Raw genomic sequence first — 288358 nt, forward strand, 5'->3', positions numbered from 1 at the left:
CGACTTGATCAAATCCGAAGGAAAGTTCCAAATTATGGGGAACAAGGCCTCTGCAGTGGCTAAATTCCCACACAAACACAAAGGTGGTGTGGTGAGGGGAGAAAAATGGCTCGGAAAAAGAAAAACAAAGAGGCGAGATTTTTTATTTTGACTACTAAAAGGACCTTATTTACATAAAAAGCCTACCTTTTTGCTAGCCAGGCCAAACTGAAAGAGCAATGAATGTACTTCTGAAATAGCAGCAATTTGTCCTAGTTGAAATATGGTAATAAGATTTAAAAAGACTTTTTTTTTTTTTAAAGGAGCTCAACGGTTAAAGTCAGCTTAATTAAAAACTAACATCCGAGATGTGTGTGTGTGTGTGTGTGTGTGTATTTAAAAGGCCTTCATGGTTTTTTTTTTCCTCTGCTAGAAACTTGTCCTTTTTTTTTGAGCAAAAGCTTTTTTTCCTCAGTTGACTTAATTCTGTTTTCTTCATTTGCTTCTGCTGCCTCTCCTTTCTCTTGCACCCTCTGCTGCATGAGAGACCTAAAATAGTTTATAATAGCCTGGGGTTCCTTAAAGAAAACGAAGGAGCCAGACTCCTTTTGGGGGAGAAACCTGTTTTTCTTTATGGGACTCCAAGAATGTAAACAGGCAAGTTGGTCTCAATTCTTAAACTGCTTGCTTTGGTATTGTGTTACCTGATTTGTTGACTTAAGTCGTTTTTGCAACAGAGTTTACTCTTGGGTTTTTAAAGAAGAATGTAATTTAGCCATTTAGAAATATCTTTGTTTAAAAAAAATTTTTCAAGTGCACTGTAAAAAGATCATGTGGTCTAGCCTCATAATAATTCTCCCTTTTTGGAAACCCAGGATTCAGTGTAGGCTCAGCCCAGAACTCAGAGATGCAGTTAAAAGAGGTAGTCCCTATTTAAATAAAACTGGTCTCCTTATACAATCTTATGATAGATTTTTATAATTTTATGTTTGATTTGACATCCATCTTTTTTTTTTTTTGTGACGGAGTCTCACTCTGTTGCCAGGCCGGAGTGCAGTGGCGTGATCTTGGCTCACTGCAACCTCTGCCTTCTGGGTTCAAATGATTCTCCCTCAGCCTCCCAAGTAGCTGGGACTACAGGTGTGCGCCACCATGCCCAGCTAATTTTTGTATTTTTAGTAGAGATGGGGTTTCACCATGTTGGCTAGGATGGTCTCGATCTCTTGATCTTGTGATCCTCCCGCCTAGGCCTCCCATAGTGCTGGGATTACAGGTATGAGCCACTGTACCTGGCCTTGATATTCGTCTTTAATCTTCCATTAGCATACAAGACTTGTCCTTGGTAAATTTTTCTATTTGATTTTCACCTTTGTTATTTCCTTTGGTATGCAGATTTAAAGCTATTTAGCTGACAACTGCCTGGGATTATGAAACAGGTTATCAGGAATCTGAGAAAGATAGGAAAAACAAAAGATTTTTATGACTCTATGAGATGTACTTCTATCAGCATGCCTAATACGTCTATATATTTATGTGTTGTGTACACAATGTTTCACTACTGAAGATATACAAAAGAGCTCTATACAGCTTAAGAAAATAAAAGTGGTGAAATAAAATACTTTATCAAGAAAAAAGACTAGTCAAATGCTTTAAGTTACATAAGTTAAGTAAGATCTTTAATAAATAAGCTAGCTTTAACATTATTCATAAAGTAATATTAAAAATGTCTATCAAGTTGTCTAAAGGGAAATTATAATGGTTTTTCTAGAGATTGGGTTTAACATAAAAAACACATACACTAAAGAACTGATTACAACAGTAAAATTTTCTTAAGGAATTGATTTACTTTTAATACATTATAAGAGATTCTAATTTTTTTAAAATCCAAAGTTCAACTTTTATCACATCTCACCATTTTTTTTAAAAATTATACTTTAACTTCTGGGGTACATGTGCAGAATGTGGAGGTTTTTTACATAGGTATACATGTGCCATGGTGGTTTGCTGTACCCATCAACCCATCATCTACATTAGGTATTTCTCTTAATGCTATCCCTCCCCTAGCCCCCCACCCCCCGACAGGCCCCAGTGTGTGTTTTTCCCCTCCCTGTGAGAACAATGTGCTCTCATTTTTCAACTCCCACTTATGAATGAGAACATAAGGTGTTTGGTTTTCTGTTGTTGTGTTAGTTTGCTTAGAATGATGGTTTCCAGCTTCATCCATGTCCCTGCAAAGAACGTGAACTCATCCTTTTTTTTTTTTTTTTAATTTTTTTTTAATTTTATTTTTTATTTTTTTTTTGAGACAGAGTCTCGCTCTGTCGCCCAGGCTGGAGTGCAGTGGCCGGATCTCAGCTCACTGCAAGCTCCGCCTGCCGGGTTCACGCCATTCTCCTGCCTCAGCCTCCCGAGTAGCTGGGACTACAGGCATCCGCCACATTGCCCGGCTAGTTTTTTGTATTTTTTTTAGTAGAGACGGGGTTTCACCGTGTTAGCCAGGATGGTCTCGATCTCCTGACCTCGTGATCCACCCGTCTCGGCCTCCCAAAGTGCTGGGATTACAGGCTTGAGCCACCGCGCCCGGCCAAACTCATCCTTTTTTATGGCTGCATAATATTCCATGGTGTATATGTGCCACATTTTCTTTATCCAGTCTATTAGTAATGGGCATTTGGGTTGATTCCAAGTCTTTGCTATTGTGAACAGTGCCGCAATAAACATATGTGTGCATGTGTTTTTATAGTAGAATGATTTATAATCCTTTGGGTATATACCCAGTAATAGGATTGCTGGGTCAAATGATATTTCTAGTTCTAGATCCTTGAGGAATCACCACACTGTCTTCCACAGTGGTTGAACTAATTTACACTCCCACGAACAGTGTAAAAGCGTTCTTATTTCTCCACATCCTCTCCAGCATCTGTTGTTTCCTGACTGTTTAATGATTGCCATTCTAACTGGTGTGAGACAGTATCTCACTGTGGTTTTGATTTGTGTTTCTCTAATGACCAGTGATGATAAGCATTTTTTCATATGCTTGTTGGCTGCATAAATGTCTTCTTTTGAGAAGTGTCTGTTCATATCCTTTGCCTACTTTTTGATGGGGTTGTTTTGTTTTCTTTTAAATTTAAGTTCTTTGTAGATTCTGGATATCAGCTCTTTGTCAGATGGATAGATTGCAAAATTGTTCTCCCATTCTATAGGTTGCCTGTTCACTCTGATGATAGTTTCTTTTGCTGTGCAGAAGCTCTTTAGTTTAATTAGATCCCATTTGTCTATTTTGGCTTTCGTTGCCATCGCTTTTGGTATTTTAGACATGAAGTCCTTGCCCATGCCTATGTCCTGAATGGTATTGCCTAGGTTTTCTTCTAGGGTTTTTATGGTTTTAGGTCTTACATTTACATCTTTAATGCACCTTGAATTAATTTTTACATAAGGTATAAGGAAGGGATCCAGTTTCAGCTTTCTGCATATGGCTAGCCAGTTTTCCCAGTATCGTTTGTTAAATAGGGGATCCTTTCCCCATTGCTTGTTTTTGTCAGGTTTGTTAAAGATCAGATGGTTGTAGATGTGTGGTGTGATTTCTGAGGTCTCTGTTCTGTTCCATTGGTCTATATATCTGTTCTGGTACCAGTACCATACTGTTTTTGTTACTGTAACCTTGTAGTATAGTTTGAAGTCAGGTAGCATGATGCCTCCTGCTTTGTTCTTTTTGCTTAGGATTGTCTTGGCTATATGGGCTCTTTTTTGGTTCCATATGAACTTTAAAGTAGATTTTTCCAATTCCGTGAAGAAAATCAATGGTAGCTTGATGGGGATAACATTGAATCTATAAATTACTTTGGGCAGTATGGCCATTTTCATGATACTGATTCTTTCTATCCATGAACATGGAATGATTTTCCCATTTGTTTGTGTCCTCCCTTATTTCCTTGAGCAGTGGTTTGTAGTTCTTCTTGAAGAGGTCCTTCGCATTGCTTGCAAGTTGGATTTCTAGGTATTTTATTTTCTTTGTAGCAATAGAGAATGGGAGTTCACTCATGATTTGGCTCTCTGTTTGTTATTGGTGTACAGAAATGCTTGTGATTTTTGCACATTGACTTTGTATCCTGAGACTTTGCTGAAGTTGCTTATCAGCTTAAAGAGATTTGGGGCTGATACAGTTGGGTTTTCTAAATACACAATCATGTCATCTGCAAACAGACAATTTGACTCCCTCCTTTTCTAATTGAATACCCTTTATTTCTTTCTCTTGCCTGATTGCCCTGGCCAGAACTTCCAATACTATGTTGAATAGGAGTGTGCCAGTTTTGTCTTATGTCAGTTTTCAAAGGGAATGCTTCCAGTTTTTGCCCATTCAGTATGATATTGGCTGTGGGTTTGTCATAAATAGCTCTTATTATTTTGAGATACATTCCATCAATACCTAGTTTATTGAGAGTTTTTAGCATAAAGCGCTGTTGAATTTTATTGGATGCTGTTTCTATATCTATTGAAATAATCATGTGGTTTTTGTCATTGGTTCTGTTTATGTGATGGATTCTGTTTAATGATCTACATATGTTGATCTAACCCTTTATCCCAGGGATGAAGCTGAGCTGATTGTGGTAGATAAGCTTTTTGATGTGCTGCTTGATTCAGTTTGCCAGTATTTTATTGAGGATTTTTGCATTGATGTTCATCAGGGATATTGGCCTAAAATTTTCTTTTTTTGTTTTGTCTCTGCCAGGTTTTGGTATCAGGATGATGTTGGCCTCATAAAATGAATTAGGGAGGATTCTATTTTCTATTGTTTGGAATAATTTCAGAAGGAATGGTACCAGCTCCTCTTTGTAACTCTGGTAGTATTCAGCTGCGAATCTGTGTGGTCCTGGACTTTTTTTGGTTTCACCATTTTTGTTTTTTTCTCCCCCTTTAAAAGGTGTGAAATAATAAAGCTCTCTTTCAACTCATTTTCAGCTCATTTAAGTTTTTTTTTCCCCAAAGTTCTGTTTGTTGTAGCCTGGTGCTAACAATATTTTCTTAAAGGTCTAAAGGAAATGTTTTCTTCCGACATAATATCCTGTACACTCTTTTGCCTTTTGGTAACTGGCCTCACAGATTTTATGTCTTATTGAAATAATTCCTATGCCATTATTACTAAGTTTTTGTTTGCTTAGGAAAAAAACTGATTTTTTTTTTTAAATTAAGGTTATTATATCCGTGTATCTTTCTGTATGTGCTTTTAATGTACTTGTAACATTAAGTTACAGGGCTCTGACTCCTGGTTCTAAAATGTACACAAAGCCCTGCTAAATCTTAAACACTGACAGAAGTTAAATCCTCATCTTCAGGCCCCATAGAGAATGCCAATAAAAATAAACTGCATTGCTGAGACACAGGGCCAGAAGTTAACGCCATTCAACTCCTAGAGGTCCAGGGACTACTGTGGAAGAGGTGGGTGTGAGATTGTAAGGGCCAATTTTAAGACATAAAATAAGTACAGTTTCTCTGCAAATTAACCATTAATACCAATGGCACACTGATGCAAGCCCTGCATATGAGCCCCTATGTCAGATTAACATGGTTTTTTTTTAAGCATTAACCCAAACTTTAATAATGATTATAAAAGGCTTATGGAAGTTATAGCTTATGATCAAGATTAAAATTTTATATATTGTTTATAAAAATTTGAAAAACAAATTTAATTGACTTCATGTTGTTTTTATTATAGTTTATTGTTTGGAAAATTAACTTTCCTCTCTCAAAAAATACGTTTTGCACTTTTTCTTTTTTGAAATCCTTCAGTTATCACTTTGGTTAAATGAATGACTTATTTTACAATGACCTGTGATCCTATTTAGTAATATCAAGTGTTTTAAAGCTTTGATATTTGACAAACTTTCCAAAATCAAATTATAAATTATGTCTTTTTCTGACCTAATTAATCCTTTATTACTAGTTCCTTAAAGTCCAAAAATGACATATTTGGCTTATTTGGTATAAAAATTATATAGGAAGCATTGTCAAATATGCAGTGATGTTTGGTTTTCTTTGGGCTGTATTATTGGCATGTGTTCAAAAATTATGGAAAACTCCTATAATTCTTTTTTTTTTTTTGAGATGGAGTCTCACCCTGTCACCGAGGTGGGAAACTCCTATAATTCTAACATGAATTAGTGTATGTTATCAGTAATTATAATTTTTTTTGTAAATTATTGTGTGCCACAGAGGTAACAAATTTCCTTGTCAATTGAATCTTTATGGCTGCCCTAAAACTTTTCGTCATCCATGGATGATTGTTGTCTTGTTTTGGTCCTCTTTAAAAGGTGGTTTTATAATCAGCTATGAACTCTAACAGGTGCTCTTGAATGCAGGTTTCTGATTACTTTGGAGATTATAACATTTGAACAGAGGAAAAACTTTCAGGGCTCATGAAGAGCTGAAATGGTTATGAATATCAAGCAGAACAGGAATTAACTGCAGGGACTAAACTAATAGAAGTTTAAAGTAATCTTTTAAACTTTTTGCTTAAAACGTTGCTGATCCTTTGTTCTGTTTTTCAGAGTCAAGAAAACTTTTAAGCTATTTACAGCTTTTCACAGTTAAGTATACTCCTATGAACAAAATTTGGAGTGTATGTGTTTCTGTCTACCTGATTTCTACAGAATTTGGAAAATATTTGTGAGTATTCTTAACTTACGACAATACAATTATTTGCATAAGAATAAGAATCTTTTTTCATTTTTAACAGGACACAGTTGGAGAAACTTGTTATTTTACCAAGGCTTTGACTGAAATGGTGTGTTTTCATTTAAGGAATCAAACTTCACTTATGGAGCCAATGAAAGCCTCTTGGAAAAATTGGCCTCATACCTTTTTCTATACAGTCCCTTTACAGGGTTCCTGACCTGTGGTAAGTAAAGAATGTCACTTTCTGACAGGCCCAGGAGACCCAGGTTTATATTGGAACATCAAGAGGAGAGGAATTCACCCACCTCGTAGGTATTTGATGGTACAAATCCATGGCTGGGCTTGGCTTTTAAAGAGTCATATCTGAAATTCCTTCTATGGACTAATGTTCCATCAAAGCCAATTTAAATGCCTATGTAAAATAAAATTATTCTTGATAGAGTGTATAAAAATAATCAGGCGAAGGGCAATAAAGCAAATCGGTCCTACCATGATTTGTCTTTAATAAAAATGGGAGATAAAGAAAAATTATTTTTCAAAAACTATAGTACACCCGTTGTTAGATTCTAGTCTCACCTATTGTTTTTCAATTTTTATTATTTTCTACAGTTTGGACTGAATTCTAATTCTAATTTTTTTTTTTTTTTTGAGACAGAGTCTGCCCCTGTCCCCCAGGCTGGAGTGTAATCGCGTGATCTCGGCTCACTGCAACCTCCACCTCCTGGGTTCAAGCAATTCTCCTGCCTCAGCCTCCTAAGTAGATGGGATTACAGGTACCTGCCACCATGCCTAGCTAGTTTTTTGTATGTTTAGTAGAGATGGGGTTTTGCCATGTTGGCTAAGCTGGTCTCAAACTCCTGACCTCAGGTGATCCACCTGCCTTGGCCCCGCAAAGTGCTGGGATTACAGACATGAGCCACCATGACTGGCCTGAATTCTAATTTTTCTTGGCTACAAGCCTGCAAAATAATGTTTTCAATTTTTTTCCTTCTTTTTTCTCCATTTTTCCTAATTTGGAGTCACTGAAAACTAAGCTATGCTTTTTTTAAAGCCCTGCAAACTGAAGCTAAAGAACTTAAACTTCAGAGGAAAATAATAGCAACCTATTTACATACATAAGCCACTTTCAAACCTGCCTATTAATGTATGGACTTCAGAGCAATATGGCCTATATTGATTTTCCAGGATTGTTCTTTTGTTTATTGTTGCTTTTCCTCCTTCTTCCCCCTATTTTCTCTTCATAGGACATAAGACTTCACAACCTTCTAAAAATGAGCTTTCCTAATAACTTGGGACCTACCAGTCTAGGAATAAACCATCCTAGTCATAAGAGATCAGATAAAACCTGAGACCAGAGACTCATTTTCTTTTAATATGCTTTTTCCAAAAGATTTTATAAAAGAAAAGGGGAGAAATGTGAAAGGAAAATGTCTTGGGTCCCTGAAATCACTAAGCTAAAGCGAAAAGTCAAGCTGGGAACTGCTTGGGGCAAATCTGCCTCCCATTCTATTCAAAGTCACCCCTCTGCTCACTGAGATAAATGCATATATGATTACCTCCTTTGGAAAGGCTAATCAGAATGCAACCATTTGTCTCTTATCTCTCTGTGAACTGGAAGCACACCCCACCTCCCACCCCCCTGCTTTGAGTTGTCCCACCTTTCCAGACTGAACCAATGTTCATCTCATGTATGTTGATTAATGTCTCATGTCTTCTTAAAATGTATAAAACCAACCTGCTCTAACCACCTTGGGCACATGTTATCAGGACCTCCTGAGGCAGTGTCATGGGCGTGCATCCTCAACTTTGGCAAAATAAACTTTCTAAATCAATAGACACCTGTCTCAGATTTTTGAGGCTCACAAAAGCATGGTGAATGTGGAAAAAAAGGTCAAAAAATATCCCCATCCCAAAAGAACCATGAAGGTGGGCTGAGTGCAGTGGCTCCTGCCTGTAATCCCAGCACTTTGGGAGGCTGAGGCAGGAGGATCACTTAAGGCCGAGAGTTGGAAACCAGCCTGGGCAACATGGCAAAACCCTGTCTCTACAAAAAATACAAAAAAATTTTAGCTGGGCATGGTGATGGGTGCCTGTAGTCCCAACTATTTGGGAGGCTGAGGTGGCAGGATCACCTAAGCCTGGGGAGAATGAGGCTGCAGTGAGCTGTGATCACACCACTGCACTCCAGCCTGGGTGAGAGAGTAAGATGCTATATCCAGAAAAAAAAGAAAGGTTCCTTCATAGAAAATGGGAGTTCACTAACCAGAAAAGGAGGGACCAGCGGGTGAAAACCATGGGTGTTCACTATTTCATTCTCCTCAACTGTAGAGATTAGCTGCACGGAGAAATAATTCTTTTGTTGTACACCAGGGGAGTAGTTTTAATATTATCTAATTATTGCCTGAAAGACTCAAAGTAAATTATTTTGAAATAGTTATTATTTTTGGCAGATTTTCTCTAATATTTAATTAGCATATAGCTAACAAGTAGCAGTCCTCTGGTGTTTTAAACCAGACTAACCTAGGTACAAATCCTGGTTTGGCCCTATTAGCTGTGTGGTCTTAGGTAGGTGACTCAACTTTCCTAAGTGTCAGTTTCAAGAATAATATCGAAAAAAAAAAAAAAGAATATCACTTTCACAGAGTTGCTATAAGGATTAGAGATAATTTTTATATGAATCACTTAACACAATACTCAGCATATAATAGGCTTTCAAACAATAAGACATGATTATTATAGCACATTAAGTTACCATGGAGTAACTTACTCTACTAGTTTATCCAGGTTTTTCATCAGAAATTGGTATTGTACAAAGAACATGACTCTTAGTCTATGAAGTATAGAAATATGGCAGGGTGTGGTTGTTATGCCTGTAATCCTAGCACTTTGGGAGGCCAAGGCAGGTGGATCACCTGAGGTCATGCGTTTAAGACCAGCCTGCCCAACATGGTGTAACCCCATCTCTACTAAAAAATTACAAAAATTAGCAAGGCATGGTGACACATGCTTGTAATTCCAGCTACTTGGGAGGCTAAGGCCAGAGAATTGCTTGAACCCAAGAGGTGGAGGTTGCAGTGAGCCGAGATGACACCACTGCTCTCTGGCCTGGGTGACAGACCAAGATTCCATCTCAAAAAAAAAAAAGGCATAGAAATATAGTTTTTTATACAATAATTTCTATTCTGAGGGCCTATTCTCCTATGTTGGAAAAAACTAATTTCAATCATTTTGGAAACCTCTCACCATAATTTTCTAGAGGGGATCTAATTTCTGGGGAGTTTGAATGGTGCTTAATCATTTGCTGCTTAAGCTCTCTGTTCACCAGGCCTCCACTGTCTTATCTGGACCTCCATTAATACCCATAGGTTATTGCTGAGATGTCTCTTACACATGGGCACTCAGCCCCTTCAAATCCAGTGGTTCTTTCCAGTACTCTCAGGTCAAGCTTGCAGGGAGTATGGCTAAGAGAGGGTGTCATGGGAGTCTTTCTGCTGCATCTAGGCCATACTCTTGCCATGGATCTCCTGTCTGTTTCTAACCTGGTCTGCCTAGATGCATCACGCAGCTGTTTCTGACGTGGAGTTCAAGGGGAGCTCAGGGCATCTTTGCTTTTAGGTCTCAAACCTTTTGTATCTTGCTACCTTTCTAATATTAGCATTCAGAGCACTCAAAAAAAAACTTTAAAAACTCTATTTAATTTTTAGTTATTTAATTCCACTTCAGACTTTCAAGAAACAGTTATATGTGGGAATTCTTCGTATCCCCTGAAGATGAATGAAAAATAGAATCATGTACAGTTTTGTACAGTTATGTATCATAAGTCATCTTCCATCCAGATATTAAAAAACAAAGACTATGAAAAAATGGCATGTTAAAACTGAAATACCTGAACTTAGCCTTGCTCTTCATCACCTTCAGTAAGAAATGATTGTTGAGTAGAACAAATGTGTTGTATAGTGACAGCAGGAGCAAGCTTGCAACTGACAGATTATCATTCCTGTCTGTAATGTCAAACTCCAAAATTTTGATTACCACAACTTATTTGAATATGAAAAATTTAATAATCACATTTGAAAAAATTCAAATTTATTCTTGTATTTCAGAAGTTCAGATTTATGGTGGTGTTACTGGTGGTGAATCTGTATGGGTCTGCAGCAGCCTCAATTCTCGCCTCCTCAGAAGAAAGAATCTGACTGAGGGGCATAAGGCATAAGAAGAGATGGAGGCAAGTTTTAGAGCAGGAGTGTAAGTTTATTAAAAAGCTTTTGAGCAGGAATGAAAGGAAGTAATGTACACTTGGAAAGGGCCAAGTGGGTGACTTTGAGAGATCAAGTGCAGTTTGACCTTTGACTTAGGGTTTCTTTTTTTTTTTTTTTTTGAGGCGGAGTCTCGCTTTGTCGCCCATGCTGGAGTGCAGTGGTGCGATCTGGGCTCACTGCAAGCTCTGCCTCCCGGGTTTATGAGATTCTCCGGCTTCATCCTCCCAAGGAGCTGGGACTACAGGCGCGTGCCACCACGCCCGGCTAATTTTTTTTTTTTTTTGTATTTTTAGTAGAGACGGGGTTTCACCGTGTTTAGCCAGGATGGTCTCAATCTCCTGACCTCGTGATCGGCGGGCCTCGGCCTCCCAAAGTGTTGGGATTACAGGCGTGTACCACTATGCTTGGCCTTAGGGTTTTATATGTTGGCGTACTTCTGGGGTTTTGCGTCCCTTCTCCCCGGTTCTTCTCTTGGGGTGGGCTGTCCGCATGTGCAGTGACCTGCTAGCACTTGGGAGAGGAGCACATGCAGTGTGTTTACTGCAGTTCTATGCATGATCACTTGAGGCATTCTTCTCTCACCAGTTGAATGTACCCAAGAAGGTCATATACTAGTTAAACTCCGCCATTTTGACTCTTAATGTATATCCTTGAGCCCACTCACCAGTAAGAAGTACTTTTCTTTTTCTTTTTCTTTTTTTTTTTTTTGAGATGGAGTCTCACTCTGTTGCCCAGGCTGGAGTGCAGTAGCGCGATCTCGGCTCACTACAAGCTCCACCTCCCGGGTTCACGCCATTCTCCTGCCTCAGCCTCCTGAGTAGCCGGGACTACAGGCACCCGCCAACACTCCCAGCTAATTTTTTTTTTTGTATTTTTAGTAGAGACGGGGTTTCACCTTGTTAGCCAGGATGGTCCCTATCTCCTGACCTCGTGATCCGCCCGCCTCCGCCTCCCAAAGTGCTGGAATTACAAGCTTGGGCCACCGCGCCCGGCCCCAAGAAGTACTTTTTAAGTGGTCCATTTTCAGAAAACAGGCCCCAGCAAATCCGGGCAGCTCCCTTGCAGACATGACAAGCCATGTGCTACAGACATCTGGGAAGAGTGATAAGACTCACAGAAGTCAGAGGGGAGGGAGAAAAAGAATAGGGGGGTGGGGTGGCTAATCCATAAAAGGAAAGAAAGTTTTGTCATTGGGAAATCAAAACTTAAAGTGGGGAAGGAGACAAGATGTAACCTTGTAAGGGGATAATGAAACTTAGGTAATGGAAGATTGTAACCCCATAGTACTCAGCCTATGAGGAACCGGGGTAGGGACTTGTACACTAGGTGATAAATTCCTTGACGAAACTGCACTGGGTGTGCCTGCTCACCAGACACCTGATCCTGCAAGACTGTTATTGAAAAGTCTCTCTTTTGCTGTTCTTCATGCCTCTAAGTCCATTCTTTGGGTTTGGACAGGTGAGTATGTTTCTCACATCACCTAACTCCTGAGATCTTATGGGGAAGCTGCTGATAACCAGTTTCAGGTGTTTTCTGTCTATTGGGAGAGTGCCTTTTCCTGGCATTGGATGCAACCAATTATTATTTTAGAGACAGTTAACAACTGCCTAGTACCTGACGGTCACGTGACATTCCTGGTGTGGGATAGGGGAGCCTGCTCTGCTCATGCCTGACTACCTACCTACTGTAACAATGGTGAAATTTTGCTTGGGCCTTAGGTCAAATATTCATTTCAAAACTAGGCTATTCGAACGTCAGCACAAATGTTCAGAGCCCCTCTAAAACATTCACCTACTCCTTAATGGATTCCTGGTAGAAGCACTAAAGAAATGAATATTTTCCTTCACACTTGCCTTCAGCACAAAAACTTCCCTGTTTTCACTGTGTGATTCAGGTGAACATTGATATAATTACTAGGTATTCCTGACCCTTCCCTGCTGTTTCTTTCGAACCCCTTGTCCCTCCACCTCCTTCGCTTCCCCGCTTTTAAAGTTGCGTTTTGCATCTTGAATTTCTGAATCAAGAGGGATATAGTCTCCAAGTTTCTTCTGCTCCTAAGGTAGCTGGCACTTGTGAGGTCGCCTGAAACGCTCCTTGCTGGTGACAATGACCATAAACCATGGGAGAAAGATATCCAATAACTGGAAAATTAAGGGGTTATTCGTACAATCTTTTGTAGTTTTTAGAATGCAATCTCATATTTCCAGAAAATTCTTTCGTTTAAAAGCCAAAGATTAGACGGGCCAACAACCAATATGCACAACTTATTTTTAAACTCTAAAACAAATACAGACAGTATTACAGAAAATTTACAAAACAAAGAAAAACCGACACGCCACCCAGAAACTGAAATTATCTGGATTAATTCCTGGCTGTTTTTCCCCTCTCGCTTCCTGCGCCTTTGCCACCAAGCATAACCTTCCCGCGCTGCCGGAACCGCGGCGCAGGGGGAGGCGCTGCCTCGCGCGGTGCGCCGTTGCCATGGTAACCGAGGAGGCTGGGGCTCGGGTGTGGTGAGTCTAGGGGTCCTGGCGCCGTGAGCCGGGTGGGCACTCGGGGAAGGGTGCGAGGGGGTAGACGGACATCTTCCCTCCAGGTTGCTGGGGCAGGGCTGGAGGGGAGTGGGCTTCAATCTCAGCGTCCTCAAACTGCTTCTGTCCAGAGCTTTGCACACCGGTCCCCTACCCCGCGGGCAGGCGCGAGGGAATCGCAGAAGGTCCCCAGGGAATTCAGGCCGAAGAGCAAACTCTGGTGCCCGGAAGAGTCCGTTGCCCCCTCGCGGGATCTCCTGGATCACCTGGCGGCGCTGACACTTTCTGTATCCTGTTCCTCAGGCCCTCTCTTTGTTTAATCCTGTGTACCCGGGGCTGCCCTTGGGGGTCCTTCTCCTTGAGCTGGGACTTAAAATCCTTAAGGGACTACATTTTTTTTTTGATGAAAAAAATCAGTTGGCTTAAAAGGCACGTAAGGATCTACTCCTGTATCACAACTTCAGGCTGCGTCGCCTGCCTCCTTGCCCTTTGTTTATGTTCTTCCCGTTACCTGGATTGTCCTTTTTTCCTCCTTTTAAAACTCCTGCTCTTCAATATCAAGGTTTCACCTCTTCTGGGAAACCTTTCTGAGACCGCCACCCAGAATTGAATGTAGATGTCCACGTTTTAACTCTCAAAGCACTCTTTGCCTACCTCCATTGAATCCCTGATCTCACTCTGTCATTACTGATTTACTTCTGTCTTCCCTACTAAAATGTGAGAGCCTTCGGGGTAGGGACTATGACCTATGTGATTTTCTATTGTGGGTGCCTCGAAAGCATTCACATTCTATACTTAAAAAGGTTTATAGATTTTTCTAGACTGATTTAGTAAGGCAGACCAGGTGCTATCCTCATTTCAGAAAAGTCACGTAATTAGTAACAGAATCAAGACTAAAGCAATGCCATTCTGCCTTCATAGTTCCAGCTTTCCCTCTTCCCTCCCATGTTCATGTTCTATGTGAAACTTTAGTTATATGTAGCAGGGTTACAATTTTGATGTATGTTATTACTTCTGTGGGCAAAGACAATGTAATTTATTTTTGTATGACTGATCTAGTTCCTTTCATGAGCATTTACATATTGATTATTAGGAAAGAATCTAACTGTCCAATTGGTTTTAAAGTTTAGCTCAATTTAGAATTGAATTCTTTGGGTAGTGCTTAATTTCTCTTATATACAAATGTTTAGGTTTTCAGGTATCTTCTTGGATTCTTTCCTTGAGATGGTCCCCCGGCTATGTGGATGCATGTGGATGGCTCATGGAATCAGTTATGGGGACGTGTCAGGGTCCCTTTGCCTTCCCTTGGCTGTGGCGGGGGGAGGGGGGTGATGTTCCTGGTATACCGGGTGCTCCCTAGGGCTTTCGTGGTTCTTTGTTAACCTTTGGCTTATATACCTCGTGAACAGGTATCTCCTGGTTTGGTCAGGACTCAGTAGAGCTCCCTGGCTCACTCAGTTGCGCTGAGTTCCTGCTGTGACTTCCCTTCAGCACTGACTGGAGTGGTTTGCACCACAGCCCTCCCTCCCTGCAAAGCCTCCTTGCCCTGCTATAGCAATTGAGTAGGGCAAGCATCCTGCAAGACTTCCCTATTTCTAGGTCTCATGTATATCCAAAGGCAGTGCCCTGAAACTTTGTTGTCTCAGGACTCCATTTTACTCTTAAAAAATGATCAAAAAGAGCTTTCCTTTATGTGAGTTATATCTTTTAATACAGTATTAGATATAAGAATTAGAAATTAAACTGAGGATTTAAAAAATATTTATTAATTCCTTAAAAAATAACAAATTCACATGTTAACATAAATTATGTATTTCTCATAAAAATAACTATTTTCCAGAACAAAAGAATTAGTGAGAAAGTGGTATTATTTTACATTTCTGCAAATGTCTTTAATTTCTGGCTTAATGGGAGACAGATTCTTAAGTCTGCTTCTGCAGTCAATCTGTTGCAATAAGTTGTTTTGAAATGTGTAAAGAAAATTCCTCCTTACATAGATATATAGTTGGAAAAGGGAATAGTATTTTAATAGCTTTTTCAGATAATTGTGCACATTTTTTGTGACTGCACCAAAACTCTACAAGTGGTAGGTTCTTTTTTTTTTTTAAGCTGCAGTCTCTGTTGCCCCAGGCTGGAGTGCAGTGGGGCAATCTTGGCTTACGGCAACCTCTGCCTCCCGGGTTCAAGTGACTCTCCTGCCTCAGCCTCCTGAGTAGCTGGGACTACAGGTGTCTGCCACCATGCCCGACTAATTTTTTTTTTTTTTTTTGTATTTTTAGTAGAGATGGGGTTTCACCATATTGGCCAGGCTGGTCTTGAACTCCTGACCTTGTGATCTGCCCACCTCAGCCTCCTTAATGCTGTGATTACAGGTGTGAGCCACTGCAGCCGGCCACAAGTGGTAGTTTCTTAAAAGCTACTTGCAGTGTGGAATCTGAAGCCAAGTCAATGAACTTTTCATACTGTGTTACATTAAAATCTATTGATCTGTCTTATACTTTGGATCTTTTACCCATGCTTGATATTGTAACATAATGGAAAATGGCAGGGGGAGTGAAGCTGATTTTGTAAAGGAGAAAAGCAGTCATTAGCAAAATGTTGCTTCATTTAGTTATATCAATTTTCCAAATGTTAACATGTTTCATGCTGTAAGATTTTTAAAAGCCCACTTTCATTAATATCACCTCTGATCTCATCATGAAAGTATTGGGAAGTTGTTGGCCAACACATGGCCAATAGAAGTTTTCTAAAATGTAAATTGCAGCTGGGCACGGTGGCTCACACTTGTAATCTCAGCATTTTGGGAGGCTGAGGTGGGAGGATCGCTTGAGGTTGAGACCAGTATGGGCAACATAGCCAGACCCCCTGTCTCTACCAAAAGATTAAAAAATTAGCCTGGTGTGATGGCATGCAGCTATAGTCACAGCTACTCGGAAGGCTGAGTTGGGAGGATTGCTTCAGCCCGGGAGTTCAGGCTGTAGTGAAACGTAATGGCATCATTGCACTTCAGCTTGGGTGACACAGTGAGATCCTGTCTCAAAAAAAAAAAAAAAAAAAAAAAGAATAAATAAAATTAAAATGCTATTCGTATTAGAGTTCTTCAGAGAAACAGAATCAATACAATATATATAATCCTCTGTATTGGTGGATTAAACCAGCCCTGGATCTAAAATATTTGGAAAAAACATGGATGGTTCTGTTTGTACTAAACATATACATACTTTTTTTCTTGTCATTATTCCTTGAAAATAGGAAGAGAGGGTGAATTCTCCCTTACTTAATCTTTGGTTGTATTCAGGCCTAGTTATTTTTCATAAACTATTTTTTTTTTTGTTAACAGGTAATGTGTTTAAGATGAATTAATATGTACTTTATGTTTTTTTTGTTGTTGTTGTTGTTTTTTGGAGACAAAGTCTTGCTCTGTAATCCAGGCTGGAGTGCAGTGGCGTGATCATGGCTCACTGCAACCTCTGCCTCCTGGGCTCAAACGATTCTCTCACCTCAACCTCCCAAGTAGCTGGGACCACAGGCATGTGCCCCCATGCTCAGCTATTTTTTTTTCTGTATTTTTTGTGGAGATGGGGTTTCAGCATGTTGCCCAAGCTGGTCTCGAACTCCTGAACTCAAGTGATCCACTCACCTCAGTCCCCCAAACTGCTGGGATTACAGGTGTGAGCCACTGTACCCGGCCTCAGTTTTAATTTCTCATATAAATATTTAGATATAACCCACATAAACAAAAATTCCCTGGGGTTCTCAATTTTTAAGACTGTAAAGAGCCCTGAGATCAAAGAATATGAGAACCGCTGCCCTCATTATGTTGGTTCTGGGCTGATATAGAAATTAAGCTCCATTCAAGAGTATAACAAGAGTAGCTGTGAGTATTCTGGCCCAAATCATAGTGCAAGATTTGATCTACTTTGTCTGCATATCTCTGAATTTACCTGGGATCAGACTGATCTCTAGATGTGGAATGATATGTTGGTAATCAAGTGTCTGGTGGTGGTAGGGTAGAAAATTATTTATTCATACCCTGCATAGGAATAAACTATGGAATATTCAAAAAAGAGAAAGAGCTGGGCCTGGTGGCATGGGCCCATAGTCCTAGCTACTTGGGAGGTGGAGGCAGGAAGATTGTGAGCCCAGCTACTTGGGATCCAGGGCAGGAGGATAGCTTGAGCCAGGAATTCAAGACCAGTCCGTGCAATATAGCAAGAACTTGTTTTGTTGTTGTTGTTGTTGTTATTATTGTTGTTTTCTTTTTTTTAAAAAGAAAGAAAATAAATAGTAGCATTACCATCTTTTCTTTTGCTTCATGGATGATTTTGCTGGAGGTTTGATGATGACCTAATAATGATAATGGTAGCTTGTATTTACTAAATGTTCCCCATGTGCTTGGCATGTACATATTTAATTTATTTTAATTCTTAGAAAAATCATAGTCTAGACTCTAGTGTTATTCCTACAAGAGAGTAGGTAAATTGCCCAGTATTATGCAGCTAATAAATTGCAGGATTGGATTGTGAACCCAAGTCTCTCTGACTCCAAAACCCATTGCTCTGGGCTACGAAAAGCAGCACTGGGAATTGCAAGCTTGACTTTAAGAGTTATTGAATATATACAACTTGTTAAGAATTGTGGCAAGTATGAAAGTAACACAAAGAAATGTAAAGCTTCATTCCTGCCCCCAGCAAGTTTACAACCTAATTGAATAGATGTCTTACGTACTTGAAACAATTAGAAAATAATATAATATCATATTTGGTAGGTTGTATTGTATAGACTATATACAATGGCCTTTGGAGTTCAGAATATTGAGAGGCCAGTGTGCACTCAAGAGAGGAATTAAGGAAAGTTTTAGGAAGAAAGTGGGTTTATAGCTCGGCCTAAATAGGATTTGGGTAGTTGGAATGTAGGAGATGTAAAGCTATTCTAGGTCTCATAATAGGAATACCTGTGAAACAAAAATAGGAATTTCTCAGTATCTTCAAGGTCTCATGGCTGGGTCCCTGGTGTGCCAGTGAAAGCCATTCCTAACACATCCTGCCTCTATTCTGCAAGGTTTGAATATGGATATCTTTAGCAGAAATGTTTCAAAAGATTATGACTACTATTAATAGAGTGACAAAATTATTGTCTAATAATAATGGACACTTTTGAGAGTGAAAGTAGATGCTATTAAAAATTATACCAGGAAAACAGATAAAACGGGAAATGTCCTGCATACATTGGGACATATGTCACCCAAGTTATTAACCATAAACACAAGCTGTTTAACTTCTGTTAGAGTTCTTCTTGTTGATTTCCTGGTATAGTCTCCATAGTGCTTATTCAAGACTCATGTTTTTACACACTGTGGGTTGCATCCCATTTAGTGGGTGATGCAGTCAATTTAGTAGGTGGCAGCCAGTTTTAAAAAAATAAAAATGGGACAAAAAACAGTGATATGTTACCTATAGTAAAGAGAAATATTGCTTTGTTTTAAAAAGAAATATATATGTACAAATATAGGCATATATGCAATGTATCCATGGTAAAATTGTCCATTGTTACCAATCAATAAATTATGTGGTCACTCTATTGATAGAAGTTACATATATTTACATATAAAATTAAAATGAAATGTCAAACTAATATATATTATGTATTATAACAGAAATAATTTATACAAGATATAAAATAATACATATGTATTTGAAGAGACCAACCATTATCCTTTCAAGCTCCAGCTATTATGCTTGAAATCCAGTGAGAAGGAATTAAGCATTCCTGGAATTTGCACTCTATATATCTGCTTAGATTTTATTGCTTACTATTTGGGCATGTGGCAACACCAATATTACAAGAGAGACTGGAAAATAGTCTTATTCCACCGTAAAGATCAGTTTAAAAAAAGTCTTGTTAAAAGAAAAGAGGGTGGGCTTCTATTCCAAAAGAAAAGAGGGTGGGGTTCTATTCCAAAACAAAAGGAGATTAGATTTTGGGGAAGACAACTAGTAATTACTGGGAGGCTGAAAATGAGGAAACCAAGGGAACTGTGGAGGATCAGACCACAAGAACCACAGCATCTTCTCATAGCAGGAAGTTTGATCAGCATACTATTTCTGTCGCTTGTGATGAATGCCCTTCAACTAGCCTCATTTTCTTGTATCCCTTGTTTAAGAGTCAAGATCGTAGGATGGAGCCCCTAATTGGCTGAGCTTAAATAATGTACCTGCCCCCAGGCTTGTACTGAGAGAGAGAAAAGAAGAATCCTGCTTCTTTATCTTCTGGTGTGGGAAGTTAGCTATATCTTTTATTAGAATTATCTGAAACTGAGATAGGCGTGCTTTAAAGAAGGTGTGTGTGTGTTGGAAGGATAGGGAGTTGGATGTCAGACACTGAAGAATTACAAGTTTCCACTGTAATTCTTCTGTAAAATGAAAGAGTTGAACTAAACCATCTCAAATACAAGACATGCACCGAATCTTATGGTTGAGTCATTGTTGATTGGGTAACTCAACTCCCATTTCCAATCCCTGTCTACCTTGCTTGCCTCTATCATAGAGACTGGAAAATCAAGAAACTTGCTTTTTTCTCCCCCTCTCCTCTTAAAGATGGGGTAGCCACACCACATTGTACAGTCTGGCCTTTGAGATATTAACTGGAAGTTTGTTGGGACTTGTTAGGAAAGATTTTTGTTTTGCTTTCCCCTTAAGAGGGATTGGAGGGATTGATATCACTGGTATCCTCTAGGAGATTCCCCATTTTTCCTGCCATGAATTAAGATGAGATTCCAGGAGTTATGACATGAGGCAAGAGTTGTGAAGATGAAAGTCTTACACACTAACTATGAGGGAGTGATAGAGATTGAATCTATATTTTTGAGCTGCTGAACCATCTCCATCTTTAAATTTCTCATTATGTGTGAAAAGAATCTCCTACTTTTAAATAGTCAATCTTATTTGGCTTTTCTATTATTTACAGCCAAAGATTCCTAATGGCTTACAAGCATTATACACATTTATAGAAGGAAGGGATTAATGTAGGGTAGTAATAGAGAAGATTGTAATATTCTACCAATTTAAAATGCATATCACAATGAGCTTTCAACTATTATCCTATTTATTTTCTTTACTTCACCGTAGAAGTAAATGACAGTTTTCTTTTCTTTCAGCACTCTTTAGGACTGTTATTTCTTAAGAACAGGGTCAGAAAACTATGGCCTGTGGAACACCACTTGTTTTGTAAATAATGTTTTCTTCAAACACAGGCACACCCATTCATTTGTGTATTGTCTATGACTACTTTCAAGCAACAACTGCAGAGTTGAGTAGTTAGAATAGAGACAGAGGGCCCACAAGCCTAAAATATTTGCTCTCTGGCCTTTAACCCCTGCTTTGGATTTCTGTTCCATTTTCCTGTGGCCTTCATAGTCTTTGTCATTCTCTGCAGTCCTACTTCAATATCACCTTGATTTTTCTTTTTCAAGTTTTTTCTCTTCACTTCCCTGTTACTTCCTAGTGCTTCACCATGTTTATTTCCTTGGAAACACTTATAACAGTCTAAAATTATCACGTTTGTTTTATTTTTTATTGCCTGCGTACAATCAGAATATATGCTTCATGATAGGAGGGATCTTTCCTAACTTGTTGAATCCTCAGGATCTAGCATAGTGCCTGGCATAGAGGAAGGAATCCATTAAACACTGAATTATATGAGTGAATAATTAAAGCCCTAATTCACACTAATTTAGACTTCTCCAATAACTGTCTAATTAATTTTTCTTTTTTGCCTCTAGTCTCTTACTCCTCTAATCTATGTCACTCAGGCTTGTTAGACCAATCTCCTTGAAACCTACTTAGTTCCTAGCACTAAAACCTTCAGCTAACTGTCCTTAATTGTTCCTTGCTCTACCAGTTGCCTACAGAATCAAGTTCAGACTTATTGATGCAATCCCAGGCTCTTTTTAAGAGCAGACTTCTTGCTTATTTTGAATGGCTTATACTTAACCAAATTGGCCAACATGCTCATTACCAAAAATACCTGTGATCTTTGCTTTGGTGCTTTAACTTAGTTATTCCATCTGGAATTTCCTTCCTTCTGACTTCTGAATGACAGTCTTGCCCATTCCTGATGGCTCAACTTAAATGTTAATATTCTTTACTAAACATATGATTCCCTTTATCACATTTCCAGCATCTCATCTTCTCCCACTACCCTTCATCCTGGTAAACATGATCTTGAATCTGTGTTCAATCTTGCTTTTTGTCTTTTATTTCTGTGTAGTGTTACTGCATCTACTTGTATTCCTAAAAAGTCTGTTTAATTACTTTTCACTTGACAAAAATATATCTTTATATATATATAAAGTCTTTTGGATTTATATTTTTCATGTGATATATTGATAAGATTCATTTATATTGTTCTGTGTCTTACTGCTGTGTGACAAATTAGCCCCAAGCTTGTTAGGTTAAAAACAACACTCGTTGATTATCTCACAGTTTCTGTGGGTCAGGAATCTAGGCACAGGTTAGCTGGATCCTCTACTTGAAGATTTCTCATGAGGCTATAATCAAGGTGTTGCCTGAGGCCATAGTCACCTCAAGGTTAACTGGGCCAGATCTACTTCCATGCTCACTCGGTGATTGCTGGCAGAATTAAGTTCCTTATGGAATTGGATTAAGAGCCTTGATTCTTACTGGCTGTTGAACAGAGATCACCCTCCTTCCTTGAAAGGTGGCCTTCTCCATCACAGCGCATGAGAAGAGCAAGGGAGAGAATATCAGCAAGACAAAATCACAGTCTACTGTAATTGAATTACAGAATTTACATCCCCTCACTATTGCTGTATTCTCTTCATTAGAAGCCAGTCACTAGATCCAACCCACATTCAAGGTGAGGAAATTACACAAAGGTATGAATACCAGGAGGCAGGGGTGGGACATTGGGAGCCTTGTCAGAAGCTGCCTACCGTATGGCATACCACTGTAATTTATTTCTTTTAACAGTTATATACCATTTTGTGTGAATATACCGGTTTATGCTCCTCTTCTTGGACATTGGTTTTCCCTTCTGGGTTTTTTGCTGTTGTGAACAGTGATGCCACAAACATTCTTGTATGTGTGAAGGGTCTCTGGTACTCTTCTCTGAATCTTTCCCGGTTTAATATTGTGTTCTGACAGACTGAAGCACTAGCAAGACATCCTTAGTTAGATCCTTTTGTAATTCATAGGTGTGATTATTGGGTTTTCATGCTTATGTTTGAGAGGTACCTCCTTCAAACCTTGTTACAACATGGGCACGTTTCCTGTCTGATGTGAAAAAAAAGAGACATCCTTGAATAATTTTATCTAGAATTAATCTTATCCCTTCTAAACTCCTATAGCATTTCTTTTGTTATGGTATTTACTACTTGTCACCTTTTATTACACTTATTTTGTGCATTTCATATTTTTTCCCTTGAAATAGTAACTTGTTGAGGGTAGGAAATAAATCTGATTCTGGTTTTCGCAATTTACACAGTGCTTTCAGTATGTGTTACTGAGCGAATGAATTCTGTTTAAATGTCGGTGCCTAATTTTTAAAGTCTTTATAATCTGGTTCCAGTAACCCAATTATATTTCTCACTTCTCTCATACAGGGACCCTTATTTAGGCAGGTGGGTCTCTTAGACATTCTTTTTCAATCTCTTCCTAATGAATTTAGATCATACGATCTTTCTTCTGTTTCTATTGAATTTATTATTTATTTCACACGTTTAACATTTTAGTATATACTTGAGCTGTGTTATATGTACTTAGTCGTAATAGGTACACAATAAACTTTATTGATGGAATTGCTGAAGTATCTTACTTTATAGTTATTTTCAACTAGTTAAGTATTTTTATACCATCTATATTGTCAGTTGACTGAGCAAATAAATAAACAAATACTGATGTGTTTGAGTAGATTTTTATCACTTTTTTATTTTTTTGGTCATAGGTATTTTTGGAGTTAATGGAGTCAGAAGGACCTCCAGAGTCAGAGAGTTCAGAATTTTTCTCACAGCAGGAAGAGGAAGATGAAGAAGAAGAAGTCCAAGAACCAGAGGAAACAGGCCCCAGGAACCCCCTTTTACAACCTGCTCTCACAGGGGATGTAGAAGGTTTGCAGAAGATTTTTGAAGATCCTGAGAATCCTCATCATGAACAGGCCATGCAGCTTCTCTTAGAAGAAGACATCGTTGGGAGAAATTTGTTGTATGCAGCTTGCATGGCTGGGCAAAGTGATGTGATTAGAGCTTTGGCAAAATACGGTGTGAATCTGAATGAAAAAACCACCAGAGGTATTTTGTCTTTTTTCTCATATCAGTATCACTTATGATGACCTAAAGATGCCATGTAATATATTTCAGGTTAGATATATTTGATGTGCCTGTTTTATACTTTACATATATGTGTATATACATCTATATGGGTATATGTATGTATATACATGTAAATGTCAATGTTGATATTACATAGTATAGTATTTTAGAACATAGGCTTCACTATTTATTAGCTGTGTGACTTGGCAAGTTACCTAATCTTTTTGTGTTTCTGTTTTTCCATCTGCAAAATGGGGACAATAATTATATTTTCCTTACAGGGTATAATGAGGATTAAATAGGATAAAATAAATATTTTAGTGCTTGGCATATCGTAAATTGATATATAGTAAATGTGTAATAATTTACTGTTATCTCTTTCCCTTGAAGATTTATTAATTGTTAGCAATCATCTAATTAGCTTTTTAAATTCAGTAATTACTTTTTCAGATTGCAAATATAATATGTGGTCGTGGTAGAAAACAAAAAAATGATCATCAGCATGATCTTCAGCAAAGAAAGGATATACACTCTCTTCATGCTCACATGGAACATTTTAAAAATATTGATCGTATGTTAAGCCATAAAGGAAGTCTTAACAACTGTCAGAGAATCTATAGCATATAGTCTTTGATCAGTGACTATGACAAAATAAAATTAAAAAGTAGTAACAAAAAGATAACTGAAAACTGAAAGCAAGAACACACTTACTTATTTTTTATTTTCATTTTTATTTTTTGAGACAGGGTCTCACTCTGTTGCCCAGGCTGGAGTGCAATGGCATGACCTCAGCTCACTGCAACCTCCGCCTCCCAGGTTCAAACAATTCTCATACCTTAGCTTCCCGAGTAGCTGGGACTACAGGCATGGGTCACCGTGCCTGACTAATTTTTGTATTTTTTGGTAGAGACAGGGTTTCACCATTTTGGCCAGGCTGGTCTCGATCTCCTGACCTCCAGAGATCCACCTACCTTGGTCTCCCAAAGTCCTGGGATTACAGGTGTGAGCCACTGCACCCAACCAAGAACACACTTTAAATCATCTATTGGTCACAGAAGAAATAATGAAAATTATGAAATGTTCAAGTGACAACAGCATCACTATGTCTGAACCCATGGGATACAACTAAAATTAAAATTCTAGTATAATATTTATATTAGAATATACAAAACATAAAAAAATTAGGAAACAAAACATTTGACTGAAGAAGTTAGAAAAAGAACAACTGAGTAACCAAAGAAAGTAAAAGAAAAATAATTGAAAAAATTAATGACGTTGAAAATAAAGAAATAGGCCAGAGGCCAGGCACAGAGGCTCACACCTATAATCTCAGCACTTTGGGAGGCCGAGGCAGGAGGATTGCTTGAGGTCAGGAGTTCAAGAACAGCCTGGGTGACATGATAAGACTCTGTTTCAAAAAAGAAAAAAAAAAAAAGAAAGAAAGAAAAGCAAGAAAGAAAGGAAATAGAAAACAGAATAGATGGAAGGAAAGGATTGACAATACCAAAATCAGGTTCAGTGAAAATGACAGTTGAAAAACATTTGATTTTATATATGTATACACACACACACACACACATATTTGTTGTCGTTCTCTTTTTTTTGAGACAGAGTCTTGTTCTGTCACCCAGGCTGGAGTACGGTGGCGCAATCTTGGCTCACTACTGCCTCCGCCTCCTGGGTTCAAGCAATTCTCCTGCCTCAGCCTCCTCAGTAGCTGGGATTACAGGCATGCAACAACATGCCTGGCTAATTTTTGTATTTTTTAGTACCGAGGGGGTTTCGCCATGTTGGCCAGGCTGGTCTCAAACTCCTGACCCCAGGTGATCCACCTGCCTTGGCCTCCCAAAGTGCTGGCCCAAAGCCACCGCACCCAGCCGACCTTTGATAATATTAATCGGAGAGAGACAGCATAAATAATATTTGGAATTGAAAACATAGAACATTAACACAGAAAAAAAGTAAGATTTAAAAAAAATCATTAGAGCCAGGTATGGTGGTTCACACCTGTAATCCCAGCACTATGGGAGGCCAAGGTGGGAGGATAGTTTGAGCCCAGGAGTTTGAGACAAGCCTCCCTACCTCCTGGGCTCAAGCAGTGCTCTCACCTCAGCCTCCCAAAGCACTGGGATTACAGGCATGAGCCACTGCATCTGGCCTGTGATGAAAGCTCTTAGGGAAAGCAGAATAGAAGAAACTTTCCTTAAGGCTGTCTATCAAAAACCTGAAGTGAACTTACCCAACATTGAATTTTTCAGAAACATTGTTTATAATCAGAAATAAGACTAAGATATTTGTTATTATGGCTTCCATTTATCATTATAATAGAGTTTCCAGCAAGAGCAGTAAGAAGGGTAGAGAAATAACACAGTATTGTGCTAGAGCCAGCTTTTATGAGCTCTGAAGAACTGATTGTTAAAATTTCAGAGTTTTTGTGAATTGGTTGATGTCATGTTGATAGCTATTGAAATTGGCCATGTTGGGCCATACATCACAGTAATTGGCTAATGATACAAATCAGGGCTTTTCTCTCCAGGTAACTAGTTATACATTTACCAGCATACTACTGGATATAAAGATCAGAGTATAAGAAACAAAACTCTGATTATTCATAGGTACATAGACTTAAATTCAAGGGAATCTACTATTAGTACTAAGAGAGTTTAGGAAGAATATGAACATAAGACCAATATCCCAATCAGTAACTTTCTATATACCATCAACAACAAGGGAATGTGATAAAAATAAAGATCTTATTCATAACAAAATGATAAAGGAACTAGGAATAAATCTGACAAAATAATTGTAAGACATGGGTCCATTACAAGATGGCCAAATAGGAACAGCTCCAGTCTGCAGCTCCCAGCATGATCGATGCAGAAGACGGGTGATTTCTGCATTTCCAACTGAGGTACCTGGTTCATCTCATTGGGACTGGTTGGACAGTGGGTGCAGCCCATGGAGGGTGAGCTGAAGCAGGGTGGGCATTGCCTCACCTGGGAAGCACAAGGGGTCAGGGGATTTCCCTTTCCTAGCCAAGGGAAGCCATGACACACTGTACCTGGAAAAATGGGACATTCCTGTCTTAATGCTGTGCTTTTCCAACAGTCTTAGCAAATGGCACACCAGGAGATTATATCCCATGCCTGGCTCAGTGGGTCCCACACCCATGGAACCTTGCTCACTGGTAGAGCAGCAGTCTGAGATCAACCTGTGAGGCAGCAGCGTGGCAGGCGGAGGGGCATCCACCATTGCTGAGGCTTGAGTAGGTAGACAAAGCAGCCAGGGAAGCTCGAACTGGGTGGAGCCCACCACAGCTCAGCAAGGCCTGCTGCCTCTGTTGACTCCACTTCTGTGGGCAGGGTATGACTGAACAAAAGGCAGCAGAAACTTCTGCAGACTTAAACATCCCTATCTGACAGCTCTGAAGAGAGCAGTGGTTCTCCCAGCATGGTGTTTGAGCTCTGAGAACGGACACATTGCCTCCTGACACCCATGTAGCCTAACGGGGAGATACCTCCCAGTAGGGGCCAACTGACACCTCATACAGGCAGATGCTGCTCTGGGATGAAGCTTCCAGAGGACAGATCAGGCAGCAATATTTGCTGTTCTGCAATATTTGCTGTTCTGCAGCCTCCGCTGGTGATACCCAGGAAAACACAGTCTGGAGGGCACCTCCAGCAAACTACAACAGACCTGCAGCTGAGGGACCTGACTGTTAGAAGGAAAACTAACAAACAGAAAGGAATAGCATCAACATCAATAAAAAGGACATCCATACCAAAACCCTATCTGTAGGTCAACAACATCAAACACCAAAGGTAGATAAAACCACAAAGATGGGGAGAAACCAGAGCAGAAAAGCTGAAAATTCTAAAAACCAGAGCACGTCTTCTCCTCCAGAAGACTGCAGCTCTTCGACAGCAACGGAACAAAGCTGGACAGAGAATGACTTTGATGAGCTGACAGAAGTAGGCTTCAGAAGGTCGGTAATAACAAACTACTCCAAGCTAGAGGAGGATGTTTGAACCCACCGTAAGGAAGCTAAAAACCTTGAAAAAAGATTAAACAAATGGCTAACTAGAATAAACAGTGTAGAGAAGACATTAAATGAGCTGACGGAGCTGAAAATCATGGCAGGAGAACTATGTGATGCATGCACAAGCTTCAGTAGCCAATTCGTTCAAGTGGAAGAAAGGGTAACAGTGATTGATGATCAAATTAATGAAATAAAGCAAGAGAACAAAATTAGAGAAAAAAGAGTAAAAAGAAATGAACAAAGCCTTCAAGAAATATGGGATTATGTGAAAAGACCAAATCTACATTTGATGGGTGTACCTGAAAGCGACTGGGAGAATGGAACCAAGTTGGAAAGCACTCTTCAGGATATTATCCAGGAGAACTTCCCCAACCTAGCAAGGCAGGCCAACATTCAAATTCAGGAAATACAGAGAACACCACATAGATACTCCTCAAGAAGGGCAACCCCGAGACAGAATTATCAGATTGACCCAGGTTGAAATGAAGGAAAAAATGTTAAGTGCAGCCAGAGAGAAAGGTTGGGTTACCCACAAAGGGAAGTCCATCAGACTAACAGCGAATCTCTTGGCAGAAACTCTACAAGCCAGAAGAGAGTGGGGACCAATATTCAACATTCTTAAAGAAAATAGTTTTCAACCCAGAATTACATATCCAGTCAACCTAAGTTTCATAAGTAAAGGAGAAATAAAATCCTTTACAGATACGCAAATGCTGAGAGATTTTGTCACCACCAGGACTGCCTTGCAAGAGCTCCTGAAGGAAGCACTAAACATGGAAAGGAACAACTGGTACCAACCACTGCAAAAACATGCCAAATTATAGAGATCATCGATGCTAGGAAGAAACTGCATCAACTAATGGGCAAAATAACCAGCTAAGATCATAATGTCAGGATCAGAGTCACACATAACAATATTAACCTTAAATGTAAATGGGCTAAATGCCCCAATTGAAAGACACAGACTGACAAACTGGATAGAGTCAAGACCCATCAATGTGCTATATTCAGGAGACCCATCTCATGTGCAGAGACACACATAGGCTCAAAATAAAGGGGTGGAGGAAGATCTACCAAGCGAATGGAAAGCAAAAAAAAAATAAAAAATAAAAAATAAAAAAAATAAAAAGCAGGGTTGCAATCCTAGTCTCTGATAAAACAGACTGTAAGCCAACAAAGATCAAAAGAGACAAAGAAGGCCATTACATAATGGTAAAGGGATCAATTCAACAAGAAGAGCTAACTATCATAAATATATAGACACCCAATACAGGAGCACCCAGATTCATAAAGCAAGTCCTTAGAGACCTACAAAGAGACTTAGACTCCCACATAATAATAATAATGGGAGATTTTAACACCCCACTGTCAATATTAGACAGATCAACGAGACAGAAGGTTAACAAGAACATCCAGGACTTGAACTCAGCTCTGCATCAAGCAGATCTAATAGACATCTACAGAACTCTGCACCCCGAATCAACAGAGTATACATTCTTCTCAGCACTACATCACACTTATTCTAAAATTGACCACATAGTTGGAAGTAAAATACTCCTCAGCAAATGTAAAAGAACTGAAATCACAACAAACTGTCTCTCAGACCACAGTGCAATCAAATTAGAACTCAGGATTAAGACACTCACTCAAAACCCCACAACTACATGGAAACTGAACAACCTGCTCCTGAATGACTACTGGGTACATAACGAAATGAAGGCAGAAATAAAGATGTTCTTTGAAACCAGTGAGAACAAAGACATAACATACCAGGATCTCTGGGACACATTTAAAGCAGTGTGTAGAGGAAAATTTATAGCACTAAATGCCCACAAGAGAAAGCAGGAAAGATCTAAAATCAACACCCTAACATCACAATTAAAAGAACTAGAGAATCAAGAGCAAACAAATTCAAAAGCTAGCAGAAGGCAAGAAATAACTAAGGTCAGAGCAGAACTGAAGGAGATAGAAACATAAAAAACCCTTCAAAAAATCAGCGAATACAGGAGCTGTTGTTTTGAAAAGATCAACAAAAGGGATAGACTACTAGCAAGACTAATGAGAAAAGAGAGAACAATGAAATAGATGCAATAAAAATGATAAAGGGGGTATCACCACCAATCCAACAGAAATACAAACTATCGTCAGGGAATACTATGATGCAAACAAACTAGAAAATCTAGAAGAAATGGATAAATTCCTGGACGCATACACCCTCCGAAGACTAAACCAGGAAGAAGTTGAATTGCTGAATAGACCAATAACAGGCTCTGAAATTGAGGCAGTAATCAATAGCCTACCAACCAAAAAGTCTAGGACCAGATGGATTCACAACAAATTCTACCAGAGTTACAAAGAGGAGCTGGTACTATTCCTTCTGAAACTATTCCAATCAACAGAAAAAGGGAATCCTCCCTAACTCATTTTATGAGGCCAGCATCATCCTGATACCAAAGCTTGGCAGAGACACAACAAGCTTCTCTAAAATTCTCCTTTAGAGAATTTTAGACCAACATCCCTGATGAACATCAATGCGAAAAATCCTCAATGTAATACTGGCAAATAGAATCCAGCAGCACATCAAAAGCTTATCCACCATGATCAAGTTGGCTTAATCCCTGGAATGCAAGGCTGGTTCCACATACACAAATCAATAAACATAATCCATCACATAAACAGACCCAATGACAAAAAAACACATGATTAACTCAATAGATACAGAAAAGGCCTTTGACAAAATTCAACAGCCCATCGTGCTGAAAACTCTCAATAAACTAGGTATTGATGGAATGTTTCTCAAAATAAAAAGAGCTATTTATGACAAACCCACAGCCAATGTCATACTGAATGGGCAAAAACTGGAAGCATTCTCTTTGAAAACTGGCACAAGACAGGGATGCCCTCTCTCACCACTCCTATTCAACATAGTGTTGGAAGTTCTGGCTAGGGCAATCAGGCAAGAGAAAGAACTAAACATATTCAGTTAGGAACAGAAGAAGTCAAATTGTCCCTGTTTGCAGATGATATCATTGTATATTTAGAAAACCCTGTCTTCTCAGCCCAAAATCTCCTTAAGCTGATAAGCAACTTCAGCAAAGTCTCAGGATACAAAATCAATGTGCAAAAATCACAAGCATGCCTATACACCAATAACTACCTGACTTCAAACTACACTACAAGGCTACAGTAAGCAAAACAGCACGGTACTGGTACCAAAACTGAGATATAGACCAATGGAACAAAACAGAGGCCTCAGAAATAACACCACACGTCTACAACCATCTGATCTTTGACAAACCTGACAAAAACAAGAAATGGGGAAAGGATTCCCTATTTAATAAATGGTGCTGGGAAAACTGGCTAGCCATATGTAGAAAGCTGAAACTGGATCCCTTCCTTACACCTTATACAAAAATTAATTCACGATGGATTAAAGACTTAAATGTTAGACCTACAACCATAAAAACCCTAGAAGAAAACCTAGGCAATACCATTCAGGACATAGGCATGGGCAAGGACTTCGTGACTAGAACACCAAAAGCAATGGCAACAAAAGCCAAAATAGACAAATGGGATCTAATTAAACTGAAGACCAGGCCGGGAGCAGCAGATCATGCCTGTAATCCCAATACTTTGGGAGGCCGAGGCAGGCATATCGCAAGGTCAGGAGCTCGAGACCAACCTGGCCAATATGGTGAAACCCCATATCTACTAAAAATACAAAAATTAGCTGGGCGTGGTGACATGTGCCTGTAATTCCAGCCACTTGGGAGGTTGAGGCAAGAGAATCACTGAACCCGGGGAGGTGGAGGTTGCAGTGAGCCGAGATCATGCCACTGTGCTCCAGCCTGGGTGACAGAGCAAGACTCCATCTGAAAAAAAAAAAAAAAAGAAAAGAAATCAACAACAACTAAAGACCTTCTGCACAGCAAAAGAAACTACCATCAGAGTGAACAGGCAACCTACAGAATGGGAGAAAATTACAAGAAAAAAACAAACAACCCAATCAAAAAGTGGGCAAAGGATAAGAACAGACACTTCTCAAAAGAAGACATTTATGAAGCCAAAAGACACAAGAAAAAATGCTCATCATCACTGGTCATCAGAGAAATGCAAATCAAAACAACAATGAGATACCGTATCATGCCAGTTAGAATGGCAATCATTAAAAAGTCAGGAAACAACAAATGCTGGAGAGGATGTGGAGAAATAGGAATGCTTTTACACTGTTGGTGGGAGTGTAAACTAGTTCAACCATTGTGGAAGACAGTGTGATGATTCCTCAAGGATCTAGAACTAGAAATACCGTTTGACCCAGCAATCCCGTTACTGGGCATATACCCAAAGGATTATAAATCATGCTGCTATAAAGACACATGCACACGTATGTTTATTGCGGCACTATTCACAGTAGCAAAGACTTGGAACCAACCTAAGTGTCCATCAATGATAGACTGGATTAAGAAAATGTGGCACATATACACCATGGAATACTATGCAGCCATGAAAAAGGATGAGTTCATGTCCTTTGCAGGGACATGGATGAAGCTGGAAACCATCATTCTCAGCAAACTATCACAAGGACAGAAAACCAAACACCGCATGTTCTCACTCACAGGTGGTAACTGAACAATGAGAACACTTGGACACAGGGTGGGGAACATCACACATTGTAGGGTGGGGGGGCTGGTTGGAGGGATACCATTAGGAGATATACCTAATGTAAATGACAAGTTAATGGGTGCAGCAAACCAACATAGCACATATAACAAACCTGCATGTTGTGCACATGTACCCTAGAACTTAAAGTATAATAATAAAATAAGAATTGTAAGACATTTATGGCAAAAAGTATGAAACTTTATTGATTTATATGAAAGACCACACAAAGTGTATATGTGTCTCAATAGTGAGATTAAATTTCATAATGCTGTTTCTCTTAATTTCTTCCAAATTAATTTGTCAATCTAGTTAATATCTTTTTAAAAAGCAACAGAGAAGCTGACTCTAAATTTCCGTGGGGAAAATGAACTGTTTAGTATATGATGCCAGAGAATGTTTATTATTCATCTGGAAAAAAATAAAATTATATACCATTTTTTTTTGTCTTTTGAGGAATAACTCTTTAATTAGTCTTTATCATACTTGCTTTTTCTTTTCTTTTAGCCACCAGAAAACATTGGGAACAGAAAAAGACACAAAGTAAATAGATTGGCAAATATTTCTATTCTATGACTCATAGAAGTTGCTGCCATCAGGTATTCCCAGATATAGTGCAAAGTACTTCACATGTCTTACCTGATTTAATTCTTTTAAAAACTATCTAAAGATGTTCTGTGTTATCTCTTTTGATCAATGAGGAAGCTGAGGCTTAGAAAGGAAAAGGAACTTGTCCAAGCCTCACAGCTAGAGACTGACCTATAGTTTAAGTCCTGATTTGTCAGGACAAAATGCTTAATTCCTGTTACACGTTGCCTGTATTTGCAGACATAGGACCCACTGCAAATTGGCATGTGATACCTGCTCATGTGCTATGACAAAAGTACTAAGGTGCCTAACTATGATTTGTGCCACCCTCCCATAGCATAATATTGATGTAGATAAATGTCTACCCGTTGTCCAATTCCCCCATATGTATAGGTGTGGCTATGATATAGATTTTTTTTAAATTATTATATTTTAAGTTCTAGGGTGCATGTGCACAATGTGCAGTTTTGTTACATATGTATGCATGTGCCATATTGGTGTGCTGCACCCATTAACTTGTCATTTACATTAGGTATATCTCCTAATGCTATCCATCTCCCTCCCCCTCCCCACAATAGGCCCTAGTGTGTGATGTTCCCCTTCCTGTGTCCAAGTGATCTCATCGTTCAATTCCCACCTATGAGTGAGAACATGCGGTGTTTGGTTTTCTGTCCTTGTGATAGTTTGCTAAGAATGATGGTTTCCAGCCGCATCCATGTCCCTACAAAGAACACGAACTCATCCTTTTTTATGGCTACACAGTATTCCATGGTGTTTATGTGCCACATTTTCTTAATCCAGTCTGTCACTGATGGTCATTTGGGTTGATTCCAAGTCTTTGCTATTGTGAATAATGCTACAATAAACATACGTGTGCATGTGTCTTTATAGCAGCTTGATTTATAATCCTTTGGGTATATACCCAGTAATAGGATGGCTGGGTCAAATGGTATTTCCAGTTCTAGATCCTTGAGGAATCGCCACACTGTTTTCCACAATGGTTGATATATACCTACTTTTTACCACACATAAAAATTAATTACAGGTGATTGTAAGACATGAATGTGTAAAGCAAAATATTTTAAACTTTTTGAAAAATAGAGGAGTATTGCTATATTCTTGAGACATCACAGAGTATCTTGAGATATAAAGAACCCAACCACTAAGGGAAAATATCTCTCTGTCAGTCTATCTATCTATCTAAATTTTGAACTATGCCCAAAAGGTTTCATAAACAAAGTGACAAAATAAGCCACAAAGGATATATCTATGTAAAGACAGTCTACTAGTTAATAGGCTTAGAATTCAACCCAATAGAAAAATAGGCAGAGGTTAGGAATATGCAATTTATGGGAGAGAAACTCTCATGGCCAATAAATAAATGAAAATATGTTTAACTTCACTATAAAAGCAAATGTAAACAATGGGCTACCATGACTCATCAGAATCAGAAAAACTTAAATATTTGACAGTATTAAACATTGCTGAAGATGTGGGAAATGGGAGTTCCTTCACTCTGAGGAGGGATTATAAATTGATGTAATCACTTTTTAGAACATTTATATCAAGTTGTTAATGGACATACCTGATGATCCTAATTTCCATTTCTAGAGATATGTCTTTGGGAAACTCTCACACATGCTTACAAGAAGACATAAGTGTAAAAATGATTATTCAAGCCTTGCTTATAACAGTTAATCACTGGAAATAAATAATAGGAGGGTAGATAAATACATTATGGTATTTTCATACAATGGAATATTACACAATAATTAAAAGGAATGAATTAGCTTTTTGGGTATTAAAATGGATAACTCTCAAAAATATTGAGGCAAAAATCAAGTTACAAAAGGATTCTGTAATAAATTTGTTAACAGCATGGATTTTACAGCCAGACTACCTGAGTTAAAACTCCAGCTTTCCATTAACTTGACTATGTGACTTGGGCAAATTATATAACCTTTCTGTGCTATGGTGTCTTCATCTATAAAAATGAGGATAATAGTAATATTTTTAAAAACACTATATAAAGGAGAAGGAGAGACCCAAATCAGTATTTGGCAGTGTTCCCTAACACTATTCAAGGAAGGTTGTATTGTGACTGGTTGACATGAATATTGCCATCTTTTTGGTAGGTATTTTCCAGTGTGTGGGAATAGGTGTATACTCTATTAAGACTTGATGATACACTCTAAAATATTCTGTTTCTTCATTCTGATTCTATGTCACCATGAAACCTTATTTAGAGAGGGGATTCCTAAGCTAAGTGTTGCAGGTGCTCCTGGTTTCTTCTTGCTGCTTATAGGAAAATACCAGAGGAAAAATAAATTGAGAAAGGGATAATTTGGGAAATTCCAAGCCTGTCTATATGGCAAAGACATGAAAATTAAGATTCACTGTCAGAAAAGCATGCTTCAGAGAAAAAACTGAGTATATGACTCTACAACCTTCTGTTGACATGTTGGATCAAAAAGTTCAGAGTGGCTGGGTGCGGTGGTTCATGCCTGTAATCCTAGCACTTTGGGAGGCCAGGGAAAGACTGCTTAAGCCCAGGAGTTCCAGACCAGCCTGGGCAATATACTGAGACTCTGTCTCTACAAAATTTTAAAAAATTATTGGCTGGGTGCGGTGACTTATGCCATATAATCCCAGCCCTTTGGGACGCTGAGGCAAGTGGATCATGAGATCAAGAGATCAAGATCATCCTGGCCAACATAAGGAAACCCCATCTCTACGAAAAATACAAAAATTAGCTGGATGTGATGGGGCATGCCTGTAGTCCCAACTACTCCAGAGGCTGAGGGGCTGAGGCAGAATAGCTTGAACCCGGGACACATAGGTTGCACTGAGCCGAGATCGTGCCACTGCATTCCAGCCTGGCAACAGAGAAAGACTCTATCTAAAAAAAAAAAAATGATCTGGGCATGCTGGCATGAGCCTATGGTCCCAGCTACTCGGGAAGCTGAGGTGGGAAGATTGCTTGAGCCCAGGAGTTCGAGGCTGCAGTGAGCTATTCATGCCACTGCACTCTAAACTGGGCAACAGAGAGAGACCCTGTCTGAAAAAATAGTTTAGAGAATTTAGACACAAGAGATTAAGGGAATGACTGGGGTTATCCCTTTATCACACCAGGAAGCCTCTAGAAAGCTTAAGAGTATTGTCCCTCTGTGCAATAAAGTGAATTGCAGTAAAAAGAAGTATGTATGTCCTTGTGGGCAAGTTCAAACAATGATCTTTGATTTAATTTTTAAAAAATGAATCTGAAAAAAATTTAAAGATGCCTTCCATATCCTTCTTGTTTACAATTATACCTCATGGCAGTCACTTGAGAAAGTCTAAGAAATGACTTTCTAATTTGATGGGCCATAATTTTAGCTTTAATTAAAAGAATTTCCAAACCTAAGGTATACACAGTTTTAGTAATTTGTATGATTGTGCTAACAATAATGCTAGAGTGGTTAGAGTTTGATAAAAATTCTTTACAATCACAGTCCAGTTGTGTTTAGAATAGATGACCGTTAGGGAGATTGCCATCTTCCTCCCATGATGTTGAAGAGCTCAGGCTTCAGATAGTCTATGTTGGCATCTTGCATCCGTCATTTACTGTTTGCCAGAGATGTTTCCTTGGGCAAGTTTCTTACCCCACCTGGACTTTAGTTTCCTTGTCTATAAAATGAGAACTGTAATAGTTCTGACATCATAGTGGTTTTATAAAACTAAATGAGTTTTCTATATGTAAGACAGAATAGTGCCTGACCCATGGTAATTGTTCAATACTTGATCACCATTATGATCTTCCACTACGTAAATTAGCCTAAAACAGTGTTGTCTGTTTGATCTCACCATCTTCATTCCATTTGTTAGGGTATACACTCTTACACTGTGCTGCAGCCTGGGGTCGTTTGGAAACTTTGAAAGCACTGGTAGAACTGGATGTTGATATAGAAGCTCTGAACTTCCGGGAAGAAAGGGCTCGAGACGTTGCTGCTAGATATTCTCAGACTGAGTGTGTTGAATTCCTGGACTGGGCAGGTAAGCAAGCTCACAAGGGGTTGGCAAACTGACCGATGTGATGAGTTTTTCCTCTGTGAGTTACAGGATATGTCACCTTTTTTCACAGTGTTTTATTTGTAGATATAACCACAGTCATAGTTGACAATAATACATGAAATTTCCCCCTCTTTCTTTATTTTGCTATTGGCCATAAACATTGTATTTGTTAGGAACTGTACATATTGGAAGCTTGTTGATTTACCAACTTCTGTCTCACCAATAATTTTCTATGAGAAAATAATTTCTATAAGAAGATTATTGTATGTTCAATATATATGTTCAAGGCCATTGTTTGAGAGACTCAGGCAAAATGGATCATTTCTTAAATGTTTAAAAAATAGCATATTTGAGTAATATATTTGATTCTTCAAATATAAAAGGTTGTAACAATAATTTTAGAAAGGTTTATTTAGGCTAAATTAATTTATAGTGCTAATAGTCAGAATAGTAGTTACTCTTATGGCATGGGGGAACTTCTGGGATGTGATGTTCTTTTTCTTAATCTGGTTGCTGGTACATGGGTATGTTTCTTTGAAAATTCGTTGAGCTGTACACATAGGTTTTGTATTTTTCTGTTTGTAAGTTATACTTCAATACAAAGTTCAAAAAACAGTACTATTTTGTCTGTTGCTAATATTTTGCATATATACTTCCACAACCCTGTAAAATATAGCTTAAAGAGATTTCAGGAAGATGTACCTTTGTAACTAAGCTAGTGCTTATGAAGTTCACAGCATTTATTTTGCAAGGCTATCTGCATTTCTGTTTTTAGCAAGCATTTATTGAATTTCCATTGTGAGTATAGTATTGCTGTAGATACAATTGGTTGTTCCTGCCCTCTGGATATTTGTTAGGTGGGAGATTATAAGTTATGGACACATTCAACAATTATTTAAAAATATCAGAAAGACTGTGATTAAAGGTTAAAATTGGCGGAGCAGGTATTCCGTGCTACAGGGTGGTGGGAGAATAGGAAGTCAGAGCATGTTGGGCTTGAGCTGGGCCTTGAAGAATGGATGGGATTTGAATATGCAATATAAAGGGAAAGGGCATGAGCAAAATCTTAGAGCTGTGAGTGAAAGTGGCGTGTTGGAGGACGGTGACAAGATTGCCTTATTGAGCAGTGGGTCATAGTTTCCACAGGTAGGCTATAACATAGGTAGAATAATAAAAGGGTTAAGTACATGTCCTCTTGAGATTGAGTTTAAATACTGGTGTCCCTACTTGAAACTTATGTGACCTTGGACAAGGTGCTTAAATTCTCTATACCTCAGTTTCCTTCTCTGAAAAAGGGGCCAATAATATAGTTCCCACTTTTTGAGGATTACTGTGAAAATTAAATGAGATGATATAAAGCAGTTACCACAATACCTGGCATTTGGTCAGCACTTGAAAAATGCTGCTGCTTTTATTACACCATACCCTTAAATGCTTGGCTAAGGTGTTTTTATTTTATTCTGGGAGCCACTGAAAGTTTTTATGTGGAACAGGAAGAGGATGAAAGTGATCTTGAGGAAGATTCAGCTGGTAGTGGTAAGGTGCATGTTCATCAGTAGAATGAGAAAGGGACTAGAATAATTAGTATAAATAAGGAAATTAAAGGAAGGAAAGACATTTGGGAAGAAAGAGATGAATTGTGCTTTGTAGATTATAATTAACTGTCCACTTGAACTGTTTTCTATAAGCAATCTTATGTCAATATCTTTTATTTTTATGATTCGATCTGTAAGTAAAATGAAAACACAAATAACAAATAATTCAGTTGATCCCCCCATGATTAGTAATTTTAGGTGAAATTCATATTCCATAATTTTTCTTTTTTTTTTTGAGATGGAGTTTCGCTCTTGTTGCCCCAGTTAGAGTACAATGGCGTGATCTCGACTCACTGCAACCTCTGCCTTCTGGGTTCAAGTGATTCTCCTGCCTCAGCCTCCCAAGTAGCTGGTATTACAGGCATGCGCCACTATGCCTGGCTAATTTTTGTATTTTTTAGTAGAGACAGGGTTTCGCCATGTTGGTCAGGCTGGTCTCGAACTCCTGACCTCATCATCTGCCCTCCTCAGCCTCCCAAAGTGCTGGGATTATAGGCATGAGCCACCATGCCCAGCCCACATTCCATAATTTAAAATCCATTTTGGAAAAATGACCCATAGTACTTAAAAATCACAATTCAAGGACAAAGTTTGCTGTAACTTTTCTGAGAAGTTTTTTGGGGCTTATGGGTGTGAGGTATTATTGGTTTCCTTCTTCATAATATCCATCTGTTTAATTTGGGTCCTTAGGTTCTTGGAGCAATTATACCTAATATGTCTCAGTGGTGAAAAGAAATGAAAACTATAAAAAGCAAACTAGTATTGTGTTTCCAGATCAATGATTAAATTAATATTGGAGTTTCATAGAAATGTAGCTGTGGAATGTCAGAAAGATAAATAACTCAATATAAAATTTAACATTTATATAATTCAGCCTTACTATTTGTTTAATTCAGTCTTATTCAGAATGGAGTTTCATAGTAATGTGGCTATGGAATGTCAGAAACATAAATAACAGAAAATTTAACATTTATTTAATTCAGTCTTATCAAGAATGTATATCACTTCTATTTCTTCTAGTGATTAGAGTAGGAGTTACCTGGGGAGAATTAAAGGATTCAGAAATCCCTACCCCAAATAGTCTTCTCCATTCTACTGAAAATTCCAGTAGTAGAGATAAGATAAATTTCTTTGGGTTTTAGAGGTTTGGGGATTTTTTAAGTCTTCAATAGTTCACCATTAAAATAAATATATATTAATGTTCTTTTAGAGGGAATTAGCTAACTTTTCAGAACTCTGAAGGTATGAAACGAACATTTATAGAAATGTGAAGGTGGGGTTGTGCTGAGATGGAATGGAGGTAAAGGGAGTCTGGAAAGTGGAACAAAATAAACCTTTCATAATCCATAGTAGCCCAAGCCAGGTACTATTCTTTTCTGCTACTTATAAAACTGTAAAGTTTATTACTGTTTCAAGGATTAGTTTTGAAAAGTTTTTTTCCTCTCTTATAATGATGGCAGATATGTTACAGATATATTTTTCTGGGATTTTTCAAGATATTTTAAGTCAAATCATCTGTCCCAGTCTCAGGCCTATCTCCTAGTTGTTCTTTGAAAAATATGGTAACCATAGTTTAAAAAATTGAATTGTCTTTTCAACAAAAGCCTGAAATTAAAAAAAGTTAATCTATAATTCATCATTTATTATACTGAAAATGAAAACATTTATACTTAAAAAATTAATATATTCTTTAATATTTCCATGCTATTTTAGCAATCTGAAGTAGGAAATTAAAAGTCTTTCTGTGGTTATAAAATTTTCTCAGGAAGGCTGGGTGCAGTGGCTCACGCCTGTAATCCCAGTACTTTGGGAAGCCAAAACGGGTGGATCACCTGAGGTCAGGAGTTCAAGATCAGCCTGGCCAAGATGGTGAAACCCCATCTCTACCAAAAATACAAAAATTAGCTGGGCACGGTGGCAAGAGCCTGTAATCCTAGCTACTCGGGAGGCTGAGGCAGGAGAATTGCTTGAACCAGGGTGGCAGAGCTTGCAGTGACCCGAGATGGAGCCACTGCATTCCAGCCTGGGTGACAGAATGAGACTCTGTCTCAGAAAAAAAAAAAAAAAATTCTCAGGAAAATAAGACAAATCACAGCTATTATTTATCAGAGATTTATTGAAACACTAAATTAAGCTTCTGTTATATACATTGGTTAATGATTAGTAATCTAACACATTAAAAATAACAAAATACTTAAACATGTAGCAGTGATAGTGTATGTTGGGAACAGGTGGTCGGAGTCACACAAATCAACACTGAGACAAAGGATCTCTTAGCAAGGCTAGTTTACTTTCTGCAGAAAGGGTGCTGCTCACTAGCAGTCTTGCCACAAGGGCACACACGAACAAAAGAGACAGGGTCATTTATAACCTGGTGCATCCATCCTACTGCTGTGTCCGGTTTCCACTGGCTGGAACAGGACCTCACATTCTGTACTCGACCTGATTGGCTAGCAACTTAGAACTTCTCAAAAGAGGCAAAGGAAGAGAGGAAGTAACTTATGGAATGCTGAGAGAGGCAAAAACACTTCCAAATAAGGAAAGAGGAACAGGCTATGACCTAATGCTTGATTGGACCTGTTCAGGCAAGCCAGGGCAAATATCTAGGCTAAAATGTGGAGCTAAGAACAGAGTATATTGATTTCTTTATTACAACTAGCAGAATTTAAGAATATTAGCACAGGTCTTTGAGTAAATTTTGCTTCTAAGAGAGGTTACTATCTATTCTGAATTAGACTGAGAGGAATGTCCCTTTGAAGAGGAACCTGTATTTCATTTTCTACAATTCCCCACTCTTTTATTTTATAATTCCTCTTTAAACTTGTTTAACATGTCTTGACTCAATTGCTCTGTTTGTCCTTCTAAGAGAAGTAATCATTCTGATTAGGGTGGAGGAAAGTTAGGAATTAGCTTTGTAACAGTGGCAGAGACAAGTTTTTGTATAAAACTTTGAAGGCAGGGAATAATACAACAGCCTGTGAGAATAAGTATACCAATAACAAGAGGTAATGAGGTGAGAATTGAAGTCAAAATCCCTTTCCATCCACTAAACCAATGTTCTATCTTTTGGAAAAAGGATCATCTAGTCCAGAATTTTTGGCAAGTTCATTGGATAGGGCTGTTAATCCTTGCAGCACTCTTGTTATAGTTCCGTCAGGGGCAGTATTATTAGGAATAAAGGTACAACATTGAGTTTCAATCATGATGCAAACATCTCCCTTTTCTGCTAATATCATATCTAAGGCTATTCTATTTTTCCAGGCCATCTGGCTGCTAATATCATATCTAAGGCTATTCTATTTTTCCAGGCTGGTAGGTCTTAGTTGCTCAGCTGTCCCTTTGAAGGAGTCCCTAGTATGATTTACAAATCATTGCTGATTGTAATATAGTTTATCCAGTCTGCATTTTTATTTATAGATTTATAGTTAACCACCAGAACAATGTAGATTCAAATCCTGTAGCTATTTGATTCCATGCTTTAAACTTATCTGGCACTCCTCGTGGGACCCCAATAACATCTATGTAAAGCTGAGGATCAAAGGACTCATATGGAGTTTCCCTTGGCCTGCAGTGTCTTGTTTTTACTTTCTCAGATTGATGAAACGCCAGGGTGAAGGGGATAGTCAATTGGATTAGAGCACAAGTACTGCTCCAATTATAAGGCAGAGTATCCAGTAAAGGTCCTCCACAGTACCACCATCCATCTGCTCGGGGACTGATGGGCAAGCTTCTGGATAGGCTTGAGTTCCTTGCATCTTTTTATGCTTCCAAGGAACACCAAATTCTCCCCCTGCTGTGCAAGGCATGAAGTAAACGTGGCATTTAGAGGTGGAAGCTGGATTGCCCTCCAGGCCTGACCCTCAGGGTGTCGAACTTCAGGAAACAGCAGAGAGAGCTTGGCGTGATGGATTATCCCAAGCAGTGGGATTCTGGAAGACAGCCACCATACAGTCCATGCCTGGTCAACGAGGAGACCATCTGAGTGGAAAGGGACAATCTGGGCCTCTGGTCTACCGTGTGCACAAGCGTAGCAATCGCTTTTATTTAAAGTGCAAATGGAATATTTAATCCATTTCAGCCAGGTATTTGCATCTTGATATCCTGTCTCAATAGCTAAGGTCTGTCTTAGATATTTCACTTTCACAATAGACACTCTAGTTTTATCATTAGGTGTCGGAGTAACTGGTGTGGGATTTAAAAATGAGGATACTGAAGAAGGGGAAGACGGGGGAATATTGCGTATCTTAAAAATGCCTAGGGGGTCTTTCCCATTTACATCAATCCCCATACCATAGAAGTGAGCAAGGGCAAGTTTAGAGTCAGTTAAAGTGGAGGTGGTGAGAGAGAGGACAGGGTTACACTGATAAGGCTGACAGTTAGAAGGGGTAGTCCCTTTAGTGAAATAGATGAGGGGTTTTAGATTTGCACAGACCTCCTCCGTGGAAGTCTAACCTTGCTCCTGAGTAGTTCAAAGGACATAGTTCCAGCTACTACAAGGTTACCAGGCTGTAGGAGCAGAGAATTGGTGTCTTAGCTGCAGGCAATCACAACTATGAGTGCTAGGAGTAACTGTGTCAGTCAGAGGGCTGGGGCATAAATATTTGTGTGAAAAGGCTAGCTGTCATTAATCCTTCACATCTCCACAAGGTATGACAGAGCAAGCATTAAAGGCAATGGTCTGAGGTGGGTCAGACTTAGTTATATTAATAACAAAGGACCTAATAACAGAATAAGGAGAGGAAAGGAAGCAATATAGAAGGTACATGAAAATTAAGCTTTCTTTAACTTTAACTTGGTAGGGCTCAATCCTGGTACAGCAACCCATGATTCTGACGAGGAAGATGCTTTCTTGACTCGAGTATGGTGGGTCCATCCTTTCTCAGCTGTGTGGACGGCAGTCTCGGTGATTAACAGCACCAGACAGGGGCCTTCCCAGCTGGGCTCGAGTTTTCCTTCCTTCCACCCTTTGATGAGAAGGTGGTCCCCGGGTTGGTGCTGGTGTTCTGGAAATTCTAGTGGTGGCTGGTGCTAAGAGACCTTTGACCTTAAGAGAAGAAAAGGTAGAGGAGAGACCAAGTATATAATTTCTGAGGAACTGATCCTTAGTTTTAAACGTAGGAACATCAGCTGAGGAATGTAAATAAGGCAATCCATATAACATTTCATATGGAGACAGGCCTGTATCCTTTCAGGGAGCTGTCCTGATCCTCAGTAAGGCAATGGGAAGACATTTGGTCCACAGTAAACGAGTTTCTAGAACTAATTTGGTTAAGTGGTTCTTTAAGGTCTGATTCATCCTTTCTACCTTCCATGATGAAGATGGATGCCACAGGATATGATACTCCCATCTAATGTTTAAAACCTGGGATAGCTTCTTAATGACATGGGCTGTGAGATGGGTTCCATTGTCCAAGTCCATATTCTCTATTAGCCTACATTTGGGTGCTATATTCTCAATTAATGCTTTAACTACATAATTAGCTGTTGCATTTGAAAAGGAGGTAGCTTCAGTCTAGTGAGTGAGATGATCTACTCTTACCAACAAATACTTTAGGCAACTGATTGGGGTCATTTCACTGCAGTTCATTTGAATGCTTTGGAATGGCCTTAGTCCTGGATCCCTGCACCTTGGAGGTGATTTCTTTATGACTTGTTTGTTGGTTTTCTTACATATTAGACAACTATTTGTAACTTGCTTGGCTAGGGTATGAATTCCTATACACCCACGAAGTCTGAGAACTGTGGTTAAGACCTCCCTTATGAGAGGTTTGGATAACATCTTCCTTTGATCTAGTAATACCCATTTTCCTTCTGTGTTCTCTTTAGCTTCTATTTTTATTAACTTTTCCTTTTTTAGTGGAAGAGAAGATGGGGACTGCAGTAGGGGAAGGAAGGCAAGGAATTAAGTGAAAGGCATTTTAGAAGAAACAGCAGCTTGTTTGGTTATCTGACCTGCAAGGTCATTTGGTTATTTCCCTGACTTGTGAAAGAAAAGTCCTTTATGCCCTGGGACATGTACAATAGCTATCTCTTCTGGCAACTGGAGATTGTCTAGGACACAAACAATTAGTTCTTTGTGGACTAGATCTTGGCCTTTACTGTTAATAAGACCTTGCTCAGCCCAAATTTTTCTAACTATATGTACCACTCCAAAGGCATACTTAGAATCAGTATAAACAGTTCCTTCTTTGTTCTGCAAATATTTCAAAGCTTGATTGAGTGCAAACAGGTCACAGGTTTGGGCAGACTAATTATTGGGCAGTCTTCCTGACTCTACTTCTTCAAGCGTTTCTCCATCAATTACTGAATACCAATTATGTTTTTCTACTTTGACTGTTTTGGAGGAACCATCTATAAACCAGTGCCACCCTGTTTTAAAAGGGGCCTTTCCTAGATCTGGCCTGACTTTTGTTTGGTAGTGAAATCTAGACACAAGTGTTTTTTAAATTTGGGTCTCCTGCCAAGAAACCTGCTGGGTTGAGTGAATTATCAGTAGTCAAGGTTAAATCATCTTTTTCTACTAAAATAGCCTATATTTCAAGATTCTGGAGTCAGTAAGCCACCTTCCTGCTTTTGATTTTAAATAGCTCTAACTTGGTGGGGTATGCTTGCAGTTTATTTCCCCACAAAGGTAAATTTTTTACTTTCTTCAACTAATACTGCTGTAGCCGCAGCTCTTTATCTTCTCTTACTCGAAACATTTCCTATCTTCAAGTTTTTGGGTGGTGCCTGACTAGAATAGGCCCCTTCCCTGGAGCTTTCAACCCCCCTTGCTCCTTGCTGGAGGTTTCTAGCACTCCTGGGTGTGGTGGCAGTGGCAATGGGGGAGAGGGGCTTGGCTCAACCTCTCCTACTAGAGGCTTCTTGCCCTCCCTTCCTTTGGAGGCTTGCCAAGGGCCTTTTCCCATGTTGAATCCTAGATAGGCCCAATTCTTTGTGCTAGGGATGTCTCGCCTATTCTTTTCCCGGGAAGGCTCAATCCCCCAGATCCTTCAGACTGGGGATATCTTGGCTGTCCCATCCTTAAAGGCTTGCAAAAGGCTCAATCTCTCATACCAGAGATGTCTCGCCGATTCTCTTTCCCTGGGAGGTTAACCTTCCCCTCCTTTTCCCTTTTGGAGGTTCCTTACACCCTTCCTGTATGTGTCCACACACTCTGTCCAGCAACAGACTGGTAATCGTTCACACACACACACTCAGCTTCCAAAAGCTGACCACCAAGGAAGTACTTTGCCACCCTCTTGCAGCTTTTCCTACCTTGGCCTGTGCATGGAGTCACCTGGTCACTGCAGTCCCACAAGCCTCTCTCTTTCCCCGCGTTGCTGAGAATCCAACTATATTCCTTGCACCAGGTAGGTCCTGGCTCTCCTCCTGGGGCTGCTGCAATGGGCGGCAGGGCACCTCCCCATGAGAGAGGACCAAAGACTGTCCCAGAGGGGAATGTTAATCCCCTATGGGCCATCAAATTGTTGGGAACAGGTGCTCAGTGTCACAAAAATCAACACTGAGACAAAGGATCTCTCAGCAAGGCTAGTTTACTTTCTGCAGAAAGGGTGCTGCTTGCTAGCAGTCTTGCCACACACGAACAAAAGAGACAGAGTCATTTATAACCTGATGTGTCCACCCTACTGCTGTGTCCAGTTTCCATTGGCTGGAATGGGACCTCATATTCTGTACTCGACCTGATTGGCTAGCAACTTAGAACTTCTCAAAAGAGGCAAAAGCAGAGGAGAACAAAGGAAGAGAGGAAGTAACTTGCGGAATGCTAAGAGAGGCAAAAACACTTCCAAATAAGGAAAGAGGAACAGGCTATGACCTAATGCTTGCTTGGACCTGTTTAGGCAAGCCAGGGCAAATATCTAGGCTAAAATGTGGGAGCTAAGAACGGAGTATATTGATTTCTTTATTACAATTAGCAGAATTTAACAATATTAGCTCGGGTCTTTGAGTAAATTTTGCTTCTAAGAGAGGTTACTTTCTATTCTGAGTTAGACTTGGAGGAAAGTCCCTTTGAAGAGGAACCTCTATTTCATTTTCTACAGTATACAATTTATTCTCTAGTACTTTAGTAAGTCCGGGTTCTTTTTTAATTGAATGGAAGTAACATTTCAACCCAGGCTTCTTTGGAAAATTTTAGTAAAGATTGTGGCAAAAAATTTATAAAGGTTTATAAAGGTTTCCAAAGAACCATTTTTATCCTTAGATGATAGATTTCTTTTGTGATCTCTATATTTGACTAAGCTACATTTGCATATGCATATATTTAGTGTCTTCTGGCTCCTTCTTCTTTACTCTTCTTCTTTAATTTGCAGTGCTTAATTTTCTTAGAGGAAGGATGGTAAGACCTGTGATCCCAGATCTTGTATATCGCTGATGCTGTGGTTGCCACTCTGTAGAGTGTTTTGTCAATGTTGTAGATGAATGGGCTTTCTAGATCATTACCAGGTTTTTCTAATGAGGCTTGGTTTTTCAGCTAAAAGGGGAAAAACAATATAGATTTTATCTACATAAAATAGTAGAGTTCAATACTATAGTAGAGTTAATAATATAGTTCAAATTCAATTTGTGTTCTAAATGTGTAAAGAAACTTTGTTAAAACAGCACACATCAATTATTTATACAAAAGGAAGGTTACTATAGAAGAAAGGTATAAATGCAGAGGAAATGTTATCTATATGCCACATATATGATCCTTATCACCATCAGCAAATAATTAGTGTGTCCTATGTTTAGGATACTCTCTTGTGAGAAATTATTTGATTAGCAAAATGTATTCCTTTACTAAAGAACCTCAAGATATAATACCATAAAGTAACAGTCATTTTAAAAATAAGAAAACATTTATAAATATCTAATTCTTCTGAAGGTCAATGAGGTTTTGTTTTTTGATCAAAGAGCTTTTAAGGTTGCCTCTGAAACTATGGTGTCATCTATTGGCAAAGTGGGAAATTATGTAATAGTTTAAAAACTCCTTTTCCCAGAAAGTTGTTTTAATATTAGCAATTAGTTTATAGCCCATATAAAAATTACATGACAACTTTTGTACTTAGATTTCTTGGATATATCTGGAAGAGTTCTAAGAGATCTCTTGTTACAGATCCTTTTATGGATGAGGCAACTGAGAAAGAGCAAATGACTTACCTAAGGACCCAGACAGATAACTTGATTTTCCATACATTCTCCAAATGGTAGCACACTACTTTTTTTGGTGTGTTTTGTAACTTGAAGTAGAGGGAACTAGATGATTCTAAGGACCTTCTAATTCAATACACATTTGTTCAATACCTAGTATGAGCAAGACACTGTGCTAGACGCTGAGGATGAATGGGAAGTTGGGGGAAGGTTACAATGAGGAATAAAACACGGTACCCTCTCTCAAAGAAACGAGTAATATTATGTTCTAAACCCTTAGAGATTTTGTAACTATTACTACTTGTATCATGAATTCACCTTTTTTTGGTGTTTCTTCCATTTCATCCACAGGTAATGCACAGACAAAACAAATAAGATGAAAAAGAGAGCTTGCAATAAATTATAAATGAGATATAAACAACCCTGAAATATATCCATGTTAGCAAAGTCGCAGCATAGTTTATCCAGAAGATAAGGCAGACGGTGAGATGGAGAACCCTTAAATTTCCAATAATGTACTTCTTCTGGAAGAATCTCCCATCCAACCTTTGTCCAGATAGTTCCATCACAAATGCAGAAACTCTCCCCAAAGAAGCAGATAAGCAACAGAGAAAAACTCAGTGGTAGTCCTTGATTAGACATCCTTCTTTGTCAACTGAAAAAAAAGTAGCTAAAATTTAGCTATTTTAAAATAGCTAAATTAGCTAAATAATAAAATAAAATAGCTAAATTCCCTATGAAGGGAAGCAGAAAATACCATGAGCTATTAGCTAAAATGGTGCTTCAATAAAAGCACTTCATATAACCTTGCCAGTCAGCAAAATATGCCCAGCAAAGGATACACTGATGATCATTGTAACATTATCAGTCATAGTGACTCAGGGGTAAGTTCAGTGATGTCATAAAGAACCACATTGGAACTAAAAGGTGTCACCTGACCAATCACATTGAGTTTCTTAAAGATACTTTTTTGTTGTTGTTGTGTTGTTGTTTTGCCAGAATGGTTTCAGCTTCTTCAATTTTCCTTAAAATGAACACTTTACTAATATTTTGTTAGCTAATAAATTCAACTACAGTCATATTAATAGAATCTTATGGAAATAATTTACTCATATCACCTCTAACCTTTCTTCTGAAGCACTACAGTTTTACATTTACTTAAAAAATAGTATACCACTTCACATAACCTAGTATCTGCTTTTATTTTTTTGTTTGGGAATGTCCTTCCCTTCAAATAGTTCAACAAATATTGAGTGCCTATCCCTTATAATATATTCCTGTAGTGGTGATGTGGTCCTATCAGGTAGTGGGTAAGGGGTGAGGAAGGTGGCATGGTATATGATGAAAAGATGGGACATAGACCTTGCCTTTAAGGAGTGTACAATCTAGAGGTAAAAGCAAAAACCAATGTAATAATTAAAATGATTCTGATTTTATTATAAAAAATAAATATTATAAAAATAAATATAACAAATTATAAGTAAATAAAATTATAAACACATAACTGTTGAGAGGGCAATGAGTTCCACTTGGGGGAATTAGGAAATTTTGCAGAAAAAGATATGTGAGTGGGCTTTAAAGAATGAGTAGAATTTTTGTAGGTGGCAGTGTAGAGAGGCTATCTAAGATTGGGGAAACATAGTAAGCAAAGACATTTTGTGTAAGCATTCATATAACAAATATTTGTTGAGTGCTGACTGTGTGCTAAACACTGTTCTAGGAGCTGAGAATACGTACACAGTGTAGCCCAAAACAGAATCATTAACCTTCATAGAGTTTACTTTCTAGTAGGGGGATACAGAAAATAATTGTATCTATCTAAATCTATGTGTCTGTATCTGTGGAGTGCTATGGTGATATGATATATCATTGTAGTTTTGATTTGCATTTCTCTGGATGATCAGTGATGTTGAGCACCTTTTCATATACTGGTTGCTATTTTGTATGTCTTTTGAGAAATGTCTATTCACATCTTTTGCCCATTTAAGAAATAGGATTATTAGGTTTTTTTCCTATTGAGTTGTTAGAGCTCCTTATATATTCTGGTTATTAATCCCTTGTCATATGGGTAGTTTTCTTCCATTCTGTGGGTTGTCTCTTCATTTTGTTGATTGTTTCCTTTGCTGTGCAGAAGCTTTTTAATGTCATAATCCCATTTGTTGATTTTTTTCTTTGGTTGCCTCTGCTTGTAGGGTATTACTGAAAAAATCTTTGCCCAGACCAGTATCCTGGAGAGTTTCCCTATTGGGAGAACCCGCTCCCAATAGTTAACGTGGGTTCTTTTCTATTTCCTAGGTGTCTCGGCTGGTTTGAGAAATAAAGGGAAAGAGTACAAGAGAGAAAAATTTTAAAGCTGGGTGTCCGGGGGAGACATCACATGTTGGCAGGTTCCGTGATGTTCCCCAAGCCATAAAACCAGCAAGTTTTTATTAGCGATTTTCAAAAGGGGAGGGAGTGCACGAATAGGGTGTGAGTCACAGAGATCACATACTTCACAAGGTAATAAAATATCACAAAGCAAGTGGAGGCAGGGTGAGATCACAGGACCACAGGATGGAGCGAAATTAAAATTGCTAATGAAGTTTCGGGCACGCATTGTCATTGATAACATCTTATCAGGAGACAGGGTTTGAGAGCAGACAACCTGTCTGATCAAAATTTATTAGATGGGAATTTCCTCCTCCTAATAAGCCTGGGAGCACTACAGGAGACCGGGGCTTAGTTCATCCCTTCGGCTTTGACCATAAAAGGCAGCCGCCTTAAGGGGTCCGTTCATAGACCTACCCTCAGGGCGCATTCTCTGTCTCCGGGATGTTCCTTGCGGAGAAAAATAATTCAGCGATATTTCTCCTATTTGCATTTGAAAGAAGAGAAATATGGCTCTCTTCCACCTGGCTCACCTGTGCAGTCAGGCTCCAAGTCTTATCTCCCTTGTTCCCTGAAGATTGCTGTTATCCTGTTCTTTTTTCAAGGTGCCCAGATTTCATACTGTTCAAACACACACGCTCTACAAACAATTTGTGCAGTTAACACAATCATCACAGGGTTCTGAGGCGACATATATCCTCCTCAGCTTATGAAGAAAATGACAGGATTAGGAGATTAAAGACAGGCATGGGAAATCACAAGGGTATTGATTGGGGAAGTGATAAATGTCCATGAAATCTTCACAATTTATGTTCAGAAATTGCGGTAAAGACAGGCGTAAGAAATTATAAAAGTATTAATTTGGGGAACTAATAAATGTCCATAAAATCTTCACAATTTAAATTCTTCTGCCGTGGCTTCAGCTGGTCCCTCCGTTGGGGGTCCCTGACTTCCCGCAACATTTCTCAAATGTTTTCTTATAGTAGTTTCATAGTTTGAGGTCTTATATTTAAGTCTTTAATTCAGTTTGATTTAATTTTTGTATGTGGTGAGAGATGGGGTCTAGTTTCATTCTTCTGCTTATGGATATCCAGTTTTCCCAGCACCATTTATTGAAGAGACTGTCCTTTCCCCAATGTATGTTCTTGGCATCTTTGTCAAAAGTGAGTTCACTGTAGATTTATGGATTTATTTCTAGGTTCTTCATTCTGCTCCATTGGTCTATGTGCCTGTTTTTAGGCCAGTCCCATGCTGTTTTGGTTACTATAGCTCTATAGTATAATTTGAAGTCAAGTAATGTGATTCCTTCAGTTTTTTGTTTTTGTTTTGCTCAGGATGTCTTTGGCTATTCTGGGTCTTTTTGGTTCCACAAAAATTTTAGTATTGTGTTTTCTATTTCTGCAAAGCATGTCATTAGTATTTTGATACCAATGTATTGAATCTGTACATTGCTTTGGGTAGTATGAGCATTTTAACAATAGTGATTCTTCCAATCTATGAACATGGAATGTCTTTCCATTTTTTGTGTCCTCTTCAGTTTCTTACATCAGTCTTTTATAGTTTTAATTATAGAGATTTTTCACTTTTTGGGTTAAGTTTATTCCTAAGTATTTTATTTTCTTTGTATGTATTGTAAATGGGGTTACTTTCTTGATTTTTTTTTTTTCAGATTGTTCACTGTTGGCCTATAGAAATACTACTGATTTTTGCATGTTGATTTTGTATCCTGCAATTTTACTGAATTTGTTTATCAGTTCTAATAATTTTTTTGGTGGAGTCTTTACACTTTTCCAAATATAAAATTATATCAGCTGGAATCAAGGATAATTTTACTTCCTCCTTTCCAATTTGGATGCCCTTTATTTTCTTCTCTGATTGCTCTAGGTAAGACTTCCAACAGTACATTGAATAACAGTGGTGAAAGTGGGCATTCTTGTCTTATTCCAGATCTTAAAGGAAAGGCTTTCAGTTTTTCCTGTTCTACATTACACCAGCTGTGGGTCTGTCATATGTGGCTTTTATTGTGTTGATGTATGTTCCTATTATACCCAGTTTTTTGGGGGCTTTTACATGAAACAATATTAAATTTTAGCCTCAATTAAAATGATCATATGGTTTGTGTCCTTCATTCTGTTGATATGATGTATCACATTAGTTGATTTGCATTTGTTGAAACATCCTTGCATCCTTGGGATAAATGTCACTTGGTCATGATGATAGTCATGATGAATGATCTTTTAAATGTGTGATTGAATTCAGTTTGCTAGCATTTTGTTGAGGATTTTTGCATCAGTGTTCATCAGGGAGATTGGCTTGTAGTTTTGAGGGTTTTTTTTTTTTTAAGTATCTTCATCTGGTTTTGGTATCAGGGTAATAATGGCTCTGTAAAATGTATTTGGAAGTATTTCCTCCTTCTCTATTTTTCAGAATAGTTTGAGTAGGAATGGTATTAGTTCTTTAAGTGTTTGGTAAAACGGCATGAAGCTATTGGGTCCTGGGCTTTTCTTTGCTTGGAGGCTTTTTATTACAGCTTTCATCTCGTTACTTGTTATTGGTTTATTCAGATTTTGGATTTCTTCATGGTTTAAACTTGTAGGTTGTATGTGTCTAGAACTTTATCCATTTATCTTAAGTTTTCCAATTTATTGGCATATATTTGCTCATAGTAGCCTCTAATGATCTTTTGAATTTCTGTGGAATTGGTTGTAATGTCTTCTTTTCATTTTTTCTGATTTTTAAAATTTGGGCCTTTATTTCTTAGTCTGGCTAATGGTTTGCCAATTTTGTTTATCTTTTCAAAAAACCAACTTTTCATTTCATTGATCTTTTGAAATTTTTTTAAAATTTCAATTTCATTAATTTTTGTTAGAATCTTTTTTATTTATTTTGTTCTACTAATTTTGGGTTTGGTTTGCTCTTGGTTTGCTAGTTCTTTAAGATGTATTGTTAAGGTGTTTATTTGAAGTTTTTGTATTTTTTTAATGTAGGCGTTTATTGCTATAAACTTTCCTCTTAGTATTGCTTTCATTGCATTCCATAGTTTTGGTATATTGTGTTTCTATTTTCATTTGTTGCAAGAATTTAAAAAATTTCCTTCTTATTAGTAATTTCTTCATTGACACACTGTTCATTCAGAAGCATACTGTTTCATTTCTATGTGCTGTGTAGTTTCCAAAATTCCTCTTGTTATTGATTTCTAGCTTTATTCCATTGTGGTCAGAGAAAATACTTGATATAATTTTAACTTTTTTTGAAACTTTTAAGACTTTTTTTGTGGCCTAATATATGGTCTGTCCTTGAGAATGATCCATGTGCTGAGTAGAAAAATGTGCCTTGTGCAGTCATTGAATGAAATGTTCTGTAAATATCTAGTAGGTCCATTTGGTCGGTAGTGCAAATTAAGTCCGATGTGTCTTTTTTAATGTTCTGTCTGGATGATCTGTCCAGTGCTGAAAGTGGGGTGTTGAAGTCTCTACCTATTATTGTATTGGGGTCTATCTCTCTCTTTAGCTCTAATAATATTTGCTTTAAATATCTGGGTGCTCCAATGTTGGGTGCATGTATATTCCCAGCTGTTATATCCTCTTGCTAAAGACCTTCTTTGTATCTTTCATAGTTTTTTTCTTGAAATCTATTTTGTCTGATGTAAGTATACTACTCCTGCTCTTTATTGGTTTCCATTGACATGGAATATCTTTTTTTATCCTTTTATTTTCCACCTATGTGTGTCTTTATAGGTGAAGTGTGTTTCTTATATGTAACAGATAATTAGATCTTTGATTTTTATCTCTTCAACCACTCTATGTCTTTTGATTGGAGAGTTTAGTCTATTTACATTCAGTGTTATTATTGGTAAGTAAGGACTTATTCCTGCCAGTTTGCTATTTGTTTTCTGGTTGTTTTGTGGTCTTATATTCCTTCTTTCCTTCCTTCCTGTCTTCCTTTTAGTGAAGGTGATTTTCTCTGATAGTATATTTTAATCTCTTGCTTTTTATTTTTTGTGTCTCTGGTTTTTTTTTTGACAGAGTCACCCAGATTGGAGTGCAGTGGCACAATCTTGGCTCACTGTAACATCTGCCTCCTGGCTTCAAGTGATTCTCCTGCTTCAGCCTCACTAGTAGTTGGGATTACAGGCATGCACCACCATGCCAGCTAATTTTTATATTTTGAGTAGCTGGTCTCAAACTCCTGACCTCAAGTGATCCACCTGCCTTGGCCTCCCAAAGTGCTGGGATTATAGATGTGAGCCACCATGCCCAGCTTTGTTGTATGTTTTTTGATTTGAGATTACCATGAGACTTTCAAATAGTATCTTATAGTTCATTATTTTAGACTGATGACAACTTAATATAGATTGTATAAACAAGCGAAGAGAAAAACAAATAAAAACTACATTTTAACTTCATTCCCCTCCAACTTTTTACCTCTTTGTTGTTTTTATTTATATCCTATTGTACCATCTATGTCTTGAAAATTGTTACGTTTGATAGGTTAATCTTTTAGTCTTTCTATTCAAAATATGAGTAGTTTACCCACTGTAATTACAATGTCATACATAGTATTTTGTGGTTTTCTGTGTACCTACTATTACCAGTGAGTTTTATATATTCTGATGATTTTTTATTGCTCAACCACTTCCTTTTCTTTCAGATTAAAAAACTCCCTTTAGCATTTCTTCTAGGACAAGTCTAGTGTTGATGAAATCCCTCAGCTTTCGTTTGCCTGGGAAAATATTTCTCTGATGTGTTTGAAGGATATTTTCATGGATATACTGTTCTAGGGTAAAAGTTATTTTCCTTTAGCACTTTAAATATGTCATGCTACTCTCTCCTGGCCTATATGGTTTCTACTGAAAAGTCTGTTGCTAGATGTATTGGAGTTCCATTATATGTTATTTGTTTCTTTTCTCTTGCTGCTTTTAGGATCTTTATCCCTGATTTTTGGGAGGTTGATTATTAAATCTTGAGGTAGTCTTCTTTGGGCTAAAACTGCTTGGTGTTCTATAATCTTCTAGTGCTTGAATATTGATATATTTCTCTAGGTTTGGGAAGTTCTTTTTTATTAATATTATTCCTTTGAATAAATTTATTCCTTTGAATAAACTTTCTACCTTGATCTCTCTCTACCTCTTCTTTAAGGCCAGTAACTTTTAGATTTGCCCTTTTGAGGCTGTTTTCTAGATCTTATAGGAGTGCTTCATTGTTTTTTATTCTTTTTCCTTTTGTCTCCTCTGACTGTATTTTCAAATAACCTGTCTTTGGGCTTACTAGTTCTTTCTTCTGCTTGATCAATTCTACTGTTAAGAGACTCTCATGCATTGTTTGGTACGTCAATTGCATTTTTCAGCTCCAGAATTACTGCTTGATTCTTTTAAATTGTTCCAAACTCTTTGTTAATTTTATCTGATAGGATTCTGAATTCTTTCTCTGTGTTATCTTGAATTTCTTTGAGTTTCCTCAAAATAGCTATTTTGAATTCTCTGAAAAGTCACATATCTCTTTCACTCTGGGATTGGTCACTGGGGCCTTATTTAGTTTGTTTGATGAGGTCTTGTTTTTCTGACTGATCTCCTTGCTTGTGGATATTCATTGGCATCTGGGCATTGAAGAGTTAGATATTTATTGTAGGTATTGCAGTCTGGGCTTGTTTGTACCTGTCCTTCTTGGGAAGGCTTTCTAAGTATTTGAAGGGACTTGGGTGTTGTGGTCTAAGTTTTTGGTTACTCTGGCTGTATCTGCATTAGGGGGCACCCCAATCTCAGTAACGCTGTGGCTCTTGCAGACTTGTAGAGATACAGTCTTGGTGGTCTCGGGTAAGATGTGGGAAAATGCCCTGGATTATCAGGCAGAAATGCTTTTTTTCTTTTCTTACTTTCCCCTCAACAAACAGAGTCTCTCTCTCTGTGCTGAGTTGCCTAGAACTGGGGGTGGGGTGTAACACAAGCACCCCTGTGGCCACCACCACTAGGACTACCCTGGGTCAGACCTGAAGCCAGCGTGGCACTGGGTCTTGCCCAAGGCCTGTGGTGACCACTGCCTGGTTATTGCATATATTCATTCAAGGCCCAATGGTCTACAGTCAGCAGTTGGCAAATACAGCCAGGCCTTCCCTAAAGGCAGCAAGTTCCCCCAGGCTCTGGGTGGGTCCGGAGATGCCATCTGGGAGTCAAGTCCTAGAGTCAAGAACCTTAGGAATCTAGCTGGTACTCTATTCTACTGCAGCTGAGCTGGCACCCAAGCCATAAGACAAAGTCCTTCCCACTTTTCCTCTCCCCTTTCTTCTAACACAGTAGTCTCTCCCTGCGGCAACCACTGCCCAAACCCACAGCAAGTACCACCTGGCTTTTGCTGATATTCACTCAAGGCCCAAGGGCTCTGCAATCAGCCTGTGGTGAATACTGCCCAGCATGGGTCTCTCCTTTCAGGGCAGTGGGCTCTCCAGGTCCAGGCAAGACCCAGAAATGCTCTCCAGGAGCCAGGCTTAGAATCAGGGACCTCAGGATCCTGCTTGGTGTGCCACCCCACTGTGGCTGAGCTGGTACCCAGGTTGCAAGACAAAGTCCCATTTACTCTTCCCTCTCCTTTTGTCAAGCAGAAGGTGTCTCTCCCCATAGTCACTACAACTGGGGAATGTTCTGGGTCACCCCTGAAGCCAGCATGGCTCTGAGTCTCACCCAAGGCCCACGGTGAGTACTGCCTGGGTATCACCGATGCTTATTTAGGACCCAAGGGCTCTTTAGTCAGCAGGTGATGAATCCTGACAGGACTGGGTCCTTCCCTTCAAGGCAGCTGGTTCCCTTTTGGCCCAGGATATGTCTAGAAATATCACCTTGGAGTTAGGGCCTGGAATGGGGGCCTCAGGACTCTGCTTGGTGCCCTGTTCTACTGTGGCTGAGCTGGTATCCAAGTTGCAGGACAAAGTGTTATTCACTTTTCCCTCTCTTCTCCTCAAGCAGAAGAAAGGAGTCTCTCCCAGAGCTGTAAGCTATGTCACCTGGGATTGGCAGAGGGGTGGCAAGCACTCTCATGGCCATTCAGGCTAGTGTCTCACTAGGTGACGTGCACCCCGAGACAACTGGCTCTGATCCCTGCATAGCACTAGGACTTGCCCAGGAATTGCAGACCTCGTGGCATAGATGGCCTTTCAAGTTTATTTAGGACCCCATAGCACTTTAGCCTGTAGTGGTGGGGCCTGCTGGAACTCAGATTCCAACTGTTGGGATGTGTGTCCCCTCTGGCTAGGGCTGGTCTAAATGCTGCATCCATGGGTGCCAGCTGAATTCTGCCCCATGTTGCTTTCTACTATGATGGGAAGCATTGAGCTGTAGTGCAAAGTCCCACAATCACTGTGCTCTCCCTCCCTCAAGCATACAGATTCTCTGTCTGCACTGTGTGGCCATTGCCAGGGGTATGGGGGAAATGTGGTGTAGGCAGTTCAAAACTGTCTTTCCTGCCCTCTTCAGTGCCTCTTTCCTTAATATGATGTTAAAATGAGGTACTGTGATTGCTTACCTGATTTTTGGTTCTCATGTTGGTGCTTTTTTTGTATGGATAGTTGTTCAATTTGGTGTTTCTGTGGGGTGGGGTGGACAGTGGAGGCTTCCATTTGACTATCTTGCTCTGCCTCTTGTCTTTGTCTTGTCATGTGTGTGTTTCTGTCCATTCTTTCAGATGCAAGACTGACTCTGAAAAAATATATTGCAAAAGTCTCTTTAGCTGTTACTGACACTGAAAAGGGATCGGGGAAACTCCTTAAGGAAGACAAGGTACTGTATTGTGATTATTGCTTGTTCTGTGGTGTTTTGAGAATTTTGTCTTACATTTTAATTTTTGCACTGATGTTCTAAAGGCACGTTGTGGTCCTTACTTCCTCCCTCCTCCCTCTTTCTTTCCTTCTTCCCTCCTACCTTCCCTTCCTTTCTTTATAAACCTCTAATAGAGGATAGTCTGATCAAAACTAAAATAAATAGTATTAAAGAGTGACATAGAGATGTACTAAGTATCAAACCCAGCAACATGGCTGAATCTTAGAAATGTAATATTGAGTAAAAAAATAAATAAATAAATAAAATCAAAGACTACATAGATTTTTATAAAGCTCAAAAACAAACAATTACAAACTATATAATTTAGGGATGCCTACATATGGGAATAAAACTATTTAAAAAGTCAAGCGAAGGGATAAGCACAGATCATAGTTATCTCTTGAAGGCAGTCAGTGGGGTGGGATGGGGAGGGACAGAAGCTGCATTAATAGTACTGGTAGTGTTCTGGTTCTTCTGTTGAGTAGTAGGGTCCAAAATAATACAATGGAAATATTCATTTCATTATTTTGCTTCAAAACTGAGATATACATTATATATTTTGGTATATATGTACATGTACAAACATATTGCATATTATTTAATGTGTCAAATTTTTCAGTATGGGAAAAAAGATACACAGATGTAAACATAGTAATTTTAAAGCCCACTTGCCCACTCTAAGTACTATCTAAGCATTCCCTGTGGACTAGTTTAGTGCTCCGAATGTACATTTAAAAAATATACTGAGGGTATCAGAAATGTGTTTTGATTTAAATTATTTCGTATATTTTTGTGCAGGATGCTCTGTGAATTTCCTGTGACCTATTATTCAGATGAAAAAGAATTGGGTATTGCTAAAAGTGTAAGATATCACCAAGTCTAAGCATTTGATAAGTTATACATTTTCTCTTGTGTCTTGTAGAGTACTCTACAAAATCTCTTGTGAAACAAATAAAATGTAGGAAAAATTCTGTTAGAATAGCTTTTGGAGCTATCAGATCTGCAAAAAGCAAAATTTTCCTGACACAAAGAAATAGTGCTTTGTCAAACTAGTTACTAGAACATTCTTATTTTACTTTTAAAAAATTTGATTATTTGAACTAGAAATTATTATGTATACATAGTAATAATTAGAAAAAAATCAAAATGTCTAAAGCAAACCTAATAGTTTTTCTTTTTCTATTTCTATTCTTATTACACACTCTGTGGTTCTAATAACAATTTTGTGTTATGTTTTTCCTTTCACTTATATAATCATATGTATCCATACACATAATAGGAATTTTATGAAAGATTTTGTTTTTATAAAAATGAGATCACACTTATATATATTATTCAATTTTACTTTTTTTCTTCTTAATAAGATATTAAGGACACCTCTAAGTCTACTTCCTTCTACATACTTCTGCATATTCTACTGCTTGTTATTTAACAGTGTGGACAGGACATACCACAAATGTATTTATTTATCTTTATTATTACAGACCATAGTACAATAAACATCTTAAATCAGACATCAGAAATTTGCTGCATATGTGCAACGAGATAATTTTACAGTGCAAACAGAGATTTTCAGTAAGGTGGAGCTTTTCTTGTATTTTTGAACTGCCTCCTGTGAACCATTTGAGAGGGAATAAAATATCAGCATTGTCTTTTGAGATGCATGCAACTCATACCATCCACCTATTCTTTTCTGGTCTTTGCAAGTACTTATTTTAGTCACAGGGCTTAACAAAAATGAAGAATTAGGGAGAAAGTGTAGAATGGTACCAGGCTTCATGATGGTGAGTTTTATTGTGCTCATATTCCACTAATGTTAGAGCTGCACTGTCCAATATAATAGACACTAGCCACATGTGACTATTCAAATTTGAATTATTTAAAATTAATTACAATTTAAAATGTAGTTCCTTAGTCACCCTAGCCACATTTCTAGTGCCCAATAGCTATTTATATCTAATGGCTACTGTATTGGTCAATGCAGGTACAGAATATTTCTATCATCACAGAAAGTTTGATTGGTTTAGAACTCTGCTGGTTTTAAACCAGCAGAACACGTGCTGGTTTAGAGATACTGTTGAGTTTTATTTTTCAGTAAATAAGTGGAGAGCAAACTCTGTATTTCTGTCCCTAGAATACCATCCTCAGTGCATGCCGTGCAAAAAATGAGTGGTTGGAAACCCATACAGAAGCTTCCATTAATGAGCTTTTAGAGCAGAGACAACAACTGGAAGATACTGTGACTCCTATCTTCGCAAAAATGACTACACCACGTAAGTTTTGGATAAAAGGTGGTTTGAATGTCAGAAGGGATGAAAATTAAGTTCAATGTTGTTATTTCTGAGATATTCTGATTTTAACAATCTTCATTAAGTAGTCATTAACATTGTTACAAGCACTAATCTATGATATAGTTCCCTAGTTTCATTATTTTCAATATTAGTAATAACTAATAATAACTGAATTCTTCCTACAGGAAATGTCTAATACTAATCTTAATGTTACCATTATCAGTCATTAAATTTTATGTGATTACTGTCGCTTTGCTTTGATTTTTTTTTTGAGGCAGAGTCTTGCTCTGTTACCCAGGCTGGAGTGCAGTGGTGTGATTGTAGTTTACCGCAGCCTCCAACTCCTGGGCTCAAGTGATACTCCTGCCTCCTGAGTAACTGGGACCACAGGCGGGCATCACCATGCTTAGCCAATTTTTAAATTTTTTATGGAGATAGGGTCTTGGTATGTTACTCAGGCTGGTCTTGAACTCCTGGCTTCATGTAATCCTCCTGCCTCAGCCTCCTGAAGTGTTGGCATTACAGGTGTGAGCCACCACACTGGGCCTGTCTTTGATTTTGATTCTCATCTAGGAAGTATCTCCTCCTGGGAGATAGGGTGGCAACATTTTATTTTATTTATTTTTATTTTTATTTTTTTCTTTCAACATTTATTTTAAGTTCCAGGGTACATGTGCAGGATGTGCTGGTTTGTTACATAGGTAAACGTGTGCCATGGTGGTTTGCTGCTCAGATCAACCCATCACCTTGGTATTAAGCCCAGCATCCATTAGCTATTCTTCCTGATGCTGTCCCTCCCCCAACCCATACAGTGTATGTTGTTCCTCTCCATGTGTCCACGCGTTCTCATCATTCAGCTCCCACTTACAAGTGAGAACATACGGTGTTTGGTTTTCTGTTCCTGCATTAGTTTGCTGAGGATAATGGCTTCCAGCTCCATCCATGACTCTTAAATGGACATGGTCTTGTTCCTTTTTATGGCTGCATAGTATTCCATGGTATATATGTTCCACATTTTCTTTACCCAGTCTATCATTGATAGGTATTTGGGTTGATTCCATGTTTTTGCTATTGTGAATAGTGCTGCAATGAACATACATATGCATGTCTCTTTATAATAGAATGATTTATATTCCTTTGTGTATATACCCAGTAATGGGATTGCTGGGTCAAATGGTATTTCCATCTCTAGATCTTTGAGGAATTGCCATACTGTCTTCCACAATGGTTAAATTAATTTACATTCTCACCAACAGTGTATAAGAATTCCTTTTTGTCCACAACCTTGCCAGCATCTGTTGTTTCTGGACTTTTTAATAATTGTCATTCTGACTGGCATGAGATGGTGTGTCATTGTGTTTTTGATTCGCATTTCTCTAATGATCAGTGATGTTGAAATTTTTTTCATGTTTGTTTACTGGCCACATGAATGTGGTTTTTTTTTTTTGTTGTTGTTGTTGTTGTTTGTTTGTTTGTTTGTTTGAGGCAGAGTCTCACTCTAGTCACCCAGGCTGGAATGCAATGCTCACTGTAACCCCCGCCTCCTGGGTTCAAGTGATTATCTTGCCTCAGCCTCCTGAGTAGCTGAGATTACATGTGTGCCACCATGCCCAGCTAATTTTTATATTTTTTGTGGAGAGGGGGTTTCACCATGTTGGTCAGGCTGGTCTTGAATTCCTGACCTCAGGTGGTCCACCCACCTCAGTGTCCCAAAGTGCTGAGATTACAGGCATGAATCCACCATGCCCGGCCTTTTTTTTTTTTTTTTAATGTTGTCTTTTGAGAAGTGTCTGTTCATGTCTTTTGCCCACTTTTTAATGGAGTTTTTGTTTTTTTTTTTTTCCCTCATACATTTGGGTAAGTTCCTTGTAGACTCTGGATATTAGATCTTTGTCAGTTGAATAGATTGCAAAAATTTTCTATAGGTTGTCTGTTCACTCTGATGATAGTTTCTTTTACTGTGCAGAAGCTCTTTAGTTTAATTAGATCCTATTTGTCAATTTTTCCTTTTGTTGCAATTGCTTTTGGTGTTTTATTCATGAAATCTTTGCCTGCGCCTATGTCCTGAATGGTATCGCCTTGATTTTCTTCTAGGGTTTTTATAGTTTTCAGTTTTACCTTTAAGTCGTTAATCTATCTTGAGTTAATTTTTGTATAAGGTGTAAGGAAGGGGTCCAGTTTCAGTTTTCTGCATATGGCTAACCAGTTTTCCCAACAACATTTATTAAATAGGGAATCCTTTCTCCATTGCTTGTTTTTGTCAGGGTTGTTGAAGATCAGATGGTTGTAGGTGTGTGGTCTGATTTCTGAGTTCTCTGTTCTTTTTCATTGGTCTATGTGTCTGTTTTTATACCAATACCATGCTGTTTTGGTTACTGTAGCCTTGTAGTATGGTTCGAAGTTGGGTAGCAGGATGCCTCCAGCTTTGTTCTTTTTGCTTAGGATTGTCTTGGCTATTCAGGCTCTTTTTTTGTTCCATATGAATTTTAAAATAGTTTCTTCTAATTCTGTGAAGAATGTCAATGACAGCTTAATGGGAGTAGCATTGAATCTATAAATTTTTTGGGCAGTATGGCCATTTCATAATATTAGTTCTTCCTATCCATGAACATGGAATGTTTTTCCATTTGTTTGTGTCCTTTCTGATTTCCTTGAGCAGTGGTTTGTAGTTCTCCTTCAAGACGTTGTTCACTTCCCTTGTCTGCTGTATTTTTATGTATTTTATTCTTTTTGTAGCAATTGTGAAGTGGATTTCATTCATGATTTGGCTCTCTGCTTGCCTGTTGTTGGTGTATAAATATGCTAGCAATTTTTGCACATTGAGTTTGTATCCTGATAGTTTGCTGAAGTTGCTTATCAGTTTAAGAAGCTTTTGGGCTGAAATAATAGGATTTCCTAGATATAGGATCATGTCATCTGCAAACAAAGATTATTTAACTTCCTATCTCCCTATTTGAATACCCTTTATTTCTTTCTCTTGCCTGATTTCCCTAGCCAGAACTTCCAATACTATGTCAAATAGGCATGGTGGGAGAGGGCATCCTTGTCTTGTGCTGGTTTTCAAGGGGAATGCTTCCACCTTTTGTACATTCAGTATGATATTGGCTGTGGGTTTTTCATATAGGTTTCTGATTTTTTTGAGGTATGTTCCTTCAATACTTAGTTTATTGAGAATTTTTAACATGGAGAGATGTTGAATTTTCTTGAAGGCCTTTTCTTTGTCTATCAAGATAATCATGTGGTTTTTGTCTTTAGTTCTGCTTATGTGATGAATTACATTCATTGATTTGCATATGCTAAACCAACCTTGCATCCTGGAGATGAAGCCAGCTTGATCATGGTGAATAAACTTTTTGATGTGCTGCTGGATTTGATTTGCCAGTATTTTATTGAGGATTTTTGCATCAATGTTCATCAGGGATATTGGCCTAAAGTTTTCTTTTTCTGTTGTATCTCCACCAGGTTTGGGTATCAGGATGATGCTGGCTTCATACAATGAGTTAGATAGGAGTCCTTTCTTTTCAATTATTTGGAATAGTTTCAGTAGAGATGGTGCCAGCTCTTCTTTATACCTCTGGTAGAATTCAGCTGTAAATCCATCTGGTCCTGGGCTTCTTTTTGGTTGGTAGTTTATTTATTACTGCCTCAATTTCAGAACTCATTATTGGTCTATTCAGGGATTCAGTTTCTTCCTGGTTCAGTCTTGGGAGGATGTATGTGTCCAGGAATTTATTCATGTCTTCTAGATTTTCTACTTTATGTTCATAGAATTGTTTATAGTATTGTCTGACAGTTGTTTTGATGTAGAATCAGTGGTGATATCATCCTTATCATTTCTGATTGTGTCAATTTGATTCTTCTCCTTTATTAATTTAGCTAGTGGTCTATTTTATTAATTTTTTTCCCAAAAAACCAGTTCCTGGATTCATTGTTTTTTTTTTTTTTTTTTTTGAAGGGTTTTTTGTGTCTCCATCTCCTTCAGTTCTGCTCTGATTTTGATTATTTCTTGTTTTCTGCTAACTTTGGGGTTTGTTTGCTCTTGGTTCTCTAGTTATTTTAGTTGTGGTGTTAGGTTGTTAATTTGAGATCTTTCCAGCTTTTTGATGTGGGCATGTAGTGCTGTGAATCTCCCCCTTAACTCTGCTTTAGCTGTATCCCAGAGATTCTGGTACATTGTCTTTTTGTTCTTATTAGTTTCAAAGAACTTCTTGATTTCTGCCTTAATTTCAGTTTTTACCCAGGAGTCATTCAGGAGCAGGTTATTCAATTTCCATGCAGTTGTGTGGTTTTGAGTGAATTTCTTAGCTTTGAGTTCTAATTTGATTGCACTGTGGTCTGAGAGACAGTTTGTTATGATTTCAGTTCTTTTGCATTTGCTGAGTTTTTTACTTCTGCATATATGATCAATTTTTGAGTAAGTGCCATGTGGTGATGAGAAGAATGCATATTCTGTTGTTTTTGGGTGAAGAGTTTTGTAGATATCTATCAGATGTGCTTGATCCAAAGCTGAGTTCAGGTCCTGAATATCTTTGTTAATTTTCTGTCTGGATGATCTTTTTAATATTGTCAGTGGGGTGTTAAAGTCTACCACTATTATTGTGTATGAGTCTAAGTCTCTTTGTAGGTCTCTGAGAACTTACTTTATGAATCTGGGTGCTCCTGTATTGTGTGCATATGTATTTAGGATAGTTAGCTCTTCTTGTTGAATTGAACCCTTTACTGATATGTAACACCCTTCTTTGCTTTTTTTTTTGAGACGGAGTCTTGCTTTATCACCCAGGCTGGAGTACAATGGTGCAATCTCGCCTTACTGCAACCTTCGCCTCCTGGGTTCAAGAGATTCTCCTGCCTTCCTCTCCCGAGTGGCTGGGATTACAGGTGCCCACTTCCACACTCGGCTAATTTTTGTATTTTTAGTAGAGACTGGGTTTCACTATGTTGGCCAGGCTGGTCTCGAACTCCTGACCTCAGGAGATCCACCAACCTTGGCCTCTCAAAGTACTGGGATTACAGGCATGAACCACCGTGCCCAGCCCCTTCGTTGTCCTTTTTGACCTTTGTTGGTTTAGAGTCTGTTTTGTCAGAAACTAGGACTGTGATCCCTGCCTTTTTCCTGTTTTCCATTTGCTTGGTGAATTTTCCTTCATCCCTTTCTTTTGAGCCTATGTGTGTCTTTGCACATGAGATGGGTCTTTTGAAGACAGTGTACTGATGGGTCTTGGATCTTTATCTAGCTTGCCATTCTGTGTCTCTTAATGGGGGGCATTTAGCCCATTTACATTTAAGGTTAATATTGTTATGTGTGAATTTGTTATGTGTGAATTTGATCCTGTCATCATGATGCTTGCTGGTTATTTTTGCAGACTTGATTATGTGGTTGCTTCAAAGTGTCACTGGTCTGTGTACTTCAGTTTGTTTTTGTAGTGGCTGGTAATGGGTTTTCCTTTCCGTATTTAGTGCTCCCTTCAGAAACTCCTGCAAGGCAGGACTGGTGGTGACAAATTCCCTCAGTGTTTGCTTGTCTGAAAAGGATCTTATTTCTCCTTTGCTTAGTTTGGCTGGATAAGAAATTCTGGGTTGGAAATTCTTTTCTTTAAGAATGTTGAATATTGGCCCCGAATCCCTTCTGGTTTTAGGGTTTCCACTCAGAGGTCCACATTAGTCTGATGGGTTTCCCATTGTAGGTGACCTGGCCTTTCAGTCTGGCCTCCTTTAACATTTTTTCTTTCATTTTGACCTTGGAGAATCTGATGATTATGTGTCTTGGGGTTGATCTTCTCATGGAGTATCTTACTGAGGTTCTCTGGATTTCCTGAATTTGAATGTTGGCCTGTCTTGCTGGGTTGGGGAAATTCTCCTGGATAATACCCTGAAGTATGTTTTCCAACTTGGTTTTATTCTCCCTGTCTTTTTCAGGTACCCCAATCAGTCATAGGTTTGGTCTTTTTACATAGTCCTATTTTTCTCAGAGGTTTTGTTCATTCCTTTTCATTCTTTTTTTCTGTATTCTTGTCTTCCTATTTCAAAAGATAGTCTTCAAGCTCTGACATTTTTTCTTCCTCTTCATCTGTTCTTCTATTGATACTTGTGATTGCATTGTGAATTTCTTGCATCGTGGTTTTCAGCTCCATCAGGTCAGTTATGCTGTCCTCTAAACTGGCTGTTCTGGTTATCAGCTCCTGTATTGTTTTATCATAATTCTTAGCTTCTTTGCATTGGGTTACAATGTGTTCCTTTAGCTCAGTGAAGTTTATTATTACCCACCTTCTAAAGCCTACTTCCAGGCTGGGCGCGGTGGCTCAAGCCTGTAATCCCAGCACTTTGGGAGGCCAAGACGGGTGGATCACAAAGTCAGGAGATCGAGACCATCCTGGCTAACCCGGTGAAACCCCGTCTCTACTAAAAAATACAAAAAACTAGCCGGGCGAGGTGGCGGGCGCCTGTAGTCCCAGCTACTCGGGAGGCTGAGGCAGGAGAATGGCGTGAACCCAGGAGGCGGAGCTTGCAGTGAGCTGAGATCCGGCCACTGCACTCCAGCCTGGGTGACAGAGCGAGACTCCGTCTCAAAAAAAAATAAATAAAAATAAAAATAAAATAAATAAATAAATAAAGCCTACTTCTGTCATTTCAGCCATCTCGGCCTCAGTCCAGTTCTGTGCCCTTGCTGGAGAGGTGTTGCAGTCACTTGTAGAAGAAGAGGCACTCTGGCTTTTTGAGTTTTCAGCATTTTTGCATTGATTTTTTTCTCATCTTTGTGGGCTTATCTACCTTTGAGTTTTGAGGTTGCTGACCTTTGAATGGAATTTTTTTGAGGTCTTTTTTTGTTGATGCTGCTGCTGCTGTTGCTTTCTGTTTGTGTGTTTTTCTTTTAAAAGTCAGGCCACCGGCCGGGCGCGGTGGCTCAAGCCTGTAATCCCAGCACTTTGGGAGGCCGAGACGGGCGGATCAGGAGGTCAGGAGATCGAGACCATCCTGGCTAACACAGTGAAACCCCGTCTCTACTAAAAAATACAAAAAAAACTTAGCCGGGTGAGGTGGCAGGCGCCTGTAGTCCCAGCTACTCGGGAGGCTGAGGCAGGAGAATGGCGTGAACCCGGGAGGCGGAGCTTGCAGTGAGCTGAGATCCGGCCACTGCACTCCAGCCTGGGTGACAGAGCGAGACTCCGTCTCAAAAAAAAAAAAAAAAAAAAAAAAAGTCAGGCCACTTTTCTGTAGGGCTGCTGCAGTTTGCTGGGGGATGGCTCCAGAAAACTGGAAGTTGCCTTGATTTTTCCTCTACCTGGAGATATCAGCAAGTAAAGGCTGTGAAACAGCAAAGACAACAGCCTGCTCCTTTCTCTGGGAGCTTTGTCCCGGTGGGGTATTGGTCTGTTGCCAGCCTGGAAGCTCCTGTAGGAGGTATCTGAAGACCTGTGTTGGGAGTTCTCACTCAGTCAGGAGGGATGGGATAAGGGACCTTCTTAAAGAAGCAGTCTGGCTCCTTTTTGGTAGAGCAGGTGTGCTGTGTTGGGGATAGCCCTTCCTCATCCAGACTGCCTGGACTCTCCAGAGCCAGTAGGCTGGAAAGGCTGTTGACTGAACTGCAGAGACATCAGTCATCCCTCCCCACAGTGGCTCCATCTTAAAAGAGATCAGAGTTATGTCTGTATAACCCTGGCTAGAGTTGCTGTAATTCTTGCAGGGAGGTCCCACCCAGTGAAGGGGGATACATTGGGGTCCCATTTAAAGAAGCAATCTGCCCACAATCTGGCACAGCAGCTGTGCTGCATTGTGCAGCACTCCTCCTCATGAGGACTTCTTGAACATCTCAGAGATGGAAGGCTAGAAGGACTGAGTTGAACAAACTGCAGAAATGGATGGCACCTGCCTCTATCCCCGGGAACTCATCCATCTCAGGCAGTCTCCAGCCTGTTGTACTGTCTGGCAGCAATTCCAAGGTGGTGGCTCTTAACTTGTGAAGTGCCGCGGAAGTGGGGCCCACAGAATGACACTGCTTGGCTCTCTGGATTCAGCCCTATTCCTAGGGAAGTGTACAAATGGATCTCCTGCCTTGCTGGGATTCCTGGGGCCAGAGTATGTAAAACTCCTGGGTCTCTGTGTGAGCCTGAGCATCTGCTTTGCCAGGACTCCACGTAGGTCTGTGTATCAGACTCAAGGCTCTGGTGGCATAGGCTAATGAGGGGATCTCGTGATCGGTGGGTTGCAAAGATCTGTGTGAGAAGTGTGGTTTCTCACTTTTCTTACTCCTGCAGCAGATAAGCCACACATACATTGTGCATGGTCACACAATCACTTACTGCTTCTCTTGGCTGGGGTTGGGGGTTCCTTTGGTTCTGTGCCACTCTTGGGTAGGCCATTGCCCCACTCTACTTTTCTTCATTCTTTCTGGGTCAAGCCATTTGCCTAGTTGGTCTCAATGGAAGAACCTGGATATTTCACTGAAAGGTGCTGAATTCACTCATTGTTTTTATTTTCCATGAGAGCCATGGACTGCAGTTTTTTCTAGTCGGCCATCTCAGTTCCTCTTGGTAGCATTTTAAAAAGCAGTTTAAGTATTATAATTCTATATTTGGGGAAAAACCTACTGTGGGAATACCGTCCTAAGAATCAGGAAGGTGAACATATCAGAATCTTGGTGGCAGGCACACCCCTAGCATTTTAAAAAAATAATAGCTTTATTGAGCTATAATTCTCACACCATAAAAGTAATCATTTTAAAGAGTACAGTTCAGTGTTTTTCAGTGTATTCACAAAGTTGTGTAATTATCACCCTTATCTAACTTTCGAGTTTTACCTCTCTGAAAAGAAACCCTATAGCTATTAGCAGTCACTTCCTATTCTTGCCTTCCTCAAGCCCTGGCAACCACTAATCTACTTTCTCTCTTGATGAATTTACCTTCTCTGAACATTTTTTTTAACTTTTTTTTTTTCTGGGGGCAGGGCAGGTTGGGTTAGGATGGTTGCCCTCTGGACATGCCCCTCAACATTTTATAAATGAAATAATATAATATTTTGTTGACTTTCGTGGTGGCCTCTCTCACTTGGCATAATATTTTTAAGGTTCATCCATGTGGTAACATGTATCAGTTCTTCATTCTGCTTTATGGCTAAATAATATTCCATTTTGTGGGTACAAATTTAATCTATTTTTTTTTTGAGATGGAGTCTCACTCTGTTGCCCAGGCTGGAGTGCAGTGGTGTGATCTCGGCGCACTGCAGGCTATGCCTCCTGGGTTCATGCCATTGTCCTGGCTCAGCCTCCTGAGTAGCTGGAACTACAGACACCTGCCGCCATGCCCGGCTAATTTTTTGTATTTTTAGTAGAGATGGGGTTTCACCGTGTTAGCCAGGATGGTCTTGATCTCCTGACTTCGTGATCCGCCCGCCTCGGCCTCCCAAAGTGCTGGGATTACAGGTGTGAGCCACCATGCCTGGCCCAAATTTAATCTGTTTATCAATTGATGGAAATTTGGGTTTCCACTCTTTTGGCTATTATAGATAATGCTGCAATGAACTGTTGTATGAAAATTTTTCTGTGGTCACATGTTTTCCTTTTTCTTTGGTATATTGCTGAGTTACAAAATGATTTCCATTTTATATTCCCACCAGCAGTACATGAAGATTCAAATTTCTCCACATCTTTGTCAGCATTTGTCATTATCTTTTTTAAAAAAATTAGCCATCCTAGTGGGTATGAAGTGGTATCTTAATGTATTCTGATTTGCATTTCCCAAATTACTAACAATTTTAAGCATCTTTTCATGCTTACTGGCCATTTCTGTATTTTCTCTGGAGAAATATATATTTGAATTGCTTGCCCATTTTTATTTTTTCTTTTCCTGGTCATTAAAGGGAAGAATATTTTCCTTCCTTTCTCTCTCTCTCTCTCTCTCTTTCTTTTCTTTCTTTCATTTTACGACAGGCTGTCACTCTGTTGCCCAGGCTGCAGTGCAGTCGCACAGTTATAGCTCACTGCAGCCTCAAACTCCCTGGGCCCAAGCGATCCACCCACCGCAGCCTCCCAAGTAGCTGGGAGTACAGGGGTGTGCCACCACACCTGGCTAATTTTTCTACATTTTTGTAGAGATAGGGATTTGTTATATTTCTTAGACTGGTCTCAAACTCCTGGGCTCAAGTGATTTGCTTCTACCTCGGCCTCCCAAAGTTCTGGAATTACAGGTGTGAGCCACCACACCTGCCCTTGCCAGCTTTAGATTGGATTGTCTTTTTATTTTTTAGTTGTATGAGCTCTTTTTGTGTTCTGGATACAAGTCTCTCATCAGAAATATGATTCTGTTTCCTCCCATTCTCTGGATTGTCTTGTCATTTTCTTAATTATGTTTTGGAACACAAAAAACTTTATTTGGATTGAGTTCAATTTATCTATTTTTCCTTTGTTGCTTCTGCTTTCTGTGTCATATCTAAGAAACCATTGCCAATCCAAGGTCGCCAAGATTTAATTCTGTGTTTTCTTCTAAGAGTTTTGTAGTTTTAGCACTAATGTTTAGTTCTGTGATATATTTTGAGATATATATACATATATGTATAATGTGTGTGTACGTGTGTGTGTGTGTGTATATATATATGTATTAGGCCATAGGGGTCCAATTTAATTCTTTTGCATGTGTATAATCAGTACCTAAGATTTTTATGTTTATCAAAAGGAGTTGTGGATTTTTAAAGGTTAAGACACTTAACCCAGTCCAGGTATTACGGTATGACAGAATGCTTCTTGCCATCTAGAACTAATATGAATTATATGATCTGTTGAGCACACCCATAGCACTCACCTAGGAGCCTACCACTTAGTTTGTGAGTAGAACATACCTGAAAAGATAATCTAAGTGCTCTGTATGATCAGAGAAGCCTAAGTATAAAGAGAGAGCATCACGAAGAAAGAAGAGTTTCCTGAAAGGATGGGTAGCCAGCGTGAAGTAGGAAGGAAATTCTGGAATGAAAACACAATATTATGACCAAAAGTGGAAATGTGGGAATAAGGAAGTGGCCAGTACCCATCTGGCTGATTGTAGTTGAGTCTGTGTCAAGGTACATTAGAAATGTAGAAAATAGAGGTATTGAAAAGTTAACATGTGAACATTTTATTGAAACTACTAAATTGTAAACGTAGAAGTTTAGGCTTTATTTTTTGGGGCCGCGGGATGCCATTTAAAGGCTTTGGGGTGGGAGAGAAGAGAGATTAAGTAGGGGAGGATAATCTGGCCTAGTTTGTAAAATGGATTGGAGGGAGAGGAGACTAGAGAAAGTGAGATGAGTATAGTTTAGGAGTGAGATAATTAAGACCTGAATTATTTTTTATTTTTTAAGATTTTGTGTTTTGCTTAATTTGTTTTTCAATTACTTTTTTTATTTTTTTATTTTTATTTTTTTAGATACAGGGTCTTGCTATGTTACCTAGGCTGAACTTGAATTCCTGGGTTCAAGCAGTCTTCCTGCCTCCGCCTCCTAAGTAGCTGGGACCGTTTGATATACAGTTATTCCCACCTCTCTACCAGTACCATTAACCTGGCCCAGCAATCCCCCCTCCTTCCCTTCTCACCTATGAAGATTTACCTCTCTCCCCCAACCCTCTATATCACATGTTCTCTAAGCACCTTCACATCATAGAATGTTAGATCTTGATGGAACCTCTGAAATGAACCCTGACTTCGCAGTGAAGAAAGTGAAGAGGACAGAGGTTTAGCAGTTTATTCAAAATTATTCTCGTCAATGGCAGAACTAAGGATAATAATACTGATTATATGGGAAATGTGACCTCACAGCTTTAAATATAATGAAAAGGAGAGACTATTTGAATGACATACCAACAACACCAGGGTTGAATTAGTAGCTGGTTCAGGCTGGGACAATCTAATTATTCCATGCTTATTGTCTTAAAAAGTGGCTTCATTTTGTTTCATATTGCAAACTAATTAAATGTAATTTTAAAATCTGTTTCCTTTCAGGTCAAGTGAAAAGTGCTAAATCTATAACAAGCCATGACCAGAAGAGAAGTCAAGATGATACCTCCCACTGAACATACGCTTTGTAAAAGGCCACATTTTCTTCTAGTATCTGAAAGACAAACCTATTCATGCCATTTGAAATCGAGAAAACAGATATGGGTTTCTTTAAGTATTTAAGTACAACATTACATCACCCTTGTTTTGTTTGACCTGTTCAGCATGCTTATGTCTGGACCCTCTGGCCTCGCCTCTGCTCCTCCAAGCCCAGCCCCATGTGAGTTTCACGTGCTCCTTCAGGAAAGCACTTGGGTATAAATCATTAGGCTTTAAGAACTACTCAGAGAATCTAATAATTTTCTGTGTAATTGAGGCATTCCATATAAAGGGACACATTTGGCTATATCCAGAGAAAAAAATTGTTCTCCCTCTCTAAAAAGGAAATCTTATGGAATGACACTTGGAGCAAGGAAATATTAAGACTGGCGTAGATTAGGAGCCTCTGGGTACAGCTATCACTTTTTATGTCCAAATTAAAATTCACCTGTGAGGTGGGATATACCTCTGAGTAAAACTCCTCTTTATCTTTGACCTCCTTCTATCTGTCAATTAATTAACACAAATCTGTATAGTTTTTAGATTTAGAAGAGTTCTCCTATTCTATAAGGCTGGCAATACAGATATTGTAACTGGACTGAAGGTCATTTCCCCTCCCATTCTGTTTTATATTTCCTAGGTTTTAAGTACCATAGTTGGTTTCATATTGGTGGTTTGGAAAGCCTTTTTTCTAGTTTATTTAATCAGGCGCCTCAACCTTCTCTTACGTTGTGACTTTATGAAAAAGTTTTGTAGAAAAGAAAATGGTTTTTAAAAAGCATTTATTGTTTGTTCTTATGACTTTCTCTTCTTTGTGCTGTTCTGAAAGCCAGTTTTCCGTTATGGGAGAAGGAAAAGGAATGGGTAATTCAGTAATACTTGGTCAGTTGACATGTATTTAACCATGGTTTTGAGATAACTCTGTTTTAAATGTCTCCCAAAATTTTAAGTTTTTTATCTTTTTAATGTATGAGCAATTCAGTTTCAATTTTTTAAAGCAAAAGAATACTGCAATAACTTTTACCCACCTTTTTGGCCGACCCAGTGGGTGTTTATGGAGCAGTACAAAGAAGACCTGTGTTTGCTCCTTTTTCTTTTCTTCCTTCCTTCTCCCTTCTCCCTTTTCCCTTCCCTTCCCCTTCCCTTCCCCTTTCCTTTCCTTCCCTCCCCTTCTCCACCCTTCCCCTCCTTTCCTCTCCCTTCCCTTCCCCTCCCCTCCCCATCTTCTTCTCTTTCCTCCTCCTCTTCCCTCTCCTCCTCCTCCTCCCTCTCCTCCTCCTCCTCCTTCTTCTTCTTCCTCCTTCTCTTCTCTTCTCTTCTCTTCTCTTCTCTTCTCTTCTCTTCTCTTCTCTTCTCTTCTCTTCTCTCTCCCCACCCCCACAACCCCTTCTTGACAGGGTCTCCCTCTCTTGCCCAGGCTGGAATGCAGTGGAGTTATCATGATCATAGCTCACTGTAACCTGTAACTCCTGCACTCAAGTGATCCTCCCACCATGCTTGGGTAATTAAAAAAAAACATTTGCAGCCTGGGTGCTGGCTTACACCTGTAATCCAAGCACTTTGAGAGGCCGAGGCAGGTGGATCACCTGAGGTCAGGGGTTTGAGACAAGCCTGGCCAACATGGTGAAACCCTGTCTCTACTAAAAATACAAAAATTTAGCTGGATGTGGTGGCATGCACCTGTAATCCCAGTGACTTGGGAGGCTGAGGCAGGAGAATCACCTGAGCCCAGGAGGTGGAGGTTGCAGTGAGCTGAGATTGCAACACTGCATTCCAGCCTGGATGACAGAGCGAGACTCCATCTCAAAAAATAATAATAATAATAAAAACAAATAAAAATTTGCAGAGATAGAATCTTGCTACGTTTCCCAGACTGGTCTTTGAGTTCCTGGCCTCAAGCGTTCCTCCTGACTTCGCCTCCCAAAGTCCTGGGATTACAGCTGTGAACCACTACGCCTAGCCCATTCTCTTAATACAGTATATTGTGCGAAGACCAGCGTCCTTAAGCACTGCAATAATTTAGGAAAAGTCCAGGTGCCATTTTTGTCCTTTCTATTCTAACTCTACATTTTCTGAGCTTGGGATTTTGAATACAACGTTACTTTCCAGGAGTATGTTCCAGATTAGGGAGGGATTCTTGGATTCTTACTTCAAAGATTTCTAAATTAGACCAAGGCATTTCTGGAGACCCCTTAGTATAAAATAAACCTATTTTCCCTCTTTATTAATCTTTCAATCCTTATCCTCAAACTTTGTATAGCTTTTGATACATTTGCTGATGCTATTTTTAAACTCCTTGTGTTGGCACTTTTATGCCAGTTATGATTCCTCTACTCTCTTAAAACTGCTTTTCTAACTCCTTCACCAGTTCCTCTTCTTCCTCTTGCCCCCAGTTGTGGGAATTTCTCAAAATTCAATCCTAACCTTTGGTAAAGCAATCTGTAATTCTCTATTCCATGACCTTCCCTGTCACCAGTATTATGAAGAATGAGTCCTTCCCTCTTTAGGGCACCCATAGTGCAAATAGCCTCATACTGTATTCCACTTAATTGTTCACAAGTTTGTCTTTCTGTGTGAACTGTAAGCTTTTTGAGGGTAGGGACTTTGTTTTGTTCTTTTTTATACCTAAAAAGTCCGTAAGATAGTAAGTTAGTAAATAACTTAATGAATTACCTTTTAGTAATACCTTATACATAGAACTCATTACCTCTTCATTAATTTATAGAGCTTGTGCACCTTTATAAAAATGACTGCCAACACTGATCTCCATATTTTGCCCCGTTGTAACTCCTACTCCTCTAGCAGATAAGCCATACATACATCCAACATTGTAACTCTATGCCTAATTTCTCCTCTTTCTATTTTCTGATACTTCACCTTGAATGTCACTTTACTTTTTGGCATGTGAACCAAGTGATTACCAACAAATTCCTAGATCTCATGTCAAAGATTTCTTTGATGTGAGAATCTGAACATTTATTTATAGCTATGGATTTATAATTTTAGTCAATTTTGAGAGATATAGTATATCTTGTTACATATTGTTGCACTGAATTATAGATATATTCATAGGAGAATTTAAATGCCCTTAGGCTTTGAGTTTGAGCTGTTACATAGGTAGCTGCATGGCTTTTTCTGAACATCCACAAAGTAATTACTATTCAAAGTGCATACTAATAAATCAATGAAGACTCCAGATTATTTGGGAAGTAGTCAATCAAAGGCTAAATTCAATGTTATAACTTTTAGACAGTAGTTCTTTAGACTTCTGTATTTAATTAACCAGAAAAAATGTAAAAAAAATAAGGGGAGGAGATTGATAGGACATCATTAAGGAAACAACTACTATCTACTGTCGCTATCATTTAACAAAAGACATTTTAACACCAGAAAAGGGAAGAGATCTCAGTGTAGGGCTCTACCCTTTAAGTTAAATAAATTAAGTTTTATTATATATCTTTATGTTATATTTATTTTTCTTATTTTGTCATATATGATGGAACTTTTGTCATGAATCAGAACTGGCCAGTGGTCCAGCCTTTGAGAACTACTGCTCTGGACTAAGTAGATTGCTATTTAGATTAACATGATGCCCCCAGATTGTAAAGGACTGACAGTTACGCCCATGTTCAATCTAATATGTGGTAGATTGTATTTTCCAAGATGGCCACATTTCCCTTCCCACGTGCTCTTCTTACAATATGGTCATGACATTCCTCGCATAGAGAGAGATGTCTCTGTTCTTTCCTCTGGAATCTGGGCAGGCTTGTCACTACAGTGGAAGTGATTCTGTGTGATTTCTGAGGCTAGATCATAGAAGGTGATGAGGCCTCTGCCTAACTAGGGGAAATGCTTTCTCTTGAGATGCTCACTCTTGATCAGCCTATAGAAAGATCCACAGGGAGGAACTGAGGCCCCAGCCCACAGCCTTGGTTGAGCTCCAGCCTGCAATCATCCCCAACTTGCCAGCCATATGAGTGAGCCATCTTAGAAGCAGATCCTCCAGTCAAGCCAGCCCAGCTGATGCTGTATGGAGTGGACACAAGCCTTCTGTGCTGAGCCATGCAAAAAATTGCAGACTTGTGAATGAAATAAATGATTGTTGTTGTTTTAAGCTACTCAGTTTTGTGTTTGTTTGTTACTTAACAATATATAAATCACAAGTTTTACAACTTGGAAGTGAGAAATTGACATAACAAAACCTAAAATACGTGTCATTGTCTTTGGGACTGGATGGTAGGCAGAGGACAGAAAGGCCTGGAGGAGGGTGTGGGTGAAAGCTATAGGCCTTCAAGTACAGTCTTAGCAGAAGCCGTAGGGCCTTCTAGGAGGCTATTGGTGAGTTTACAGTAAAGAGAGGAAAATGCTATCGGAAACTGGAGAAACCTTTGTTAGGAGACGGTAAGTTTGGCCACATTTTGTCTAAGTAATGAACTCGATGACCCTGCTAAGGATATTTCCAGACTGAGTGTTCAAATACCACCTGGCTTCTACTAAATGAGAGGAGAGAGAGAAACTGAGAAGGAATATTTCAGCTTGCAAATAAAATTTAGAAGATACAGAAAAGAGCCAGTGCTCACTGGCTTTGAAAATAAAATTGCTTTTCATTCCTATCCTTTCTAGATGGCAAAAAGTTCTCCACCTAAGGAATGGTTTCTTGGAAAAGATAAAATCCATGGTGGAATTATAAAGTCATTTGTTAAGAATTCAGAAATATCTAAGGTTGTGCTTTATAGGACCTTTCAGACTTTAGGTGGGCTTTCTCCATGCAGCTGGGAAGGTGGCCTCTAGCTGCTCTGGGCAGCCATCATCACCACTAAACCTAAGTGGAGAGAGAATAGCTGTCTCCCAATAATGTAATATACCAATCTAGGGAACCATCTAATTGGTATTGTCTGAGTCCATGTCCACTCCTGAACCATTATAGTGTTAGGAGGATGGGAAACTGACTAACCCCCCTATGTTATGTGTCTATCTCAGTTAAATGGTATTATCTCTTTTCAGAAGATGGAGTTGGGAGAAAACACTGGGCAGCCTGTCAGCAGTCAACTCCCCAAATTGACCAGAATCTCCTTCAGCTGGATTTATAAAAAATGGTGAAATATAACTTTATTATTGCTTTAAAAAAAGCTCCATGGGAAAGGATAAAAAATTTGATCACCTCTATATTTTAGTTAAGTGCTTTCTTTAGTTTTCAGAACTATGTGTAAGCTAGCTGACTTTATGGATATCCTCCAAGTTTTCCTGAAGTATGAGAATTTTTCTAAAGGCCATGGGGAATCTGAACTTCGAAACTTAGATTCAACCTACAGGAGTCCTAGCTGCAGGGCTTAGGTGAACCGAGTGAGTCTGAGGGGACTGCAGTAGGATAGGAACTAGGTAGAACCTGGAAGGGCATTACTCAAACTGATCTGAGGCAGTGCTGAGATCAGTTTGACTAAGGAGGGAGTCAAACTTAATTTTGAGAGGAATCAAGGTGACAACCAGTATATAGATTAGGTGAAGATCAGAACGGGAGGGTAGTGAACTTGGTAATGAGGTGAGTTAAGTAAAGGCAGAAGAGGGAAGAGTAAGGAATGGGTCTCTTAGGAGCGGGCCTGTGAATAAGACAATTTTTTTTTTAACATAGTCCTTGGGATGGGCTCAGTGACTTAAAGTAACCACACCAGTTTATACAAAAAAGGAAGTCATAAAGAATATTTTAGGAGCTAGTATGTGGGCACCAATGTTGCTTGTCACAGTCATAGAGCTGTTGACTAGAATTGTGTTTAGTCTCAAGTAGGAATTGAGACTCACTTGTCAGAGGTTTCTTGATACATAGTGAAGGTGTAATTTTACTGCTGTGATGTTCTCCTTGGTGCCCTTGGGACAATGATGTGCAGCGACCTTAATGAATGTGGTATAGGAATGAGAGAGCAGAATTTGTCACAAAACAACTCTTCTTTGAAAGTAACCCACCAATTGATGATTATTGTTCATTTGTTTAATATTTATACTGTATTTGTTTTTAGTAATTATATATGAGGCAAGAAGTATGTAAGTCAGGCATCATGGAATTTGGAATGCATTTGTCCTCCCATGAAGAATGGGTAACATTGTTTCTTCAAATTAAGGACCGGAAACCAGTGATGGATAGGAGTTAGGAAAATAGAAGCGAGAAACATTGAAAAGGAAGGAGAGGTAGAAAAAGAAAATGAAACAGTATGACTGAAAAAGAATTAGAGAGGAGACAAGACTGTGTTGAAGAGGGTTAGGGCTGACCCAGGTAGTGTTGGCATAAGAAATATAGAGTATATATTAAAAATATAGAAGGAGATTCTGTCTACATTAATATCTTTGACCATTTCAGCTATTATGTTGTTGTGGGACAATCAAAGATGGGAGAGATGAACAGAGTGAGTTCAGGAAAGGTCTTTATTAAAAGATGATCACCTGGCTCAGTAGGACTAGCGTCCAGGAAAGTCTGAGCTCCAGACAAAGAAAGCAGCCACCTTGTAAGCAGTCAGTGGCCAGGAGCTATATGATGTAGGAAGCCTACTTACGGAAATGAGAACAAAAGCAGTTGATCAGTCTTTTACATTTCCACATTTCTGCATGTTCCACATTCCTGGGAAACCATATTTTGGTATTAACTTTGTAACTTTGCAGTTGTGCTAGGGAGGTGAAGCAGGAACTCGCTGAGCCTCATGGAATGTGAAACTAGCAAGTACATATAAGGCTAGCTGAGCACAGAAGGAAAAACAGGTTGTTAGTATTCTTTTCTAACTTAGACTCTTAGACTATGGGGGAGCTACACTACACTTAGCTTTTGAAGGAAAAAGTAAAAATTTTTGGTTGTCTTTGATTATACTTGTAAAATTCATGAATTCCTTCTTCATCCCCCCTTTGGTGTTCACCATAAATGTAGATTAATAAAGAGCACCACAATAGTTTATTTTTTCTTGTGTAGGCACATATTTTTCCTGGGGGACTGGTGGGTATTTTTGTAATGCTATCATTTTGGTGGTAGTTGTTTGGTCCACTATCGTTTCAATAGTAGACTGGATGCTTCTGATGAGGAGAGGTAAAAGACAAGGCAATATTAGACATCCTCCAATTATAGCTATAAAACCTATTATCAAGATTTTAAAGCCTCCAAACCATGAGAACCATTTTCCAAAAAGTGAGTTTGGGCTTCACCCGGACCAAGTCTGGACTGGGGCATGGGCTAACTTCTGCATTCTGGCAGTAATTTCCATAACAGCTCTTCTATTATTATTGATCTGTAAGCAAGAGTTGGTTAAATTAAGCTTACCACAAACTCCTCCTTCTGAGGCTAGGAGATAGTCTAATGCTAGTCTATTTTGGTATAGAGCATCTCTCATTTGAGTGGCCTGTATGGCTAACAGATCTAAGGCTCAGGCTGTCTCATTGACTATGATCTCTAGTATTGCTTGCAATTTTATAATTTGGTTTAACATGTAAATAGGGGTGTGGAAGACCCATGATCCATCTTGGGCCTATGTAGCTGGCCCATATTATTTGATAATTCTTTTAGGAGGCCATTCATTATCTTTCCAGCTAGCTATCTTAATGTCCTTTTTTATGTTTGTGTTTATCTTTTCTACAGTACTTATCTGAGTAAAGATGTTTCTTCTGGTCCTTTTTTTTTTCTTCATTATAGACTGGGTAACTTAAATCTTCCCCTTGTTTCAGTGGGAGCAAGAAGGAGGATAGTCTTATTGTCTCTAACACACAGGCTCTGGTCCATTTCTTGGGCAATAGTTGATAGGCTTTTGTCCCACAGATCCAGTATAGTCCTGCTGGTGCTCTCCAAACGTTTGGAGCATCTAGTTGATACCACGACTGATTCAGCACTGGAAACTGAGAGAGAGAGGGTTAAAATCTGGTACAGAGGAATTGTCTATGAAGCTTCTCCACTGTTTCTTGTTCTTAGACTCTTTAAAATATTGTTGACCTAGATAGGTTGTGTCTCCTACTGGAGTCTGAAAGTCTTTTCCCCATCATGCTGTGCAGTATCTTCCAATGATTGGGGTTTTTAATAGCCAGACCCTTGGGTTTGCATTGAACTTTGTAACAAATCCAGTATGGTAAAGTTATCTTGTGGCATTAGTTCTCTAGCCTCCCGGGGCCATTGGTCACCTACACTGGTACCTCCATATATATAACAAGAAGTGACTCCAAGATTAGTAGCAATACTTTCAGCTAGCTAAGTGAATAGGTTCTTGGCTGACGTTGGTGGAATCTGAACTTTTGGCTCCTTGGGGTTAAAATATTTATTGAAGGATTTGAAAAATCTGGACTGTGACATTGGACTGACTTGAACTTTAGCTCGTTGAGTCTTTTTAATAATGACTAATGGAACACCTAGGTTTGCTCCTTCTTGATCAAAGCTTAGCTCTCCTTGATGTCCTTTAGTCCAAAAAGTTATGTTTGTCTTTAATATGGTCAGATTAAAGGGGTTGCATGTTTTAGTCGTACAACCAATCTTTGCTTCTTGGCTGGCAAGCAGAGGTATTCTCCCTGTATATACGTGTTGGTTGAACTCATGTGTGGTCCGTTGAATGTTACAATCAGGACATTCTTCTTCTGGATCTCCTATTATGACCTTAGCAGCTTTACTGCTGACTCTTTCTTGTCTTAACTTCTTGCAGACTCATCCTAGATTGGTTAGGATGCTGAGGTGTGCAGCCTGACAGGCATCAAAATATATAAAAACAGATCCTTTATGTGAATAAGGGAATACCTATGTTTTGCTTATGAGTTTTCTAGTTCCAGCGTCTTTAGGATTGGCCTATGAGGGTAACAAAGGTTTCCCTATTTGGATTTCAAACCAGAAGTCATAGGGTGGAAGGCCTGGATCATAACACACTTGAGGTTGCCCATTTCCTGGGTCACAGACAGAGTAGCTGGTTTGATTATAAACACATGTCTCCAGGGGAGTTCCTGTCCTGTACATTTATAATAAGTTTCATATAACAGGGTCTTAGTTATACTTTTACCAGACCAAGCTTCTATTATACAATAATGGCAGTTATCTTGGTTTCCTCCTGTGACTGCTAACATTATTGTTATTAGTGTGATCAAGTTTATACTATGCACGGGCATCCTCCTAGGCAACAAGTTTGATAACAATTGCAGAGAGCATGACAGCAAGACAATCAGTATAAGCAATAGTATAACTACACTTGCAAATTCAATCTACATTTACTTATCTGGCACCAACTTCCTCAGGCTTTGGCCGTGCGTAGACTAGTCAGTTTCTGGTTGCGTGACTAGATCAGGGCTTGACATTTTCTCAAGCTTCAGTCGTGCATTGGCTGACCAGCCTCTGGTGTGGTCGGAGCAGGGTAGTCATCTTTTCCTGCTGCGCCTTGATTTCTCTGCAAGTTCGAGTTGGATGATCTGGATCTTGCTGACTCGTCCACTGGTCTTGGACTGAGGCTGCAGGTTTCAGTCGGCTGTGATGGATCCAAGGTGTCATACCTGTAACTTTAACAGCGATAGGGGGTAGACATGATCACAGTATGGGGACCATCCCATAAGGGCCCGATGGTGGTAGGATTCCAGTGTTTAACCCATACAGAGTCCCTGGGTGGAAAGGGATGTATTGCATCTGTAAGGCTGACAGGTATTCTTTCTGTTACCCATGCTTGTACTTCTTGCATTATCTCACCTAATGCTTGCATTTGTCTTCTTAGGATCAGTTTTCCAATTTCCTTTAAATCTCTTTTTACCTGAGATATAAGTGGGGGTGGTTGGCCATACACTAACTCATAGGGTGAATACCTGGTTAATTTAGTAGGGGTATATGTGACTCGGAGAAGGACCATGGGCAATACCTGATCCCACCTTAAATGCGTCTCTTGGCAAAACTTCTTCAACAGTTGTTTCAGTGTCCGGTTCATCCTTTTAACTTTTTTTAGAACTTTGTGGGCGATAAGCTGTATGCAGTTTCCATTTAATCTTTAACGTCTGAGTTAGTTGCCGTACTACTTCTGTCACGAAAGCTGGTCCGTTGTCTGAGCCTAAAGTTAGAGGCAGTCCAAATCTAGGAATAATGTCTTTTAATAATATCCCGGTTACTTCTCGTGCCTTTTCTGTCCTGGTGGGGAATGCCTCAACCCATCCTGAAAAGGTGCAGACAAACACTAATATGTACTGATAACCTCCAGCCCAAGGCAGTTCAGTAAAGTCTACAAGTAGGTTTTCACATGGCACTGTTCCTGTCTCCTGAATTCCTGGGGGCCGAGTAGGCCCTTGCCTTGGGTTATTCTGGGCGCAAGTAACACACTGCTTGCAGACGGCTCGAGTGATGGCAGTTAGGCGTGGCACATAGAAATACTGCCCTACAAGAATTTCTAAAGCTGTTTTCCCCATGTGTGTTCCTTGGTAAAACTGCTTTATAAATCGGGAGCAATGGCTTCTGGAATGGAAGCCTCCCGTCTGAAAACTTCCACCAGCCTCCTTTTTGATAACTCCCATTTTCCTGTGCAAACCATGCCTTCTCGTTGGATGAGTAGTTAGGAGTCTCTGCAAGGGGAGGCTCTAGTAAGGGCATAGTATAAGTCTCTTCTTTCTTTGTTATTTCTGTCATTGCAGCCGTTTTTTTGCTTCCTTGTCTGCTTCTCTGTTTCCTATAGCCTTATCACTTCCTCTTGTTTGATGTCCTTTACAGTGGATAACTGCTACTTCCTTTGGAGCCCATACAGCCTCTAGGAGCTGCTCTATTTCTTTTTTGTTTTTTATTTTCTTTCCTTCAGTAGTTAACAGTCCTCTTTCTTTGTAAATGGCTCCATGAGCATGCAAGGTGGCAAAAGCAAATCTTGAGTCAGTATAGATGTTCACTGACTTTCCCTTCACTAGAAATGGTGCTCTTGTGAGAGCTATTAGTTCTGCCTTCTGTGCTGAGGTTCCGACCAGTAGAGGGCAGGCTTTGGTCACTGAGCTTAATCTGACGACAGCATATCTGGCCTTTCTGATACCTTCAGATATGAAGCTGCTTCCATCAGTAAAACATTCAATGTCAGGGTCCTTTAGAGGCTGGTCTTTCAAGTCTTTTTGGCTTGAAAAGACCTCATCTACTGTTTCTATACAGCAGTGGTACCCTGGGGCATATAACGGGGGCTTCCCATGCTCCGCATATTCTATTGGTAACAGTGTGGCCAGATTTAGGGTATTCACAGTCTCTAAGGTGATGTATGGATTCTCACATAGGAGGCCTTGGTATCTTAGCATCCAAGGGTTAGAGAGCCAACAGTGTCCTCTCTGTTCCATCAGGGTGACAACTGTGTGGGGCACCCAAATTATCAGCTTCTGTCCAAATGTGAGTTTGTTAGCGTCCTCAGCTAACAAGGCAGTGGTGGCCAGCACCTTGAAACAGGGTGGCCATCCTATAGCCACCAAGTCTACTTGCTCAGACAAATATGCTACAGGCTGATACCACGACCCTAGCATTTGCACTAAGACCCCTGTAGCCATTCCTTTTCTTTCATGAACATACAGGTAAAAGGGCTTTGCCATGTCTGGCAGCCCTAGTGCTGGTGCCTGGATTAAGGCTTTCTTAATTTTCTTGAAAGCCATATCTTGTTTCTTTTCTCAAAGGAGGGGCTCCTTTCTCCCACCTTTCGTTGCCTCATTAAAAGGTTTTGCTAAGAGTGAGTAGTTGGGGATCCACATGTGGCAGAAACCAGCTGCCCCTAGGAATTTCTGCACTAGTCACCTTGTGTCTGGCTGAGGAATGCTATAGTCTCTTTTTACTCTTGCCCAAGCGCACACCACCCTTGGGAGATGTAAAATCCAAGATACTGGACTCCTTGGCCACAGATCTGTGCCTTTTCCTTAGATACTTTATAGCCAGCTTTCCACAGCACTTGAAGGAGACTCTCTGTCCTTGGATACATTCCTTTCTGGTGGGTGCAGCTAGCAACAAATCATCTATGTATTGCAGCAAGACACATCGGTCCTAGGTGGCGTGAAAGCCTTTAAGTCTGAGGCAGGTGCTTCTTCGAAGATAGTTGGGGAGTTTTTAAATCCTTGGGGAAGTCTAGTCCAGGTATACTGAGATGGGCCCCACTCAAAGGCAAAGATATCTCGGCTTACAGGGGCCAAATGAATGCAGAAAAATGCATCTTTTATGTCTAAGCATGTGCACCAAGCGACACTAGCAGGTATTTGTCCAAGCATAGTGTACGGGTTAGGCACAATAGCATGCAGTATAGCTGCCACCTTGTTGACTGCCCTTAAGTCTTGTACAGGTGGATAGTCACCAAAAGGTTTTAACACCGGCAATAGGGGAGTATTCCATGAGGAAACACATCTTTCTATTATTCCAAACTCAAGGAACCTTTTTAAGTGTTTTTCAATTCCTCAATTGGCCTCCATGGGAATGGGATATTGGCGGATCCACACTGGGTAGGTTCCTTGTAGTCGCTCTACTATGACAACTGCTTGATTCACTGCCAGCCCCGGGGGATTGTCTTCTGCCTGGACTCCTGGTAACTTAAGAAGTAAGTCTGTGAATAGTTTTTCTCCTTCAGTCACACTCTATCTTTTTCCACACTCCTGGCAACTACTTTCATAAAGTCTCCATTCCTCTGTTTTCAGGAACGTGAGTGTTAATACCATAGCCTTTCTTTGCCTTAGGCTTAAAGTCATGTCTCCACTTGGTGTAAAGGAGATCTGAGCCTGCAGCTTTTGTAATAAGTCTTTTCCCAATAGTGGCTCTGGGCAGTTTGGTAAGTATAAAAACACGTGTTGAACCTCTTGGTCTCCAATCATATATCTTTTCGATTTGAAAAAAGATATCTTTTCTGTGACCTGTGGTCCCGATAATATTAGCATAGTCTTTTGATAACAGCCCAATTGTTTGAGTCACAACCAAGTGTTCAGCACCTGTGGCTACCATAAAGTCTATTTTTCGGCCCCTTACCACCATTGAGACCATAGGCTCCTTGAGGCCTAGTGAGATGGAGTCTGGTCTGTCTCAGTCTTCAAGGTAGCCATTGGCTCCTGCCAGCCCAGTTAGATCCATGTCGGATCCTACTACACCTTGCCTGGCAGTGGAAGGAGGCCCTGTCCAGTCATTCTGTCCCTGGTTGTTGTCCTTGTCCTTTTCTTTCTCTGGACATTCATCTTTCCAAAGCCCTCTTTGCTTGTATCTTGCACATTGATCTCTCTCTAGTCTAGGCCAATCTTCCTGACCTGTCCTGGTCTCCTGACCTGGGCTAGCTTGTCCTCTTCTGTGACTGCGTCCACGACCACGTCCACATCCTCTTGCAAATCCAGTCTCTCTTTCAACCAGGGCTGTGGCCAAGAACTCTGCCTTTTCCTTTGCTCTACGCTTGGCCTCCCGCTTTGCTTCCTCATCTTGATTTACAAACATTTTGATTGCCACCTGGATAAGCTGGGAAATGTTCATACCTTGAAACCCCTCCAGCTTCTGCAACTTTCGCTTAATGTCATTTTGTGCCTGACTCACAAATGCCACATTAACCATGTACTGATTCCCTGCCACTTCTGGGTCAAAAGGTGTGTAGAGCCGGTAAGCCTCACAAAGCCTCTCATAGAACTCACTGGTGCTTTCATCTGGTTTCTGATGAACCTCTGAAACCTTTGCAATGTTCATTGCCTTTTTCCCTCCAGCCTTTATTCCTTGTATTAGAGCCTCTCGGTATCTCAGCAAGTTCAGCAGCCCTTGCGCCTGATTTGGGTCTTTTCTATGGTTCCTTGTTTTGTACGAGCCACTAGAGTCTTACAATAATCCTCAAAGCAGGACTGTAGCCATTTTGGACAGGTCTGAATCACACTCAGCCAGGAGTCTAAGTTTGGGAACTGATCAGGGTGCCCAGGCTGTTGTCTGACCCCAGTGACAACCTGAAACACTCGGCCAATTATTTCTTTATCTATGGTTCCCTTGACTGGCTACCTTACATTAAAGGAGGGCCAGTCAATTTCACAAAGGGTTCTTAGCCTCTGTGGTGTTAACTTCATTCCATAATCACCATAAAAACCTTTCTTAAAGTTCTTCAACATATATTCTAATGGAGTTGGCTTTGACACTTTTCCTCCCATTTCCTCCCTCACGGCACACTTTCACTCTCACTTTCACTCTTGGATTCACCAGACCAGGTCCTATTACTGGAGGTTAGGCTGCTGCTTAGCCAGGTCACAGTCAACTACTGCTGTGAAGCTGTGAAGCTAATCCTCTCAGCCTTACGCAGTGACCTAGGTCTGGCTAGTCCCACACTCAGCTCGGAGGACACAGTCTGGACTAAGAGATCTGCACCTCCCCACATCACTCCCTGTGTTGGCCTCTCCCAAGACCATCTCTTTTACACACTTTCACACACCTCCCCTGCCCCAGGACTCCTTATCAGATGAAACGAGCCTCTCTCGTGTCCCAGGTAAGCCTAGTTAGGCTCCCACATTCACACACATACACACACCACTCCTAACCTAGGACTCCTCATTGGATGAAACGGGCCTCTCTTGTGTCCCAGATAGGTGCACACAAACCCACACACTCCCAGTTGGGGTGGCAAGCCACTCTTGTCACCCTGCCAGCAAGCCCTACCTTGCTGCACTTGCTGCTCTATCAGCCCATTTTCTCCGTTCTTCCAGTTCACATTAGTGGGGACATGAGGTTCATCCAAATTGGCAAGCCACTCCTACCACCCCCAGCTCCTCTGTTGGATAAGTGGTTGTTCCCTGGGAGGTGATCAAGCTCCCTTCCGTCCTTATGGGATGGACTTTCCTAGGGCCCAACCCTACTGCAGTTCAGTAGTCTGCCTGCGCGCTGCTCCTGTGACTGTCCTGCAACTCCCGAGTTGGTTCCATTTGCACTGTCAGGGGAAGGCTGCAAGACATGGGAGAGTCGTTGTCCTTCTGGGCTAAGTCTTACGCAGTGGTGCCAAGGGTCCCACAACTCCCATGTCCTGGGGCCCTAGCCCACAAGCAGAGGAGACAGAAACCTGCCGTCTCCAATCCCGGACAGGCCGCCAGAAATGTGGCGGGACAATCAAAGATGGGAGAGACTGAACAGAGTGAGTTCAGGAAAGGTCTTTATTAAAAGGTGATCACCTGGCTCAGTAGGAGTAGCATCCAGGGAAGTTTGAGCCCCGGACAAAGAAAGCAGCCACCTTTTATGCAGTCAGTGGCCACGAGCTACGTGATGCAGAAAGTGTACTCACAGAAGCAAGAACAAAGGCAGTTGATCAGTCTTTTACATTTATACTGCATGTTCCACATCCCTGAGAAACCATGTTTCTGTATTAACCTTGTAAGTTTGCAGTTGTGCTAGGGAGGTGAAGCAGGAACTGGCTGAGCCCCAGGGAATGTGAAACTAGCAAGTACAGATAAGGCTAGCTGAGCACAGAAGGAAAAACAGGCTGTTAGTAGTCTTCTCTAACTTAGACTATGGGGGAGCTACACTACACTTAGCTTTTGAAGGGAAAAGTAAAAATTTTTGGTTGTCTTTGATTATACTTGTACAATTCATGAATTCCTTCTACAATGTCAGCAAAAGAAAAAAAAATCAGTTAAAACAGTTGTGGGTACCTACATAGCTTGAGGGTTAAAAAATGAAAGCTTCCCCAGAACTAGATCACTTGGCTTCTTCTGGATTGGGGGTGGGGATATTGTAGGCAGCCAATCAGAATGAAACCAGGTTGGCAAGAAACCAATGGGAAGTAGGCATGGAAATGGATTTTGGTGTGATATCAGTTGGTAGTACTGTCCCTAGCAAACAGAAACATAACTGTGCATTGTATTTTGGGATTTTGAGAGCCTTCATCTCAATTTCAACTTTGAAGCAGCTTAATCTTTAAGGAACATATCTCTGATCTGGGTAATTTGTAGAAGAACTTAATTTGAGGGTCATTACACATGAGGATAGCGGGAGTTGAAGATGCCAAGGACCTGAAGGGCTACTTGAGCGACAGGTGAAGTGATTTGAAGATGTAGCATTTTGAATCTCTTTCTGGCCCATCCTCTGCTTCACACCAGAATCATTGTGACCTGTAGACCAAACAAGTACAAAACAAAGGACCAAAGATAAGCCTTAAATATTATTGGAGATACTTGAGGAACCTCTAGGATTTTTAGGTTAAGGCTAGCTGCAAGGAAAAATAAAACAGAACAAATCTTTCTCAGGACCACTGCATAGATTCGCATTGGTTACATCCTATACAGAGCACCAACTGAGGTGGGATACTGGGACTGAAATCCAGCCTGGTAGTCACATGCCAAGCCATGTGCCTTGTTGTCAGGCTTCATTGCTCTGAGGAAGGGGGACTTTTTCTAAGTCACTCAAAGGCATCATATGATCAAACCTCAACCTTGGTCTTTTCCTTTATTTTTAGGTTATTCACCCTTATCCTCACTCCCGACCTTAACTGGTGTGACTCAACTTTGACTTTGTTTCCCATTTGCCATCTTTTATTTGAAGGGTGCTGAGAGAGGAAAAAGAGATATTAGGGTGGGAGTGGTAAAATGGAATTCGAGAATGATTTATACCCACAGAGAAGGGGGAGCATAACATTTATCCTTGCTCCTTTCCCCTCAAATAGTTCAGCCCATCAAATATTTTTGGACAGCCTATCTCATGCTACATACTACGTGCACAGCCTTAAGGAAAGTTCGGGCCCTGGCCTTTGAGAAACTCACTGTCCAATGGGGAAAGAAAGCACATTACTATATCATTACAATGGTAAGTGCACCAGTCAATGCACCCCCTCTCTCATATACATGTAACAGTACAGGGAGTAAACAGTAACATTGCTGTTAGTGTTCCTATAAAATGTTCTTGGAGCAAAAGGTAGGGCAAGAGGCATTAATGTGTGCCCTGTGACAAGAAGAGACATGTTCAGACAGATCTGAGTGTGGCACAATCTTAGGTAGAAAGGGTATGGATTAACTGGGTCTTGGTAGGTCTTATGTTCTTTTTGCATGCTATACAGGTCAGTGTGCAGAAGTGAAAGTGTCCATAATAACCAAACCACTCCATCAAGTTAGGTCTGGGGAAAAGCAGCAGCAAAAATGAGTTCTTACATCCGGGCACAAAACAAAAGTAACGGACCTGATTTACTCTGCGGGCAGCCAGCTGACTACCTTATTGAAGAGGAACATTTCACAACGCTTGTATGTTTCATTGTTGTTTTGGGAGGTAGGTGGTTGTTTTGGAAACTCATCTTTCCTCTGCCCTGTGAACCTTCTGTCAATGGGGAAAGCCATCACAACTACATAACATCAAAAGAAGGGGCCCAGTGAACTGACAAGACATGAGTGAATACTGTCAATCTCACTTCATTTAATTATAAGTAGTGTCTATTCTATATTCCTGTATTCAGTAACATTTGCTGAGCATGGTAGTGAGGTAGACATGTAAGAAGAACAACTTAACTTCAAGGAGCCCTCTCATGGGGGAGATTGGCAAACACATAATTACTATGCAATGTGTTAAGTATAACTATAAAGGTGTGGTCAAGATTCTCTGCTCACAAGAAGGAGGAAGAGCTGTACACTGCCTGCCTGGCCAGACCTAACCTGACCAAAATATCTGAGGCGAGGGGAGGACAATGGGATCAAACACACAAATAGAGCCCAGGCATACAATTCATGACTTACGTAATTGATGTCATTCATTTTGTCCATTTTATTATGGCTTTTGGTGTGATCTCTCTTCAGGGAAGATAAATAACCCACCCCAACCCCAAGAAGAAAATTAGGAAAGACTTCACGAATAAGGACCTCTTAAACAATGATTGAGAATTCAACAGGTATAGAGAATGATATTCATGCAGATCGAGTTACATATCCAACACACAGATGGTTTAGCCCACAATTCAACACTAGGGATTAGGAAAAAGGAAAAATAGCTGCTTTAAAATCCTTTCTGGAACTAGGAATACTATACAGAAACAAATAAACAAATGTGTATAAACTCCTTCAATTTTACCCATTGTATCAAGGAGTGAAATTGCTTTCTTTGGGAATCTTTAATATACTCACTAATGACCTTGGTTCCTTTTGATATCACAAGGTGCTGATGACCATGGACTAGCTCTATATCCTTTGTAGAGACAAATGCTCCAGTAGTAAAGAGCATTGCAGAAATAGTGTAAAAAACATATCTTTATCTGGTCTTACCTATAACAAATACAGATGCTCCTTGATTCTCAGGTTGTGTCCTAATAAACCCATCATAAATTTGAAATATTGTAAGTTGAAATGCATTAATACAGCTAACCTACTGAACATCATAACTGAGCCTAGCCTACCTTAAAAGCTTTCATAACACTTACATTCGCCTACAGTTAGGGAAAATCATCTAACACAAAGCCTATTTTATAATAAAAGTGTTGACTATCTCATGTAATTTAGTAAATGTTGTACTAAACACGAAACACAAGAATAGTATGAGTACTCGAAGTACAGTTTCTACCAAATGTGTATCACTTTTGCACCATCCCAAAGTAAGTCGAGGCCTTCTGTATTCAATTAATATTTAATGATGTGGCTTAACTTATAACTGGAAGTCAAGAAATGCAGAATCTGGGATGCCAATGAATCTTACCCTAGGCATAAATTAATTGTATTATAGTTTATATATTGTCTCTAGAGGCAATGAAATGAATAACTTCAGATAGAGTAGAGGTTTCAATGCAAGAAAGTGCAGATAGAGAATAATGAGTGGCTTTTGTTACTAGTGTCATGAAGGCAGTTTTCTCTATAGTTAGAGCTCAGTTAAATGTGTTTCTGGCTTTTGGGAAAATTTTAGAAATATGTCGCTATAGCTTAGGATGAGGAATTATTAATAGAAGGTGTACTATGTAGATGTAAAATTGGGCTTTCCGTAATTTCTCACCATTAGATCCATTAGTAAGAAACCCATACGTTATTCTGATGTGTCACTGGGCAGGCAAATTGGAAGCAGGCAAATCTGTGAGAGATGCCTCATCATGTGTCATATCCTTAAGAGACAGCATTTATAACAGATGTCAGTGATTCATCCACAAGAATATGACACTCAGAAGTTTAAAATTAAATAACTAGAGAAAAGAAATATTAATTAAATTGCTTTGAAACTTACCATGTTTAAATAACACATACATGTATTTCTTTAGGGCTTTTGAAGATGTGTTTAAAGAATTCCGAAGTCATTGTTTTGACGATTCTTTCTCTGTCGGGATTTGTGATAGGACAGATGGCCTACAGTTCTGTTGAGGTACTGTATGTACAATAAATTAGAGACTAAATTAAAGGGAAAAATGCCAAAAATAAAGTCCACTCCCATCTCATCCCTGAATGCATGGAATGTTTTTTCTTATGGGAACAGCTACTCAAAAAGTTCTATCTGGTATTTAAAAATTTGAAAAACAAAAAAACCACACAGTAGAGGACACATCAATTAGGGAAGCTTCAAAAGAGCAGTAATAAGAGGAAAATGTGCCCAGGTGATGGCTCACGCCTGTTATCCCAGCACTTTGGGAGGCTGAGGTGGGTAGATCACTTAAGGTCAGGAGTTTGAGACCAGCCTGACCAACATGACAAAATCCCATCTCTACTAAAAATACAAAAATTAGCTAGGAGGGGTGGCCCATGCCTGTAATCCTGGTGACTTAGGAGGCTGAGGCATGAGAATCTCTTGAACCCAGGAGACGGAGGTTGCAGTAAGCTGACATCACGCCACTACACTCCAGCCTGGGCAACAGAACAAGACTGTCAAAAAAAAAAAAAAAAAAAAGAAAAAAGAAAACAAGGAAAGAAAGCAAGGAAAGACCATCCCGGCTAACACAGTGAAACCCCGTCTCTACTAAAAAATGCAAAAAATTAGCCGGGTTTGGTAGTGGGCCTGTAGTCCCAGCTGCTCTGGAGGCTGAGGCAGGAGAATGGTGTGAACCCGGGAGGTGGAGCTTGCAGTGAGCTGAGATCACGCCACTGTACTCCAGCCTGGGTGACAGAGCGAGACTCCGTCTCAAAAAAAAAAAAAAAAAAAAAAAAAGCAAGCAAGGATAATGTGTTTGCATTCTTGGGTTCATCATCTGCTTCTGAAGCCTTGCTCTGGCTTCCTTACCCTGCACACATACACTGGCTTCTTCCCTGCTCTTGCCTTATACAAGGCCTGCTTATAGGTTGAGGTAGGAGAGTTGCATGAACCCGGGAGTCTGAGCTTGCAGTGAGCCGAGATCACGCCACTGCACTCCAGCCTGGGCGACAGAGCGAGACTCCGTCTCAAAAAAAAAAAAAAAAAGGGCGGGGGGGACCTGCTTATAAAAGGTAGCAGTTATGTTCATCATGAGGCAAGGTCACTGCCAGATTAAATGTAAAACATGCTTCATATAATATGTACCATAGATACAAGAAAACATTCATTCACTATCAACCTAGTATTAACTTCTGATTTCAACTGCATAGCAGTGTGATCAATAACAATTTGCCTCCACTCATTCCTTTATTTTTTTAAAATGGAGATAATGCTTGTACCCATCTAGGATTGTAAACGCTTCTTCCCAATCTTCTGAAATACCACCAGTACTACTAGCTGACATCTTTAGAGTGTTTAATAAGTGCCAGGCTCTCTTTTAAGTGCTTTGTATTTATTAATTTATTAGTTTATTAACCCTTGAGTTAATTTATTCACTCTAACAGCAACCCATTGAAAACAGATACTCTATTTCCATTTTACAGATGAGCAAACTGAGGGATAGGGAGGTGAAATAATGAAAGTTAAACTATCGATTGGGCCAAAATAAACTTTTTAGGAGGGAACATTTATAGCAATTCAATCGTTGTTGTATTTTCCATTAATCTGTGTACAACCTTCATGATTTATGTCTTATGTATACAATCTGCTATTTTCTATGAATTATTTTTCTCTACTGACTCACTTAAAGATTTAAAAATCCTAAGCCAATGTCTGTGAAACAAGTACCTGTTTAAGTTTCTTTCCCTCACCTAAAGCGAATTGAAATAAACATCTAACAGTCAAATTAAAAAATGCTTACCTGTGAATCACCAAAAATATTTTCTGATATCACCAACAGTAGGGATACCACTTTTGAAAATACTGATTGCACACCACAAGCAGTGTTTGTGTAGCCAAAAACCACTCAATTCTCTGGTGAATAGAGGTCTATATAGATAACTTATCTGGATGGCTAGATCAAGCAATCTACCACAAGACCCTTAAGACTGCCCTTGTAGATACTCTCTCATTAGCTGTATACTGAAAGATTCTAAAATTTATATTGATTGACATAGCATCAACCTAATTTCTAATACTTGGAAATGGTAGCACACTAATTTCTTGTTTGTCTTTGTTACTTTAGGTGCACCAAATTGTCTACCCTCTTCTAAAAACATCAAGTTTTTCACTTTATTCTTACTTTTCACCTTTAATTATATTTATGGTTGCTTTGGATGTAGACTTTTATATACTCAAGAATATGTTTTGGCAGGTAAGATCACATTTAAAACAAAGTATGATCAATTCTTGCTTATGCATGTTGATAGAGAATATGGCTGCCTATATAGATGATTAATAATTCACAAAATCTCATATTTTATTTGTTTTGCCCTCTTCATTCTACAGAACTACTAACTAAAAAGAGTTGAAGGGAGAGGAAAGGAATTAGTATTTGCTGAGTGACCATTGTGACTAGGCATTCTCAGTGTAAATATCAGAGTAAACATCATTTTCATTTTGCATATGAGCAAATTGAAGCTTAGAGGTCACAGATAAGGATAATAAATGTCAGAATCTGGATTCTAGTCCCACATCTGACTTAATCTCAACTGTTTCTGTAGATTTGCCCATTTTCCCTGCAAAGATTGTTACTTGTGCCTTCTCTCTTTTTTTCTTAATCATACCTGTTGTACTGTTTTATTTCTTTTTTCAGAGAACACTTTATTTTGGTTTTATTCTGTTCTTTCTAACATCTTAAATTAATATTTGGTTCATTTTTAGCTTTTTTTGTTTTCTGTGTGCATTTAAGGTTTTAAATTTTCTTTTTAGTGGTATCCCACATGTTTTGGTTTTTAGTGTACTCATCATCATCCAGTTCTACATTTTCTTATACTTTTTGATCCATTAATTATGTAAAAATTGTTTTGAATTTTCCAAATATGATGTTTTATTATTATTTCTCTTATCACACCATAATCAGAGAATGTGTTTTATATGTCAATTCTTTGATTTGTGAAAACTTGCTTTGTAGGCTTGTACATGATTTTTTAAAATGTTACGCTGTAAAAATGTATATTCTCTATGTAGTGTAGGGGTCTAAATTTGTTCAGTAGATTGTTTTATTAATTATGAAGTTCAATCTTCTATGTTTTTCCCAATAGTGTTTTTCAGTTCAATTTAATAAGTTTCCCCTATCACTGTGGATTTATCAATTTCTCCTTGCAATTACGTCAGTTTTTACTTTATACAAATAGAGGTTGTTATTAAGTGTCTACAAGTATTGCTATTTTTCCCAGTTAATTTTTTTCTTATTATTTAGTTTCCCTTTTATCCCAAATAATGCTTTTTGCCTTAAAACAATTTTATTTGGTATTACTACAGTTACATCAGCTTTATTTTGGTATTTGCCTGCTACAATTTTTCCATCCTTTTGTTTTCAAGATTTTGGTATGTTTTTAAGAGTATACAGTTGGATTTTTTTTATTTTATACAGGTTGATAATTTGTGCTTCTTTTTAAAAACTAGTTTAGTCCATTAGTATTTATTGTAATTAAAAATAGATTTAGAAGAGAAAAGATTTGAACAGATTTGAGACACCAAGGAAGATATATGGATGGAATAAAAGCACTTGGAAAGATGCTCAACATGATAAGTCACTAGAGAAATACACACTAAAATCACAATGAGATACCACTGTGTACCTATTGGAATAGCAACAACAAACCTGTTAATGCCAAGTGCTGGTGAAGATATGAAGGCAATGAAACTTGCATACATTGTTAGAGAGAAGGCAAAATGGTACAACCACTTTGGGAAACAGTTTGGGAGTTTCTTATAAAGTTAAATATATACTTGCCACATGACTCACCAATCTCACTCCTATGTATTTACCCAAGAGAAATGAAAACTTATGTTTACAAAACCTCTACATGAATCTGTATAGTAGCTTTATTTATAACCTCAAATGTCTGGAAACAACTCAAACGTTCTTCAGCTGGTGAATGGATAAACTGTGGAACATCTTACAATGAAATATTACTCAGCAATAAAAAAGGAATGGAGTATCGATAGGCACAACAAGGAAGAATTTAAAATGCATTGTGCTAAGAGAAATAAGCCAGCCTCCAAGGGGTACATACAAATTATATAATTACATTCATAGACCTTCTAAAAATGGCAAAACTATAGGTCTAGAGAACATCATCGGTTGCTAGGGAATGGGGTTGGGGAAAAGAATTGGCCACAAAGATGTAGCATGAGGAAATTTTTGGGAGTGATGTATCTGTCTTGTTTCTTAGTTTTGGTGTGATTACATAACTGTATGCATTTATCAAAACCCATATTACTGTACACCCGAAGAGTAGATTTTACTGTTTATAAATTGAAAATAAAGTTTTTAAAAGAAATATATTTGAACTTTTTCTCATATATTATTTTATCCTTTTATTTGCCATGCTTTGTCTCATTCTTCCTTTTCTCAATTAATTGAATTAATTCAGTTTCCTTTATCCCTTTTGTTCCTTCTACTAATTTAACAGTTTCATGTTCTATTTTTTGGTGGCAGGCATTTCTGGTTGCTTATCCAATATGCAGTCTCCCTCTCTTTCTCACTAACAGAAACTTAAAATTTTTCGTTTGGTATGGCAATAGGTCTAGTGTAAAATGTCATATTTCCAAGCATCCCTAACAACTTTGGTACCCTAAGAAGATAGTTTGGCCAATGAAAAATGTACAAAAGTTTGCTGAATGGGCTTCTAGAAAGCCCTTAATAAGGGGGTTAAATCAGCTGGCATGTGCTTTTTGCTCTTTGCTTTACCTCTCTTTCTGCCTGGAGCCTTCCCAGTGGTCTAGAATGAGTATTCATCTTGAGATTGTGAAGTAGTGAACATGAGAACAGGCACTATATATGATTGAACATAAAGAGAAAAAAGAGCCTGGGTCCTTAAGAGCACTGGGAGCCAACATACTAACATAAGGCTGTTTATTCTGGATTTAGGGTTACTTGAGGCGCGGTGGCTCACGCCTGTAATCCCAGCACTTTGGAGGCCAAGGCAGGCAGATCACGAGGTCAGGTTTAGTAGAAACCCTGCTTTTACTAAAAATACAAAAGATTAGCTGGGCCTAGTGGCGTGTACCTGTAATCCCAGCTACTCGGGAGGCTGAGGCAGCAGAATCACTTGAACGTGAGAGACAGAAGTTGCAGTGAGCCGAGATTGCGCCATTGCACTCTAGCCTGGGCAACAGAGCGAGACCCCATCTCAAAAACAAAAACAAAAAACAAAACGACCAAAATCTCCATTTATTGACACTGTAAGCACTCTTTTCTGTTAAATGCAGTCAAAATTGCTATATTCCTAAATACAATTCTCTTACTGGTTTCGTACATTTAAAAAATCTTAAATTTTAATAATTATATTTGATTTAACAAGTCTAAAGCTAAATGTCTCTACCTTCCTCCAAATAATGCAGGAACTTCAGAATGCTTTAATTATCCTTTCTCATCTTATATTTTATTACATTATTGACATAATACTACCATCCCTGAAATTAGTCATTGTCATTATTATTGCGATTGTAATGTTTTAGGTACCAGTGCTTCTCTACACTCATCTAAATGCTTACCAATTTCAATTTCTTTGCTCACTGCTCCTTCTTGCATCCAACTCCATCTTTCTGGATTCAGCTTCCTTTTTCCTGAAGTTTTGCTCTAGCAGCTTTTTAAAAATTATATTTTTAAATTGACTAATAATTGTACATAGTTATGGAATACATAGTGATCTTTCAATATATATAATGTATAAATGATCAGATCAGGGTAATTAGCATATTCATCATCTGAAACATTTATTATTTCTTCATGTAGGGAACATTCAATGTCTTCCTTCTAGCTGTGTGAAACTATATAATATATTGCTGTTAACTATAGTCATCCTGCAGTGTTTTAGAACACTAGAACTTACTCCTATCTAGCTGTGATTTTGTGTCCTTTCCATTAAAGGTCTGTGGGTAGTCATCTTTTTAAATTTAGTGGTCTTTGTGGCCAGCATATCCACTGTGTATACATTATCTCCTGCCCGTTAGTCACTTAGTAGCCATCTCAGTTATCAGATAGAACATACAGTATCACAGTGCTTGTGTTCATATAACCCTTATTTTACTTTATAATAGCTCCAAAGTGCAAGAGTAGTGATGCTGTCATGTGCTTATACTTGTTCTATTCTATTATTACTTATTGTTAATCTTTTACTGTGCCTAATTTATAAATTAAACATTATCATAGATATGTATGCATTTAAAAAAACTATAGTATATATAGGGTTGGGTACTATCCGTGGTTTTAGGCATCCACTGGGATCTTGGAACATATCCCTTGCAGATAGAGGGGGACTATTGTAGTTTCACTGTGATGTTTCTGGGTGTTAGTATCTTTTTATTTATACATATTAAGACTTCTTATGGTTACTAAATCTGAGAATTAATATATTTCATCAATTCTAGCCACATTTCGGCTATTATCTTTTAAATATTTTCTATACTCTGTTATTTTTATTTTTATTTTTTTGAGATGGAGTCTTACTCTGTTGCCCAGGCTGGAGTTCCATGGCACAGTCTTGGCTCACTGTGACCTCCGCTTCCTGGGTTCAAGTGATTCTCCTGCCTCAGCCTCCTGAGCAGCTGGGATTACAGGCATCCGCCACCATACCTGTCTAATATTTGCACTTTTAGTAGAGATGGGGTTTCACCACGTTGGCCAGGCTAGTCTTGAACTCCCGACCTCAGATGATCTGCTTGCCTGGGTCCCCCAGAGTACTGGGATTATAAGAGTGAGCCACTGCGCCAGGCTTGTTATTTCATTCTTAAATTCCCATTAGTTGTAGATTTTCCATCATATTCTCCATGATTTTTAATTCTCTGTCTTTTATCTCTCGGAACTCTATTGTATGTAATTTCCTCAAATTTAGTTTCTCATTTACTACTTTATCTTTAACAATATCTAACCTACTGCTAGGCTTAATTGAATCATAAACATTTTTAACCTTTATTCTTTTCCAATATATGCATTTAATGTTATAAGTTTCCCTTTAAGCACTGCTTTAATTGCATCCCTCTAGTTTTGATGCCTTATTTTCTTTATGATTCAGCAAAAATATTTAAAAACTTGGACAAAATGGGAAATTCCTAAAAATATGTAATTTGCCAAAACTTACACTAGAATTTCTTTTTATTTATTTATGTATCTATTTTTTTTTTTTTTTTTTTTGAGACAGAGTCTAGCTCTGTCACCCACAATGGAGCACAGTGGCATGATTACCCCTCACTGCAACCTCAACCTCCTGGGCTCAAGTGATCCTCCCGTCTCAGCTTCTGGAATAGCTGGGACTACAGGCACATGCCACCATGCCTGGCTAATTTTTTCTTATTTTTAGTAAAGGCAAGGTCTCGCTCTGTTGTCCAGGCTGCTTTCTAGACTTCTGGCCTCAAGCAATCCTCCTGCCTCAGCCTTCCAAAATGTTAGGATTACAAGCATGAGCCACCGTGGCTGGTCTATTCTAGAATTTAAAAAGACCCAAATAGTCCCATAATCATTAAAAATTGAATTGGCAAATAAAAATGTTCCAAAAAAATGATACCTAAACTATTTTAAATGTAAGTTATGTGAACCAGTGTGAAAGATAACACCAATCTTATGTCTTAAAGACAAGAGTAAAAGGGGAAATCCTCCCACACTTACTTTGTTTTATTTTTAGAGACAGAGTCTTGCTCTGTTGCCCAGGTTGGAGTGCAGTGGTAATCTCATGGTTCATTGCAACTTCAAACTCCTGTGCTTAAGCAATCCTCCCACCTCAGTTTCCTGAGTAGCTGGTACTACAGTTATGCACCACCATGCTCAGCTAATTTTTAATCCTTTTTTTTAGAGGTGGGGGTCCCACTATGTTTCCCAGGCTGGTCTTTAACTACTGAACTCAAGAGATCCTCTTGCCTTGCCTCCTAAAGTGCTGGGATTATGGGCATGAGCCACAGCACCTGGCCTCCTCCCTTACTTATTTTATAAGGCTTGTTTAACCTTAACGCCAAAACTATACAGAAATATTAAGAGAAAGAAAAAATCATAAGTCAATGTCACCCACAAACATAGAACAATTCTACACAAAATTTTGGCACAAATATATCCAGTAACATATAAATAATAAAAACATGATCAAGTTGTGTTTATTCCAGAACAAGTTAATTTAACATTTAAAAAATTCCTTAATGTAATTCATGCTCTTAAGAGATTTAAGAAGAAAAACCATATGACATTACGATAGATAAAGAAATAAAAGGACCTAATGGGCAAATTGTGGAAACCTCACAGAAAGTAAAACAAAAGACAGAGATGGAAAATAAGAAAAGGATTGAATAACACAACTATTTTTGAATAGTTTTCAAAACTATTTTTGAAAAAATAATTTTCAAAAAAAATAATTTTGAAAAATGAATACTTTCTTATACTTGGGCATAAACAATGTGTGCATAGAAATTACAAAACTCTGTAAATCACTTAATCTCAAGCATTTCATGGCCTCCCCTTTCTCTATTGCAGAACTACTTGTTTTACAATTAATAAAAAGTAAAGGGGGAGATTTTCTGTGAATATTTTAGAGTCTTGGTATATAAATTTGTGTCATGTACTAGATACAATATGTCAGTAACAATTTACTTTCCAAACTAATCAGGATATGTTTTATATAGAAGCAGGAAAAATTTGCATTCTGTTTTAAGAACCTTTCAATATTGAGAACTATTGAACTAGAATAACAACAAGAAAGATAGTTGAGTCAGTCTTTTTAATAATAAGGTAGAATCTTGCTTATTTGAAAGGGGCAGTTTCTTTGTGGCAGGTGGTTAAACTAGAATACCTTTTAAAGTTATCTTCCAGGGTAATTGTATAACATTTACAACCAAGATCTGACTCTTAGGATATAAGTAAATGCCATCATGCCATCTTTAGATGTTAAGTCTAATACTGTGTTATGAATTGGTTCACAGGTCTTGTTAACTGGATTAATTAGCTTTTCTACAGCAAGCATCATACTTGGATATGTGGTTATAAAATTCAATAAAGCTTCATGGGATTTGCAATCTTGCCTACTCTTTAGCATCACCCTTGGCATTACAGATCCTCTCCGTTCTGTGAATTCACTAAAAACTATTGGTATGTCACATTTATTTCTCTCTCTTATCTTGAAAATATAAGGGTACATTATTTTCTTTTGATTACATTTTTCTTGCATGAATTGTGCACCCGGAAGAATAAGAATCCGTGCTTTTTTTTCCACTTTGAGAGGTAGAGCACTGACTGACTTGAAAGAGACAGTGCAAATAAGACAACCACCAAGGAGATGAGATAAATAGCGCCAATTATAATCTCCAAGGAACTTTTTCAGTTTTTTTCAAAGAAAATGTAACCTTCTAGAAGGTGATAAAAATTGGCATTCTTATTCTGTTCCAGTGAATTCTCAGCCACAAGGTAGATATTCTAAGTTGGTGAGTTTGTTTACCAATAAGAAGAAACATTAAAGATCCCTAACGAGACTATTCCAAGGCCTTGCTACCTCTTGTTAGAACTGCCTCCATTTGGAGTAGCTAAGGTTTGGCAGGTGGTGGAGGGGGTTATAGTTTATCTTCAAGAAAAGCGGTAAAGATATAGTCTGGCACTCAAATATATTACTCAATAAAAGCTTATTCCCAAGAGGACTTGGAGTCCTGCACTATTTCCCATATTATTTGGTAAGGTGGAAGATGATTTCACTCTGAAATATCCCCCTATTGTCAGGTTTTTTTTTCTTTGTTTCTTCTATAAACAACAACAACAACAACAAAAATGGGATACATGTGCAGAATGTGCAGATTTATTACACAGATATATGTGTGCCATGGTGGTTTGCTGCACCTATTGACCTGTACTCTAAGCTCGCTCCCCTCACCTCCACCCCGCAACAGGCCCCGGGGTGTGTTGTTCCCCTCCCTGTGTCCGTATATTCTCATTGTTCAACTCCCGCTTATGAGTGAGAACATGTGGTGTGTGGTTTTCTGTTCCTGTGTAAGTTAGCTGAGGATGATGGCTTCCAGCTTCAGTCATGTCCCTGCAAAGGACATGATCTCATTCCTTTTTATGCCTACATAGTATTCCATGGTGTATATGTACAACATTTTCTTTATCCAGTCTATCATGGATGGGCATTTGGGTTGGTTCCATGTCTTTGCTATTGTAAATAGTGCTATAATAAACATGCGTGTGTATGTGTCTTTATAGTAGAATGATTTATATTCCTTTGGGTATATACCCAGTAATGGGATTACTGGGCCAAAAAGTCAGGTTTTATTAACACAGAAGTACCAACATGAATGGCTATATGCTATGGTTTCTGTTTTTTGACTCAGAAATATTTTCCTAACAAATTTTAAAACATCGGTTGTATTTAGTGGAAATATACTACCTTATGATTGGAGTGAGAAACCTCCAACCTTTCCAGCATGTGATAGTCTTATTTTCATACTCCTAGCTGGGAAAACACAGGGTTTTAGGCACTTTTGGAGGTTCTGTTCTAAATTGTTACAAGGTAGATATGTTTCTCAAAGACTCTGATCCTGTTCTCTTTTTTCCCTTTGCTCCTGTAAGTACAGTTTCTTTCTGTCTTTCCTTACCTGTCTTATTCTTTCAACCATTTGTATTTACCTCGTGTTTCATTACCTCATTTTTCTTCCTGCTGTCCTTTCTGCACTCTCTTGACTGTAAATGGTTATAATAAACTATAAATGTTATTTATTGCAGTTTCAACATTCAATTTTTTTCAAAAAAAGGAGTACAGTAGAAAGTCTTTTCTTTTCTTTTCTTTTTTTTTTTTTTTTGAGATGGAGTTTATCTCTGTACCTCAGGCTGAAGTGCAATGGCACGATCTTGGCTCATGGCAACCTCCGTCACCTGGGTTTAAGTGATTCTCCTGCCTCAGCCTCCTGAGTAGCTGGGATTACAGCTATGTGCCACTACTCCTGGCTAATTTTTGTATTTTTTAGTAGAGATGGGGTTTTGCCATGTTGGCTAGGCTGATCTCAAACTCCTGACCTCAGATGATCCACCCACCTCGGCCTCCCAAAGTGCTGGGATTACAGGCATGAGCCACTGCACCCGGCTGAAAGTCTTCTATTTCTTTAAGACAAAACTAGTGAAGGTATTGGATTGGCTCTTAATTTATATATTTTTTTATGTCAGCAACACTCAGGAGGTTAGATGGATTCTGGATCCAGTAGCATTGTCTCCTGATAAGACAAATTTGACATAATTTTATGGGGAAAGTCACTCTCACTTGTTTTGGGTGTTGGCTGGAGCATCATATTGTCTCTGTGTGTGAATTAGATAAATGGTTCTTCCTTCAAAACAGTTTTCTTCTATTTAATAGTCATAATACATTAATTTTTTAAAGGAAAAACTATTTTTTGCCAAATGCCTAAAATTATCATAATATACAGAACTACAATTTCTATAATGTTACTGGTGTTTCTTTTGATGAGGTGCCTGTCTGCACTGTAAACCTGTGCAACCTAAATCTAAGGTGGACTGGCCCAGTCAAAAATGTAGTAGACGTTCATATGTAAGTTAAAAGGAAATTGTCTATCCATTACCTGTTTTAAAAGAGTGTAAGGGCTTAACTCTTATTTTAAAGCAAATCTGGAAGAGGATCTTGTAAAGAAATAAAATACAGAGTGTTAGTATGATCTCAGTTGAGTAAAAAGAACCATATGCTTAGAAAAGGACTTCAACTTTAAAATGGTTATATCTGGGTCATCATAGAATTATAGAAGATTTGTTTTATTCTTTTCTTTTCCAAATTTTACAATGAACCAATATAAATTAGGTCCACATTAAGCCAAAAGAGAAGGTGGAGAGTAATTCTTGTTGTGTCTTACTATTAAAAATATAAATCAAATCCAAAACTTTATACACCAAGCCTTATACCTTACTTGTTCTGATTAGTTCACCAAATGTGAGAGAAGAATTAAAGGATTTCTTCACCAGATAAATCAAATGTGCTAGTAGTCTCTCAACCTGTTTAACCAGTATTTTTATGCCTTCTGTCATAGTCAAAGGTAGTAACAAGTAGTAAAATGAGATGATTGTGACTGTTAATGACAACAGATTAGACACCGCAGAAGAAAAGATGAGAGAACTTGAAGATGTAGCAATAGAAACTATCTAAAATGAAACACAGAGAGAAAAAGACCAGAAAACATGAAGTGAGCATCATTGTGCTGTGGACAACTTCAAATGACCTAATGTATGAGTCCCTAAAAGAAAAGAGAGGGAGGAACAAAAAATTTGAAGAAATCCTGGAGAAAAAGTTTCTAAATTTGATAATAATGAAGGCTACAGATTCAACAAGCTCAATAAACTGCAAGCCCAAGAATTATAAAGAAGACGACACAAAAAGCACATAAAAAGCAAATTCCTTAAAACCGATGATAAAGAGAAAATTTTAAAAACAGCCAGAGACAAAAGACACATTGTATTTAGAGGAACAAAAATAATGACAACAGACTTAGAATTCTACACTCAGTGAAAATATCTTTTGAAAGAGAAGGCAAAATGAAGACTTTCTTAAACATACAAAAGTTGAGAGAATTTATCATCAGCAGGCCTGCACTGCAAAATTGTTAAATGTCTTCTAGGCCAAAAGAAAATGATGTTAGATGGAAATTTGGCTGTGGAATTTTATCTACTCAAGCCTCTGGAAATCACACCCAATCTATTTTGGTCTCTATGTCTACCACGGACATTTCATATAAATCAAATCATAAAATATGTGACTTTTGTGTCTGGCTTCTTTCACGTAGTATAATGTTTTCAAGGTTCAGGTTGTAATATGTATCAGTAAGTACTTCATTTCTTTTTCTGGAGGAATAATATTCCATTGTAGGGATATATCACATATATTTATCCATTTATCGGCTGATAGACATTGAGTTGTTTCCACCTTTTGGCTCTTATGAATAATATTATTATGAATATTTATGTACAAATCTTTGTGTGCACATACATTTTCAATTACCTTGGGTATATACCTAGGAGTAGAATTGTTGTGCCCTATTTTGTAGTTATTTCTAAAATGAGGTTATTTTGGAATCTGATTCAGGTTTATTCAAACTAAATGTGGTATCTTGAGAAGTATTTGTCTCATTCTGAAACTCAAGTACGGTTGAGACAATGAGCAATACAAGCAGTGCTATCGCCATGTTTCTTTGCCATTGCAAATACAGGAGGCGCAATATAGAAATATAAAAATGGTGATTGTGATTGTCTCGCAGATCTATCCCAGTCATAGTTGCCTTGTTTTTTCTTTTTTTCTTTTTCTATTCTTTCTCTTCTGTTTCTGCTTCCTGTGCAAGAACATTATTTTCATGTAGCATATTGAGTTATATTTTGTATTTCCTTTTTCAGGCATTTCTAAAATGTACATTGATCTCATTAGAGGAGAATCATTGATCATTTGTAGCATCACATCAGTTTTTTTTGGAAATTTTCGGGGCAGTGGAATCCGCTTTTCTATTTTTAGAGGTAGGAGCATTTTTTTGGTCTGTATATTTTCTAAAATCATTCTCATTAAAATTAAAATACACTCAAGATGTTTTAACTTTGCTGCCTTTTCTATACTTTACTTTTGTGCTGATTACAATGATATGTGAAGTAACAAGAAAAAATCATAGTTGGCCATCTGCATCCGTGGATGCAACCAACTGCAGATCAAAAATATTCAGAAAAACTCAACAAAAATAATGCAACAAAATATTCAGAAAAACTCAACAAAAAAAATGCAAATTAAAATACAATACAGTATAATAACTATTTACATAGAGTATTTACATTGTATTAAGTATTACAAGTAACCTAGAGATGATTTAAAGTACACAGAAGTATGTGCTGTAGGTTATATGCAAATAATATGCTATTTTATATCCAGGGTTTTGAGAATCTGCAGATTTTGGTATCCAAAGGGGTTCTTGGAACCAATGCCCCATGGATACCCGAAGGAGTACTGCATGTGTGTTCTTGCACATTAAGGGGGAAAGAACATTCAAAAAGTGTTTTAGTTTTTCTCAATACGCATAAATGCACGTGTGCACACATATAGTGTCACAATAGAGACAATATAGTGTCAGCTCGCTCAGACTTACTTCTTTCCTGGATCAATCTGGATGTCAGTGAGTGAGTGCGAAGAATTGGCTTGATTCTGGATTTGGGTCTGAGAGTGAAAGCAGAACATTCTATGCAGGACTGGAGAATCCAGTCCTGGAAATGACAAGAGCCAGATTCCTGCAGCTAAAGCCCACTGGGATATGAAGCTGTTGCCTTGCTAGGTTTCCAGATGTGTTACTAGTAGAAATGAAAAGGGGGAAAAAAAATCACAGTATGAAGGGGGAAAATGTGTTTTTCTGATATACTTTTGTGATAGTCACAAGAGGAGGAAGATACTAAAAGGAGAAATAAATATTAATGAATAAAGAGGGGTGTGCAGTGCTTCACAGTGAGGGAGCTACCAGGCATTGGGGTGGAACAATTTTTGTCATTTAGGACTTTGTAATTTAGGACTACCCTTATAGCTACCCACTAACTGCCACTAGTGCCCCCAGTTATTGTGACTAATGAAAATGTCTCATCTTCATTTTCCAATGTCTCCTGGGCTGGGGGTAGGGGACATAAACTAACTGCAGGTTAGCAGTGACCTTGGGCCTAGTTAGCTTGGTCTTGATAAGTTCATAAAAAAATTTTTAATTTAGTGTTTTTTTTTGTTTGTTTAGACATTCACTCTAAACCCATTTGTCACAAGTTTTTCACATTTATTCTCCTTGCCTTTCTCCTGAGGACATTTGAATCTTCTATCCCTAGAGAAGCAAACCTTAAGCTGCAGACTGTAAAGGAAGGTTATTCTGAGAGAGGCTTTTACCAGACTTTCATGAGACATACTCCTATTTGCTGAAAAATAAGGTCCCCACTCAAAATCTCACACGTAAACCAAAGTGCAAAGACCCAAATGCCGTCAATGAAAGAAAAGAAAGTTATAGCTCAAGTTTTTATTTCTTATTCTTTCTTTCCTTTTTTTTAGATTTACATGTAGGCATTGGACTCATCTTGGACATTTTGGGAAGCATAATATTTGGATATTGGTGTGCAAAAATCATTCGGTGTATATTGGCTGATGTTTTTAGCAATATGCTGACTAATATAATTCTCTGCTTTTCAATGGTGTACATGACTTTCTATATTGGTAAGGCAGAAGTAAATACAAAAGTTACTGTCCTTAAAGTAAGCTTTATACATGTTTATTTTTTCCTGATCTTGAATCTAGTTGCTTCTCCTCCTTTTTGTGGTCCCACTGTGTGTCTTCTCATATTATCTGACTCACCTCTAGCTCTTTCCTAGTCTTTCTCAATATCCTTTTTACTTCAACTCCATGTCCAATTTCCTTGCACTGTTCTCTGTGATTACTCTCTTATTCTTTTTGAACTCTTCCTTTAACTTTGTACATAGTCACTGGTATTCCCCAGGCAGAGGAATCAACACTGAACTCTCTGCTATAATCCTGAGAACAAACCATCTGCAAACTGAGAAGGCTGGGAGAGATGCTCCTGAGGCTTTTCTAGATCAACAGCCTTTAATTCAATGGATGCCAAATTGAGGAGACTATAGACATGGCAGCCTTCACTTAGGCTAGGAGTCGGGAAAGGAGAGGTATAGTTATTGTTGAAAGAGAAGCAGGAGAGTGAAATAATCACAGGAGTAAGAATGCCCAGCACTGGCTGACCTTCAGCTAGTTTAGTCCAATGAAATGGAGATTTAAGTGTTTACTGGCCTGACTGAGGCGCCCGGTCCCTAAGAGACATAACTGTGGTCAAACTGTCAAATTCCACTTTTGCTGTCATCTCACACAGTGAAGAAACTTCAGTTCTTGAAAGACCTCAGGTATCAAGAGGTTAATTACTTCTCTTTCACCTCCAGTTACCTAAAAGCGCTGCTTCTTCTACAGATTAATTGCCACCTGAGGGTTACTCACTCCCCTGAATCAGAAAAATTATAGAAAGCATTCGCTGAAGGCTCATTTCCTTCAAATTTCTTCATTTTCCCCCTCTCCTGTGCTGTTTTTTATAGATGCCTTAAATGTTTGAAGAAAAAAATTTAATTTAGTCTATCTTTCTACTAGACTGTGAGTTCCTTGAAGTAGAGGCTCTTAGTCATCTTTTTATTTATTCTCTTTTCTGTGTTTGGAGCTTGCCATATGCCTGATAGTAATTCAACACATGTTGGTTGAATAAACTGCTACTAGTCCTAGAAGAGCTTTGGAGTTAGGCAGACTTGAGTTCAAATCTCAGCTCTGCAATTTATTAGCTTGGTGACCCTGGAAAATTACTTAACCTCTCTACGATTCACTTTCCTTAGCTTTAAAAGTGGTATGATAGGCTGGGCGCAATGGTTCACACCTGTAATCCCAGCACTTTTGGAGGCTGAGGCAGGTGGATCACTTGAGGCCAGGAGTTTGAGACCAGCCTGGCCAATATAGTGAAACCCTGTCTCCACTAAAAGTACAAGCAATTAGCCAGGTGTGTTGGCACACACCTGTAATTCCAGCCACTGGGGAGGCTAAGGCACAAGAAACCCTTGTGCTTGGGAGGCAGAGGTTGCAGTGAGCCAAGATCATGCCATTGGACTTCAGCCTGGGCAACAGAGTGAGACTCTGTCTCAAAAAAAAAAAAAAAAAAAAAAGTGTTATATCACCTAATGTATTAAGGGTATTGCAGGCATTAATGAGATAATCTGTCATATGACTCCTGCTGGTGTGCTGATAGCTCTTGCTGGCTTGCCAGAGCTGATTATGCTCTTCTCTTTCAAACTCTGTTCAAGTGACATTATGTTGAGAGCTCGAAATTGGCCACAGTGAAAGTCTTTACACCACAGAAATTGGAAGACACTGCTTCACTGCAACTCAGAGTTCCCTCTACTGCCCCAACCTTGAACTGGGTTTTAAAAAGTTTTTTCCCCTTACTGCCTGTATGATTGCAGAAAAGAGCTGACTTTAATCATTTACCAGCACATCACTGCGTTCAAGGTAGGGCAGTCAATAGATACGAGTTCCTATTCCCTTTTCCTTCTAAAAAATGGAGGTGCTTCCAGTCAATGTGTGGCATCATCCTAACCAGATGTATATGAATTGAGGGCATGCAGGTAGAATGGGGTTCCCTAGAGTCTTTTAGCATTATTGCCACATTAGAAGACTCCCATTTCTGACATACAACTTTTCAAGTTGGAATAGGGTTATTTGGTTAAGCAGTATGAATTCCTTATGCTCATTCAGGTATCCAGCCAAAAAGCTGATCAATTCAGCTCAACCCCAATTCAATTCAAATCAAATGTTTACCAAAAATATATTTAAGCATTATGAAGTCTGATTATTTTGTGCTAACTAAACGGCGTAATAAGACTTTGAAGCTGATTTATATGAAGGCGTATAAGTCGCATAGCTGTGGAGTAAAAGATCCTTAAACAATTGAGACACTTGTGGTTTAGATTTTAGGAGGTGGAGATCATGGAGAACTGAGCCAGGACCTTGGTTCTAGTTTAAGCTTTACCCTCAGTTCCTTCACCTATAAAATGGGGAGACTGAGTTAGGCAGCGATGGGGTGGTAAATTGGCTCTCTGGGAAGAGAAAAAGCCCCTATTTGTAGTGCTTGTCAATTTTCATGGGATAAATACATCTACTGTGGCTGATTTCAAGGATAGCTTTGGGTAGCAACCTGCTCACAAAGTTACTAAAAAATTAACAATTAACTTTCCTGAGCAGGTACCAGGTCTCTAAGAATCAGCCTTAAAGAGAATGATGATTTTCTCTAGAAATTATGCCTTTAAGATTGTAGCAGTCCGGGCGCGGTGGCTCACGCCTGTAATCCCAGCACTTTGGGAGGCCGAGGCGGGCGGATCACAAGGTCAGGAGATCGAGACCATGGTGAAATTCCGTCTCTACTAAAAATAGAAAAAATTAGCCGGGCGCAGTGGCGGGCGCCTGTAGTCCCAGCTCTTCGGGAGGCTGAGGCAGGAGAATGGCGTGAACCCGGGAGGCGGAGCTTGCAGTGAGCCGAGATTGCGCCACTGCACTCCAGCCTGGGCGACAGAGCAAGACTCCGTCTCAAAAAATAAAATAAAATAAAATAAAATAAAGATTGTAGCAGTCAGCAGCAGAGAGGAAGTATCTGTCTTTTGGTTGCATTTGATCAGGTAAGACTTACTGCAGAGTGTAGATGAACAATAGAAGGTAGGAATTTAGCATTAACCGTTCAGGCTTAAATACATCCCAGAGTCAGCACTGTGTATGCTATATATACTGATTTCAGCCAATAATTCTTTGTAGCTTCAAGGCAGCGCTGTACCACTGCTCAGAATGAAAGCTTGCTAGGTAGCCTCCTGTTTTAGGTTGAATTGTGTCCCCCCAAAAGACGCTGAAGTCCTACATTCCAATACCTGTAAAGGTGACTTTATTTGGAAATAGGGCCTTTGTAGATGACCAAGTTAAGATGCAGTCATTAGGGTGGGTCCTAATCCAGTATGACTGTATCCTTATAAAAAGGGGAGATTTGGACACAGCGACAGACACACAAAGAGGGAAGATTATGTGAAGACACAGAGAGAATACCAGCTATAAGCCAAGGAATGCCTGAAACTACCAGAAGCTAGGAGAGAGGCCTGGGGCAGAATCTCCATCACAGCCCTCAGAGGAACCAACCCTGCTGGTCTTGGACTTCTAGCTCGGGAACTGTGAGACAATACATTTCTGTAGCTGAAGCCCCCCAGTTTGTGCTATGCAATTATGGCGGTCCCAGGAAACCAATACACCTCCCTCCTCTATTACACTTTCCTGTGCTTCAGGAACTAAAAAACAACCTCAGGCAGTCCTTTACTCATACTTAGTAAGTTCCTGAAAGCAAAGTCAGAAAAAGGCAGTGTTACAAGGAGATGTTCCATAGCCAGAAAGCTGAAATGTAGATAAAATTCTCACTTGTACATTCTCTAATGTTACATTTCTTTCACGTTGTTTAATTTTGTTCTTTTCCCTGACTAATGAACATACCATCAACTGGCTTAAGTCCAGAGAGCATCTGATTGAGGTTGAGGTTGGAGAGTCACCTCTTTGAGTGTTGATGTATAATTCATGAAAGAACACGGGTTCTATAAAAGTGTAGGCTAGAGGCATTCCACGAGGGATTCCTCCATCCTAGCAAGGAGGAATATTTTATCAAGTGACGGTGTTTAGAATTTTGGAGGGGATGGAGATAATAAAAAGTAGAAGGAGTTTTTGTCATCTTTATAATTGTTTTAAAAGTCTACAAACAATGCATCCCCTTGTTGCCTGTAACTGGGGCTTATTAATTCCATTGTCCCTTCTTTGTAAAATAGTGATTATAGAGAATTGGAAATTGAAAGATAGTTTCCCTGTCATCACAGTTTGTGGCACTCCTGGTTTTATTGTCATTGGTTATTTAAAGTAAATTCAGTTAAATAAGTAGATAAAAAGAAGTCTAAAGTGAACTTGTGATTAGATAAACCAAAAGAATAGTAAACTCCTCTTTAAATTAATAAACAATATTTACTAAGCAATAAAGTAGATAAAAACAATTAACAGCATGATAGTATTATCACTTATTCATTGCTTTAAAAGTGTGGTAAGCATTTTCGTGTTTTCTAATTTAATTTTCACAACTATGAGTCATAACTTTTTTACATTTATTTTATAGTTACAGGGCCACTAATGGAGGAAGGTGAGGTCACGTTCCAAAAGCAACCAGCTCTGCTTTGCCCCAAAGCTCTTCCAATCCTATCTTTCATGTTCTTTGTCTTCCTTTCTGTCTGACGGTTTTAGTGTTATATTTGAAGACTCTGCAGCCTAAGACTGCAGAGTATTTATGGTATTCAAATATCCTTCAGGTTGGGTTTCCTGCCTCAGACTATTAATACATTTACACATTTGTTTAGAGCCCAGCAAATTACAAGTTTAATTAGGGAGGTCTATATCTGCAAAAGAAAAGCAGATGTAAGGAACTGGAGTCATCAGAAGTACTGAGCTTGGCTCACAACTCCCAGCACATGTAGTGCAGTATTTCTGAGATGCTTAAAGGACACCCTGAGGGCTGTTGAACTTACTTTTCCATTAGCCTATCCTCAGTGATGGTCTCCAGTAGGACTTGGCAAACTGTGACTCTTGGGCCAAATCTGCGTGTTAGCTAAAAATGGTTTTTACATTTTAAAATGGCGTAAAAGAATATTTTGTGGCATATGAAAATTACGTGAAATTCAGACTTCAGTGTCTATAAACCAAATTTCACTGGACACATTCGTTTACATATTATCTATGGCTGCTTTTGTACTACAACAGCTGAGTTGAGAGATTGTAATAGAGGCTGTATGCATCACAAACACTAAATATTTACTATCTGACCCTTTATAGAAAAAGTTTGCCAGTCCCGGGTTTACTGGATTAGGTCAATCCCTTGAAGCAATTTTCTAAGAACTACTACTTCTCTTAAGATTCCCACCAATTCTTTATTTAAGATAAAGTATCTCAGTGTACAGATATGAATACAATGCATTTGATTCATTTGTTTCTTTTTTTCCCCAGTGGAACTTTTAGGAATGTCAGGCACTCTTGCCTTAGTCGCTGTAGGACTGAATTTAGATTCTTTAACCTTTAAACCGAAGATAGAATTTGTAATTACTAAGTAAGTTTCCTATCATGCCCTTTGATGGATCTCATAGCAGTTTAGTGCATAAGAGGTCTCGCCTTCATGGACACTAGTAAAACTCTTTTTCCATAACCTTTTTTTATCTTGAAAATTTTATTTTTGTTATCAGTTATATTTGAAAATAATTTAAGGTGCCAACAATTATCAGCATTAATTGATACTCCTGTTATGAATAAAGTGTCAGTGGCTCAGAAACCATGGTGTTTTTGTTGCATGTAACCTGATAAAAATTTACTTTGAACCATGGAGATTTAAAAAGATACATTTTTCCTTTGTTTCCTTCATAATGTGCGTAAATAACAGTATATTAATGTGGGAAGAGCTGGAAAAGAAGAGTAGCAGAAAAATGTAACATCAACAAAACTCTTACCTACCCTTTACTCCTGGTAATAAATGCATCTATGGATAGAGGGAAAATCATTTGCCTGTCTGTGCAAAGAAATGTCAGCCTTTCCCTGAAAGACTATGATAAATTAGAGAATTGGTTCAGAAATTATTGAATACCAAATCATCGTCTAATATAGAAATTCCCACATCAGATGAAAACAAATGTCGAACTGAGAAAAATAAGCCATAATCCTGAGTTTTCCCATGAAAATTAATTTATTTAATATAAGGACTATGCATTACTGTGAAATTATGTCCGTCCTACTTTTTTGTTGTTTATAATGTCCTTTCTTTTATGACATTCCAATGATAGAAGATGGTATTTTCTTTTCTATTTGGCAAAATGAAAAAACATGGGCGGCCGGGCACGGTGGCTCACGCCTGTAATCCCAGCACTTTGAGAGGCCAAGGCGGGCGGATCAAGAGGTCAGGAGATCCAGACCATCCTGGCTAACATGGTGAAACCCCGTCTCTACTAAAAATACAGTAAAAATTAGCCGGGCGTGGTGGCGGGTGCCTGTAGTCCCAGCTACTTGGGAGGCTGAGGCGGGAGAATGGCAGGAACCCAGAGGCGGAGCTTGCAGTGAGCCAAGTTCGCGCCACTGCACTCCAGCCTGGGCAACAGAGCGAGACTCCGTCTCAGAAAACAAAAACAAACAAACAAACAAACAAAAAACATGGGCACCTAAAACTATTCCAGTTTTGTGTGTATGTGAATGAAACATTGCAGTGTTTTTAAATCCAGAAGCTTGGGAATAACCAGTTCATAGAACATCTACTTGGTGTAATGCTCAATGTAGACAGTTTCCCGAGCTCAGTGGCGCTGTCTGTTGACATCATTATAAATTACTTTTTATTCACTCAATTGTTTATTTTTTCACCCATTCCACCAATCCTTTCTTAATGTCTGCTGTGGTCTGGATATTGCATCTTAGGTGTGGGGCTACAAAAATAAGTCCCTTCTCAGAGGTGCTCATGGTTAAGTGGCAGACATGTTTTTATAAGAAAGTAACAATATGTGTGAATAATTACGTATTTATTCAAGTTCTACTGTATACATAATGCATTTTTTAGGTCCTGTAGAGAGATTTGAAAAAAAATTTTTTTGAGACAGGATCTTGCTTTGCCTCCCAGGCTGAGGGGCAATGGCGCTATCAAAGCTTACTACAGCCTCCACCTCCAGGGCTCAAGCGTTCCTCCCACCTCAGCCTCTCAAGTAGCTGGGACTACAGGCATGCACCAGGATACCCAGCTAATTTTTTGTATTTTTCGTAGAGGTGGGGTTTCACCATGTTTCCCAGGCTGGTCTCGAACCCCTGGGCTCAAGCAATCTGTCCTCCTTAGCCTCCCAAAGTGTTGGGATTACATGCATGAGCCACTGTACCCACATGACATTTTTTTTAAAGTATTTAACTCAGGCCGGGTGTGGTGGCTCCCGCCTGAAATCCCAGCACTTTGGGAGGCCGAGGCGGGCGGATCACGAGGTCAGGAGATCAAGACCACCCTGGCTAACACAGTGAAACCCTGTCTCTACTAAAAATACAAAAAATTAGCTGGGTGTGGTGGCGGGTGCCTGTAGTCCCAGCTACTAGGGAGTCTGAGGCAGGAGAATGGTGTGAACCCGGGAGGTGGAGCTTGCAGTGAGCCAAGATCGAGCCACTGCACTCCAGCCTGGGCGACAGAGCAAGACTCTATCTCAAAAAAAAAAAAAAAGAAAGTTTTTAACTCAGTCAGTTATTCCATGACTTCCGAATTTTTTGAAAACTATGCACTGGGGTTTGAGGTCCCCCCTCTTCCCTGTAGGGGTTCAGAATCAATTGAATCAAGAGATAGAAATCACTTGGAGAATGAAATTATCTCCTTCATTGGGGTACTGCTGTGTGTATCAAAGAACATGGTTTATGTCTGCAGCTAAAACGAGGCTTCCTTTTGCTTCTTTCCGAGCATAAATTTTGAGATCCACCTGTAAGGAGACTGGTTTGTGACACACTTACCCAGTCAGCTGAAAGGGAAAGTCTCAAGAGAGAGAATCTAGAGGAGGCAGGCCTTGAGATCTGCTTGTGGAAGTCATACTTGGCTCTGACCCAGGCATGCTACCACATGGAACCATATAGAACAGAACGTGTATTCTACTGAGGCCTCAGCCCCCTGCCCTAACCCATGTGCTTTGGTCTACTCAGTAAGAATCTCTGGGGGTGGTTCTGTCAATTTATAGAATTCAATCTGGGTGATTGTAATGCTTTCTTCTGCTTAAAAACTACATTAGTACAGACAGCACCGTAGGAATTCAGAGCAGGACTACTTCCACCTAGGGTGCTTAAGATGCTTTCATGGACAACATGAGATTAGAGTTAGCCTTACAAGACTTTTAGGAATGCAGTAGACAGGAAAGCAGACAGGGGAGACTTTCAAAGTAAATAGAAGAGTACGTGTGGGTCACAGAGGGAGAGGTTGTGCAGAGAGCATTGAGATGATCCTGTTAGCTATTGCAAAGTTAAAGTTACTGAGGTACCTCCTGGTAGCAACTGCAACTCTGGGTTTAGGAGCAGCAGGCCCAACAGTTGACATGTTCTCACTGAATCCCAGAGAAACTGATAAATCATCACCTTGTGGGGAGGTCCTCATTGTTCTGCCTTGCTCTTATTATTCTACTGTGAGAAGCAGCCCATGGGTATTGGTGTGATGAAGGTAATGAAAAATATGGAACTGGGTGTGTTTAGATCCAACAAAATTCTTTTAAGTGTTGACTATAACAGAGATGAAGGCAAGGGCCTCTGCTAAGACATCATGGAAGATATAAGATACATGTTTTATGTGAAAAGGAAATATATTTTTAAGGTGATTGCTTAAAATTTCATTTCTATTTCATTCATCCTAGGTTCTTAAGAATTTTTTCATGTGTATATGAACATTTAATATACACTTTCTTTGGCATTGTGATTGGATGTGGAGAACTCGACCATTATGAACTTTACACTATAACTTTCATAGTCATTTTATTTACAACAGTGAATTTGGTAAGGTAAGAATAATATTTTAAAGTTTGTTTACTGACTTAGATTCTCAAGGCCAGAATTAGAATTACAAAGCAGTGACATACAGCAAAAAGGACTCTGGACATGGAGCCAGGAAACCTGCATTGTTGTCAAGGCCTTGATAATAGCTTGCTGTGCAACTTGGGGTGTTTATTTTTCAAGATTTTATCCATAAAATGAGAGGGATTGGCATCACCCAGAAGCTAGATAGAAATGCAAATTCACGGGCCCATCTCAACCTATTGAATTGAATCTCTAAATATGAGATCCAGGAAACAGTTTCAACATGCTCTTCAGGTGGTTTGTATGCATGTTAAAGTTGAGCATCACTGGACCAGATTAATTGCTCTTAACATTTTTGTGGAATTTCATCATAATTTATTATCATCAATAGCTATGAGAAAGCCACTATCATGCTATATACCAATAGCTATGATAATGCATTTACCATGTACCGTATGCCATTAATATGAATATAACCTTGTGATGTATGTGCTATTGCATCACCTCACAGATGAAGCCCAGAGAATGTAAAAACCTGCCTAGAGTCACTCAACTCATAAGAGCAAAGTTGGGATTTAAACCTGACTCCATGAGCATCCTTATTCAAGAATGCCATTGCCCACTGATGGTAGTTGTGTCTTCCATAAGAATTTATGACAATGTTTCCAAAAACACTGTCATTTTCACTCAGGATGGTGACCAAGGTAGCTTGTCTTATAGTATGTTCCCATGGAAACTTGAGTCTGCTGACTCAAGGCACTGCATGCAACCCAGATTGTCACTCTCACACAGAAGGCTATGTATACAGCCCTGAGTCCCAACCCATCCCCCAGCCCATCAGAGTGGGGCCTAAATTGGTGCCTGCCTGCTGTTCCCATGCAGCTTTGAAATCAGTAGCCATCTTATCGTCTTTTCTCTGGCTCTCTGTCTGGACTCTTAGAAAATAGGTTTTAGGTTAGTCATTGCTCCCTAGTATAATTTAGGTGTTTATGTTTATTTCTGGGTCCAAATTCCATCTCCCACACTTGTTAGCTTTGTGACGATGTATGTGACTTTGGGTCATTACTTAATCTAAGTTTCAATTACTTATCTGTAGAATGGGCACAATAATAGATCATCTCAGAGGGCTGCTGTGAGGACTCAATGAGGTAATGCAAGTACGAGAATTTAGCACCATGCCTGGCACATAGTAAATGCTCAGTGAAGTGAGTTTTTGCCATGATTGTGGCTATTCTTATTTTCTCAGGATAAGAGACAACTTTTGAAGCTTCAAAATAATGAAAGGATTCTCCAAAGAAATTATCAGTAGGTTTTAAAACAAAACATTATTAATAAAATTAAAACATGAAAACACACCACCACTGCATTTGTTAATTCTTTCAGCAGATATGTATCAAGCCCCTGCTAAATGTCAGGCATTGCTCCAGGCACTTAGGACACCTCAATGGATGAAATAGTCCAAAAACATGAAAATTTCTGCCATCGTGGAGTTTACAATGTAACTGAGGTTTTCAGAAAAAAACCCAAAATCATGTTAAATAATGAATATAATATATTAGAAAATAATAAAGACTATGAAAATAAATAAAGCACGGTGAGGAAGGAAGTTGGTTGTGCCAGCACTAGATGGCAAGCTGCAATCCAAACCCGGTGGGCAGGGTAGGCCTCAATGAGAAAGTGACATTTGAGTAAAGATATGAAAGAGGTGAGGGAGCCAGGCAGATACAAGAGGAAAGACTCATAATTGTATATGCCCTAAGGGAGGGGCCAGCCTGGTATGTGCAATAAACAGCAGGGAGGCCTTGGTCACTGAAACAGAGAGGGGAGAGCAGGAGATGAAGATAGAGAGGTAAGTATGAAAAAAAGTAAGAGAAAGAACCCATATATGAATGCCTTTGTGAGTTAAGAAAACACCTGGGAGGATGTACATCAGCCCCTTAAGAGTGGTTACTTTCATTTGGGGAATGGGATTTGTGAAGGGGGACAAAGTCAGGGCATTTTAGCTTTTAAAATGTTTACTGAGGATGGAGCAAGATGGCAGAATAGAAGGCTCCACTGATCATCCCTCTCACCCCCCAGCAGGAACACCACGTTTTAACAACTATCCGCACACAAAAAAGCACCTTCATAAGAACCAAAAATCAAGTGAGTGATCACAGTACCTACTTTAAAATTCATATTGCAGAAAGAGGCACTAAAGAGGTAGGAAAAACAGTCATGGATTGCTGACACCACCCCTCCCCTGTCCTCCCCCGACAAAGCAGCTGTGTGGTGCAGAGAGAGAATCTGTGCACTTGGAGAAGGCAGACCACAGCAACTGCGGGAGTTTGCATTGAACCTAGTGCTGCCCTGTAACAGTGGAAAGCAAAACTGTGCTGAACTCAGCCAGCACCTGCCCACAGAAGGAATATTTAGACCAGTCCTAACCGAGGGCAAGTGCCCATTCCAGTGGGAGGAACTTAAGTTTCTCGGCAAGCTTGCCACTGTGGGCTAAAGTGCTCTGGGATACTAAGTGAACTTGGAAGGCAGTCTAGGATACAAGGACTGCAATTCTTAGGCAAGTCCTGATGCTGTTCTGGCTCAGAGTCAGTGGACCGGGGCAGTGCGTGACCTAGTGAGACAGCAGACAGGGTGGCTGGGGGAATATTTGTGCCACCCGTCCCACAACCTCAGGCAGCGCAGCTCAGAACAATGAAAGTGACTCCTTCCTTCTGCTTGAGGAGAGGAGAGAGAAGAGTAAAGAGAACTTCATCCTGCATCTTGGATACCAGCTCAACCACAGCAGAATAGGGCACTGGGCAGAGTTGTGAGGCCCCCAGTTCAGGCTCTAGTTCCCGGACAACATTTCTAGACACACTCTGGGTCAGAAGACAAACTGCTATCTTGAAGGGAAGGACCCAGACCTGGCAGGATTCATCACTTGCTGACTAAAGAGCCCTCGGGCCTTGAGTAAATACAGCAATACACAGGTAGTATGCTGTGGGCCTTGGGGAGACTCAGATGTGCTGGCTTCAGGTACCAGCTTGGCCACAGTGGGGTAGAGCACCAAGTAGGCTTTTGGGGTCCCCAAGATCAGGCTTAGGCTCTTGGACAGCATTCTTGAACTTGCCCTGAGCGAGAGGGGAGACCTCTGCTCTGAAGGGTGGGTCTCAGGCCTGGCAGCATTCATTACAAGCTGGCTGAAGAGCCCTTGGGCCTTAAGTGGACATGGGTGGTGGTGTGGCAGAAATCCCAGGGGACTGGTGGTAGTGGTGGCCATGGGGAAAGGCTTTCCTGCCTGTGGAAAAAGGAGGAAAGAGCGGGAAGAACTTTGTCTTGTGGTTTGAATACCAGCTTAATCACAATAGAATAGAACACCAGGCAGATTTCTAAGGCTTTTCACACTATTTTTTATTTTTTATTTCGTTTTGAGACAGGGTCTTGCCATGTTGCCCAGGCTGGTCTTGAACTCCTGGGCTCAAGCAGTTCTCCTGAATTGCTTGAGAAGAAAGAATTAGAAAGACCCAGAATAACCAAAGATATCCTGAGCAAAATCAATCAATCAATCAATCAATCAATAAACTGGAGGAATCACATTACTTGACTTCAAATTATACTGCAGAGCTATAGTAATGAAAGCAGCATTGGAATGGCATAAAAACAGACAGATAGACCAATGGAACAGAAAAGAGAACTCAGAAATAAATCCATATGTCTACAGTGAACTCTTTTTTGACAAAGGTGATAAGAATGTATATTGGAGAAAGAACAGTCTCTTCAATAAATAGTGCTGGGAAAACTGAATATCCATATGCAAGGGAATGAAACTAGGCCCCTGACTCTCATCATAGGCAAAAATCAAATTAAAATGGATTAAATAGGTAAATCTAAGACTGTAACCTATGAAACTACTGCAAGAAAACATTGGGGAAACCCTCTAGGACACTGGGCAGGGCATAGATTTCTTGAGGAATAATCCACAAGCACAGGCAATCAAAGAAAAAAATGGACAAATGAGATAACATAAAGTTAAAAAGCTTCTGTATAGTAAAGGAAACAATCAACAAATTGAAGAGACAACCCACAGAATGGGAGGAAACCACCCACCTGTGCAGTGGTGTGTGCCTGTAGTCCCAGCTACTTGGGGGCTAAGGCAGGAGAATCACTTGAAAAACCCAGGAGGCAGAGGTTGCAGTGAACTGAGATCGCACCACTGCACTCCAACCTGGGCAACAGAGTGAGACTTTGTCTCAAAAAAAAAAAAAAAAAAAAAAAGAAAAAAGAAAGAAAGAAAGGAAAAGAAAAAATAAAGACAAAAAGAAAACTACCCATTTGATGAGAGTTTCATAACCAGAATATATAAGGAGTTCAAACAAGTCAATAGGAAAAAATCTAAAAATCTGATTAAAAATTGGGCAAAAGATCTGAGTAGACATTTCTCTAAAGAAGACATACAGATGGCAAACAGATATATGAAAACATGCCCAACATCATTGATCATCGGGGAAATGCAACTCAAAACTACAACAAGATATCATCTCATCCCAGTTAAAATGGCTTATATCCAAAAGACAGGCAATAACAAATCCTGGTAAGGATGTGGGGAAAAGGGAACTCTCATACACTGTTGGTGGGAATGTAAATTACTACAACCACTACAAAGAATATTTTGGAGGTTCCTCGAAAAACTAAACACAGAGTTATATGATTCAGCAATCACATTGCTGCATATATACTCCAAATAAAGGAAATCAGTATATCAAAGAGGTATCTGCACTCCCATGTTTATTGCAGCACTATTCACGATAACCAAGATTTGGAAGCAACCTAAGTGTCCATTAACAGATGAATGGGTAAAGAAAATGTGGTACATATACACAATGGACTACTATTTAGTCATAAAAAGGAAAGAGATCCTGTCATTTGCAACAATATGGAAGGAACTGGAGGTCATTATGTTAAGTGAAATAAGCCAGGCACAGAAAGACAAATTTCACATGTTTTCACTTATTCGTGGGATGTAAAAGTTAAAACAATTGAACTCATGGGGGTAGAGAGTTCATAGGGGGTTACCAGAGGCTGGGAAGGGTAGTAGGGGGATAAGGGGGGAAAGTAAGGATGGTTAACAGGTATGAAAAATAGAAGGAATAAGTAAGACCTAGTATTTGATGGCACAACAGGGTGACTATAGTTGATAATAATTTAATTGTACAATTAAAAATAACTAAGAGAGTCTAATTGGATTATCTGTAACAAAGGATAAATGCTTGAGGGCATGGATACCACAATTAGCATGATGTCATTATTATGCATTGCATGCCCTGTATCAAATATCTCATGCACCCCATAAATACACACACCTACTCTGTACCCACAAAAATTGAAAATTAAAAAATTTTTCATATACTTTTTTACTATTTAAGATTTTTTTTCAGTATTCATGTATTGTTTTATCATTTAAAACCAAGATAAAGTAACTAGATTGGCCTTGCCTTCTCTTCCCGGTTCTTCCTGGAGTTGGGAAAAGCTGGGTTGAGGGGGCATTTAAAAAATAATAAACATTATGGAGGATATGACAAGTTCATAAAAGAAGAAATATTAATGGCTAAAACATGTTGAAGTTTTAAACCCACTAGAAATTTTTAAACATAAAATGAAAAGTGGTAAAATCAGTGGTTCCTAAAATTCATGCATTCAGCCCTGTGAGAGTGTGATAAAGACCCTGTGAAAAACACTGGCCCTGCCCCCCTCATCAGCCAGCTCAAAGGACCCTCTGCTGCTTGCTCTCTTCACTCCAAACACGTGTGACAAAGTTCCTCAGATACTTGTTCCTTCAGGTCCTTCCATAGCTGTCCTCTGGCTGTCCTTCATCCTGGCCCCTGGTACCTTCAGATTACAGGACAAACTATCCTTCCTCAGGGAAAGCCACCATGCTTCTGGTCCCTGCCGTCCACCTCCACCAGGGGAGGCACTGCTCTCCCACACTCTTTGTCACTGTGTAGTTCTCCTTTTAGCACTCCCTGCAAGTATTATAGAACACTTACTTGTATAGTTAATGATTTAATGTTTGTATTCCACTTGTAAGAATGTGATTTAAAATGTGGAGTGGACAATGTGCTCATCAAATTATATATGCTAAATATGTGCAGATTTCTGTATACCAATGAAGCTGTTAAAATTTTTAAAAAATCTGGATGATGATTTTTTTCAAAGTGTTTTCATTGTAGTCGTATTCACAGAGATGAAAAGTTAGAAAGAATCCAAAGGTCCCGAGGTGTGTGAATTATGGACAAGAAAATCTTGCACTTTCCATTTATAAAATCACTTACCCTTGGTGGGTATATTTTTAAGATTAATAGAAAATCATTCCTAATCTGTTAAGCTCCGTTATGTAGAAAATGTTTAAAGAATATTTAAAATTAATAATCTTTGAAGGTAGACTGAAAGTTACAATTTGTGAGATTGCTTGCATTTTTGATAATCAGAAAAATAAACATTATGAAACTCATTAAAAGATATTTTAAAAAATTCAGACCTCAGAATTTCACTTTGATGAAGTACAAAATTAGAAAAAACAAGTATAACTGATTTTCACCTTGACAAAGATTAATTTGGCCTCTTTGATGTTGCAGTCAACACTTCTAGGGAGCTCTGAATTTTTTCAATAGCCATTGGGCACAGGGGCTAGTTTCTGACTTGAACGATGACCTTAATGAATTTTTTTCCCTATAGAGTTGTAATGAGCATATAACTTAATTCCTATTAAAATGGTGCCCAGATTTTTAGTACTCAAAAAAATGAAATTTTATTTCTAGAACTGGCTTTACTATATAGCTGTGAGCTGGATCCTGGTGGATTTAGTTTACATACAATCAGGTAAATTCATTCCAATCCAGTGACTTCCCAGGTCAGTTCAGGATTGTTAGATTGGTTACAGTTGTGTGTGTGTGCTTGTGTGTGTGTGTGTGTGTGTCCTTTATGTGATTGGTCAGTCCTTGGGGGAATGGGTGGGAGTGGCTGATCTTTTTCATGTGTGATTGGCCAGTGGTGGTGACAATGGAAGGGACCAGTGATGTTCATTTTATCTGATCAAGCCTGTTCTGGGACCAGTTGCTGATGTCCTTGAAGGCTGTCGCCTGGACAGGGGCTCTAGTCCAGACTCTGTTGTATCTAAGTCCCTCAGGTTAGTCATACTCCTGAGGGACTGTCAGACTTCCCATCCATACTCCATTCATCAGCAGGACCCCACATTTCTCTGACCAGCTTCTCCCAGTGTGAAGAGCTGGAACTAAGGGTAGAATAGAGACACTGTCTCCTATCAACTCTTTAGTCTGAGGTCAGAGGATGCTGATTCAGCTAATTCTACTTCCAGATCTTGGTTGTACAGCTATGCAAACTTGTCTTAAAAATAAGTAGTCTTTCAGCTCAGAAGTCAAACAATATGGCACATTTTTTTTCCCCGGTCTCTGGTGACATCCCTTACCCCCAGCTCCATCCCAGGCAAACAGCAACCCCATGTCTCTTTCTCTAAAAAGGAGTGACCGTGACCATGTAAATACAATAGGACTTGCTGTGTGAAGTCTCAAGGTTCACAGAGATGCATAAAACACAGTACCTCTCCTCAAGAAGTTTAAAATCTAGTTGGAGGGATAAAATAAATATATAAATAACTATGACATAAGGAAGGATAAGCTTCATATAGGAGGCTTAAGAAATATGTTATGGGGCCAGGCACAGTGGCTCACACATGTAATCCCAGCACTTTGGGAGGCCAAGGTGGGTGGATCATGTGAGGTCAAGAGTTCAAGACCAGCCTGGCCAACATGGTGAAACCCTGTTTCTACTAAAATACAAAGATTAGCTGGGCGCGGTGGCACATACCTGTAATCCCAGCTACTCGGAAGGCTAAAGCAGAAGAATCTCTTGAACCTGGGAGACAGAGGTTGCAGTGAGCCAAGATCACTCCACTGCACTCCAGCCTGGGTTATAGAGCATGGCTCTGTCTAAAAAAAAATAAAAATAAAAAAGAAAGAGAAAGAAAGAAAGAAAAAGAAAGAAGGAAAGAAAGAAAGAAAGAAAAAGAGAAAGAAAGAAGAAAGAAGGAAAGGAAAGAGAAAGAAAGAAAGAAAGAAAGAAGAAAGAAGGAAAGGAAAGAGAAAGAAAGAAAGAAAGAAAGAAAGAGAAAGAAAGAAAGGAAACAAGAAACGTGTTATGAGGCTTCATAGCTAGCTGAGGGGTTCTGTGGAATGCCTGCCCTGTGCTAGATTTACAAATTTGAAGGAGTCATAGGTTGGGTTTCCTGGGAGCAGAATCTGAGAGGGAGGGTTGGGAGAGTTGGGAGAGTTGTTGGCCAAAGATTTATTGGGCAAGTATGGAAGGCAGAATTGGGCAAGGGGAGAAACTGACCCACTGCACAGTTTCATTCAAGGCTCCCCTGAGCTATGGGAAACTGTGGAGCTGGAAGGGCCCTTCAGAGTCATCCCACACTGAGACAAGGGAACAGGCCTTTCTATCTTCATAATGCAGTCATTGGCCAAGGGCTATCCCTTGAGAGGCAACAACTTTGAGGAGGGCAAGTCCCTGTGGCCCAGAGCAATGTGCAGTGAGAGGCAGAGCCATGCAGGCCCATTTAAATCCTCAAATTCCTACCAGTTGGAGGATGGGCTGTCAGCCCCAAAAAAGGATGTCTAAATGGAACACTACAATATCCATTATAAAAGGAGTGCTGTTCCTGCAATATACAAATGTGTTTTCTTTTTTGTATTATACTTCTTTATGTATGACCTTCCTTCTATTCAGCTAAAAAAGGTTAAGATTTTATGATGAAATTCCAAAATAAAGAGTTTATATGTAGCTCTTGATTTCTGAATATTTTTGAGACCACACAATGAGACAACGGTTCTGAAAGCCAGGCTTTGCTGAAGAAGAGAAGACTTTGTTAAATTCTGAAAATATCCTTTTTTCATATCAAGAGACAAGCTTGGTAGATTCAGGTTACATAATTTTCTTTTATGCCATGGTGAAGATAATGGAGGATATGACAAACAGGAAGGGGAAGTAGAACATTGCTGATTATAGAGGGGGTTGAGACCAGGGTGAGGACACTGTCGACTCCCATCACATCCCCACCTGTACCTCCAGTTTGGAACTCTGAGAAAATACAGCCTCCTAGAGTGACATGGGCTACTGAGCAGAAATGGTAAGTAGACAATAGGCCTAAGATAGTACTTTTGATCCTTACTTAATCTGTTTCTGACATGGAAGGAACCTGAAGTTCTTTCCTCCTCTGTGGTGAATTCAGAAGATATTTGGTGAGTTTGCCAGAAGGGTCACCAAAGTGACGCCAAGTTGGAGGGCTGCATGGAAGACCATTCAAACCTAGGGTCGAATGGGAGTGGCAGCAGACCTCAAGGGATCTGCAGTGCTGGGTGGTGGTGGTGGTCATTTAGTTGGTAGAGGAGACAGGTCATCCGAGCAATTACCATGCATTGGCCTTGCTAAAAAAAATAGACCAAGAATACTTCCCAGTAGATGTCTCAAGAACAGGGGCCAAAGGCCAAACACAAGTAACACAAGTCACCTAAATCAATAGACGTTCTCTGCAAGCCTTTCCCTGATGCCATGAGTTATGTGAGTTTCCAGACCCTGTCTTGGGAAGGCAGGGCAGGGGGAGCATCTTGGAAAACAGGACAAACTGCTCTTTATAGGGAAATTTGAATTGACTGTTTGTATAGGCAAGACCAAGTTATACCTAAAGAATCTTTAAACTAGAAAAGACTAAGTTATTCCATTTGAAAGTTAACATTTCGTTCTGCCATGAGAGCTCATGTGTAAGTTGAGATTGGTCATAAAGAAAGAAACATGGCTTTAGCACACTGTTTGACTCAGGTATACATCCATTATTTCATCTTCATAACAACACTAGGAGATAAGAATTATCATCTCCAATTATTTATCTCTGTTATTTTCTACATTTTGAAGAAATCGTACCCCAGAAAAGCAAAGGACCTTTTCCAAGGTCAAATGGCCAGTGAGTGCCAGAGATCTTGCTGAATTGATGGTTCTACGTCACCAGAGGAAAAGCTTTAATGGAGGGAATTATCCTTAAGTTGGCCCTTGACGTGTGTGGGGGTTTTCTGTAAAGACTTGAGAAAAATATTTCAGAGAGGATGAGCCAAGATAAAGAAATGGGAATACATGAACATAATAAGCATTGCTGATTGAATATTTTGTATGGATACATATGTATCATATATAGTTATAATTATGTATTGATTATGTATTGAGTGCTGACCACATGCAAAGCATCATTCTAAGCCCTGAGTATTGCCTCATTTAACTGAATTATCACAATAATCCTTTGAGGCAAGTACAATTGTTATCATCTTCATTTTACAGATGAAGAAACTGAGACACGGAGAGATTAAATAACTTGCTTACGTAGTTATGCAGTTAGTAAAAGGCAAGCCTAGATTTAACACAGGTAGACTGACTTCAGAGTATTTGCTATTCTGTCTCCCTGTTTTTGATATCAGGAAATGACATAAGTTGTTTCTATTTTGGTTGGACTCTGATATTTTAGGGAAAGGTTATTTAGTAAGGCTGAAAAGGTTGGTAAGAGTCATGTTGCAGAAGGCTCGCATGCAAGGCAGAGGAGTTTGCCCAAATAATTTTATACATTATAGGTGGTAATTGTAGATTTTCTGTTTCTCAATGACTGGAATTCTGTAAATTGACTTGTGCAATTATAGCTGACCAACCGATACACAATATTTTTTTGAGGCTAAGAACACATCTGCTTTCACTTTTGCTGAAATTTCATTTGTTCTAAATTATCTGAAGTACAGGATTGATATTCTCTCAGGGCCAGTCCCTTAATGATAGATTTTAAATTTTGGCACTCCTATAGAAAAGTAATCTGGAGAGCAAGAAGGTGCAAATTAAAATTATTTGTGTGACATTTAGCTTATGATTCTTGTGGGAGCTCAACAGACATTTGGTTGGGTTAAGTTTATTAATGTGTCTAAAATAATTTTACATTTGAGTCATGATCTGCACATGCCCCCATTGTAATTTTGAATCCAGTCATGTATGACTTTTCAGGAGTAGATGAGCTTGTCAGCATTCTTAGAAGAGGCTTCCCTGTGAGAATTTACTACCCAAATCCAAACATTATACAGTAGTGTTGATGATAATTCCTTATATTTGTTTAGAAGTTCTAGCATTATTTTTCAAGACTTGAGTGTCATGTGCAAAATTTAAATAGTAGATTTGGTTAGTCTGAGAAAATTGGAAGGACTTAACAATAAATTACATTGTTTTTTTTCTTTCCTGAAAATTTTTATATTGAATTTAGTATTTAATACATGCTTTCAACTATGAATAATATTAATAAACAAGGTGTGATTTATTTTTAATGTTTCCCTCTCCACAGGTTGCTTACTATTTTGTTAGTGAGCCCTATTTTGATGCATTCAAGTTATGAATATAACTGGCGATGGGGAGTTGTAATCACGTGGTCTGGAATTAAAGGAGTTTTTAATTTACTCTTGGCTCCTGATATTTATAATCTTGCTGAACAGAAAGTAGACGTACCACAAATGGTAGGAAAGATCATATCTCATGATTATTCATATTTGTCATTTTTACTTATCTTGCCCACTTGTCAGAGAACCCAGTAATAAAGTTCACCAGCTTTGAATTAGATTTTTAAAATGCATTCTTTTAAGTAGAAAGGAACAGAGCAGAACGTTATTTATGTTAAGAATGTGAAAGGGACCAACTCATGGAGTAGTTATGGATGTGGTATTAGATACGCTGGGGCTCTGATCTAGACTCCACCATTCACAGGCTGGGTGATCTTGAGGAAGTTCCCCAGCCTTGTTGAGCTTCAACTTTCAATTGAGAATTGAGATCATGCTTAATAAAATACCAGACACTTAATGAATGCTCAATAAATGTTATTGAACAGACAAATGCTATTTTCTTTTCTTTTTTTTTTTTTTGGTGAGACAAGATCTCACTCTGTCGCCCAGGCTGGAGTGCAATGGTACGATCTTGGTTCACTTCAACCTCCGCCTCTCAGGTTTAAGCAATTCTAATGCTTCAGCCTCCCAGGTATCTGGGATTACAGGTGTGCACAACCACATCTGGATTATTATTATTGGTATTTTTAGTAGAGACAGGGTTTCGCCATGTTGACCAGGCTGGTCTCGAACTCCTGGCCTCAAGTGATCTGCCCATCTCGGCCTCCACTCAAAGTGCTGGGATTACAGACGTGAGCCACCAGACCCGAGTACAAATACTATTTTTCAATAGCTGCCAGAAAGTATGAAAAAACAATACTCTTGTCAAGAGCATTCTAATCCTTATAGTTCTTAGAACAAAAACTGAAATGCTAGGTAAGTATACCAAGATAAGAAATATTTTATACATTTTTAAATTAAGGGTCTAGTTAGATTTATGTCTTTAGGGCTAATTTTAAAAAATTTATTTCTCGAAAAATTCTGGGCAAAGACTCCATTATCTGTAGCACAAAACAAAACTTGATTTCCTTTCCACTCTTTCTCAAAGCCTTTCCCCATGGGTTAGCTGGTGGATTTCTGGGGAGTCTGGTGGTGGCTGCATCTGACAGTCCAGGCAAGATTCAAAGAGCCCAGTGCAACTGCTGGCCGTGTACTTTGTCATTTGTGACAGCATTGTGAGCTAGCTAGAGAAGTTTCCAGAAGCTGCTAGAAATCTCCAGGATCAGGCTCTCATTACCTTCTAATAAGATAAACCCCAAATCTGTTTCTGGGAGGGGAAAAAACCTCTTGAATGATGTGAGCTCAAGAGCACTGACTCATCTACCAAGGAATCTGGAGGTAGATGTACAGAGTTTGTTGCTATTGTCCAATTTCCATCCCAGAACTTCTCTTCTTTACTATTTTGCTGCTGTCCCAAAGGCCCAAGGAATACAGTATTTATTTAATACCTTCTTTTTGGGAGCAACTATTGACATCTCCATCTTGCATGTGGAGAAATCCAATCAAAGAGTTTTAGCCTTCTGTATGTAGCAGAAGAGGGAAAGACCTCAGGTGCCCTAACTCCAAACAGGAAGTGCTATTTTTGATGGAGTATCATATTCATATTCCTCACCACATTTTTTTCTGAGGTTTTATATCCACGGGCCTGATCTGGGCATTAATTTTGAGTTCAAATAACCAGTGGTTTTGCAAAGACTTTGGTTCTTTCCATGCTCCAAAAGAAAAGTAAAATAATCAACATTACAGCTCCTTCGATTCTCTTTTATGCAAGGAATTGGCCTAAAACCAAGTCAATGAGAAGTTAACCAGCACCTGGGTATCATTTTACAGTGTTTCTTAGTTCTGTCTGGTGTTAAGAGTCCCATTGCTTCCACCCTAGACCTACACAATCACAACCCACAGCGGAGTCAGTATGTTTAACAAGCACTTCAGGTGATTGTTATTAGTTAAGGGTGCGAGACACTGGAGGAGAAATTACTATTAACTCCTCTTTTCAGTGAAGGATGCTGTGGCTCAGAGTGATGGTTAAATTAACTGGCTCCCGGTCACATGGCTAAGAAATGGCAAAATCATGGCCTACAAATGTTGGTTATCTTTCTGCTTCCACACAGCACCTCTCCAGGCCTCACCACAGCTCCTGCCTTCTCCTTTAGAACCTCTGGTACAGCCGTAGTAAATGCTGGTGGCAGGCACATATCCCTCTGCTGCCCACAGTCACCACCGCCTGCAGTTGCTGGGCTTTCTCTCCACCCCGCAGTTTCCACAGCCATGCCTGGGATGGCTACCACTGTGCTGTCTTTGCATGACTGCTGCCTCGAGTGGCAACTGTGGAGAGCTCCTCCCTCAGTGTCCTTAGCACAGAATCTCCAGTCTATTGTTTTCCTTGTTCAGATTGAAAATTAATGTCTGCCCCAGTGTAGTATGTTCAGGCAATGTCCACAAAAGTGCCTTTTTGCCTTAACTGACTTGTCAGAAACAGGATTTTAAAATGTGGATTAAGATATTAATAGAATTTTGTTGGTGGCTAATTGAACAATGATTGCTGTTGGAGTACTTATTTAATATTTTGGTTCTAACTATTTATGTGCTTTGTTTTTAGTTTATACTCTATGTGCAAGTAGTATCATTATTGACAATGGGAATAAATTCATACGTGATGACTCAGTCAGCCAGGAAGTTAGGTAAAGTATATGTCTCATTCATGAATTAGCTGGGGAGAATAATACAAACAGGTTATTGTTGGGTATCATGGGCACGTTTCTCATGAAGCTCAAGGAATTGATTTAGAAATTATTCATTTTTCATTTATTCATATATTTAGATGCATATTGCTTGGGATATTGCTTCAGCCAGTTTAACAAAAGCCAGATGAACAGAGGCTTAAACAAGACAGAAGGGTTTTTTTTCTCTCCACCAAAAAGTCCAGAAGTGTGAGATGGTTCTACTCTATAAGGTTGTTTAGAAATCCAAGTCCTTTGATTGCTTTTCCATGCCCTAGGGTGCTACTCTTGTCCACAGGGTAGAAGCCTGCTCACTACCACCATGTCTACAATCCAACCAACTAGAAAGGGGAAATGGTGGGGGAAGGGTGTGTGGCAATGGAGGGTAAGCAGCCTCCCTCTGTATATATCATTATCACTCACATTCCATTGGCCAGAACTTAGTCACATGGACACACATGGGCAAGGGAAGCTGGGAAATATCATCTTTCCCTGCTGGCGATATGATCAGCCAAAACTTAGAGATTCTATTGGCAGAAGGAAGAAGAAGAGAATGGATGTTGGGAGATAACAGCAGGCTCTGCCACAGTCGGTTATTTCTAAAAGGAATCTCAGGCCATTTACAATAAAATGCATAAATATAATAAAATAACAAATAGACACATTCAGTAGAGAAATCCAGGATAAGATACTTGGTGGCAGTATGGTCAAGGGGAGAGGGGAAAACTGGGGTGAGATTAGGCAAAGTCTTATAGCAGAGCCTTAGTATAGTTCAATATGCCATGGCCTGATCCTCAGCTTTGCTGCTACAGAGACCTGATTTTGTCCGGGTATTTAAAACTGATCAGACTACTGGAGATTTACCTATCAGGCATAACTTGGAGATATTGCAGGTTCATTTCCAGACCATATGACAAAGCAAATAATGCAACAAATATCACAATAAAGCAAGTCATACAAATTATATGGTTTCCCAGTGCATGTAAAAGTTGTGTTTACATTGTGGTGTAGTCAATTATAATGCAAAAGCACAGTGTTTAAGAAAACTATTTACATACCTTAATGAAAAAATGCTTTCTTGCTTAAAAAATGCTAACAATCATCTGAGCCTTCAGCAATTCACAATCTTTTTGCTGGTGCATGGTTGATAGCTGCTGACTGATCAGATCAGGGTTGTGGTTGCTGAAGACTGGGTGACTGTGGCAATTTCTTCAAGACAACAAAGAAGTTTGGCACATCAACTGACTCTTCCTTTCATGAAAGATTTCTCTGTAGCATGCAGTGCTGTTTGATAGCATTTTACATAGAGTAGAGCTTCCTTCAAAATTGGAGTCAATTCTCTCAAAACCTGTTGCCACTGCTTTAGCGAATAAATTTATAAAATATTCTAAATCCTTTGCTGTCCTTTCAACAAAGTTCACAGCATCTTCACCAGGAGTAGACGGCCATATCAAGAAAGCGCTTTGTTTACTCATCCATAAGAAGCAACTCCTCATCCATGCAAATTTTATCCTGAGATTGCAGCAATTCAGTCACATGTTCAGGCTCTTTTTATTTATGTATTTATTTTTGAGATGGAGTCTCGCTCTGTCGCCCAGGCTGGAGTGCAGTGGCGCCATCTCGGCTCACTGCAAGCTCCACCTCTTAGGTTCACACCATTCTTCTGCCTCAGCCTCCTGAATAGCTGGGACTACAGGCGCCCGCCACCATGCCCAGATAATTTTTTGTATTTTTAGTAGAGACAGGGTTTCACCGTGTTAGCCAGGATGGTCTGGATCTCCTGACCTCGTGATCCCCCCGCCTCGGCCTCCCAAAGTGCTGGGATTACAGCTATGAGCCACCACGCCCGGCCTCTACTTCTAATTCTAGTTCCCTTGCTATTTCCACCACATCTGCAGTTACTTTCTCCACTGAAGTCTTGAACCCCTCAAAGTCATCTGTGAAGGTTAAAATCAATGTCTTCCTGACTCCTATTAATGTTGAATTATGAATGCTCTTAATGGCACCTAGAATGGTGAATTCTTTTCATGAGGTTTATTATTGAGTTTCCCCACATCCATCAGAGGAATCACTATCTATGACAGCTGTAGCCTTACAAAATGTATTTATTAAATAATAAGGCTTGAAAGTCAAAATGACTCCTTGATACTTGGGCTGCAGAATGGATGTTGTGCTAGCAGGCAGGGAAACAACATTCAACTCCCTGTCCATCTCCATCAGAGCTCTTGCCTGACTAAGTGTATTGTCAGTGAGTAGTAATATTTTGAAAGGAATCTTTCTTTCCTGAGCAGTAGGTATCAATAGTGAGCTTAACATATTTAATAAACCATGCTGCAAAGAGATGTGCTGTCATCCAGGCTTTGTTTTTTCTTTTTTAGACCTCAGACAGAATACATTCAGCTTAATTCTTAAGAGTCTTAGGATTTTCAGAATGGTAAGTAAGCACTGGCTTCAACTTAAAACCACAAGCTGCATTAGCCCCTAACAAGAGTTAGTCTGTCCTTTGAAGCTTTGAAGCTAGGCATTGGCTTTTCCTTTTTAGTAATGAAAGTCATCCATGGCATCCTCTTCCAATATAAGGCTGTTTATCTACATTGAAAGTCTGCTGAATCTACATTGAAATCTACATTGAAAATCACCTTCATCAATGATCTTAGCTAGATCTTCTGGATAACTTGCTGCAGCTTCTACATCAGCCCTTGCTGCTTCACTTTGCACTCGTACGTGATGGAAATGACTTCTTTCCTTTAACCTCATGAACCAACCTCTGCTAGTTTCTAACTTTTCTTCTGCAGCTTCCTCACCCCTCTTAGCCTTCATAGAACTGAAGAGAGTTAGGGCCTTGCTCCAGATTAGATTTTGGCTAAAGGGAATGTTGTGTTGGTTTGATTTTCTATTCAGACCACTCAATCTTTCTCCATATCAGCAATAAGGCTGTTTTGCCTTCTTATCATTTGTGTGTTCACCGGAGTAGCACTTTTAATTTCCTTCAAGAGATTTTTCTTTCCACTCACAACTTGGCTGACTAGTGCAAAAGGCCTAGTGCTTGGCTTATCTTGGCTTTCAACCTGCCTTCCTCACTAAATTTAATCATTTCTAGTTTCTAATTTAAAGTGAGAGACATGTGACTCTTCCTTTCACTTGAACACTTAGAAGCCATTGTAGGGTTATTAATTGGCCTAATTTCAATATTGTGTGTCTCAGGGAATAGTGAGGTCCAAGGAGAGGGCGAGAGAGAGATGCAGAAATGGCCAGTCTGAGGGGCAGTCAGAACACACACTTACTGATTGTTGTGTTATGTGGGTGCGGTTTGTGGTGCCCCAACACAATTACATTAGTAATATCAAAGATTACTGATCGCATATCACCATCATGGATATAATAATAATGAAAAAGTTTGAAATATGGTGACAATTACCAAAATGTAGACACAGAGACATGAAGCAAGGACATACTGTTGGAAAAATGGTGCTGCTAGACTGGTAGATGCAGAGTTGCCACAGACCTTCAATTTGTAAAAACTGCAATATCTGCAAAGCACAATAAGGTAAAGCATGATGAAACAAGGCATGCCTGCAGCACACTCACAGATTCATCAATAAACCAGAAGGCCGATTTACTAGTTTATAATGAGGATGAATTTCTATGTGTGAAATTTTTGTGACCATTATCACAGTATTCACTTCTGATACCAATTTTCTTGATAAACCAGATTGGTAATCAAAAGGTTTCTTGTAGAGCATGGAACTAATGAGGGCAAAGGAAGGATAATGTTGAAGGAGAGTTGTTCTAAATATGGCAGTAGCCTGATATATTTATCCTGTTCTACTCATAAGAGTCAACACTGTTCTGCTTGGGTGTTTTCAGAAAGTCCTGCACATTCTTAGAACTGTGCCCCAAAACACTGTTGCAGAACTTCCTGTGACAGCCCACCTCAAAGCAAAGGGCTCCAATGGTTGAGTGAGGCTAGTACATGGGGCAGATTTTAGGCAGCTCTCCTTTTTCCCCAGTTATGGACCCCTCCCTTCCCCTCCCTTCCCCTCCCTTCCACTCCCTTCCCCTCCCTTCCACTCCCTTCCCCTCCCTTCCACTCCCTTCCCCTCCCTTCCACTCCCTTCCCCTCCCCTCCCCTCCTTTCCCCTCCCTTTCCCTCCCTTCTCTTCCCCTTCCTTCCCCTCCCCTCCCCTCTGTTCCCCTTCCCTCCCCTCCTTTCCCCTCCCTTCCCTTCCCCTCCCTTCTCCTCCCCTCCCTTCCCTTTCCTTCCTTCCTTCCTTCCTTCCTTCCTTCCTTCCTTCCTTCCTTCCTTCCTTCCTTCCTTCCTTCCTTCTCTCTCTCTGTCTCTCTCTCTCTCTTTTGACAGCTCACTATCTTGCCCAGGCTGGTCTCAAATTCCTGGGTTCAGCCTCCAGAGTAGCTGGGACTACAGGTGCTCACCACCCCAACAGGCTGTGTTTGTTCTTCTTCATTAAAAAAAAATGATACAGGGCCGGGTGCAGTGGCTCACGCCTGTAATCTCAGCACTTAGGAAGGCCAAGGCAGGCAGATCATGAGGTCAAAAGATTGAGATCATCCTAGCCAACATGGTGAAACCCCATCTATACTAAAAATACAAAAATTAGCTGGGTGTGGTGGCACGTGCCAGTAGTCCCAGCTACTTGGGAGGCTGAGGCAGGAGAATCACTTGAACCTGGGAGGTGGAGGTTGCAGTGAGCCGAGATTGCGCCACTGCACTCTAGCCTGGCGATAGAGCGAAACTCCGCCTCGAAAAAACAAAACAAAACAAAACAAAAAATCAGGGTCTCACTCTGTCACCCAGGCTGCAATGCAGTGGTGTGATTATGGCTCACTGCAGCCTGGACCTCTTGGACTCGAGTGATCCTCTTGCCTCAGCCTCCCAAATAGCTGAGACTATAGGTTTGCACCACCACACCCAGCTCATTTTTTTTTTTCTTTTTTGGTAGAAACAGGGTCTGACTATATTGCCCTGGTTGGTCTTGAATTCCTGGGCTCGAGGGATTCTCCTGCCCTGGCATCCCAAAGTGTGGAAATTATAGGTGTGAGCCACCATGCATGGTCTCGGGTTATTGTTTATAGTGAAAAGCTGTGCTTGGATTGGCAAAAGCTCACAAGGCAGCATGAGTGAAGTTAATTTGATGCATGAAATCTTGCTCACACTTTCCTTCCCACCAAATCCCTTTGGCTGCCAGGGATCCGGACCCAGTTGGCTCTCTTTTTTGAACACAAAATATGTGGGTTTCTCTCATGCTTTCTTTCTTGTGATTCTTCCCACTCTGTATTCAAAAGTGAGAACAGTGAGGGATTTTACTACCATGACAATGCTGTTTTTCTCTTGTTTCTTTTTTTCCCCCTCTATAAATTTTTGGTTGTATTAACCAAGTTTCAGAATTGCTTTTAACTCACTCTGGAATAAAGATTATATAGCAAGTACTTTATCTTTTCAATGTTCATTCTTTCTAGAAATACCATGTGGTACACATTTAACAGCTGCTTGTCGGATTTGAGTTTTATCAGTCAGAGGCTCAAACCAACTCCTTCCACCTGGTCTAATGCTTTTAAGCGGTCCCTCCTCATACTCTTCCAGGATTGTCTTAAACACTGGGAGTACATTCAGATGTACTGGTGCCACCAAGTAGCCCACATGCCTTCATACTTCCCCTGAGTAACTGGAAAGTGGCTGTTGCCCCATCATATGGTTGGTATCTAATTGGGCAAACGAATACATTTTCTCCTTGTGTGGTCTTAGCCCTGGGAATTTTAAATCCAAGGCAGCAGGTAGTCAGATGCCTCTGTGCTCTGGGTTACAGTGAACTGATTCTGATGCTTGAGAGGGCTATCCCTGCAGACCTTTCTGGATCCCCAAACTTCAAATCACTCCATTGTACCCAGTATCCCATAGAGAGTGAAATAAAGTTACACTGAAACATTTAGAAGCCATTTAGCCCTTGAAGAGACATTTCGTATGCAATTATAAGGAGAGAACAGCTTTATTGAGATGGAATTGTGAGTAAGTAGACTAAGCTCATTTACTCATTAAACTCTTCTCTTTGGTAAGTGAACCTTATAGAAACCTCAAGAAAATGCAAAATGCTACACATTTTGAACATATTGATTCACTGGCCAGAAAACTGAGATGTTAAATTTGAGGGATCTCTATTGCACTGGCCTTTAAATGTTATTATGTACAGTATAAGAAACAATTGGAGAATTTGTTACAATGTAAATTTTCAGGCCAATCTGATTCTGTAGGTATGGAGTAGAACCCAGGAATTTGCATAGTTTAATAGGCAGCCCTTCCACCTGTACCCTTTACACTTTGAGAAATATGGATTGGGTGCGTTGAAGTAGTCATGTCTTTAGCTATAGGGAAAGCAGGGAAACTAATAAACATTTTTTAGCAGTTGAGTCAGATAAAGTTGAGCTATACAGCCAAAAAGAAACAAATAGTTCGGTAATCTTCTGGAAAGTTTTGTATGAAAAATTATCCTTGCTCTAACCACTCTGGTTTGCAGGTGATCTCAAGATTTCACTACATAATCATGCAACATTTTTTTGCTTTCCCTTGCAGTCATCACTGTACTCTATTAAGGCCTTTGCTTTTGTCTTTGTCACAGATTTGTGTGTTCTTTCCCTCCCAAGACAAATGGCCTTGCAAAATGCCACTCAGCACATACAGGAGATAGTACAGAACACAATAAGTTTATCTAAAGGAGAAAAAATTTTGACAAATGTTAATTGGACCTTAGTAGAAGATAAAACGAGGATCGAATATATTCCTGTGAGTTGATACCTGGCAAAAAGTAGTTTTCCTTTCCTTCCCTTGGTCTGCCTCGCTTGCTTTAGTCTATTGTTAAAGACCTGATTCTGCTAATTAAACGTCAGAAAACTGAGGGGAGAGAGTTACTGGCTTTGCTATTTTGGTGAAATGAGTTTGAATTCTGTCTCTAAAGAGAAGGTCTTGGTTATCCAGCTTTATTTGCCAAATACCAGGAGAATGGATGTTTTTACGATCTGGCTGGTTGAGTACCAATCAATGGCCTCTGCCAAGACAATGTTTTTAATGGCTTAAGATACTGAGAATTCTCTCCTGGTAGGAGTGTTATAAAGAGCAGAAAACACGGGCTGATTTAGAGAGCAGTCAAGCATATAGATAAGTTTAGAGAAGAATTTGGGATATAAATCTCCCCAAATGAATATTTCCTTTAGCACAATTGAAGGCAACATTTCTTACATGAAAAAACATTACCCACGTTATACACAGCTCTTCATTCTAGCAATTCTGCTTTGAATTACTGGAATCTTTGTTGAGAGTAGCACTTGCCAGTTCCTAATCATTTTTACTTATTTTTAACTTTATCTCTTTATGTTTTAAAATGTCGTCTGGTACGTTTCAGTCTTCCCACGTTTCACATGAGGATATGAAGATGGAATCCACAACAGATGAAGCTTTAATAGAAGAAGCCAGATTGCATGTAGCTACAATACAAATGGTTGGTGCTGTTCACATAATGTTTTAAAATTTCTTGTCTTGCAATGTCTTTAATCCTGGCGTATGATTTTCAGATGACTTGAAAACTTTTCTTCATCTTCTGACAGTCTGTTGATTGTTAAAATTAATGTGTGATTTGTTAAAGTCAAAAAATAAAAAATTTCCTTCTTCCTGAGGCTTTAAGTTTAAGACACAAACCTTGTTATCCTGTTTCTATGTCTGGCAAATTTTAGCAGTCACTTTTGAGGGCCCTTAGAATAATGTTTGGTGCTATTTACATACCAGATAATTAAACATTTTCAAATATTTAAATTGCTTTTATAAATGTAACATATCTGAGTTCCATTTATACAAAATTCTCTCAAGTGCTAATATAGCTGTTAGAGATACAATAAGCTAAAATAAATCTAATGAATCAAAAATTCTCTTGAAATGTTGTAATACTAATATTTAAATGTTCTAATATAAATGTAGGAAGATTACCTGGTAAAATCAAGTTTACACCAGCTCATCAAATTATATATTTTAAACTGGAGTTATAATCAAATAGAACAAATTTTATTCAATATAAAATGTATGTAAAATACTAATTATGCCCGGAATTCCTTTTTAGTTTCTTTTTAAAATTTATTGTCAATATTAAGAATTCCTAACATATGCAAAAGTAGATAGAATAGTGTAATAAATCCTCATGTACCCATCACCCAACCTTAAAAACCATCCACATGTGACCGATACCTGCTGCATCCTAAACCCCATCTTATGTATTAGTTTGAAACAAATCATACATGGCATATCATTTCATCTGTAAATATTTCAGTATATATCTTTAAATTTTAAAGTATTTTTTAAAACATAAAATACTAACATTATACTTAAACATGAATAATAATTCCTTAATAACATCAAATATCGAGTCAGTGGTAAGATTTCCAATTGTCTCAAAAATGTGACAAATACTTATTTTTACAGTTTATATTTTCAAATTGAATTCCAGTAAAGTCCACACATTGCAGTGAACTGATATGTCCTTCAAATCTCTATTAACATATAAATTCCTTCTTTTTGCTTTCATTTTTTTCTGTTGAAGAATATATTTCTTCTTATTTATTTATTTATTTATTTAGAGACAGAGTCTGGCTCTCTGTCATCCAGACTGGAGTACAGTGGCATGATCTTGACTCACTGAAACCTCTGCCTCCTGGGTTCAAGAGATTCTTGTGCCTCAGCCTCCCTAGTAGCTGGAATTACAAGTGTGTGCCACCATGCCCAGCTAATTTTTGTATTTTTAGTAGAGGTGGGATTTTGGCACGTTGGCCAGGTTGGTCTCAAACTCCTGGCCTCAAGTGATCTGCCCACCTCAGCCTCCCAAAGAACTGGGATTACAGTTGTGAGCCACCGCTCCCAGCTTGAAGAACATATTTCTTCTTAAGAAATTATTTTCATTCTTTTAAACATTTCTATACTTAGTTTAACATATTCTCAGAGTTTGAAAGGCTCTCGTCCACAGTAGAAAATTCCGTATGGCCACAAATTCTTTGCAGAGCCTCCTGTTAAAAAGTGGTACCTTTATCCTACCCCTTGAATTTGGGCTGTTCTTGTGATTTGTTTTGAGCATAAAATATGGCAAAAGTGGCTTTGTGAACGTTCTGGAGCCTAGGCATTGAGAGGATTTGTAGCTTCTACCTTTTTTCCACTCTGAATGCCACCCTGAGACTGCCATGCAAGAAGATGACCTAGCCTCTGAAGAATGAGAAGCCACCTAGAGGAAAACTGAGGCAAAAGGGCCAGTACCTAACTTCCAGACTTGTGGATGAGGCTGCCTCAAGTCAAGGGGTGGGGCAATAGACTCAACTTCTTAATAGTAAGACATACACAGAATTTGTGGCCATATTTACTGTTCCACAGTTTGCCCACTGGCCACAATATTTCTACCCCTCCTACATGTAAAACAGACTCACCCTTTTCCAAGAATCCAAAAAGCTACATCCTATTTGCTATCAGATTCGAAGTCCAGTATCTCATGATCTGCAATCCAGGTGAGAGGCTCCTTGGTTGCCTCTCCTGAAGTGTGACTCCCCTTGATCTAGAGACCTGTGAACTAAAAAGACAAGTTATCTGCCCCCTAGACACCCAGTATTCAGTGATGATCAAAAGACACCACTGTTTAAGACAGGGAAGAATGGGATGGCTTGAGAAATTACTGGTCCATGGCAATTCTGAAATCCATCTGTGCACACATACCAATTCTCCTCATTCTTTCCATTTCTGTAGGAAATAATCCATGCTTGTAGCCAAGTGACTTTCTCAGTTTGATTTCTGCCTGTAGAAAACTGGGAGGTTTACATTCACTTAGAACTGTCTCTGTCCCTTTTTGTCCAATCTAGCACAATTACCGTAAAAACTGTTTGTTTTCAATGACTCTGGTTTAGTCCACCCCACTTCACAATTTCTTATCAGGTGGACTGTTGACTGTGTCAGACAATGCAGATATGAGTCTGAGGTGGCCTTTAGTCTTGTTGAGAAGGTAGACAAAATTCAACCTTGAATCTTTGGGTGGTCTTAACAAAGGGCCTTCAGCCACACCCTTGATTTGATTTGGAAGCTGAGGCCATATTTTATTGGCAGCACCCTGGATTTGGTCTTTATTTTTTTTTTAATTATACTTTAAGTTCTAGGGTACATGTGCACAAATGTGCAGTTTTGTTACATACGTATACATGTGCCATGTTGGTTTGCTGCACCCGTTAACTCGTCATTTACATTAGGTATTTCTCCTAATGCTATCCCTCCTCTATCTCCTCATGCCATGACAGGCCCTGATGTGTGATGTTCCCTGCCCTGTGTCCAAGTGTTCTCATTGTTCAATTCTCACCCATGAGTGAGAACATGCGGTGTTTGGTTTTTTTGTCCTTGTGATAGTTTGTTGAAAATTATGGTTTCCAGCTTCATCCATGTCCATACAAAGGACATGAACTCATCATTTTTTATGACTGCATAGTATTCCATGGTATATATGTGCCACATTTCCTTAATCCAGTCTATCATTGATGGACATTTGGGTTGGTTCCAAGTCTTTGCTATGGTGAATAGTGCCACAATGAACATAGTGTGCATGTGTCTTTATAGTAGCATGAGTTATAATGCTTTGGGTATATACCCAGTAATGGGATTGCTGGATCAAATGGTATTTCTGGTTCTAGATCCTTGAGGAATTGCCACACTGTCTTCAAAAATGGTTGAACTAGTTTACAGTCCCACCAACACTGTAAGAGCATTCCTAATTCTCCACATCCTCTCCAGTACCTGTTGTTGCCTGACTTTTTAATGATCATCATTCTAAGTGGTGGGAGATGGTATCTCATTGTGGTTTTGATTTGCATTTCTCTGATGAGCAGTGATGATGAGCATTTTTTTCATGTGTCTGTTGGCTGCATAAATGTTTTCTTTAGAGAAGTATCTGTTCATATCCTTTGCCCACTTTGTGATGGGGTTGTTTGATTTTTTTTTTCTTGTAAATTTGTTTAAGTTCTTTGTAGATTTTAGATATTAACCCTTTGTCAAATGGGTAGATTGCAAAAATTTTCACCCATTCTGTAGGTTGCCTGTTCACTCTGATGGTAGTTTCTTTTGCCATGCAGAAGCTCTTTAGTTTAATTAGATCCCATTTGTCTATTTTGGCTTTTGTTGCCATTGCTTTTGGTGTTTTGGTCATGAAGTCCTTGCCCGTGCCTATGTCCTGAATGGTATTGCCTAGGTTTCCTTCTGGGGTTTTTATGGTTTTTAGGTCTAATATTTAAGTCTTTAATCCATCTTGAATGAATTTTTGTACAAGGTGTAAGGAAGGGATCCAGTTTCAGCTTTCTACCTATGGCTAGCCAGTTTCCCCAGCACCATTTGTCAAATAGGGAATCCTTTCGCTATTTCTTGTTTTTGTCAGGTTTGTCAAAGATCAGATGGTTGTAGATGTGTGGTGTTATTTCTGAGGGCTCTGTTCTGTTCCATTGGCCTATGCCTCTGTTTTGGTACCAGTACCATGCTGTTTTGGTTACTGTAGCCTTGTAGTATAGTTTGAAGTCAGGTAGTGTGATGCTTCCAGCTTCGTTCATTTTTCTTAGGATTGTCTTGGCAATGCGGGCTCTTTTTTGGTTCCATATGAACTTTAAAGTAGTTTTTTCCAATTCTATGAAGAAAGTCATTGGTACCTTGATGGGGATGACATTGAATCTATAAATTACCTTGGGTAGTATGGCGATTTTCACAATATTGATTCTTCCTATCCATGAACATGGAATGTTCTTCCACTTGTTTGCGTCCTCTTTTATTTCGTTGAGCAGTGGTTTGTAGTTCTCCTTGAAGAGGTCCTTTGCATCACTTGTAAGTTGGATTCCTAGGTATTTTATTCTCTTTGTAGCAATTGTAAATGGGAGTTCACTCATGATTTGGCTCTCTGTTTCTCTGTTATTGGTGTATAGGAATGCTTGTGATTTTTGCACATTGATTTTGTATCCTGAGACTTTGGTGAAGTTACTTATCAGCTTAAGGAGATTTTGGGCTGAGACGATGGGGTTTTGTAACTATACAATCATGTCATCTGCAAACAGGGACAATTTGACTTCCTCTTTTCCTAATCAAATACCTTTTATTTCTTTCTCTTGCCTGATTGCCCTGGCCAGAACTTCCAACACTATGTTGAATAGAAGTAGTGAGAGAGGGGATCCCTGTCTTGTGCCAGTTTTCAAAGGGAATGCTTCCAGTTTTTGCCCATTGAGTATGGTACTGGCTGTGGGTTTGTCATGAATAGCTTTTATTATTTTGAGATACATTCCATTAATACCTCATTTTTTGAGAGTTTTTAGCATGTAGGGCTGTTGAATTTTGTTGAGGGTCTTTTCTGCATCTATTGAGATAATCATGTGGTTTTTGTCTTTGGTTCTGTTTATGTGATGGATTACATTTATTGATTTGTGTATGTTGAACCAACCTTGCATTCCAGGCATGAAGCCACCTTGATCTTGGTGGATAAACTTTTTGATGTGCTGCTGGATTCAGTTTGCCAGTATTTTATTGAGGATTTTTGCTTCGATGTTCATCAGGGATATTGGTCTAAAATTCTCTTTTTTTGTTGTGTCTCTACCAGGCTTTGGTATCAGGATGATGCTGGCCTCATAAAATGAGTTAGGGAGGATTCTCTCTTTTTCTCTTGATTGGAATAGTTTCAGAAGGAATGTTACCAGCTGCTCTTTGTACCTCTGGTAGAATTCGACTATGAATCTGGTGTTGGACTTTTTTTGGTTGGTAGGCTATTAATTATTGCCTGAATGTCAGATCCTGTTATTGGTCTATCCAGCAATTCAACTTCTTTTTGGTTTAGTCTTGGGAGGGTGTAGGTGTCCAGGAATTTATCCATTTCTTCTAGATTTTCTAGTTTATTTGCGTAGGGGTGTTTATAGTATTCTCTGATGGTAGTTTGTATTTCTGTGGGATCGGTGCTGATATCACCTTTATCATTTTTTATTGTGACTATTTGATTCTTCTCTTTTTTCTTCTTTATTAGTCTTGCTAGCAGTCTATCGATTTTGTTGATCTTTTAAAGAAACCAGCTCCTGGATTCATTGATTTTTTGAAGTTTTTTTAAATTATCTCTATCTCCTTCAGTTCTGCTCTGACCTTAGTTATTTCTTGCTTTCTACTAGCTTTTGAATGTGTTTGCTCTTGTTTCTCTATTTCTTTTAATTGTGATGTTAGGGTGTTGATTTTAGATCTTTCCTGCTTTCTCTTGTGGGCATTTAGTGCTATAAATTTTCCTCTACACACTGCTTTAAATGTGTCCCAGAGATTCTGGTATGTTGTGTCTTTGTTCTCATTGGTTTCAAAAAACATCTTTATTTCTGCCTTCATTTTTTAAATTTACCCAGTAGACATTCAGGAGCTGGTTATTCAGTTTCCATGTAGTTGTGCAGTTTTGAGTGAGTTTCTTAATCCTGAGTTCTAATTTGATTGCACTGTGGTCTGAGAGACAGTTTGTTGTGATTTCTGTTCTTTTACATTTGCTGAGGAGTGCTTTACTTTCAACTATGTGGTCAATTTTGGAATAAGTGTGATGTGGTGCTATGAAGAATGTATATTCTGGTGATTTGGGGTGGAGAGTTCTATAGATGTCTATTAGGTCCGCTTGGTGCAGAACTGAGTTCAAGTCCTGGATATCCTTGTTAACCATCTGTCTTGTTGATCTGTCTAATATTGACAGTGGAGTGTTAAAGTCTCCCATTATTATTGTGTGGGATTCTAAGTCTCTCTGTAGGTCTCTGAGGACTTGCTTTATGAATCTGGTGGTCCTGTATTGGGTGTATATATATTTATGATAGTTAGCTCTTCTTGTTGAATTGATCCCTTTACCATTATGTAATGGCCTTCTTTGTCTCCTTTGATCTTTGTTGGTTTAAAGTCTGTTTTATCAGGGACTAGTATTGCAACCCCTGCTTTTTTTTTTTTTTTTTTTTTTGCTTTCCATTTGCTTGGTAGATCTTCCTCCATCCCTTTATTTTGAGTGTATGTGTGTCTCTGCATATGAGATGGGTCTCCTGAATATAGCACACCATTGGGTCTTGATTCTTTATCCAATTTGCCAGGCTGTGTCTTTTAATTGGGGCATTTAGCCCACTTACTTTTAAGGTTAATATTGTTATATGTGAATTTGATCCTGTCATTATGATGTTAGCCAGTTATTTGCCTGTTAGTTGATGCAGTTTCTTCTCAGCAGTGATGCTCTTTACAATTTGGCTTGTTTTGGTCTTTACTTTTAGATCTTTGCCAGCTGGAGAAACCACAGATGAGAAACACGTTTAGTTTCCAACTTGGCAAATCATGGCTTCTATATTTTCTCTAAGTTCTGCTTTAAGACTGAACTATTTCTCTTTGGTTTATCCCAGTCTCTGTCTTTCTCTATCTTGTTATATGAAGCTAAAAAAAGCAGTACTTTTAATATTCTGGAATATTAGAAATCTAGAAATCTTCTTAGCAGATTCATGAGGTACATTTTCTGTCTTCCACGTTGCCTCAGGTGACAGCCTGGTCAGTGGTACTGCCTTTTGGTAGCATGGCTGCCTCCCTCCAGTCTCCTGCTGTAGTTTCCCCACTGCTCTTCCAGCTTCCACTAACAGTCTTCTCACTGCCCCCCTACCTCTGCCCACCGCCCAGTTCCAAAGCTAATGCAGTGTGTTTTAATTTCTGGAGGCTCTCCACAATTGATACTGATTTTTCCTGTTTTAGTCAGCTTCTGCTGTTTAACCAACCAACCCAGAACTTGGTGGCTTAAAACAATGATTTATTATTTCTCACGGTTCTGTGTGTTGGCAATCCGGGTGATTCTACTCTTGGTCTCATTTTGGATCACTCATATGCCTGTGGTCATTTCCTAGATCGACTATGGTTGGAGGGTTTGGCAGCTGATACTAGTCGTCTTCCAGGGTGCTTTGTTTCTCCCCTCTATGGCCTGTTCTCTATAGTTGGCTGGACTGGGCTTCTTCACAGCATGGTCTCTGGGTTTCAACAGGGTGAGAGGGAAAGCCACAAAGCCTCTTAAGTTCCAGGCTCTGGAGCCTGAACAATGTCGTTTTTACCCCCATTTTATTAGTTAAAGCAAATCACAAAGCCCGCCCAGAGTCAATGAGTAGAAAAGTAGATTACACCTCTTAATGGGGAAACAGTGATGCCATTTGCAAAGCGGGCACGGACACGGGGAGGCATGATACACTGCAGTCATTGTTATAATGACCTACCACATTTACTTTTTAAAACCAACAGTCCCATGGAAGGACTTGCTTCACACTATTTTTGAATAGCTTTCCTAACAGTACCTTCTACTCTGGTGTTCTTCCTGTGTTTGTTACCCGTTTCCTTTTCAGTCTCCTCTATGAACTCTTTTTAACCCTTTAATGTTGGTGCACCTCAGGACAATTAACTCTGTCCACTGTTCTTACTTTATAGTCTCTCCTTCTTTATTCCCAGCTAGGCTCATGATTTTAACGCTATGCATAGATGCTCTACAAATCTATAATCTTCCTTCCACACCTTTCAACACCAGCTCTTTAGACTCATGAATCCAGTGGTGGCTAGACAGCTTCTCCTTTCACTCTACCTCAAATCCATATTGAACTCATCCCAAGCCTACTGTTATATTCCAAGTGTTAGTGAATTAGACCATTGGTTGCTGGAGTCAGTCCTCTTCCTCTACCCTTCTCCAAGCTCTATCAATCTTACTTTCTAAATATTTGTCAAATACACCCCTTTCTGTCCTCATGAATCTTAATTTAGGCTATCATAATCTCTTGTCTGGACGGTAACCTTCAACTGGTCCACTTGCCTCCAATATTTCCATTCTCAAGTTACAGTGACTTACTAAAAGACATGTGACTATACCTCCTTCCTGCTTAAAACCCTAAATAACTCCTCAGTGCCTACATTTTCCATTGTGAGTTCCAAAGAACACTTATTCCATGGAATGTTAATAGTAACTGCATGAAAAATGAAGTTTCCATGCTCAAATTACTTTGGGAAATGGTGGCTTAAATAAAGTTAAATGGGTTTCTTTTAGAACTTCTTGTAGAACTTCTCAGAATCTTTAATATGCTAATATACATTGAGCTTCTCCAAGAGGGACTATTGAGTGCAACATTTCCTTACCCTTTCCCCTGCCCTGCATAGTTTTTCAGGCATTGGGATTGAAGGAGTATCTCACAGAATGAGTATATCACATTCCAAGAAAAGTTTACCTATAAAATTAAGTCAAAGTGCAATATACAAGGTATTTTAAAATCTGGCCTCTGACTGTTTCTCTGACTGATGCTGTGCCCCACAACTTGTCTTTTACCGCACGCAGCATACTGTTTTTCACCTCTGTACATGCACCAGAGATGCTACCCTCTGCCCACCTCTTTCTTCACTCTGCTCGCCCCACCACCGTTCTTCATCTGGATAATTGTACTTCTCCTTAAAACTCAATTGAGGTACCATCTCCTCTAAGAAACTCTCTCTGATCCCATCTCCACATCAAGTTTGATTAATACCCTGTGCTGAATGTTATCCCCTTAATTTCTTGCTTTATCATATATGCATCTAACTTTTCCCCTGCCCCACTGGATTGTGAACCCCTTAAAGCCTTGGATTATACCTTCATTGCCCTAAAACGGGGCTTGGAACAGAGTAGGCATTTAATAAACATTTGTTCAAAGGATAAATGAATAAATAAACAATCCATCATATTAGTAAATCGTAATTTTCTTGATCCAGGCCTACTTCTTGATGGGCATGCCTGGAAACACTACAAGTGTAAATACTAGAGGTAGGCCTCAGGACTGAGCTTCTGGGACATACTTTTCTCACAGTGGACATCCTACCAGGGCCATCACGGAGGCTTGCAATGTGGAGAAATCCGCTAAGTGCTCTGGTAACCCTCAGAGTAGAGAGCGCCTGGCCATTGCCCCATACCCTTTGGAAGGCAGCTTCAGAATTTGCATATCCTTTATCAAAGCTGTTACTGGTGGTTCATTTTTCTATCTTCTGGAAAAGGAGCTAATGAGTGAATGAGAATTGTCTTGAGATATAAGTGGCGCGAATTCTCTCCTTTCCTGAAATGACTATCATCCCTCGAATTTTAAGACTTGAGAAAATATGTTAAATGCAGTAGCGGTTGGAGCCAACGTTTCTAAACAATGGATAGGCGAAGTATATGGTCAGTATGTGAGGAAATGTAGGCATCAGTTCCAGGAGGTAACGCTAACCTCTGAATGTAATGTCAGTGTCATGTAGAAGCTATAATTTTTCTGCTATTTTAGGGGGAGGATTGACACAATAATACAGCCTATCTTTTTCTTTTGATGGTTCCATGTGGGACTGAAATGATTAGTTACACTTAGAATTAATATTTTGCACGCTCTATTCTGCTATAAAAAGATGATGCTACTGATGCTATTTATATTACTAAAGTAAACTCTTTGAGTTGTGTGTATGTGTGTGTGTGTGTGTGTGTGTGTGTGTGTGTGTGTGTATATATATATATATATATATTTTTTTTTTTTTTTTTTTTTTGAAATGGAGTGTCACTCTGTTGCCCAGGCTGGAGTGCAATGGCGTGATCTCGGCTCACCGCAACCTCTGCCTCCTGGGTTCAAGCGATTCTCCTGCCGTAGCCTCCTGAGTAGGTGGGATTACAGGCATGCGCCACCATGCCTGGCTAATTTTGTATTTTTAGTAGAGATGGGGGGTTTCACCATGTTGCCCAGACTGGTCTTGAACTCCTGGACTCAAGTGATCCCCCTGCCTCGACCTCCCAAAGTGAGCCACCATGCCTGGCTGAGTGGTATACATTTTGAGTCTCTAGAAAGCTAAGACCCTTTTTATCTCTTGTAACATTCAGGACTGTACTTTATAAAAATGAGTATTCTGTAAACATTTGCATTGAATGAAATTTATTTCCTACTATATAATTTTTTGTAATAGCATATTTTGATATATTGAGTTCAGTAATAATAGTGAGGGCTATGTAAGGGTTAAGAAGAATACATTCCATTTATGTCTTAATCTTTTGTTTTCTTCATTTAATGTATGTTTAGAGCAGCTTTGAAAAACAGCGTAACAATGGAATTCTTGAAATAGAGGCAGCCCGGATATTAATTGGTGCGGCAAAATGCTATTACTCCACCCAAGGAAAGTAAGTATAACACTTCTTTAATTGATATTCCAAAATTGAATGGCTATATGATGAAGAATGAATAAAATGAGAATTAAATGTCCAGATTGATCAATCTATTATTTCACGTATCTATATCTATCCATCTTCTGTCTGTTCATCTGTCTGTCCTTCCATCCATCTATCCATCTACTTTTTATTTTGTTTATTTTTTTTTTCCCTGAAGTTTTATAACCTTGGTGACATTAGGGGAGTCTGAGAAAGATTGGACTATCATGTAATTAGATAAGACACCAGGGAATCCATGAAAGGGAACTTATATAACTTCAATTACTATTATAATTATTTTGCCTTTATATTATCTTCACTTTAAATTACCAGACAGAGGAGGTTCAGAAGCCTGGAGGCTGCCATTAGACTGCTCCCTGGGGTGGAGCGGGCTCTGGAAGAATTGACCCAACTGCTGGTGCTGACAAATGCACTTAAGTCTGGTGGGAAAAGCTCAGTATCTTAGAGATATAACAATATCTGGTTACAGTCCTGGCAAACATTAGATAATAGATGATCTAACACAAAGCTGTGGGGCAATAATAATAGGAGATCCTGGCTAGGTGATAGATAACATTTCAGCAGCCAGGTAATCTATTTGGAAGATCGTTACCAGTCACTGGAATAAAGTTTAGGAAAGTTAGAGCCTTCAGGGCCTTGGAGAGGGTTGGGCCAGACCAACATGACAGAGGAAAGCTTGATTCCAAACTCCAAAGAAATGGTCTAGGGAAGCTTTACTTACGTTCAACCTCTGGTCAGGAACAGAGGCAGCAGGGGTCTCATGCTAAAACTACTCCTGTACCATGACCATGGATGGATAGGTAGATGGATGCAGAGGCATGCAACTGAGCTTATTTGGTGGTCCATATTAAATGTATGCTTAGTACACCTTCCCCTTTTATATTAACCCAAAGTATATCACTTGCTTTTTATTATAACACATATGTACATTTTTCTCTGTTAGATTCATGAGTATTTATGATGTTTCAACTTACATGAGAACTAGAAGTTGGCTTATGAAGTTTAAAACTGTTTTAACTTTCTTGGACTATCGTAAAGAAAAGATACATTTTATTCCACCTGAGTAAGTATTGTGAACCTTTAATAGAAACATACTTGAAAATACTACCATTTCTACATTGTCAGAATAGCTTATCTCAATTTTCCTTAAGAAAAACTATATTACGGTTTATTTTCACTGATTGAGTGGTGCTTGCTTCTCTTCTTCCATTCTGTTTTAGCAGCTTCAATGACATCTCTATTAGAGAGTTGTCAGGAAGGGAAAGAGGATGGTCACATTTGGATCCTTCAAGTTTTAATTGCTGTGTCTGAGGGTTATAGTGTGTTGTGGGCTGCTTAATATTCTTCTGGATATAACATAGAGCAGGGATGAGAAATAGCTAACTTTATAGACTAGATCTAGCTCTGTTTAATTTCATCTGTTCTATTGCGTGATTCTTTTGATCTATAATTAGGAAAAACACAACATGCCCTTAATAATACCTGTAACCAATTTTCCAAAATATCACAAAACACAGATTTTACTTAACTGGGGTAGATATTTTACTTAGTTTTATAAATTGTGAGCTTACATACTTTTTAGAGCAGAGAGACATAATTTTTCTACCAACAGAACATGTCAAAACAAGAATATACCAAGGGTGTTAATGCTGCTAAATTTTAAGTGAGCATTAACTTTTTATAAGAAATTCTAGTAATTTTTAAAAATTTTTTCCATTTAATAAGTTTAAAGAGATATACAAAAAATCAAAGGTGTAGGATCTTGACATATATCCAGAGAATTTCTTTTTGTCATGCTCTACTTTAGATGGAATGAAAAGTCTGAATAAATAGATGTCATAGTAATTATTTAATATAATGTTTTTCCCATTCTTGATTTTAAACAATGCAATGTGTGATTTGTTTTCCTCTAAATTTATTTATTTTTTGCTTTTATTTATGAATCTTTGCATTGTTTCCAAGGTACTGTAGCCTTGAGTTTTAAAAATGCTTCCCATCCCTGATATGGATTTTTAAAAATCATATTTTTTACCTTTCTTCATTATGATTTTTATGTATAGAAAGTATGCTTTTGAGTTTTGTTTCCTTTATTTTATATTATGTATAGTCTTCAAATTAATTTTAATTATTTATTTAAACAAATGTTGAACTTCAGCTGCTTAATTATACTTTTAAGTGATCTAACATTTTATTTGATCTCTTTTCAGGAGTAATGCTTTTCTGACTTTTATATTTCACATAGTATTTTCTGAAGAATTTGAATATACAGGACAGATTATAAATTTGATATATATTTATCCTATGATGATACATCTGTGGCCAATGGCAAGAGATTTACATGTGTCAGCACTGATATCAATAAACTACTATTTTATGTTTTTATATGTATTAGAATCAACATTGAAGGTACTGTTAAAAATAGAAATAGAATCTATAAAAAGAGCAATTCAGGTATTTTGAATCTATTTTGTCATATTATTGAAGTGACTTGATACCAAGAACCATTTGCTATGATAGTTGATGAGATCCTGAAATTTTAGTAACGTTTTTGAATTTTCCGAGTTTAATAGTGAAATTAGTGTAAGAGTCATAGTATTGAACATCAGTTAAGTATCATAAAAGTAGAGAGATTCTCAAGTATCAGGTAAAGGATAATTGAAAATCCAGACATGGATGTTTCCCTCAAATATTTTGTGTAATGATACAAGAAATAAATAAGTGAATAAGAATTGGTTTGCTAGGTCCTTGTCATAAAATGTGAGTTAATTATTAGTATAAATGTGTAAGGTGATTTCTGAGCATTACTCTTTCATACTTTATTATTAATAGTATTGCAATGAATCTGTTTGCTGCTATTTTTATTGCTTGTTTTTGGCATTCCAGCTTTCTTATAGAGTATATATTTTTAACCAAATTATAAATGGTGAAGAGTTAAAATAATTTTTGGGGGGATTCCAGATGAATAACTTAAAGCTTAACTTTTTGAATATAACTCATTTGTAGTTAAGAACTTAATTGTTAATTTTATAGATTCCTTCCCCCCAACATTACTGTATAGGTGCTATGAAATGACACCTATACATTTGTTTTATATACAGATAATAATTTTGAAAAGGAAATATTTTCGACAATATTGGAATACTTTGGAATTTTTTATCCTGGTTGTTGGAATCATTGATATCTTTTGTGTATACTTTGTGAAATTGAGACGACACAACTTGGCTCTTATTCAGCTTACAGTAATAATGGGATATTTAAGAATAATTAGATTTCTTCCTCTCTTCAAGGTAAGATTTCACGTTTTAAAATATTAAGATTTGCCAGGAGTTGTAGCTCGCACCTATAATCCCAGCACTTTGGGAGGCCTAGGTGGGTGGATTGCTTGAGTCCAGAAGTTTGAGACAAACTGGGCAACATAGCAAGACCCCATCACTAGAAAAAATTAAGAAATTAACTGGGCCGGGCGCGGTGGCTCAAGCCTGTAATCCCAGCACTTTGGGAGGCCGAGATGGGCGGATCACGAGGTCAGGAGATCGAGACCATCCTGGCTAACACGGTGAAACCCCGTCTCTACTAAAAATACAAAAAACTAGCCGGGCGAGGTGGCGGGCGCCTGTAGACCCAGCTACTCGGGAGGCTGAGGCAGGAGAATGGCGTGAACCCGGGAGGCGGAGCTTGCAGTGAGCTGAGATCCGGCCACTGTACTCCAGCCTGGGCGGCAGAGCAAGACTCCGTCTCAAAAAAAAAAAAAAAAGAAATTAACTGGGCATGATGGTGTGCACCTGTGGTCCCAGCTACTTGGGAGGCTGAGGTGGGAGGATCACTTGAGCCCAGGAGGTTGAGGCTGCAGTGAGCTGAGACTATGCCATTGCACTCCAGTCAGACAGAGTGCAATGATGGCTCTGGTGACAAAGCCAGACCCTGTCTCAAAAAATAATAATAAATAATAAAATAAAAATTTTAAATTCTTTTTTTACATTGTGTTAGGTGAGTAAAAAACCTCATTGTTTTGAAAGAAATGAGAGCAGGAGTTGTCTCTTCTGGAACACCCTCTCAATAGGTATCTGCATGGTTCCCTTTCTCATCACCTTCAAGCCATTGCTCAAATCTCACCTTGTCACAGATGCCTCTCCTGACCAGCCTATGTCAACTGGCAACCCACCCTTCACACCCTCAATTTCTACCTCTTCCTGCTGATTCTCTTCTACCTGCTCAACTTTAATTTTTGCCCCATAGTACTTATCAGCTATTTACTGTATATGGTACGTACTCTCCATGAGGTAGAGATCTTTGTTTTGGTCTTTCTTTTTACATTTTTGAATAGAGATGGGATCTCACTGTATTGCCCAGGCTGGTGTCAAGCTCCTGGGCTCCAGCAATCCTCCTGTTTCAGCCTCCCAAAGTGCTGGGATTACAGGCATGAGCCACCATACTCGGCCTGTTTTGGTCATTGATGTAACCTCTGCCTCCAGAACAGTGCCTGGCATAGAGTAAACGCTAGTAAATATGTGTTGAGTGAATGAATGAAAATCTTGGTGTCACTAGAAGCAGGGTAACCCAAAGACAAGTTCTTTAAGTTTCAGTAAAATTTGTTCATGTCTCCCAAACTCTACAGAAGCAAAAATATTTCCTCCATAGCTCCACAGTCACATAGCATACTACCTATGGAGTTTAATTTTACCGTGGCCTTCAGTTGCCTTAACAATTACTATGCCTTCATTCCATGACTCTGGTTTTGATACTGAAGGCAGATTTTTATAGTTTCAGTTTCAAATCTTAAACCTCTTTTCTCTCTTTCCAATGGAGTTGCATTACATAAACTTTTAACTTCAGGGCTTTAAATGATTTCACTTGCCATGCCATGTTTGTTGTTGTTTAATTCTTATTACATCAAGCAAATCCATCATGTTAGTATTTATTGAAGTTATATACAGAGACTTAACATTAAAAAAAATTGCTATAAACCCTGATGGTAAAATGCACACATGAGACTCCCCCACCTAGTCTCCATTCTCCACAACGTATAATAGTTATCTTTAAGGCAGAATTGTTTGACTATCCAGCTTGTGCTTACAGATTTTCTCTTTTGTTCCTTCATTTATTCTACATTGGTGTAACCAAACTTTAGTGTTCATAAGAATTACTATTCAGAGTTACTGTACCTGGTTTAAAGGGTAATTTTGATTCAATGTGCTTTTAGCCTTATGAGCTGAGTTTGAAGCAAAGCGCTCATGTAAGGTGTAACTCCACCATCAGGTACACTACGCTAGAAATCAGGATGTGTTGTGTGAGGCAAAGACTTAAAATCAAAGGTAGAAGTTTCTTTAGGTAATCAGTATTTATATAGAGATCGTATGCGGGTAAATGTAAAATAATTATTTTAGAAGTAATACTTTGTGAAGAGTATTTAAAATGAAACAAAGATTTAAAAGTGTATTATTGTGGAAACTGTCACAGGGGAGCGACAGCTATCTGGGCTGGCGGCGTGGCAGTAAAAGAATTTACCAAGACAGTTGTAGATAAAGAAAGGCATATTTATTTATTAGAGACAGTAGAAAAATACATTGCCAGGGAAACAATGGGCAGCCTGCAAGAAAGAAGGCAACTGCGAAGAAACAAAGGCTTGCTGGAGATTTTATAGGATAGCGTTTATGCTGTCCGTTGAAAAGGGCTTTGTGCGGTTAACGCCACGGTTGCAGTGAACTAACTTGCTGGAGTCTGGTGGTGGTTGGGCACAAGAAGATTTTGAGTTATTTGTGCAGGAGGGCAATGCAACCTGGTCCATGAACAAAGGCAGGCTTGCAGCTTATCTGCTGCTTCCTTTTGCTTTCCCCTGATCCCACCAGCCTGACTCTTTTTGCCTAATTAGGGACTTTACATAAACCAAATCTGTTCAGAGTGTGGGCAGCAATGTTCCGAACTAGTCATCCCTTCTGTCTAGCATGCTCTGACAAATCTCAGTGAAGTATATTATCATGGTTTTTAATTGAACACTCACTATTTTCCAGGACCTGTGTAAAGCACTTTACATAAATTATCTAGTTTAATTAATGGAATAGCTCTGTGAGGTAGATTTCACCACTTTGTGAAGTTAGGTGGCTCATAGCCAGTCTCAGCATAATGTGGCTTTCAAAAGAAACAAACCTGCATTGGAAAACTTGAAAGAATATTGGTGATCTTTAGGTGCCCTAAAGGACAGCTCAAAGAGTGTCAGTACACTGCAGAGTGTAACTTTGAAAACATCTTCTTTAAACATCTCTCCCTTTGCCCAAAGTTTCAAAGGCAAAATAGCAGCTTAAAAAAAATTCCCTTCTCTGCTCTTGTAACTCCTTCACTATAATGCCATCTCCCAGTTCACTTTTTTTTCTTCCCATGTTACCCAGTCCCTCACCATCTGCCCCTGTGCTCTGACGTGACTTTAACCCTGTGGGAAGCCCCCGTCTGTGTGAGTGACAACGTGGATTTTGAGGAGCAGCTCTATTGGAATTCTGGTACTTAGATATTATTTCCTCATTTTACACCTGAGGAAACTGAGTCCTCAAAGTCAGTAAATAACTTGCTCAAGGTCACAGAGCTGGTAAATAGGAGAGCTTGCATTTGAATTTAGAGAGGTGTATATTTAAAATCCCATTCTCTTAAGTCATGACACTAGCCTGCCTTAGCTTATGATTGGAGAAATATAGAACTAAGCAGGATCTTAGATACCTTAAGTTTCCTATTTTGCAAGTAAAGAAACTGAGGCACAGAGAGATGATTTGTTCAGTGAGTAACTATGACCTAGGTTAGGAGACGTGGTTAGGGGTTTTCTGAAATCTGGGGCTACAGAGAATGAGGGAAAAGGCAGTGCTAGAGACTTTCCCCTAAAGCAAGAGTCAATTATTCACTAAGCTTCGCCTTCTTTAGAGAATGGGTCTTGACTTTTGTAGGTACAGAATCACCTGGAAGACTTGCTAAGACACCGACTACTGGGCCCCACCCAAGAGTGTCTGATTCTGCAGGTCTCCAGTGGGACCTGAGAATCTGCATTCCTAACAAGTTTGTGGGCTCTGCTGTTGCTGGTCTGGAGATGACGCTATGAATTTCTGCCTCACAGGGTGCTTTTCCTCATAAAATGTACAGGTTTTTTTTCTTCTTCTCATTATTCCAGATAATAGTACCAATACTGATAAATATTGCAGATGTGCAGATCAAAAAGCGCCTCAGCTTGATGTATAGTATTACAAAAGGCTATATCAAAAGTCAAGAAGATGCCAAACTTCTAATAAAACAAATATCTGTCCATGAATCAATATATCAGGTGAGAAACAAGCACTGGTCATTTGGGGAGAAAAACACCTTAGGTGTATTCACTTCTTTTAAGACTGGTTCTATATATGTTTGACCAAACAGACAAATTCCAACAGTTGAAATGGATTCAGTTGTTTATTATATCATACGAGGTGCTGCAGAGAAAAGTCTCTGATCATTATATTTCAGTAGTTATCATCAAACTCATTTATTATCTTCATAGCAGAAAATACACTATCTCTTTTCTGAGTGCAGAGTATAGAGAAGAGATCTAGTATGTCTCTGTAACACTCTCTAAAAGACAGGGCACTTGCAAAGGCGTTAGGCAGGATTTGAGACTTGAATAAGGCTTCAAAGAAAGGGTAAGCCTTACGAAGAGAGGAATAGAGGAAAAGAGAACAAAGATTTGACAGTGAAAACTTGAAATCCTGGTACTGTGGGGTGGGTGAGTAGAAGTATTTATTTTTTGTCATTTAAGATCCTCTTCATTTCCAGCCACTATGCGGTAAATACTAGATGGGAGCCTAGAGGTGGAGTGAATCCCCTCCTAACCAGGCTCCCTCACACCAGTCTGTCTACTACCAGCCACTTGCAAAGAGTAGGGAAAGTGGAACGTGACTGCTGTCTCATTCTCATGCTTCTTTGGGCCTGATAATGTAAAGGAGACTCTCATTCCTTAGATAAAAAAACTTCCTTATTTTTCACTCATAACTGTCAACTCTGCTCTTTGCAATGAGAATCTTTCAGTTGATTTTCCAGTTTACAAATTTTTAAATTTCTAGTTGTGTTCATTCTTCTGTTTAACCCATCTATTAAACTTTTTAAACTTTTTTGACAATTACTTTTTGATCTCCAAAAACTGTAGTTGCTTCCTTTTTGTAACAACTGTTTGCTTTAAAAGAATTAATATAACATTACCTAGAATCTTCTTTTCATCTTAAAAGATTTTTTGCTTCCTGTGTTACTTCTGCTTCCTTGGGGTTCATTCTCCTATTTGTTGTGTTTGGTTTCTATATTTCATTCTGTTTTTGCCCCCAATGTTTGGTGATTTTGGTTACATTTTCACATGTGTCAATGAGGGGCTAAGGTGAGCAGTATCAACAGCTGAAAGGTGTTTTCTCAGCCCAAGTGACATTCTTGATTTTTAACCAGAGATGGATTTAAATCCTGATTACTACAATGAGTATGTGTGGATACATAAAACCATGGATGGCCTGGAGATTTTGTCTTCTGGTTATGGTGCCTATTTTTGTGGTGATGGTTGCATTACCTCAGTCAAGAGAGGCTCTTTACTTATTGAAATCAGAAGAGGAAAAGAGGCTGTGAAGATATCTACCTTTATTGGATTGAACATTAATGTGTAACAGAATTCTCTCCTGTTGCTTTACTTTGAAGAATGGAGAAGAAAATTAAAAGAACTACTCAAAGCCTGGACTGATCTGCATTAGAAAGAACACAGAGCTATTCATAGGAGAAAAGATTTCAGAAGTAGGAGGAAAAGAGAAGAAAAACAAGAGCCAGTGGGGGGAGTTAAGACTGTTTTCAGGAGCTGGGAGAAGATGCCTTCTAGGCATCTGAGGGCAGTTTCCTTGACGTGTCACAGGTGAAGTGAATCTCCTGTGACGTTTTAAAAGAGGCACCAGTAAAGATTTAAATGGCCTTTTGAGATGTGTTTAGATGTCTAACTGGTGTTGATTCTGAAACTGACTTGGTTCTGGAAGTTGGCCTGTGGCAGCTCACCTTAAGAAAAATAAATATATCCCCAGGCTTTCATGATTATGCTGTCTCTATAGGCAGGAGTCAGTTCCCATGTGCTTCTGTGCAAAGGCGTTCTAGAGCAGTCTTACAGGGTTGCTGTAAGTCTAGTTTGGTGTGAAGGGGGCCTAACTGCTATCTTTGCAGCTATGCAAGCAGGGCTGGACTAGGATGGTAATTGGTTGTCGACAGGCTAGTAATTTGGCACCTTCCCAATATCGATGCAATGTTATCGAGTAAGAAGAAATAATTTAATAAATATTATATACCTTATTCTTATATTCAAAATGAGGGATTCGTTACACGTGATTTTTTTCTAAACCGAAACAAAAACCAACAAAAAAACCCCACAAAAACTTAACTTTGCTTAAACTTTAGATAACAAACCAGTTGTTCGCTATAAAGAGCACTATGCCATGCATTATTTGGGGCAGAGTTTCAGACATCTGTACCTGACAACCCTGAAGAACTGTCAGTTGTGTGATTTCAGGACTGTTGGTGTAGCCAAGAGCAAACTCCCCAGTGACTCAAAGCTAGAGGGTAAGCTTCAAGAGGAAAAGTGCCTGGGACATAGTGGGCATCCAACAAACACCTGTTGCGTGATTGGTTGAGCAGAGATTGGTTAGCCGTGGAGTGCAGTGGTTTCTTCAGTTATCTAAGGAGTTATTTGTTAGAAATATGAACAAATCAATATCGTATTTTCTCATTTTTCTACTTCTTTTTGTGCTCCTGATAGGATGGCCTCCCAACTAGCTGCTCAGTTGGCTCACTCCCAAATCAGGCGCTGCCTATGAGAATTCTCCTTGGTGCACAGTGGAGTACATACTGATCTTTTCTAATAAGTATTAGGCACAGTAGTTATGCAAGCTACTGACCGTACTAGACTCATTGAGATTGACGTCTGAGCATGGGCAAAGCAGCAGAATTGACCCAGAGGGAAGAATTGAGCCAATAGCTTTTCTAAAGTTAACTAAGTGAAATGTCCTCTACCATACTTCCTTTTCTCTGAATTTAAAAAGAAAGCCAGGCTGGGTGTGGTGGCTCATGCCTGTAATCCCAGCACTTTGGGAGGCCAAGGTGGGTAGATCATCTGAGGTCAGGAGTTCCTTGAACCAGCCTAGCCAACATGGAGAAACTCCATCTCTATTAAAAATATAAAAATTATCTGGGTGTGGTCACCCACACTTATATTCCCAGCTACTTGGGAGGCTGAGGCATGAGAATAACTTGAACCCGGGTAGTGGAGGTTGCAGTGAGCCAAGATCGCACCACTGCACTCCAACCTGGGCAACAGAACAAGACTCTGTCTCAAAAAATAAAAATAAAAGGAAGGCCAGAACTATACTTGGTATAATAAATATACTTCTCAGGAGTATAAGAAGAAATGCATGTTTTTCTTAATTTCTGACACAAACGATATCAATAATAAGAAATAAGTGTTTGTCTTAATTTCTTACAGAAACTATATGAAATTTTGGAAACCAACAAACAGGATGCTGTCAAAGAATTAGGTAGGCAGTTGAAGTATCTTGAGTTCTTAAAGTCACACCTTCTTATCCTATAATTTAATAAAAGAAGAACAATTCATGCTTTCGTTTACTTGCTCATTCATTTATGCATTCAACAAGGATTTATTAAACACAGCTAATGGGCCAGGTATGGGAAAGCAAAGTTGGGTAGATCCTGACCCTTAAACAGTGCAGAATCTTGTGGAGTATATGAGCGTATCAATAGATAATTGAAAAAGTCAGCAGAGTCCTGTTAGTTGTTATGGGGGTGTGGAGGAAAGAATGAGAGGAGTGTGGGAAGTGTATTAAGGTGGCAAGATCAGAGTCCTCAGGGTTAGAAGAAAAAGACACGTAAAGCTTACCTTTGACAAAATGTTTTTGTTTCGTTGTTTTGTTTTTTGCAAAGATACTCTGGAATGTAGGCCTGCAACGAATGTCATTTCTTGAGTATCTCCAGTCACTCCACTTTACTTGAAGCACAGAGCTCAAGGATTTTATGCCAAGTTTTTTGGGTCAGCTTTCCTCATGTGGGGCTGTGGGCCAGGCTCTCAGTGTGTGCAAACGCATCTGGTAGACGGCCTGGCATACGGAAGGCCCTTAATAAATGGAAGTTATCAGAAAAGAAAATAAAGTAAAACCATTTCATATTCATGACCACATTGTAAGATGCCATATGGGGTTACACTTTCTAAATCAAAATGGAAAGAATGTGGTCTAATGAATGAAAGTGTAAGTTTAGAGACAATAGATTAGGATCTTTTGGCATTATCTCAGAAAACCCATGACCCATTGTTGCCATTTACATATTGACAGATTTTTATTTCTGTGCTTTTAAAGATTAGGGGTTAGGACAGCTGCTTTATATTATGTTTTAGATCAGTATGGAATATTACAAAGTTTTCTCAATTCACTACTCTAAAAGGCAGCGCTTATTTTCATGTGGTTACTGCAACTGATGACTGAATGCTTATCATGGCAAGAACTGCTAACTCTTTATGTACATTATCTCATTTAATCCTTATAATTACTCTATGAGGCAAATACTATTATTAGAGAGGTTAATTTGCCTGAGGCCCTATGGCTAGTAAGTAGTGAGCCAGGTTTCTAGCCCAGGTGTATCTGACACTAAAACCTACGCTTTTGATCATTGCTACCTTTCACTTTAGTGGTCAATTCATTTAGTTAAAAAAAAAAAAAAGAGTGTGTACCTTCGATATGGCAAGCATTGGGTTCAATGTTGAATACGAAGATGAAACAGATGCAATTTTAGCCTTGACTCACAGTCCAGTTCATGTCTTCTCAGGTTTACTAAAGGGGAAAGAATATGCGCCTTGATTTCAGAAATACCCACCAGCCAAAGTCCAGGGATACTTTCATTCTGTCATGTATTCATCTAACCAACAAAAATTATACAATATGGAGGATGAGACAGAGAAGTAAAAACAGTAACACGATAATGTAATGAGTTCCATAATAGAGATATAGAGGAGATGCCACGGGGATAAGACAGAGTGATTTTCTCTTAGCTGGTGGGGGAAGCCAGTTTCCAATGTTCTCATCCGTAAAATAGGGTTGAAAATAACTCTTGTCCTGCTGACCTCACGAGTTCTGCATGAAACTAGAATAAAAGAATATTGTGTAAATGCTTCGGAAATTATACAGTATTATACTAATATTAGCTATTGTGGTTATTGCACAGGCCACTTACTGAATTTTATTTTCTTTGCTGTAGGACTCATAGAGCATGAAGGTCGTGATGTTGTCATTGCTTTGAAGACTAAACAGGCAATCCGGAATGTGATTGCTAAAGCTCTAAAAAATCTCACCTTCCTTTGTTCAAGAGGCATTATTGATAAGCATGAAAGCACTGAGATAAATAAGGTAATTTTGCTTGATTCTGTCTGCATAATACCCCAGCCTTCATGGTTGCTTTAGCAGTGTGTAATAAGGAGGGAGATTGAAAAAAATTGTTTAACCACAGGTGGTAAGTCTAGAATCACCTTCAACCTTTGATAATGCAAAGGACGATGAATGCCAGTGCTAGCCAGTACACTCCATTTGTCAAAACTACTTGATTGCAAGTAACAGAAACCAACTTGAACTAAGTTAGGAAAGAAATGGTTGGGGGATTTATCAAAAGGACACAGAGTACTTTATAGAACCCACAATAGCCAGCCTATGTGACAAGGCCTAAGGAAAGGATTTGAACAGAGATGTAGAAAACTTTCTAGATTTTCCATTTCCTAACAGGGTTGCCCTCTATGGCATCTTCCTTTGGCTCACCCTATAGACTCACTAGATTTTTCTGCTTCTCCATCCACTGTGTCAATTGAATTATGAAGATGATAGGTTCAATCCGAGTTAGTAAGTCAGTGAAAATAGTAATAAGGGGAGACTAGGGACAAAAATGGTTAGAGGAATTTAGATAGAAGAGAGAAGCTGTGAGTCAAACATCAAGATTATACTTGCCTAACAGTAGTTTATTTAGATTTCCTTAGTTTTTGCCTACTGTCCATTTTCTGTTACAGGATCTGATCCCCATTATTTTGATTATTTGTTTTTAGGTACTTCTTAAAAAATTAAAAGCACTAAATAACTTTCCAAAGGCAATCCCACCGCCAACTCCTGACAAATACCTTCACAACATCATTTGGCTGGAAGGTAAAGATGTTCTCATTGACTTCTTCAAGGTAAAGATTTTCTTTTCTATTCTGGCTCAGGTTTGATGATAATTATCTATTTTTTCCACTCCCTAATGAAAGATTAACAGAAAAGCATGTCACATAGTGGCCAATTCAGGGAAAGCCAAGACAGAGGCCCAGGAAAGTCTAAAGGAGGAATAAATCTCTTTTTGAGCCTAAAGGGCAAAGATAGTTTTTCACAATGCCTTATCTGCTTGGGAGTAGCTGTATGTGTCTGACTGTTACCAATCCCATTCTATTTTATGTTGTAGAGTTCTGGATTTCTCAACGTACGCTCTTGGAGAGACATTTTTTAGAGCAAGGGTCTCGAATTTAAGTTACTATACAGACCGGGCAGATAGTGTAAAAGTAAAGCTGATTGGACGTAGTATAATAGGGAACGGTGAGAACTCAGGTGTGTTCAAGTTCATGCTCTGTCAGCTGAGGGTTGCAACAGGACTTTGGACTCTTTCAACAAATATCTATTGAATATCCTCTACATGTCAGGGACTATTCTAGGTTTGGTGATATGGCAGTAAACAAAATAGATAAAGTCCTTACTTTCATTTTTTAATTTTTATTTTATTTTATTTATTTATTTTTTTGAGATAGAGTCTCACTCTGCTGCCCAGGTTGGAGTGCACTGGTGCAATCTCGACTCACTGCAAACTCCGCCTCCTGGGTTCAAGTGATTCTCCTGTTTCAGCCTCCCAAGTAGCTGGGATTACAGGCATGTGCCACCACACCCAGCTAATTTTTGTATTTTCAGTAGAGATGGGGTTTCACCATGTTGGCCAGGCTGGTCTTGAACTCCTGACCTCAAGTGATCCACCCACCTTGGCCTCCTAAAGTGCTGGGATTACAGGCGTGAGCCGCCGTGCCTGGCTGAAGTCCCTACTTTCATAAAGCTTATGTTATATGGATGGAGACGGACAATAAACACACCAAACACATAAACATATAGCCTATCAGATGCTTATAAGTGCCAGAGAAAAATAACGAGGGAAAAGGTAATACAGAGCGGCCATGGAAGCCTGCTCTAATAAGGTGACATTTGAAGAGAGATGTGAAAGAAGGGAGGGAGCAAGCCAGGTAGTGTCTTAGAGAAGAGCACCCCAGGCAAAGGGAGTAGTGGGTGCAAGGAGGCCCCGAGGCCAAGTGTGCCTGGTGTGTTCCAGGAGCAGCACAGAGGCCCCTGGCAGGAGCAGTGCTGGAGAGAGCACATGAAGTCAGGGCAGTTGCAGAGGGCTCAGAGAACATCATGACTCTCAGGGGCCCTGGGCACTTCTGCCTTCGTGGGCCTCTTCCTCCACAAAACTATGAAAAATTAGACTTTATGACTGTGTTAGTATAACAATGAAGATATTAGTATTATATATTAAAACATTTTTCTTTATCTAAAACTAATTTTCCTCCTGATTCTAAAAGACATTAAAACATTGTTATAAGTGTCTAAAAGTATTGTAGATGCAGGTACTGCACCTGCTGATTCCTAGTGGATGGCTCCACCTTGGTCTCCATCCCTCCCTGCCTGAGACATATACAATCTTTGCTATTACCCTAACTGCAGACGTTCAGTTTGCTTCTGGATTTTGCATATATGAATCTTCTGCCCTGGAGGTCTTCAACTCATGTTATCCGAGCTATCTGCTCCTCCTCTTTCAAGTCTCAGCTTAGCTGTCCTGTCTGCTGTAAAGGCCTCACTGAACAACCAAGATAGGATCCTGTGGCTTTTCTGCACTTTTTTTTTTTTGCATAGCACCCTGTCCCTGTCTTCTTTGTCATAATTATCCCATTTGATTGTAAATATCTACCCAACCTAACTAAAAGTTTGTTCTGAAGGCAGGGAAATTGTTTAGCTTACCATTATAACCCAAGCCCCAAACGGGGCTGAAAAGAAAGTTTTCATTCATTAATGTGCATATTCATTCCATAGTTATATCAGTTACTATGCTGAGTACTAATCACAAAGTCAAAGTTTGTTTGCCTGTTCCTTTATTTCTAGAAGTTGATGTGGTATATTAGCACGTTACAGTTCAGTAAAAAACCAAGAATATAGTTTGTGTTTTATGCTACTTGGAAGCTATTTTAGCTTTAAAATCATATATATATGATTACATATATATATAAAATCATATATATATATCTCTCTAACATATATATGTTGACTCTCTTTTTCTTTTCCTTTTTTTCCCACCCAGGAAAGAGCCAAACTTGCCTGTTTTGACTACGGAGATATCATTTGTAAAGCAGGTGAAATGCCACAAGGAATCTACTTAATTATTTCAGGAATGGCAATTGTAAGGGACTATTGGTTTGTTTGTTTGTTTGTTTTTCTTACTTAAAATGTATTTTGAAACATGCAATTGTAGAATAAGAATAAATTTAGATACTGAAAAAGTTTAAATTTTTAATGTGATGAAACCATTTCTACTCTGAGCATGACAGCTGAGAGATAAATATGCAACACCTGAAATGTGCTTCCCATTCTACAAAATGCTGTCATAGTCTTTACTTATTTCTTGCAGCAATCCTGGGAGGAAGCAGGATTTTTCTGAATGTTCAGACAAGAAAATCAATACTTGGCGTGACTTAAATTACTCACGTAAAGGAATTAGGATGAGGATCAAAAATATCACTTTTAATCTGTCCAATAGGAGGCTTTTGTTGACCAGAGAGAGAGAGAGAGACAGAAAGAGAGAGAGAGAGCGATTTCAGTAGAGTGATGGGGACAAGAATCCTTTGTATCTGCATAACAGTAGTTTAGTAGCTGAATTCATGGGTGAGCCCCAGTTTGTGAACCAAATAATTCCTAGATCATCCTAGATGATAGTCATAAAATGACAAATCCTTATTATGGGAAAAATAATACATTCGGCTTTCTGGTTTTGAAATGCGTATATTAGACCTTAAAATATCGTGGAAATAAACTACTATAATAAATAGAATACTGACACAATATAACACTTATTTACTCTCTGGCACTATTCTAAGCACTTTTCATTCATCCATTCATTCATTTATTCAACAAAATACTTGCTTCATTACCACCATGTGGCAGGCACTATTAATTCTAGGCATGGGATTGACAAAACAGACACAAATCCCTGCCTTCTTGGAGCCTAATTTCTAGTAGAGGGATAAAAGGAGATGGGACAATGAACAAAACAAATAAGTTTACAGTATGTTAGAGATGATGGAGATATGAAGAGATTAATTGTGATTTTTTAAAAGGTAGTCGAGAAAGGCAATGTGGGCCAGTCACGATGGCTCACAACTGTAATCCCACCACTTTGAGAGGGCTAGGCGGGTGGATCACATGAGGCAGGAGTCCAAGACCAGCCTGGTCTTGGCAAAACCCTGTCTCTACTAAAAATACAAAAATTAGTCGGGTATGGTAGCACATGTCTATAATCCCAGCTACTTGGGAGGCTGAGACACGAGAATCTGAGATCCTGCCACTGCACTCCAGCCTGGGCGACAGTCTCACTCTATCACTCAGGCTGGAGTGCAGTGAGGCCATCTCAGTTCACTGCAACATCTCCCCCTCGGGTTCAAGAGATTCTCCTGCCTCAGCCTCCCAAGTAGCTGGGATTATAGGCACGCACCACCATGCCCATCTAATTTTTGTGTTTTTAGTAGAGATGGGGTTTCACTAGGCTGTTGTTGAACTCCTGACCTCAAGCGAGCCACCTGCCTCGGCCTCCCAAAGTGCTGGGATTACAGGTGTGAGCCACCGAACCCGGCCAACAACCCTATTTTTTACGTGAGAAAACTGATGCACAGAAAAAAAATAATCCACTTGGCCCCAACTACACATACTCAGAGGCCAAAGATTACTTTGAACTCATGTAGTCTATCTCCAGTATCCATGTGCTTAGCCATTATACTATACTCCCATTAGAATGCTAGGAAAAACACACAGCTGCCAGTATTTATGAAATGTGGCAAGTTCAATACTTAAAAGCTGCAACTCGCTGTAACATGTTTCTTTGGGGATTGTCCTGCAGTGACTGGACTAGCTAAGCCTTATTAAACTGTAGTCCAATGATGTTTGGTCTGAAGAGGTTATATTAGTACTCTTTTGATACCACAACAAATTACTACAAATTTAGTGGCTTAAATATATTATCTCATGGTTCTGTAGGTCAGAAATCCAATGGGTTCTGCTGATTTCACTGCTTGGGTCTCAAGAAGCTGAAATCACGATGTCAGTAGGGCTGCATTACCTTCTGGAAGCTCTAGGGGCAGAATCTGTTTCCAGGCTCTTTGAGGTTGTTGGCACATCTAGTTATTCTTTATGGCTATTGAACAGAAGTCCCTGCTTCTTCAAGGCTGTCAGCTGGAGCCCACCCTGAGCTCCTAGAGCTTCTCTTTCATCTTTGCGTGCAGGTCCTCACGTCTCAGAGCAAGCAAAGACATATGGAATCCTTCACACATCTCTCTCTGATGGACTCCCTTCTACTTGCAAGGGCTCATGTGATTACAGTCCCCCCAATATTCCCGTCTGTTGTTTAATCAAACACTAATCTGGAACGGCTGTGAAGGGACTTTGTAGATCTTTTTACGGTCAGCTGATTAGTATCCTTAACTCCATAAATCATCTTTTTAAGGTCAGCTGATTAGCAACCTCAATTCCACTTCAAAGTCCCTTCACTGCAGTACCTAGATTAGTATTTGGTTGAGCAACAGACAGGAATCTTGGGGGGCCTCCTTTCAAATGCTGCCTACCTCAAATGTCATAATCTTTTCTTTGTTTGCAAAAAGCAGAGGCATTCTTCATTGCTCAAAGATCCTTTGAATTGCATTCAAAATTACAGCCATTTAAAAAAAAAATCAAACTCCTCTGGAAGCATGAATGCTTTTAAAAGTCTGAATGCTAATTGCTGGGAGAGAGTGACCTTTTGTGTCCTGTTTCTTGTGTCTTAAACAATACCCTTCCTCTTTGATGTTTACAGCTACATTTTCTGAAAAATTCTGTAATCCTTCTAATCCCAATTCTTTCAGCTTCCCCCTAAAATCTGATACCTCTCTGCTTTCTCCAGTTATGCCTACCAGTTATTTTCTTGAAGTAACTCAACCACCCTATGTTCTTCCTAAAACCTTTTCCTGTTGATGTTGCATGGTAATTTTTCTTAAGCATTTTGAAAAGAGACAAGGTTTTCATTAACATCATGGCTTGGTTTGGAGGCATATTAATTCATAATATTTGATTTATGTGCCCAGGCAATCAAAAGTTATTTCCACGTGATGCATTAACCCATTGTGGTAAGAATATCTAATGGACTCAATGAGTGATTGTATTAGTTGCATACTATAATTTCCAGGTTTGGTGGGATATTTTTTTTTTCTTTGAGATGGAGTCTCACTCTGTCGCCCAGGCTGGAGTGCAGTGGTGCGATCTTGGCTCACTGCAACCTCTGCCTCCTGGGTTCAAACAATCATCCTGCCTCAGTCTCCTGAGTAGCTGGAACTACAAGCACACGCCACTATGCCCGGCTAATTTTTGTATTTTTTTTTTTAGTAGAGACAGGGTTTTACCATGTTGGCCAGGCTGGTCCCGAACTCTTGATCTTGTGATCCACCTGCCTTGGCCTCTCAAAGTGCTGGGATTACAGGCGTGAACCACTGTGCCCAGCCCTGGTGGGATTTTTATATAAGATAGGTATAAATAGAAAGTTGTAAATAGGGGTCATCTGTAAAACTAAAGATGAGAAAAAAAATCCTTGCCTTGGGAGTTGAAATGTGAAAGAAATCATGATTTTTTTCCTTAAGCCTAATTCTTCTTTCACACCTGACAGGAGATCTTTGTCTTCCATTGGAAAGTTGTAAGAAATAGTGGGAGCTCCTATGATTTGATCAAAATTTTAATTTTTTCTTTCCCTTTGCACACTTTTTTCCCTTTGCAGTTGCATAGTTTATCTCCTACCTTTGGAATAGAGAGTAGCCAAAGGCCTGATAGAAAGTCCAGTGACATGTTTACAGAGTTCTGTACTGCTGGGGACATAATTGGAGAGCTAAACTGTCTGCTTAAGTGTGAAATTGAATATACTGTCATCTGTGAAACCAGTTTACAGGTAGGAAAATGGTTCTGTCATGAGTTATTAATTTTTCCTCAAGTAAGTAAAAAATGCCAGCATCTTTTCTTTTTTAAGATTTTGACATCTTAGTCACCCAACCAGCTATTGGGAGGTAACGTAGCTGAAAAGGCAGATTTAGTGTCTCACATGCCAGGCTCTGCCAAGCTCCACTGCATCCTGCCTAAGGGAGTAGTTATTTAACCTCGTTAAGTCTCAGTGTCCTTGTTTATGAAGTAGAGAGAATACCTACCTTTTGATGTTATGAGGATTAGGAAAACATCTACGTAACATGCCTGACACATAAAGGTGCTCAATAAATGGTCACCATTATGACAACAGTGTTTTTAAAGAATATTTGTTTTTAAAACAACCCCGTTAAAAGTGGGCAAAGGATATGAACAGATACTTTTCAAAAGAAGACATACGTGTGGCCAACAAGCACATGCAAAAAAGCTCAACATCACTGATCAATAGAGAAATGCAAATCAAAACCACAATGAGATACCACCTCACACCAGGCAGAATGGCTGCTATTAAAAAGTCAAAAAGTAACAGGTGCTGGAGAGGTTGTGGAGAAAAAGGAACAATTACACACTGTTGGTGGGAGTATAAATTAATTCAACCATTGTGGAAGACAGTGTGACGTTTCCTCAAAGACCTAAAGAGAGAAATACCATTGACCCAGAAATCCCATTACTGGGTATATACCCAAAGGAATATAAATCATTCTATTATAAAGACACATGCACATATACGTCACTGCAGCACTATTCACAATAGCAAAGACATGGAATCAACCTAAATGCCTGTCAATGATAGAGTGGATAAAGAAACGGTACATATATACCATAGAATATTATGTAGCCCTAAAAAAGAGTGAGATCATGTCTTTTGCAGGAACTGTGGATGGAGCTGGAGGCCATTATTCTTAGTAAATTAATGCAGGAACAGAAAGCCAAATATCACATGTTCTTACGTATAAGTGGGAGCTAAATGATGAGAACACATGGACACATAGAAGGGAATAAAACACACTGGGGCCTTTTGGAGGGTGGAGGGTGGGAGAAGGGAGAGAATCGGGAAAAATAACTACGGGTACATGGATGATGAAATCATCTGTACAACAAACCCCCATGACACAAGTTTACCTATGCAACAAACCTGCATATGTACCACTGAATTTAAAAGTTAAAAAAGGAATATTTGTTTTTAAACTTCCTTCTATGTTTCATTTGCTAAGTAAGAAGTTATCTATTCAACACCTAAGTGTCCAGACATTTCACTAGGTGTGGGGAATTAAAATAAAAATGAGCCAAAGACCAAGGAACAGTCAAAGTGGTTCGTTAAATAGGTCCTGCTCCCTGTGCCACCCAACTGGGTGAGACCCTCCAACAGGGGTTGTCAGACACCCTATACAGGAGCATAGGTTGGTGCTCCTCAAGGTCAGAGTTCCCAGAGGAAGGAGCAGGCACCCATCTTTGCTGTTCTCCAGCCTCCTCGAGTGACATATCCAGGTGTGGGAGCAAACCAGATGAATGGGTCCTGAAGCAAACCCCCAGCAAACTGCAGCAGCCCTACAGAAGAAGGACCTGACCATTGCAAGAAAAACAGACAGAAAGCAACAACAACAGCATCAACAACAAAAAAAAGTCCCCACTAAAACCCCATCCAAGGGTCAACAGCCTCAAAGATCAATATTAAACAAACTCATGAACATGAGAAAGAATCAACGAAAAAACACTGAAAACCCAAAAGGCCAGAGTGCCTCTTCCCCTACAAATGATCGCAATGCCTGTCCAGCAAAGGCACAGAACCGGATGGAGGATAAGATGGATGAATTGACAGAAGTAGGCGTCGGAAGGTGGGTAATAACAAACTCTGCTGAACTAAAGGAGCATGTTCAAACCGAATGCAAAGAAGCTAAGAATCTTCATAAAAGGTTACAGGAGCTGCTAGCTAGAATAATCAGTTTGAAAGGAACATAAATGACCTGATGGAGCTGAAAAACACAGCATGAACACTTCATGAAGCATGCATAAGGATCAGTAGCTGAATCTATCAAGTGGAAGAAAGGATATCAGAGTCTGAAGACCATCTTGTTGAAATAAGGCAAGAAGAGAAGATTAGAGAAAAAAGGATGAAAAGGAAAAAACAAAACCTCTGAGAAATATGGGACTATGTAAAAAGACCAAACCTATGATTGATTGGAGTGTCTAAAAGAGACAGGGAGAATGGAACCAAGTTGGAAAACACACTTCAGGATCAGGATGTTATCCAGGAGAACTTCCCTGACCCAGCAAGAAAGACCAACATTCAAATTCAGGAAATACAGAGAACACCACTAAGATACTTCATGAGAAGATCAACCCCAAGACACATAATCATCAGATTCTTCAAGGTCGAAATGAAGGAAAAAATGTTAAGGGCAGCCAGAGAGAAAGGCCAGGTCACCTACAAAAGGAAGCCCATCAGACTAACAGTGGACCTCTCAGCAGAAACCCTACAAGCCAGAAGACAGTGGGGGCCAATATTCAACATTCTTAAAGAAAATAATTTTCATCCCAGACCTTCATACCCAGCTAAACTAAGCTTCATAGAAAAAGGAGAAATAAAATTCTTTCCAGACAAACAAATGCTGAGGGATTTTGTCATCACCAGGCCTGCCTTGGAAGAGCTCCTGAAGGAAGCACTAAATATGGAAAGGGACAACTGGTACCAGCCACTGCAAAAACACTCCAAATATATAAAGGCCAATGGCACTATGAAGAAACTGCATCAACTATTCTGCATCAACTATTTTGCATAGTGTGCAAAATAACCAGGTAGCGTCATGATGACACGCTCAAATTCACACATAACAATGTTAACCTTAAATGTAAATGGGCTAAATGCCCCAGTTAAAAGACACAGACTGGCAAATTGGATAAAGAGTCAGGACTCATTGGTGTGGTGCATTTAGGAGACTCATCTCACATGCAAAGACCTACATAGGCTCAAAACAAAGGGATGGAGGAAAAATTACCAAGCAAATGGAAAACAAAACAAAAAAAGCAGGTGTTGCAATATTAGTATCTGACAAAACAGACTTTAAACCAACAAAGATCAAAAAAGACAAATAAGGGCATTACATAATGGTAAAGGGATCAATTCAACAAGAACAGCTAACTATCCTAAATATATATGCACCCAATACAGGAGCACCCAGATTCATAAAATAAATTCTTAGAGACTTACAAAGAGACTTGGACTTCCACGCAATAATAGTGGGAGACTTTAACACCCCAATGTCACTATTAGACAGATCAATAAGACAGAAAATTAACAAGGATATTCAGGACCTGAACTCAGCTCTGGATCAAGTGGAACTAATAGACATTTACAGAACTCTCCACCCCAAATCAATAGAATATACATTATTCTCAGTACCGCACGGCCCTTATTTTAAAATCAACCACATAATTGGAAGCAAAACACTCCTCGGCAAATGCAAAAGAACCGAAACCATAACAAACTCTCTCTCTACCACAGTGCAATCAAATTAGAACTCAGAATTAAGAAACTCTCTCAAAACCATGGAAACTGAAGTACATGCAAATTGAACAATCTGCTCCTGAATGACTCCTGGGTAAATAATGAAATTGAGGCAGAAATCAAGAAGTTCTTTGAAACCAATGAGAACAAAGAGACAACATAATGGAATCTCTGGGACACAGCTAAAGCAGTGTTAAGAGGTAAATTTATAAGCACTAAATGCCCATATCAGAAAGCTAGAAAGATCTCAAATCAACACCCTACCATCACAATTAAAAGAGCTAGAGAAGCAAGAGCAAACAAGTCCAAAAGCTAGCAGAAGACAACAAATAATTAACATCAGAGCAGAAATGAAGGAGATAGAGACACAAAAAACCCTTTAAAAAAATCAGTGAATCCAGGAGCTGATTTTTTTGGAAAAAATTAACAAAGTAGATAGACTGCTAGCTAGATTAATAAAGAAGAAAAGAGAGAGAAATAAAAAAGACATAATAAAAAATGATAAAGGGGATATCACCACTGACCCTACAGAAGTACAAACTACCATCAGAGAATCAACACCTCTATGTAAATAAACTAGAAAATCTAAAAGAAAAGGATAAATTCCTGGACACATACACCCTCCCAAGACTAAACTAGGAAGAATTAAAATCCCTGAATAGACCAATAATGAGTTCTGAAGTTGAAGCAGTAATTAATAGCCTGCCAACCCAAAAAAGCCCAGGACCAGAGAGACTCACAGCCAAATTCTACCAGAGATACAAAGAGGAGCTGGTACCATTCCTTCTGAAACTACTCCAAAAAATTGAAAAGGTGGGACACCTCCCTAACTCATTTTATGAGGCCAGCATCATCCTGATACCAAAACCTGGCAGAGGCGCAACAACAACAAAAAGAAAACTTCAGGCCAATATCTCTGATGAACATCAATGTAAAAATCCTCAATAAAATACTGGCAAACCAAATCCAGCAACACATCAAAAAGTTTATCCACCATGATCAAGTCAGCTTCATCCCTGGGACGCAAGACTGGTTCAACATATGCAAATCAATAAACATAATCCATCACATAAACAGAACCAATGACAAAACCACATGATCATCTCAATAGATGCAGAAAAGGCCTTCAATAAAATTCAACATCCCTTCATGTTAAAAACTCTCAATAAGGTAGGTATTGATGGAATATATCTCAAAATAATAAGAGCTATTTATGACAAACCCACAGCCAATATCATACTGAATGGCAAGAGCTGGAAGCATTTCCTTTGAAAACTGGCACAAGACAAGGATGCCCTCTCTCACCACTCCTATTCAACATAGTATTGGAAGTTCTGGCTGGGCAACCAGGCAAGATAAATAATAAAGATATGCAAATGGGAAGAGAGGAAATCAAATTGTCTCTGTTTGCAGGTGACATGATTCTATATTTAGAAAACCCCATTGTCTCAGTCCCCAAACTCCTTAAGCTGATAAGCAATTTCAGCAAGGTCTCAGGATACAAAATCAATGTGCAAAAATCACAAGCATTGCTATGCACCAACAACAGACAAACAGAGAGCCAAATCATGAATGAACTCCGATTCATAATTGCTACAAAGGGAATAAAATACCTAGGAATATAACTAACAAGGGATGTGAAGGACCTTTTCAAGGAGAACTACAAGTCACTCCTCAAGGAAATAAGAGGGGACACAAACAAATGGAAAAACATTCCATGCTCGTGGATAGGAAGAATCAATAGCATGAAAATGGCCATACTGCCCAAAGTTATTTATAGATTCAATGCTATTTCCATCAAACTACCATTGACATTCTTCACAGAATTAGAAAAAAACTATTTTAAATTTTGTATGGAACCAAAAAAGAGCCCACATAGCCAAGACAATCCTAAGCAAAAAGAACAAAGCTGGAAGCATCACGCTACTTGGCTACAGTAACCAAAATATCATCGTACTGGTACCAAAACAGACATGTGGACCAATGGAACAGAACAGAGGCCTCAGAAATAACCGTACACATATACAACCATCTGATCTTCGACAAACCTGATAAAAACAAGCAATGGGGAAAGGATCTCCTATTCAGTAAATGGTGCTGGGAAAAACTGGCGAGCCATATGCAGAAAACCAAAACTGGACCTCTTCCTTATACCTTTTACAAAAATTAACTCAAGATGACTTACATGTAAAACCCAAAACCGTAAAAACCCTAGAAGAAACCCTAAGCAATACCACCCAGGACATAGGCATGGGCAAAGACTTCATGACAAAAATGCCAAAGGCAATTGCAACAAAAGCCCAAATTGACAAATGGGATCTAATTAAAGAGCTTCTGCACAACATGAACAGGCAACCTACAGAATGGGAGAAAAATATTGCAATCTACCCAACTGACAAAGGTCTAATATCTGGAATCTACAAGGAACTTAAACAAATTTACAAGAAAAAATCCCATCAAAAAGTGGGCAAAGGATATGAACAGACATCTTTCAAGAGAAGTCATTTACGTGGCCAACAAACATATGAAAAAAAGCTCGACATCACTGATTACAAAAATGCAAATCAAAACCGCAATGAGATACCATCTCACGCCAATCAGAATGGCAATTATTAAAAGTTAGGAAATGGGCCAGGCGTGGTGGCTCACACCTGTGATCCCAGCCCTTTGGAAGGCCGAGGCAGACGAATCATGAGTTCAAGAGATTGAGACCGTCCTGGCCAACATGGTGAAATGCCATCTCTACTAAAAATACAAAAATTAGCTGGGCATGGTGGCACACCTATAGTCACAGCTACTCGGGAGGCTGAGGCAGGATAATTGCTTGAACCCAAGAGGTGGAGGTTGCAGTAAGCCGAGATGCACCACTGCACTCTAGCTTGATGACAGAGTGAGACTCCGTCTCAAAAAAAAAAAGAAGAAAAAAGAAAAAGAAAAGAAAGGAAAAAAAAAGCCAGGAAACAACAGATGCTCGTGAGGCTGTGGAGAACTAAGAACGCTTTCACACTGTTGGTGGGAATGCAAATTAGTTCAACCATTGTGGAAGACAGTGTGGTGATTCCTCAAGGACCTAGAACCAGAAATACCGTTTGACCCAGCAATCCCATTACTGGGTATATGCCCAACCATAAAAAGCCCAGGCCCGGATAGACTCACAGCCGAATTCTACCCAAAGGAATATAAATCATTCTACTATAAAGACACATGCACATGTATGTTTATTGTGGCACTATTCACAATAGCAAAGACATGGAACCAACTTAAATGCCCATCAAAAAATGTGGTACATACACACCATGGAATACTATGCTGCCATAAAAAGGAATGAGAACATGTCCTTTGCAGGGACATAGATGAAACTGGAAGCCATCATCCTCAGCAAACTAACACAAAACAGAAAACCAAAAACTGCATGTTCTCACTCATAAGTGGGAGTTGAACAATGAGAACACATGGACACAGGGAGGGGAACGTCACACACCAGGGCCATTTGGGGATTGAGGGGGTGAGAGGAATGAGAGCATTAGGTTAAACAGCTAATACATGTGGGGCTTAAAACCTAGATGATATGTTGATAGGTGCAGCAAAGCACCATGGTACACGTAGACCTATGTAACAAACTGACACATTCTGTACTTGTATCCCGGAACTTAAAGTAAAATAAAATAATTAAAAAAAAAAAAAAAAGAAATGAGTCAAAGAATTCTCAATCTTTGGAGACGATCTGATGCAACAGAGCAGGATCCAGAGTCTTAGGGGTGTGTGGAGTGGAAGGAAATGTTGTTTTAGCTATTTCATGTCATTTTATTTTTGGAAGAGGCATGAGTTTAGTCATAAGGCTGAATTGAATTCACTGAAGTTCGTGTAACTTGAATCTGAAAGTGTATTTTTTTTATTCAGGTAAACTATTTGCCTCTGGAAACAAATACCGTGAATGAGCTCACTTTATCTACCATGACAATAAAAATAGATAAGTTCATATGGCTTAGTTCCTGAATCCTGGGCTTTGGGCTCATGAGCCATATCCTTCATTGTATCTATTGACTGATATACATTTTTCTGGTCTCTTATTAAAGTATATAGCTTTAATCGCACCATACATTTTATCATCTTATACTTAGCAAACAACCATTTTCACAATACAAATGCTTCTAAATGACAAGAGTGTCATAATTATGCTAGAATTGATAGTTTTTCTGAAGGTTAAATCCGCAGGCATCTTGTTTTTTGATGGTCTTGTAATTTAGTTCCAAATCAAGCTGCTATGGCCTGCGGTCTTTTTGTTTCAGGCCTGCTTTATCTCCCTGGAGGATTTATATGAAGGCTTTGATGCCTTCTGGCCATCTCTGGAATATAAAATATGGCTAAAGCTTGCTCTCAGTACTGCCTACCAGTATTTTGAATCAAGTCTTATTGACGAGGTAAGTTACATGATTAAAATATTAATAAATTGAATTTTTATGCATTGTATTTTTTACAGAATGCGTTTCATATTTTTGAGACAAAAATAGAAAGGAAATTTGTGTGCGCGTGTGTGTGTGTGTGTGTTTGAGACAGAGTCTCACTCTGTTGCCCACACTGGAGTGCAATGGTGCAATCTCAGCTTACTGCAACCTCTGTCTCCCAGGTTCAAGCAATTCTCCTGCCTCAGCCTCCCAAGTAGCTGGGATTATAGGCGCCTGCCACTAGCCCTGGCTCATTTTTTTTATTATTATTAGTAGAGACAGGGTTTCACCATGTTGTCCAGGCTGGTCTTGAACTCCTGACCTCAAGTGATCTGCTCACCTTGGCCTCCCAAAGTGCTGGGATTATAGGCGTGAGCCACCGTGCCTGGCCCTGTGTCTGATTTTCTAAAATGAGATTGCTAGAATTTTAACTGCTCTCTTATCCTGAGTTCCTACAGGTTGTCAATCCTTTTGTCACAGCTAATTTTCCCAAGCTACTTGCAATCATTTCAAAAAAAAGGTAGATTTAGCAAATTCAAAATAGGTAGATCCCCCCTGAACCAAGCATAGTGTTAATCAGAATGTATTAACAAACGCTCCGTCTGTATTTATTATTGCCTATTCTGCCAATGTTAATATAAATCTATAAATCTCCTGCCTTTTCAAAATCTTTGTGGAGGTGACTGAGCCTCTCTCATGGACTTCCCCTCCAAACAGTAGTGGTTCAAGTTTGTCTCTGGACAAGCACAATTTACAATCTCACATTTGTATCCTATTTAGTAACTGTTGGAACCCTTACTAGCTAGTGAGTCGGAACTGGGGAAGTGAACTGGGAAAGATCTGAAGTTCAGTAATATTCACTGAACTGAGCGACTGGATATAAATAAACATTGGGTTAAAAAATGAGTGTGTCATACACGCCAGTAAGGTTTCTTTTACTATATTGCAATAATAACTTTCAGAAAAATTTTAGCAGAGGGATAAGGGGATTGGAATTCTTCTCTTTTCCTTTTACCTTGCCTCTTCATGAGGAGTGGGACAAATTTAGAGTCTAGTATGAAACTCCAGGGGTGAGAATTAGGACGAATGGATAGAAACTATGGACTCAGACTTGACTCAATAATAAGGTGAATGTCCTTTACATTTTTTTTTAATTCACAAGCAACACATATTCATTATATAAATGAGAAAGTACAGATACAAAACATTAAAAAATGTCTATTTTTAAACAGAGAATCTCTATTTAATAGTTTCTTTCTTTCTTTTTTTTTTTGTTTTTTTCCCATTAAAGAACTAGCCAATTAAGATTTTTTTCCCTCTAAATCACAGAACTCAAAATGTATATGCATTTTGAAATCAAACTAAAACAGCTGATTGTTTTTAGATTTTCTGGTTGTGAAATGCTAGATAAATTTGCTAATTTTTAAATGTTTTTGGTGTCCTAGTTGTGCTGGTGCCCTCAGCAAATAAATGTATGATTCGCCTGTCAATGACTGAGATTCAAGGACTGGCTCTTGTAGCCGTGCCCTGCTTGGGGGTGGAGATGTTTAGACTGAGCTGACAGCCCTGTCAGGGTCCTGTGCAGGAGATTCCTACTGTTGGGCTGATCTCTAAGTTCCTGGGTTAGTTTGCAAGCACTGCTGTAACAAAGTACCACAAACTGGGTGGCGTAAAAAAACCCAGAAATGCATTGTTTCACAGTTCTGGAGGCTAGAAATTAGAAATCAAGGTGTTGGGAGGGTTGGCTCCTACTGAGGGGCTGTGAGGGAGAATCTGGGCCAGGCCTCCCTCCTTGGCTTATAAATAGCTGCCTTCATATTCACGTGGCGTTCTCCCTGTGTGCAAGTCTGTGTCCAAATTTCCCTTTTTTATAAGGACACTAATTATTCAAATTAGAGGCCCATCTTCTTCCAGTATGACTTCATCTTAACTAATTGCATCTGCAGTGACCCATTTCCATAAAGTCACATTCCAGGACACTGGGAGTTAGGACTTCAGCATAAGAATTGGGTGGGAGGTGGGGTGTGTGTGTGTGTGCGCTCAATTCAACCCATAATAGCTCCCTCCCAGTTCTAAAGTCTATGACTCTGAGCCTTGAAGTATAGCTCAGACTCTAGCTTGCTTTCTTTTGGCTTTGTGTTATTCCTATTCACCTGTCAAATGGAATGTAAGCTTACTGCTAGGTGACCCTCTGAATCTTTTAAGACTCTGGGTCTTTGTGCAAATAGAAATCTCCTGAGTCATAGCCGAGTACCCTGCTGTGGCTGACAGCTCACAAATTAGGGCTGGGCAATAGTATCCAGGTCCCATTAACAGCACAAACACTTGGAATTTAGAAATTTGTCACAGGCCATTCTGAATGCTAAATAAATCCTGTCTGTTGGTGCCAGGGGCCGTGTACCTTCTGACATCCTCAAATAATTCAGATCGATCAGTGAATCTGTTTTCTTCTTGATACCATCTGTCAGTTTGTATGACTTATTTTTAAAAATGCAATTTTATCGTAGGACTTAAAGTTTCAGAAGTGTGTGATGTTCAATCAAGCATATGTGGAAACTTTATCAAGCTATAATGAAATGAGTATTGATAATATGACCATGAAATTTGTTATCATTGTGTATGGCAGTGTAATTGATACTAAGACAGAGGAACCATATTTTGCACCTTGCATTATACCTACAACCTGTGAGCAGGTAAGAAGTATCGTTTCTAAAGAGTCTCTTGCTTTTCACAGTGCTTCAAAAGTGACTTTAAAACTCAACTGGCCACCTTAAAAAGAAATTTAACCTGGAATGACCCTGTAGTTCTTACTTGCCTTTTGCAAACAGTAAAAATGTACCAAGGGCTTCTGTGTACTGTAGTACAGGTGCCCCACACAAGGGTGTGCCCAAGGGACAGGGAGCTGGAATCTGCCTGCTGTTTGCTTGCCATGCACGCCCTTTGCTCTGGCATGTGGCTGTGCCAGAGGAAGGATGAGATGCAGTAAGTTTTCCCTGGTTTACACCAAGGCAATGATGCTATGTTCTAGCATAGCTCTGGAAGTATCTGCATAGCTCTGGAAGTATCTGCACCAGTTGACAAGAAAGGAGTAGAGCAGGGGCCACATCACTTTGTTGCCACATTAGGGGCTGTGGGCACTTGATAGTAGATCCTGGGCCCTGGGTCTCAGCATTCCATACCTCTGTAATGACAAAGGAAGTGTGACCACCTAGGACATAACAGGGCATGGGAAGGGTAGAAGCAAACTCCCTAATGGTCCAAGCTGCCTGCCACTGGACAGAGGAATGGGGAGGACCAAGAGGCCATGGGAAGAGATGACATCTCTTTAAATCTGGGAGTACGTTTCTCCCCTATGGGAGAGACCTTTTCTGCCAGTTCAGACTGTGAAAATTCATTAGGAAAATTTGTCCTGGAAAAGTTGGTAAACCTAAAAAGTAAATTTTTTCCTTTCAAAACATTCTTACTTTATACCTTTCATCAATTCAGATGATGAAGGTAATTTAAATGTTTTTAATAGAAAATTAAAATCTTGTTTAGTTTTGAAACAAAGGATGGAGGTAAGAGGCAAGCGGGCAATAGGAGTAGTACTGCAGCTTAGTGTCTTAAGAGACCCGGGTTTGGAGTCAGGCACACTTAGACTTAAAACTTGACCCCTGTGCCTACTTGTACTTGAGCTTAGGTAAGCTGCTTAACCTTTCTGACCCTCAATTTCCTTCTTAGTAAGATAGATAGGGATAAGGTCAGCAGCCATCTTATCGGGTTATTGTGACGATTAAATGAGATAATGTGTGGTAATCTAAAAATGATAGTTACGATGATTCCTTGTTTGCTGCTGGCATTCTGGGAGGCAGATTTTATGGCACATAGGACAAATGGTCTAAGAAAGGAAGACAGTCTTGCCATCCTGGGAATGCTGAGCCTTGAGCCCTTGAGCTTCAGTGTAGGAGTAAAAGTAGCTTACTGGATGCTGGGGATTCCCTGCTTTCCAAACTGGGAATTTCCAGTCTAGTTACAAGTAAGGTGTAGAAATTTCCTCTCTGGTGTCTAAATATGCAAGGACAATTTGTTGGTCTAAGACTTCTCAACATCAAAGAGGATTTGAAATTTAGAATACAGAGCCAAGATTGAAGACCCAGCTCTACGCTTTGGCTTATTTTTTATACTCTTTGGAAAGGTTAGAAAGAAGCCAGGTTAGAGATCAAAGAATGCTCTTTTGACTAATTTTGACTTTTCTCCTCTAGGTTCAGGGAACTTCTGATTTAAGCAAGCTGCTAATAGTCCAAGCATCAGAGCTTACCCAAAGGAATAGTAACACCAATGTCATGGGTAAGGGATAGACCTTTAGTGGTAGGAAAACTATTGAGAAGGAACTTCAATACATGTAAAATTCCTTTAACTCTAAGAAAGTGATTTGAGAGGGCACTATGTGAGTTTATCATTAGTCCCCATCCTCGGGCCCACCCTGGCTGCCACATTGCTCTGGGAGGTCACATATGAGAGACTTCCAGACCCTAAAATCCAGGTGGCTCCTTCCTCTGCCGTGTCCCTCCCTCCATACACTAGTCAGGGGAGAGCAGCTTCTGCGGTGCACTCTGTTGCTGCCCTGGTAGGCTGGAACCACATGGTGCTGGCAGTGCAGGAATGGGGAGGGAACAGACTCTCTCACAGGAGCCCAGGTATGGAGAGCTGGTTTGCTCCCAGCAACTGAAGGGAAGAGGGAACCTTACCCATGCTCAGTGAGTATTCCAAACCATGGTCACAGCTACAAGTCAAATGACTTGCTTTGAGTATGCTTTGATAGTCACTGAGTAGTTATAGTTACGTTTATTAGCATCCAACTGCATGCATCATGATGCTAAGCATTATACAGAGAAGACTTGATAGGAGGAGCTTGCTAGAAAAAGCACACTCAGGATCTTTCATCTTCTGCTCAGCATCCCTGCCCTCCCAAGCCCACTGACAACATTCTCCCAGCTGTCCCAGCTTGAGGACACATTCTGGGTTTGCAACTCTAACCTGCACCATCCCAGTGTTTACAATTCATGTGATCCATCGGTTTATCTATTATGCAATTCTTAATGAATCGTTGCTTTGGGGGAGGGATTTACATGATTTCAAATTGTGTGCGAAGAGTGAGGTTTTCTCACTATCTTATATCTCACTATTTCTCAATTGCATACTTTTTATAAAATTCAGCCCCACTGTGTGCTGGGTACTGTGCCAAGAGCCAATCGGTGAGTGAGCCAGATGAGGTATTTGCCTTCACAGGGAGGAGAGACAGATATTCAATAAGTAATTATACTTTTCCCTTGGCAGCAATTTGAACCTCAGAGGTTCCTGTGGCTCACCCTCCACCCCCTCTTCTAGGGTCATACATAGCACTGTGATTTAGGGAGCCTCCTCTGCTATTGGGTCACCTGTCCAAGTGGGCTAGCACTGAGATGACCATTTCCCCAGCCCACACAGTCTCTGAAAGTCTGCTGCTCTGCTGCTTCCAAATCACTCTTGGGGCACAGGAGTCTATGGCAAGGCTGGGAACTCAGGGCCTAGCGTCAGCCCCCTTGGGTCACCCTAAGAAGTGCTATTGAGTCAGAGATCTTAAGCACTGTCAGGGAGCAGGGCACAGGTCCCTAGTGTTCTTGTGCTCACAGGCCCCTTTTCTTCATGAGTTCCTCTGTAATCATTTTTAGATAGAGGGAAACACATCACTTTGTATTCCTCATGGGTTTGAGACAAAAGTCACAAATGGTAGGCACATGGACTGGATCTTTGACTCTTAATTTGTTTAAGAGTCACTTGTTTTCTTTTAAAATTTTAAAATTAGTTGCCAAATAGAAACAAATGTTTTGCATTTTAAAAATGCAGATTTTGAAGTTTTCATGAAAAAATAAGGTCAGCCAGCACTCAGCCCTCATTCCTGTATGTGGCAACAGATAGGGCTGAGTATCAGTTGGCGTCTATAGAGGGAGCAGACGCTCTGCAGCTTGCCACAGTCCACATGGCTCCCTCTTGCCTTTACCCAGCCCACTTCAACTGTTTACGTGATCTGCCTATTCCCATATGAGTTTGTCAGCCCTTGTATTGGACTTTAGGGAGCCTACCACAAACCTCTGAGGGAAGAAAAAACAGGGACATTTGAGAGGGGGAAGGGAAAAGGGAGACTTATAGGGAGAAAGCAAATAGATATTTCAAAATATTTTCTGGTTGCCTTTACTCTTAAATTCCTAATTTACTTTTTCTGTTCAATGATCGGATTTGGTTAACCTCAGTCGACACTGGTCTTCGAACAACAGGGAGAGAATATGACTGGAAGACAAGAGATGAGGTAATAAACTTGACACTTTGATTATATTTTTTTCTTACTGCAAATATTGAACTATACAGCTAAAACAAATTGAGGTAAAATAGCAAAATGTAGGTGGTGAGAAAAGACACTCCTAGCTACAACTCATTAATTGGGACAAATTGGAATAAAGCCCATCTGAATTACTTAAAAATTAAAATTACAGAGTATTTTTGAAAGACGTAATTTTGCCCCACCCCATTTTTCCCCCCTCACTGATATTTAGGTCAAAGAATAGGGATCTATGGAATTTGCGGTGAGGAGGGACATATATCATGCACACATGTAGACACCAGAGTCTAAATGTCCATGCTTCTGCCTTTGGAGTGTGGATTCCTGGATGTATAGATTGCTATGCTTGCAATTTGTGGGGTCACAGGCTGATCATAGACATCTTCCTAGAGTACCAATTTTACTTGAGCATCTTTTAAAGAAAAAGGTTCACTCATTTAACTAGCGGGTTATTTAAAACATTTTATATTAAAAAACTTATTATCGAGTAGGATGACAAATTTGCATGAATTTTAAAGATAAAACAAGAGACTTCAAAACATTTTGTTATGGAGAGTCATGTAGATTTTTGCCCCCACATCTTTTCCTTCTTTCTTCAGTGACCAGGACCAATTTAGAGAAGTCTGAGAAGGCTGGAAGTCATGCCTAGAGTTGAAAAGGAACATGGGCCTTTCATATGGGACCAGGACAGAATAGAGACAAGTCTGGTGGTGGTGAGGCAGCCTGCAAGACTCATGACTCTAGAGGTCTCTATTAGGCCTCCTGTTTGGGCCAGAGCAGACTGCTGGGTGGAGTGGAAGAGCAGATGACTCTGACAGGGTAATAGGATGCTAGGCAAATGCTGAAGTGGGCCAGATAGTAGTGATGGTGCTAAGCACAGGCTTCAAGGGCCTTTAGTCTTTTCCCAGCCAGGTGCCAAGTCATCCCAAATAAACAGCTTTTTTTTTTTGAGACGGAGTTTCACTCTGTCACCCAGGCTGGAGTACAGTGCACAATCTTGACTCACTGCAACGTCTACTTCCTGGGTTCAAGCAAATCTCCTGCCACAGCCTCTGGAGTAGCTGGGACTACAGGCACATGCCACCATGCTCAGCTACCTTTTTTGATTTTTAGTGGTGACAGGGTTTCACGATGTTAGCCAGGATGGTCTCGACCTCCTGACCTCATGATCTGCCCACCTTGGCCTCCCAAAGTGCTGGGATTACAGGCGTGAGCCACCACGCCCGGCCATAAACAGCAAGAGAAGTCCCTTGGCCCACTTCATCCCCAGCCCAAAGACCCTTCTAATAGCAATGTTGGTCCTGCCACTGTTATTTATGATAATCAAGGTGGTTTGCGTGTATTTGTTGGGGAAAGGAAAGTTGCATTGACCAAATTTATGGTCAATAGTTCCTTTAAACCAGGTAACCTTGTTCTTTTTAGGCATCCCTCCCAGGGCCTTCCTCTCCTCTCTCTTAAAGGGACCCTATTTCACAAAGGGGAATTAAGAGTCAAATAATTGAGTTCCTCATTTGTTACTATCTTGCCCAGCCCCCATTACTTAAGAAGATTCCCATTCTGATTTACAAGAAGAGTTTCCAGTGGCCCTGCAATCAGTCATAAAGTTAATTGGAATTCAACTTCTGTAACATTTCTCTTCTTCTTAAACACACCTTTGATAGACTACTCTCATTGAATTAATGTAGTATCTCTTCACAAGATGACAGCGTAGAGATGCACATGTAACTAATTATATGCATCACTCAAAATTCTTCACATGAAGATCTTTTAGGAGGAATGTTTCAGATAATAAAATAGAAATGCTTACATAAGTTTTCTGGTTCCATTTAACAGTTAAGAAGTTTTTCCTGAAATGTTTATAGGCTAATATTTAACTTTTGACTTTCTTTTATAGTTGAAAACTGAATACCATTTTAGAAAAGGGTATTAATGATACAAATATGATGTGTGGAGTCAGGTTAAAGACCAAGCTACTTTCCTCACTCAAATACTAAAGGATTATCTCCAAGGAGTTTACTTAGAAGCTACTGAAACAGGTTACTGCTGCATTTATTTTATAAGCAATGGATGGACTGCTGTAAAAATTCTTAATTTTAAGTAGTTGCATTATATTTGAAATGTTAAAAAATTCTTCGGGATAATATAAAATACACTGAAATATATGTCTTATCAAATGAAACCCTGTTTCCAGCTAAGAGCAAATTTTAACATAGTGCATTATAAAAAGTATTGTATAACCGATATGTTACTATCTAAAGCATAGAATCTGTAATTTTCATTTGTGAAATTGTTATAATTAGTGCCTCCCTAATATTTTCCAGAGTGTAGCTGTTCTCCCCTTCCCAATTTGGTAAATATTGAAAAACTGAATTATATTCCACAATCTTAGTAACTTTCAGTAAGTAACTTTTGCTTTCAGTAAAATTTAGGAGAAATTAATATTCTCATATTGCATAGTACTGTTTGATGTCACCTTTCATTTTATTTTTAAAAATCAAATAAAGTTGAGTTTTATGGTTGACTGTTTATTATTAGAACCCATTATTCCTTTTCATCTCAACAAGACTCAAAGGAATACATAATACGTTAGAAGAAAACCATAATAGTGGTGTTACAGGAAGGGAGTCAGATCCAGACCCCAAGAGAAGGGTTCTTGGATCTCATGCAAGAAAGAATTCAGGGCGAGTCCACAGTGCAAAGTGAAAGCAAGTTTATTAAGAAAGTGAAGGAATAAAAGAATGGCTACTCTATAGACAGAGCAGCCTCAGGGCTGCTGGTTGCCTATTTTTATGGTTATTTCTTGATGATATGCTAAACAAGGGGTGGATTATTCATGCCTCTCCTTTTTAGACCATAGACGGTAACCTCCTGATGTTGCCATGGCATTTGTAAACTGTCATGGTGCTGGTGGGAGTGTAGCAGTGAGGACAACCAGAGGTCACTCTTGTCGCCATTTTGGTTTTGGTGGGTTTTGGCTGGCTCCTTTACTGCAACCTGTTTTTATCAGCAAGGTCTTTATGACCTGTATTTTGTGCTGACCTCATATCTCATCCTCTGACTTAGATTGCTTTATCCATCTGGGAATGCAGCCCAGTAACCTTCAGTCTCATTTTACCCAGCTCTTATTTAAGATGGAGTTGCTCTGGTTCACATGTCTCTGACATTTCCTCCTCCCTTTTATAAAAGGAGGGGGAAACCTTAATCCTGAGGGTTGCAGAGGGATGAAGATCCATCTTCTGTAGCTTTTTCAGGTTGAATGGGGTGATGATATTCTTGCCTAACTATGAGGATCTCTTGCATTCAGGGTGGAGAGGAGTTTAGTAAGAAAGCATCAGTATGGTAAGGTTCATTCATAATTCTTGAATTTTGACAAAAGGTGATATCTGAAAGATTAATAAGTGTTTAATTTAAGAAAATATTTAGGGCCGGGCATGGTGGCTCATGCCTGTAATCCCAACGCTTTGGGAGGCCAAGGTGGGTGGATCATGAGGTCAGGAGTTTGAGACCAGCCTGGTCAACATAGTGAAACCCCATCTCTACTAATAAAACAAAAATTAGTCAGGCATGGTGGCGTGCTCCTGTAGTCCCAGCTACTCAGGAGGTAGAGGCAGGAGAATCACTTGAACCCGGGAGGTAGGGGTTGCAGTGGGCTGAGATCACACCACTGCACTCCAACCTGGGTGACAGAGCGAGAATCCATTTCAAAAAAAAGAAAAAAAAAAAGAAAGAAACATTTAGTAGGCTTGTTCTGTTTTCCTACACAAAGAATATAACAGTAATATATTCCACAAGAGTAAGGCAAAATAAGTAAAGTTATATTCTAAGTAAACTAAATTAGAAGGCTTTTCATGAACTGGGCAACTTTTAGAGCTAAGCTGGTATAGGGTTAGTTGGTTGTAATGTGCCCAGAATTAGAATACTGATCCAGACTTTTATATTACCCATCCTCTTGTTTTTTTCTGAGCAACAGTCAGAGATTACTGGTTGGTTCACAGGAGTAAGCAGGGTTAGCCTAAATTGCAGAAACAGAAACAACTAATGAGACTAGAATTTAATAACAAGTGTCCCATAGTTCTTGAAACATAATATTTCTCTCTCCAGTTATCCATTTTTACTAAAGACAAATCATGGTGAGACTGATTTACTTTATTATACTTGGCCTGATTATTTGTATAAAGTGCAGCAAGAATAATTATTTTTCACATAGGTTTTTAAATTGGCTTTGATAGAACTCTGTTTTATAAGGAATCTCAGATAAGACTTTTTAAAAGCTGAGTCCAGCCATGGGTTTGTACCCTCTAATACCTATGAGTTGGGTAAGTTTCTTTCCTCTTGCAGTCCCAAGATAACTTACTTCTACTTCTACTGGACTTGATAGAAAGTGACATTTACTTACCACAAGTCAGAAACCCTGTACAGGGACTGTGTAGGCAAGGTATGAGGCCAGTTCCCCAAAGGGCTTTTACTGGCTCTACACATTAATTTTAATTCCTTAAAGGAAAACACACCATTCCAATAAAAGCCTTGGTAAAATAACCAGTTTCTCTAATTGTGCCCTTTTACAAAAGAAAACAGATTCTGATTGTACTTATGCAAATAACTATATTGCCATAAGTTAGAATACTCACAACTAGTTTCCAAATTCTGGAGAAATCAGGTAGAGAGAAACAAATACACTCCAAATTTTGTTCACAGTAGTATATTTTACTCAATTGCTAAAAGCTATAAATAGAAAAGCTCAAAAGAAAAGTTTCCTTGACTCTGAAAAACAAAACAAAGGATCAGCAACATTTTAAGCAAAGTTAAAAGGATTACTTCAGTCTTCCATTGGTTCAGTTAATTTAGTTAAGACCTGTTCTATTTTATATTCATGAACAGTCCAGCTCTTCATGAGAGTTCTAAAAGGTGTTTTCTCTATTCTAATGTTACAATCTCCAAAGTTATTAGAAAAACCTGCATTTAAGAACACCTGTTAGAGTTCTATAATTGATTATAAACCACCTTCTGAAGAGGATTAAAACAAGTTAACAATTGTCTGTGGCTTACAAAATGTTTTAGGGCAGCCACAGTCAAAGAAACAATTGACAAGGAAATTTGTTACCTCTGTGGCATACAGTGATTTTGTGTAACAATTATAATTGTTACTGATAATGTACACTAAGTCATATCAGAGTTATAGGAGTTTCCCATAATTTTGGAATATATACCAATAACACAGTTACGAAAATACAGCCCAAAGAAAACCAAACACCATTTTATATTTGACAATACTTCCTTTATGACTTTTGTACCGAATAAACCAAATGTCACTGTTGCATTAGTGCATTATTTATGTCAAACCCAATTCTTAATAAAACCTTATAAATAAATCCATCCAATCTTAGTTTGACCATAAGGTAAGATTCTCATAAGCCTTTTATAACCCTTTACAAGTTTTTGTTAAAGAGCAGATCATAAGCACGGTTTTGCTCTAAGAAAAGCCTGTTGTGCTTTTATTCCAATGTTTAATTTATAGAAAAACTGAATAATATCCCTTTAATTCAGCCAATGTCCACACACAGACTCTCTTTTATAATTATTTTTTTACAAACCTTTTACAACTGTTTAAACCTTTAGCTTTATTCTGTCTTACTTAAAACAATTCTTTAACCCTTTAGGCAAAAAAAAATCTACATTCTCATGCCTTTTTGTCATCTTTTACCAAAAATACATTTTACTTTCCTTGCACACCTTACAGGTAAAAGTGTTTCTTCAATAGTCTCAATTACATGTTTAAATGTTAACTTTTAGTGACTTTTACTTTTGGTGAAAGCCCTGGTTAGTAAGCAATTTGAATTGTATGCTAGGTGTGGAGCCTAGCCTAGGACACACCAGGCAGAAGTGCAGATAAGGGCTGACTCTCCAGCATAGCTAGGGGTGTGGCTAACTCCACATGTTCCCATGCCTTATCTAGCAGTAAAGCAGGCAAGTTGTACAGTAGGAGTCATAGTGGCATTTTATGAAGCATTTAGGAGGCCTAACAACCTTTGAATTGTACAATGTTTCTTGCATAAATTCCCTTTCACAAATCTTTCACAATTTACACAGACTATCTAAGACATTCTTGGACTTTCTGATTTGCCCTAAATATTCTTCCTTTTAAACAACCAGTCATTTAACTTTAGGGCAAGAATTTATCACACGAGATCCTTTTTTATATAAAATCTCTTTTTTAATAATCTTCTTTGTATAGGTAGGGGACATGGCTAATTTCACATGTCCCCAAGCCATATCTAGAATCTAATGGCTTTAAGGTAGGTAAATTGAACAATTTTTAAAAGTCAAAGAAGCTGTTTATGACCTTAAAGCATTTAGCAAACTTAATATCTGATCTGCATGATTTAGACTAAATGTTTTTATCAATCATTTTAAAACTGTTTTTATTTCCCCAAAATTACTAAAGTTACATGAACTAAAAGGCATTACAGTTTTTATTTTGCTTTCAAAATATTTAAGTGTTTATTTATGTTTAAGCCAATTAATTAGGGTTCTTTTATATAAACATTACACACAACACATATATAGCTACACAGAAAGACAGAAGATTACTACAGTAGTTGTAAAATTTTTCATTTGCCAAGTTTTAAGTTTCTTAATTGGATTACTGGCTTTAGGGTGGAGCCCTTGGAAGAACAGGGCCTGGCAACTGGTCTCTGGTGCCTCTTTTCCCAAGGAGTCCAGGCTGTTAGAGCTTGAATATCTGCTTTTAATTAGACTGATTTTAACCATAGCACTCAAAAGTCCTTTTAGAATTTCTTATGCCAAACAGCCAATATTTCTAGCTTTTGAACTTTACCAAAGGTAACCTCCCAGGTGGTTAGAGAAAGGAAAATTTAAGACAGTCCCTGGAGGAGAACAGAATAGACAAGGTCGTGCAGATATTAAACCAGAAACAACTTACTTCCTGGGTGGGGAAATGGACCTGGATCACCACTGTGAAAGTGCAAAAACCTTTGTTACTGAGCTACAGCACAGGGCGGCCTCCGTTTCCTTTCCCAGGAATTTAGAATAGTTAATTTTGAGCTTGCGAAGACTTTTAACTATTTAATATGGTTTTTAAAGCTAACTGTGACATGAACCCTAAAATTCCTGTTCCCTGAAGGCGGAGACCAAAAGAAAGTACCGCCACATAGTTAAAAGGTCAGGCTCCCAAGGACATAAAACAAGGTGGAGACTTTATCTAGTTTTTTTTTTTGTTTGTTTTAGGGAACTGCAGTCCAGTTTGCTACTGACCAGCCTGCTGGGTCTTGAAAAGCAGGCTTACAGGTGTTCTAGGTCCATGTTTTATCCTGAAGGTACCCCTCGACACAGAAAAACAAATTTATACTACAAAATACATCAGCTTAAGACTAGCCTTAGAATTCTTTTTCACATTAATCGAAACTTTACAGAGGAGATAAACACTGTGTTTGTTTCATTTGTTTTTTATCATTCATTTAACCGTTTGCACAGAGAGAGAGAAGCCAGAAATCTAACTGGCCGGAAATGCTTACCCTTTTGCTGGCATGCCAGGCTTCTGGCTTCCCTTTCCCTGAGTGGCCCTAGTGATCTGGCTTGTGGCACCACTGCCCTAGGGACCAAGCCGCATCATAAAGGAAAATTATTTTTTTCATTCTGACCAGAGCAAAATACATGTGATAAAACATAGACATTAGCCACTCTGCTTAGCACCCAATATCAAACTGGCAAGGCTTAAATTTGCCCCCAAATGGGCCCTGTCATCTTTAATCCAACCTCTGACTTGGAGTTTCAACATGTGGTCTCTGGGCAAGATGGTTGCCCTGAATAAAAGATAGGAAGGGAAAAGTAGAGCCGGGAGCGGTGGCTCACACCTGTAATCCTAAAACTTTGGGAGGCCGAGGCAGATGGATCACCTGAGGTCAGGAGTTTGAGACCAGCTTGGTCGACATGGCGAAAACCCATCCCTACTAAATATACAAAAATTAGCTAGGCGTGGTGTTGGGTGCCTGTAATCTCAGCTACTAGGGAGGCTGAGGCGGGAGAACCGCTTGAACCCAGGGGGTGGAGTTTGCAGTGAGCCGAAATCATACCACTTCACTCCAGTCTGAGTGAAACAGTGAAACTCCGTCTCAAAAAAAAAAAAAAAAAAAAAAAAAAAAAAGGAGGTAGAGAAGGAAGGTATTGCCTGTGGCAGGGTGGGGAAGGTGAAGGCTTAGGGAAGCCAGGGAAACCCACTTTTTCCCTCCGACAATGAAAAAGTCCAGGCGGCCGCTTGTTGGTAGCAAAGGAGTCTTTTCCAGCAGTCCCATTAGCTCTCAAGTTTCCCCTTTTAGCAGGGGAAAAGCTCCCCATGTCCCATGATCCTGTACATGCCTAATCCTGTCACCCATAGCTGTCAGCAAAGAGTACAAGGCAGATTAATCCAAAGAGAATAGCAGTTAACATCCCATAGTGCCAAACCTGTTCTTAGGGACTTTACTGAGAGGGGCCTCTAACCAACCCCCTAAATCTTAGAAGGGATTCTAACCCTCCTAAGTTGGGCCTGTAACCCAAGGTCAGTCAAGCGTCCTTGCCTTTTATTAAGAGGGGCCTTTAACCTACTCAGTCTTTGGAGAGACTCTTAATTCCCCTAAGGGGGACCTCTAACCCAATTCCATTCTTTACCTGGGTACCCCACTGCTTACCCCAAGTCATCCAATCATTGCTGCAGTCTATTTTCCTTGGGTTTGGGGGGGGTCTCCTCAGTATCGTCCCTTTTGTGGTTTGTGAGAAAGATGTTACTGGACCCCACCACTTACCCAAAGTTCGCCTTTGGGTCGGGGGTTTCTGCAGTACAGTCACTTCCCCTGTTGCCAGAAAGATGTTACAGGACCCCACTACTTACGCAAAGGTAGCCGTTGGTCAGGGTTTCTGCACGATAGTCCCTTTGTGGTCACCAGAAATATGTTACAGGAAAGGGGTGCAGATCCAGACCCCAAGAGAGGGTTCTTGGATCTTGTGCAAGAAAGAATTCAGGGCGAGTTCAGAGTGCAAAGTGAAAGCAAGTTATTAAGAAAGTAAAGAAATAAAAGAATGGTTACTCCGTAGACGGTTGCCCATTTTTATGGTTATTTCTTGATGGTACACTAAACTGGGGTGGATCCCATTTTTAGACCATATAGGGTGACTTCCTGACGTTGCCATGGCATTTGTAAACTGTCACGGCACTGGTGGGAGTGTAGCAGCGAGAATGACCAGAGGTCACTCTTGTCATTTTGCTTTTGGTGGGTTTTGGCTGGCCTACTGCAACCTGTTTCCTCAGCAAGGTCTTTATGGACCTGTATTTTGTGCTGACCTATCTCATCCTGTGACTTAGGATGCGTTAACTGTCGGGGAATGCAGCCCAGTAGGTTTCAGCCTCATTTTACCCAGCTCCTATTTAAGATGGAGTTGCTGTGGTTCACACACCTCTGACAGAGGTAAGAATAGAAGGGAATACAAGAGAAGAAGTCAAGTTCAAACCATTAAGAAACTTCTGGATACCTAGCTTAATAAGGCAGTATTTCTCAGCGTGCTCCTTGGAGCATCTGTATGTTAACAAATATGAGGTGTTTCTGAACATTACGGAAACCTGACCACAATGGCATCACCACATAGGGGTCCATCTTTCCAGTTTAACTGGATGTCTGGAAATAGGCGGACAGGAGTGGTGCGGCTGCTTGAGGATGTTTTTACGGACCCAGGGTTCCTGTAGCCTACTTCTCCTTTATCCTTGGCTTGTGATATTTATCCTCACGGTGGCAAAACAACACCTGTTAACACCAGGCCTCCCAACTGTTTTCCAGGAGCTTTCTCCTAATGAGGCTTTGCCTTTTCAGTTAGGAAGGGACCTGACCCTAGGCCAGAACTGTCACATGGCCACACTTATTTCAAAATTCACCTTGAGATGAACCGGCACCTCACCTTCTTACCCTTATGAAATCTTGGTCTTCTTAGTAAGGCTTAAAAGGGGAATGGATATCGGTTGAACAACAGCAGTGTTTGTTGTATTCTGTGTCACAGTCACCTGGGTTGTCAAAAGTGAATTCGTGAGCTGGGTGTGGTGGTATGTGCCTGTAATTCCAGTTACTCAGGAGGCTGAGGCAGAAGAATCTCTTAAGTTCAGGAGTTGGAGACTAGCCTGGGCAACATAGTGAGACCCTGTGTCTAAAATATTGTTTTAAAGTTAAAGAAAATGGATTTATAGCCACCTACGGAATCAATCCCTGGGGGTAGGCCTCTGGGCTCCGCATTTTAGTGTGCTCCTCAGGTGGTTTACTGCAGATTGAAGCCTGAGTTCCACAAGTATAGGTGATATAGAAGTAGAAGAAAATATATGTCTGTTTGTTTAGGAGGCAGTACATCACCATATATTTGAGACAACTAGAGGATAATACTTCATTGCAAGCGTATGTTAGGATACTGAGGGGCTGCAAGTACCAGAAAACCCAACTCAGACTTAAATACTAAAGAAATTTTTAATTTTATGCAATGCAAGTTAAGAGGTAGGACATGTTTGTGGTTGGTAGACTCAGTGAAGGTCATCAAATATGAGTTTTTCTTTCTCTCCACTCTGCTGTTCACCTTTTCAGCCTCATTCTACGGCTGATTCACTACTCCTAGGTGGTACGACAGCTACCAGCCGCAATTAGTGCTTCATGTTTTCTTGCGTATATCCAGTGGGAGACAAACAAGTGCTTACAATTGCTCTCCAGAGTGGGAAAGAATTCTAGAAACCTCCAACAATCCTCTTATTTGTGTCTCATCAGCAAGAAGCGAATTACATGGCCATTTCTGAATGACAAGAGGGTAGCAATGGCCTTTTAACTAGTTAAATGCTATGCCCATTCAGCTAGAATCAATGTTGTCAGCATTTCCTCCATTTGCATTGTTTCAAAGAGGAAGGGTCAAATGGATGTGAGGGAGTAAATCCCTAAGCCAGTTCACTGCACCCAGTAATTGGCATCCTGACTTGGCCATTTAGGTACAGCCATTCTGGCTTCTAATCCCTTTGCTGAGCTTCTCACTGCAGATCCCTATCTTTTGGTTGGAGGTTGGGGGTAAGATCAGACTTTTGATGAGACGACAACAAAGGAATCACAAGTCTATCACTTTGGTCACCTTAGAAGACTGTACACTTTAGAAGACTAGCCAAAGCATTTCCCAACTCTTTGGTCACATAGACTGCCTCTCAAGTTGTATTTCTTTCATAGCTGCAGTAGTCATACATTAATTCACTTCCTATAAATAAATCATTGGATGCATAATGAAAATTTTCTATGAAAACTGAGGGCAGCAATTCTCATAAGGGGACTCTACTTTCCCCACCTAATAGTGTTACAGTCATGCATCACATAACAGTGCTTCAGACAAATGATGGACCACATATATGACAGTGTTCTCATAAGTGTTTAACGGAGCATTTATAGAAACCTAATATATTGCACTTGATGTTGGCACCGCAGATCAAGTAGGGAAATGACTGATATTCAGTAATGATGCTGGGACATTTGGTTTTCAATATGATAAAATATATAGAAAATAAAATATACCATCTAGGTTTGTATAAGTATACTCTATGTAATGTTCACAAAACAAAGAAATTGGCTAGTGGTGCTTTTCCTAGAACATATCCCTGTCGTTAAGCAATGCATGACTGTATTTAAAAATGTACTTAAGGAACACTTCTACCCTGGAAATGCATATTCATTAGGTAATATTTTATGTCTGGAAAAGAATACTTGCACAAGGTCTCATGGCTTCATGGCTGCTTAGTGACAGAATCAGAATTCAATTTGAGGGTACGTGACCCATTTTCTTTGAGCTCTCTTTCAGCATTTTTATACTGACATCATCTATACAGGTAGAATAGTATATATAGCCAAACACACACCAAGGCTGAATAAGAGGTAAGAGGGGTAATAGATAGGTTTGAGGTTGGAGAAAACGTTGATGAGTTCCATTTAGAATTTGCAAATTAAACAGCAAATTCCATCCATCTGTAAACAAGATTCAAATCTGAGTAACTAATGTTGGAGATTTAAACTTTGAACTATCACCATAAAAAAGGTGAAGCCAGACTCTCCATGAGAGAGACAAGAACAAAAGGCGGCAAATATCAAAGTGAAGAGAAGAGAGCAGTGAGCACCCTGACAGCTAGGGAAACAACAGAAGCTGGGGATAGTCAGATTTGCTGTAAGAGGACAGAGAGCATTTAATTACTTAAGAGACTGGGCCTATGTTGCCCAGGTTAGACTTGAACTCCTGTGCTCCAGCAATCTTCCTGCTCTCAGCCTCCCAAGTAGCTGGAACTACAGGTGCATGACACCATGCTCAGGGTAAAATATATTGAATTGCAGAGGAATGAGAGCAGGAAACTAGCTAGCCCTCTTGTCTCAAACCAGCATTCCCCAGAATTGGAATTTCTACCTACATTCTCGATCTTCTTAGTGTTACTCAAATTTTACATGTGGAGAAATCAAGGAAACTAAAGGCTTAATGACTTATCTAGCACATGGCATTGGGGCTCGTTTTACATTATTCTACTCAATAAAAATATAGAGGTTTCGACCAGGCGCACTGGCTCATGCCTGTAATCCCAGCACTTTGGGAGGCCGAGGAGGTGGTTCCCGAGGTCAGGAGTTTGAGACCAGCCTGGCCAATATGGTGAAACCCCATCTCTACTGAAAACACAAAAATTAGCTGGGTATGGTGGTGCCCGCCTGTGGTCCCAGCTGCTCGAGAGGCTGAGGCAGAATTGCTTGAACCTGGGAGGCAGAGGTTGCAGTGAGCCGAGATTGCGTCACTGCACTCCAGTCTGGACAGGGTGAGACTCTGTCTCAAAAAAAGAAAAAAAAAAAAGGGAGGGGGTTTCATACAAAGGACCATACCAGGTGCTATGGACTGAATGTGTCTCGCCAACATTCTTATGTTAGAGCCTAATCCCCAGTGTGATGGTATTTGAATGTAGGGCCTTTGGGAGGTAATTATTAGGTCATGAGGGTGGAACTTCATGAATGTCATTAGTGACCTTCTGAGACCTTGAGTGATGATCCCTCTCTAGGTCATATGAGGATACAACAAGAAGGCAGCTAACTACAAACCAGGAAGCAGGTCCTTGCCAGACAGGATTTACCAGCGCCTTGATCTTGGACTTCCAGTCTCCAGAACTGTGAGAAATGTTTGTTGTTTGATCCACCCAGTCTATAGTATTTTTGCTATTGTAGCCCAAGCAGACTAAGACACCGTAAACGGGACACCCTTTTCTAAACCTAGCACTTACTAGTAGAGTATGATCAAAGTCTGAGAGACTATTAGTTCAGAGCAGCAAAAAGCACAGATGTACCATTATCTTTGAGGTTCACATTCCTATACCCAGCAATCCCATTAAGGCATTAGGTTAGGAGAGCTCTTTATACCAGGGATTATAACATCATGGGACTCTAGGATCCAAGCAAGTAACATGAAGGAGCAAAGTGGACCAAGACATGTTGTGACATCACACGTTCTTCAGCTGTTCCTCCATTTTCATTATATAAAATCTTACATATAAAATTATATAAAATCTTATATAATAAAATCTTATATAAATTCTGTCTTTGGAAGAAATTACTCATGCCAATCCTAGGAAGAAGGAAGCCTCTGCCCTTCAGGACATAAGTCTAAGCTGATACTTCAAAATGTGACAACAGAATTCTCTGACCCAGTTTTAACAAAGGATTTTATTTTGTTCCCTAAAAAGTAAAATCTAGAAAATAGCAACTCACTGCAAGAGTTCTATAATACAACATTTTCAACCATTCTCTCTTCTCTTCACATGGTGTACTCTTTCATGTATATATCATCGGAAAGCAGACTGATAAATGCAAACTCTTTGTGAAAGGCACATGGCACTAGCATTCCTCACACCTGCTACACATCCTTGGAAGCCAAGGGAAGCCTTTTCTGCAATCTCCCCATTTTGATAGAAACTTATCACACATTTTTATAGCAAAATATTTAAAGGTCTCTTCCCCTGCTCTTCACTTATCTACTAGAAAGGTACAGAATTAAAAAGCTTTTTTCCCCGAGTTGTGATCAAAACATATTAAAAGAATATTAAAGCACATCTGGGTTATTCTAGAAATTCCTGGGTTTTATACTTGGATATTTACAGAGGAAGCTGAACCTCAAGTTCTGCCACTCTTCAAAATGGGTGACAGAAGAGAGGACGTGATAGGATAGTTAAAAAAAAATTGATAGTCATTCTCTGATGCAGAGTGAAGCAAGCTTTCTCAACCATCAACCAATATGACCTCATTGGTCACAAGCCCTGCAGAGATCCAACAAGATTTGAGTTTTAAATACAGAACATATTTCAAACAGAACCAGTAGAGTGTTGATGTATGAATGGAATTGGTTGCTGGTGAAGGCAGAGAGTAAAGAATCCCAAGAAACTTTTAGTGCCATTTTCATTTAATAAGCCATTGGTATAGCAACCTAAAAACCTTGGCTGTGATGACACCAGGATGTGTTTATGGAATTGCTGCAGGAAAACATGATTGGCAGCGGACATCCTCTGGCTCACAGCACTAACTTCTCCAAGAGAATTAAGGCTGGGGTGTGTAGCGGAGATATTTCTTGCCAGATGGGAGCTCTTTGGTGAAGACTCCTTTCGGGAAAAGTTTTTTGGCTTCTTCTTCAGGGATGGTTGGAAGGACCATCACACTATCCCCATCCTATTGAAAGACATTGAGAATGGTGAAATTCAATCTCATAGTGAAGCTTCAAGGCCTTCATGAATTAACTTTAGAAAAGTAGCCACAGGTGCTAATGAGACTAATCAAGTGTTCTTCACTCTTCCCCTCTTTGAGGATTTTGTTTTCCAAGTTGATCTTTGGCACTTTTGGCGGGAAAGTAGTTACCCCATATTAACAAGAAACAGCCCTGTTTTAAACCCAGTAACAGCCGGCCACCACACTTCACATTTAATTCTAAGTGAGTATCATGGCCTGCAAGCCCTGTGTGATGGAATCCTGCCTCCTCTCGTCTCTTGTCCCTCACCCCACCTTTTGCGGCTTCTGCTCCAGGCATGCTAGCTTTCCTTGTATTCCTCCAACATGCCAAGCTCATTTGTAGGCCCAGCTTCTTGCACTAACTGCTCCTTCTGCCTGTAGTGCTCGTCCCTCACAAATACATATGCCTTGGTCACATCTTCTCTGTGTCTTTCTTCCCAAAAGTCCCTTCAGAGACAGGCATTCCTTGACAGTCACTCTCCCACCTCTGTACTGTTATTCTCCCCATCTGTGCTTGATTCTTCCCTGCAGCACCTGCTATTACCACTTAATAAACTTGTTTACTGTTTGTCTCCACTCACTGGAAAGGAAGTTCTATGAGGGCAAGGACCTTCTATTGTTCACTGCTATCTCCCCAGTTCACTACTATCTGTGCTCAATAAGTACATAAATAAGTAATAATAAATTAACTAGTGGATACAGAATTTAAGTGATTTGTCTGTCAGAAAAAACCAAAACAAAACCTGGTATTCAGGTTAGCATTATTTTAAAAATGTAGCACTGTTAAGATACTCTTGTGATGTTATCCATGTCTTAAAGATTAAAAGTGTATCAACAAATTTTGGAGAATTCTAGCACAGGTTTAAAAGAATGAAGCTTAAGAGAAATGAAATACTTAATGACATTAATACACCAGTATTTTTATATCCATGACTTAACAGAAATGGTAAATCAAGATTGTGTGATAAATACTGTGCCATCAGGGAAGGGTTAGATAAAAGTGTGTGTGTGTTTTTTAAACCTTCTATTAGGAAAAGGAATCATTCTGACCAATAATTTTTCCAAATTATCTAAAAGTCAGAAAGCCATATAGAGTTTGTGTTGTACATAAAAGGTGTTAGTTATAAGACCTTGAAAAGGGCCTGTGAGCAAATCTTGAACTCAGTCATGAGGAAAAACCCTCCCAGTGTACTTGCGTGCTAGAAACAGAGATCCAGGTAACACAGACCTTGAAGTTGGCCCTTTAGAGACTGGCCCTTCAGGCAAGTACAGAAACTGCTTTTTTTTTAAAAACATCTTTACCTTCCAATCAACTGGGGTGGCAACCCTTTTTTCTGCTGTCAGCTGGAGAGAGATGACTACCCTGAGAATCTCATCAAAGTTCCTGCCAGTGGTAGCTGGGTAGAGGATAGACAGCTTCAGCTTCTTATCAGGACCAAAAACAAACACCTGCAAAGCACAGAAAGGCATAAATAGGAAGAGTTCTTTGAGTGTTTTTGATATTAAAGCCACTTAGAAAGCTCTGCAGTCATTAATAATTTTCAAGGGTATAAAAACAAGACAAAAACAAAGCACCAAAAGGATACACCAACTGCTAATGTGGATGGCTGGAATACAGGTAATTTTCTTCTCTCTGTTATTTCCTAAACTTAGAAGGGAATTCCATTTGGTTCTGGCTATCCCAGTAAGAAAAACTGATATGCAAATTTAATCCAGGAAAGGCTATGTCCATTGAGGATGACTATCATAAAAATAATACTAATGGGAGTTGATACTGTTCCTTGAATAGTTGTGCATTTATTCAGATGAGGGATCGGGTTTGTTCTCTAGTGGACAGAGGACAGAACAAATACAAATTTAAAAACAGAGCTGCCTTATGAAGAAGGATATGGCCAATCACTTTAAAGACAGGGTGGTCAGGAGAGCTATGAAAAGGTTTCTCAATTCTGGAGGACATTTTAGGATAAACAACTTTTTTTTTTTTTTTTTTTTTTTTTTTGTAGATTTCCATGAACTATGAATTAAGCAGTTGAAAAATTTAGTTGAAAATTTCAGCCACTTTGCATCAGCATTACAGATAATCAGTGATATTGTTGCCAATACACAGTTATTTCATAATTGTAGATACTCCCCTATCTCCTCTAGCTGGTACGAGCATTTACATGGACATACAGCCTGATCAGTTATGCTGACTACAAAATGAATTTGTATGACCTACCACACGAGCTGTCACAGGCATGCCCTTTTCATCCTTCTCTGCTGGGTCCAGCATGCCCAACAGGATGGCAAGGTCCCGATTCTTATCATCGATGATGGGAAAAGGTAACTTTTCTGTGGGCTCTTCACAGTTGTAAGCATTGATATCCTGAAACACAAGTAAAAGGGGAAAGAGGAATCTAAACTTAACACATGCTCTGAATTTCATCAGTTAACAGCCATCACCTTGCAAGACAGGAAAGAGGTCCAAATCACAGTAATTTTATTTAAGCAATTTTAATTTTAAAAAGTGAGTAAATCAACACTTTTCATTCCAATTATTGCCGGGAATAACAGCAGAGTACAGTACTTAGGTTGTAATCATGGACCAAAGCCATTTTCATGCCCAGTTCTCTTAAATTCAGCATGCTTCCACTGCCATGAGAAAACAGCAGCAACCCCTTTAACATTGCAATAATTTAGTTACATCCAAATACAAGGCACCTCTGGATACCCAAATACTGTAAAAACCATCAGATACAACAGGTTTGTTAAATCCATCACATCTAGAAATAATACCATATGTAAAGAAAATCTTATAGCTCTGGTCCCTGCCTCAAAAGCACCCTGACTCAGATGTTAAGTTACAAGACAAATAGTAAGAAATGACAAAAAACAAACAAACAAAAAATCACAAAACAAAGCAAACACAAGAATGGAGAGTTGAATATATACTTGAAGGACAAGTCAAAAATAAATGGGTGAAAAGGCAGAGGTAAACCTAAACTAGGGTGAAATGCAAACAGAAAACAAAGCATTTCAAGTCTGAACTAAGGAAAAATGATATGCCTCCCTCCTTCCCTAGTAAAACTTTATTCATCCATTTATTTCTACTTTTTCTATCCCTGGAAGCTTTTGGAGAAAAAAAAATTTAGTTTTGTTATTTGATTAAGCATTGATATAGCACTTAAGGTGGGCTAAGCATTATGGTAAGTACATGTGGAATACAGATGAGTAAGACATGGCTCCTGCCTTCAAAGGAACTTCTAATTTGGTTAGAGATGATTCCAGCATGAAGCAGCAGCAAATGCAAGACTAATGTTAAAAGGTGGACGGTAAATGCTGAAGTACTGAACACTCCCATTTGTAGGACTCCAAGAGTTAGAAAAGGCTTCAAGAAAAGAATAGGACTTCTATCTGGGCCCTCGAAGGATGGGTAAGATTTTTCACAGAGAAAAGAAAGGCATTCTAGGGATCAGGAACTACACACACACACACATATGTGTGTGTGTGTGTGTATATATATATATATAAAATTTTTTTTTTTTTTTTTTGAGACAGAGTCTTGCTGTATCACCCAGGCTGGAGTGCAGTGGTGCAATCTCGGCTTACTGCAACCTCTGCCTCCAAAGTTCAAGCAATTCTCTGCCTCAGCCTCCTGAATAGCTGGGATTACAGGCGCCCACCACCACACCCAGCTAATTTGTTTTTGTATTTTTAGTAGAAACGGGGTTTCACTATCTTGGCTAGGCTGGTCTTGAACTTCTGACCTTGTGATCCACCTGCCTTGGCCTCCCAAAGTGCTGGGATTATAAGTGTGAGCTAGTGCACTTGTCCAGGAACGATATTAATGAAACATGTGGGCAACTCTGTACATAAACTATTGATAGGAGAGTGAAGAACTTAGTTGGATAGAGTTTAGCAAATAATGGAAAAAATGATTTAAAATTGGAATCAGGTCTATTATGTGTAGGCTTGAAAGTAAAACAGGAGCTTGATGGCATAGCAGATACAAAACCATTGTGGATTTCTCAACAGAGATGTAACAAATGTGGCATTGATGAGCTCTGAAGTGGATAACAACAAATTCTTATTATTTATTTATTAATTTTTTTGAGGTGGAGTCTTGCTCTGTCGCCCAGGTGGAGTGCAGTGGCACGATCTCAGCTCACTGCAGCCTCCACCTCTTGGGTTCAAGCCATTCTCCTGCCTCAGGCTCCTGGATGACAACACATTCTAACATTCCTTCATTTTATCATCTTAACTTTCTGTTGTCACTGGCTGCCTATTAAGTCACCAGAGCTAAATAATAATTAATATAGTCTCATGCTAGAGGCAGATTATTATATATCAGGTGTATGTCAAAGTTTGGGCACTCCTTCTGGTAGTTCAGACTTTTTTCCTATTCAATGTAATCACAATTGTGAAAACTTCTAAGGCAGAAGCTCAGGGTAAAATAAACCTGTGTATGCTTCTATACTTTAAAAGCTATTCTATAATGGGCTACAAACACCTCCTTTGGCAATATGTCACTTTAATTATTGCTATGCACTAATTCTCTACTCTGCCACTTGCATGATGGACACTATATTACACCCATGAACACCAAAGAAAGTATCCTAAATTATTTGGCTTTATTCTATCCTAAATTAGGCTAAATCCTACTTTTTATCATCTTGTATTAAAAAGAACATTGATTTGAGATTCAAATCTCATTGCCATTGGGCAGTCTTGGGCAAGTCCCTCCAAGTTTCTAAGTGAAAAAAGTATTCTCAACTGCAAAAATGAAAATGAAAAATGATAGTGAAAACTACAGTTACCACTCACTGAGAAATGTAAGGAATGAAAAAAATTCTATTTCAAGATAGATAACTGCCCTTCTTTTTTCTCCTACACATGATTCTTCTAGTCTCAGATATTTAGGATTAACTAGTGTTAACTGCTATAGGATGCAGCCACAGATCCCTAACTCACAAGTCAATACATCTTTTATTCAACTACACATGCTTGACATAGTTTCTAGTATACATCCCTCAAAAAGTAGTTACCATTATTACTTAACCGCATGTTGTAGTGAAGTCCTTAAAATGTTTTAAAGGTAAATTCAGACCACCAAATTTATTGTTCAAGTAAATTCTTTTGCTAAAAGTAGGTATTTCCTTCACTTAATTCATTCAACAAATACTGACTGATCACCTAAGACGTACTGAGTAGTGAGCATCGTTCCAGCAGTGCACAAAACAGGAGTCTCTGTTCCTGCTGAGTTTACACTCTACTAGGAAGAAACAAACTAAATAGGTAATATGCAGAGTATTTGAGTGCTGAGGAGGAGGGGATAGTGAATGTGAAAAGGAGTTATCATTTTAGATAATGAGGACAAGAAAGGCTTTGATGAAATGTCCTGTGAGTTGAGACCCAAAAGAGGTGAGGGTAAGTCACACAGATCCCTTGGGAGTCAGTCTTCCATCCATGATACAGGACATATCTTGAAGGTAGAGCTGACAAGTTTGAGGATAAATCAGATGTTATGATGTGAAAAAACATGAAGAATTCAGAATGGCTCCTGGATTTGGGGCGTGAACAATTATAAAAATGCAGTTGCCATTAGCTTAGATGAATAAAACTCTGGATTTAAGAATGAGGCCTAGTTAGACATGCTAGGTTTGAGATGACTGGACATCCCAGGAGAGATGCTAAGTAGGCAGTGGTTATATGAACCTCGAAGCGTCTGGCCTAGAGATGAAAATTTGAGAACCACAGCACATAGATGGTATTTAAAGGCATTTCCAAGGGAAAGAGTACAGACAGAAAAGAGAGGAGGTCCAAGAAATAAGTTCAGGGTAACTTCAGCATAAATTAGGAGTTGGGAGATGAAGAATCAGTGAGCAGGAACAGCTAGGATGTGGTGTCCTAGAAGCCAAGAAAGGAAAACAGTGATCACCTAGGTTGAATGCTGCTGGCAGGCCAAGATGAGGTCTGAGAATTGACTGACCAATGGATTTAGCAATGTGATCACTGTGTGGTTCAACTGAAATTTTCAAATAATCAGTGAACTTTGAACCTAAAGCTTACTTGTACCTTAACCTCAAAAACCAAGGACTCTATAATTTATAACTTGACCTATAATCTCAGGCTCAAAGTTCATGCCAATTGATACTAACCTTGCTCCAGGCAAGATGGTCCTCAACACTGTCTATTGAAAGGGCAATCAACTTAACATTCCTCTTGGCAAATTCTGGTGCCAGCTTTGCAGCTCTGCCAAGCTCTGTGGTGCACACTGGGGTAAAGTCCCGAGGGTGGGAGAAGAGAATGCCCCATCTGAAAGGAAGAAAAACAAGGTCACAGTTGAATGAAGAGTTATCACCAACATCACAGAGAATGAAAAGTCACAACTTCTGAATCAAAAACAGGCTTTCTTTTTTAAATGAATGCTTATGACGATATTTACTTCTAAACTTTTCTGTTGAGGAATGCTTTTCAATCTACTTACCTCTAGAGAAGCCTATGCTTATAGCCCGATTTAATCAAAGATATGAAATTCAAGATGACACATATTTAAAAAGACTAATTTTAAGGTGTTGCTTCCTTTAATAATTATGGTGCCACCCTGACTCCTTTTTGGCTAATAAAATCTGTGCTGTTCAAGCCAAGTAGCTTACTGAAAAAACTTAATTATTTCTTCTTATCCTTTTCTACATTTTTTTCTAGCACAGACCATGACATTCAGCTCCAATAATGGATGTCCCAGTATGCTCTCAATCCAAACAAATGCCTGACTACAATAATAAACAGATTATGTAATCTGAAATAAATAGGTTTCTATCCTCTATTTATATGTAAAAATTGAAGTCGACACTTGGTTTCTTCGAAGCAAGTGGATACAAAATCTTGTAAAACCACTTTACTGATCTAACCTGCCAAACAGGACACCCAATATTTATACTCTGACAAAACAGTATCACCTTAACAGTTTTACCTATCTCTTCATTTGCAGTTTTTCTTCTTTCTTCAGACCAAGCAGGTAGAATTTTGATAGCCTACAATGTAGATTTCTACAATAGCAAATTCTTAGGTAAATACTAAGATCTAAGTCATCATTGTCTAAGATTTTATAGTTTTGAGCACGTTTCAAGGGGCCACTAAGAAAGCTGAAGTACCATTTCCTTCTCCTTGGCAACAGAAACTACTCTTTCAACTGAAAAGGAAAATTGAACACTCAGTTCTCCACATCCCCATCAACTTAAACTATCCTAAACCAGATGATTTAGGCAGGATCCTAAACTAGTAGATAACTAAATCTTGCCTAGATGCCAAGCTGACCTTTCCGAAGTTTCCCTGAGTACAGAGAACAAGCAAAGACAAGGGCACCTCCTTCCCACTTACAGCTTCCACTCAACTCCCAAGGTTTCAAGAAGGAAAAAGATCTTCTTACGAAAAGGATGGAGGGCCCTATGGCAAGACTGGGAAGAAAGCTAATATATATTTTTTAAGATTGTGGAGGTGTGCACTATGTTCACTTTATTATGAAGGGCAAAAGGAAGAACATAGAGTATATCTTTTGAAGTAGATAATATCACTACGAGTAAAATCCAGGCCTTAGATTCTATGGAAAACAATCTATTTAATGGTTAGATGAGACTTAACAGAAGGTCTCCAAAAGTTGAGAAGAAATGGAACAGGGCGTTTCCTCCTGTATTGTTAAAGGGAGGATGAATTAGAAAAGTTAGGAGTTCTTTTTCCATTGTCAGTCGGCAGAGACTGTTTTGCTGAATCATGCGAAAGGAACTGGTTTTAAGCCAGTTCACGTCCTTCCCTCCCTCAGAAGTGAAACTCCAGTTTACCTCGTGGCTACAAGTAGGATAAACTCCAAGAATGTCTCACCTTGGCCTTCCTTTCCCTCTAAGTCTTCCTACTGCTGCACTTAAGAGTAATTCAGTGACATTCTCCCGTTTTCTTTCTTACCCATTTTCAAAAGACAAAAGGTTTCCTCCTTCAAGAGAATGGTTCCCATTTACTAAGCCCCAGAAGACCCCGGAAAACACATATTTTGCGTAGTGAAGATGTGCTATGAAGAAGCTACTTCTACCACTTACAGAAACAGTGATAAGGTCCAGTAAACTCACCCAATGTAGCACCCCACCTCTTTAGTTGTTTACAATGATCGGGGTAAGGTAGAGAAAGATATTTTAATTTTTTCTCCTCAAAAATACCTGGATCAAAAATTGACAGTCTGACTTGGGATCATATACAGAATAGAGTTTGGAAAAATCAGGCAAAAATCCACGTCATAAACATATAAAAGGCTCAAACTTCTCTTCCTGGTAAGGTAGGGAATACTACGCCTGATCCTAGGCAGACTTGTCTATTAGTTAATAAATGCAGATATTTTTATCGTGTTCCTAACTATGGCTGATAAAGTACCACTTTTGATCAAATCTAGATGGATCTAGAGGCTAATAAACATTAACGAAACCCCAAAAAAGTATGGTTAGCTTAAAAAGCGACAACATTTCTAATTGTTGGAACAGTAAATACGTTTTATGCTAATATTTAATCTACACAAGCTAAGAGTTCTGGAAATAGTTTATGTTTCATGGAGGTGAGGGCTGCAGGCAGAAATGGGAAGGAATACAACTCTAAAAATCCCAAGGATTACTGGAGAAATACTACTACCTAGATCCTAAGTATAAGACTGGCCATAAGCTGTATTTCTAAAGTATTTTTCTGCGTTCAAGGTTTGAATATTCCATTTTTCAACCTTTTTCTGGCCTAGTCCTATCTTTCACAAAGCTTTTTCCTCTATTCAGTGGCTAGAAAAGGGACGTAAGAGGTTGTAAGGGTCCAGGTAGGCACATGATGTGTAAGAATCTCTCCCTGGTTCTCTGCACAGCCCTGTCCAATCATTGATTAATTTCATAAGCCTCTCTCTTTTGTCTCCCTGGATACTGTACATAAAAAGGATATAAACTGGGGAAGAACTGTCGTCAAACCTCGGAGCCTCACAGTGTAGTAGGACCACTAGAACTCCAGAACCATAATATAACTAGACATGCCTGGAATGCTTCTGATGAAAACTAAGCAACTTCCAGTTTGCTAATCCAGGAGCCGCCAAAAAAAAAAAAAAAAAAAAGGCAACACTGATTCACTACTCCTATTCATAATGGCAAAACTGCCAAGTCAGATCACAGGTCATCAATTTGGCTATCATCAGAAAGCTTATGTGCTGGAAGCAAGGCAGAAAGTGGAGAGGACAGTGAGGCGCAAGCCACTGGGAAACAAAAGAGTCTCAAAGTTGGGGAGTACACGTGTCTTGGAGCCTGGAACGGCCATCACTAGCAAGAATAGGCTACTACAGCTGAACGGCGTCAGAAAGTCCTTCCCTCTAAGCGTTGCAAGTTCTGGAATCTCTGAAGGCACACCTACACAGAGTGTTCTTGGCTCTTCCTAAAGCTGTTATCAAATCATATCTTGGTCATTGAAGGAGGGTCTGGACAAAAAGTCTTTCGGCCACCTATTAGGCAGCTAGTGGTTTTAAATTTCACATTTTGTGCCCAGAAGCCTGCAAATACCCTGCACCCTCAGATAATACGTTGGCCTTCCTGTAACATATAGCCAGCAGCGGTGTCCTCCGACTTTGGCTTCAGACACCCATCCTCCCCAGGGAGCAAATTCCAGAACGGAGGGTGGGAGGGAGGGCGGTGCGACCCTGGGCACTAGACTGGGGAAGTGATCGCCAATGCCGACCCGCCCCTGCGCCCTCGGCCTGACCACGCTACCTGCAGTTTACTAAGACGAGTTCAACGGACAACAAACCCTCCCACGGGCAGTGAGTTTCCAGAACCTGCAGAACCCAATTTTGTCCTCCCCATCCCCCACCTTGGCGTGGCCTTGCCCAGCCACGCCGGAGGCGGGGAGGCCTGGAGGGATCCAGTGGCTCGCGCAGGGCAGGCTGAAGGGGTGCCAGCTCCCGGGGGCGCAGCCGACGCTGAGCAGGGGCCACACGGCCTGGCGCGCGCGGAAACCGGTGCGGGGGAGGGGGCGAGCGGCGCAGGGGGCTGAGCGGCAGGGAGGACGGAAGGGAGAAGAAATAGGGAAGGCACCTCCGAGTCCAGGCGCAACCAAGGCCAGGGCAGGGCTACGCGGTGGCCACTTACGAGTCTCCCAGAAAGTCGTGGAAACGGATGCGGCCGACGGTGGTATTGGCCTCAAAGTTGGGAGCCTCGTCCCCGAGAAGCAGACCTCCGGGCATGGCGGCGGCGATGAACAGGCGCCGCTGGGACAGCAAGCAATCGCGTGGTTCTGGCGAAGCAGCAGCCGGTCCCTGCGCGCAGAGAAATAAACGAAGGCGCGAGGGGCGGGTACTGGGGCGGCGGGGGCGGGGCTGCGGGAGGCTGGCCGCTGGGGGCCGGGCCGCGGGGGCGGGGCGGGGCGCGGCGGGGCGCGGGGATGGGCTGGGCCGGGCAGGGACGGGGCGCGACCTGGACAACCGCGGTCGCTGTCCGTGGCGCCGCTGGGCCTGCGACTAGGTGGCATCCTTCGGACACTATAGGCCGTTTCTGCACACGTGATGCGGGGCTCAGTCACGTTTCCCCCTGGAGGCTTGAGGATGCGCCAGGTTTGACTCTGCAGGGCTTGCGCGCTTTGCGGGTGGAAAGAAGAGGAACGAAGCGGCCAGGCGAGCCCCAGGGTGGAGAATCGCCGGGGCGCGCAGGCTGTGGCGGCTTCGCACAGCCGCCCTGGGCGCTGCACGGATCCGCGCGCACGCTCCTGCTCACCCACTCGCGGCCAGCTCCCTACAGAGGAGTGGAGTGACTCCTCGACTCCCATCCCTCTTTTAGTGTGAGCGTCTGGAGTCCTGACTGTCCCAGCCAGCCCAGCCACGATGAGCTGTCTAAGAGGATGTGGTAAGACCCAGAAGTGTGGGTGACCTTATGTCAGAGGAAGTGGTTTTCTTATTGCAGCAAAAATTCCCGTACCAACGTCAGTGCTAGGGTAATGTAACTAAACTTTTATTTATTTTTATTCTGCCCTCCCCTTTCTGTTTGTTATGAACCATAAAATATTCAACACAATTATCTTGAAATCTAAATATAAAATTTAAAACATACTCATTGAGACCTACTGTGTGCAGGTCAACTCTGTCGCCCAGGGAGGTGGGCGGCTTAGATTCATTTATTTGCTATGAGCCAAGTACAAGGTAGATAAAATGCCTGTCCTCTTGGAGCTTTCCTTCTTGTGAAGGGAAACCGGTGACAGACAATAAGCACACCGAAATGACCAAAATATGTTAGAAAGCAATCAGTCCTATTCCGAGAACTAAAATAGGGTTATGTGCTTAGAGGGTGACTGGGGGGCTGCTTTGTTTTGGGTGGTCTGGTCTGGGAAAGCCACCAGGATAATGCAGGTAAACTAGTCAGCTCACGGTAGGTGCTCTGGAAATGGTAGCTATTGTTTGGATGACGATACTGGTTCGTGCAATGACTCTTGCTTTGCCTACTGTGTGCCGGACACTGTGCCAGGCTGTACAATGGAGAGACACAGTTCCTGCTCTTACAAGGAAGGCATATTTATATGCAATTATAATAAAATATAGGGTAAATTTTGATGGGAGAAGGTGTAAGTGATTGGAGTTCAGAGATGAGAAAAATCCTCTGGATGGGGCTGGCAGGCTTACTAAGGCAGAGACATGGCAGTGTTGGGAGTAGTGACTCACATACTGTGATTTGCGTTTTGATCACAGCGATGTGTTTGTGTGTGCACGGTAATCATATTTACCCAGTTCTTCACTGACCCAGGAATTGCAGTAAGATTACTGGTAAAAATTTCCAGCCACTCCAGAAAACCATTTAAAACTAATGTAATTTAATCTCTTATTTGGCTCCGAGCTTTTAACAGCTCCTTGTTTTAACTCCCTTTGTAGGGGAGAAAGAGAATAATTGGGAAAGAAGAGTAGTTTGGCCTTAGGCACTATTAACAATGTGTTGTGGAAATAAGCTAGAAAGCACAATACTCTATAAATATGGAGAACGAATACAGAAACAGATTATTGATGTCTGTCAAAGGCATAATTATATAATTGTCTGTTGTAAATTAAGCAAAGATAATAAAATACTCATTAAAACTTAACAGCGCCAGAAGCTGTACACTGGCAATGCTCCTTCACTCTGTGAACTTGTTTGCTTTAGACTTTGGAGCATTTTAAATTCTTTTGAATTAACTGTCAGCATTTTGAAAACATGATTTTTCATAAAAATATCTGGATTTTTGTCTCCTGAAAGGTCAGAAGATCTAGCAACACAGCAACACTAGACCCATGTTCCACTTGGCAAACCGTGGCTGCTGAGTAGCCCTCTTAGAGAGCATATGTTCTCTGTTACTCGGAAGGTCCTCTGCCAATTACTGACATTAGAGTGGAATTGGGAGGAAAAACAAATAGTTCTTGCATCCCTATCTGTCAAAACTGTGCAAATGAAAGCTTAACTAAGGGCTGTATGTTTCAAGAAAAAAACAAGCATGTTTCTTTGTGAAAGTAGAGAATGTTCCGTGAACTTAATGTGCAAACAAAGTCAGAAGAACACTGTTCTGCCTGGCCTTCGTAGGTGATTGAGTTTAGCATCTGACTTATACGGAAGGTAGGTGCTCTGTGGACGGGGCCCCATTCCAGAGGGGAAATTTTAAAGCTATTTTCCTGAGGGTCAGTGAGAAGTATAATGGGAAAGGAAGAAGGGAGGAAGGATAGGGGAGATATTCCAGGGAAAGACCGGAGTGTGGAAAAGGAGAACTTGACTAAGAAAGGATTTACTTTCCTTAGAGAGAAGGTGGAGGCTCTCATATCAGAAAAAATGTTTTCAGACAGCTGTAAGGGTTAGAGAGAACCTTGAAGTCCTTACAGTGATCTGAGGGACAGGAAAGAAGGGATTTCAGGGATTTTCAGAGGGCTGTGACTCTAGGATGACTCACATCTTCTCTTCTGTCCTTACTGCTTTGACAGAAGAATAAGATGAACAGATTAGCAATGGACATTTGGAAAAACAGCTGTGCACTATGATGCCTATCTCTCTCACCAGATTGTGAACTCCTAAAGGTTTGACTATATTTTGTTAATGAATATTTGTGACCTTTTAGATATAGTGGGCATGAGGACTACGTTGTACAAAGTATTAGAGAAACATTTGGTTGCCTTCCTGCAGCCATAACAGCAACATTTCTTGTTTGTCCACAGCTGGCAGTAAAAGAACCAGATGTCTCTAGTTATACAGTCATGTGATACAACATTACTACGTATACTACAGTGGTCCCGTAAGATGATAATGGAGCTGAAAAATTCCTATCGCATAGTGACATGTTGAGGATCCTGACCCTGTGAAGCCCTAGGCTAATGTGTGCGTTTATGTCTTTGTTTTTAATTTTTAAAAAGTTTCAAAAGAAAAAAACCTTTTAGAAATATAAAAAAGTTTATGGAATAAGAATATAAAAAAGAAAATACAGTATTTTTTATAGCTATACAATGTGTTTATGTTTTAAACTAAGATTACAAAAGAGTCAAAACATTAAAACAACTTTAAAGTTTATAAAGTAAAAAAGTTATAGTAAGGTAAGGTTAATTTGTTATTGACGAAATAAATTTTTACACATGAATTTAGTGTAGCCTAAATGTACAGTGTTTATAAAGTCTACAGTACATTCATTCACCACTCACTCACTGGCTCACCCACAGCAACTTCCAGTCCTGCAAGCTGTATTCATGGTAAATGCCCTATATGGGTGTACCATTTTTTGTCCTTTTTTTTTTTCTTTTTTCTTTTTGATACAAGGCCTTGCTCTGTCACCCAGGCTGGAGTGCAGTGGTGTGATCATAGCTCACTGCAGCCTCAAGCTCCTGGGCTCAAGCAATCCTCCCACTTCAGCCTCCTGAGTAGCTGGGACTACAGGCACATGCTACCATACCTGGCAATTGTTTTATTTTTGGTAGAGATGGGGTCTTCCTAACCTATGTTGCCCAGGCTGGTCTTGAACTCCTGGGCTCAAGCAGTCCTCCCATCTTGGCCTTCCAAAGGGCTGGGATTACAGGCTTGAGCCGTATTTACCATAGTGTTATAATTGCCTGCAGTATTCAGTATAGTAATGTGCTGTGCAGGTTTGAGGCGTAGGAGCAATAAGCTTATACCATATACCCTAGGTAGGTAGTAGACTATACCATCTAGGTTTGTGTAAGTGCACTCCATGATGTTCACACAATGACGAAATTGCCTAATGACGCATTTCTCAGAACATAGCCCCATCATTAAGTGATGCATGACTGTAATTAGAGCTAGGTAAAAATCCCTATACCAATGGGAGGAGACATATAAAACTAAAAATTAATGTTAGGATGGTGAGTTTTTTTTCTTTTTTTAACTCTTATAAACTTTCTTGTTAGATTTGATTGTCTTTTCAGAAATAAAGCTTGGGCACAGTAACCTGTACATATTGTTAAGGCAGTCCTGTCAACCTTCAGTGAGTGGGGATGATACTCTCTCCACTGCTCTTCTTTATCACTGTAATAGTTTGTTTTCATGATGCTGAGAAAGATATACCTGAAACTGGGTCATTTTTACAGGAAAGAGGTTTAATGGACTTATAGTTCCACGTGGCTGGGGAGGCAGAACGTTGATGGTGGCAGGCAAAAAGAGAGCTTGTGCAGGGAAACTCTTATTTTTAAAACCATCAGATCTTGTGAGACTCATTCAGTATCATGAGAACAGTGCAGGAAAGACCTGCTGCAATAATTCAGTCACCTCCCATTGGGTTCCTTCTACCCCATGTGGAATTGTGAGAGTTATAATTCAAGATGAGATTTGGGTGGGGACACAGCCAACCCATATCCTTCTGCCCCACCCAAATCTCATGTCCTCACATTTCAAACCGATCATGCCTTCCCAACAGTCCCCCAAAGTCTTAACTCATTTCAGCATTAACTCAGAAGTCCCCAGTTTAAAGTCTCATCCGAAACAAGGCAAGTCCCTTCTGCCTATGAGCCTGTAAAATCAAAAGCAAGTTAGTTCCTAGATACAATGGGGTTACAGGCATTGGGTAAATACAACCATTCCAAGTAGGAGAAATTGGCCAAAACAAAGGGTCTACAGGCCCCATGCGAGCCCAAAATCCAGCAGGGCAGTAAAATATAAAAGCTCTAAAATTATGTCCTTTGACTCCATGTCTTGCATCCGGGTCATGCTGATGAAAGACGTGGGTTCCCATGTCTTGGGCAGCTCCACCCCTGTGGCTCTGCATGGCACAGCCTCCCACTTGGCTGCTTTCACAGGCTGGTGTTGAGTGTCTGTAGCTTTTCCAGGCACATGGTGCAAGCTGTTGGTGGATCTACTATTCTGGGATCTGGAGGATGGTGGCCCTCTTCTCACAGTTCCATTAGGCAGTGCCCCAGTAGGGACTCTATGTGGGGGATCTGACCCCACATTTCCTTTCTGCATTGCCTTGATAGCCCTGGCCCTGCAGCAAACTTCTGCCTGGATATCCAGGCATTTCCATACATCCTCTGAAATCTAGGCAGAGGTTCTCAAACCTCAATTCTTGACTTTTGTGCACCTGTAGGCTCCACACCATGTGGAAGCTGCCAAGGCTTGGGGCTTGCACCCTCTGAAGCCATGGCCCAAGCTGTATATTGGCCCCTTTTAGTCATGGCTAAAAGGAGCAGCTGGGACACAGGGCACCAAGTCCCCAGACTGCATACAGCATGGGGACCCTGGGCCTGGCCCACAAAACCATTTTTTCCTTCTAGGTCTCCAGGCCTGTGATAGGAGGGGCTGCTGCGAAGACCTCTGACATGCCCTGGAGACATTTTCCCCATTGTCTTGGGGATTAACATTTGGCTCCTTGTTATTTATGCACATTTCTGCAGCCAGATTGAATTTCTCCTAAGAAAATGGGATTTTCTTTTCTATCACATTGTCAGGCTGCAAATTTTCTGAACTTTTATGCTTTGCTTCCCTTATGAAACTGAATGCCTTTAACAGCATCCAAGTTACCTCTTGAATGCTTTGCTGCTTAGAAATTTCTTCTGCCAGATACTCTAAATCATCTCTGTCAGGTTCAAAGTTCCACAGATATCTAGGGCAGGGGTGAAAAACTGCCAGCCTCTTGACTAAAACATAACAAGAGTCACCATTGCTGTAGTTCCCAACAAGTTCCTCATCTCCATCTGAGACCACCTCAGCCTGGATTTCATTGTCCATACCATTATCAGCATTTTAGTCAAAGGCATTCAACAAGTATCTAGGGAGTTCCAAGCTTTCCCACATTTTCCTATCTTCTTCTGAGTCCTCCAAACTGTTCCAACCTCTGCCTGTTACTCAGTTCCAAAGTTGATTCCACATTTTTGGGTATCTCTTCAGCAGTACCCCACTCTACTGGTACCGGTTTACTGTATTAGTTCATTTTCACACTGCTGATAAAGACATACCTGAGACTGGGTAATTTATATGGGAAAGAGATTTAATAGACTTACAGTTCCACATGGCTGGGGAGGCCTCACGATCATGGCAGAAGGCAAGGAGGAGCAAGTCACATCTTATGTGGATGGTGGCAGGGAAAAAGAAAGCTTGTGCAGGGAAACTCCCGTTTTTAAACCATCAGATCTCATGAGACTCATTCATTATCACGAGAACAGTGCAGGAAAGACCTGCCCCCATGATTCATTTACCTTCTACTGGGCTCCTCTCATAACACATGGAAATTGTGGAAGTTAAATTCAAGATGAGATTTGTGTGGGGACACAGACAAACCGTATCAATCATGTTTAATGTTGTCATTATATGTACTACTCCCTATTATATCTACTGCAGGACTTCTACACTCTGGAGAGAAATCAAAGTAGGAAATGTAGGAGTGAAAATGAAAGACAACAGCTTATAAAATGCTACAGTGAGGAATAACTCTCAGAGGGGTTTTGGAGTAGTAAATTATTATTGTTTTTATTTGATTCAGGACCTCACTTCACCCAGGCTGGAGTGCAGTGGCATAAACTTGGCTCAGTGCAGCCTCCAGCTCCTGGGCTCAAGCATCCTCTGCCTCAGATTCCTGAGTAGCTAGGACTACAAGTGTGCCTACGCTCCCTCATAAAGAAAGCTGGCCACTTGGTGACTGCACAGGACCATTGATCTGGATGCTGGCTGTTACATGTGTGTAGTTTGTAAAAATTCATCAAACTGTATGTTTAAGATAATTGCCATTTTCTCTTTGTATATTTTGCAGTACTTCAATAAAGCTAAAAAAAAAAAAAAAAGAAGAAAAGAAAAGAAAAAGAAACTGCCACTGTGTGTACATTAGAATAGTTGTATATGAACTATTATTTTCCTGAATTGTTCAAAAAGCTCACTCTAGTATTTCAAAACAAACTTCAGGAAGTTTCAGTCAATGTTGCTAAATTGTTAAAATCACTGTAATTACCAGGAAGGTTCTTCTTACATGAAAAACATTGTTGAGATCATGCTTTCTTTATAAAACCTTTGTTTAGGTGCATCCTGGGTGTAGAGGCTCATTGAATGGTTGATAGCCCATAGCCTCTGGCTATGATTGAGTAGATATCACACCCAGAGGTGGTAGACATCTTTGAGAGCCTCTACTCTACAAAATTCTTTACATATTCACTCATTGAGATAGTTGACATCCCCGCAACAAGTGGTACATTTGACTAGCCTGGTATCTGGTTGATGTGGTTGGGCTGAGTCCCCATCCAAATCTCATCTTCAGTTGTAGTTCCCATAATCCCCACGTGTTGTGGGAGGGAATCTCATGGGGTTCTTGTGACAATGAGTGAGTTCTCACAAAATCTGATGGATTTATAAGAGGCTTTTCTCCCACTTTGCTCTGCAGTTCTCCTTGCTGCCGCCATGTGGAGAGGGACGTGTTGCCTCCCCTTTTGCTATGACTGCAAGTTTCCTGAGGTCTCCTCAGCCATGCTGAACTGTTAGTCAATTAACTTCTTTCCTTTATAAATTACCCAGTCTCCGTTATGTTTTATTAGCAGCCTGAGAATGGACTAATACACTGGTGGTCTCTCAGTGCATGTTAGTGCTTTTCCTGAATGTCCTTTCCTCAGGATATTTACCTTTTAGTAAATAGCCTTCAGACTATAAAGGATCCCTGAAGTTTTGAATGGGGTCATTTTGATGTAGCCTAAAAAATAGACCACTATACTTTAATTTTTAAAAAATTTACCCGATAATATACTCAACATACACCCTTTCCATATTGCAGTGGCTTGGCTGGGCTCACCGTTTCTTTATTCAGGTGTGAGCCGCACCCAGGTTCAGGGAGGGAGAAAAGAATATTGAGTATTTGACAAGGTCAGTTGGGCATTACTTAGTGATAAAAATAGTATAGTTTTTACATTTTGGCTCATCAAAATGTTCTTTATGCAGAACTTATCCAGTGGTCACTGCAGAGTGTTAGAGTCATAAATCTTTACAGTGGAAGGGAACTTTGAGGTCATATAATACAAACCCTATCTCCAACCCCCTTACCACCATTTTAAAGCTGAAGAAACTGAGTTTAAGTCAGGAATGGATTTTTAATTTGATCAAATGTCTTTTGGCCTTTAGTAACACAAAGCATGAAGCTTTTCTCCTTAATGTATTTGTGTAATACATGAATACATTTCCAAATGTTCAATCACCTTGTTTTCTTAGGCTAAATCCTATTTGGTAATACTGTTTTATTAATAGATTCTTAGATTAGCATGGAGGCCGCTGCACAGCCATTTATACTTCCTTATTTTCTAATAGAGTCACTGCTGTGTTCAGGTCTCCATTCTCAGGGTGGCCAGCTGTCTTGGGGAAGTTGACCTCATTTCCAGCTATAGAGATAGTCCTGACTGGTTCAAGATAATCAGTATTCATGTAACTGGGGAATTTATTAGAAATGCAAATTTTCAAGACCCATACTAGACCTACTGAGTCAGAAACCCTGGGGATGAGGTCCAGCAATGTATATTTTAACAAGTCCTCCAGGAGATGCTGATGAGCAGGTCTAAAACAACTCCATTCTGGTGATTAGGATTGATTCAGTTATGAGCATGTAATCCAACTCTTGCTAGTGAGCAATGATGCCTGCTAGGTGAACTTCTGGGAAAAGTGTCTTTGGCTCATAAGTAGAAATCTGAAAAGAGTTAGTTTTTCATCTTTTTCTGGAAATCATGCCTGGATGCTTGGAAATATTACAATCATGTTGCTAGCTAAGCAGGAATGAAATAACACAAAGAATGGCAGACCAGAAAGATGGAAAGGATGGATTCTTTTTTAAATTTCCAACTTTTATTTTAAGTTCAGGAGTACATGTGCAGTATGTGTAGGTTTGTTACATAGGTAAATGTGTGCCATGTTGGTTTACTGTACAGATCATCCCATCACCCAGGTATTAAGCCCCGCATTCATTAGCTGTTCTTCCTGTGCTGTCCCTCTTCCCACCCCCTGTCCTCAGACAGGCCTCAGTGTGTGTTGCTCCACCCAATGTGTCCATGTGTTCTCATCATTCAGCTCCCACATGTAAGTGAAAACATGTGGTATTTGGCTTTCTGTTTCTGCATTAGTTTGCTAAGAATAATGGCCCCCAGCTCCATACATGTCCCTGAAAAGGACAAGATCTCATTCCTTTTTATGGCTACATAGTATTCCATGGTATATATGTACCACATTTTCTTTGTCCAGTCTATCATTGATGGACATTTAGGTTGGTTCCAGGCCTTTGCTGTTGTGAATAGTGCTGCAATGAACATACACATGCATATATCTTTGTAATAGAATGATTTTTATTCCTTTGGGTATATACTCAGTAATGGGATTGCTGGGTTGAATGGTATTTCTGCCTCTAAGTCTTTGAGGAATTGCCACACTGTCTTCCATGATGGTTGAACTAACTTACTTTTCCACCCACAGTGTAAAAGTGTTCCTTTTTCTTTACAATTTCACCAGCCATCTGTTGTTTTTGACTTTTTAGGAATAGCCATTCTGACTGGTGTTAGATGGTATCTCATTGTGGTATTGATTTGCATTTCTGTAATGAACAGTGATGTTAAGCTTTTTCTCATGTTTGTTGGCCAAATGTATGTCATCTTTTGAGAAGTGTCTGTTCATGTCTTTTGCCCACTTTTTAATGGGGTTGTTTTTTTCTTGTAAATTTGTTTAAATTCCATTTAGATGCTGGCTATTAGACCTTTGTCAGATGATAGATTGCAAAAATTTTCTCCCATTCTATAGGTTGTCTGTTCACTCTGATGATAGTTTATTTTGCTGTGTAGAAGCTCTTTAGTTTAATTGGATCCCATTTGTCAATTTTGGCTTTTGTTGCTATTGCTTTTGGCATCTTTGTCATGAAATCTTTGCCAACACCCGTGTCCTCAATGATATTGCCTAGGTTTTCTTCTGAAGTGTTTACAGTTTTGGGTTTTACATGTAAGTCTTTAATCAATCTAGAGTTAGTTTTTGTATATGGTGTAAGGAAGGGGTCCAGTTTCAATTTTCTGCATATGGCTAGTTCTCCCAGCACCATTTATTAAATAGGGAATCCTTTCCCCATTGCTTGTTTTCGTCAGGTTTGTCAAAGATCAGATGGTTGTAGGTGTGCAGACTTATATCTGGATTCTCTATTCTCTCATTGGTCTATATGTCTGTTCTTGTACCAGTACCATGCTGTTTTGGTTACTGTAGTCCTGTAGTATAGTTTGAAGTTGGGGAGCATGATGCCTCCAGCTTTTTTCTTTTTGCTTACAATTGTCTTGTCTATTCATGTCCTTTTGGGGTTCCATATGAATTTTAAAATAATTTTTTTTCTAATTCTGTGAAGAATCTCAATGGTGGTTTAACAGAAATAGCATTGAATCTGTAAATTACTTTGGGCAGTATGGCCATTTTCACAATATTGATTCTTCCCATCTATGAGCATGGAATGTTTTTCCATTAGTTTGTGTCTTCTCTGATTTCTTTGAGTGGTAGTTTGTAGTTCTTGAAGAGGTCCTTCACTTCCCTGGTTAGCTGTGTTCCTAGGTATTTTATTCTTTTTGTGGCAATTGTGAATGGGATTTGACTCTCGGCTTGCCTGTTGTTGGTGTATAGGAATGCTAGTGATTTTTGCACACAGATTTTGTATCTTGAGACTACTGAAGTTGCTTATCAGCTTAAGAAGCTTTTGGACTGAGACAATGAGGTTTTCTACATACAGGATCATGTCACCTGCAAACAAAGATAGTTTGACTTCCTCTCTTCCTATTTGAATATGCCTTATTTCTTTCTCTTGCCGGATTGCCTTAGCCAGAACTTCCAATGTTGTTTAGGAGTGGTGAGAGAGGGCAGCCTTGTTTTGTGCCACTTTTCAAGGGGAATGCTTCCAGTTTTTGTCCATTCAGTATGATATTGGCTGTGCATTTGTCATATATGGTTCTTATTATTTGGAGATATGTTCCTTCAATACTTAGTTTATTGAGGTTTTTAACATGAGGGATGTTGAATTTTATCGAAGACCTTTTCTGCATCTATTGAGATAATCATGTGATTTTTGTCCGTAGTTCTGTTTATGTGATGAATTACATTTATTGATTTTTGTATGTTGAACCAGCCTTGCATCCCAAAGATAAAGCCAACTTGATCGTGGTGGATAAAATTTTTGATGTGCGGCTGGAATCAGTTTGCCAGTATTTTGTTGAGGATTTTTGCATTGATGTTCATCAGAGAGATTGGCCTGAAATTTCCCTTTTTTGTTGTATCTGTGCCAGGTTTTGGTATCAGGATGATGCTGGCCTCATACAATGAGTTAGGGAGGAGTCCCTCCTTTTCAATTTTTTTGAATATCAAATTGTTTCAGTAGGAATGGTATTAGCTCTTCTTTGTACCTCTGGTAGAATTCACCTGTGAATCTGTCTTCCTGGGCTTTTTTTTTTTTTTTGGTGTTGGGGTGATCAGACCCAACACCAGGTCGTGGGTGTGACAAAGTCCAGTGGAGTCAAAGGATTGAGAAAAAGACAGTTTGAGAGAGAAAGGTGGGACCAGGGAGCCATCGCTAGTGTATGGAGGCTGCGAAGGCTCCGAGCTCTGGGAGCCCACGCTGTTTATTGGTAATCCAACAGAGAAACAGGTGGTGAGAATGTGGAGGTCAAAAAGAGCAGGCACATGATCTACAGCTGTGACGGTTTAGCATTTATAAGGAACATGTTCTACTACTTGAGAAAATGGGAATACGATTGATCTAGGAGCCTAGGAGGGCTGGAAGCAAGGAGCCAGCAAGTCTACATACATTCCAGAGGACATTATGTCAGACATGCAAGCCCTGCCTCAGCTTTCTTCCCAACACTCAGCTTTTTCGCAACAGTTGGTAGGCTATTTATTACTGCTTCAATTTCTAAACTCATTATCGTCTATTCAGGGATTCAGTTTCTTCCTGGTTCAGTGTTGGGAGTATCCAGGAATTTATCCATTTCTTCTAGATATTTTCTAGTTTGCATAGTGGTGTTTGTAGTATTCTCTGATGGTTGTTTGTATTTCTGTCAGTGGTGATATCACCCTTATCACTTCTGATTGTGTTTATTTGAATCTTTTTTCTTTTATTCTTTTAGTCTAGCTAGCAGTTTATCTATTTTGTTAATTCCCCCCCCCCCCAAAAAAAAACAGCTCCTGGATTCATTGATTCTTTGAAGGGTTTTTCGTGTCTCTATCTTCTTCAGTTCTGCTCTGATTTTGGTTATTTTTTGTCTTCTGCTAGCTTTGGGTTGGTTTGCTCTGGTTCTCTAGTTTGTTGTGATGTTAGGTTGTTAACTTGAGATCTTTTTAACTTTTTGATGTGGACATTTAGTGCTATAAATTTCCCTCTTAACAGTGCTTAGCTGCATTCCAGAGATTCTGAACGTTGTATCTTTGTTCTCATTAGTTTCAAAGAACTTCTTGATTTCTGCCTTAATTTCATTATTTACCCAAAAGTCATTTGGGAGCAGATTGTTCATTTTCCATGTAGTCGTATGGTTTTGAGTGAATTTCTTAATCTTGTGTTCTAATTTGATTACACCTTGGTCCGAGAGACTCTTTGTTATGGTTTCAGTTCTTTTGCATTTGCTGAGGAGCGTTTTACTTCCAATTATGTGATCAATTTTAGAGTCAGTGTTGTGGTGATGAGAAGAATGTATATTCTGTTGTTCTGGAATGGAGAGTTCTGTCTATATCTATCAGGCCCACTTGATCCAGAGCTGAGTTGAGGTCTTGAATGTCTTTGTTAATTTTCTGTCTCAATGATCTGTGTAATATTGTCAGTGGGGTAATAAAGTCTCCCACTCTTATTGTGTGTGAGTCTAAGTCTCTTTGAAGGTCTCGAAGAACTTTCTTTTTCTGGTTGCTCCTGTGTTGGGTGTATATATATTTAGGTTAGTTAGCTCTTCTTGTTGAATTGAACCCTTTACTGTTATGTAGTGGCCTTCTTTGTCTTTTTTGATTTTTGTTGGTTTAAAGTCTGTTTTGTTATAAACTAGGATCGCACCTGTTTTTTTCTGTTTTCCATTTGCTTGGTAAATTTTCCTCCATCCCTTTATTTCAAGCCTATGTATGTCTTTGCACGTGAGATGGGTTTCTTGAAGATAGCATATCAGCCCCTAATTGGTTTGGGCTCTCCGAGGCCCACAGGCTGGACTGGCTGAGCTACCCAAGGCAGCCAAGTTGGTGGCCTGCCTTGCCCGCTGGGCACTCTGTCCCAGGGAAAAATTAGAACTCTGTTGGCCGCAGAACATGGGCTGGGGTGGCTGGATACCCCAGGTGGCATGATCTACCCGTCAAGGAAAAGTGGATCAGGGTCCCACCTAAAGAAGCCATCTGGCCATGCAGAACAGCCATGTTGTGCTAGGGAACTGCTTCTGCCCTTGTTGGCTTGGACTCTCCAAAGCCCACAGGCTGAGTCGTTAAAACAACCAGCATGGTGGCCCTCCCCTCCCCTCCTCTCGGGTATGCTGTTCCAGGAAGAGATCGGGATCTGTTGGTAGAATACTGGCAGAGATGGCTGGAGGCCCCGGTTGGGAGGTACCTGTCAGTGAGGAGGAATGGATTGGGGCCCCACTTAAAGAAGCAGTCTGGCCTCGTTCTGGCAATGCCGCTGTACTGTGCTGGGAAGACCATTCCTTGTCTGAACCATTTGGACTCTCCAAAGGCCACAGACCAGAATGGCTGAGTCAACCAAACAGTAGAGATGGCGGCCCACCGCTCCCACTGTGGACTCTGTCCCATCTCAGGCAGGCTATATTCCAAGCCAGTAGGTCTTATTTTGTGAGGTGTCGTGGAAGTGGGACCCACAGATTGATGCTGCTTGGCTCCCTGGATTCAGCCCCCTTCCTAGGGGTATATACAGACCTCCCACCTTGTCTGAGTTGCAGACACCTCTGTTGGGGATCCTGGGACCCGAATATGTAAAGTTCCTGGGTCTCTGTGCATGCCTGAGCAGCCGCACTGCCCAGACTCAACACACCTCTGTGTGTGAGACCCAAGACCCTGGTGATGTGGGTGCACGAGGTGGTGTGGGTGCACCGATCTCCAGATCTGTGGGTGGCAAAGATCCGTGGGAGAAGCATGGTTTCCTGGGGTTGCACAATCACTCACTGCTTCCCTTGGCTGGGGGTGGGGTTTCTCTTGGCTTCATGTTGCTCCCAGATGGGTCATTGCCCTATCCTGCTTGTCTCTCTTCTCCATGGGTCGAGTTGTTTCCGTGATCCGTCTCAATGTGAGTACCTGGATATTTCAGTTGAAGGTGCTGTATTCACTTGCTCCTTTCTTCCTCTCTCTGAGTGCCACAGACAGCTGCTGCTTCTAATTGGCCACCTTGGCCCTCTCCCCTGGGTTCTTAATAACATAATTAAACCACAACCCATCCTAAAACTTATCCTACTTCTAGACTTCCTGTTGAGTCCAGAATACCCTCATTTTTAAAGATAATTTGAGTCAGAGTTTCTGTTACTTGCTGTCAAAAGCATTCTTAATTAGACTTGCTAATGTTTGACTTTGGATTTTGAGAATGACCCAAGATGTATTTTATTTTATTTTTACTATTGTTGTTTAGTATTTAGTATAATTTAGTATCAGAATTAAATTTCTCAGTGAAGTGTTTTGGGATGTTTTTCATAGTTTGTATTAGCTGAATGTTTAAATAATCTCGGAATTATCTGTTCTTTATGATGTATTAGAACTTACTGATAAAACAAACTGGAACTGGTGCTTTTTTTGAAGTTAAAGCTTTTGCTACATTTTCAAGTTTTTCTCTGATCATTGGGATAATTTCTTCTCTTCATGAGCCAATATTAGTAATCTGCAGTTTCCTAAAAGTTTGTCTATTTCATGTAGATTTTCTAATTTACTGGCAAATATTGGAAATTTTAGAATTTTAAAAATCTCTTAATGCTTAATTATTTTTCTTTCCTTGTTGTAGATATTTGCATTTTCTTTCCCTTTTTTTCTTGTTCAGACTTACTAATGGTTTGTGTGTCGTATTCTAAAAACAAAAACAAAATAAAACAATTGTGTTATTTACCAGGTCTATGCAATTGTGTTTTGCCATGCTTTCTAGTTCATTAATTTTGAATTTTCTTTTTATTAGTTTGTCCTGTTCTCTATTGGCTTATTATTATTTTTTTTAATGTTAAACTTTCTGGAACCAGGTGCTTAGATCATTTACTTTCAATCTTCCATGTATATTATGAAGATCACTAAAAGCTCTGAATTTTCCTTTGAGTTAAGACTTTGGTAGTATTCCATAAGTTTTGAAATGTAGTGTTGTTTCATTGGTAATTTCAAACAGTCTGTGTTCTAGTACTAATTTCCACTTTAATCCAAGAGTTATTTAGAACACTGTTTTGTAATGTCCACGTAATTAGATTGAGTTTGCTGTCTTTTTCTTACTGATTTCTTGTTTGGTTACCATGTGATCTGTACCTTTGGGTATTTGAGATTTTATTTGTGACTTAGTCCTTGATAAATGTTTATTACTGCTTCATGGCTGTTTAAAAAGAGTGAGTTCTCTCTGTATAAAGGATACAACAAATATTATCTATGTACATGCCTTTCTCTACTTGTTTGTTGATCTATCCGTGATGTCCATCAGCCTTCATCAGCTTAAGCTTTTAAAGGTCTTTTCTCTTTTTCTTACTCTTTATCTTTCTACATCATCAATTCCTGATTCTCTGCTAGATCATTGTATTAGCATATAAACATGCTCTAGCACAACTCTTTCCAGGAGAAATATGATGTGAGCCACATATATAATTTAAAATTTTATGGTAGCCACATTAAAAAAGTAAAAAGAGGGCCGGGCGCGGTGGCTCAAGCCTGTAATCGCAGCACTTTGGGAGGCCGAGACGGGCGGATCACGAGGTCAGGAGCTCGAGACCATCCTGGCTAACACGGTGAAACCCCGTCTCTACTAAAAAGTACAAAAAACTAGCCGGGCGAGGTGGTGGGCGCCTGTAGTCCCAGCTACTCGGGAGGCTGAGGCAGGAGGATGGCATAAACCCAGGAGGCGGAGCTTGCAGTGAGCCAAGATCGTGCCACTGCACTCCAGCCTGGGTGACAGAGCAAGACTCTGTCTCAAAAAAAAAAAAAAGAAAAAAAAAAGGTAAAAAGAGAGAGATAAATTTAATTGTCATATGTTTCATTTAACCCAATGTATGTGAAATATTATTTCACCGTATAATTGATGTAAATATTATTAATGAGATATTGTATATATTTTTTCATATTGAGTCTTTGAAATGTGGTGTGTAATTTATACTTACAGCATATCTAAATTTGTACTAGCCACATTTCTTTTATATATATATTTTTATTATTATACTTTAAGTTCTAGGGTACATGTGCACAACATGCAGGTTTGTTACATATGTATACATGTGCCATGTTGGTGTGCTGCACCCATCAACTTGTCATTTACATTAGGTATTTTTCCTAATGCTATCTCTTCCCCAGCCCTCCACCCCACACAGGCCCAGGTGTGTGATGTTCCCCTCCCTGTGTCCATGTGTTCTCATTGTTCAACTCCCACTTATGAGTGAGAACATGCAGTGTTTGTTTTTCTGTTCCTGTGTTAGTTTGCTTGGAATGATGGTTTCCAGCTTCGTCCGTGTCCCTACAAAGGACATGAACTCGTCCTTCTTTTGGCTGCATAATATTCCATGGTATATATGTGCCACATTTTCTTAATCCAGTCTATCATTGATGGAAATTTGGGTTGGTTCCAAGTCTTTGCTATTGTGAATAGTGCTGCAATAAACATACGTGTGCATGTGTCTTTATCGTAGAATGATTTATAATCCGTTGGGTATATGCCCAGTAATGGGATTGCTGGGTCAAATGGTATTTCTAGTTCTAGATCCTTGGGGAATCGCCACACTGTCTTCCACAATGATGGAACTAATTTACACTCCCACCAACAGTGTAAAAGCATTCCTAATTCTCCACACCTCTCCAGCACCTGTTGTTTCCTGACTTTTTAATGATCGCCATTCTAACTGGCCTGAGATGGAATCTCATTGTGGTTTTGATTTGCGTTTCTCTGATGACCAGTGATGATGAGCATTTTTTCATATGTCTGTTGGCTGCATAAGTGTCTTCTTTTGAGAAGTGTCTGTTCATATCCTTTGCCCACTTTTTGATGGGGTTTCTTCTTGTAAATTTGTTTAAGTTTGTTGTAGATTCTGGGTATTAGCCCTTTGTCAGATGGGTAGATTGTAAACATTCTCTCCCATTCTGTAGGTTGCCTGTTCACTCTGATGATAGTTTCTTTTGCTGTGCAGAAGCTCTTTAGTTTAATTAGATCCCATTTGTCAATTTTGGCTTTTGTTGCCATTGCTTTTGGTGTTTTAGTCATGAAGTCTTTGCCTATGCCTGTGTCCTGAATGGTATTACCTATGTTTTCTTCTAGGGTTTTTATGGTGTTTGGTCTTACATTTAAGTCTTTAATCCATCTTGAGTTAATTTTTGTATACAGTGTAAGGAAGGGATCCAGTTTCAGCTTTCTACATATGGTGTACTGGCCACATTTCAAGTCCTCAGCAGCCACCTATGGCTAGTGGCTGTTACATTAGACAACTTATTTTTCATATTTTTTCAGGTTTAAAACTTATAGTTTGACCCAACATTTCCTCCTGCTACCACTTATTTCTGCTTCATCTTTCTTTCTTTCTCTTCCTTCATATATTGAAATACATCTTGTTAAATCCAGGCTGGGTGTGGTGGCTCATGCCTGTAATGCCAACACTTTGGGAGGTCAAGGTAGGAGGATCACTCCAGCCCAGGAGTTTGGGACCAGCATCTGGGCAACATGGTGAAACCCCATCTCTACAAAAAAATACAAAAATTAGCTGGGCGTGGTGGTGCGCACCTGTAGATGCAGCTACTGGGGAGGCTGAGTGGGGAGGATTACTTGAGCCTGGGAGGTTGAGGCTGCAGTGAGCTGAGATCACATCACTGCTCTCCAGCCTGGGCAATGGAGTGAGAACCTGTCTGAAAAAGAAAGAAAGAAAGAAAGAAAGAAAGAAAGAAAGAAAATCCAATGGAAGCTTTTCTTCACTTTCAATGCATTTGACAGAGTTGATTACTTTTTTGGAAACACTTCTTTCTCTGCTTCCGTTACACCAAACTCTCCTATTTTTTCTTTTTCTTTTTTTATTTCCCTATCACTGGCTACTCTCTCTGTTTCACTTCTTTTCTTACTTCTGAGTGTTGGTGCTTCTCAGGAGATTCTCTGGCTTTTTTCTCTATCTGCAGTTTCTCTGGAGATGATATCTAGTCCAGTGACCTTAAATAACATATATATATATATGCTGATGATGCTAATTTTTATCTTCAGACAAGCTCAACATTTGTAGAGCCATCTATCTGCCAATTTGACACCTTGATCTGAATGCGTCATAGACATTTGATACATATTCAAAATTTAATTCTTAAGTCTCTTTCTTTCTAACCACAACAAACTCATTCAATCCACAAATGAATATACTATGTTTCCTTTCTCTTCAGAAGGATCATCTTGATTCCTCCTTTTACTCCCTCCCACAGGAGTCTTTTTTTTTTTTTTGAGACGGAGTCTCGCTCTGTCACCCAGGCTGGAGTGCAGTGGCCGGATCTCAGCTCACTGCAAGCTCCGCCTCCCGGGTTCACGCCATTCTCCTGCCTCAGCCTCCCGAGTAGCTGGGACTACAGGCGCCTGCCACCTCGCCCGGCTAAGTTTTTGTATTTTTTTAGTAGAGACGGGGTTTCACTGTGTTAGCCAGGACGGTCTCGATCTCCTGACCTCGTGATCCGCCCGTCTCGGCCTCCCAAAGGAGTCTTAACACTAAGTCCAAGTGATTCTGTCTCTAAAGCATATATTGTAACTGTTTGCCTTTCCCCATCTTTACTCCTAGCCTCTGTATTCAAGTGTGCTTATTATTAATTTATTTCCTCTTATTCTGAACTACCTTTCTTTGTCCTATTTCACGATACTGGAGAGGTACACTGCAAACTACATTTTTTTTTTTTTCTCAGATGTATGGTTTTATATTAGGTTCAGCCAATTTGGGGCTAAGGGAGTGCTGAAGGGAGTCTCAAGGTTGGAGAAGGAAAAAGGGACTTATCTTCTGTTATTTTTGCCGCCTTCTCCACATGACAGTGAATGGATCAGCACACAACTGGCCCCAGCAGCATTCCTTGTGGTGGTGAATTGTTCCCATGGTTCCAGCAAGTGAATGTCTCCCGGAGGTTTCTTCTTTACCCCAGCAGTGGGTGACATGTTTCTGCAGCAGCTGAACCGTCTCCTTAGAGGCCCAAATCTTAGCCTGCTGGAGTCCTTTCTTCCTTTCTAAGTTTCCTCCTTGTTTACCTTGGCTTTTATCTTAAAAGTGATAGCTGTAGTCTGAGGTTGCCACCTCTATTACACCATACAATTCTCTTTTATCTTTTTTAGTGGTTAACCAGGTTTTTTAACCAAGTTAACAGTTCTTCATGATTATACTTTCCTTATTTGAACTACTGTGTGGTTTCTGTCTCTTGACCGGACACTGGTCTCTTAATGGCAGTAGTGATCACTGCAAGGACTGTGGCATAGGACAGATATTTCTGAGTGTAGTGGAGTGCTTATAGACAAAAGATGAAAAGCTTGGGTCCTTAAGCTCTTAGTTTAGTTCTTGGTCTGAGAACTAGAGAACTTCCATGGCAGCCCTAACAGAATCTTTTATGTCTTATAGCCACAGGGTTGGTATTGTTAAAAATTAAACATAAAATTTAATTTTTCAGGTTGCAGAACTACAACATCAGTATAATATTCTTGGGAAATTAATGCCAAGTTTCTCATTTGAAAGTTAGCTCATTGGTTGGGAAGGAAGGAGACCCCAAAACTTGAAATGGGCACATCTGGTTGGTCTCAAATGAGAGTGAGTATCTTGAACCCCTGAGTTGCTTTGAGTCTCCCTTGCCAGTGGGAGTATCTTGCCCTTGTGTATCTGCAGAATTTTGTCTCCCTTCAAAAATCCTGTAATTGCCTCACCTGGAGCAAATACTTCGCAAACAAGAGGATGTTCACTGTCCTCGGAACCTACATCAAACACCCGTTACTGCCACTAGACCAATAACTAGGGTCAATTGTTATCATATTCCAGTGGCCTGGAAATGACAGCAGATCTGTGAATGTAACTCTGGTCCTGAGTCCAAGTTTGCCCCTTATTCCAAAGAGTCACTGTTTGTTCTGCAGAGGAAGTATGGGCCAAGATAACCTCACCAGACACCAGGTTCCAGATTCTCAAGCAGTCCCTTTCAACACCGTGGTTTCAAAAAGCAAATTTGAGGGGTAATTTTAAGGCTCTTACATAGAAGAATTCTCCCCAAAGAAATATATCTACGGTGATTATTGTTCAATTCTGGACCTCTCAGCATTGTTTCCTTGCTTGTCAGTTACAAAATAAATACACTTCTAGCTTTCTGGCTGTATGGGTGATACTTACATGGCATAGAAATCTTGGGTGGGAGAAATGGGGTGTCTGGCAGGGACAGCCCCTTTCTCTGAGATTTGTTCTCCTGAGCTTTCTGAGAACTGAGTCATTTTTAGCAAATGACTGCATTTTAGCTGTTGAAAAAAGAGGATCTCTTTTCCAAGAAGGAATGTGGGCTTGTCCTAGTCTTTAGATACTGAGCTCAAGTGTCCCTAAACTAAATTGTTTCATTTTACAGAGGGCTAGACAATTAAAGCTATATAAACAAGAGTATTTACATGTGTTATATAGTCAGTAACACTGGTTCCCAAAAGTCCCCATGGGCAGATAGGTTTATTTTACAGTTAACAATCACAACCCTTTGTGAAGTTTTGATTGGCAGATTAGAAGCCCGGAATTTACTCTTATACCTCTGGGGTTTTTGTGTGCCCACTTAGATACGAACTCAGTTCTTGTCAGTAAGTACTCAACTTTCATTTCCATCTCGTTAGCTGAGAGTACAATCCCACTGAAAACTCAACTGTGGCTTGAGGCCTAGTGGGCACCTGTAAATTTTCCTCTGTTCCATAGTCCCATCTCTCAGATCAACAACCTGGTCATAAAGATAGGTGATAAAGGTAGTTACACATCAAGATGTGTAACTAATTCACAGAGAAGCATCTCTAGTGGAGGATAAACAATTGAAAGTACATAATTCTGGCCAGGCACAGTGGCTCATGCCTGTAATCCCAGCACTTTGGGCGGCTGAGGTGGGTGGATCATCTGACCTCAGGAGTTTGAGACCAACCTGGCCAACATGCTGAAACCTCATTTCTATTAAAAAAAAAAAATACAAAAATTAACCGGGTATGGTGGTGGGCACCTGTAATCCCAGCTACTTGAGTGGCTGAGGCAGGAGAACCGCTTGAACCCTGGAGGTGGAGGTTGTAGTGAGCTGAGATTGCACCATTGCACTCCAGCCTGGGTGACAAGAGTGAAACTCTGTCTCAAAAAAAAATTTAATTAAAAAAAGAAATTTTTTTAAATTTCTGTTTGGAGGCGCTGAGAAGAAATGGTATTGGTGTTGCCTTTTTATATAAAGTTATATTATTAATGATATTGATGTTGCCTTTTTATATAAAGTTAGCTATTTAATATTTAAAACAAAGTTAACAATTTACAAAGTTAAACTTTGTGCAAGGTGCTGGTATAAAGCACTGATGAGTTTGTAGTGTGATGTTCTTTTCCCTGACCTCTTTTCCTATATTTGCTCATTTGTCATTCCATTTTCTCTAAACATTTCTTCTTTCCTATTTTTTCTCTTACATTATTTAAATGTGTTTTAAAAATAATGGTTGTCTATTAAGATTCAGCTATCCCAAAGCAGGAAGATAGGGATTTTGAGTACTTCTTATAGCCATGGTGGGCTGCACTCCTGCATTTTGCCTTTGCCACTAACAGCACCTGCTCATGGGACAGTTAGAGGCATGGGAGTAGTAGAAGCAATGCTAGGTACCCTACTGAGATCAATTCCACAATGTTGGACACTAAGGTGTAGCCATCTTCCCCTTCAAAGTCTACCTTTGTCTTGCTCCAGCATTAATTAGTACAATTCCTACTTCTCTCTGAAACAATTTTGGTTTTAGGGCATTCTTTCTGCCTAGCTACCTTGTCCATATGAAGTCTGGAAAATTTCGCTACACAGAGGTGTGCCACCCAGAAGAAAACAGTTTGGAATGGCTCCATTGAGCATAATCTGAAAACATAAAACCATGTGTTTGCGATTAGTCTAGAATGAACTCCCGGGGGTTGGGGACTCTGGCTTTGTATTTTCTTGTGACTGCCTAGCACATTACGTTTTACTTGCCCAGTAGGTCTGTTATGCTTACTTAGTAAATATTTAATGACAGCAGTGAATAAAAACTAAGAAGCTAGGCTGGGTATTACAATAGTCAGGTGGACAAATTCTATGAGAACAAACAAATAAGAGTGACTTCCTTTTTCATCTTCCTTTCCAAGCTGGGGTTTGTTTTTTTATTCCAGCCTTGTAACCTAGGGAGTCAGAAACTGTTGATCCAAGGAGGAAAAACGCTGAAAACAAGGCCAGAGATGAGAGATATGTACACCTCAGGCTGTTTACTAACAGGTGTTTAGTAAAGACATCACTTTTAGTTTATATTGGCCCATACTCTGCAGAGCAAGTGGGATGAGACAAATCTGGGAACCTGGGCTCAGTGCCACAGTTAAGAGACCTGCTGCCGCTTCCAGGCTGCTGGAACATGTTGGAATTGGACTCCAGGTATGGGTCTAGTGGCAATAAGAAGTGTTTGGGGTAGATTTTGAGGAGAGTGGGCATCCTCTCTTTTGTGAGGCATCTGCTCCAGGTGAGGCAATTACAGGGTTTTCAGGGGGGTAAAAAAAGAAAAGACTTCTTAAAGACACAGAAGGGCAAGATACTTTCTTTTTCTAAAAGTTTATTAGCTTTACACTTTATGAGCCATTTTGAGTTCATTTTGTATAAGGTGTGAAGTATAGGTTAGGCTTATTCTTCATATATATGTATGTATGTAGGTATGCATGTATTTGTGTGTATATGTATGTATGAATTTACACGCATCTGAATGTCCAAATGTTCCAGTATCATTTGTTGAAAATACTGTAATTTCTCCACTGAATTCCATTTATACCTTTAAAAAAATGAATTTACCATAAATACAAAGGTTTATTTCTGGACTGTCAATTCTATTTCATTGATTTATCTTTTCCTTTGCCAATCCCACATGATCTTCACTAATATAAAGTCTTGAAATCAGGTAGTATGACACCTCTAATGTTTTGTTTTGTTTTCTTTCTTTTGGCTGATCCGGTTAGTTTGGTTTTCCATATAAAATTTTAATTGTCTAAATCTATAAAAAAACCTACAGAAATCCTTTGGACTTTCAATTGGAATTGCATTAACTCTGTAGATTAGGAGAATTTACATTTTAACAATATTGAGTCGTCCTTATCCTTGAATACTGTATCTCCACATTTGTTTAGATCTTCTTTGACTTTTTCATCAATGTTTTGTATTCAGCAAATTGTGCACATATTGTATTGTTTATACCTAAATACTTTCCTTATTTTTGGTGCTATTATAAGTGGTATTTTTGAAAAAATTCAGATTTCAATTATTAATTGCTGGTATATGGTAATATAATTAACTTTTTTATATTGACGTGTACATATGCTGGCACCTTGCTAACTCACTAGTTTAAAAGCTTTTTGTAGATTCAATGAAATGTTCTATATAAACATGTTATCTATGTATGCATAAATATATTTTTGCTTTTTCCCTTCTAATATTTATATCCTTTACTTCTTTTTATTGCCTTATTACACTGGCTAATACTTCCAGTGCACTGTTGAATAGGAGTTTTAAGAGAGGACAACCTTTTCTTGTTCCCAGTCTTAGGGGGAAAGCGTTAGTCTTTCATTATTAAGTATGAAGTTAGATGTAGATTTTTCATAGATGCCTTTTATTAGTTTAAGGAAGTTCCCTACTATTTCTTGTCTGCTGGAGTTTTTTCTTTTTTTATCATGAAGTGATTACTGAATATATTCTAAAGCTTTTTCTTCATCCAATAAGATATTCATGTGGTTATTCTTTTTTAGACTGTTGATATGGTGAATTACATTGACTGCTTTTCAAATGTTGAGTGAGCCTTGCATTCTAGGGATAAACCCCACTTGATCTGCCATATTATTAATATCTTTTAAATACATTGTTGGATTCAATTTGATAATATTCTATAAGATTTTTGTGTCTGTGTTCTTAAAGGATATTGGGTTGACATTTTCTTAATTGTGATGTCTTTGGTTTTATTGGGTAATGCTAATCTCATAAAATGAATTGAGACGTGTTCCTTCTTCTTTGTCTGGAAGAGATTATGTAAAATTGTTATCTCTTCATCAATGTTTGGTAAATTTCATCAGTGAAACCACTGGGGCCTAAAGAATTCTTTTTGGAAGGCTTAAACTACAAATTCAATTTAAAAGTTATGCATACATATATATGAAATAAATCATTGCTTTAACATAAACTTTTTTCTTCCTGAATGAATTTGGTAATTTTTTAAATTTAAAAAATTAGTTCATTTTGTCAAATTTACAAACAGCTTTTCATAGTATTGTTCCCTTGTTATCCTCTTAAGTTCTGTGGGGTTAATAGTGATGTTCCTTTTCTCATTTCTGATATTTCTAATTTGTGTCATATTTTTCTTGGTCATCTTGGCTAGAGATTTATCAATTGTGCTGAATTTTTCAAAGAATCAACTTTTAGTTTCATTAATTTTCTCCATTATTTTTCTATTTCCAATTTCTTTGATTTCTGGTCTTCTAATAATACTTTCCTTCCTTTTACTTACTTTGGGTTTATTCTGTTCTTTTTCTAGTTATGTCACTTGCAAGCTTAGATCATTGATTTGAGATGTTGTTCTTTTCCAATATAAGCCTTTATAAATTTCTCTAAATCACTGCTTTAAATGCCTTCCACAAATTTTGATATGTTGCATTTTCTCTTTCATTTATTTTTCTAAGTTCCTTTGTAACGTTCCTTTTGGCCCATGGGTAATTTAGAAGTATGTTGGTGTATTAGTCCCTGCTTGCATTGTTACAAAGAAATGCCTGAGGCCAGGTACGGTGGCTCCTGTCTGTAATCCTAGCACTTTGAGAGACTGAAGTAGGCAGATGCTTGAACTCAGGAGTTTGAAACTAGCCTCAGCAACATGGCAAAACCCCGTCTCTACAAAAAATTAAAAAAAATTAGCTGGGTGTGGTGCGTGCTTGTAGTCCCAGATATTCTGGAGACTGAGGTGGGAGGATTCTTTGAGCCAGGAAGGTGGAGGTTGCAATGAGCTGAGACTGTGCCACTGCACTCCAGCCTGGGTAATAAAGCAAGATTGTCTGTCACACACACACACAAAAAAAAAAAAAAAAGAAGGAGGAAAGAGAAATACCTGAGACAGGGTAATTTGTAAAGAAAAGAGGTTTAATTGACTCATGGTTCTGTAGGCTGTACAGGAAGCATAGCTCTGGCATCAGCTTCAGAAGAGGCCTCAGGAAGCTTATAATCATGGAAGAAAGTGAAGCCAGGAGCGGGGACACCACATGGTGAGAGCAGGAGCAGGAGTCGGGGGAGGTGCCACACACTTTTAAATGAGCAGATCTCACAAGAACTCACTCACTATTGTGAGGACAGTACCAAAAGGATGATGCTGAACGATTCATGAAAAATCCACCCCCATGAGCCAATCACCTTCCACCAGGCCCCGCCTTTAACAGTGGGGATTACATTTCAATATGAGATTTCAGTGGAGACACACATCCAAACTATATCAGTTGGTTTCCAAATATTTACTAGATATCTTTCTTTTATTAATTTTTAGCTTAGTTCCATTATAGTTCAAGAAGATTCTTTGTATGACTTCAATTATTCTAAATTTGTTAAGGTTTGTTTTATAATCCAGAATATGGTTTAGCATGGTGAATATTCCATGTGTGTTTGAAAAAAAAAGTTTTCTGCTTTTGTTAGGTAGACTATTTTATAAAGGTAAATTATGTCAACTGGACATAATGTTGTTTGGGTCTCATCTGTTGGTACTGATTTTCTGTCTACTTCTATCAATTACTGTGAGAGGAATGTCAAAGTCTGCAACTATGGTTGTGGATTTATCTAGTTCTCATTTGTGTTTCTGTTTTAAGTTTTTGGAACTTCTCTTAATAGATATGTACATTTAAGATTGTTATTTTTTTTGATTTATTGAACCATATCCCATTATGTAATATCTCTGTTTATCTGTAGTAGTATTTCTTGCTTTGCAATCTATTTTGATATTAATATAGCCACTACATTTTTTCTTTTGATTAGTGTTTGTATGCGATCTCTTCTTTCATCTTGTTCCTTCTATTCCCATCTGTGTCTTTATTTTTAAAGTAGGTTTCTTGTAGATAGTTAGGTCTTATTTATTTTTAATCAAATTTGGCGAACTCTGTGCTTTAATTGGTGTGCTTACATAATGTATATTTAATGTAATTATTGATATGTGTGAATTTATTTTGTTATTGATTTTCTAGTTGTTTCCTCTGTCTTTCATTCCTCTGTTTTCCCTTTCTATTGATCTCTCACTATGTTTGCTGACTCTTTTTTCTTTTCTTCTGTGTTTTGCTATTAAACCCATCAATTGATTTCTTAACTTCACACAGTGTATTTTTCTCACTTCTAAAATTTCCATTTCATTCTTTAAAAAAAACTTTAAAAACAGACTTTATTTTTAGAGCAGTTGTAGGTTCACAGACCAATTGAGTGAAAAGTACAGAGAATTCCCATATGCCCCCTACCTCTATACATGCACAACCTTCCACACTGTCAACATCTGGTACCAGAGTGGTACCTTTGTTACGGGTGATGAACGTACACTGAAATATCACTATCACCCAAAGTCCATAATTTACATAAGGAGTTTATTCTTGGTGGCAGATTCTGTGGGTTTGAACAAATCTATAATGACATATATCCACCATTATAGTATCATACAGAATAGTTTCACTGCTCTAAAAATTGTCTATGTTTTGCGTATTCATCTCTCCCTCTCTGCTAAACTCTGACAATCACTGACCTTTTTACTATAAGTTTTCCTTTAAGTTTCTGTAAGTTTTTACTATAAGTTTCTATAGTTTTGCCTTTTCCAGAATATCACATAGTAGGAATCATACAGTATATAACCCTTTCAGATTGGCTTCTTTCACTTAATAACATGTATTTAAGTTTCTTCCATGTAATTTCATGCCTTGATAGTTCATTTCATTTTAGAGCTGAATAATGTTCCATTGTATGGATATGCCACAGTGTATTAGTCAGGGTTCCCTGGAGGGACAGAACTAATAGGATAGATGTATGTATGAAGGGGAGTTTATTAAGGAGTATTGACTCACATGATCACAAGGCGAAGTCCCACAATAAGCTATCGACAAGTTGAGGAGCAAGGAAGCCAGTCCAAGTCCAGAAACCTCAAAAGTAGGGAAGCCGACAGTGCAGCCTTCAGTCTGTGGCTGAAGGCCTGAAAGCCCTTGGCAAATCACTGGTGTAAGTCCAAGAGTCCAAAAGCTGAAGAACTTGGAATTTGATGTTCAAGGGCAGGAAGCATCCAGCAGGGGAGAAAGATGAAGTCCAGAAGACCCAGCAAGTCTCCTCTTCCATCTTCTCCTGCCTGCTTTATTAGCTGCACTGGCAGCTGATTAGATGGTGCTCACCCAGATTGAGGGTGGGTCTGCCTCTCCCAGTCCACTGACTCGAATGTTAATCTTCTTTGGCAGCACCCTCGCAGACACACCCAGGAACAGTACTTTGCATCCTTCAATTCAGTCAAGTTGATACTCAGTATTAACCATCACACACAGTTTATTTATTCGTTCACTTACTGAAAGACAGTCTTGGCTTCTTCAAGGCTTTGGCAGTTGTGAATAAAGTCACTATTTATGTCTATGTACAGGTTTTTGTGTGGACATACGTTTTTAACTCATTTCAATAAATGCCAAGGGATGTGATTGCTGTATTGTATGTTAAAAATATGCTTAGTTTTGTAAGATGGTTCTTTTTTTTTTTAATAGTTTCTATTATTCTGCCAATAACTTCATTTCTTCCCCTTTGTTCAAGAGTGTTTGTCTTTACTTCATGGAGCATAGTTACAAGAGTTGCTTTAAAATCTGTGCCTGATTATTCTACCATCTTGGTCTTCTCAGCGGTAGCATTTATTGACTATTTTTTGTGCAAACTAGTAAATTTTATTGGTTCTTTATATGCTGAGTTATTTTAGATTGTATCCTGGACATTTTGAATATTTAATTTGGATGTTTTTCATTAAAATCCTCAAGAGATTTGGAAGATTGTTTAATTATTTGAGAAAGTAATCATACTGGTTTTGTTCAGACTGTCTGTATTTTGTGAGTGATAGTTTCAATGTTATCTCAGTTTTCGGAACCTCTACTAGGCAGCTTTGAGTATGTTCCATGCATGCACAGCTCAAGGTTAAGCCTGGGCCTATGCTAGTTCATACACAGAGTTAGGAGATCCATTTCTGTAATCTCTGATCTCCAGGATTCCCCATAGTCACCCACCTATATAAGTTTTCTATTTCTTTTCCTCTGGCCCAATAGATAGGGGTTCTTTTGGAGTTTTGGCTGCCTGTGCCGCTACTAGGTCCTGTGACCAGGACCATTTTTGGTGCTATGTGGAGATGGAACAAAGAGAGAGAAAATTTACCTACTGACTTACTCCAGTACTCTCTGGACCACAGGAGCCCTTTTCTATTTGTTTAACTAGAAAAACAGAATTTCTATTGGGATTTTAGCTGACCATGCTACTTGCCACCCTGGCTCTGCTAGGCAAGCTGTGAAAATTAGGAGAGGGAATGAGAACACAAGGATTCCTTTCTGTGTTCTTCAGCTTAAAGGATCCCAGCCTTCTTTCTAGACGAAAGGGATTTATCTGAAGGTATTAGCTGTCTGCAGTACCCCCTTGGCAGTTCATTTGTGTGATTGCTCTCGGTCCAAGGCTGTGAAAAGAAAGAGGAAATAAAATGAGAAACTTAATCCTGTGCAACTGAAACTTAATGCTGTTTCAGTTTTTGACTTCTCTTCTTAATCTGACTGCATTTCTTTACCTTTCAGAGTCCTTAGGTAGTTGTGTTTTGTATTTTGTCCAGAGTTTTTAGCTGTAATAATCAGAAGAGGTAGGCTTTATTGAATTCACTCTTGACTGTACTTTCTTTTGTATTCTTTTTTCACTTCTGTCTGTACTACCTCTCTCGAGATACAATAACTGATGCTAATCCTATCCTTTTATTCTTTGAAGTAGAAACCAGGACTATCCCTTTAAAGACCACATCTGTCACTTCAGGTATTTTTACTTTTGGCTTTCATTTGCTGGCTGAGTGGGTTAAACCTGTTTAGGAGGAATGCAATTCAGGAACCTCACTTTGAAGCTAACCACAGCAATCCTAGTTTACCTCTAAAATGCAGTGTGCAACCACTCCTGTCATCTGTCTTTTGTATGCTCTTCATTAGCAGTCTTCCTCTTCCTTCCCAGTTCATTTATTTAGCCTCTGATTCATTCTTCTCTTCTCCCACCCAGTTCTCTTTTACCAGCCCAGCCTACTAATACTTACTCTCCCTGAAAGGATCTTATCCTTTACCAGAAGTTCAGTTATTACCTCTAAGAACCAGTCCCTTCCCTTTTAAATTTTCTTTTCCCTGAAAGAGCCACAGTTTTATGTATTAGAAAAATGAAGATATATGTTTGCCCTTAAAGGGATTATAATCATTATAGAAAATTTGAAAGTTTTCAAAAAATTAAAAAAAAAAAAGGAATTTCCCAAAGCCTGAGTATCCAAAGAGAAACACTTAATGTTATGTGTGTGATCTTGAGTGAAAATTTAAAATTTAGATTAGAACATTTTATAAATTATCCAAACTTTTTGCAGGAAAAAAACAGAAAATGTAAATAATCAGTTTAAAAAAAAACACTCATAATCCAACCATCTAGAAGTAAATACTGGTTTTAGTTCAGAGTATGTGTGCAGATAGGTGTGTGTGTGCGTGTGTGTGTATGTGTATTTGCAGGTTGCTTGGTTGGTTAGGGTGGGGAATGGTTGAACCTGATCTGGGATCACAGCCTTGCTGTGTTGGAGGAAGGGGTTGGGTGGAGTGGATGTTGATATGCAAAGATTGATTTAAATAGTTTCAATTTTGGTATTTGGACAAGGCTTGAGGTGGAATCTCCTGGTGAACAAAATTGGGGAATGGAAAGAATTTGGTAGTGTTGTGTTTTGTGTCTTCCTGTCCCTTTCCTTCTGATTTCCCAAAGAGCTCGCCCTGTTCTGTAGGCTAAATCTTAGGCCTCTGTGGCAACAAAGACTGTAGGCTAATGGCTCAGATGACAAAGAAAACAAAAGTTGGAAAGGGGCTTTCTCTAGATTTCAATCAGAACATAGCAGGACTGCAGCACAGTCAGTACTGGAGTGAACTCCATTGCATCAGTTTTGTAGTGTCAGGGAGTTCTAGAAAACAATGCGTTGTGTTGGGAATTAGCGTTCTACCAGTAACTATGATATTGGTGGGGCAAGGGTGAAGAGAGGACCAAAGTAGAGGAACATGAAGGAAAAGTAATGAGCAAACTATTAGAAGTAATCCATGAAGACTCCAAAAAGGAATTAGGGGTGATTTTACTGGAGAGAGAGGTCCTGGGGTCAAGAGCCTGAGGGGTGTGTGTGTATAAATACGTGTCTATTTATGTCTACATCGACCTATATCTATATCTACATCTATCTTTCTTCAAAAATAGGACATTTTTACGTGTACTATTGTAAAATCTTTCTTCCCTTAGTAATATATCTTGAAAATCTTGTCATATCAAATATAGAAATATTTTATCATTTTAAATGGCTGCATTATATTCCATTGAATGCATGAGGATTCCATTGTAATCATTGTATGCATGTATGCGAGTATCAAAATGTATTTCACCATTATCTATCTTTAGGTTGTTTTCAAGCTATTATTAATTTATTAGCAGTTCATTATTAAAATAATAATGTATTTTTCTCCTTTAAAAAACAGCATTATTCTGGCTTCTCATACTTTCAGCCATAGAATCCTTAGATGGCATTTAAAAGTTTCTGACTTATTCTTGCTCATCTTTTCTGTGTAACCACATTTAGTCTGTTTTCAATTTGATTTACATGGCCAGTGGTACTGCCCCAAAGGGAAGAGGCAAAATGGACCCTAATAGTGCCCATATGTTGCTCACCTTCTTTCCTGCCCATCTCAAGGCTCATTGTCTGGCAAGGATCTGTTAGACTTACATATTCTGAAATACAAATGTTATAAAACTGAGTGGCCTGGCATGGTGGCTCACGTCTGTAATCCCAGCATTTTGGGAGGGTAAGGCAGGTGGATCACCTGAGGTCAGGAGTTTGAGACCAGCCTGGCCAACATGGTGAAACTCTATCTCTACTAAATGTACAAAAATTAGGCTGGGCACGGTGGCTCACGCCTGTAATCCCAGAACTTTGGGAGGCCGAGGCGAGCAGATCACGAGGTCAGGAGTTTGAGACCAGCCTGACCAACATGGTGAAACCCCATCACTACTGAAAATACAAAAATTAGCCAGGCGTGGTGGCGGGTACCTGTAATCCTAGCTACTCAGGAGGCTGAGGCAGGAGAATCCCTTGAACCCAGGAGTCGAAGGTTGCAGTGAGCCGAGATTGAGTCACTGTACTCCAGCCTAGGCAACGGAGCGAGACTCTGTCTCAAAAAAACAAAACAAAACAAAAAACAAAACTGAGTGGATTAGAGTTCTCAGGGACATTTTCATTTTAAAGGCAACAAAGAAGTTTTAGAACCAAGTGATTGAAATTCTTAGGTATGTGGGAGAGGTGTTGCATTTTGTTTTGTTTTGAACCAAGGGGTTCGGGGGAGGAGTTGGGGAGCAGGATCACTTGGATACTCTTGAACTCCATCAGGACATGACCTGCTTTTCCTGAATGAAGGTCTGATCCTGGCGGTCCTGGTCTGTGTGGTGGGAATACTATCCTATAGAACGTGGACTTACCATGCATTTACTCCCAACTCAGCATTCAGTTATTTCACAGGGGGAGCTTGAAATTGGTCGGGGTAAGAGCATTTATACCATAGAAAGCAGAAAACACTACAACTCAGGTTTTTCATCACTCTTCTCCCAACCCAGACCCCGTTGTTAAACATTACCAGCGCAACATTGACTTCTTATTCCTCAGTTTACCAGGCTGTTACTCAAAATTCCCTCTACAGCCCTGCTTTGGAGCAGTTGGGAACTTCAGCATTTTGATCCACGTTTTTGGAGCTGTCTCATGTGAAAAATGGATGAGACCTACGTCAGCAAACCTGGTCAGAACTCACCAGTCCCGTCCTGAGGATGGGGTGTTAGTTTTTGCGTTGCCCTTCACCCTGGAGAGTTAAGCATAAATTCTTCGGGTGGAGGTAAAATGTGACTACTGTGTCTACACCAGGGGGAACATCAGGAACACAAGTATGCAAACACACATTCTTGTTCACCCACACACAAATAAACTTCCTTTTAGAGTGAAAACCAGAAACTGTTTAAAGCACCCATTTAAAAAATAAAAACTAAGAGTTCTGAAAACAAGTAATAACAACTGATCTTTGGACTTAATTTTTTTTGAGACAGAGTCTTGCTGTGTCGCCCAGGCTGGAGTGCAGTGGTGTAATCTCGGCTCACTGCAACCTCCATCTCCCGGGTTCAAGTGATTCTCACGCCTCAGTAGCTGGGACTACAGGCACACACCATCATGCCCGGCTAATTTTTTGTATTTTTAGTAGAGATAGGGTTTCACCATGTTGGCCAGGCTGGTCTCAAACTCTTGAGCTTAGGCCATCTGCCAACCTCGCCCTCCCAAAGTGCTGGGGTTATAGGGCTTGAGCCACCGCGCCCAGCCTAGACTTTAATGGTAAGGGAGGGGAGCTATAAGGAAGGGGAGGAAATGAGATTGAGGTAGAGAATAGGAAAAGAAAAGAGAGGGGAGAGGAAAAGGGATGAAAAAGAAGAAAAGGGTGGGAAGTAAAAGAAGCAAGTAGGGAGGAAAAGTTTGGAGAGGGTGGATGGGAGAAAAAACTGGACTGTGGAATGGAAGATGAAGAGCCTGTCGGGCTTTGGGGCGAATGTGGTGGTTGGAGTTCAACTGTTTTGGTTTTCTTGGGCACAGGTCCTGAGAGGAGGTTACCCCTGCTCTGACTGCACTCAGAGGTTTAGTAACAATCATATTCTAAGCTTTTAGTTTTATTTCCATCTTTATTGTCTATTTTTGACAATCAGAATATTTTCTACTGGGATTTTAAACATCTTCATCTTGTGACAAAATTACTTAGAACTAAAGATTTAGAAATTTAGTAATTAATATTAGATTGTATTAATATGTATAGCCTGTATTTTGCTTTGATGGATTTTAAACCTTACAGATTGCGTTAATTGTTTTTAAGAAAGATTGAGAATGTCTTATTTCACAATGTCTAGAGATTGCATCTTATTAACAAATAAACCTATTTTCAGTCTACTAGGAGCTGGTATGAGAAACACACAATGCAAGCAAATAAAATAAGAAAAGATGATTCAACAAGAGGCTTCACTGATTTAATGTTTATTTAACTGCTTTGACCAAAGTGCTTGGTTCTTATATGAATAAGAAAGGGGATGAGTTATCCACCAGAATGAAAATTATATTCTGGTTTGAAGCTTCTGCTGTCAGATAATACAGTTTTCTATAGTGTGGAAGAACAGCATCATCTTCAAGCAAGGTGGAATTAGGCATGGACAGAACTGTATTTCTCACGCAGGACGAGGGTAGGTTTGATGAATTGTTTACAAATTTTGTGTTTGGTGGCAGTAGCAGGGGAGGGATCGTGCAGCCTTCTGGTCACCAGCAAACCTGCAGAATGATTCAGTGACCTTTCCAGTTGATTTAGACAGCCTGTGTCCCTCGTGTCACTGACTGGCACCTACAGCAATACTTGGTGTTATTTAGCTTCTTGTCACATACAACTTTCTTCTCTTCTTTCCTTCGATTGTCCCTTCCCTCCTGAGGGATAGCAGGATTGAGGCCACAGGCTGCCACTCAGGGCATTCACTCTCTGATAAGAGTCAGTAAGGCGGAGCCACTGGTGCCCCCTTAACCCCTGTTACAGGTGGGCAGAGGCTGGGCTGCTAGTGTGGTATCCAAAGGACAGTAGCTGTGCTCACTATGGCAGAGTCTAATTTTGAGATGTTGGGATTCTGGAGGAGAAAAATTTTGTGTGCTGCTGAGTCATTACAAATTGACCATTATAGGTAGTAAATAGCAGAACAGAAGAAAGAAACAGGAGGGTACAAGACTGATCATGAAATAATTGGAGCGAGGAGTTCTGTTGACTGTAACAATGTAAGACATTTGCATGTACTGTGTGGTTGATTAGGAAAGAAGCTCTTTGTTCTGAAATGTCTTCATCAGTGAAAGTTGAAGAGATATGCTCAGCTGGGATATAGTGAACTCAATCTACTCCTCCAGGACTGGATCTGCAGAACTCAGATCTACCTTCCGTGACAGCTTCTGACTGTTGGCGTACAGAGGTCTTCTCTCTCTCTACATGTAGCTTGTCACTCACTCGGCTTGCACTGATGGGGTGGGGCAGGCTCAGATTGTTTTATAGATGCAATTATTTCACTCCTTTAGATGAGGGTTGTGTTTTATGTTACTCTTGAAGCCTCATTTATTTGCCACACGGTGGGTACCTGAAGATACGTGCTAAATGAAAATTGTGCAGAGAGCTCTGAACTTGGAGGCAGATGACCTTGGACTTTTATTCAGTCTATACTTGTTACACATGAGCTTGGATAAGACTGATCTTTCAGCTTTCTTCAGACCTTAAACATGAGATATAAAACAAGTAGAACATATAAATAAATAGAAGAAAATATACACAGATATTACATGATCTTTGAATTATAAGACTCACTAAGCATAAGTGCCACTGAAGAAACCACCAAGAATAGATTTGCAAGTATGGAAAGCTTTTTAATTCTATATATCAGAAAATGTAATAAACAAAATTAAGAGGTAAATGACATACTGAGAAAAATACTTCTACTTGGTAAGTCAAAGTATAGAAAATAAGCAAAAGATACAGTCCACAAAGAAAAAAAATACAAGCAGCTGATAAATATATGTGGTCAAAGAAGTGCACTTCAAATCTACAGTGAGATACTTTTTTTTTTTTTTTTTTTTTGAGACGGAGTCTCGCTCTGTCGCCCAGGCTGGAGTGCAGTGGCACAATCTCGGCTCACTGCAAGCTCCGCCTCCCGGGGTCACGCCATTCTCCTGCCTCAGCCTCCCGAGTAGCTGGGACTACAGGCGCCCACCACCACGCCCGGCTAATTTTTTCTATTTTTAGTAGAGACGGGGTTTCGCCATGGTCTCGATCTCCTGACCTTGTGATCCGCCCGCCTCGGCCTCCCAAAGTGCTGGGATTACAGGCGTGAGCCACCGCGCCCGGCCAGTGAGATACTTTTTAATCAGCTCAAATTTTCAGGGAGACCCATTCAGTCTTATATGATGCTGGTGGAAGTGGAAATTTCCTGGAGCAGTGTGTATTAAGAGCCATAAAATGCTTATTTCCCCGTCTAAAAAAAAAAAAAAAAAAAAAAAAAAAAAAAAAATGCTTATTTCCTTGAAGTTAACAAGAAACTTGCTAGACCTGTATGAAGGATGCCAACTTAAAACAATTTACGAAATGTTTGTATTTATTTTTTTCGTAATCTATAGGTTTTAATGTTTTTGAAACAAAATTAACCCATAGTAGACTTTGGTAGACAATGTGTGTCTTCTACCTAGATACCCTCTAATTCAGTCAGGGTTTAATTAAAGACATATAAGTACTAGGATAAAAATGTATTTGTTTTTACTGGGGGACATACTGTGTTCCTGCATGGAAAGATTCAGTTTTATAGGTATACAAATTTTCCCAAAATTAATATTTAAATTTAGTGCAATTCCAATAAAAAATTCTAGTAGGATTTTATTGGGGAGGGGCAGGTGTGATGGGAATTGATGATGTGATTTTAATTTTTCTTTTATGTTCTGAGTAAAACATTTTGTTGGGGTGCAGAAAATTTTATGATGGAAGAATAAATAAGAAAACCAAGAATATTTTGAATAGGAACAATAAGTAGGAAAAATGTATGCAGTGGGATATTAATATGTATTATAAACCCACAGAAACTAAAGACAAGAGTGATGGAATGTATATAGATGGAACAGAATAGAGTGACCACATATAAACCCTAGTGTATGTGGGAATTTAGCATGTGATAAAAATGAAGAAAAATACAGTGAGGCAAAAGATGGTTTTGGCTCAATTGAGAAACAGTTTGGGAAAAAGTAACAATAGATTTTTACCTAAAAGAGTACAAGAAAACAAATTCCAAATGGAATTAGTTAAATGGGGGAGAATGACACTAAAAAACTTGAAAATAAAGCTGAATGCCTATATAATTTTGTAGTGAGAAAGACCTTTGTAAGTACACAAAAGCTATAAAGGAAAAAACTGATAGAACTGATTATACAGTAACTTAAAGCTACCACAAACTAAATTAATAAGCAAATAATTAATAATAAGCTATTTACAAGCACAAAAGTTAACTAAGTTAAAATACTTAAAAAAAAAAAAAAAAGCCGACAGACCTTCTCTGTGGCCACCCTCAGTTTGCATAATTCACAAGAATGACACACTGAACCCAGGAAAGCACTTTTATTATGCTTACAATTTTATTATAACGAAAGGACACAGATAATACAATCAGCAGAGGGAAGCGACATAGGGCAGAGCCTGGAGGGGTCCATGCACAGAGCTTCCCATCTTCCTCTCTCTACAGAGTCATGGATTGTGTTACCTCCTGGTCACGATATGTGACAATACACACAGAGTACTGACAACCAGCGATGCTCACCTGAGCCTCTGATGTCCACAGGGTCAAAGCCCTCACCATAAATCACATCTCTAGACTGGTGGCCAAAGCCCTCAGGCCAACAAAGACACTCATAACACGCTGGGCATTCCAGGGGCATGGAGATCACCTCCCAGTAGCCAAAAGCCCTAAGTTAATTCTTCACTACACAGAAACCTATCATTTTATCCCTATCAAGTTGACAAAGTGTAGCAGATGCCATCAGCGCCAGGACACATTTCTGGACATTGCAGTGCTCCCCAGTAGATTTCTAAGGGTGGTATTTGCAACTTCATGCCTGAGAGCTTTAAAAAAAAAAAAAAAAAAAAACAACTGCTGAAGGCCCTGTGACCTTTTCCTTAAGTAGCCCTCGCTTGGCAGTGGCTCACACCTGTAATCCCAGCACTTTGGGAGGATGAAGTGGGTGGATCATGAGGTCAGGAGTTCAAGACCAGCCTGGCCAAGATGGTGAAACCCTGTCTCTACTAAAAATACAAAAATTATCTGGGTGCGGTGGCAGGTGCCTGTAATTCCAGCAACTCAGGAGGCTGAGGCAGGAGAGTCACTTGAACCCGGGAGGCCGAGGTTGCAGTGAACCAAGATCGTGCCACTGCACTCCAGCCTGGGTGACAGAGTGAGACTCCATCTTAAACAAAGTAAAACAAAGCAAAACAAAACAGTAGCTCTCACTTAATGACTCTTGGAGTTGTCATGTAAGACCATAGCCCTTTAGGTGGGATAATGCTGGGGCATTTTGTATTATTGCCCAGAATTTCTCTGCAAGATTAAGTTCCAGTTGCCCACTGCGATAGGTGGCTTAGTAATGTACCCTTTATTGGCTGCCTTTGCTTCTGGTTATCACTTACCCATATCCATCCCTATTTCTGTATTACTCAGATAAACTTCCTGCACTTGAATCCTTGTCTCAGTGTCTGCTTCTGGGAGATAACAAACTAAGACATAAAATTTAAAATGAAATTCAGAGGTGACATGAGTACATGGGAATAGATGTTCTCCTCTGCTCCTTTGTGGAGTGTAAACTGGTTCAACCTTTTTGGTGGATACTTTGGAAATATTTATCTAGTAGCTTTGAAATACGCATAGTCTTCAACTTAGTAATTCCACTTCCGAGAATATTTCCTGAGAAACAGCTAGGGATGTGTCCTAGGTTTTCTTTTCTGTTTTCTGAACAATAAACTACTTTGAAAATGAGGAAAAGGACGCTAAATGGCATTCATAGGTAAAGCTTTTATGTCTCATTATATTAAAGGTAGGATGCAACAAATAATTGACTACAGTTTTTCTTTCATAAGCAACTATTAACCTTTAAAAAACTTTCCTCAGCGGTAGATTAACTTTTATTGAATGTAGCTATTAATAAGACATTTTAAAATTGATTGCATACTGGGCTTGGGCTGCCGTAACAAAATACCATAGGCAAGGTGTTTTACACAACAGAAATAGAAATGTATTTTTTCACAGGTTTGGATGCTAAGAGGTTCAAGATCAAGGTATTGGCCAGTTAGTTCCTAGTGAGGGCTCCTTCCTGCCTTGCAGATGTGTGCTCACGCAGCGGGGAGAGGGAGTAAGCTCGCTGGTGTCTCCTCTTCTAAGGACACTAATCCTATTGCATTGGGGTCCACCTTTATGATCCCATTTAACATCAGTTACATCCTTACACCACATACAGCCACCCTGGGGGTTAGGAGTGCAACACATGAACTTTGGGAGGACACAATTCAGTCCAAAGCATAAACTAATAAATAGCTCAGGTATTTAGTAAGTTTTAGAATGTTCTTATTTGCTCCTTTTGTTCTTTTCCAGCTCTCTGGGTCATATGTGTTGATGAGTATCTCTAGTAGGTAAAGCCTGTCTCCTATCACTTTCTGGGTCCATCTACATAGGGGTTTTTGATGCCATTGTCCAAAAGACTTGGTTTTACTGCTTACCAGCGAGATAGGATCAGGACTACTAGACGTGGCCATGAGTGACCATGAAGCTGAGAGTTGCAGCAGTCCCCTCAGCCTTCCATTGGTTGTCCCTGTCCTGTTTTCATGGGCCAGCTCATAGGTGGAACCTCAGTATTATTCATGCCCAGCTCTCCAGTTTTTCACCAGAGATGAATCCTAGGCCGTTTGGCTATGATCCTCTTTCTTTCTTTGGTGTTTCACTATTTTGTCCCATGGGGCATTAGATTGCTGTCCCAGTCAAGAGCACATCTGACACTGAGAATTTCCCTGGATATTCTTCTCTTTGCCAAATCAGATTTCCTCAACTAAAATCCTGCGTGATCCACAGCTATGCTCACCATTCTCTTTAGACACTGTATCTCGGTTACCCAGATGGTATTATGGTTCCAGCCTCTGCAGAGGAGTACTTTTGCTGGCATTGGGTCTCCATGGCATCGAATACCTTGCACACTTTTGTAGCCATTCCTACTTCATGACCCTCAAATCTCCCAAATGTTAAGTGATAACTTAGAAAACTACCAAGTAATGTGGATAACACATTCCCTAGCACATCCATGAACTCTCGTCTGTTTGCACCCCATCGTTCACTCCACTCCAGTGCTATGCCTCACTGGCATCTTCTTCTGATTTGGCACTTGGTGATGAAAAAGGTGAAAGGTTAATGGTCAAATTGGCTGCATCACAATATCTTTATTTTGTTGCAGCTCACCCATTGATTGCTCACTTACCAGTCTCACTTGCTCACTTTTCTGCCAGGTCTCCTAAGTGATCTTTTGTGTAAAAAGAAGTTTAGAAAATGCTGCAGGATAAATTGTATGAGGTACAGTAGGGACAAAAAAGCAACTACATCATCATAAGAACAGTTACCATGCACTTGTAATATCCTAATTAGATACAAGGCAAGAAAATACAAGGGAAGGTAAAGTAATTTGAAACAATTGTGCATTAGTTTTTTAGGGATGCTGTAAGAAAATACCACAAACTGAGCAGATGACACTGCAGAAAACTGTGTCTCATGATTCTGGTGGCTAGAGGTGTGAGAGCCAAGTGTCAGCCGGGTTGGCTTCTTCTGATGGATGTGAGGGAGAGTCTGTTTCATGTCTCTCCCTTAGCTTTGGGTGGCTTGCTGGTAATCTTTGGCATTCCATAGCTTGTGGCAGCATAACTCGTCTTCATATGGCATTCTCCTTTTACATATGCCTGTGTCCAGATTTCCCCTTATAAGGACACCAGTCTTACTGAATTAGGGGCTATTTTACTCAAATACAATCTCATCTTAACTGACTACATCTGCAACAATGCTGTTTCCAAATAAGGCCATATTTGGAGGTACTGGGGAGATAGGACTTCAATATATGAATTTTGGGGGGACAAAATTCAACCCATAACAACTTGGAAGTCTTTGTGGTGGATCAAGAGTTGAGTCTGAGTCAGTTTCTTTTATTTTATTTTTGAGACGAAGTCTCACTTTGTTGCCTAGGCTGGGGTGCAGAGGCATGATCATAGCTTACTGCAGCCTTGACCTCCCCAGGCTCAGGTGATCCTCCCACCTCAGCCTCCCCAGTAGCTGGGTCTACAGGTGCATGCCACCATATGCAGGTATTTTATTATTATTATTTTTTGTAGAGATAGGGTTTCGCCATGTTGCCCAGCCTGGTTTGGAACTCCTGGACTCAAGAGGGCCACCCACCCTGACCTCCCAAAGTGCTGGGATTACAGGCGTGAACCATCTCGCCTGGCCAAGAGTCAATTTCTTAAGAGGTGTTTGTTTACTTATTTATTTATTCCTTGTTCGGGGATAGAATTATTGCACCTAGCTACCACCCTTAAGACTATTCTGCAAGTCTGTATATGAGTAAATTTCAGACTAAGAGCACACTGTGTTTGGGGCACTTGAGGCAACACTCCTTATTATGACTACTTTAGATGGCCTAAAAGGGCAGCATAATACCAGGATCCTTGGGGGATTGCCACAGTACATTTATATTTCTGTGCCTTCAAAGGGTTAGTGAGTTAGTACTCCTGAGACTTGACATCTTGTTTGCTTATTTTTATTTTCCCAGTGTCTAGTATAGGCAAAAAGTTCCTGGCAAATGGGTCAATAAACATTGAGTTAATCTTATCAATCAATGCTAAGATGTATATGTTACGTATATGTGTATATATGTACATACATATACATTTTCACATTTTACCATCTTTGAAATAAAGACTGTCTCACAATACATGGAGTATAACAATTGTCACTGTTTTCTTCTCTTAATAGCAAATACAGTAATGCCTTATAAGCATTGGTTTCTTCGATTTGATGAAATGGGATATTTGCACAAAATTTACCCAAGAAATTGCTATCGTTTTTACATGAACAAGGTAGATTATAGGTGAAACACCTAAAACTGGTTTTTAATGCTCCAATTTTTTTTTTTTCAGGAGAGTTCTGTATTCCTCAAAGATCCCTCAAGAATTTTGTCAGTGTTGCCATAACTTATTGTTTATTAGTCTGCTTGGGTTGCCATAAGAATGTACACAGACTGGTGGCTTAAACAACAGACATTATTTTCTTACAGTTTTAGAGTCTGGAAGTCCAAGCTCAGGGTGCCGCAGGGTTGGTTTCTAGTAAGGCAACCTTCTCACTGTGCTCACATAAACGAGGCCTTTCTTCTGTGTGTGTTTGTGGAGAGAGATCTTTGGTGTCTTGTTCTCTTTCTATAAGGTCACCAGGTCTACTGGATTAGGACCCTACCCTTATGATCTCATTTATCTTTAATTATTTCCGTAAAGGCCCTGTCTCTAAATACAAATACACTGGGGATTAGGACTTAAACATAAACTTGAAGGGTGGAGGTACACAATTCATTTCATAACACTCTGGTTTGGATGGCAATTGTCTAACAAAGATCTAGTTGTTTTGGACTCAGCTGGGTGGCTGTGAGCTGGTCTCTGGGTTTGGACTGGATTTCTCACTGCGGAACAACCCCTCGCCCTTTATCATCACCTGTTTATAGCGTATTACTAGGAAGTGATGTGTCTTGCTTCACAGTATTACGTGCCAAATGCTAATTGTGGAGGACCTCTTCTTCTTCTACCCTCTTAGGTCTTAGCCATTAGGTATTAGTTGTCAACCCTCATGGCTTCCTTCACCGAATTCTTTTAGGACCTCTCAGGGCATTGCTACACTCTGCTGATTTCTCTTTGCTACTGTTATCAAATATGTGTTCTAGCCAAGGGGGCTACATACTGAGCTTCAACACCAGCCTGTGTTCATGATACATCATGGGTCACAAGTGAGGCTGGAGGAGAACTTGTCTGCTGAGGAAGTAAGCACATGACCTGTCACCAAGGAGCCACCATTTGGCCAAGATCGAAATCCAACACTCAACTTCAGTACACATCACCATCAGGTCGCAGTCCTGAACATGCATTGTATTCCATGCCTCTGGAGACCCTGGAATGTCAATGAAGGACAGCAGGCAAGGTAGTTTATGTACAAACAATTGTTGACCATGAAATATTTTATTCAGAAATGAGTAAAAAATAATCTTTTTAGCAGGTTTGCTCAGTTGGTTCACTGAAGGCAGATGAATTGGCACTTTGCAGCTGAGAGCCAATGCAGGCTCTCGGAGGTGGCTTCTCTCTGCAGGCTGATTTTGGGCCCCCAGCAGGGCCCAAAGCCCAACAATCAGCGCATGGCTCTTAATTCTGTGCAACTAACAAATCCTGTCCCGGTGTGCTGGGAGCGCCCTCTAGTGGCCAGCAAGTTCCTCAAGAACGGAGTGTAAAGACCTTTAAGGACCTTCACTAGGAAGGAACCACCATACTTTTGAATTTCAAGCCTAACCTGAAGGTTATTATTTAAGGAAACTGACAAATTTTCTCAAAGAAATTATTGTAATTGGAAAATATTTAGAATGTAAAAGCATTCTCCAAAGAAAACCAAAGACAACTACAGTGATTCATTTACTTTAGGTCTACAACAACAAAATACTGATTTAACAATACAATTAACATGCTCTTTAGCTCTTTGAAGGATGGCAATGAGGAAAACTGGAAGAATGATCTAGCAATTGCTGGCTGACCCACATTCTAAGAAATGTTAAGATAACAGGTGAACATTCAAAATTCAAATTTAGCACTTTGGAGGCGCTTGTTTGCATGACAAATGGATTCTTTCTTTCACAGAAAGGCTTTCTCGGCCTGGGTTTTATTACCAATTAGCCTTAAGCCCAGCAGAGCTTTAATTAGAATGCAAAGGGTTTGTGGGATCTGTGGACACTGAGGGAACAGTGTCTTAACGTTGAGATTTTTTCTAGGATTAAGTACATGGCCTCTGAGTTACATCTGCTGTATATAGCACAAATTATATAAACGTTGGTATTGCCTGTCACCTAATACAATTATTTGTACAGAGTATGACATTAATTCCTGCAGTGAACAACTCTATAGACCCTTCATCCTAATGTGTCCATTTAAATGGAGCCCTATTTGCTACGCACAGACTTTTTCAAAGAATCTGTTAGGGAATGTGAATACCAAGTTATAAGCAACAAAAAAGAAAGCAACAAAATATAATGAAATCCCCATTACATCCCTTGGCCCTATAATACCTTTCCTTGACTTTGCTCTAAGCATTCCGCTGGCATTCCCACTCCAGACCCACAAGATTATAAATGTTTATTGTCTCAACTAACTATGCCAACAGGTTCATAGTATCACTTGCTACAGAGAAAGTGGAAGACTGGTTTACGTTAAACATTCACGTGTGAAAAAGGCTTGTTGAGCAACGGGACCGAGCTAAGAAAGCAGTTGTGAATTCTGTGCATTCAAGATGAAACAAAATGTTATCTATATGTGTTAGCTGCCTGGCTGAGTAAACAAAGAAGATTCAAATTTGGCGCAGCTGTTCTTTCTCAGTGCTGCCGGGGTATTAGATTCCCTGCAACCGTCTGTGTGCTCAGACCCTGCGTTCCATTGCGTAGGGAGCCCGCGGCTCTTTTTTTAGCGGAATGCAGCCGGGAGCAGGAAGGGTGGAGCCGGCTGGGGTTTGACTCGGCGGCTGTGGGCGAGGCACTGCACAGTCTATTTTGAGGACTGTGATAAAGGTTAAAAATAAAGGATAGCACTTGAGTGGGCTTCATAAGGAGTAGCTATCTAATTATAGGGCTTATTTTTACAAAGCAGCAGCTGACAGCGTCAGCCCAGCACGTCCCGAAAGTTCTAAGACAGGAAGCTGCTACATTTGCTATGACCAATGTCACTTTAAGGGGTCTTGGCAATTACATTCTGACTTAACTTTTCCTTCTGCAGCAAGGATATTTGAGGAGGATTAGAGGATATTGCAAAAGCTCACTTTTTATTCAGACCCACTTAAAAACTAAACCCACTAAATCAACTTCCTCTCTCCTTTCTCCAACATTTATAGAGCGCCACCACACGGCAGGCACCGTGCTGGGTGCTGCCATTCGTAGGTGCAGACCCCCGCATGGTCTTTCCCTCAGAGCTGGTGGAGGTTGTGGCGCAGCCTGTGCTCAGTCTTGGCTCTGTCTCTTGAGGACCAGTTTCTCTTTGGGCTCTTGTTTCCAAGAGCCATGGAGAATGAGCAGAGCAGTATCTAACAAAGGACGGGGTCCCCTCTCAGCTTCTGTCTTCACAAGTGAATGCCACACATTTTAAACTAGAACTTTTTCTACTTACTTAGCACCTAACAGGTGCTATGAGAATTCTGGTTACTTTTGCTTTTCTGTTTGGGTCGGGAGTACGTGTGTAAGTGTGACAAATGTGAACAGATTCTTTGGAAAGGTGAGGAAATACAGGAAAGAGGGGGGCCAGTCTTTTCTCTCTTTTGAAAAAATAATCATTTTTCGTTGCAACCAGATATTTTCATAATACTCTTTTTTATAAAGAAATGTTTTAACAGAAAAAAATTTAAAGATATATAAAAGTAGACTTAATAGCGTAGTAAGTCCCCATGTGCTTTGTGTCCAGCTTTAACAATTAGCAGCATGTGGCCTGATCTTGTTTTGCACACATCCTCTCTCCTGTATTATTTTGGAGCAAATTTGATCTTTCTTTCCTCCCTCCCTCCCTCCCTCCCTCCCTCCCTTCCTTCCTTCCTTCCTTCCTTCCTTCCTTCTTTCCTTTCTTCCTTCCTTCCTTCCTTCCTTTTTCTTTCTTTTCTTTCTTTCTTTTTTTTTTTTTCCTAGACAGAGTCTTGCTCTGTCACCCAGGCTGGAGTGCAGTGGCACAGTCTCAGCTCACTGCAACCTCCGCCTCCCGGATTCAATTGATTCTCCTGCCTCAGCCTCCCGAATCGCTGGGATTACAGGCACCTGCCACCATGCCCGGCCACAAGTTTCGTATTTTTAGTAGATATGGGGTTTTACCATGTTGACCAGGCTGGTCTCAAATTCCTGACCTCAGGTGATCCTCCTGCCTTGGCCTCCTAAAGTGCTGGAATTACGGGTGTGAGCCACTGCGCCCAGCTGATATGTTATTTCATCTGTAAATATTTCAGTATGTAGTTCTATAGATAATAATTTCTTTTTAAAAAGTAACCCCAAAACAATAAATTCACCTAACATTAGCAATAATTCATTAATATCATAAACTAGTCAGTATTTAAATTTATAATTATCTCAAATGCATATGCACATTTTTTACAGCTTATTTGTTTGAATTAAGATAAAAGTCAGCTGCACGTATTGTAATTGGTTCCTTTTTCTCTTAAATCTTTTATTCCATAGATTCCCCTTCCATGTCCCTCTCTGTTTTGTTATCCAGGCAATCAGTTGAAAAACTGAGTACTTTGTCCTATAGATTTTTATGGATTGGATGTCTGTGGTCCTATATAACAGTGTCCTCCATTTTCTGTTTCCTGTAAATTAGTACAGTCATGCCCCTCATAACGAAATTTCTGTCAACGATGAAGCGTTATGGATGGTAGTCCCATAAGATTATAATAGAGGTCGGACATGGTGGCTCATGCCTGTAATCCCAGTGTTTTGGGAGGCCGAGGTGGGTGGATCACTTGATGCCAGGAGTTCGAGACCAGCCTGGCTAACATGGCAAAACACCGTCTTTACTAAAATAGAAAAATTAGCCGGGGGTGGTGGCGGGTGCCTGTAATCCCAGCTACTTGGGAGGCTGAGGCAGGAGAATCTCTTGAACCTGGGAGGTGAAGGTTGCAGTGAGCCAAGATCACACCACTCTAGCTTGGGCAACAGAGGAAGATTCTATCTAAAAAAAAAAAAAAAAAAAAAAAAAAAAAGATTATAATGGAGTTGAAAGATTCCCATTGCTTAGTTACATAGCCATTGTAACATGGTAGCACAACACCTTACCTTTTCTATGTTTAGATATGTTGTGATACACACTATTGTGCTACAGTTGCCTACAGTTTTCAGTACAGTAACATGCTGTACAGGTTTGTAGCTAGGAGCAATAGACTACACCATATAGCCTAGGTGTGTGGTAGATTATACCATCCAGGTTGTGTAAGTACACTCTGTGATGTTTACGCAATGAAATCACCTAACAACACATTTCTCAGAATATATTGCTGTCGTTAAGGGATGCACGATTGTAGTTAACTCTAGAGACTTGATCAGAGTCAGGTTTCATTTTTCTGTCAAAACAACTTCATACATGGTAGAAAAATCCCATGTCTCTCTTTTTTCCCCATGATATTCTTTATACTGTCAGTGTAGTTTCTGAACTTAGTTGCAGTCTGTAAGACAGGGTGTCTTGACTTTATCGCTATTGAAGTTTTCTACCAGGTAATTCTTTGTTGGTTGGGGAGGTGGGGGGACTCTCCCATGCTTTGTGGGATGTTTAGCAGCATCCTGGTCTCTACCCACTAGATACCAGTAGCAGCCACTCCCCAGTTGTGACAATCAAAAGTATCTCCAGACATTGCCAAATATCCTTTAGGAGGGTAGGGCAAAATCATCCCTGGTTGAGAACCACAGCTGTAGACTAACCATCAGTTATTCTCAAAGATTATCTGTCCACAGCCTTTAACGTTTCAAGCGCTAATCCATTGACCATGAGACCCAGGCCATTCGCTATGACTATTGTATTGATTTTTTGTTGGTGCTATGACAAATTACTACAAATGTAGCGGCTTAAACAGTACGAATGTATGATCATATAGTTCTGAAGGTGGCAAGTCCAAATTGGGTTTCACAGGCCTATAATCAAGGCGTCAGGAGGGCTGTGTTCCTTCTGCATGGTGTTTTGCTTCGTCTTCGGAGCCTACAGTGTAGCATCTTCCAGTCTGTCTCGCTCTGACTGTCTTGCATCCCCCTTGTAAGAACCCATGGGAGCTGGGCGCAGTGGCTCACCCCTGTAATCCTCACACTTTGGGAGGCTGATGCAGGAGGATCATTTGAGCCCAGGAGTTTGAGAGCAGCCCTGGCAACATAGCACGACCTTGTCTCTACAAAAAAAGGAGAAAATCAGCTGGGTGTGGTGGTGGTGTGCACCTGTAGTCCCAGCTACTCAGGGGACTGAGGTGGGAGAATTGCTTGAGGCTGGGAGGTTGAGGCTGCAGTGAGCTGTGTTGTGTCACTGCACTCTAGCCTGGGTGACAGAGCAAGAACCTGTCTCAAAGTAAAATAAAAATTTAAAAAATGAACCCATGGGATTACATTGGGCCCACTGAATAATCTAAATAATCTCTCCATTTAAAAGTCCTTTATTTAATCATAGTTGTAAAGTCCCTTTGACCATGTAAAGCAGCACATTTACAGGTTCTGGGGATTAGAATGTTAAAGCTCAGAAAACAACACTCGTAAGTATGGCATTTTGACATGCTGAGTGTTTTGAACTAAAGAAGCAGCCATGGAATCAAGGTGTCTCTGACCACCTCCTGCCCGCTGTCTCTTGCCTTTCTGCCTCTCCTGAAGCAGAGGGAGGGACTTTTTCTAAAGTTGCTATATCTGACTAAGGGAAGCTCCTCCAGAAGGAAGCAACTGACTTGAGCCCCACTCCCTATAATCTCATCAAACAAGTGGGACTGACTTGCAGGAAGGAAGGTTAGAGTTGACGCCACACCCAGAGCCCAGAGGAAGTTTGTTCCAGGTTATTATCTGAGTATATAAACTTCTATTGCTACAGCACATTGGGTTATTGGGTACTCACTTGCCTGTGATGCCCCATGCCCTTGATAAGTCTATATGCCTTTTCTCCAGTTAATCACGCTATTAGTTCATTTTGAAGACTTAAACCTCAACAGAGGAGAGAAGGAGTTCTCTTGCCCCAGTAAGGTCATTCACATCTTTTGGGGACCATATCCATATAACTGAGGCCAGAATGTGTGAAAAATTCATCAAGAGATTTACGAGGAGTGAATGCAAGTTGTAGAATCTGGGAACAGTCCATGGTTTGGTCACAGTGTCCAGGCTCAGCCTCCTCACTCTAGTTCATAGAACCATCTGGAACACACAAAGGCTGTGTGTGCATTAATCATTTACTCTATCATGTTTCTTTCTTGAACAGGGCTGAATTTTTAACTGCCTGATGTCCTTTTCTGTCTGTTTTTGTGATTGCTGGCTCCTCCAACTGTGTCCCAAACAGATTCATTGACTTCGTTTCTAAATCTGCTCTTCTTCCTCATATCACTAGTTGTGTTAATGGCTTTGCCGTCTTCCTAGAGCCAGATTTCAACCTCATTCTTTACCTCATCTAACATACAATTATTTGCTAAATCCTGGGGATTCCATTTCTGTGGGAGCTTTTCAATCTATCCTTTCTTCCCTATTCCTAGTGCTGTTCTCTTATTTCAGGCCTCGAGTGGCTTTTTATGGATTATGAAATAGTCTTTCTAAATGACCCCCTAGCCAGTCTCCATGGCTTGTTTTTCCTCTGCTGTCAAGGGTCACACAGAAGCAGCTATTCTTATGGAGCACTCTGAGTAAGTCATACCCTTAACCCTCAAACCTACTCCCTGAGCTGCACTGAGCCAAGTGCAAGCCAGAGGGCAGACGTTCATATTTACAACCTACAAAAAAATACCAAGACATCATCGAAAATCTAATCCACTAGAAACTTTTGTATGCGTTTCAAAGAAAGGAGAGGACTCAGATTAGCCGCAGGGTCCTGTGTGGCTGGGTGGAATATTGACACTTCCTGGGACAGTGGAGGAAAGGCTAGGAGTCATTGCCTGACTCAGTGCTCAGCCTCTCCTTTAAAAAACATCATTATTTAAAGAATAAGAAATATTTAAAGAATCTCTGATTGAAGGGGTGCCACCTTATTGCATGCCTGAAAACCCACCTGTCTGATCCCATTCTTCAGATGAAGCAACTGAGGCTCAGAGGATTTAAGTAATTTGCCTGAGGTCATGTAGACAGTAAGTGGCAGAACTGGAATTCTGTTTTAGGAATTCAAAGTTTCATATTCTTTCCACTGTTTGACCCGGTTTCATCCACGTTTGCGACTTCATTTTCCATTCTTTTATTTTTATCTTAATGTTGCAGTAAAACCAAATTCCTCACTCTTTTTTGCTGGACCTGGAACTTTTCCACCTTTATATCTTTTCTCATGTGGTTCCCTCTGCCTAGAATGGCCCAGAACCTGTCTAAGCCGTGAAAATTGTACCCTTGAAAATCCAGCACCAACAGCATTGCTTCCAGGAAGGGAACAGCCAGTTTCTCTCTGACTTTATCGCACGCCTTTCATAAGAACTCATAGAATCACATTGGGCCCACTGGCCCACAAAGATCCCTACTTTGTTTTTTTGTTTTTGTTGTTTGTTTGTTTGTGTGTGTTTCAAACAAACTTTATTAATTCAAAAACAGCAGTAGCCAAATCTCACAGGCCATGTCTTGCTAATACCTGCTGTAGAAGCTCAGTTCCTCGTTTACTGAGTACCACCTAAAGTAAAGAAAATAGTCCTCTTGCTTTCTATTTCTAATTGCAATCATTACTCCTCCACTGTCATATAAAACCACTTTATTTGAGGCTTGTGTCATCCAAGCTGTGATACCGTCTATTCTTCTTTAATATAATGACCTCCTGGTTATCCCAGGAGAATAAAAGACATTGACAAATGTTTGTAACATGATTATGTTTGGGAAAAGATTCTCCTCTTAAGATCCCTACTTTGAAGTGATAAACAGTAGCAGCAGCTCATAGCTTGTTTGTGGCTATTTCCAGTTTGTGCCTTTCATTATAGATAGTTACTCATAGGTCTTCCTCTTTTAGTGAACACATTGTCCATGAGGGAAAAGCTGTGTTTGATTCATCTTTATGCCTCCCATAGAGTCTTGCCCATGAGAGGCACTCAAAATACGTGTGGACTAAAGAAGCAAGTAAAGAGAAGAAATACTTTGTTCAGAATTGTCTATTTCTTTCCGGTGTGGTCTGAATGTGTTTCCCCAAGTTCATGTTAAAACTTAATCACAATGTGATAGTATTAAGACGACAGGCCTAAGTCCTGAGAGCAGAGCCTTCCTGGATGGAATTAGGGTCCTTACAAAAGAGCTTGAGGGAGTGTTTGTTCTGTTCTTCTGCCATGAGGATACAGCATTCACCCCCCTTTTTGCCCTTCTGTCCCTCCCACCATGTCAGGACACAGTGTTTAAGGTACCTCCTTGGAAGCAGAGAGCAGTCCCTTTCCAGCCACCAAACCTGCTGGCACCTTGATCTTGGACTTCCCAGCCTCCAGAACTGTGAGAAATAATTTTTTTATTGTTTACAAATGACCCAGTCTCAGGTATTCCGTTATAGTGGCATAAACAGATGAAGATATTCTCTAATTATAAAGGATTTGCCAAGGATAATATTAAAGCCAGAGACATAGAAGATAGGCATAGTTTTGGTGCACTTTGCTTCTGTGTCTTTGTGCAAATTGTTACTTCTCCATCACCTGTGGGATGTTCTCCTTCCTACCCCACATGCTTCCACCAGTTCCCAGCTACCAATTTCTTCAAGACCTGGCTCAAAGCCTAGTCCTTCCTAGGGGACTTCATTCCTGAGTCCAGACCACTGCAGTTTCCCCTTTATCCAGTGGTCACAAGGCACCCACATAGGCTGACAGTTGCCACCTGATCATCATCACCAGTCATCACACTGTTATTACATACTTGGTATATGAAAGACTCTATGTCATGTGCTGTGGGGGAGGGAGGGAGAGCTTTGCAGAGGAGGTGGGATTCAAACAGGGTCTTGAAGGCTGTGTTTTCATTAAAGAGGTGGAAAAGAAGGGGAATAAAATAATGCACAACATTGAAGATCAACTTCTACTCTTCTTGTTATTGGCTATATAATTTTGAGAAAAATCCTTTAATCCCTTTGGAAATCCATTTTCTCATATTTAAGGTGGGAATCTATTATTTTAGATTTAGGGAGGGTGCTTATGAGGATCAATGTGAAAGCCCCATGTATTGGTGAGAATGAATTTCTTTGCAAGTAATATTAATAACTTAATTAAGATATAACATGTAGGGAGACTGAGGCAGGAGAATCGCTTGAACCCAGGAGGTGGAGGTTGCAGTGAGCTGAGATTGCACCACTGCTCTCCAGCCTGGGCGACAGAGTGAGATATATGTGTGTATATATATATATATATATATTTAACATGTAACATCTCTTCAGTGGTTAACATATGAAGCTGACAAACCGCCTTTCTCCATGACATCAACTCTCTCATCTGGTGGTGTCCACCGTCTTCTCCTGTTGGTTGAAGATGGGAGGTCTTGCGTTTATACTTCCTCGTGCAGGGGCCCACAGATGGGTGTTCCGTCATTCCAGTAACTTTACATTGCTCAGTAATTGGCTGGTTTTCCGAAGGAGAAGGGAACTGAATTGTCTCCCCGTCCTCTGCACACGCTTTGTTGTTTGAAGTCTGCACCTTTGCTTGCTGTTGCCCCCACTGCTTGGAATGTGCCATCTTCTCAGCCTCAGCCTGGTCAGCAGTTACTGGGTCAGTAAGAGTCAGCTGAGGTCTCACACTACAAAGTTTCCCTGACCTCATTTTGACCTCCTAGACTGGCTAGGGTTCCCCTTTTCTGTGCTCCCATGCTGTACTGGGCATTGCTATCTCCAGTGCACAATTATCACACCATACTACAAAGACCTGCCTCTCTCACTGGGCTCCCCATCCCTTCAAGACCGGCACATAGCACTCACACATGACATGGTTGTTGAATCAATCAATGGCCTTTCTCCCTTCTCTCCCAGTCCTACTTTGTTTCACTCTGGGCACCACCATTCCTTCTCTCTCATTCTGCATTGTTTATGGCTTGTTAGTCATTAATACAAAGCCATTTCCAGGTCTGGCCATTAGTAATGTCTGGAGGTGTTAATAGTAACACTAGCTCACATCTACTGAGCACTTACTATTTGGCTGGCACTGTTCTAAGCACTTTGCATGTTTAAACTCCTTTGAACGTTCCTTTGTTGCTGCTTTTTTTCTGCTAGGGACTAACCTTGACATTGTGGGGGAGAGGTGTTCTGGTATAGCCATGGGACTGTAACATGGTTTTATTGTCCTATTATGTGTACGTGTAAGACAGTAAATCCTGCAGTGGAATACAAGTTGACTAAGTCTATCATCACTCAAATATTGGAAGATATGTGGGAAAAAACCACCAACAAAAAGTTTTGATATCCTCATGGTACAATGACATTACAGTTTTATTTTGTTTTGTTTTTTCTTTATGTGTAGTTTTAAATTACTGTATTATGTTTCAGATAATTAAGCCAGAAGAACAAATTGGGATGGACTGTTGTATTTACATTTCAGTTTACTAGAGGTAGCCTTGAAAGAGTTACAAAAATATGAATATCAGTGTGGAAAAAAATAAGGGAGGTTTTCAATTTTTTTTTTTTTTTCAAAAATGATAAATTGGCAAGGAAGACAGATATGGGAAAATCAGTCATGGGAATTTGTCTTTCAGTGACTCCTTCTTGACTGGGAAGAAAAGCTTTTCTTCGATTTAGTTGAGAGCAGTGACAAGGATTATTTTACTTGAGGATGGCAGATTATTTTACCAGCAGCTGGCAGACGAGAAGAATTCCCTGGACAACAAGGAGGGGCAGTATGGTATGGAGGGAACCCGGTTGAGAGGGTCTGGGGTTCAGAGCTCCACGATGCTGCTTACCAGCTCTTAGCCTTCATTACATTGCTTACCTTCCTGGAGGTTCAGTTTCCTTATCCATAAAATGGGGGTCAGGTTGCCAAATTTATCAAATAAGAATCTAGGATGTCCAGTTAAAGCTGAATTTCAGATAATTATTTTTTAGTATAAATATGTCCCATGAAATATTTATGCCCCATGCAGTAACTATGTCCGTAATGGTATATGGGACATATACTAAAACATTATTTGTTGCTTATCTGAAATTCAAATTTAACTGTGTGTCCTATATTTTTTCTGGCAACCCTAAATGGGGGCAGGGGCAGTGGTGGTGACATGAGTGATTATCTTGTAGGGGTGGTGTGAGGATAAAATAATACCACAGTTAGGTTTTCTCACAGTGTGTAGTCTGTGTGTAGTCAACACATGACTATAAGTAGTGACTGTAACATAACTGTAACTGGTGTATAGTCAAAAACAAATAATATTATTAGTATAATAGTTATTAATAAAGGTCTTTAAATGACAACTGGTCATACAGGGAGCCTTTGGGGAAAAGTTTCTGACTCTAAACTAAGGGAAGGTAAATTATGATAAGATCTGGGAATGAGATTTAGACTTATACAGTAATAATTTGAGGAAGAGAAAGACTTAGTAAATTAGTTATGTAATTACATAATTAACAACTTGGGAAGTTTTCTTTCAACGTTTATTCCCTAGGGCATCATCTTTAAATTATATTTAGTTTTTGCTAAGTTGACCAGTTTGTGGTTTTAGGTGTTTACTTTCTTTTCTTTTTAAATGTAGGGAAAGCATATTTAACTTCATCTTAAAGAAATTATGCAGCCATGTAAAACCGGAGGGTAGGATCTACTGGCAAGGAAAAAAGGGCCTTTACTGCCACCTGGTGGCCATATTCTTTAACTGCAATGTGCCTAAGTGCGGCTGGAAAGGAAAGCGTTGGAAAATCTGCTAAATCCAGAGAGCGCCAAGGCAGTGTCATGACAGTAAGGGCCGTGAACTACTGTGTCCTTTCCCTCAGTTCCCAATCTCTCACAGCTTGAGGCGTGAGAATTAGCAGCTGCCTTTGAGAGGTGGAGGACAGAAAATGGTGAAGTCCATGCCTTCCTCCTTGGTACCGAGTTTCCAAACCTTAAGTGAAGGAGCCTGAGAGGGGAGAAGCTTCAGGTTGAGTAGACTGTTTTTTTTACTTTTTTGTTTGTTTTGAAAAGCCTCTTGTTTAATGGCTCAGAGTGGCTAGAAAATCCGTGGTATTGGTTAGCTTTCGGCTCAAATGCAGGGAGGGACAAGGCAAATCCAGAGAGAGGAGTTGAAAGGACAAGAAAAAAGAAAAAACAAATGCTTTTTACTTGCATTTTGCTGCATGCAGCTCACTCAATAAACATGTTTTAAATGCATAAATATATCATGAGGTAAAAATCGGGGGGAAAGGCAGTGCATTGATGCTGATAGAGGACAGGCAAACTGCATTCCATTTGGACTGCAGTCTCTCACTCCCGCCACCACACACAAACTAAGGTCAAAATCAGGGAGGGAGTCTGGGGTAAAGTTATCAGTAGAGTCAGTTCTAGGAGCCATAATTTTAAAAAGTCTTAAAAAGCCCATAAGTCCATTATAGCAGGGACATAAAGCAGTCCTGGCCTCCGGACCCTGACCCAGCCATGGCAAGCAGGACTGCTTCCTTTTATTCTCCCTTGTGTCCTCATGGGTATTTCCAAGCCCTGCAGGGAAGGATGGAAGCTGGTTCCATCAGTGCCTCTCCCCCAGCTTCTACCCTCCTCTCTCTTCTGTGACCTCTCAGTTTTCCTTCTCTGTACCCTAAATCATGCCTGTCTTAGTCCATCGTCTGTTGCTGTAACAGAATACTACAGACTGGATCATTTATAAAGACAAGAAATGTGTTGTTTACAGTTCTGGAGGCTGGGAAGTCCAAGCACATGGTGCTGACATTTGATGAAGGCCTTCTTGCTGCGTCCTCACACGGCAGAGGGCATCACATGGCGAGGGGGCAAGAGCAGGCCTGTCCGCTCAGGTCACTCTAACTCTTCTTATAAAACTACCAGTCCCACCGTGGGGGCCACACACTCATGACCTTATTTAATCCTAATTATCTCCCAAAGGCCCTACCTCCAAATGTCATCAATATGTGAATTTGGGAATTAAGTTTCCAGCACATGAAATTTGGGGGACACATTCAAACCATAGCAATGCTTAACCTTAGAATACCGCCTGGCATCTGCCCAGGCTTTCACAGCCACTACCTCTGGACATGTTAGGATCTCTATTTACACATAAGGCTTGCCATGGCCATTACACATCTGTGAGTCAGTGTAGGTCCTGGTGGAAGCCCAGGTCTTGGAGTCCCTCCATTATGCTTGCTACCCTGGCTCTCCACCTTCAATTTTTGGCTTCTTATTTTGAACTATGATGATATTCTTGTTGTTAATTTTTTTTTTTTTTTTTTTAGTATGAAAGTTTTCAAGACGCCTACAAGTGGAAAATGCACTCCTCCCAGCCAAATCAAGCTTTGCCAGATTCCTTACAGCTGTGTGCAGTGAAATGACTAATGAAAGAGCCCTCCGCTGCTGGTGGAACTTTCACATATGGCACTGCTGTGCCACTCAGCAGGACCTGACCCTGGTATTTACATATTGGATGTCACCCCAAAAGCCCCTGACACGGGGGTTTCCGGGATGTAATAAGAATGCCACTCTGGGCTTTGGAAGGTGCACCGTATGCACACCCATACTATAGGGCAGGGATTAGCATTTCAGACCCCCGTTCCTCCCTCAACAAGCAAGTGCTTTTCCCCAGGGAGGACGTTCAGATTCATTCATAGATCCATTGGTGCCATGGGCAGCTCAGTAACAGTAGCTCTGCTGCCTACCAGCTGCTGGTGGAGGTGTTGAGAATACCTAGATGAGGAAGTCAGGGCCCCTGCGTGCTTGAGCAGAGCTGGATGCCTGGCATGGCAATGGACACAAATCCTTGGATAATTTCCATCCTTGGCGGTGTGTTCTGTAGCATAGGTGTGAAGCGGGTGCTCTGCGAGCTCGGAAGAGGGGCTCTTAACTTATGGGTGGCCAGGGAATGCTTCCTGGAGCTCAGATGACTGAGTGGAGTCTTCAACATTAAAAAATAAAAAGTGCTCCCCCCCACCCCCAGTTAAAAAGGTAATACACCTAATTGAAATAATTTAAACTTTACAGAAATGGGTTCCTTTAAAGTTCAGAGAGTAAAGAGGAAGTAATAAAGCTCAAATCATAGAATGTCTAATTAATGCAGCCTGTAACTTTCTTCCTGAAAAGGGAGTGGTGTGTGTGCATGTGTGAGTGTGTGTAGGTGAATCTGTAAAGGATGGAGTAGTACTAAAAAGAGGGAGGTGAAGATGGAGGTGAGATCTCATCTTTGTGCCCTGAACCTCTTTGTTATAATGTCAGGCAAGGAGAGAAATCAATACTCATCCTCTATGGGACTCTGGCTTTTTCAAACTTGGTTTGCCAGGTTTTGGTCTTGGTTGTTAATGGCTTGTAACTTCAGAGTCTCATTGCTGGCCACGCTTCCAAGTGGTTTATTAAGAAGTTTTCCTAAACAAAATTGATCTCTCCCTAAAAAAGTTATAGGTCTAGCTGTGAGATGTTAACAATATTTAGCCTGCTACAATGCCAATAAGAGTTCCCATTTACTGAAGACTTTCTTTGTACCAGCTGTGTGCTAAGAGCGTTATATTTGTTACCTCATAACATCAACCCTCACACCAACCTTACAAAGCAGGTATTTCATTATTCCTACATCCCAGATAAGGAAGCTAGGATTATTACTGCTGCACCCACATAGCTGATAATCAGTGGGGCTTGGCCCCAAACCCAGGTCTCTGACTCCTAGGTCTATGCTTACGAACGTACCATTCCTGTGCAGTATGTCTCAAACATATTTGGCTACAGGAACATTTTCAAAAGTGAACACCACTTACTTCTTAGTACTGTTATTAGCATTTCATGGAACACAATTTGGGAAATACTACCCCAGGAAAATACTGCCCTGTCTTTAAAATAGTGATAATAATACAATCTCCATATTGCGATGATTAAAAGACGTTTCAGGAAATGGGTGCTGAGGATACTTGCTTTCCACCAGGAATGTGTGTGTGCTTTCAAAATAACATTCGTGGCCGGGCACAGTGGCTCACGCCTGTAATCCCAGCACTTTGTGAGGCCGAGGCAGGTGGATCGCCTGAGTCCAGAAGTTTGAGATCAGCCTGGGCAACATGGCGAAACCCTGTCTCTACTAAAAATACAAAAATTACTCGGGTATGGTGGTGCATGTCTGTGGTCCCAGCAATTCGGGAGGCTGAGGTGGGAGGATCGCTGGAGTCTGGGAGGTGGAGGTTGCAGTGAGCCGAGATGACATCCCTGTACTCCGGCCTGGGCAACAGAGTGAGACCTTGTCTCTCTCTCAAATAATCATAATCATAATAGTATAGCATTTGTGATGTTCTCAGTGAAAGGAAGCAGTGTTTTGGCCAGGATGATAATGAAGATATTGTTACTGGGCTGGAAGACCCTTGGGCCCTGTGGGGGAGGGCCTTGTAAGCTGCCACTGCCTCCCTTCCACAGGTGCCCCTTTGGTCCCCTTCCCTCCCCTCTGCCCTCTGGTTCTCTCCATCATCCCGCTGTAGTGCTCGTCTTTGTTCAGGATGATGCTCTGTTTGCCTGCCTCTGGGCAGGGGCCTTGCTCTAAACCACACTGCTGCCTACTCAGGCCAGCCCAGGATGTCTGCTTTGCAAATTTGGACTGTTCTGAGCCCCAGCTGTAGGCCAGGGGTCTGTGACATATTGCGCAGACCACCCACAGCCCAGCTGCTGCCATTGCTCAGCCTACATATTCCCAGAGAGCACATCATCACCCACAACATCTCACCGACAGACCCTGCCTTTAGAGACAAGGACCAACCTAGGTGAGCCTGGTTGGCTCTACCTCCCTGGACATTGATTTGGACAGCTCACCGACTCCCAAAGGAGCCAGTCTTTGGGCCTGGTTGGCTCCCAACCTACTCCCTGCCCCATTGGTTTGCTACAGGGGCCCGGCAGTCCCAAAGCATGACATTCCTTTTCTTCCATGCACTGGTTTTGCCCAGCTGTCCTTTTTTCTTTCATAATTTCATCAGTCCCACAGATATGCACATTTGGGCAAAAATACTAGGAACAAAACAGACAAACAAAAACAGGCCCTCAACCCAGCTCCTGAAGACCAGTTAGAAAGAGCATTTGCATTCTTCTCGGTAAATATCAAGCACACTAAAAAAGAAAACAAATTATTTCACTTACGTTCTCACTTGCACCTGTGAGGGAGCCATTGTTACTGTCATTTCATGCATGGAAAGGCGGGGGGTCACAGAGGTCAGCTGATTTGCCTAACGTTGCAGAGCTGAGAGCACCAAAGTCAGGACCAGAATAATTATCCAGTGTTTGTCCCTCTGCCAAGTGCTGCCCCTTGGACTTGGGGCCCTCAGGCCATCAAGACTGGGGCCCTTTGCTCCTGGAGTGTCCCAAATTGATAGCGTAAGGCTGGTTCTGATCGAGTCTGACATGCTGCTAGGAACCCTCCGTTTTCTTCCCTTTATTCTCTTCCATCTTCCTTTTCCTAAGACATCCCACTGTCCATTCTTCAGAGGCTTCAAGGTGCTCTTTGACTTTGCTCTGTAGCTAGGCCATGGGACTTTTAGGTGTCACCCACCGTCCCACCCACTCACTTGCCTCTTGACGGTGCACCAGCTGAAGCACAACTATGTGTTAGGGAGATATGTAAGGAGAAATGTGAGATGTGGTCTTGCCCCTAATAAAGCGTTAAAGAAAAATTATCCTGATATCTGTGAAAAACAGCAATGAAGACTATTCAAGACTGTTGCAATAAGGGTCAAGATTATTGCAATAGGTGAGAGGATTGAAACCCAAGTATATCAGGGATAAGGGAGGATTTACAGCCAATGAGCAGGGTGGGGGAGTGGATGGAAAATTACCTAGAGGAACTTGATTAGGTGGAGGAAGAGGAGCTTGATTGGATGTTGAGGGTGAGAGAATCTCAGTAAATGGACTTAACAAGATTCATTGCTAAAACTGGGCTCAGCAAGTCAAGGGCAAGGCCTAGTTGAGAAGAGGGCTTAAGGGAACCTGACTAAAGTTTGGTCAAGGAGGGAGTCTTTGTCAGCACTCACAAAGTCATGTGAGAGTCAGGACCCAAACGCAGGACCCAAGGTGCTACGAGGCAGTGATGTGCCAGCCATGGCATGACTGGAGCTTGGAGAGGAGCCAGTGGATCTATCTGGTTTATTCCATTCCCTGGCTTCAGGGCTGACTGGCAGACAGTCACACTGGCTTCATCTCAGGTTCATTCATTTCTCACTGCTCTGTGATATACCATACTCTTCTTCCACTTCATACTTTGAAGCTTGAATTTCCAGGATTTGATAAGAAAGACTGAAAACCATAAGCAGACTGAAAAGTGCCAAGGCTTTATCTAGACCTTGGACAAGAACTTCAACCTCATGTTTCTTGTTTGCAATATTGGGACAATACTTGTTACAGATTGAGTCGCATCCCCCAAGAATTCATTTATTGACTTAACCTGCAGTGTGACTGTATTTGGAAACAGGGCCTCTAAGAAGGTTAACAGTTAAATGAGATCATAGAAGGTGGGGCCCTAATCTGATAGAACTGGTGTCCTTGTAAGAAGAGGAAGAGATACCAGAGATCTTTTCCTCTGTGCACACACAGAGGAAAGGCCTTGCAAAGACGCAGTGAGAAGGTGGCCGTCTGCAAGCTGGGAAGGGAGGTTTTACCAGCAACAACATTTTCTGGCATGTTGACCTTAGACTTCTTGCCTCCAGAACTGTGAGAAAATAAAAGTGTCTGTGGTTTAAGCCGTCCAGTCTGTGGTATTTGTGATGGCAGCCTAAGCACACTAGTACAATACCTATCCTGTGGGTTTATGATGAGAACTAAACATAAGGTAAGTTGAGGACCTAACTGCAATTCACACATGTTGGCTTGTCTCCCTTTCCTCCTGTCATGTGATTTGTGGGGTGTTAAGGGTCTTTTGCCAGCAGACACCTTCCTTGTGACCGACCATATGATGGTGTGAAAAATTCACACGGTAGAAGCATTCTTTTGGATTCAGCTTTGCTTCTCTGTGTTGCAAGGAACAGAACCTTCACAGATTAGTATAAACTAAAAGGGGGAATTTTCTGAAAGCATGTTATTATCAGTTAGGATTCCTGGTTTCAAGCCGTGTACATCAATTGGCTGGTTTAGGCCAAAAAGGAACTATTGAAAGGATATAGACTGGGGTACAGGATTGGAGGGAAGGATGGAGGATCAGATGTGGAGCCTGCCAGCAAAAGGGCCAAACATCACACCTTAGAATGGGGCGTGGGGACTGCAAGGCTATGCTGCTGGGCGCTGGCTGCTGCTGCTCGCTCCTCTGACCCCGTGAACACCGGCCTGCTCTGACATTGCTGGACTAGACTCTTCTGTGACCACGTCCTCCACACTGATGTGCCCTGTGGTCTCTGTGGTTCTGGAGCGCTGCTGTCTCCTTGGCTGAGCTTAGATCATGAACACTGGCATTTTCAGCACAGAGTGGGAGGCAACTCTGCCTCCTTTCAAGATTCATAAGGCGGGGAACTTCCCCAAACAATTAAAAGCAGGCTCAAAATGCCAGATGGTCAAAAAGAATAACAAATTCCCCCACAGATACAGGGAAACCTTTCAAAGCCCCCACATAGGAAGTGCAGCTTCACTCATAGGAGTGAGAACAAAGAATTGGAAAGCCGACGGCTGGTCACTCTGCATCTGTCTGCCCCTGTCTCTCTGTCTCTGTGTCTCTGTCTTTCTCTCTGTCCTGTGTTTTCCAGCTCCACTTGCTAAAGGTAAGGCCCACCTCTGTCCTGACCGTAAGAAGTTAGTTGTCTCCCTTAGAACATCTTTTTCCTCATCTTCTGCAAATGCTTCTCAATTCTCCTTGGAGATTCCCTCCTCTGTCCGTTTTTGGTCTGGGTAGGCTCCATTCTCAGCCCTTGGGGTGGGCCATAGGGCCCCGTCCGAAGCCAGTCAGCACACTGTATGCCCTTGGCTGCAGGAGTGAGCGTGTGACCTAAAACAGCCTGGATTTTTTTCCCCCTCTTTTTTATTGAACTCTAACTTACCTGTTGCAAAGTGCACAAAGTGTACATCTCAATGAATTTTACATAAAATCCATTGTATACACCTGTGGAATCATTACTGAGACTGAGATACTGGTCATTTCCATCAGTCCAGCAACTAACTCCCCTTGTAGTCCTTCTCTGTAATACTCCACTCGAAGATAATCACTATTCCAACTTCAGTTCCTGTTAATGGAAATTTTACCCATTTTTGAATTCTATGTGAATGGAATAATATGTAATCTTTGGCAGCTGGCTGTTGGTCTTTCTCTTATTGACTTGCAGCAATTCTTTATTTTGGATACGAGTCCTTTGCTAAATATATATTGCAAATATGTTTTCTTAGCCCATAGTTGCATTTTGACTCTCTTGAGGATGTCTTTTTAGGAATATTAGTTCAAATTGTTAGTCTTGTCTACGGTTAATGCTTTTAATTTGTTCTATTTAGAAATAGAAAGTCTTTTAATGCTTTTTATTTGATCTATTTAGAAAATCTTTGCACACTCTGAGATCATGCGCAAGTTAATAACTTTGAGGGACGGAGAAGTAAAATGTTTTTGTTGCATTTGAGATTGTGAGGCAGTGAGGTTGAGCCAGAAATGGAGACAGAAAGCAGAAAAACTTGCAGGGCTGGCCTTGAGATGGGGCACTGTCACCAGGGGAGTCTGAGTTTTGCAGGAACTGTCTGTTTGCTGTAGTTATGGGTGAAATCAGAGGCAGGTCAAGTGGATGAGACGTGGGGCAGTTGACCTCAGAAGAGATTCCTTTAACTAGTTCCTCTTTTTTTTTTTTTTTTTTTGAGACAGAGTCTCGCTCTATTGCCAGGCTGGAGTGCAATGGTACCATCTTGGCTCACTGCAACCTCCACCTCCTGGGTTCAAGCAATTCTCCTGCCTTAGCCTCCCGAGTAACTGGGATTACAGGCGCCCGCCACCATGCCTGGTTAATTTTTTACATCTTTAATAGAGACAGGGTTTCACCATGTTGGCCAGGCTGGTCTTGAACTCCTGACCTCGTGGTTTGCCCGCCTCGGCTTCCCAAAATGCTGGAATTACAGGCGTGAGCCCCCATGCCCGGCCAACTATTTCCTTTTAAAAAAATTTTTATTTTTATTTTTTGAGAGAGTCTCGCTCTTTGGCCAGGCTGGAGTGCAGTGGTGTGATCTTGGCTCACTGCAACCTCTGCCTCCAGAGTTCAAGTGATTCTCATGCTTCAGCCTCCTGAGTAGCTGGGATTACAGGTGTGTGCCACCATGCCCGGCTAAATTTTTGTATTTTTAGTAGAGATGGAGTTTTGCCATGTTGGCCAGGCTGGTCTCAGAATCCTGGCCTCAAGTGATCTGCCCACCTCAGCCTCCCAAAGTTCTGGGAATACAGGAGTGAGCCACTGCATTCAGCCTATTTCTTGATCGAACATGTTATTGAGCTCTTATGCTGCAGGATGACATCCTCATGGAATTTATATTCTGGAGGATTTTAGAGATTATTTTAAAATACCTTCTTGTGGTCCACATGAGGAAGCCAAGGTGAAGACATGAAAAATAATTTGCTTGTCATCACAGAGCTAGGGTAGAAGCACAGTTCAACCAGAACCACAGCTGGAACCCAGGTCTCCTGGATGGAACTGTCCCCGCCCCTGCCCCTGCTCCTGCACCAGTCCAGCAAAGAAAGACCTGAGGGGTGCTGGTGATGAGTGACGGCTGCTCTGCCTCAGGCTGAAGATAGAAGCAGCCTGTCTCAGGTGGGTGGAAATTTTCCTTTCTTCCTTTACCACGGGCAAAGTGATATGCCCTGGTCCGCAGCAACAGAGACTTCAGGAAGCCCACACACGTCAAGCGGCCAAAGCGGACCCAGTGTCAGCAGGGGGAAATCAGAGGGACTTCCCCCAAGTCTTTCCTGTCAAAGAAAGAAACATGAGAGACCTTCACGAAGGTGAAAACAACACATTAAGGGCTAGTCCAGACTGGGTACATGTCTCCCCAGTGCGGCTGCTACCCCTTGGGTTTTACCCCAGGACACTGGGTTCTGTCCTGTTGTGGTGGTCAGTGCTGGAAAGCTGGGGTTTAAAGCTGTGCACACAGCTTCAAGCAAGTCCTAGGCCAAAGTTCAGTCCAAGGAGCACCAGGGTCTTCTTATTGGCAGCAGGTACATTGGACATTGGGTGATAACCTGGAGGCCAGTGACATGGTGAGACCACTTCTGACTCCCTCATTTCCCATCTCTTCCCTCACATCTCCACCACATGGGCTCACTGAGATATGCTCACAACTGTTAAGGTACCACTGGGGGCTTCCTATGACCAAGTCCCTTTAAATAAACATCTTTTGAATGTTCCCTCCCATTGTGAGAGGAAGGCAGTAATAAGGTGGTAGTAAAATAGAATCTTGACACCCATTTATGAATTTTATGTGAGAGAAGAATGGGGGAGTTGATGAGTGAGTGTATGGAGAGCCAGTGAGTGAGTGAATGTATATATATATATATATATATATATATATATATATATATATATATTTACTGTTCTGGGCCCCAGTAACCTCCCTTGAATTCCTGTTGAAGCGCAAATTTAGAGCTTCTTTGTAGGTTAGTCTGGTGATTCACTGTTGGTTTGTGGGTGTCAGACATGCAGCTGTGGCAGCTGTCATCATCTTCTGTTTATGCTGGATTGTGGATTTCTTAAGACTGAGGCCTGTGCCTTTTTTCGTTTTTTATTTTTAAATTGAGGCAGTGTCACACTCTGTCACCCAGCCTGGAGTGCAGTGGTACAATCATGGCTCACTGTAGCCTCAACCTCCAAGGCTCAAGTGATCTTCCCGCCTCATTTTTTGATTCTTTGTGGAGATGAGGTCTCATTATGTTGCCCAGGCTGGTCTCAAACTCCTGGGCTCAAGTGATCCACCCACCCTGGCCTTCCAAAGTGCTGGGATTACAGGCATGAGCCACTGCGCCTGTGTGTGTGTGTGTGTTTTTTTTTTTTTTTAAATTTAAGTTTACAATTTATTGAAGTATAGTATGTCTATAGAAAAGAGTACAAACCGTGAGTACAGCAGGAGGGTGTACATGTGCATGAAGGACATACACCCATGCACTCAGAGCCTAGATCAGGAAGCATGGAGAGCTGCGGGAGCTCCTCAGGGCTTACTGCCAGCCACCACTTCCCCTTCATCCTCCTGCCAGCGTAACCACTGCCTGCACTTCTCACACTGTAGATTAGCTTTGCATGTGGGAGTCATATTTTTATGCCAGAAAAAAATACTTGATTTTTAAGAAACCTTATGAATCACTAAAAGCAGATGTCCTTCAGGGAATACACAATAGTTTGGTTATAAATTCTGAAGTCTTGGGCCTTACCTAAAAAAGTTTGATGACTGTCAAGTTAATTTTTTCTTCTTATTTTGAAATAATTTCAATCTTAAAGAAAACTGGCAAGAAAAGTATAATGACTTTTTTCCTGAACTGTTGGAGAGGAAATTATTGGCGTGATGTCACATCACTTTAATATTTGAGTGTATCGTTCCTGGACCCAAGGACATTCTTCTATATAACAATAATATAACTATCAAAGCTATAAAAGTATTAATAACATTAATACCTTACTAACATCCAATCTGCAGACACCATTCAAGTTTCCCCAGCTGTCCCAATAAACGTGATTATCGTGGAAGTCCAGGATCGAGCCCTGCATTTGGTGGTTGTGCCTCATTGACCCTCTTCAGAGTGGGGGAGTTCCTCAGTCTTTCCTTGATTCCATGACCTTCACATTTTAATAGATTACAATTATCTGGTGGAATGCTCCTTGATTTGAGTGTGTCTCATATTTCCTCAGAATTAGATTTGGGTAATGCTTTTCAATTTTGGTAGGAATAGCAGAGAAGTGATGCTGTGTATGGTCTTCTCGTTGCATCCTATAGGTGGTGCACAATTTCAATTTGTCTTATTAATGGTGATGTTCACTTTGATCACTGAATTAAGAGGTGTCTGCCTGTCCTCTTTACTGTAAATTATTCTTATTTTTTAAAATTAGTAAGTATTTTGGAAGGTACTTTGAGACTATTTAAATATCCCATTTGGGCCGGGTGCAGTGGCTCATCCCTGTAATCCCAACTCTTTGTGAGGCCAAGAAGGGTGGGTCACTTGAGGCCGGGAGTTTGAGACCAGCCTGGGAAACATGGTGAACGCCGCCCCCCCCGCCATTTCTACTAAAAATACAAAATTTAGCCAGGCATGGTGGCGCATGCCTGTAGTCCCAGCTACTCGGGAGGCTAAGGTGGGAGAATCATCTGGGCCTGGGAAGTTGAGGCTGCAGTGATTGAGCCACTGCACTCCAGCCTGGGTGACAGGAGTGAGACCCTGTCTCAAAAGAAAAAAAAAAAAACCCATTCTGCATCAAATGTTCACCCATTAGTTTTAGCATCTATTGATATTTCTTGTCTGAAACATTATTAGGATGATTGCCAAGCAGTGATTTTTTAATTTAATTATCCATTCTGCATTTAATTAGTTGGTATTCTACTGTAAGAAAAAACTTACTTTCTTCCTTATTAATCAATAAATTATTTATATTAGTATGGACCCATAGAAGCTTATTTTATCTATTGGGTTCTAATCTGTTTTCATCAAATTGTTCCCAATTTGGCCAGTGCCCCTATCATTCTTTGTACATTTCCTTGCCTTCTGGAACAACAAGATATTCCAAACTCATCTTATAATTTTCCTGCCGTTTCTCCTGAGGGGCCTGGCTCCTTTTCATGGAAAATGGTATTTAGAAGTTGTCTTAGTCTGTTTGGGTTGCTATAACAAATACTATAGACTGGTTAGCTTATAAACAACAGAAGTGTATTTTCCACAGATCTGGAGGCTGGTAAGTTCAAGATCAGAGTGCCAGCATGGTTGGGGTCTGGTGAGGGTTTGCCTGTGAGATGCGGATTGCCAACTTTCTGGCTGTGTAAGGGGCAAGGCAGCTCTCTGAGCCTCTTCTGTAAGGGCGTGAATCCCATACCTGGACCTCTGCCCTCATGACCTACTCACCTCCCAAAGGCCCCACCTCCTAATACCATCACTCTGGGGGTTAGGATTTAAATATATGAATTTGGTATGGGATAAAATCTGTCAAACCACAGCAGAAATCAAAATGTGGATGATAGCTATGTTCATTGCTATTGCTATTGGGATGTGTCTGCTCCCAGGCTCTCAGTGTATAGAGCTAGGACACACACACACACACACACACACACACACACACCCCTAGTTTTATATCTGTATATGCAGGAAAGCATGAATTCATGCTGATATTGTTGATTTTAATCTAACAGCAGCACAGATTCATTCTAGTTTTCACTTTCCAGATTTGTAACTTTTTTTTTTTTTTTTTAAGGCAGAGTCTTGCTCTGTCACCCAGGCTGGAGTGCAGTGGCATGATCTCAGCTCACTGCAACCTCCACTTCCTGGGCTCAAGCGATTATTCTACCTCAGCCTCCTGAGTAGCTGGCATTACGGGTGTGTGCTACCACACCTGACACATTTTTATACTTTTCATGGAGATGGGGTTTCGCCATATCGCCCAGGGTGGTCTCAAGTGATTCGCCCACCTCGACCTCCCAAAGTGCTGCGATTATAGGTGTGAGCCACCGCGCCTGGCCAGATTTGTAACTTCTTTTACTCACTGTGAGAAGCTGGTTACCTTGCTCTACCCTCAGGCTCTGACACTCCACACGAACTGTGCTAATATCCTCCTCATCCCTTTTGGGCCCCAACACCCCATGCCAGGCTGTTCGGTCTGCTTTGCTTCCCTTCCGCACCACCTGGCTCCCCAGTGGCCACCGCCTTTGCTCCCTGCACAGCCATCAGCCTTACTCCACTCAGGCGCCAGCAGTCTGCACTGAGTGATGCAGTCACCCTCTTCATCCTGCTGCTGCTGTAACTTCCTGCCTTGCCATTGCTACTGTCTCTCCATCCCCGCAACCAGATCCCCCTCCTCGCCCTGCTCAGAACCCAATACCCCCAACAGACTGCTGTCACTGTTCACTTTCACCCCACAGCCACAGGCTCTCCATTCGGAAGCTCTCCACAATTAACCTCTCAGGATTCCCACACCTGGGAATTTCACCCCCTAGTCCCAGCTGCCTTGATCAGCTCCTTTGAGTAATGTTTGGACTGACTCATTCAGGACAGGAGGTAGGAAGACAGAGACTGTCGCAGGGCAGTCGCCCCACTGGGCACAACAGACACAGAGCCCAGGGCCCAAGGTACTTTTAGGGTCAACAACAATGTTTTAATATTAATTGCTTTTAAATTCTGAAGAAATAATGAATATAATAATTAAGAACATAACAATGAATCCAGCCTGAATTATATTTAAGACAATGTAAAATAAAAATTTTAATGTTTTTAATGGAAGAAAGGGTCCATGAAGGCAAAAGAGCCGAGGACCCATGGAAGTTATAATGCAACCCCGTAGTGTCTTCATTAGCTCTGTAGGCCAAATTCCTTGTAGAGTTCCTGGAACATAGTAGGTATTTAATACTGTTTGTGAAATAAGTAAATAAGTAAGTGGTCAAGCACTGGGGCTTATATCTCTTGTTTCTCCTGTGGCAGACAAGAATAGAATACAGTAAATGATAATTAATGATGACCTGTTTACTTGAATGAGTGCTTTTTTCGCCCTAGTAGTTCAGAGCTTTCCGTGTATTTATTCATTCGTTCAAATATTTGTTGATTGCCTACTATATGCCAAAGCCCTGCTTCCTTTGAGCATGTTTGTGTGGCATTGCAGAATGTCTACCTCAGTTTTGGGAAAGCAGGGTGTGTCTACAAGAATATAGCCTTGAACTAACTTGCCAGTGTAGAAACTGATCTGAGCCCACCCTCCTTACCAGAGGACTCAAATGCACAGGGCCCACAGGGGAGAAGTGGGTTGAGATCAAACTCTAGATCCGATAACACACAACCACATACCATGCAGCCTTTTCTGTCCTGTGAGATGAGCTAATTCCATATTTCACAGTGTGAGTCACAGTTGAAAATGCCTGCAACATCATAACTGGTTTAGTTCCTAGTTCTGTCAATTGCTTTTTAAACAATGATAAAATCAAATCCAATGCTCATGCTGGAAATTTGGATTTATCAATGAGGTACAATGTGAGATGCATGAGATGTTTGGGGACAGAATTGTTTACCATCTACTCTTTTTATGTGATCTTTGAAAACTTGACAACTTCATTGTTCTAATCTTATTTAATTTAAATGAGTTGTACATAATTCAGACAGTGAATAAAGCTAAATTTACCTTGGTACTATGGAAAGGCACCTGGCAAAGCACATTAATAATGTGTGTATACATGATCGTATAAGGAATGTTTGACATACTTAAAGCAACATCCCACTTTCAAGTGCCCTCAGATATCTTGGCACAATGGTTTCCATATAAGCCCTTAATAGGTGCTGGCTCAGGGACTAGTAAACTGTGACCCGTGGGCCAATTCTAGCCTGCTGCCTGTTTATGTGGCCTGTGAACTAAGAATAGTTTTTACACTTTTAAGTGGTTGAAAAATAAAAGCCAAATATGTTGTGATATGTGAAGATTATGTTAGATTTGAGTTGCAGTGCCTGTAAATAAAATTTTACTGGACCCCAGCTACACCCGTTTTGTGTATTAGTATGGCTGCTTTTGTCTTATGAAGGCAGAGTTGAGTAGCTGCAATGGAAACCATGTGGCCCACAAAGTCGAACATATTTGCAGTCTGGCCCTTTACCTTGGGACTTGCTGTTGCCTGTTTAGGTACTTGGAATATGTCAGTGAGCAAAACAGAGAGAAATCTCTGCCCACAGGAAACTGACATTTAATAGGGGAAGATAGGCAATGAACATAAGTAAATTATACATAGCATGTTAGAATGTGATAAATGTGATGGAAAAAAATAGAGCAGAATAAAATGGATAGGGGTTTTGGGGAAAGAAGGAAGATGTTATAGTAAGAGGGCAGTCAGCGCTGGGCAGGGTGGCTCACACTTGTAATCCCAGCACTTAGGAAGGCCGAGGCGGGTGGACCACTTGAGGTCAGGAGTTTGAGAGCAGCTTGGCCAACATGGTGAAACCCCATCTCTACTAAAAATACAAAAGTTAGCCGGGTGTGGTGGTGCACGCCTGTAATCCCAGCTTCTCGGGAGGCTGAGGCAGGAGAATTGCTTGAACCTGGGAGGTCAAGGTTGGAGTGAGCTGAGATCGCGCCATTGCACTACAGCCTGGTGACAGAGCAAGTCTCTGTCTCAAAAAAAAAAAAAAAAAAAAAAAGATGGCAGTCAGGGATGGCCTCGTTGTAAAGGTGACATTTCAGCAAAGACTTGAAGTAGGTGAGGGCATTGAAATAGGTGGGTGTCTGGGAAAAGCATCCCAAGCAGAGGAATAATTACAGTTCCTTATAGCGATGTTGTGTGGATTGACAAAATGATACATTTAACTAAGACTAGTACCTGGTACATGGTAAGTTCTAAAAAAATAGTTATTTGTCTTAGCACAGCTGGCTGTAGGTGCTACTTCCCTCTCTGCAGCAGGTTGCTGCTCTGAGTTACTCCCTGTGGGTGATTCCATGGGGGGTCCTGATGTCTTAGCTTTATGTGTCCCAGGATTAGCTATCATCCCTGGGACTTAGCTCTCAGGGACAGAGTTGTCCCTAGAGAACCATGGTCCTATAAGATATCATATCTGTGGCCTGCATAGTTACAAAATACAGATTCCAAGAGTTTGTCACCACATGCAAGGCAAAGGGACTTGCCCCATTATCACACAATGAATCAGCAATGGAGCTTCCATGTCCAGTGCTCTATGTTCTTGGACTGTATTCCACGCTCTGCAATGAGCCTGTCCTTCTACATCTTATTTCCTCCAATAGATTTTCAGGTCCCTTTGTGCTAGTATCATGTCTTACTCATTTATATTTCCCCCTTCAGGCACTAAACAAACAAACACAAAATGAAAAAATGAAAACTATTTTTTTTTTGAGATGGAGTCTCGCTCTGTTGCCCAGGCTGAAGGTCAGTGGTGTGATCTTGACTCACTGCAACCTCTGCCTCCCGGGTTCAAGCGATTCTCCTGCCTCAGCCTCCCAAGTAGCTGGATTACAGGCGCCTGCCACCACGCCCGGCTAATTTTTGTATTTTTAGTAGAGATGGGGTTTTACCATCTTGGCCAGGCTTGTCTTGAACTCCTGACCTCGTGATCCACCCGCCTCAGCCTCCCAAAGTGCTGGGATTACAGGAGTGAGCCACCATGCCTGGCCGAAAACTCTTGAAAGATCTCTCAGGGTTTCATTTGACAATATAATTTCAAATCTCAATTGTTATGTATGTGGATCTGCCAGAAAATGTCAATGTGGAATTGATTGTCCTCTGTTCCCTGTGCTTACATAAAGCATGGGGAGATAAGTTATCCTACAAATTAGGGAGCTTCTAGAAAAGACCCAGACACTTACATTTTCAAACTCCTTTATGTTGCAAAGCTCCTGGAGCTTAAAAATGCATGCATGTGTTTGGGCCTTGATGGTCTCTGCTGGCTAGCAATAGTATCAGGCTGCTAGAGAACAGATGGCATTTCCAGGGGGAAAAAATCGCCAGATGATGCTAGACAAGTACTGAGGTATCCTTTGGCTTAGTCTGGAGTGTTCCTCAAAGTGTGGTCCACGGACCAGCAGCCTCAGTAATCACCTGAAAACTTGTTAGCAATGCAAATTCTTGGGCCAGGTGTGGTGGCTCATGACTGTACTCCCAGCACTTTGGGAGGCTGAGGCTGGAGGGTCCCTTGAGCACAGGAGTTTGAGATTAGCCTGGGCAACATAGGGAGATACCGTCTCTACAAAAAATAGAAAATTAGCTGGGCATCATGGTGAACACCTGTGGTCCTGGCTTCTCGGGCAGCTGAGGTTGGAGAATCACTTGAACCTGGGAGATTGAGGCTGTGGTGAGCCGTGATTGGGCCACTGCACTCCAGGCTGGATGCAGAGTGAGACCCTGTCTCAAAAAGAAAATAATGAAAAGAAACGCAAATTCTCAGGCCTCACCTCAGACTCCCTGAATCAGAAACTCTGGGTGTGAGGCTCAGGAGCCTACAAGCCCTCCAGGGGATTGTTTGAAAGCCACTGGCTACTTTTCTGTCCTTACAGATTTCTGGCCAAAACTCATCCTTCTCTGCAAAGTGCCCAAGCTATATGATGGGGTCATCAAGGAGCTTCATTTGCTGCACATGGTGATCACCTGGAAGCAGGATTGATGAGAAATAGTGCTCTGGGGAAAGGTGAGATGTGTACCCCTTTTCCAGTTGGTTTAATACATTCCATCTGACTGATAAAGGTGGGATACGTGTTGGCGTGAAGCATGGCCCAGGGCATATTACAAAATTAGATCAGGTGTAGAAATAAAGGGAACTTCAAAATCTGAAATTATTACCTCTGGTTGGGTTCTGGTTGTGGCTGGATGTATACACAAGCTGGGCTGTGACAGGAACAGTATGGAGTCCCAGAAGCTCTACTCTGGTTTGTGAAGGCTGAGATTTGAAAAATCCTCTTGTGAAGCACAGAAGGCGAATTAATAGTAGGTGAAGTGGCTTCTCCAGGGTCCTATGGCAAATCAGCCTATGGTAAGTAAGGTATTATTATTCCTGCCTCTCAGGATTGCAGATGTGTACCTTTGGCTGAGGTGTGGGAGGAATAACTTAGGCATGCATCTTTGACCTAGGGTAAAAGAATTGACATTTATTTGCCCCTGACCTGCTCCCAATAGAAAATTTCTGAGCATAAAAAAATGAAGCTTAGGATTTGAGGCCAATGGTTAAAAATATCCTTGTAAAGAAGCCGTGAATTTTGAAGACATATTAACAACACAAGTGCAAATGGACAATAAGAAACTGATAGCGAGCTCTAGCTGACACAAACTTTACATTGGCCACATAACAAGGCAAAAATAAGGATGATCTAATGTCTGACAAGCCATTGACCATGAAATAGGACATTAGCAACATTTTTCAACAAATGGACTTATTATTAATGACAAGCCTTTCCCAAATATATAGTTGTATTAACCTGAGTTCTCCAGACATATATGTATATGTGTATATATGTATGTATGTGGGTGTGTGTGTTGTGTGTGTGTGTGGAATTGACTTATGTGACTCTGGAGGCGAGAAGATTCATGATCTGCTGTCTGTGAGCTGAAAATACAGGAAAGCCAGTGGTGTAGTTCAGTCTGAGGTTTTGAGGCCTAAGAAGTTAGGGAGACGATGGTATAAGTCTCAGACCAAGGGCAGATGTTTCCACTCAAGTGGCCAGGCAGAAGGAATGAGTTCTTCCTTTTTCCACCTTTAGTTTTTTTCATGTCCTCAACAGACTGGGGATGTCAGTCCTCATTGGGGAGGACAGTCTGCAGATCCAAATGCCCATTTTATCTGCAAACACCTTGACAGACACACTCACAAATAATCTTTGGCCAAATATCTGAGCTTCTGTGATCCAGCCAAGTTGATGCATAAAATTAACCATCACAAGTCCACCCCTTGCCAACTTGATAGCCATACGTGCCTTGTGAAACCATACTTAACCTCCAAATAAAGACAATAACAAGTTCTTAATTCCACATGATATTCCTATCCTGTATACAACAAAATGTATAACCCTTTTCCCAGAAGAGGAGTTAAAGCACTTGAGTGAGGTTTACCCTTCTTGAAATCTTATAAACATTATGATGTAAAATTAACAAAACTTAAATACTATGATAAAACAATACATTTTGTGTTATATAATAGGGAAGTAAGAGAGGAAAGAAAACAAATATATATGTATTTATATGCACATACCCAATTGTATTCATAACAAAATAAGGAGGAAAATCGACAATTAGAGTCCTTATTTTTATAACTAGGTGTGTGGTCATTGCTGGCATTTATAACTACTTTCTATCACAACTTATTCATATTGCCTTTGCCTTCAGCAAGTTTCTCAATTGGTTGTGATTCTTTCCCTGGTGAAGTGACCCCAGCTTCATTACTGAGGGATCTGGGCCATTAGTAGTTCTGTCTGGATTGTGTTGTAGTTCTCCACTGACCTAATCACAGGGCAGAGTAATAATAAGAGATGCCCCCAGGGATCTCCTGTATGAGAGATATACTCTTCCTTACTCCATTGTGAACAGTTCAATTTCCCTTGGGAGTAAAGATCAGTCACCCCAGTCAGCAAAGGAACTCCCTTTTTCTGTCTGTTGATTCAGAGGCACAAAGAGCCCAAAGTGGCCAGGTGGCAGTTTTAATTTCCAATTCGATGGAACCATTGTTGTTCATTGTCTCCTGGTTGAAGCATTTCTCCTTTTGAAATTAAGACCTCTAGGCAGGCGGAACATAAAGTTGAAGGAACAAGGAAACATTTTACTGGTGTAACTGGAGTAACAATAAGAGGTGCCACTCCTGTTCCTATCCTTTGATTCCTGGACCTGTGAATCCCGGCTATGGGAGAAACAGCACTATCTATTACTTGCTGATTCAGAGCATATGTAGTTTTCTGGGGGAATCTTGCCCAGCTCTGCAAATATTGCCACCTAACTGGTGCTGTAATTGAGTCTTCAAAAGACCATTCCAATATTCTGTCAAATCAGCTGCTTCAGGATAGTGGAAAACATGGTAACACAAGTGAATTCCACTTTGTTTTCTGTGAATGAGTTCTTTGATCAGAAAAAAATACTGTGTGAAATGCCATGACAGTGGATAAGGCATTCTGTAAGCTTGTGGATGGTAGTTCTGGCAAAAGCATTGTGTTCAGGGAACACAAGTCCACATCCAGAGTGTCTATTCCAGTAAGAACAAAGCACTGCCCCTTCCATGATGGAAGCCATCCAGTGTAATCAGTTTGTCACCAGGTAGCTATCTGATCACCTTGGGGAATGGTACCATAATGGGGACTCAGTGTAAGTCTCTGCTGCTGGCATATTGGACACTTAGTGGTAGCTGTAACCAGGTCAATGTTGATGAGCAGAAGTCCATGTTGCTGAGTCTTTGCATAACCTCTATGCCTGCCACCGTGGCCACCTTGGTTATGAGCCCATTGGGTGATGACAGGGGTGATTGGGGAAAGAGGCTGACTGTTGTCCACAGAACAGGTCACCCTATCCATTTGATTATTAAAATACTCCTCTGCTGTGGTCACCCTTTGGTGAACATTCACATGGGACACAAGTATGTTCACATTTTTTTTTTCATCCATACAGAGAGGTCTGTTCACAGATCACTTCTTTAAATTTCTTTGTCATCAATTTTCTAACATGTTTTTTCCGAGTCACTGACCTTCCAGCTAAACCGCTGGCCATGGATCATGAATTAACATATACTTCTATGTCTGGCCATTCCTCCTCCCAAGCAAAGTGGACAGCGAGTTGTATTGCTTGAAGTTCTGCTCACTGGGACGATTTCCCTTCACCACTATCCTTCACAGATGTTCCAGAAAGGGGATATAGTGCTGCAGCTGTTCACTTTTGGTTGGTGCCTCTGCATTATGCAGAATCATCTGTAAACAGTTCTGGGTCTTCTCTGTCAGCTGTTCCTAGGGAACTTTGCATGAGGGTATAAGTGCAGGTTGGCAGTAGAGCAGGGGTGAGGACCATGGATACTTGACCATTTCTTCATATTACTTACTTTTGCCTCAGGGCCTGTTCTGACCCAGTCCCATATACATCACTTCCATTTGATGAAGGAGTGCTGCTGTGCACACCCAACTTTATGGCTTGGTGGGTCAGATAACATTTCATGATGTGCAGATCAGGCTACATGGTAATTTGGTCACCCACAGTTAAGGGTTCAGCCTTGACTAAGGCTAAGTAGGAGGCCGAGAGCTTTCTCAACAAGACAGAAGTTATCTGTGCAGGACTGCAGGGCTTTACTTCAAAATCTCAAGTGTTAATGGGTCTGGACTAACACACTGAAATGAGAATATGTTGCCTCCAGAATCCAAAGAGGCCCTGTAGGCATTGTGCCTCTTTTTTGGTTGTATGAGGGGCCAGATGCAAGAATTTATCTTTCACTTTGCAAAGGATATTTGGATGTTTCCCATACCACTGTACCCCTAGAAATATCGCTGAGATAGGACTGGGCACGGTGGCTCACGCCTGTAATCCCAGCACTTTGGGAGGCCGAGGCGGGTGGATCACAAGGTCAGGAGATCAAGACCATCCCGGCTAACACGGTGAAACCCCGTTCTCTACTAAAAATACAAAAAAATTTAGCTGGGCATGGTGGCAGGTGCCTGGAGTCCCAGCTACTCGGGAGGCTGAGGCAGAAGAATGGAGTGAACCTGGGAGGCAGAGCTTGCAGTAAGCTGAGATCGTGCCACTGCACTTCAGCCTGGGCGACAGAGCAGGACTCTGTCTCAAAAAGGGAAAAAAAGAAAAAAAAAAGAAAATATCACTGAAGTAGAAGGCCCTTGAATTTTTGTTGAATTTATTTTCCGTCCTCTGACACACAAATGTTTTACCAATAAGCCTAGAGTAGAATCTACTTTTTGCTCACTAGGTCCTCAGTGTAATGGATCAGTATGATATCTTGTGAAAGAGAATGTCATCAGTGTAATGGATCAGTGTGATATCTTGTGGAAGGGAAGGTGCCATGATCTCTAAGAACTAATTTATGATGACAAAGGGCTGAGGAGAGACCAGATCCCGGAGGTTGGACAGTTAAATTGTACTGATGACCTTGCCTCAATAAAGCAAACTGGCTTTGTTGGCCTTACGGACAGGTATGGAGAATAAGGCATTTGGCAGATCCATATCTGTAAACCAGGTACCAGGAGATGTGTCAATTGGTTCTAGCAATGAAACATATCTGTTATAGCAGCTATAATTGGAGTCACCACCTAGTTAAGCTTATGATAATCTATGTCATTCTCCAAGACCTATCTGTCTTTTCACAGACCAAATAGGTGAGTTGAATGGGGATTCGGTGGGTACCACTACCCCTGCATCCTTGAAGTATCTTAATGGTGGTACGAATCTCTGCAATTCCTCTGGGAATGTAGTGTTGCTTTTGGTTTACCATTTTCCTAGGTAGTAAACCTAAGGAAAAGTGGAAGCCTTTTCCAAATGGCTTCCATTTGATCTTTCCCACCAGGATAGCTCTCACTTCACAAGTCAGTGAACCAGTTTGTAGGTTCTGCCAGCTACTGACTATATCTGTTTCAATTGCGCATTCCAAAACTGGGGAAGTAGCCACAGAATGGGTTGAGGGCCACTGAAATAGTTCAGGATCCACTATGGGATGAACATGAGCTAAATTCCACTGATACCTGACTTTCATAATCCACTACTCTGACTGGAGGGTCACAGTGACATTTTGGGTCTCCTGGAATTAGTGTCAGTTCAGAGCCAGGGTCCAGTAGTCCTGAAAAGGTCCAATTATTTCCTTTTCCCCAATGTACAGTTACTTTGGTAAAAGGTCAAAGGTCCCTTTGTATAAGGCAGGGAGGTGTATTAATATAACTTTTAAGTAGTGAATAGGGTCCTTCTTCAAGGGGACCTGACCTCCCCTTCATTCAAGGGGTTGTAAGTGATCTTGTTTGGAAGTTGATTGAGGGGCTTTGGCTCTCTGTTTTTATGATACAGGTTAGACTTTGTTCACTTAACCTAGAAATTTTCTGCTTATCCAGATCAAGTAAGAATTTACTAGGTTTACTACCTATTTTACTTCTAGGAACACCGTGATCAGCCAGCCAGTGCCATAGGTTTTATATGTCAGACCATTCAGCTTGCTGCTGTGACTCTGCTGTCCATGATGGTAACCACACCCGCCTTGTCTTTGGCAGTTAAGTGTTGCTGCTTGGTTGCTGCCACCCAGGATCCAATTACTCTCACTGCATTTAATTCTTAATTCAGTGGCTGCAGCTTCCACTGTGAGGTGTGGCCTACAGAGAAGAGCAATCACAAGGCTCTTCAGGGATGCTAGGGCTCCTCTCACAAATTTATTTCTCACCGTATTAGTGAAAGGCCTATCTTCTGGACCCTCCCAGTGTGAACAAGCAGGCCTTATGACAAATCCACTCTAAGATTCCAATTTCCCTAAACCATTGAATCTCTTCCTCTACATTAAACCAATGCAGGTGTGATACATAAATTCACTCACTGTGGGCCAACTTTTGGTCCATGTTTCAGCCGATCAGTCAACAAAAATGTAGAGCCCTTTCTAATTCCTTGAGCTCAACATTTAATGCAGAATTTCTGCTTAGTGAGCCCAAGGAATAAACTTGATTGGATTAAACTTTATGTTCTTTCCACCATTTGCCCAAACCTTATTTTTTTGTATTGAGCAGGGTCTCACTCTGTTGCCCAGGCTGGAGTGCAGTGGCATGGACATAGCCTACTGCAGACTTGACATCCTAGGCTCAGGTGATCCTCCTGCCTCAGCCTCCTGAGTAGCTGGGACCACAGATGTGCATCATCTTGCTGACTAATTTTTAAATTGTTTTTCATAGAGACGGGGTCTCACTTTGTTGCCCAGCCTCGTCTCGCATTCCTGGGCTCAAGTGATCCTCCCAGAGTGCTGGGATTACAGGTGTGAGCCACCATGCTTGGCTCCATACCTTTAATATGCATCTCCACTTGTGTTCCCTGGATTTATGACTGTATAAATGAGAAAACTCAAGTAGTTGTTTTGGAGTGTAGCACACCTCCTCTTGGGTCACACTTTGTACCTCACCTTTTGGGGCCTGCTGGGACAAATCTAGTTATAAGTAGAAGGAAAGAGAGGTGATGGGTGTGGGTCCTGGAGTGAATCAGCAGTCTTGCAAGGCAGTTGCCTGGGGTGGGGGCATGACAACTTCCTAGGAAGTTCAGGGTTAATCCCTTTGGATGAGGTGGAGAGGCCACTCCCACTGGGGGTGGGTAAGTGCTACCACTGGTTGTTGGGAGGCCACTTGTTCTGTGGGTGGGAAGGCTGTTCTGCTGTGGGGTGGCGGAGCCTCTTCTACTGGCAAAGAAAACTACCAGAATTCAGGAACTCAATGTTTCCAGCATCAACAAAGTTTTCTCACATGTCCCCATCCCAATTTATAAGATCCTATACTTTCCTAGTTTATGTCCTCACTTTAACAGTAGACACCCTGTGAGGCTAGGAGTTTAACTTGTGTTGTATTTCAGCTAGTTGCAAAATGAGATTCTGTTTTTGATTTTCAGCAATCTCAGCTCTTTGGCTATAGGAAATAATGGCTTCCTTCAGGGCACACATAGAAGCCTTTAGGTCATTTATGCAGTGCTCAAGCTGAGAGTTCAAATTCCTGAATTCATTCTTTTCTTACACCATTTTGGTCAGCAATATTAGGTGTAAACAGCCAACCTCTTTATAGTCACCAGTTTTCCCAAAATTTTCTCTCTCTATATATATGAGAGAAAATTTTGATAATAGTTTTGAGTAATATAACCTCATTATAGCCACCACGTTTGTTGATTCTTGTAAGTGGTTGACTAGGAGTTTCCAATGCAGGTATTTTGTATATCTCTATTGCCAGAGTATGCCATGAATTATCAGTGCTCCCTTTACTTCTGAAAATAGTCATTAGTATCTTCAAATCTCATCAAATTAGGGAGACAATTCCGGAATCCTGGAACCAATTCAGAAAATTCATCTGTAGCATTTTGTTCCCTTAGAACCAATCTCAGAAACAAACAAAATCTATATTAGGGTTCTCCAGAGAAACAGAATACATCTTTATCTCTCTCTCTCTCTCTTTTCTAACTATTATCTATCTATCTATCTATCTATCTATCTATCTATCTAATCTGTCTCTATTTAAATATAAAAGATTTATTGGGAGGAATTGGCTCACATGATTGTGGAGGGTGAATAGTCCCATGATCTGCTATCTGCAAGCTACAGACCTAGGACAAAGGCTGGAGGTGGCAAAGGACCTTGAAAGGGATAAGTTCAGAGGCCAGGAAAGCTAGTGGTGTAATAGAGTCTGCATCTGAAGAAGACCTGAGAAGCAGGGGAAATAATAGTGTAAGTCTCAGACCAAGGGCAGGAGAAAATGGATGTTCTAGCTCAAGCAGTCAGGAGGAAGGGGTAAATTCTCCATTCTTCAACCTTTTGTTTTATTCATGCCCTCAACAGATTGGACGATGCCAATCCTCATTTGGGAAGACAATCTGCTTTACTTAGTCCGCAGATTCAAATGCTAATCTCATCTGTAAATACTCTCACAGGCATACCCAGAAATAATGTTTAGCCAAATATCTGGACACCCTGTATCTAGTCAAGTTGACACATAAAATTGACAATCACAATAAAGAAAGTATCTGGAAATATAAAGTAAGAATAGCATGAGGCCAGCTTGATTAGCAAGACCCTTGACAGCAGGTGCTTAGAACATGAAACAATCATTTCAGCATTAAAGTCCTGCAGTCCTCAAGTCAGGATCAAGTCTTAACATTTCACCAAACTCATGAACATATTTTTAGGACAGATATTAGTTTTTTTGTTTGTTTGTTTTAAAGATGGAGTTTTGCTATGTTTCTAGGCTGGCCTTGAACTCCTGGTCTTAAGGGATCCTACCACCTCAGCTTCTTGAGCATATGGGACTACAGGCATGCACCACTGTGCCTGGATTTAAATTTCTTGCTTGTAATATCAAAAGACAAAAAGTTATACACCATGGAGAAATAGCGTATCCTTCTTGCTGAAATAATGCAGATATAAATGGCTAAAATAATTCAAAGGAAAAATGGCATGAAATTAAATAAAACATTTTTTCTTTGTCAAGAAATAATATTGGAAAATATTGCCAAATGTCCTATGAAGAAACAATAATCATGACAAGTTATGCAGTGTGGGATGCTTATTGCATAAGTTCATTGAAAGTACAGATGTTTCACACGTCTCGGCTAATAGCACATTCTAGATTTTGTGTCAGTAGTGGATCACAGGAAGAACTGCATTTGAAAGTGAACCACTGCAGGAAGGATATACAGATAGTCTCAATTGTAAATGATTTACTTAAAATCATCATTCTGTGGGAAAACTATATAATCTATAGCATTTTTTTGTCTTCTTTGGATGAATTCTAAGAAATGCTGCTCTTGCAATGTCATCTATTATACTACAGAACTTGTAGAATCTCAAGGTGCCAGCTGTGAGCTCCCAGGAACAAATAGTTGAACTTGTGTTCCCAGTTAAGGAGTTTGGACCGTACCATGGGGGTACATGGATCAGATTTGTGATTTGGGATGATCATAGGCTGGAAGTGGCAAAGGGCCCTGAAAGAGCAAGTTCAGAGGCACGGAGACAGTTGTGAGGCAGGGCAGATGAGCTGGGCGGATGATGGATTCCTGAACTAGGGATGTGGTAGATAACAAAGTATGTTGTGTGAGGGTGAGGAAATGTCAGGAATGACTCCTACGTTTTTGGCAGTGAGTTAGGAAGCAAGGACATTTGAAGTCAATTTCTGGGATATACATCGAAGGCAGAATGAGCTTTCAGCAGAATTTTTGTCTTGCAGCTCCTTTTCTGTATTTTGCTCCCACATCTGGGTATCCTCTTCCACACATTTTAGGATCTTGGTGCCCTCATCCACGTCTCTGGCTATTCAGCCCTTCCATTCCTACCCGAGCCTAGACATAGGTCCCTACTCTAGCCTCGATTCCTTCAGTGCTTCCATCTCTCTTGCATCCTTTTGTCCCCCACCCTACCAACCAAACATTCATTCCCTTTAGGCTCTGGGTTAGGAAAATAAAATGGTCTGGAGACAGAATATGCCAAAATTTATGGCCTTGTGCTTCCAATTCAATAATTTTATTTGGAGTAAAATCCCCTTCTTTAAGGAGTTTTAATGGCAATTTACTAGTGTTTTATATTTAGCTGGAAATTGTAGATAGTATAGCTGTAATTT

At 40.0% G+C, this 288358-nt stretch overlaps 4 protein-coding genes and 1 non-coding gene across 7 annotated transcripts; 3 read left to right on the forward strand and 2 right to left on the reverse strand.

The window, feature by feature from the left end:
- The first annotated feature begins 13385 nt into the window (after window positions 1-13385).
- ANKRD45 (ankyrin repeat domain 45) lies at window positions 13386-72946 on the forward strand. Its single transcript, XM_025405499.1, has 6 exons — window positions 13386-13423; window positions 23405-23747; window positions 36919-37086; window positions 57869-57963; window positions 60137-60275; window positions 72257-72946. Exons 2-6 carry the CDS (start codon window positions 23420-23422, stop codon window positions 72325-72327), a joined length of 801 nt encoding a protein of 266 aa, XP_025261284.1. The 5' UTR covers window positions 13386-13423; window positions 23405-23419; the 3' UTR covers window positions 72328-72946.
- Window positions 22637-22740, forward strand: LOC112616413. The gene has a single exon (XR_003117633.1). It is a non-coding gene; the product is annotated as a small nucleolar RNA U13 (small nucleolar RNA).
- On the reverse strand, window positions 46866-48691 carry TEX50 (testis expressed 50). Its single transcript, XM_025405490.1, has 2 exons — window positions 48150-48691; window positions 46866-47172 (listed from the first exon to the last, which is right to left on the reverse strand). Exons 1-2 carry the CDS (start codon window positions 48471-48473, stop codon window positions 46963-46965), a joined length of 534 nt encoding a protein of 177 aa, XP_025261275.1. The 5' UTR covers window positions 48474-48691; the 3' UTR covers window positions 46866-46962.
- Window positions 72947-89386: 16440 nt separating the features above from the next.
- On the forward strand, window positions 89387-181886 carry SLC9C2 (solute carrier family 9 member C2 (putative)). Its single transcript, XM_025399911.1, has 27 exons — window positions 89387-89513; window positions 91474-91574; window positions 93679-93807; window positions 100566-100731; window positions 105013-105129; window positions 106676-106837; window positions 112232-112331; window positions 115621-115764; window positions 127194-127362; window positions 129884-129965; window positions 136637-136800; window positions 137417-137512; window positions 148125-148222; window positions 149214-149333; window positions 150478-150676; window positions 151369-151557; window positions 155418-155567; window positions 158772-158823; window positions 160553-160701; window positions 161385-161510; window positions 163703-163801; window positions 167411-167578; window positions 175402-175533; window positions 178065-178250; window positions 179799-179883; window positions 180135-180142; window positions 181827-181886. The coding sequence occupies exons 1-27, from the start codon at window positions 89387-89389 to the stop codon at window positions 181884-181886; spliced, it is 3378 nt and encodes a 1125-aa protein (XP_025255696.1).
- A 13745-nt stretch (window positions 181887-195631) lies between these two features.
- PRDX6 (peroxiredoxin 6) lies at window positions 195632-207051 on the reverse strand. Of its 3 annotated transcripts, none has more exons than XM_025368730.1 (5): window positions 206835-207051; window positions 202842-202998; window positions 198942-199069; window positions 198007-198088; window positions 195632-196647 (listed from the first exon to the last, which is right to left on the reverse strand). In XM_025368730.1, exons 1-5 carry the CDS (start codon window positions 206927-206929, stop codon window positions 196519-196521), a joined length of 591 nt encoding a protein of 196 aa, XP_025224515.1. In that variant the 5' UTR covers window positions 206930-207051; the 3' UTR covers window positions 195632-196518. The 3 variants fall into 3 exon arrangements, with proteins under 3 accessions (XP_025224515.1, XP_025224505.1, XP_025224498.1); XM_025368720.1 differs by having other exon boundaries at window positions 198007-198153; window positions 198926-199069; XM_025368713.1 differs by having other exon boundaries at window positions 198007-198153; window positions 198923-199069.
- Between the last annotated feature and the right edge of the window lie 81307 nt (window positions 207052-288358).

Source organism: Theropithecus gelada, chromosome 1 (genome assembly GCF_003255815.1).
Source record: "Theropithecus gelada isolate Dixy chromosome 1, Tgel_1.0, whole genome shotgun sequence".
Taxonomy (NCBI): domain Eukaryota; kingdom Metazoa; phylum Chordata; class Mammalia; order Primates; family Cercopithecidae; genus Theropithecus; species Theropithecus gelada.

Excerpts from the sequence above, each read along its gene's own strand:
- SLC9C2 (XM_025399911.1), top strand. The coding sequence starts at position 89,387 with ATGAGTTCTTACATCCGGGCACAAAACAAAAGTAACGGACCTGATTTA. Across the intron at positions 100,732-105,012 it reads GAATTCACTAAAAACTATTG|GCATTTCTAAAATGTACATT; the intron begins GTATGTCACATT and ends TTCCTTTTTCAG. Across the intron at positions 158,824-160,552 it reads GGATGCTGTCAAAGAATTAG|GACTCATAGAGCATGAAGGT; the intron begins GTAGGCAGTTGA and ends TCTTTGCTGTAG.
- TEX50 (XM_025405490.1), bottom strand. The coding sequence starts at position 48,473 with ATGTCTAATCAAGGACTACCACTGAGTTTTTCTCTGTTGCTTATCTGC. Across the intron at positions 47,173-48,149 it reads GGAAGAAACACCAAAAAAAG|CTGAAAAACCAAGCCTCATT; the intron begins GTGAATTCATGA and ends TTCCCCTTTTAG.
- PRDX6 (XM_025368713.1), bottom strand. The coding sequence starts at position 206,929 with ATGCCCGGAGGTCTGCTTCTCGGGGACGAGGCTCCCAACTTTGAGGCC. Across the intron at positions 198,154-198,922 it reads TGCCTGTGACAGCTCGTGTG|GTGTTTGTTTTTGGTCCTGA; the intron begins GTAGGTCATACA and ends TGTGCTTTGCAG. Across the intron at positions 196,648-198,006 it reads CCACCCCAGTTGATTGGAAG|GATGGGGATAGTGTGATGGT; the intron begins GTAAAGATGTTT and ends GTCTTTCAATAG.
- ANKRD45 (XM_025405499.1), top strand. The coding sequence starts at position 23,420 with ATGGAGTCAGAAGGACCTCCAGAGTCAGAGAGTTCAGAATTTTTCTCA. Across the intron at positions 23,748-36,918 it reads GAATGAAAAAACCACCAGAG|GGTATACACTCTTACACTGT; the intron begins GTATTTTGTCTT and ends TCCATTTGTTAG. Across the intron at positions 60,276-72,256 it reads CGCAAAAATGACTACACCAC|GTCAAGTGAAAAGTGCTAAA; the intron begins GTAAGTTTTGGA and ends GTTTCCTTTCAG.